This window comes from Rhopalosiphum padi, chromosome 1 (assembly GCF_020882245.1).
Source record: "Rhopalosiphum padi isolate XX-2018 chromosome 1, ASM2088224v1, whole genome shotgun sequence".
In the NCBI taxonomy this organism is placed as follows: Eukaryota; Metazoa; Arthropoda; class Insecta; order Hemiptera; family Aphididae; genus Rhopalosiphum; species Rhopalosiphum padi.
In genome coordinates this window covers 3,002,640-3,271,227 of record NC_083597.1, presented here as the reverse complement: position 1 = coordinate 3,271,227, position 268,588 = coordinate 3,002,640, and the positions used below count along the sequence as shown (strand labels likewise).

Here is a 268,588-nt window from a genome sequence, read left to right as displayed (position 1 = left end):
TTTATATTAAATAATTATTTATACATATATTTTTTAGTGCATATTGGATTTTAATATATTTTTATTACATTTTAAAATGTACCCCACAGAACGCGCGATTTTTCATTTAAAACTTGGTTTTTCCTATTAAATAATGTTATATAAAACAATTTGTTGTCTTATATTTTTTAAACTTTTATATTATGCCATATTTCTATTAATTATAATAGTAACATTAGTATAAAAAAAGTATATTATGTTTTGATGATGCCTACTCCGAGCATGCTACGCACTGCCACTCCCCGCCATGTCATGACCTACTACTCCTGCCTTACCATACCAATCATCAACATATTTTATATGACATGTAACCCATATTACCTTATAGATAATATATGTTATCAACATGCACACGCTATCTCACTTCACTCAAATATTTATATGTATAATGCATATATTGCATATAAATGTTTATACATTTTTATAGTTTTTTGACTTTTTGTACCAAGGATACTAAGAAAATAATAGGTCAACGAGATTGGAAAATACGAGATCTACAGCAATTTTAATATTTTATTATAATATATGTACTACGGTGTTTAATAAGTTTATAAACGGTCATTAAACTAATTTTTTAGACTGATAATATGATATAATTAATGAGTTTATTAAATTTTTACATAATAAATGCACAGCAGTCAGCAATGTTATCTTTTGATGTTAAAATATGCATACAGAGTTTCCAAACATATTAAATACCTGGTATATATGTGCATACATTACTAGCTACACAATATTATTATTGTGTTAGTAATTATACTTTATATCTTACTTGTACCATTGTAATAAAAATCATTTAATATCAAAGAAAAAATAAATATTAATTTATCAACATTTATAATTTTTAAAAATGGTCCAAGGGTAATACATATTAGATTCAATATTACATAATACATACCCTATCTTTTTGTAAAACCATTTTTAAGAACTATTGAATTTTTTAAAATAAGTATTTTAATAGCTAAGAAACTATATTTGTTCGAATTTTGAATTTGACATATTAACATATTTATTATAATTATCCATTAAAAAAAAGGTGGTCTTGTTTTGAAAAACAGAAATTAATTACAAAACATTTCAAAAATTTGAAAATTTGGTTAGTAATTTAAAAACTCAAAACTAAAATGAATTCATTATTAAAAGGAAAAATAGGGTGCTCATGCTTAATGATTCACTAAGTATAAATTGTGTGTGTTTATAATTTATATTATTATATTGTATAGATGTGAAAAAAGAAAAACTCCCCACAACTGTATAATGGCTACGCGATTTCCTAAAAACCTCATTGTAATCAGAATCGTAGTTTATAACATCTATAGTAAAAAAAACATGGTATAAAAAATACGGTCTTGCTGATTTAACATCGATAGCACAGTCATCAACTCATAATAATAATAATAATAATAATAATAATATCTCAGCTAATGTGCAGTGGACAACGGCCGACATGAATTCCGCACACTCACCAGCTGCGAATCTACTATTTACCAGGCTCACGAAAATATTGTTAGCATTGCAATTGTTTGTGTACCGATTTATCATATACTTACAGGGATAATAACTATATATAAATATGTTATTATATTACTGATAAACTATCTACGAAATCGAAATTAATTCCATTTACATCTGAATACGGAAGGTTAACTTTCCTCAGAAATAGTTTCAAATCCTAAACTATACATAATAACATGTCTGTTTTTCATTTTAAAAGTTCATCCTACAATTAATATTGACGTATACCGTTAAAATATTAATGATTTTTTTTTTTTATTATTTTAGAGGTCGTATTTAATAACTACCAATTAGTAAAATTATTATATTATGAAGTGACATGGTAAATGAAATAAAATTTAAATTTAAATAGTTATTACTTATTATAATATTATGTAAATTACCTATACTACATGCATTATGTATCTGCAGTGACAAATATTAAAAACTAAACGTAAGAAAATATATTAAAAAAATATATATTTAAGTTTAAATTAGTAAAAATAGATGAATATTATCTATATTTAGATGTCCAGGTTTTTTTATTTAACTTATAAAATAAATAAATAAATGTTTTAGATTTTTAGAGTTACACCTATCAAGACATACGGATTTTCACAGAAACTTAAATGTTTAATAATAATCTTATTTAGGAGTAAACAAATTTATATAGTATCTATTGTTGGCAACTAAAAAGGTCGATTTTGGGGGTAAATTATGTATATTATGTTCACCCGCTGAGCATAAAATTGCAATTTTTTTCACGCAAACGACATGCCATAATTCTAAGCAATAAAGTATTGTCTACAATTTTTATACTTTTATGTACATTAGTATTATACGTATAGAAAGATTTCTTTTCAGCGTTTTTTCAGACAAGGAATTCATCTATGTTTGATTATTATTTTATAATATTTACATCTAACCGCGGCCTTCGGAGAAGATTAATCTAATCGGTGTGCGGTTATATTATTTAAGTATTTATATATTATACTCTTAGCGAGCCACTGAATGAAAATATAATTGCAAAATAATATAGTTATTCCTATACATATGTATATATTAATTTGAAATGTTATTAACAAAGTGAACATTAAACTGCAGGAAAACAAAATTAAAAAATCCCACTTATATTTGGTAAATTTGTCTACAAGTTCGTCTGTACATGCTATTATATTTTATCCTTACTAATTACACGGCCCCATTCGTAATTTATATACAATCCCAATTTTCGTATTATAAAACTAGTGTTTATGGTATTACACTGAATCGTCAAAAACAAATTCGATTGTACAAAACCGCTAAAAGAGTGAAAAAAAATAACCGACGACGGTAGCTGTATTTAATGTCTATGAGGCGCATTTTAATTGACATCAATCAGGATGCATATAATTACTCGACAATAATTGGATTACTTTGTCAGACAAAGGTATAATTTTGAAATAAAAAATAACGAGACGGCGTTTATATTTTGATCTAATCAATCTTGAGATTAGTGTGGGAACAAGTTTTTGAGAAAAACATTTTTCATGGAGGGTTTTTCTCCTTATAACTATTCTCTATTCGGATTCGTGCGACCACATAGATTTACAAGTAAGTGTACAACATAATTTCTAGTTGTATTCTGGTGCATAGCGCGCATATTATTCCGAGAGTTATCATCGGGTACTCGTAAATCTAATATACCTATATGTATATTATATAGGTAGGTACCTATAATAACGGTAAACATATAAATACACGAACTGTTCCGAATGACATTTTAGTCTAAACCGTTTTAATATATGCCTATATTGTATATATTAATATGTAGATGTATAAGTAATATACACAGTGTTGGATTATACGGCCGACTCGAGAAACACACATATAATACTATAATAATATAATACTGTATATAATGAATAATGTAGAAATTAGAAATAATATTATAATGTACGATATAATCGATTAATAAACTTCAGAGGCCGTCGTACCTGCATGTGTAATATACTTATATCCGTCTTGCTAATGCATACAATACCAAAATATACGTTCAGCAGTTTCAATTTTATCTGTTTAATTTATAATTTTATAAATATTTATTAATATTTATTTACGATACTCGTACTTTAATTTTTAAATATTAATATTTTACATACTTATAACTTGCTTAAAAATTTAAGTTATCGTTGTTCCCTCTTAACTTTACATTTGGTTATTACATTTATATGTAAGCCAAAGGCACACAATAATTGGAAGTGCTGAACGTATATTTGATATGGTGTGAAATAGTAAAACGGCAACAATAGACGCAGGTACGACGTCCTCTTGAGGATAAAGCACACCATTTCAAATACAGATATTTAATTTTGATGGAACGATTATTTATACGCAGTTATTATTATATTATAGTTTTCATCACATGAATAGATCTTATTTTTACTATAATCATTCAATCGCACGCGAATACATGTAACAGTTGTACAATATCATAATATTATAATAGTAAGCTCAACGAAGTTGTCTCAAAGGCTTAAACGAATGTGTGCGTTGAATAATATTATAATTGTACCGAAAAATCTACAGTCCAAGTTATATTTGGATATCATACATATTATAATATGTACCTATACAACCACCCTGCAATAATATTATATTATGTATACGACGATAGGTATTTATACACGTTCCATATACCTGCAAATACCTAACTTAACCTATAATAATAATATATATATATACTGGACACGGTGTGGAAAATGGCAATGCACCTATAATCTTTATGTATATAGGTTTAATTTACGACGAGCGGGCGGCAGTCGAGCGAGCACGCATCATTACCTCTCCCTTATGCCGTATATATGTTGCATATATTTAATATTAAGTACACGCGCATATAATGGGTATGAGAAAGTCAATTTTATTTTCATAAATGAGATTCGTTAATCGTATTTATCGCGTATTCGTGTATTATAATATTATATATATATATATATTGTTACAAGCACGTATGAGTATATGTGTATATACACACAACCTATATATAATATATATATATATATATAAATAATGATTATATAGATCTGCGATATTATTCTTTATACTCATTCATTTTTTTAATAGACCCGTGGTTTAGATATAGGTAAGAGGTATAGGTTATAAATACATGTGAGGAAAAAATTGGTTCGTTGCTATGTACGGCTCACGTATTATAACGATTATACGAGATTATAACGTGCGAGACTTCGTGTGTCGTGTCTCGACGATGGTAATTGGATTCCAATGAGACACGGCCATCGCAAATATTATCTATATAATATATACAAGAAAATTAGCGAATATTTAGGTTATATTTTTAAATTAGAAATGTCTGTTGCACGATGGCGATGTCGATGATCAAGGCGATGACTTATTTTACCCGAGATATACATATATATTAATAAAAGGCAATGTTTGTACGTGTGTAAGCGATCCATAGCCAAGTATACTTACTTGTCTCTCTAAAATTTGGTACATAGGTAATCCTATTTTTAAAGATATGCACTTTGAAGCCAATTTTTAAAATTTGTTGTTTTAAAGAGGGACTCATAAAGGGATTTTTTGGCTCACGAAAAATAAATATTTTTTTTGTTTGTATTGGTTTCGTAAAATAAAATAGTTATTATAATTTTATATAATTTTATACCTGTATTTTATATTCAGTTGAAATAACCCAAATAACTGTGTTCAAAATCTGTGCTACATCCTAACCTATATCAGTTTACATTTAACGAAGTTTAAGAAGAGATAAATCCTCGGGCAATTAATTTTTCACAGGAATTACTATGTAGGTTCAGCTAGTAGCTATATAATATAATAAATAACTATATGTATACAATATACATAAATAAATATTACAAGAATTATTCGTGTTCATACTCAAGTTATAAATTTAACGCCGATTTGAGAAATTAGTATATATTATATGATCGCAGAAAATACATAAAAAACCAATATTGAAGTTATGTACATTATATTGTATTATTATATGAATGAAATAGTGTACTATAATAACTCTAAACGCGTAAATAATGTTTCTTACAAGTTATATTTAATTAGGGAGTCAATTTTTTTTACTGCTGTTAGACGCGTGTGATCCTTAATTATTACTCCACTAATTTGCTATTAATAGGCGTGCTCCGAACCAGGTGTAATTAAAACTTTGATTGTAACATAATTTTGATAACGTTCGCTTAAAAAATTTTTAAATTACTAAGTTTATTGACGTACAGAATAAAGGTATGTTATATACATTTATACACTACCTATAACATTATATTACTAAATTACAAATCACCCCGTGAAGAATAGGTACTCTGAAATTAAAATAATTCCATCACGAATATAAAATATAATAAATAATGTTGTAATTAGTAAATAATATATTTACTAAAAATACTATTTGTAGTGAGATTTAAGTATACAATTGTAAAGTTAACGATTTGTAGACTGGTACGACTTTCTGATGTACTGATGTACATAATAGATACAAGAGTTTTGATATAATATTGTTTGTTTTAATTATTATTTATATACTTAACAAAGCAGTGATTATTCATTACGTTCATTATATACGAGTATACCTGCTACACTGTAGAAATTAGGTATTTTTATTATATAATTAAGAGTATACAGTAGGTATAAAATACATTGTAGAAATTAGGTTATGCTATGGGGAGGATTACTTTAAATTTTAAAACATTTAAATTTAACCTAATCGGTTATTTGTATTCATGTAGGTACCCCTTCCCTACAACTCTTTACAATTGTGATTTATTTGTGACCAAATTTGCATAAAGTGAGATGTTGTATGTATCTGGTATACGTATATAGTGTTATATGTATTTTAATACGGTCTGACAAAATAATTTTGATGTAATGCATCAATTTATATGTTTATTGGTATAAAAAAAAACTTACGTAACCCCCATTTTATCCTATAGGCCTATCGGCCCTATAGGGACATTGGGTTTTTGCGAAAGGTTTATGTGCGATGAACGGTATATATTCGATATATACAATAATTTATGCATTGATAACGATTCACTGTCTACATTATATACACACATATATATATTTAAATGTATCCCTTCCCCGAACAAATAAAATTATAATATTGACTTATTACAGCGTGGAATATATTCTTATAGAAGTAAATATATTGTGTTTTACATAATGCGCGAGAGACGATAATAATAACATTATTATTATAGCTAGCAACAGTGCATATATGTTTGTATATGTAATAAGTTACATTAATATAATTTATTCTATGCGACACGGTTTAAACGACTCATTTTTCTTGTACACCATTAGATATTTTTTTTTAATGACTGTTTTCATCATTTTTAATCTCACACACGACTATTTGTATATTATATTTTCTATATGATGTAGATACCGTGTTTATAACATTGCAGTCTTTTTGACGACGACCAGATACAAATCCCAGATTATAATACACATATATGGTTCGTACGCTACCTATACCTACAATCTACATAATATAATATAATATAATATACTACACCTTCCAGACTCCATCACTCAGTCATATACCCAATATCTTTCCACATATACGAGACTTGAGCACACGTATAACCTACACGTCATATAATAATGCTTATAATAAAAGAATCGCGTTAGTCTTTCACGTCGTATAAATAGTATATGTACTCCAATATTATTATAATTTATAATATATAGGGTGATTCGTCATTTTTTTTAAATTTAATAATACATTTATTCAAATTATAAAAATTAGATTTTAAATATTTGCATTGTCGAATAAAAAGAGGGGGAATGTGCTTGTGAATCATTCTGTGTATTAATACTTTACTAAATTTATGACATATACAATATACTGTCATAATAATCATAATAATAATAAAAATAATAATAATATATTATACGATGATCAATGTTGTTATACTACTCGCTTCTATAGTAAGTACCAATATAATATAGTAGTTTAACACCAAGTATAAGTAGTAGTAGTAGTATAGTAGTTGTAGTAGTAATATTAATAGTATAATATATAGTAGTAGTTTTCGATTGTGTTATCGATACGAGTTTTGCTTCCTGTTTACCCCCGCGGTCAGCATTCTCGCGCATCGTTCGAATATAATACCTATATATTATTATTATATTGTACAATGTTATACATATTATATATTATATTTTACTCGTACAAGGATCTGATCGATTGGTGTCGACGACGACAACGACAACTATGCTGTCCGATAACACTTTATTTTTCAATCTCAAGATGTGTTTACCAAAACAAAAACATCTCATTTCACACACGCGCATGAACTCGTCGATATATGAGTTTTATTATTGTTATTGTTACTATTATTATTATTGTGTAGTGTGTACGCTTCATTACGTGGCACGGTCGCACCTCAATATATAATATAATGATCTTTTTTTTCCAATCCCCGTCCATCCACACACTTCCATCTCCCACAGACCAAATATAATTAAAATAAATCGGTCTAGGTCGCGTCTTTTGTATGACCCCAGGGGTCCTCAAAAGATACCCGGCCCGTTTTGGATACATATAAGGTCCACATGGTGAGCGGATCGTGTGAACTGTATCGTAAATACACACGTAGACGCAATACGCACAAAGGTACGCACGTCAAGATTATTAATATAAAAATTTCATTCGGCCCATAGATATAGTTATATAATAATATTATATAATGTTTGAATCGAAGGTACAAATCAAAATTATTTTACACACTTGATCGTTTTAATCGTTTTTCTTTTACTCTAGGACTATTGTTATACGTGAACACTCGATTGACACAATAATATAGATTCTAATTATTAAGTTTTAGGAACCTATGCACGTAATATATAAACATGTTATCCGTATACGGATATCAAACACAACATTAAATAGCTGCCGTGCATGAAAAAAAACCTAATCTCCAAAGAAAAACCAACACTCTAAACCAGGCACCATCAACCCGCGGAACTTTTTGCTGCGGCCCACCAAATATATTTCATGGTGTTTAAAATTTCAATTTTATATCTTAAATTGATATAAATTTAATTTAATTATGACTTTAATATAACAATGTGCACATCTCATACATAAGCTACGAGCAAGAACGTAATCTAATCCTATATAATATATATATATATATAATAAATTATATTTTTTAATATTTTATTTTTGTACTTTTGTATGCGGCCTTCAATGAAAAACTGAAAAAAATTATGACCCGTGTAGGTAAAAAGGTTGCCGACCCCTGCTCTAAACAAATGAGTCGAATACCGTTAGAAAAAAAATCAAAAAAATCTACTGTATATATTTGTATTAACAACATTTTCAAAATCGGTGAAAAAAATGTATTTACCTCTATACGCTAGTAATCATAATCTATAATTTCAAATCATAAATTGTTTCTAGTAAAACTGATTTTGCCGTTCTATGAACAGTTGTACTTATAATAAAAACGTGTTTTATTGGTAGAGTTTATTGTATTTTAATAACTATCTTATTATTCTTATTAAATATAAAGTTATAAATCTTACCTTATAATTCATAAATAGCTAACTTCCTTATTTTGCGGTTGGTTGTTTTGCTCCGAGAAGAATCTAGTTATCCTGTAACGGATGTAAATATATTCTGAAAGTAACATAAAACGTTTTATTATTATGTGATATAAATATTACAACGAGATTTAAACATTTAATTAACCAAGATAATAATGTTAAATACAAAAGACGGTTTTTTATTTATAAGAAATCGCAACAGAGGTCTCTGTTTCACATCCACGTTTAGTATATTATAATAAAAACTGCTGGTGGTAAATAACAATTAATGACTTTCTTGAAAATTAGAAAACCTAAATGTTAAAATAAAATGATACTTCGACGTCAACCACGTGATGTAACAATGGCCGTTTTCCACCAAAGGTTATATTCTAATTTCCGCTAAAAAAATAAATAAATAATTTAAGATATTTTTTGAGAACCCTGAATTTAAATCCGTCAAATATTATGGTATATGATTACGATGTATGCGCCTCATCTTATTTCATAGATATTGATCATAAACTAATATCTATATCTTATCTTACTCTTAATTGTTTTTTGAAAACATTATAGCAATGCACTGTTTATTGTAGCACCTCTACCGAGTAATGCCGTTTTTAGATTTATACGCATGTAAAAATTAAAATTTTTTGTATATTAGCATAATATGTCCACGGTTACTTAATATCACTTCAATATTTTCCGACATTATAGAACATTTTATTAAATTTTTCATTTACGTTGTCACAAACCATGGTTTAAACTGATGTTACCCCCTTAGAATAGAAAAATTATTGTTATTTTTTTAGTTATGAATAATAAATTAATTTTTGTAATGATAATATTACGAAAATTTACTTATGATTATGATTGTCACCTCCCTATAGGTTTTGTCAGATGGGCGCTATATAGTGAACAATAACCTGTCAATTATCCTGGGATAATGTTGCAATGAAATAATAATAACTTAGTAGTAGTCGTAATAATAAATAATTCTCTATTTCCGCCACAAGCTGCATAAACTTACAGGAATTAGGTTAATCAAATCTGTAACTATTCATAATATCTAATTTGTAATAATTTATGTATGATTTTTTTCAATAAAAAAATAATAAATAAATGACGCGGGATACAACTGATATAAGGGATTCTTAAAAAATATCTTAAATAATTTATCAATTTTTTTGATGGAAAATAGTCCTGGTGATAACGGGTGAGAGTCATTTTGACGAAAAACGGTTACGCCCATAACAAAATATTCCGAAATACGATGAAAGCAGTTTTTATTACATTCGTCGTGTGTTAATAAGATAGTGACAACTCTACTTTATTATTACGCCATAGGTTCATAGCCTCATAGGTGCAACTAGATGAGGCTAGACTGTGCTTAGTACCCTACAATATTTTGTTAGTCCCCTCCATAAAAAAAAATAACCTAATTAATTATATACTTAACATACTAGTGTACTCGTATTAATTTCCATAATTCAACAAATAAAAAATTGGCTACGGATTGACGCAAGAAAGATTTTTAAACTTATCACTGTTAAATATTGAAAATTATTTAACAATCAATTAAATTCTAGAAATATTAATAAGAAATTTGCCACTGAAAACTATAGATAGTTGCATTAATGTAGATCTTTACTTATAAATGTATAATTAATCTTTTATTTTATTGGTTATTATTATTGAAAATATTTAAGGTCTAGTAGAGTTAGTAGTTACGCCTATGTGTTACAATATTTACAAAAAGAGATGGTTGTAGTTAGTTATATTTTTTAGATACAGATAATTACTAAGGTTAATTCTTGCTCAAATTATGTATTGTATTTGTTATATAATAAGTAGCTAGTACCTATATGCGTATATCTTTAAAACAGTGTATATATTAAAATATTAAATCTATTATTAATGGCAGGTAGGTACGATAGTTTAATATTGTTAAATTATATTAAATCTAGCTATATTATAAGTAATACTTAAATAATTGATATATTATGGAATCTTAAACCTTTGTTTCTTTATAAATGAAATTATTTAAAATTTGAATTTTTGAATTTTCATATATACTTTTAGAGAAAAGGCTTTGAAACATTTTTAAAATTTTGTGTTCTACTGAAAGAGTGTCCTGTGGAAATACAAACATCTGTTTTTTTAAAATCAGAACTCCTGTTTTAAACAGTAAAGTCTTAAGTGGATTATTTTTGTGAAAAATTTGACGCATATTAATTAAAATTAATAAAATTCAAATAACAATATGGTTTTTAAGTTATTTAACTTTGTGTTCTAAGGATGATGTATGTTCAATATAATGAGTTTGATAACTTCAAAATTTTAGTATTTAATCCTAATCTATCAACATTTATGATTTATAACTTTATTAAAATAAGTCGGTGCATAATAAATACTTTATCTAATATTACATATACCTATATTATGTTTTTTTAAGACCATTTTCAAAGATTATTATCCTTAATACACTCAATTAAGTACTGTTAGCTCAATTTTTGATTTTAGTACGTAAATATTTGCAGAAAAAGTATCTGCTAAAATTTGCTATTTAGAAGTAAAGTTATCATTTGAAAAACAGAAGTTTGTATCGCCACAGTATATGTCTTATTAGTTATTAAATAATAAAAAAATCACTACAATTTGAATAGATAGTCTTCAAATATATTTGAAAATTAGATTTTGAATAAATGTATTATTATTAAATAAATAAATGGGAGAAGATAAGCATATTTAGTAAATCGTATAACGTATACTTCGCATGTAAAATGGTAGGAAAATTGTGTTTCACTGATTAAAAATAATATAAAATGTGTCTATGCGTAATACTCGTATATGTAAATATATGTATTATAATTTATAATATATTGTTTTATGATAATGATTGTCTATTTATTTATTAATACTATATTATAGTTTAAATTAAAATCGTATGGATGGTTATGTGATATTATATTATGCGTGTGCGGCTGTGTATGATGTATATTGTACCTATACCATATTGAACATTGTATAGTGTCCAATATTTATTTTTGGTGTAGTTCTTCGGTATTTATAACAATATTGTTCTTGGTTTGTATTGTAAATAAAAATTTAAATTATTTTAAATTAAACATAAATACATGATTTACATACAAGTTTTTTTTTGCGTCAATTAATATTGTTTACACTGTTAAAAAATAAAATCGGCCTGATCGAAGTCCAACACGCACGACTGCTTATAGAAAAAAGAGTTACGACTTTTTTTGCTATTATCATTGGGTTTAATTCATAATTTATAATATTAAACACGGCTACGAATAAACAATAATATTAAACAAATTACTGGAGATCCGCTTGCGCATAATAATATAACTTTTGCATATAAAAAAATGTGTATATTGCCTATACGGTTTGAGACGTAGTGTTTGGGCGTTGAAGTCACTATACAATTTAATAATAATATTCTTAACAATTTATTGGGATTCGTTACTGAGGTTTTATTGTTAATTGATTTTTTAGCCGTTTTATATAATATCTATGATAAGAATTTGCATTTCATGTAGTGAAAGCCTCTTTGGTGAGGGGGGAATAATATTAATACGAGAGTATTATACTAATATATACTTCTTACCCATACAATAATTTACGACCAGTGGTGGCTCAAAGGGCGTATATTTAAATCACGTTATTTACAAAAACATTATTGGATGGGTGGGTGTCTTATGGTTGGAAAAGGTAGGCTGGATCATTTTTAAAGGTGATAGTTAAATTATAAATAATAAACATAATATAAATAGCCTTTTATGTGTATTCAGCGGAAATTGTGCAGTAATAACTAATATAACTAATTAGTTATAGTTATAGACAAATATACAACAGAACTTTTGGTGTGGTAAAATATTAAATATAGAAATATTCAATGAATTTATTAATTTTTTAACCAAAAGAGAATTCGATGAACAAAAAATAAGGGTCCTAAGCTTCAAAAAATAATTATTTGAGAATAATTTACATTATTCGATTTTAAGATGGTGGATGGTGATGGTATAAAAATATCAGATATATTGTGATTCGAGAAAAAAATATTCAAGCCGCCACTAAATTATACGTATATACACTTTGGAGGGTTTTCAAATAATATGATCATCGTTTTGACTGGTCAGTCTTGCGTAAGTTTCGATTATTATCTTTAAGCAACAGAAGCACCCTACGCAGATTCTACACATATAAACAGGGCTATCAGTGAATGTATTCCAGCGTTCCAGCTAGTTTGTATTTCATATATGGTAACAAAAATATCTTGGGGCACACCCTGAATGTATATATATATCATTAGTTTATTGTGTATAAAATAGTATATTATAATATGCGTGTCTCAACGTGTTGGTGATGGTGGGCGTTTGCATATTAAGAGACGCTAACTAACGTTATATACCATACTCGCACATTCGTCTATAAAAGATATAATTTTTATTAGTTATTATAACAAATATCAATCAGTTTAGTACTAAAAAAAAAAAACTTTAAATCTAAAAGCATTATTGTACGCCGTTTAAATAACGATTACAATATAATATTATTGAGTTAGACGATTAATACATCTGTATGTTCAATAATTATAAATAGGTGTACGTATCTGAAAACTTTTCAAAACTGAATGATTTTTACTACATTCACCGTCAATACAACATTTATTTATTATAATATTCAGTGTACAGTTTGAAGCAGTGTAATTTGGTTTTTATTATTTTTTTTTCACGTTTCGATAAAGGCGTAAACCATTTTTGCAAATACGATAAAATAATAATTAATATAATACACACACTCACACTCACACACACACACACACACACACACACACACACACACACACACACACACACACACACACACATGTATAAACATAAAAATAATAATCTGATAGAAAAGTACCTATAATAATAATATTATATATTATACACCTTTTAAACAGAGACGATGGCTATGGCGGGAGTAATAATAACAAATAACCATAAAACAATTTATATTGTGCGAAAATACTTTATCAAAACGACGCATTTAGTATCGCAACAATCAATTATTATTCGCCCTTCGGTTGTTTCGTTGACATCGAAATGTTTCTTTTTATATTTACATATAATACCTACCAATAGTTCGACACTAATAAAAAACATAAAAAATACTTTTGGTTTTTTCTTCATTAATTTCCCATTAGGTAACATTTATTACGGTAATATAAAAAAAAAATATGGATCTTAATCTGCGATTAGATTACTAATGGACAAGGATGAATAAATCGTAAACATTTGTGATAAGTTGATATACTAAAATCTTAAAAGTAACTAATGTTATTGCGAGTAACTATCTCTATTTATGGTCACATTCACCACGGAATATATCATCATCAACTGTCGAGATAAGTAACTGGTTTTTGTTTAACATTTATTTCGGTGAAAATTAGGTATGTATTGAAAAATTATCCACCTACTACTCAACAATAATTTAGTGGTTTGCACAGAGTAAGGGGTTGTAATTAGTTAAAATATTGTAAGAATTTTACGTATATTGAATGATTCATTAAAAACGATCACCCCCATTTTTCATTTAATAATTCAAATTTTGATTCTTTTTTTATGTTTAAATATACTAAAATATTATATTTTTAAATCTTTAAGAAAGATTTTTTTTTTTACCTACTCCTTAATTAGAGTGTATTAAATTCCGTGATATAAACTTGTATAATCCCTTTTTTACTGTAGATTATTTAGTGAATATTATTTTTTAAATATTGATGCATCTAACTTAAAAATTTGAATAAGTAATTTTTCAGTTATTAAAATAAAAGAAAAGAATAAAAGTCCTTAAAAATGTTTGAATAAAAATATAAAATAGACGTAATATTAGATCTACTATTTATTATAATTGTAACAATTTTAGAATTAATATTGATAGAATATAAATAAATAAAAATTACTAAAATGTTCAAATATTACTGTAATCAGTATATCCTCCAAACCCATTATCATTGACATAAAAATAAATAAAATAATTCAAAAAATACTAGTTAGATTTGCACAAAAATATCTCAAAAATATGAAAATATGGTCTTTAAATACTACCTTCACACGTGTTGTTTCTGACTTCCAAACATATAACGTTATTATTAAATAATTATAGGTAATAGATATATTGTATTCTTAACTTTAATATTAAAATTAATTGACCTATTATCATTGATAATTTATAAAAAATAAAGGTAAAAAAATAACTGTACCTGCTTAAGCATTGTTTTTACTTTCTTGATGTTTAATCAAGTAAGTATGGTAATTAAAACGAAAATAATTTGAATTTTTAAAATTTCAAGAATTTTTGTTAAATAGGAAAATGATAAAATTGTAACTTAGTTGAAATGAGTAGGTGGATAATTATGCTAGCTTTAACATAAAATATTAATGAAAGAGATCCGATATCACACCCAAGCGGAATAACGTTTTGAATCCACAAAAACGTTGGGGTGAACAGTCACAAAATTTCTATTTTTAACTTTTCTCCAAAAATATTATAACTTGAAAGTTGGTTAAAATAGCTCATTAAAAAGGGATTATCAAGTAAAATGTAGATACAAAACGTGAGATTAAATATTTTCAAAAAAAATTATTTAATTTTTCACAGTTAAAAAAATAGTTATTTAAACTTAAATTTTCATTTAGCGTGGTAGATTACCGAAATTGGAGAACGGATTATTTTAATTTTTAAGGTATATATGAACATGTTTAACTTGTGATATATTTATAATACTCATTTTTTGCTTAAAAATTAAAATACTGAAAAATAAAAAACCAACGCTTAAGCACATAAAAATAATATGTTCTCTTACCTATTACTTTGATAATATCCAATAGGTCATTCAGTCTAGTATTAAAGTTAAGAAAATAAAAACACACAGTTGATACTTCCGAAAGAAAATTTGCTATGTTGTATGTATGTAAGACTATGAAAACATATGCGGGGGGTAGCGTATTCTTAAGTATATCAAATATCCAAAATCAGATTATGAATAATTGGGGTATTGAAGAAAAAAGAGGTGAGCGTCCTTGATAATTCACCTGTATATTTTAAACTACAATAATTTTACAATAAATTATAAAGCATATAAACAATTGTAAAATAATTTTTCGATTTTGAAAACTCTTTTTATTATTACAAAGAACTTATATTCTATTACAAAACCCAAAATAGATGACATTTCGTCTAAATTATTCATTTTTTGAATATTCGGCACATCCGTGCGGTCATCTGTCAAAGCACCGCATACATAGCGCCCATGTGGTTAAACTGATACATACAGATCGGTCCATATTATAAATAGGTATATTTTATTAGAATAGGCAATATACAATGCTAACGTGTGCATTATCCACTTTTTGTCATAGGCAGTAAATTCAGTTTTTCAACAGAATAATACACAAAATTACCTACCTGATATAATACATCTACGAAAACGCTACAGTAAATAAGTTGACCTTCGAGTATAATGATATTATAGTGTCATGTACACATATCAAGGGTACAACGAATTGCACAATGTCGGGGTCACGTAATATATAACATAATATTATATAATAGGCATACACCATATATAAAAACGCACGTTTCGGGTGATGAAAAGGGTCGACGTGAATGGATTATCTTCGGAGTGAATATCAAAGAAAGAATCATATAAATCGCATACCCCTTTATCTCTATGTTTATTATATAAATGTGAAATCGAGTTTTGTTGTAAACGGTTAATCTCAAAAAATACTGGACCGATTTCAATAAAAATAAAATCTTTTGATTTCTTTCTTAAGAGTAGATGGATGTGTTTAGTTTTAATTTTCAATCCATATAGGTTGGTATAGGGTAGTTGACATATAAATTTAATTTTGGCTCACAAAAATTGTATGTTTATTTCATGCTAATAGTTTCGCTTTAAGTTAAAAAATGTTTACGTTAGTAAAATAACCTCATTGTATCTAGTGCTTACCAGCTTTTATATTTTCACTTATATTTCTTTTCAATCATTATTTTTATTACAGTTGATCATGTTTATTTGTTTATGTTATAAAATACCCTAATGAAAATTCAGTATGTGGTGCTATCGCAAGGGACTAAGTAATTTCGTTATCATATAATATTGAAAATGATACAAGTGTTAATAGCACCGGTAATGCTGGCAAACGAATTTGTTAATAAGAACGTTGAATTCATTATCAGAAATTATTATACAGAAAGAATTATTGTTCTGAACCAAAATAATGTTGCGCAACAATAAATCCTTAATTTATCATTAGGGCCGATTATTATATGATCTAAAACCCATTAAATATGTATGCAGTTATGCTTTAATAGTTACAAAAATATGCCCTTAATATATATGTTCTAAAAAAAAAAAACTATAATAAATTCTAAAATTGTATTTTTAATTAAATGATTACTTATATTTTATGTATTATACTGCAAATGATTTAAACTAATGATAAAAAAGGGCGTAGACTTCGGTTTTTAAATTTCGATAAATAACGATAACAACTTATGATTGAAACTCATTGATATTTTATCTAAAAATATTATATATTTACCTGCATTCTGATATTTAAAAACTTCAAAATAACTATTATTTTGAGAAATTTTCCTATTCGTCGAATTAAAAATATCTTAACGATTTACAAAATCCTAAATATGCTCTAAAAATGCCAAAAAAATCATAAAATAATTGCAAAAAAAATTTTTTTATACAGAATTGTTAGGCCATATTTTGGTATGATCTAGCTATTTTTCGGACCAACCATTAACAATATGCAAATGCATACAAATTTTAGCCTTATTAATCACACTCTTCTCCATGTCATAAATAAAAAATGTAATTGTAACACTCTAATTGATTATTTAAACAATGCTCAATTTGCTATTGGCAATTTGAGTAAGATTTATCAGTATTGTCAGCCATTAAAATAGCTACATGAAGCACCTAGCATTTTATTTGTTGGAGAAAATATTTTATTTGACGAATTTTCTAATTCATCAGAATTATTGAAAAGTCTCCATAGGTTATAGGTACTCGTATTCGAGTATTTTCTTTCAAAAGTATTCAAAATCATTTTTTTTTTTTTTTTTTATTTGAATTTTGATACATTTGAATTGTTTGTACGTTAATCACAGACGCTAAATCTTTTTTTATAAATATTTAAATAAGTAACTATATATACATACTTTAATAACTTTTAATAGCTATAAGTTCCAGAATTCTGCAAATATCAATAAATATAATAAGTATAGTATATTATTAGTTGATCCCGTCAAATTAAACACTTTAGAAAGGTAGTTATAAATTCTGCTATCTGTATATTTGATGAAATCTTTTTATAAATTCTTAGAACCATTATGTACCTAATATTATTTAAAAAAAAAAATTGTAAAATACCAAAATATTGGTAATTGAAATACAATAATAAAGTGAAAAAAACTGAATATAATTAATATTGTATATTAATTTGCATTCGTTAAAAAATGTTGAATAGGTCACCATATATTTTGTGTTTACATACAAAATATATCCAGGATTAAGAAGTGGTGAATCACAATAAACTTAGATAATCGTTGTAATTGTATTCATATAAAGATTCGCATTATATATTTTACCTAAAACAAAATGGCAAACAATATAATTTTAACCCAGTCAGAGTCAGAAAATAATGTAGTTATACAATTATATTATAATATATCGTCGATGTATATAGCTGTAGCCAACTCCAGGCCGTGTTGAATCTGCCTCGCAGTGGCGTAGTATCAAGATATTAAAAATACTACGTTTTAATTTTAATAATATAATAAGGTTTTGCATATGAATACATGACTACATAGTGCACATAGCCCAAACGAAATCTTTAGGTTCTATAATAATGTTAAAAGAAAATATCGACGTGACTCCAGACTCGCGAACCACTACTCGATGACCCACTACTATATAATAATAACATCCATAAGTGACAAGTGTCAATTTCTCAATCACTCTCATGTGTATACATACTAATGCCTATAATATAGAACCTACTATAATTTATTGAGAATGATTTACACATGTGGAGAGTGTCACAATTCCGATTCAATATTTTGAACGTACGATATAGTAATATTATACGCAAGATATTCTAAAATATACATTCTGTTATATTATTATATTAGGTATATTTAAACGTTTTAATCGAAGTAAATCTTACTTAAACACGTCTTTTTAATTTAAATATTAAAAACAAACAATAATCGACGTATATGATTATATTTTTATTACATTTGATAATAATAATTATTAAATTGAGTGTATATATTGTTCATTTTCTAACCGATTTACTTATATTATACTACACGTACAATTATAATTAGGTACACCTATTTTTATGCATGCATATTGTAAAACTTAACTGAAGGTTTATTTAGGAAGTGCAATAATTTTAAAGGAAAATTCATTATTGTAATTAGAAAATAACGTAAACATTTTGAGGTTATTATATTATTAATATCATTTAAAATAATATTATTTAAAAATCGTGTTTACTCCAGTACTGCAACAGTTACATTATAATAATATGTATATTGTATATTTATTAGGTATAATAAAAATGTATTGTATACCTAAGTGTATAATATTACAAATAATATTAAAATACTGCTTATATGTAAAAAAAAATTAAAATGTATCATGAGGTTGTAAATTAGATACATAAACATATGATAACCATTATAGGTAGGTACGAATAAAATTGAAAAATATTTATACCATATTTCAATAAATCCGCACTACTTAACCACGCGTACGATAATTTATGAACATAGTTTTATGTATTATCTCGTTTAGGTATAAATAGTACTCTATAATATAATGAACTATACATAAATGTAATGTATATTGCACCAAACATTGTACCAATTACCTTGGTCAGTTGACAGTCGTACAAAACTCGAGAAGTGAACGAGAAAAAAATTTGTCGTGCTACCCGATTGGTCACGTTTTTCTGTATTACTATTATTTTTTTCTACCACCGTCAACCTTGGGGGTTTATGATATTATGTACCTACGTGGTCTATAAAACCTTTGACTGAATCATAAGTAGGTATACCTATACATATACTTTAAAGTAATATAAATAATAATATATTACTTATGTTTGTACTCACTCCGCAGTTGTATACGTGCATTTAGACCCGCCTAAAGAGATTTCCGTCCAGAGAAAGTGTCGGGTACATTACAGTGTGAAAAAGACGGCTTACCCAAACCTGCAACAATGAGAAAAGGATTGGGTATATATTATATAAATATATATATATTCATTTATTATGTATGACAATTTATCAATCATTTGAGTGTGATATAATACATTTAACTAATGTAGTCCTACACATTCAACCAGTCTGGTCATGACCTATAATGGTTTTAGTATCTTCCTACTCTTAAAAAAAAATACGTATATATATTTTATTTATTGTAACAACAGCGTTTGAAAAAACCGAATAACGATCGTTTAAACTGCATTTTTTATGTTTAAATTTCGAATGGTATTGCAGAGAGAAAAAAGTGAAGAATTTCCCTATGTATATTATATGTATGCCTTAACTGTTATTTAGTGCTGGTCAATTTGTATTTTGTTTTACGTGCACGCAATTTAAAATCAAATAAAACTCGGAGGCTGAAATTTAGACATTAAAGTTTAATTCCCGAACAACATAAAAGTCCAAACTACATCACATACCTAAAGATATTTGTTTGTAATATTGTTCAGAAAAATAATAGTTAACAAACACGAGTAAAATAACCTTTGTACACAATTCAGCATATCATAAAATTTACATTTGGTGTATATACCTATAATAATGTGACAAATAAAATCACATATACAAGAAGTCAAATTAAAATTAAAAAAGCGTTTGTTACGATTATTTTTTTGATTCTAAATATTATTTTTATACCCATGATTTAGATAACCTAGTTATAATTCTTTGTCACTAGGTACCTATAGAAATAACATGATATCCATGCATTTATAAAAATTCAAAGCGAGCAATGTCCTCTTCTGACCACCCCGTTGGCGGCCTTGGTACTGAGTATATCATATAAATATTATGCTAGTATACCTAGGTGTAATTCTACATTAAAGTCATATTATTTTGCACCGTGAGATGTATAAAATTATAAATCAGAAGAAATTAATCAATTAAAAATGTATAAAATAATATATTTTATAATACACGATTCATATCTATAAATACGCGCAATATATGTATATATATTATGTGTATATATACATATACACAATAAATCGCACAATCCGTATTATAATAAAAATATCTATATCTATATAAAATCTATATAGTTATTTATACAGGCAGATTTTTTAATTAGAACGTTCGCATAAAGACGTTTTATCTGCATTACTGATGGTCCATCCACTATATAATATATATTATGTATAGAGGTTAGGTTTATATAAAATTTATATAGGTATTATACACAATATGTGAATTCTTCTGTAGCGCAGCAAAAACTAAAATTATTATAAACGCTTTGCTCTTAATTTATCGGTAAATAACTATAATTACTGTCTTCGACAGTTCGACTATAACACATAATGTGATGCTACGGACGCGTACATACCATTAACGTATCATATCGGATTCGATCGATAATGAGAAATTAAATTATAATTAACATTATGTGTTATGATATAGAGTATATAATATAAATACTATAACGGTTAATCAGCCAAACATTCCAACTATATACTTACATTCGCCCTATATATTTATGTATACGTATGCACATGTGTATGTGTGTACTACAAAAGAATAGGTACCAAAGGGAAAAATTTCAAATTTCTTTTATTATTGTGATAAGTCATAATAAGCTTCCAAAAAATGTCTTACGATTTTAACGTATAAATCTATAGTTAAATTTTGCATTCAATAATGCTTATACTTTTGAATAATACATATTATTATCATGTATACGGCAAAAGATAAAGAATCTCTTGAGTGCATAAAAAATTATTTCTTTTTTTTAAATTAAGTCCCTTTTAAATTTAATATCCATTATTATACACCTCACGACATTTCTAACATAACACAGTCTCTAAATATTCAAAAATTAATCTCCTACCGTAAAGCAGACCAAAATGTCTAATCTGAGATACAAGTACACAACCATACGTTGTATTACTTGTATTGAATGCTTAGAGCTGCAAATAATGCTTAACTAATTAGCCCACGTTTCTCATTACATAATTTTGTTTTAATATCGTATATTGTATATTTTTATTCTATATATATTATCGATAATTAACTATCTCATGTATTAATTATTTTCTTTTATGACATTTCCAATTTTATCTTAATTTATCAATTGTATCTTTTTGTAATTATATTAAACTACCATTTTGCGTAAATAAATAATTAATAATTAATGTTACGTGGAAACCACAAGTGACAACGCGACAATATATCGATTAAACAAATAGGATATGACCAGTGTTGATTTTTTCATAATGAACAACTTACCGTGGAAATAAAATATAATAATATATGCCATATGCTTATAATATTGCATTATAGTACATATAATATGTTTTGTATTCAAGATTCGTTTTTTCACTTAATTTAGAATAAGGATAATTGTATAATGACTATATACTTATTATGAGAGTGATTTAATTATGAAGTCGAATAGAATAGTTCTTAAAAAAATCGATCGTTTAACAATATAAAATATGTATGCGATAACGCATTTTATCCTTGTGAAGTATTTTCGAAAAACTCTTTTCTTTCCCTCGTCGTCGACGCGTATATCGTATTACCCAAAAAAGCATGTGCCTATACCTATATATCATACAAGCGTGCAAACAAGCGCGCCACGAGTGTGAGAAGAGTTTGGATATCTCTCTCTTCGTGTATATATATATATACATTATATTATAGTAAGAAATTCCGCCTTAACGCTTCGCCTTAAACGTATCAAGTTGCCATTTCGATCAGTTCTCCTATGTGTTTTGTGTATATATACAAACATATATATATTTTATAGGAACCTATATGCACTCACCGCAGCTGTTGGACTACGTATACGCGCGCGCGGCATACACGAAAAGGAATGCATATGAAAATAATAATGGTAAATATGGACCTGTTTAACCGGACATTCTTTGTTTGCGATGTTTTTTTTGTCTTTTCGTTTATTTTTTCATCGCGATCGTCGCACGCAGCGTATACATAGATAGGTACGACGACGATGATGACGGCAACGACGATAGTTTTTCTCAAACAAACAAAAGTAATCGATCACTTACCCCTGCAGGTATTAAACTGCCGGAGGACAAGCGACGACGGTATATTATATTAGGTGAATATATATAATATAATAAGAGGAGGTTCCGAGGGTATACGACTTCTCCGATATAATGGTATAGACTAACATATTATAATTTTTATCAAATTAGATGGATCCGAATTTGTTTTTAAAGTTAAAATTGGCTCCTCCTAATGGATCCGATAGTATTATTATCTATGATAAAAATCTTTTCTCGCATATAGTTACTTACGGTACGTACGTAGATATATCACTTTTTACTTGTATTATATTATATGAGCGATACGTAGATTATGAATAATGAATATTGATAAATGCTTTACATATTTTGGAATACTATAATACACTTACTTGGGTATACACATTAAATAACTTTAGCATATTAGTTGTATTCGAGTTTTATTTCAACGTTATTTATATTTACATGATGAGTGTAAACAACCATCGCATTTTTGTAAAAAAAAAAAAAAATACCTTTCACGGAAATTATTTAATCTATTTATAAAATTTAAAACTTCAATTTACATTTTTAATTTTAATTACCAAAAAATCTAGTTATTTTTCATCAGTATAGGTAAAACATAAATAGATTATTAAAAATATTATTTAGATTTATTTGTTTTTCTCCGTTTTAAATTAATGATATTTTACATTATTTTGCAGCTTGGGCGGTAATGTTCATCTTCTATAGAAGCATAAAAAAGTGATTTATTTTCAAATCAAAAGATAGATTGGTTCGATAAATTTAACAATACGATACAATCTAGTGATCTGTGCGAAACTACATTACGTTTTACGTTTATTATTTAGGATATTTTTTTGTTAAGTTTACATAATATTACATTTAATGGGCCGCAAAAAAAACATTCACAAATTAGAGGTATTATTGAACAACATTTTGTAGCGTGGGATGACGTGTATACAAAAAAAAAAAAAAAAAATTATATCCAAGCGAAATATTACAGCAGTCTTGGCGATTATTCTTTGTACTGTCAATATTAATCTCATACAAGATAATTTTGTTCAGTTTTAATTATACTGAAGCTATATCAATAATAGGTTTAATATCGATATTAAATTGTGTAGGGAAGGGAAGAAAAAAAGCAGTATTCAATTCTTTAGTTTCTAGCAGTAAGTAGCCAAGAAGTATAAAATAAAAACATATATATATATAATACACGCCGCTATAATTTAAATATATTAACGTAAACGGAAAACGACCTTGAATATTTCAAACAAAATTAATTGAGGTAAAAAACACAATATTAACAATGAACAAAAGACTGTCAACGTCGTCCGGACTAATAATATAACATGTGTGCGTCGTGTGCTTACATACATTTATTCTATATTCTATAAATTATATTAAGTATTAACGATCGGATTTCCCCCTCCATATGCACACATATACATTATTAGATAAAAAAAAATTTGTATTGGTATACAAATACAGTAAACGCGGTACATATACATGTTAGGCCACGGTGGTACGCAACTTTTGAAGGATATTGTCAATATAGGTACATATATTATTAAAGCAGAGTACATAGTGATATACATAACTAATTTTGTATTCAATAATAAAGTTTTTCTAAATCAGATTTTTGGAATTTTTAAATATTATTTTCAAAGCCTTAGGAATTTATCAAAATAAAAACACTCTTTTCTATACTAAATTATATTTATTATTTAGCAGAAATGTTATCTAAACATTTTGGTATATCTAAATTAAAATTTAGTCGATTTTTGCTTCTTTAAGTTTGTTCAAATAAGTAATGATAATAAGTCCATAGTAATAGGTTTGGAAAATACAAGAGCTATGATAAACTGAAAAATCGAATAATTAATATAATTCTATTACCTTTTATTATTTGCAAAAATGGTACAAGAATAATAAATAATAAATCTAATAATATTACATATACTAATATTTAATTTTGTATTACAATGTTTAAGGACTATTGTTGTTAGTATAAAATTTTTATAATGACTGGATAAGTACTTAATGCCAATCATCATTATTCATCAGTGTACGCGCAAACATACATTATTAAGCTGTTTAAACACGGGGTGAATTAACAAAACACAGATGCGCTATGATAACACTTACACACTACTGTTTAAATCACGTTCCCATCATCAATTACTCATAGGTACCCGTTTTTTTCTCACAAAACTTGACAAATGTCAAAAAAAATAATTTATACAGACCGGCTTAAATCATTTGTACCGAAAACGTGATCGAGATAACAATTATTCAATTAAAAGTTATTGCAAACTTATTGTGGAGTTAGACGAAGTTAAAGTTGTGGTTTTTTGATTTTATAAACGCCATTAATTGAAAAAAATACATTATAAAAGGCGTTAATGAATGCAACCGATGAACCTGTGAGGATTTAACAAGGACAATTTCAAATTAATTTATTTGATAATGAAAGCATACCCGGAAGAATTTATTGAGTATTACCGAAAATCTATTCTAATATTCGATGAATGAACATTATAGTTTAAAATGCACAAGAAATCTCTGCAAACTCGCGAATAGAAGAAAATAAAATATTATAAGATTTCCATCAGTATATATAAATAACTGTATTTGCTTATATTAAGTACGAGAGTAATTATTTTATTATATTAATACATATAATGTTACTAAACATGTTATGGTAAGCTCTTATTTTTAGACAACTCTCTGAAAATATTATAAAGGATCATTGATATCTAATAAGAGTAGTAGTTATCACATTATGATAGTATTAAAAATAGAATTGCGAAAAAAAACCTGCAGTATTAAAAGTAATCAATTTATATATTTGATAAGGGACGAATGATGATTATAGCCTAGAGTAATATGTATTTGTATATTCACAGCATTTTTGAGCAGAGAGATTTTAAAAGTTCAAGTGGAAATATCCTCCTCAAGCCTCTTTACTCCTGTAACACGAAAAATCACTGATTTTCAAAACCCATAATATTTGTTCACAGCACTTTTCGACAGGGAGATTTAAATGTTTAAGGAGAAATATCCTGCTCAACACCATTTTTTTCTCGTGTAAAGTGTAACACAAAATATAATATAATATTCAGAAATTATATCCTTACACGAACTTTAAAAAAAAAAAAATAATTGTTTTTAAATTGAATCAGAATACGCTTTGATTAAAATAAAAAACAATTTATTAATATCTATTGTTTCATTAAACATTATGTAACCTTAATTCTAAATTATTTTTTATTTTTATTTTCCCGCTTTTACTTTTAAAATCTCCCTGCTCTAAAGTGCTGTGAACATAGAAATGCATACTACTGCCTAGATTTAAAACTCATAAAAACTATCAAAAATGCTCAAAAAAATAATCAGAGATGCCTATTTAAATTAATAATTCCTCAAAACCACATTTTTTGATAGGCATGCAAGCGAGACGAAAACAATTATAATATAAAAACAAAACACCGAACTTAGACACGCACAATATTAATTAAAGTTAATATGCCTGTCATATTATTTCCTTAATTTTATTACTAGGAATTTATTTTCCGGGTATATTTTCTAATTACCTACCATAAAAACATTGTCGCCTTATGCATACGTACATAGTGGTTATTTATCTATAAACTGTTGAGCGGAAACATTGTATGGGCTACACCTACAATACAACTAGCATATTACAATATTACATCCACATCAGTGCAACGGAGTGCGTGTTAAAATGAGAATTATTATTATTATTATTAATTATTGCAAAATATCAAGACATCGAACTCCGCGATCCACGGAGGATTATGGATCAGATGGCCCAAATATATATATATATACATATCGCCGTTTATATTACCTATATTGCGGGATTTCTAATTAAAACATTCTCGTTTTTGGCGTGTATACAAACAAGTATATATTATATATTATTATATATTATACACACATGAATACATGATACACAAATATATATACAGAGTGGTTCACCAAGAATGTTAATCCCAATTTTTCATTTAATAATGCATTTATTCAAATTCTGATTTTTAAATTATTGAAGACTTAAAGACCATATGTTTTCAAATTCTTATTGTACTATACATTATACTCTATTTTCAGATGTAAATTCTCACCCTATTTTTTACTGTAAAATATTCAATGTAGGTATATATAATTTTTTTTTTAATTTTATGTACTTAACTCAAAATTCGAACGTGTAGTTTTTCAATTATTAAAATGTTTATATTATGATAATAGTCCTTAAATAAGGTTTTAAATGAATATAAAATATAGATATAAATATATAATATCAGATCTACTATTTATAATACTCGGAGGATAATTTTTGTATAAATTAGTTAGTTAGTAATATTTTCAAACTATATCCCCAATATCATGGACTTATATTATCCTTAGTACACAAAGCTAAATAATTTAAGAGCTACTCATTTAAATTTAAACTTTCATGCATCAACATTTTCAATAAATAATTGATTATATAAAAGAGGGGTTGTTATTTGAAAAACAGAAGTTTTGTATCCCCACGGGACATTCATAAAGTAATACAAAAATCTTAACAATTTAAAAGTATAGTCTTTAATTATATTTAAAACTTAAAAAAACTAGATTTTAAATAACTGCCATATTTAAGAAAAAAGGGGTGAGTACGCTTATTGGCTAATCACCCTGTATGTATATATATAATATTATTAAACTGCGAACGACAACAGCTCTCGGTCGTTCAGTTTTTAGTGGAGACGTATCCGTGCGCGGGTACACACTACTGCGTCTGATGACCTCTGCGCGGGTTTCCAATAGTTCAGACATTTAACATTTTATTTTTTCATTCTATTCGAAATTTACTTGATTTATGCGGTCTCGAATAACTGGTCCGGCAAACGTAGGTATATGTATATTATAATATCGTCTTATATTTTTTTTCTTTTTAACTTATACGCACATATAAAATATAGGCGACGAGTATTTGCACAGAGCTACGCGTTCGCAAGTCGTTATAAGAATTTCGGGACAGCGGGCCGCAGAAAACAACGTGTTCATTATGAACGAAACGCACCGCCGCCCGCCACACATACATATCATCGCCGCCGACATCGACGACGACGGTTTGTTTAAAAATTAAAAAAGACCGTTTCATTTTTATTTGACTGAGGTCTGTTTTACACGCAATAATTATTCGTTTCGAAACGCGCGAAAAAAACATATGGTGTGTCGATAAACGGCTTTCGGGGGAGTTGTGAATATACAGCGAAATTTAAATGAAATTATTATGTGCTTATGTTATTTATAATATAAATAAATATGATGATTATGATGGCAACCAGCTGGCTTAATTTATCAGACGCAAAACACGCAATAATTTTGTCCTGTATGATTATTTTATGATGTAGTTCATGGGTGATCATGGGTCTAATTGGACGGAAATTGTGTTTTTCCCGTGGTCAGAGAAATTTTACGTCATCGCCGCGATATTCGTATATAATTTAATAATATTGCTATATAATACAATGTTTTTATGTGTATGTACGTGATAACTGATAAGTGTATGCTATTATACTACGTGTATTTTATAATAAAAATAATATAATATTATATATATTCGAGGTGTATACGATGAGGAAAACTTGACGTTTTGTCGGCTTCGTTAATCACACAGCCCTTATCGGAGAAGAAAAAAAAATAGTAGTATGTAATAAAGTGACAAATTGGACATACTAATGTGTGTACGTTTGAAACAAGACAGTGGCGGCGGCGACTCACGAAAACGAGTCAAATTGATTATACCGAAATTATACATCATCACTGATTCATCGCAGCAGAGTTCCGTGTATAGAGCGCGTACAATTTCCGGTGTGCGCGCCACAGGTTTCTCGAATTCGATTCACAACAGTTTTTTTTGTTCTTTGCTCTAAACCAAAGACTAGAAAAATTGAATTTTTACACCGCATTTTCGTTTTAACACGCGGCGCTTTAAGTCTATAATAATAATAATAATGTTATATATGCGTTATATATATACCGCCGCCGCCGATATACGTTTACGTGTGTAATTGTGGTCTGTATATAATAATAATAATAATATTATATGTTATTATATTGTACGCAACGATCGAAAGAAAAACTATATTATTATGAGTGATGAACGGGTACGAAGGGAAGGTGCAGGAAATGTGTGTGTGTGTGTCTCCACGTGCAGCAGGAGACGGAGCGACCACGTCGAAGGACCGGAGGTGGCGGGCTGTCGCGGTCGTCATTAACGGGCGCCACTCTATACCTATTTTTTCCCCATATCCCGTCTTAGTAGCCTGAGGCCGACGACATCAGAAATATATATTTTTTCGATTATTCTCTTGGCGACGGCGGCACAACTATGATTTCTATCTGCGGCTGTACACCGCGTTAATAATAATAATAATAATAATAATAATAATAAAATACATAGTGTGTAATAATAATAACAATAACGGTGACTCTATGTTATATGTTATAACTATAAATAAAATATAACATTAAGATTAGGTATATACATTTATTGTAAACGCTGCAGCAGAGTACGTCGTCGACAATTTAATTTATATCGTTAATTGTTAGTTTTTTTACGAGGCACGTATAAATCGATGTCATCGTGTCGTAATTTATTATAAAACGATTCATTTTAATGTTATTTATAATAAAATAATAAATAATTCGATTTTTGTTAAATCAGTTTTCATGCGATTTCATCATTGTAAAAAATATTAACAGCAATATACACGAGAAGGTACCATTTCCAAATCTGTATAAGAATAGGTATAATATATTCCTTTTACCAGAAGTTTTTATTACTCAGAAGAAATAATCATTGAACATGTCATTTTTATTTTAACGCAAAAACCTGTTGCCATACTTCGAGGTGTCTGGTTTAATTCCAGATGGATGACCACCCCACAACAACCTCCCCGTTGACGTAATATACACATATAATTTTATACATTAATGTATGTGCAAATACTATACGTACGCAGTTATATATAGAAAGATGGCCAATAAAAAATTGTTTAGGTTAAATGAGGTATTATTTTACATTTATATAATAATAATATATAACCAACTATTGTATAATTTAGTCGTAATTTAGAATTTTAGACTTATCAGCTCAAAATAACGGAAAATGTTCGAAATAATAATAACAAAAGAGTAGTGTGAAAACGATCGCGAAACGATGATAACGAAGTTTGATGAAAATTGAGTCTAGCCTAAAACATTGAATGCATATATTATATGATAAATTACTGATACAAACTAATTAAAACTTCACTGAAATTTAATTTACCACATACTTATTATAATTATAAATAATATAATTACCCCATAAAAATAAAAAAATTGACATCCCACACGAGAAAATCCATTACTGTTTCATATACGTATATAAATTCGACCATATTATAATAATAATATTAAATTTCAAGATCCATCCGCAATTGGTTTTGTGGAGAAAAAAAATGACGCAGCTATAATATTATATTATGTTATACACTTGTATGTTACATTACATCAACGCCGCCGTTACAACTCACTTTATACACAAACACATTATATTATATATATTATTTTATCTGATTGAAGAACTACAGTTGTCCGCGTGTCATTTCCGTCAGCCTTCAAATACATAACTGCAGTACGAGAAAAAGAACTATTATATTACTCGTATATATACAGGATGATTCGCCCAGTATGCTCATCCCTTTTTTTCTACAATAATGTAGTTATTTTAAATCTTATTTGAGGAATTTTTGTAGATGTATCATACTTAAAGAACATATTTTAAAATTCTAGGGAATTTTTCATACTACTTAAGGAGTATCATATGAAGATATAAATTTCCATTTCTTTCCGATTAAAACTTACCTTATCTATAGTAAACTATTAACCGGATATTTTTTCTAAACATTTTAATGTATCATAATCAACATTTGAACGAGTAGTTATTGAGTTATTTAAACTTGTATACTGAAAATGTTAATGGGTTAACCTAACTTGAGGGATATGGTAATTTTAGTTATTAATATTAATCCATCAAAATTTATAATTTATAAAAATGATTTAAGTATAATAAATATTAAATCTGTGGAGATTACTTTTATATTTTTTTAAGAATTATTATTATTATTATTATTTTTTTTTATCCTTAGTATAAAAATTTTAGTAACTAAAAAACTTTTGTTTACATTTTTAATTAGGTAATCGAAATTTTCAAAAAAAATATCGACTATAATTTACAATAAAAAAGGGAAGTTCTCGTTTGAAAAACAGAATTTTTTATAACCACACAACACATCAGTACAAAAAATTTCGAAAATTTGAAAATGTTGTCTTTATGTGTATATTTGAAAATACCGAAACTCAGAATTTGAATTAATTTCTTATAAATAAAAAAAACGGGGATGAGCATATGTTAAGTAAATCACCCTGTATATATAAATGTTAAGAGCGTGTAAAATATAGTTAATATTACTATTAGTACAGTACCTATACTGTACCTATACGCGCGAGGGGTCGAGATAATTCGGACAATTATTATACTTTATGTTATAAACAGTTTTAGTACGTATAGGTACTACGTTTTATTCTTTATTATTACTGTTATGACTAGGTTTTTGTGTCTGGCAAAAAAAAATTTGGAGATCATATACTTAAACGCACACACGTTGTATTACAAAATACCATCATACCGATGGGTTTTTGGACGATAAAATCTAAACTGCAGCGACGTTACAGGGTAATCTTATCGCGTACAGCGTTGAATATAATAACAGCGATAAATAATATGACCGAGGACGGTATTCACACTATATAATATATACTACATAGCAATATGTAGGTATATTTTATATCTGCTCTGCCGCATAATCCTCTGTGGGGTAGCCGTAACTCAAAAAAACGTATATTTTTCAGGAAACAATAACAGCTTTTAATACTAAATTAGTTCGTAAAGTTAAAATAATAATTTTTTAAAAATTGAAAATATGTTATGTTTTGATATTTTTTATATGGAAATAATTAAATACACAACTTACCCATGTTGGCTTTTATGTATATGTGGATGAAAAGTAAGTAACGATACTTTATTTAGAGTCACTGCGACACTGCCAAAGTGCCAAATGCGTTTTGATGTTATTGGCGTATTTGAATTAAAGTATAATGTTTTAGAATGTTAACTGTTTAAATAAACTGTAATAATATGTACATTTTATAATATTATATTAACTGAAATTATTTAATAGGTACTTATATATATTCAGGTTTGCAGAAGGGAGGAAAACATAACAAATATTTAGCATTTAGAAAATGTATGTTTTAAAAGCACAACTAAAAACTTAATTTTCTATGATGTCAATTTTTTTTTTAATTAATAGATTATTGCTCCCTATCAAGTTATTATACAAGGTGTAAATTTAAATTTTATTTTGGAACCTACATAAATTAAGTTTAAACTATAAATATGAATTTGGTTGGACATACTGCTCTGCAGTAAATACAATAATTACTTGGAAGAAAAACGGTAATTCCAGATCACAACTGCTTTATTTCTAGTATTTGGACATGCTGTCTATTTGCTTTTTATCTTAATTAATGTATTATTAATTATCGGTACATCATTTACTTTGTCATTTTAAATTTATTTATATGAATTTTTAAAAGAAAAATTATAAATTATGCTACGGAAATTAGAATTTTGAAATTGAGAATTTTAATGTATAATATATTTTTCGATAGACACCAAAATCGATATTTTTAGGAAAATGATGGTACGACATAATATCAGTACAACTATACTGTCTAATGTCTACTGGTTGCTGCAAAGCCACGAGAAAAACCGAAAATTTCTCTTCGACGTCGAACTCCCAATCTCAAAATCAATTGTAAGTACACATACCTATTATTACGTATGTTTATGTATAGGTAGGTACATTACCTGCGTGGAAAATATAATAATCGAAAACTGTAAAATACACGCGTGTCGACTGCGAAGAAATATAAATAATATATACTTCGCAGACTATGCCAAGCGAGACATTCAACGGGACGCTAATAACAATAAAACTGTCGACCAAGTAGACGTACGTTAGTGTGAGTGAATGTGTGTGTGAAGCTCAGAAGGAATGCGTTTAGATTTCGCCGAGATTAATATCGCTCGTCTACTAGGCGCAGTCACGCGGAGAGTTAATTTAGAGGGGACGTCTATCTCCTGGCCGGGATGTATAGTCGTATAGTCATATATACATGTACATTATGTATATAGTTAATCCCGAGACGACTTTCCATTCAAGTTCTACACGGCGTACCGCTATAAGCGGCCGATATATTTAAGTATTAAGCGCGGTATGTTTGAACGCATGTGCCTATACGCAATAAGTGTATATAATACCTATGTATATGTTTACTTAACAGATACATCATATAGGTATATGTTTACAGAATACGGTAAATATAGCTACCATCGCGTCGGGTGGTAGGCAGTCGTGTGTTTGTATCGTTCATCTGCCGCCGAGACATGAGCTAATTCAAAAATTCAAATGTACATTATATTATACCCTTATCATTGCCCTTTTATAATATTACATTATTATATATTATACTAACACAATATAATATTATACAATATATAATTCTATACACTTTACATACTTAAATAAAATTATATGAGTTGCGGGTCGTCGTTTTCGACACGTTCGGTATAATAGTTCGTTTATATGCGCGGTAATATGTTAACACTCGAATACTCGAACGAAAAATACTAAAATATATACACGATCACAATATATATAGATTCACAAAATTAACTACTTTAAACTCCAAAAAGTTACTATTCCGATAATCGTAGACACATATTATTTACCTATAGTGCATACATGTACTATCTAGGGGTATTTTGCGCAATATAATGTATGGCGAAATACTCAAGAACCGTAATTTAAATGCGCTGGTGTTGGATGTGTTTTTATCACAAAAAATTAGGAGGAAAAAAATTCAAATTTCAACTACGTATCATTCATGATATAGTAGTAGAGATATTACAACTATAGAACACATCAATATGCGTGCTGCAGGTGATACAATTTATCGTTTTAGTAATTTCATACGAGTCGTCTATTATAATATGTAAATAGCCATACATTGGTATGTATAGCTGATCATCGTGCAGTCATATTATGTTAATGGGGGAGAACTTGCCGGATTTGATAAATTCAGTCCTATTTTATTGTTTTTAGGTGAACTGAATCCAAAAAAAGAAAGCGATAGACTCTTACCTAAAAAAAAAAGAATAAAGTGATTAATTGCAGAGTACCGTCTATAAGTGTTCATCAATTGATGTTTTTTAAGAGCCACATTGAGAATCTGAAAATTTTTTGTGGGCAATCAAAATTGTAAGTACACATTTACATTATTTAAAAGCCAATAATATTAAACAAAAAATAATAATTTAAAACAATAACACACATGATGTTGTCGTAATATGTGCTGTGTTATTTATTCTTTGACAGTGGGTCGTATGCGAGCCATTTAGTGACTAATAGCCTAAGATATTTAATGTGGTAAATAAATAATAATATTATTGTCTACAATAAAGTTAATATTTAAATGATACAAGCTAAATATAAAGTACAGTTTAATAAATGTATTATCCTTATTTTTCATCATTTATTCTTTTAATATATTATTTTTTTCGATGAATACTGTGTTCCGAATTTTTTCTCATATTTTCACTTCTTACTAGAATGTACTCGATTGCGTTTTTAAAATTAAATTAATTTCCTAACCTAACCAACCTAACCTAATAAAACCTAACCTGACACCTATACGATTAGATTTTGTGAAAAATAATCTTGAATGCAGGAATGTACGCGTATAGAATCTGATGCAATATATCTGTTTTTCAAATACCTATATAGCCAATAATATTTTATATTTTCACTTGCAAGAAGTTTTGGCAAAACATCTTGAATGAGATAATCACAAACCTTCTTTGGGATTTAAAATTGGTAAACCAAAATATAATTTTAAATAATTATTCTCGTTCGGATTTTTTTAAATTTACCATACTGATATTTATATATTATTATATATGTATATATGTGTCTACCTATCATGTGTATACATGAATATTATCGTGTATATATTTACGTATATATTTACACGATATACCCACATTTATGTATGTACCTATTGTATAATCATTATACAAATATAATATGTGATTATTATTTTTTTTATTACTTATTGTATTTGTTGTATACAGACTGTAAATACTATTTTCTTATTACAATTTAAAAAAATATATATATATATATATATATATAATGTTTTGTGTCGCAAACTGCTGTCACAGAACGACAGAACCACTAGTCGCTGGACCCGCAGGATCGGTTTGGTCGAGCGGCAACAAAACTAGCTATTGGAAACGTCTTTTAAATTATTATAGCGCTGCCGCGTTTTTCTATATTATAATATAAAAAAGATACAATCAAATATATTAATTATAACTATTGAGCTATCAAAATACGTCCGGAGAATTTCTAACACGGCTGTTTTTATCCCACTAAGTCTAATTCATCGATTGCAGTGTTTATTTATTATGTAAGTCTGATAAAATATTTCCGACAAAATTCTCAATTTAATCAAACGACGAACTATATGAAATTATAATATAATACTCATATGCAACAAATTATGTAAATTAAACGAAACATGTATTATACACAATACAACATATTTATTATCAAGAAAAAACAGTTTTAGTTTTTAACATATAAATATATTGAGATACAATATATATATATATATATATAAACAATATATGCACCATATAATACTATTATTCTATAGTTATATTTATAACGTATAATTTGCTGCGGAAAAAAACCGACGCCACAAAAACTAATACAATAATATACGGTTTATACGCCTATGCATATTTCAATAGAAAATTGATCACGGAATAATTTTACTGTTGATACCTATTTTCTATATGTGTCCTGCAGACTGCAATGTGTATACATTAATACGATTATGCATTTATAAATTTATAATAGATATTGTATAAACTTCAAAGTTTTTAAAATTATTTATCTTGTGTTCAGGCAATTGAGAAGTACAGGTATAGGTACAAAACACTATGATTTATGGTTAATACAATAATACCTAATAATAATAAATAATAATTCAAATTTACACTTATAATTATAAATATAAAATATACATGTTTGCAGCTCCCCTTTAAGCATAGAGCTTGTTTAGTTTATAACTAGCCTATACTTTTATTTGATGTCAATAATATTTTATTTTTTTTAGTTAAAATCGTGGTAAATTTACTTACCTTTAAACCATTCTGTATTAACTTCAAATAACATATCTAATATACCTATTTTAAGTACCTGACTAAAATTACTTATATAAATAATTGTAGTCTGTATAGAAACTAGTATACAAATTCAGAAACGTTTTTATATTTAGTTAAAATTAATAGTATAAACTAATTATTAGTAAAAAAATCTGCTAGTATTTGCATATTTGTTTAGCACAAATATTATAAAAAGCAAAATTTGTTTTATGTTATAACAGATTTAAAATATCTAAAATTTAATGTTTCATGTTTTAAATTTGACGTTTTTTTAGATTAAATATAACTATTTAGGTTCACTTTTGAAGCATAATTTGGATTATTCCTATATTGTTTACAAATAAAAGTATAAATATTAGTATAATACTATTTAAAAATATTTTTCTTATATATGTATTACGTTTATTATAGGTTAATTATATTAACATTTTATAAGAGTGTTTAATTACATATTTTACTTAATGTATATTTTTGGATACAATTTTTTTTATTTTTTATGACAATTATCATATAGTTACTTCAATCAATCTACGTTATTTTTGTTTAACAACTTTTTTCCCTACTAATAATATTTGTACATGTGATTACTAAAAATCCAATGTAACATTATATAGCATACAGTTTATTAATTTTATCATACAATCTAATGTCGTGTCGTTGATTTTTAATGAATACTGTGAATACTGCATTATTATAATATATATACATATACATATTATAACATATACGTTTATTAGTGTTAACCCGTTTACAAATTAGATATTAATATGCCAATCCCGTCTTAGTTTTTCGAACAACACTACCGACGGATCTCTGTGTGCTAACATTTATTTATGAATAACGTCGTTACAATAATAATAATAAGCAACTCGATTTTCGCTTCAGAAACCAGATTAATATCCATACATGAGAAAATATAGACTTATAGTGAACCGATATTCAATACGCCATGATACACAGAAAGTCTTACGTTAAAATAAATAATAATAAAATAACAAAAATAATCAAAGTAATAATATTAATAAAATTGAATAAAGATTTCACTTAACTATTTAAAAAAAACTACTCACAATATTGTATTAGTTCGGGTACACAAAAATTACATGTATAGCATAAATGAAAATGCTAAATAGATGGATTTAGTCGCTAAATTTTATTTCTACACTATTAAAAATACTTTGCACAGTATATACCTATTTAATGTAAATTATCATAATATTGACCATTTTACAATAAACAGTGTACTCTTGATTATCCATGGAATAGGGTGGCAGGGCATCCACGGATAAGCGAATTCTGCAGATAATTCGCATAATCAAAATTACGAAAATATTTTAAATTTTATAATAGAAAATAAATTGAAAATTGAAATTTTTTTATTTCCATAAATAAAAATTATTAATATTATTAAAAGAGATACTTACACAATATGTATGATAAAAAATTAATAAAAATTGTAAATTATTTACATAATTTATTATATACTAGTATAAGCTATGCTAGCTGAACAATTATTATACATAGATAATATACAAGATACTATTAAAATTTGGAAAATGTTAGTATATAGGTATACTGTGGTAAAAAAAAATGCTTTTGAATTGTCCAATTTATGATCGATAAACATTACGACGATTGAGATAAAATGTTTATAATGGAAACGCATGATAGCAGCATTTGATACAAGATCGCAGTGATTGGAATAGGGTAGCAATATATATCATGATATACAACATTTAAACAATAAATAATTGAATAAAAACATGTTATAGTAATACATTATAATAATTATATTATCATATTATTGGTAATGCAATTTCAGTATGCCACGTGTGGTTATAATATAATGTAGGTACAAGTATAATATGTATGATATATTGTAATGTCAATATGCATAAAAATGCAAAAAAGTTAGTTTTTTTTATTTCTATTAGGTATTATTTTTTTTTCAATTATTATCATGTTTATAATAATGTATATAATGTATTTAATGCTACTACATTGAATATTATTTAAACCTAATAATATAGCTGGGCCGCTGGAACAGTTCAAAATGTGTATGAGTAAAGTCACATCGATTGTAATAATTTAAGTAATACGAATATAATATTATAATAGTATGTATCGTAAGACGTTTTACGTCATATTTTTCATCATTAAAATAAGTTTCAAAAGTTCTAAAAAATTTGACGGCATTGGATGGAATACGCATCACCTAATGATATGGTATATTATTATAGATCCTTTATTTTACACATTAAACGCACACTGCGACCCCGTATAAAAATATGATTTCTACATAATAAACTGGTGTAATTTTGTATAGTTTTATATTTCAATTTGTTTTATATAAGAACACAAGACATATTATTATACTACTTATATTGACTCGAATATCATAAAAAGTGACTACCTATAGTATACACTATATAGATGTACATAGTTGAATTGTAAAACGTTCAAGGATACGACTAAAATATTGCATGATTACGATACAACTATATTATATTTTATATGTTTTTCTAGGCTTTCGTAGTGGACGAATGTGATTGTACATATTACGATATAATATATTATTTACATAACACATAATATTTTTCGTATTTTGGTTGACCATATATTAATTGCACAGAATATTTTTTTTTCAAAACAAAAATGTGTATTTATAAACTTGGCTGAGTTCTAGCTGAGTCTGTGAATCACACTAGATATAGGTCAGTATTAATGAACATTAAATTATATAATATTTATTCATATACACATTATTATACGTAATATGTTTATACAATAGGATTTGTAAAAACCGACGGGTTAGTTACAGTTATCTGTACAATTATCATCAAATTATTAATTGTTTAATGGTTAATCCTATATAGTACCAAGTTCCTATGAACTGGGTGACTGCGATGTGAGTCTTACCTTAATGCACCTCCGGTAAATCTTCGTAAAAGCGGTGACACGTTTAGTCGGATGGAAAGTGATGAATTGAGCTTGGGCAAATATAGACGAATCGTTTTGCTAATATGTCGTTGCCATGCAAAACACTTTTTTAAAAAGTTCTGATCAAAAATTGAATGTCGCACAACATAGGTACGTTGATAAAATAATTAGCTGCCAATGTCTTCTTTTAAGGCTGGCCTATAGAAAACATCACTGTTATTAATACACGTGTAGGTGAAATGCGTAAATTGAACGTTCAAGATTTCTTCGTGTTCGATACACCGTTTAATTTAAGATCACACTTTCGTTGCTCTGTCGTCCATCAATACAAACGTATTTATTAAATGGTTATATAAATACTATACCAAATAAACGTATCTTATTGTAGTATTTACGTATATGCGAAATTTCGAATGATATATTGATATATATCATATAGTATATATATAGTAATTTTAAGCCAAATCATTTCTGGTCAGATGAAATGCATTACAGCATTGCCTGTATCCCAAAGATTAGTAAATGAGTCGAAGGCGGACGCATAATAGGTAACCGAATAATTTTATTTTTAAATTATTTTTATTTTTTTTTTTTACTATTTATTATTATTGAAATAAATAATAAAGACCAATGTGTTACGTGCTATAATAGCGAGCAAAATCATACTGAAATATATCGATAATAACAATAAAATATAATATATAAAGACAAAAACTGTTTATAAAGTGCTCCAATCTTATAGTTAGCTAAAAATATGTCTAAAAACAGTGTGCATAATTTTATTTGGTTAATGTTTTAAGTTCAAATTGTTATCAAATTTAAATTATTTATTTTATTGGATTCAAACAGGCTATGCAACAAGAGCAGCCCTCTGTTTTTATTTTTAATAATTGTCCGTCATTTATTTTTCAACGGCTATTCATTCTTGTAGTCTTGTATAATCTAAAAAGTTTTATAGGTTAGTTTTATTATCATAAAACACATTGTTTTAAGCAAGGCATAATAATATATAAATAATAAAATATGATTGTGTGTATAATAATCTAAATAATATATATAATATATGTTTTAGAGAACGGCTGTTTTTAATAATAATTATTAGACAATTTACGGTAATATAGGTACTAATACTAATATCAGAATATAGTCAGCATAGCGTGTGTGCAGCGAGTCAAACACGCGTCTAGTTAACGATTTGTTTTTTTTAAAGTAGTCAAAGTCGATATGTATTTTGAGTGTGAGACACGAGATGAAAAAATCTTATTACCGAAATATTCAAAGATAAAATTTTTAATTATTCCCGAAATTATAGCAAAGCAGTTACCCCCAGTTTTTAACCAATATAATAATGTGTATATAAATTACTAATACAGATAAATATCACAAAGTTATAACACATGCACACGGGTTTCAATGGACTCGTTCGGTATACAATATATATTAATAATGTGTACATACCTAGTACCTACCATCGGACGGAAATCGCAACGACTGCTGCACAATAGTATCGACGATATATCATTCAGCGAAACAGTAATAAATCACGTCGAATTTTCTTTTTATTTTATCGTTTTGTTTTACAGTTTTGTAATTTGATATTATATTGTTCAACTCCCGGGGGCTTGTTTTACGTGTCATATATAAGCTGCGTATAGCATATCACACAAGTAGGTTAAGGTTGGTCTAGCAAGATGTTGGTGATGGTGGTGGTGGTGGGGGGGGGGAAGAATTAATTTAATTTTCTGACAAAAATACAGCACATCTATTTATAGGGGTTAATTAATGCTGTTTTAAATAGATATTTAGATCCGTATCTTTTCGCGTCCCATAATATAATTGATATAATATACGTGTCAATGATTTTTTTTTTGTTTTTATGTTCGTGAATCTAATGTGCCAACAATGGTTGATGTATTTTGCAGATATAATTGAGTAAAGATAACTATTTTTTTTTCAAACCATATATAATGTATTATATACCTATACGTATTAAATGGCTAATCAAACAGATCTCGAAATCGTAAAACCAAATCGAGTATAATTGCCATCGAGTTCGTTTCAAAACCTAGTATACGCATAGAGCAGAACGATAATGGCCGTTTCTAAATATTTAACGTTTAAGGGCACGATAGCGATGTACGAGTATGTGTGGTGAGTGCGCATTCAGGTACCTACCTACCTCTGTATAAGTAATTTAAACGTAGACTATAATATTAAATTTTATTGAGATCGATTTATTCCGTATAACGCTTATTATATCTTACTATTTCGCGTTTTATAAATATCTAAAATTATTTCATGATCGCGGTGGTCTCACACAACATCGTGTTTATAGTATAATATGCGTATATTGATGTATATACTTAAATAAATGCCGATATTAAATACTTTTATAATGCACATTGCGCATACCTGCCATCGATTCGATTAAAAATACTATGGACAAGTTCTCAAATCGAGTCATTTATTTTAAGACATGAAATTTCGAATGTTTGAAAGGCGTTGGGATAATCGTGATAAACTATAATATATTATATGCGGTTACAGTTACGTATCCTAATTATGACATATATATAACACAGATTCTTAAGATTAAACGGAATATAATATTTTCAAGAATTTTTGGTATAAGATAATATATATATTACTTAAGTCGATAAATTAATAAAAATAATTTTATAAAGTTTTTCTGAAAATAATAATCAATAAATACTTTTGTTCAAGAATTTTTTTTTATGAAACATCATTAGAATTTAATATTATACTATTATTTTATATACAGCTACAATACATTACATATTACGCAGATCATTTTATACATTGTATTTCAATATATATGCTTATAATATAAACCAAAAACCTATAAAATACAAAATAATAATTGAACGGCAAACTTATATTGCGGATTACCTGCAAGTAAATTAACAGAAATTCAAGACTATAATATTATTAATTATTTATACTAATCAGCACTGGCTGATAAGTGATAACATTAAATAAAAAGAGATTTTTTAATTTATTTGCATAAAAAAAAGTGTAATGCATTTTTAAAATTTGATACATATTTGATACCAAATTTTTGGTAGTTTGCCCTAATTTCTGAAAAAGTATCGTGGGAAAATTTTCGTGTTCTCGACGTTTTAATTAACTTGATGTCCTCTATTAATATTACGGTAACGAAACTCGTGTCTAATAAATTATAATATTGATCTGAATAATTCATCCCCAACTATACTACTAAAATATGTAGCTACTTAGATTATCTACGAGTATCTATGAATTCATGGAACGAAATTATTTAAGGATCAGTGAGGATTGGTGGAAATTCGAGTTTGCTCTTTACGGTGAACCGTCCAGTTATTGTACAACCTCCAGTAATTGAACATCGCTCACAAATGTTTTAATAAGAAAATTATGTGTCTAATATGGAAAATTAACAGTTAATATTGTTACTTGTTAGTTGTTATAGCAGTTCACTGGGCTTGAAGTGTTCAAACACTGGGATTTCAATTTTTTTTAAACTATAACTTATATGTTTAAGAGTAATTTAGTTTTATATTGGTTTCTTAATTCTTATTAATAATTTTAAAGTATACATGCATACCAATCTTCTAGTCCAAATTGTATAAATATAAAATAAAAATCCAATTTAAGATTACTTTACAAAAGTAAACAAATTCTAAAATGTTCAATCACTGATCTGTTTCTATTATTTAAGTTGTAAAACTTGGAACTTTTAGAGTTAAGAATAAATTTAAATTGCATAACGTGGATATTTACTATAATTATATACAGATAATAAACATTGTGTACCTATGAGGCTATGACGTATATAATATAACATAAACAAGTCATGAAAAATGTCAAATAATATTAAAAATATATAATTTTATTACTTATATGTTCAAACATTCAAATAAAATATTTACCTAAACAAGTTTTAGTAAATAATATAGTAGGGTCAATGCATAATGTAGTCATAAGACATATCCGTCTTAGACGAGTTTTGGTCTCAATTTAGTAGAAAATCTGTAAAACTTTATAATATTTTAAATATAATTTGTCTCATTACTTCAGACGCATTTATATATACTATTATTATAGTATATGCTCTATACTACATAATAATATGTTCCTATCGTTTATAATAGGTATATAATATAAAAAGACAATTAGTATAAAGTTCTGAATGTTTACAGTAGTGTTCGCGTTTCGTATTTTATAGACACAAAGTGACCTATAACCACTCATTATACAAACCTATTGATATAAGTACGCTTGGTGCTCACGATGTACCTAACTATGTAAATGTAACAAACAAAGATATAACTCATAAACGTAATATAAAACTCACACTTTATGAATAAATTCGGTGAGCATTTTTAGTAATATGATTGGGAAGAAAATCGCGCGCACATACCAAGTTTTACGACTTTACGGCCAGTCATAATAAACATAATATATTATATATTATAGTAAATATAAATATACATTTATATCGACTGTATATTTACGACTATCGACTTCTGTACGAGATTCCGATACATTCGTTAATATAATCTCTAATTCCTATGCCAACGTATAAACTTGAACATATATATATATATAGATCCATCGTAGATCGTGATTTTTATTTTTATTTTTTCGATAAGTTTGTTAGAATACCATAAAGCTTTTTATTAACTCTAAAATAGTATAATTCTCACCGCATTTCATATGAAATGCACCAATATTCCTTAATCCTTAAACGTAATAAAGGCGGGTTTCATGAGAATAATTGATATCTGTTGCAGGTTTTATAGTCAACTACGATAGTTAAATATGATTGATTTTATTAAAAACAGACAGTTGAGTTTATTTCTAAATGAAATAAAACTTTTTTTCAGATTCAAGTTCATTAAGAAAAATCAATAGGAAATAGTAAAGATTAAAATTTACTTTTATTTTATTCAACGATGCTAGAAAAAACAATAAAAACCAATGTACCTATACGAAATTAACTAAATAATTTATTTCATACTTTTGATTAGTAATAGTTTTGATATGCATTTTCTGATTGAAATAAAGACACAATAGTGCCTATTTCTTTTTTCAAAATATAAATAATATCAATCGAGCTCTCAGCAACGCTCATAAAAAAAAAAAAAGGGAGTAAAAACAAAAACAATCTACTAACTGCAATCGAGTTGCGAAACTCGGGCCGTTAAAAATAAAAAGTAAAAACAATAACGGACGTTTTCGTTCATCTCACGCGTGTCAACTAGTTTTCGACAATCGCAGTGTAAGAACACAATAGGTCTTTTATGTTATATGTTATAAACATTTTGACGTCCAAACACCTTGTCAAAAAACAGTTGACAGCAATAAGGGGGATGACGGGGCGGCGGCCCGTTCGAAATCCGATTGTACCTGATGTTACCTGTACGTATTATAGTTATGTACACGGTGTTTGTTGATTGCGCGCGTTTCTAAATAATAAAATAAATAACAATGAGACGAAAACCTGTCATCGCATAATATAATAACACAATCATATAATTTGTCATCGTAGAGTTTTACAACAGACATTAAAATATAAAATAATAGGTACATTAATAGTCATCAGTCGTACCAATTATTATTATTTATTAACCGTCTATATTGACTACCTCTCTTTAAAACAGGTTGGTGGTAACTACATAAAGGCATCAATCCTGTGTATAGGCAGTTAGGACTCAAAATCAAAATTTTATCTTTCGATTTAAATTTAAATTTTGCTTAAATGGTTATTAACTGTTTTATTCAAAGTTCAAACATACATTTAAAGTGATATTTTTTAAACAAGCTTCTTTTTTTTATACAAAAAAATCTTCTTATATAACTGTGAATGTTTTACGGATAATTTTTTTGAACATTTTTACGTACCTCATTCAAAATTTAAATGAGTAAATTTAATTAAAACAATTTTAACTAAAAATGTTCTTAAAATGTTTATATTAATAATCCTTAAAGAAATTTGTATAACAATTAAATATAAATGTAATTTAAAATCTATTGTTTTTTATAGATACTTGTATCATTTTTGTAAATTATTAATACATATTATACTAATTCCTAAAATGTCTAATTCACTATAACTTTCATATCTTCTAAACCTATTATTATGAACCTATATTGGCTTTATTAATACATCAAATTAAATAACTTAAAAACTATTTCTTGAATTTTGATTTCGATAATCAAAATATTAAAAAAATAACTGCTAATTAATTAACTGTAAGAATGAGGGTTCTCGTTTGAAAAACAAAAATTTGTATCTCCACAGGTCAATAGTGACTATTGTATATTTAAAAATTCCTATACTCAAATTTAGTGTACAAAAAGATATGCTTAGCAAGCCTGGTGAAATACCCTGTAGTATAAACTCATTAGAAATATATAGATAGTCATCACAACATGCTGTTTAAACAGGAGATTTTAAACAGTAGTTAGTTTCAGTGAGCCAAAACCCTGACAATGATATACGTGATATGTAATAGTGGTGTGGCGTTTTCATCGTGAAACCGTATTCGTTTTGTACGCATATGAGCTACCTCTATTTTTATAATGTGTGTATAATACGCGACATATTATTATGATGCGCGTTATATGCGCCTGTATACGAACGTGCGCGTCCAATGTTCTCTTCGAGTTAACGCACCGACGCCTCTCGGTGTAATCGGGCGGATGAAGCGCGCGAGGACCTTACGGACGCGGTCCTCTACATATGTGTATGCATACGTACAAGTATAGGTGCACGTACCTATATGTAAGTATGCGCGCGAGAAACGTGATATTGTGGCTGCTCGTGGTGTGGTTTTTATTCGAAATTACTTACAATAGGTAGGTACGATATAGGGACGCACGTGAAATCAATATTTTGTATAGAATATATTATTATACACAGACAAAATTCTAGCGCGAACGTTATCGTTTTTCACGAAACAACCGTTTTTTAAGGTAAATCTTCACAATCTTTAATACAATTTTTTTTACATTCCAAAATCACAAAGCACAATACATTTTACGTATACAGCAGTATTTTCTCGTATTGCTCTTCATATTCTATAGACCCCTTGGAAGGATTTTTATAACAGCTATTATCGAATATAATTTATATATTATGCATGTTATTATTATTATTATTATTATTAATTTTGGTTACATAATAGGACATTATTTATGTACCTACTTTTGTTTTATTTGAAATATTCTTAAAAATATGAGATTAGATTGTCTGCAGAATTGGGTCCTAGCGCTACGTCCATAAGAGGTTTTGATATTTTGCATTTATCCATCTTCTTTATAAATACTTGACACATTCCATCAATAGGTGTTAGACTGTTAATGCTACTCTACAGGTTTCGAATATAGGTGGATCTTATTTTAACGTCAGGAATATACTGGTGTGTCTAATTTTTAGTATATTAAGACGTATTATTTTAATTTTATCCGCTATGATTACGAAAGACAAAACCATAATGCATACCTATAAGTATTATTTATAAGTTATATCACTGTATAATAATATACACATATATCCTATATAGTTAATAATTATAACAGCTAGGTTATAACTGAATTCTAATTTTATCATTATATATTAGTACCATTTTTTAGTAATTACTTATTTTATAGTTATATCATCAATATTTATCAAACATACATAATAAAAAAAATGTATCAATATACTCTTTACTAATGAAAGTTGGAACGGGAAAACGTGAGTTGGATCCTAAGATATTTTGATCGCTTAGGTTAAGCACGAGTTGGGTTCACTGTGTTATTTGATAATACTCGAATTGGACGGTAATATATTATCTGAATTTTATTTTGATAATGACATAACCAGACAGTTATCGCTTTTTTAAGCTAAAATTAAGCTAATTTAATAATCGTTCATATTAAATATGCCTACCTAATAACATTACATTTTTGGGAAACTTTCTAGTCAGCCTGCCTCCGCGTAGTGTCTCTTGGATAATGCTAATAAGATGGACTCAACTCATATACTTGAAAAAATACCTCAGGACTCAATTCGTGTATTTATTATATTTGATAATAAAATACCTCAAGACCCAATTCATGCTATTTTTGAAATTTGGGACTCGTCTCAAGTTTATCTTTGGAACGTGAAATTATTATTATGTAGCTGTACATTTATTAACTGTTTCAGATTATAATAATATACGTCTATGAGTACAATATAAAGTAAAAAAAAAACAATTTAAAGGCGAAAGAAGATGTGTGTTTTTCCAAACAGTGCACTATCTGTGAATTACGATATGATATATTTTAAGCATCAAGACTGTGGTCAATAGGATTTGAGATGGTCAAATGGACTGCTATTATTCAGGCTACGGAAACGTCTCTCTAAGTATACGATTTAGTAATTATTACCTATGTACTGATTACTTACACATTATCGTTTTATAAACGCACACAAACACGAAGCTTAGGCAGCACTACTATACCTATATCATTATACATATAATACGGCGTAATATAGTAATATTATTTTCTAAATATTTGTTGTATGCCGCCGACGTTGTCGACGTTTAGTCAAAACATGCTGATTAAAAAAGATAATCACGAAAATCTATATACGTACTAGTAAATATATTATTATACAAAATAGCTAAATTGGGCATAAAACTATATTTATTTCAATTATAAAAACGTAATAATTTAAATTTTTCTCCGTACGCGCGCTAAGAGTTCCCAGATCTTTCGTGTCTGCAGTCGTCGACGTCTCGTGACTTAGAACGACACGCGCGTACCTACATAATATGTATAAATATATATTACATTTATATCATTAAGGCATAGTATAAATTACTATGAATACTAATCGACTAGATTATAACTTCTTATGTGCTGTATTAAAAAAAAAAATCTTAAATGTCACTTTCAAAATTTTATTTTGACTGACTTGTAATACTATTATAATATTATTAAGGGCACCACCCCAACCAACTATACCATCATAAATGATAATCGATTCACTAAAGCTCAATATATTTGTCCCAGTTTAGTTAAATATAATACATTACGCTGATCTTTAAAAATATAAATCATTTTTCTTATTTTTTTATTTAAAACATTTGTTTAATTTTTCCACTTCATATTATTGCAGATTTCAATTCCTAAGTATCTAATGGAATTAGTAATAATAATAGTTTCACATGAGAAAACCGTAGGTATTATGTAGACATGTGGCATGATGTATTATGAATTTTTATACATTTTTTTGTAGGTGTTGTATTTTCCGTCAAAGCATGACACAAGTTTTCTCAAAATAAAGGAATAGGTTATTTTGAAGATATTAATTTTAAGTCCCTATTAATTATTTCAAATATTTCATCCTGTTTGTCTGCTTTACATAGTATAAAAGTATCGTCCATTTAACATATAATTTTACTTTAAAGGAGAAGTGAGTGGATTCCATTTATTTGTATATTAAAAAGAATTGGTGAGATAACTGTACCCTGAGGGACACCACATTTAATTTAATAAAGAGCTTGTAGTATTATTTCACATGTAATTATTAATAATTATTATTGTTTTATAATATACTAATTAATGGTTATAAAATTAAAATATTTTAAAAAACCTCACCGGAGTTGCAAGATAATTGATCCAGTGATTGTATCGATTATTGCAATATGATTCGCAGCACAAATTGAGACTCCGATAAAAATATATAGTATTTGTATTTAATAAATGAGACAGATGAGTGTCGCGTATTTTGTATATAATATATATATATATATTATTGTATTATATACATTTTATATATTATCATTGATTATAATACTATTTAATAAGTGATACTCTACAATACTTTGTTGTTATAATATGAAAGAAGTTATCAATTTTATTTATTTGAAAATAATTAATATTTTAAAATACTTAGTACATACCAATTATTATATAATATCAAATTGATTTGTTCATGAAATAAATTATAGTAAATATAAAATATGTCTTTTATCCTTTAGGTACTAATAAATTCCAAGGTTAATAAATACAGTGTAGTAATTATATGTAATATATAGATTTTAAAATAACACAGATTGAATGAAGTTTATAGTATTGAAATTCGTAATTATATTTTATGATTTGGTACACAATTATTATAGTTGTAAAATATTATATTACAAATACGAGATTGTGTCATTGATAATAATAAATTAAAATTATACATAAAATTAAATATTATATAAATTATTATTATCATATTTAGAATATTTATGTAAGATTTAATCAAAAGCTTCCCTTGTGTATTTACGTATATTAATTATTACTAAACAACACATCATTTACTATGTAATTAATGTATAAATTACTGAAAACATCTTTAGACCAAAGTTAAACTATTGAAACTATCCTATATTAACTATATTCAGTTCAATCAATGTTACCATTTGTATTATATAATAAGACTGATAATAAGAATCTGAATCAATTGTGATTCAATATTTTATCTGAGGATACTGTAGTTCCAACAATCTTGATAAACCGAATTCACTATAGTTTCCTGTACATTTGAAGTAGTATAATTATATAATAAAAAACAAATAACTTACAATTTTGTATAGATTTTATAAACCACCTATTGACCTATTGAATTGAACAATAAGTAGATAACATGGGTAATTAATAACTGTAGATGCATCGAGCACTCAAAAATTTAAATTTAATACGCTGAGCAGTAAAGCAACTTGTATATGTATAATCAAGACTGACGTATTCTATTGGATTTATGTGGTGACCAGAAATTATTTTGCAAAATTATAAGGGAAATATTTTTGATTAAAAGTAGTATATATTATGTATAACAGGCACATTTATGTACACATACACACAAACACACAAAAATGTGAGTACCTTTATACAATAAAGTTGTATACTCATATAATTATGTTATGTAAACTATATGATATTATTTTCTCTGTATAATATTTTGAACTAAAACAAAAAATTATACTATTCGTATTATTTATTAGGATTGCTCACTGATTCCCATAGTTCTATAGTACATAATATATCGTCGTGAAATTTAATATTGTAAATATTTAAGTATTTTACATCAATATGATATCCAAATTCTATTTAAAAGTAGGTAGTATATCTAAACAGGCAGTGCAAAAACAATAAGAATATGAAGTAGAACTAATTTATTTTAATACCTATTACCTAGAATACCAATAATTTCCCCAAAACGTAAAAACTTAATAAAATTAAGGCAATGGTGTACCTTTAGCCTTTAATTGTTTCGCTAATAAATTAACAACTTTTGATAAATATACATTATTTTAAATTTCCAATCTATAATTAATATAATTACCTAATGAAAATAACTTTGATAGTATAGTAATAAAAGTTTTTTTTATGGAATTTTAAGTATGTATAGTCGAGAACCTTATTGCTTACTATGACTGAAATTTGCAATAGAAACTAGTAAGTACGCTTAAACATTGCAAAGTAAGTTGGCCTTGAGCCTCGAGTCCTTTTAAATAGCTTTATCTATAAAATCGCACATTTATATGTATAACTTAAACGTATTAAGTCAATGAACAATAATTAATGATACTTAACCATTAATCGCCTACTCGTTTTATTTCCGGTAAAAATATAAAATATAATGGAACAATATTTTCATATATATATATAGTATATACACTCGTTATAATAAGATTTTAACGAACTGTTGTAGTCTACAACAATACATACATAATATAAAAACTGTTTAAGCTGCAATGACTTCGCAACTTTACACAAAAATAATTACACGATTTTTGCTACCACTGCATTACAAACGAATAACTATTGAAATTATATTTTTGAAAATGATTCGTCGTTAGGCATGAGAAAAAAATATGTTTTTAAATTATAAGTATAACAGTGTCTGGATATATATTTTGTCATGCTACAGTTGTTATATTTATTATTTCGATACCTACTTAGTAGTATTTTTAGATGTACTACACTGCTCATAAAAACTGACAGGACATAATATGTTATTCGAGTTCAACGATTGATACAATATAATTAGGATTAAACACTTTTGCTAAACAATTATATTTAAATGGCATTCGTCGAAATATGTACCTATTTGGTACAACATTCATACAGGTAAAAACAAGGTATTTTTTAGAGTTAAAAAAATTTATCTGACAAAATTGCCATACACATGTGCATATAAATATAATATATATATATTATATACCTACAAAATACATAATATTATATCATATTAAATAAATTATTATACTCCGAACAATTTATCCGATACGGAATAATAACAGTTATAATAATAATAATAATAATAATAGCAATGACCATTATAATAACATACATATATATCTATATTGAACACATATAATGCGGCTTCATCTATACCTACGTATAGTACGAGCACACTATTACTACTCGGAATTTAATCTAAAACTCATGTACCGCGCTCACTCCCCGCCGTTTAATTATTGAGTGTAGGTATCTACTAAATGTTTTCGATTAAAATATTTATTTTAATGAACGCGTACGCGTATACTAATATAATATAATGTAATATGTATAATGCATAATGTTTATGTGGTAAAACGCAAACGAAATATCTTATTATATTTATAAGTACTTGGTGGAAATTACTACTTTTCGTCATTATTAGTTTTTTTTTTCTGATTAAGAACCCAATCATTTGTTAGCACGTTTAAATTTGTAATTGTATTTTTCACTCACGATGCGAATGAAATGGGAAATAATTGCGTGATACAATATTCCTAAAAATATTATATATCATTATTTTTTATATGTGTATAATCGTACATGTTTGTGCAATGTGCAAAAGTTTTAATTTTTGACGACTATATAGTGCGCGCGGCGTTTATTAGTAGGTACCTATGATATGTTTTATGCGTATTATAGATATTATAACAAGTACGTACATACACGCATTATATGCATTATATGTACCTAAATATTAGTGTATACATAAATGTAATATATATTTATATCCATGGATAGATATTTTATTTACGATTACATTATGCTCTCATTAAAAAAATACCGATAATATCTTTTTAAAATTTACAATGTCCGGGATTCGATAAGAGTTAGTAAAAATAACGACTTGCGATTGTGCAGATAAAAGCAAAAAACTTGCAATAAATACAAATCGCTTTAATTACCCAGGCCACTACTTTATATAATATATATATATATTATGAATTAAATAGACATGCGATGTAGTACCTATATATTATATTATAGTAGGTATGTGTATATATAGCAAGGTGTACCTCCTAATTTTAATCAATTCAACAAGTAATTGTGTAAACAAATTCAACGCCATTTTTTTATTAATAATATTGAGTAGAAAAACAACCACCAATACTGGCAAATCAAACTACTGTACGGTGTTAATTTTCAGCCATTTTTTTTTATCCTGCCATATTGTAATGCTTTAGTGCTTTACTATCATAAAATATAATGTTATATATATTATAAATAAGTTTTCCTGACTCAGATTCAATAAACTTTGGTATAAACATTTACGATTTTTAGCGTCATAGAATATCGGATAGTATCATGCAAATATGCAATGGTTATTAGTTATTACTTATTTAGTTATAATATAAATTACTAGATTTTAAAATTGTATATATTACAGTTATGCAACTATTTTTTACAATTAGTTAGGTCATTTTTTTTTTTTTACAATAATAAACTAAGTAAAAAGACTATAAAATGAGAACATTTAAAACGACCACGTTGGAGTCTGTATTATTAGTATGGTATTATAAAATATTTAATATCGTAGATCGTTTGCATTGATTGATAACTGCAGAATAAGCTTATATGTATAATGTATTTTTAAATCTGTCTACGATGCATCGTTTTGAACAAATCAAAAAACATTTTAAATCATACACATAAGACTTTGGATTTGGATTTGTATTTATGTGATCTGGGGAACTTTTTCCGCTGACATTACGGGGACTGCATATAGTAGTATTAGATAGTATAAGCAGTATCTCGTATGAAATAAATTTTTTTTTTTTTTTATTTCCAAAAAAACCTTAAAGCAACGCAAAGCGTCTTAAAGCGACTTGGGTCGGCAAGATTACACAAATTTTGGTTTAAACTTTTCTTATTTAATCTTCGGCAACCCTACATGATAACTATAAACAAAAAATATTTGATTTTTATAAACCATAACGAAATTTATGTGAACGGTCCACATTTAACAACTTATAAATGTTGAATAACATAGTCCCCCCGAGTCTAAAAAAAGTATACGAATGAAATTTAGAGCTAAATCTGTTAATTTCCAAAGCTATAAGCTCTACATAGATTCATGTTAAAATATCTTATATCTTCATTGTGTCTATCCATCCGAGTTAGTAACCATGCAAGTATATATACTTATAAGAAATGTAATAAGAGTTAAATCAGTATCTTAAGATACATTAAAAAATAAACTATTTTCTATGTAAAGTTTAAAAATAATTAAATAATAAATCATTTAAAATAGGTAGAATAATTTTTAAATCTGTGATTTCAAATATAATTTTTATATACAATTCATACATTAGCAATCAAAACTTATAAGTAAATAGTAATAGTTATGTATTTTACAATACATCATAGTTTAAGAAAATAAAATATAAATTTATTATCTTGAATAAGTAAACACAAAATAGGTAATAACCTATGAGTTAATCCTCCTAACCACCCGTCAATATAGTCAATAAATCATAATTATTAATAATATTAAAACATACATTTATATTTTATTATTCAATTTTAAATAAAAAAAGACTTCAAAACATTCACCATCGATTAAATTTCTTTTTGTGGTTAATATTTGTTACCAATTTCCAATACTAAATATTTGTTCGACTGGAGCACTATAATATAGGAAAATCGAATTATATTTCATGTATACTATATAGACATTACTATAAGTATCTTAAGAGTTAAAGTTAATAAGGTATTGATATTGAACTTTTTCTTGAAAATATTGTAAATACTTATAAGACTTGAGTAATTATTTACAGTGTTCTCATCAATCATCATTATTCTCTGAACCAAAATATATTTAAAAAAAAAATCTTTAGAACTCTATAATATACCTATACTCTAATTCAGCTAAGTTTTAATTGAGCGTTTTACATTCTGCAATATAATAATAATTACTAATAAATAATAAGATTACATATATCTTAAAAAGTACCTTATATAATTCTGTTAAGATACACAAAAAACAAGAAATATATTTATTTTAACTAGTCTTGTGAATAAAAACATTTTAATAGAACAATTAAATAAATAAATAATTTTATAATTGTTCTAATTCAAAGTAGATTCATACTACGAGTATATAGCCAGTATTAAAAGTTATTAATTTAGCATGCTCGTAGACTGTGCTTGACTATATAGATTGTTTTATAAGCATATATTATAAATCGAAATGAGATGATTACCATAGTATAATACCACTGATATTCGATGAAAAGAAATATAAAACCAATAAACGTGCTATGCCACTATGGAGTCGTGCTTATATTATATTGATGGATTTTAAGATTCATCTAAAACATAAAAATAGACGAGGTGCTATTATATATTATTATATTTTCCAATCATCAATAAGTACACTAGCTCCTCGTCCTAAAATATACGTGTTATACACAATCTTAAAATGAATTAGAATTAATGATGATTACAAAAATATATTTTTTTCTAAAAAACTTCCTGAAGATTTATTGGTGTCGATAGGGAAAAAACATGCGCACAATACGCGCGTCAACAGTCATCAATCAGAATAATTCAATATCGATATTCGATAGTTGGCACTGACGATTCGTCTACAGATAAAATAATTGCGCTTCGCAAGATCTTTATATACCACGGTCAAACAACACATAACATTACACACACACACCACGGTTGCGGTCTGATGACCGTTTGAGCGCGGTTCAGTAACGACAGTATAATATGGTATATATCGTTATGTCGTAATAAATTATAAACCAGCAGCCACGCCGCCGCGATGACACGACAACTATCTACACGCTGCCGAGCCATCGGCGGCTGGCGGATTCGATTTCGCGACGAGGGGCTTCCCGATTCACACGCGACACGCGATTCTATACGCGTCAAAGACCCGCATCAAACCGTCCTAAGACGACTATAAGATTACACGATTCGCAAACTAATATTATATTATATCCGTCGCCGGCCCATATCCGCTGCTAGACGACTCACAAACGGACAATGTTTTCACACATAACTATAGACAATTAATAGTATTTATATCCATATAAATAATACTACCGCCGTAAAAAAAATCATCGATACGCAACGCGAATGTCGCTGCTGCCATTGCCAAGACCATGCTGATTAAACGATACAAGATAAATTGAGCCGCTAAATTGCTCATTAGTCATCAACGGTATTAAGATTGCATTATAATATTGTAATAGTAAATAATATACCTACCTAGGTACTTATACCTGTTATAGTATATAGGTACGTAGACAAATTAAATTAATTTCCCTATGCAATATAATAGGATATATTTTTATGAGCAAAATATTTCATGTATAATAATATTATGTTTTTCCCAGATGTAATCAATATTTTTTAATATCAAAATAAAGATTTTATATCTATATATTTTTTGACTCATCTTATCAATCGAGTTTTTTTTATAATACTAACTAGTTTCTAGTTATAGTTTGACTAAAGCAGTACGTCAAAGTATAAAATATAGAAGTTTATATACTTTAACGGTACTATATATTATGGTAACATATATATATTATATAATATATGTATACATATATTTATTAAATATACTTGTTTTGAGAGAATATAAATGGTATAAGCAACTAAACATTTGGATGGACGACTGTATGGTCCTGTTAATAATATACCTATAATACTATATTATAGAAAAAGTATGAATATAAATAATACAGTATGTTCAAAGGATTTTAAGTGGGGTTGTTTTCTCTCAATTTCTGTAGTTATAATTCAATATTTAAGTTGATGTTTTAAACATTTCAAAATTGGGAAAAGGTAATTTTGTATACATACAAATAAACAGATATTCAAAAATGATTTACAGAATTGCAATAAAAATAAGCCGAACAGAATACTGTAACCGGACGTATGAGCAAGTATCGTATTGCTCACAACGACGTATAGGTCAGGTGTGTACTACATTTTTATACATTTCAAAAAAATGCGATTAAATTATAATATTATATATATAAAAATAAAAACATAATTTCCGACATAAGTAAATAATATTTTATATGGTTTAACAGTTTTGAATTTGTAAAAAAGAATAGCGAATACACATGATTAATTCGACAACGAAACTAAAAAATTGAAGTGAGATAAGTATATAAGATATAACCAAACAGTTATGCTAAAAAAAATGCATATCACCTCAGTTGTAAACTATATGTAATTTAATTATAATATTAGTACAACAGACAAGATTTTTTTATAATAAATTACAAAATATGTATAGATAAGAAAAGGAAGTATCCGCATTATCTAACGGCATAAAAATACCTACAACGGCGAATAATTTTCTCCTAATGAGAGTACTGCAGTATATCTGTCGAGAGGATACTTTGAAAAGAGATTAAAATAAAAGAATGGAGTAGGTTTTATTGTTTAAAAGTTATTCAGACAATGTATATGAATATGTTCACTGAGTATTTTTGATCATTTTCGGAGTCAAAGAACGAATATATTGTTAGTATAGACAAAGAATAATCATAAGGTGGAAATAAATAGATTGCTGATGAACTTTAAAAACTTATCTGCGTTTAATGCGTTAAATTTGATTCGAGTTGGAGACAGTACCGGGATCCTAGAAAATAGAACCATACTCGAGATTCTAACAAGTGCGTGATATAAGGGTTCTTAGGGTTTGAAGACACTTGAAGTCACTTAAAATTCGTTAAATAAAATAATTTTGTTGATATTATTATAAATTATAATTGTTTTTACTATTACCTATACTATGTATATTTTGGTACAGGGTCATAACCAGCATGTCGACTAATGTGTCAAGTGTCAACTATTAACTAATGTGTAGTGTGTAGTGTGTGGTCAAAAACAACCATGTACCAGTTACTTATCAGTTATCACCCAATCACAGTGTAACTACACACGTACATAACGTTGATGAGGTACACTTGACCCCTTAATGCACAGCAGATCATAAAAATACTATTTTTCTTTTTTTTTTACTTGTTATTAATGTAACGGTATGTAAGCATAATACACACACGCACACAACTCTAAAGTGACAGAGTAATATAGTATATATTACATTGCATAATACATTAATCGCAATAATATTGTATTTGTATTTGTAGGATATCATACCTGCATGCGTGTCTCCGTCTTACTAACTTAAAACATAGAAAATTTGCGTTCAGCAGAATCCATTTTATAATATGTTGTTAGCTTTAGTACCTATTAGAATATATTTACATATTATCAAACTTAAAGATAAGAACATTATCTAGGGAATCACATAGGCTTTTACTGATATTAATATCGTAATACAGATACGTAGATATTACAACCTTAAAATGTTAATGATTCACTTTAAAATGATATTATTAATAAAACCCTATGAGATGCTTTGATTATATTCTTACACTTTTAAATTTAATAATAGCTAAATATACTCTTATATTAATGCTAACAACATAAAATGGATTTTGCTAAACACAAATTTGCCATGTTGTACGTTAGTAAGATGAAGACAAATACATGCGGGACATCCACTTAATATGTTTTTTATTTATTTAGCGTAATATAATATATTTTTTTTATTTTTGATCCGTCATCCAGCCCGCGGCGATAAATAGTAGAGATTCGGCACCACGCGTATTATTATTATTATAAACCTGTTAAAAAAATAATATACATAAAGGTATATGGCTAAATGTATTATTATATATTATATAAACATATATATATAATATATATAGTACGTACGTTTTGTCTGTTTTGATGACGTCCGTGTGTGTTCGCGTCCCAGAGGATGGCCGCGATGCAGACGATACCGGGCGCAAAAAACAACAACATAAATATTATATCCGCGAGCAGACGCGATCGGGTCACACTGATACACACCTATTTGCTTGTTAAAAATCTAATGGATCTTATGTACATACATTATATGTATATAAAATACGCGGTCTCGTGTGTAGTGTGTGTGTAAATTATATGTACATAATATAATATAAGAACAATCCGAAGCGCATGTCGTACACGCTGTTGTGGGTTAAAAAACTCTGAGGACAAAATTATCTGCAGATATCCGCCACCAGGTACTTGCATATATATATATATATATATATTTATAATATAGTAACAATACATTTACAGTACGTATATAACACGAGTCTCGCTTGCCTAAATTTCGATGACTCAATATAATATAGTATTATAATTGTTTGCAGTTACTGTTCGTATTTTGTGAAGTAATACACATAAAGTTAAGACGACCGGTAAGTTAATCAACTTTGCAGAGGTATAGAGATTTATATGATAAGCTTATTTATAAAAATCTTTACTACTACACACTAGGCGAATTGTCTAAATCTCATATTATGTAGACACGTAGTATGTATAGTATTCAATATTCATGTATTCCCTTTGGAAAAAAATGGATCGTCTACAAAAAACTCATTTTGTGCTTTATCGGGGAGATATTTTTTTACACGCTTATTCGATTGCAATAGTTAATACATTTGCATTTATTTAATTATTATTATTTAATCCATGATAGTAGTATAAATAAAGCACTTCATTCCTGTGTCAGTATCCTTTTGATTTCGTGCTCGCCATTTTGATCAGTACGAAAAAAGTGTTTTAGTGTCACATAATAATGCAATAATAATAATACTGAATACATTTTCAATAATTTTAAAAATATTTTAGGTACATTTGTTCTCTAAAAACGCTGCAAGGAAGTCCTATTAACGGAATGAAAAATGTTTAAATTTTATATAGGGAACTTAAATTTTTAAATTTTAGCTCAATATCATCATGTGGTACATCTATTAACATAGGTAGATATTATAATATAATATGAAGATACGTCACATACTATTATACGTATATGCAAGGTGGAATAATCTAATTTTAATAAGAGATTCAATTTTTTTTCGATACGATAATGAATATATGTGTCACTACCTACTACAGTGAATATCTATAATGTTATAATATGTTTTTACTTGTACAATGAGTAATTTACGCGCTTTATAATTGAAAAAAAAATGAAAATTGTAGTTAGTTAGTTATTATGTGTTATATCCACGTAATTATATTTGTATTTTCTATATACAGCCCTGTCATACACGCGTATTATAATCTGTTTATAATATACTCTAAGTACCGTACCTATATACTATATAGATTTTTATTTGACCGCGTTGTAAGCTGTACTTATTATATTATTACATTGTATTTATATATTTTTATAAACATAATCGAACTATATGAATAAACATATGCACACACACACATAATATTATATTATATTATAGGTACATAAATACATCAAAATAACGTATTTATAATTGAACAATAAAATATCAGATTTTCTTGCGTATGCGTGTATTATAATAATATAAAAGTTGCAGTACATGTTTTACAAATTACAAGTGATAAGACGAGCAATATAATATCGTGGTAAATGCGATTTTTTTATGTAGTACATATAGATACCTGCGTATATATTTTTTCATCTCAACACGTGTTATTAAATTCGATCATAAACATTTATTCTAATAAATTATGATAATAAAAACTCGAACAACCTAATCATCTGTATATAATATACTAAATGGACGTGACGAGGTTATTTTATTGCACGACACGATTGCAATTTAATTCATATTTTTCTCATAGGTCGTTTTTATTTTTAATTTGATGTAAGGCATAACTTGGAATATATATACTTCCTACAAAACACGCATATTGCTTATAGGTATGTAGTATCAGTATATTAAGTGGCATACATAAACCACAAACAAATCACATGTACACTTGATGCATTTATATTTTAAGTATACCTATAGTGATACAGTTATATATAGATATCTTTAAAAAATTTTCTCAATTTGACAATAATACTTCACAATAATAAACTTAAAAACAATTAAAAAATAACACACAACCGTTAACTTCAATTTATGTCACTCAAGTTAGAATTTGACACACCTTTTAATTTTTACTTGCATAAATAGTAAACTTCCACAATTTGAGTGTGATACACGCTCACTGTTTTCACGGTTAAACATTTAATAGAAAATTGCCTAAACTATATCATTACAATATGTACCAATCTGAACATGATACCGAACATCATAGCAAAAGCATTCAGTAATGACCAAGCCACAAAAACAATATAAATAATAGTATTAATACGAAAGTTCCTATACTTTTCAATGTTTATTTTAACTGTTAAAATTATAGGTTTAAAAATAAAAATAATATTAAATGCTAAATAAAACCGTCAAGTAAATAATAACTGCTCTGTTGTATATATATACCTAATGTAGTAGGATTTGAGTATACTTCATTAAATATAATCTGTAATGTATGTGCTAAAATTGAATTCTATGATTTTCTTTGACATTGTTATAAAAAATGATTTTAAGCGATAAAGACTATTTAACTTTTTGATAACCAAAGAAATCAAACAATTATTTTAACGTCAATATTAAAATATTCATTAGTTTTTTTCTAGTTTTGCCTGATTATTTTAAAAAGTGCTTAGCATTTCCAATAATTTTGACCTTCGAAAAGTACCAACTACCTAAATACAATTTTATGAAATAAATGTCTAGTAATGTTGATAATCAGAACATTTTTTCTAGAAAAATTATATTCAGACACAAAAAACACACATAAATTATGTAAGATACATTCGCATCGCTCCGCTCGTTATAATTAAAAATAATTGTTTGGTAATCAAAAAAAGTTAGATCGTTTTCGTTCAGAATTGTTTTTCATCGTATACAATAATTGTTTATCATTTGAATTGAAATTTAACACGTCTATTTTATTGTCTATAATCAATGACGACGTGGTGCCTTATTTGTACGGCAGAGCGATTATGTTCCACTTTTTATAAAACTAATTTCTACATATTTTTTATATTCTCTATCATTGTATGCATTTAATACGTAACTGTTTCTAACAAATAATCCTAAATAAGTCAATGACAGTTAAAATGTATATAGAACATATGATATGCGTATTTTGCGGTCCAAAAGCATCTTATAGGTATAAATGTATATGTGTGTGTGTAGGCAAAAAAGAATAAAACGTTTATGAAGAAGCCCACACACATGACAAATGGTATTGGCCTTCAATAGCAGATTAAATTTGGCGATGTTGGTGCCTATAACCGAAACGGGGTAGTGGAGAGGCAGTCGGAGAAGTATAGAATATAATATAGTGTACGTTATATATTATATTATTTATACTGTTTAGTCGATGTTTTTCGTACCTATTGTCAGTCATATTTTGTCGTGTGTAAATTTGATTTTAGAATTTTTTTTTCACATCTTGTTAATTTTTATATTATATACTTAATTATCAAAATCGGCCTACGATATAATATATACATATACATATCTAATACTACAATACCTATATTATCAGCTATTTCTATGTATCGCCGAACCTGTACTCCGCGCTGTACTTAGCTGGTTAGAGAAAAAAGAAACCCGCAAACACGTGGTCAAAATGATATCATTTTCGATTTACTGTCTTACAAGACACGAATTTTATTGATAAATTATCGACTCTGATAATGCACAATCGATTTTGTTGTACAGCAGTGCAACGCATCTAATACCCAGCAATGGATAATATTATAATGATATAATATATTCAATATTTTACTTGTAAGACAAACTCGTCGAATATCCCTGTAGATATATAGACATAATATAGACGTTAAGAGATGACGACTACACGTGTTTTGATGATCGATCGACATTAATAATCGACGAACGTGTGATCGTACAAGACGAACGACGATGATTTACTAGGAACGACAAATAGCTGGTATATCATAATGCAGATAATATACTATAATACTACTATACCTATTCATACAGGTTTAAAATGTTTAAATGTATAAATCGGCGGAAAAACAGGATCGATTATTAATTATTATCATAGTATTCTCACGATTGTTCTACAAACGTTTAAACGTCACGATTCGTTCGATTTTTGTTTTATTTAATTTATAAACGTTTTTAATCGCAAAATAATGATAAATTGCAATCAATAACAATTCCGATTTTTTTTCGTTTGAATTGATTAAATTCACATCACGTACCTATCGTCCGATAAAAATAAGTATTTATTACTTGTTACATTTAAGTAGTTGAGAGCCAATATAATATACTGTAAGATACTTATATCATTGACTATTCATTGTTTTAGAAAATTTGTAAATTGTTCTTGTGTATTATCAATTCATAAGCGACATATTATAATTTAACATATAGGTAATAATGAAATAAATACATTAGGATTTAGGGTAGGAAAAAAAATAAAAAGATAGTTTAAGTTTATTTATCTTTAATTTTTTATCAAACAAAGGCAACAAACAATTTTATGTAGTATGTACCATTGATATTAAAAAAATTATGATAAATAATATAATTTCATCAAAATAATAATAATATACCGATTGCATGTATTACAAAATACCATTTGTTACTGCCATCTGTTGTACAAAGACGACAACATAACTACAGTAGTACGACCGTGAGGTGGCGTCATAATAACCACCGGGGAACCGTCAAGACGGGTACCGATTATTATTCAAATACAAATACGCCAACGCGGTTTCAATTTTCTTTCGCGGTAATGCATAATGGGTATACCTACATGTTATAATATAGTTGATGTGCGGAAAAAATATATGTTCAGTCATAAACAGAGAACGTCGTCGTAATAATAATAAGATAAAATAGGAAAACGATTTTTCGATATCCACCATAATATCAATATTCAGTAATATCCGTAGTAATCGATTGCTCTGTAATAATGACTTTTTGCTTTGAGTTAGTATTCATTACTTTTCTGTTTTATACGATTCAAATTTTAAAAATGTCCATACAAAAACGTTTCGTTAAATATATGAAGTTTTTAATTACATAAAATTCCACACGCTCTAATAATATCTAATATTATCAACGTGGACTAAAATATAGTCTATAATATTATACACAAAAATCATGAAATTCAGCGGTGTTTGCATTGTAAACAAACCGTGTGTGAATTATTACAGTGCAATACAGACTTTTGCGATACAGTTGCTGACGCACTTGCACTTGTTCAACTACGAAATGAACAAAACCGGTTAAATGGGTCAACACGCTACAGAATTCATAATGTAATAATATTGTCAATATTATAAATTTATAATACAAAAAGTTTTGTACGCATACAACTCGGTGTTTTCGGAAAACTGCAAAGTTACTTTCGACCACGCACTTTTCTCTCGAGGAAGGTAGGTACCTTCTTGGTATGGTCGTCGTGGACCGTTTCATCATTGAGACGAAATATTTTAGAATCACAATGTTCGCCCGTACGTTTTATTTATGTGTGTTTTTATTGTAGTAGAATTTAATAAGTGTAAAAACTGTAATTTAAGCAAACGTGTGCGACAAAAATATTTTATATGTTTAAATAATTGGTGAAACACATACTATAATCTATATAGGTACTAATTAATAAATTGTTATAATTAGCATTTATAATTCTGTAAATGAGCTATTTCTATTCATAGTCAATTAGAAATTTAGAAATTCCTAAATCTACGATCACGGAAAATAGCTATCTGCAAATAAAAATACGGTTGCGGAGTGAGCAAGACTCAGTCACACATACTCCAACAACTTGAGAGATATATTAATTAACATCACCAATCTTACAATAATTCTACCCCATAATACCAAGCACTTTAATTTTAATATCGGATAGAACTAATTATAAACTTATACTATCGTCTATTAATAGCAATTGTGTTGTATGTTTTTATTTATAGTGTAATTTAATGTACCTATATATTATTGTATTTTTTTTTAATTATTATATTAATAATAGTCGTGGTTATTTAACTTAAACATGCCCTGATGTACAAAACGTGTTACAGCTGGCTTAAGTATCTTTTTTACAAGCGTAATACGATTGTGAACTTTTTATCTTTTTACCCGAAAAAAAACACAAAACGATTTCGCATTTTTTATGTATTTATGTATTTAAGAAAACACAATAGTATAAGAGTATAGCAGATAGTACACAACAAATATTTTATATTGTAACTTTTAGAGGAAATTTATATTATTATTGTCTTATAGGCTATATAATGATACTTAATGCTTATTACCTACCTAATGATTTACTTATACTACTAATACTTAACGTGTATTGAAGTATTAAACTGTTTATAATAATATGTAATTGACGTATAAATTAGTACACAATAATTTTTTTGTATTAAACAATCAATCATAATGTGCTGAGAATATAATAAATAATAATATATAGATTTATTAGTACTACAAATTACAGGTGAACTTCATAAACTTAAATCCTTTAAGCCAAGAATATAAAATATTTTTGTGTGCAATCGACAATCGTGTTGTTGTTTGCAGAGCGAATAAGGTAAAAAGTACGGAATCATATTGCATCACTTTCTGACACGTACAACAGTCAAAATACGTCACACCATAAATTATGTACATATTCATCATCAAATAATCAAATCACACAATTCAGGATTTTTTTGTAAATATATTTTTTCTACAACATAAATAGAATTTATGTTATTGAGACTTGAGCGGGCCATTTAAATTTAAATTTAAAAAAGTGTATACAAATATATTTTAAAGTAATTTATTCAAAGTACGTACTGATAACAGTAAACTATATACACTGTTTTTATTTCTGAAGTTATTATTTGAGCACAGATTTTAGATAAGCTGGGCGGGTTATACTTGTATTTACTCCAACTATAATTTATAGCTGATATAATATTAATATAAATAATACCTGTTACCTATGCGAATTATATTGCAGGAAAAGCCTCAGGAGAATGTTATAATTCTTTTTGCGTTATCCTAAAAAAAATAGAAATAGAAAAAAAAATAGTTTTTATAAATTAAATGTAGAATTGGAGACCGATGGTGATCACCAATATTTTTATAGTCGATAGAAACATAGCACAATTATAACTTCTAAGTATTGATCACTATTGATACCATTATTACTTCTAAGTATTGATCACTATTGATACCATTATAACTTATAAGTATACATCACTATTGATACCATTATAACTTATAAGTATACGAAAAAATATTAAACAGGTGCGTAACGCATCAGAATCAGCATTCGTAATAAATTATTCTAATTTATTTTAATTTTTAATTATAGAATTTAACTTGATTTATATTTATAAGTATTATTATTGCTCTAATACAGCAAAGTCACTTTAATATTTTGTACATTAATGTACATATTCATTAAGTCAAAAATATACTTTTTATACTTCCTAATGTAAGATTAGTGTCCTATTGTATACTTTACAATATATTATTATTTATTTTTATTACGTTACAGTTGTTACCTTTTAATGTATTTGAAACTATTGGCGATTTCGAGTTATGAACAACGAGGTAACCGTCCGCGGTCGGCGAGGGTAGTCATAGGGGCTGATTACTCTCGCCGACCGCGAACGGTTACCTCGTTGCTCATAACGTAAAATCGCCAATAGCTGATCCTGCACGACGTTAAATGCACGTACAAAACTAAATACCAATGGATTTACCCCATTTACATTCCGTTTAATGTAAACTACTCAGTCATTTGAATGATCATTTTTACCAAACATAGAATACAATATGTTTAAAATTATATCTAATCGCAATAGGCAATAACTATTTTATTTTTTGTAACCAGTGATGAGCGATGGCAACCCTATTTTATTAAAAACAAATATTCATTTTTTGTTAGTCAACAAAACCATAGGCGAACATTTAATCATAAAATGATAATTTGGTTGTAAGTAGATTATAAATCAGTCAGGACTTGTGTATATTATACATATTTTATTGAAAGTACCTACATTATTATTACGATGATGCGCAGAACTCGTTTTAAACGACAACTTTGAGCGATAAATTCAGTTATGTATTATACCTAATACATATTATCTTAGAATTATTAAAAACACGAAATCTCCTAATATTTTTTTTAAAACAGAATGTATGTAAATTACTTTTGCTTGTACATTCACGCAAATGTAAATACACACACTGCATACATAATATTATATATTATACGAAACCGTGACAACTCGGCAATATCGAAAAATCTATACACGCACGTTTATTGTAATTTAATTAAAATCGCATTGGCCCTTCCCCCACTCGCGTAAACATTAAATCATCGATTTGCAATAGTAAAAATAGCGCGCGCAAACCGGTCCGACTTACCCGTATATAATATCACAATATTATAATTTTACATTTAAACAGTGCACTTGCGACAAACATAATATAATCAGTCTTAAATTTAAAATTATTTCTAAGTAACGTCAATCTTGTAGAGCACTGTATGATAACCATGGCGTAATTTGTAAGGGGGGGGGGGGCTTGGGTGTGCTTAGCACCCTCAGTTTTTTCATTGAAATTGCGCCTCTGACGATAACCCCAGTAATCTCACGATATGATTTTGTGTATATTATCTTTAGCTTGGCTAAGATATATAAGTAATATAAAATGGTAAATTATGTATTCAATTGTGTTAGTATGCTAAAATAGGCAATATCAATTTAATTTAATATACCTACGATGATAATTTAATAATATTTTTCAAGCCATCATCAAGTTATGAAATAGAAGAATCTTACAATATTTCAAAATAAATTGCGAATATAGTTACTTTTATATAAGCTTAATCTTTTTTGTTACTCAAATTTTAAATAAGTCTATATAATAATAATAATTTCTGATACATTTTTACATTTATTGAGTAAAAAAAAAAAACCATTGATGTAAATAAAATTGTAATTGAAGCGTGGCAAACATTACTAGACGTTTTACACTATGTAGGTGTTTTCGTTGAAATATTCTTTAAAAAAATATATTTTTCGTGTTTATTAAAATATATAGTAACTACATTATGTTTTACACTTAATGGCGGCCATTACAACATTTGTTTTCTCTCTCTAACTCCCACATAATATAGGAACAGCGAACAGACATTCAGTATTTTCACGATTACAACACTTTGGGTCAGTTAAGGCAAAGGCACTTATTATATATTTTATAACAAAGAATATTTCCTGTGCACTGACCGGATAGTTTTTAAATATTAACATTTTTGAATAAATTATTAATGGTTAAAACTTAAAAATAATCGAAATTATTTTAAATTAAAACTTGCTTAAATTTATAAAAAAAAGTAAATATTAAAAGTTTATCCGGCCAATGAAATACAAAAATAGATTTACGATTCGCGTACATTACTGATAACATTTTTTTTTTTAAGGATACTGCAATAAAAACATATTGATATATATTTCTAAAAAATATATTCAACATTGTCACCAGCCCAGGTATACTCTGCAGTAAAAAGGAATGAAAAAAATGGAAATTAGTTTCGATGTAATCGTTTTATTTTTGTTATATTATTATTATGTTGTACAACTATATTGTCTTAAAAAAAAATAAATAAATAAATAAAAAAACAGTAACAAATGAAAAAAAAAATGATATGTACAAAATATTTTTTAAACAATTAGTAAGTATATGCATCATAATATATATAATTTTATAATACATCGATTATGTAGTAAAGAAAAAACAAAAGTCTAAAAAGTCTAATTTAATATTATATAATAATAAATAATTAGTAAAATATCTTACTCGGTGCGTGCGAGTTTTGTGTTTTTTTTTATTATTATTATTTGTTCTGCTAAAAATCGTAACGAAACGTCGCGTGTTGTGCGGCGTGACAACACGAATCTAATACACAACATCGTCGGCGGCGGCAGCACAGCAGTTAACGTGCTTATTAAAAATATAATATTTTTATTATATGTATAAACTATACGTATTTACTTTTATGCGTCTAACATCCATAAAAAAATCTGATAACGTGTAAAATGTATAGAATATAATTTTTAAACTCGCTCCGAGTACTAATATTATGCTCTGTTCGTATAATATTATAATAATAATAATAATAATAATAATAATAATAATAGTAATAATAATATAATAATGACGTATAATATTATACTATACTTTGTAGAAACGAACAAAATCTTTTTTTTTTTCTAATACATATTATTATTATATATCGAATTCATTTGACTGTATACGTGTCATACTGAGCCATCCCGTCTCCTAGCTATCACACTTGCTGTTCTGATGGGTGGCCGCAGCATTACTGTTGCTCGTTTCGTTCAAATTCTTCGCTCTCGGGTTTCTAAAACATGATGAAAAATCATATTATAAGTGCTAACCCTAATTTGTTATTAATAGGTAGCAAACGTGACGAACACTCGTACAAGTTATGTTACGTAATGTCGTCTTCTCTATAACTTTAATGGCCAACATACCGAAAGTTGTAATCACAAACACTAAATTTAACAGTAGTGCAGCGCTGTTCTAAACCATCATTTAAAACATTTAAATTTATATTTTAGATCTTGAGATTTTACAATTATGTGTTTAAAGTAAAAGTGTCACAATAATAAATGTTTAGAGCGGTTTCAGATAGCAAACCAGACCTAGTACGTTGGTGGTGAGGAAGGGTAGATATTATATAAATGTCAGTTATTTTGTTGTTAAAAATGTATTAAATTTGTTATTTTATAATAAGTATTAAAGCTTAACATAAAATTCATAAAATTCATAAGTTTTTTTAAAGGTGATTCAAAAAATAGTTGAGCGTAGGTACAACGGCGTATATTTTTATGATTATGAGTAGTTAAAGCTTAAATTTTTACGACATTGGATATTCACCCGTACCTAAAATATTTATTATTTCTTCTCAAACGACGTTTATTATTATTAATTTATTGTTATTCAGAATATATATATATATATTATAAACTATAGAAATTTCAGATATTAAATTATTCAAATTATTATTTTCAATTCAGTTTATCAGTCTCCTTTTTAAATAAAGCAGAGACGTTCCCTGATTATTTTTATTTGTAGTTTCTGAACTTATGTGATCATACAACATTGAACACAGGTTAACCAGTTTAGTTACACTAATAAATTATTTAAAATATTTTTTTTCTTTGATCTACCTAATACGGGTTTGTGGTAAATGGTAACGACTAACTAAACTAATTTATGTTTATGTCGATATAAATAAGTATTTGTAAAATTTATTTTTAAGAACATAATATATTGTACTTGTTATTTGTGCACAAAGATTATATTTATCTAGATTTAAACAAATAAATATTTAATACTTAAAACCATTGAAAAAATACTAATTTTAGACTTAGCATTGGATATTTGGCTAAATGATATATAGATTCAACACCATCCATAAAAATATTAATATAACCTCGTAAACCGATTTCAATAAAAAACAGATATAGATACAACGATACAACTTCATTTAATATAGCTTCTTATTTGCTACATAGAAACATAATGTACATGTAATCATTACAGTTTTTATCGCTTACTGTTTGTCTGTAAACCACCGTTGGCTGAACAATTTGTTGCTTGTCAAGTTGAACTCCTTCAGCTGTTTGATGTCTTCGAACCGGGTCCTACCACCGTTCCAGCCGTTATGATCGTTTTTCAGCCGATGACCTATAGGTACATTAAACACAATTGTTTATTACGTTTAAGTTGAGTGGTACGAGTCGGACGCAAACATATTAATAAATCAATCGACGGATTATTACCGTTGTGCCCTCCTGGGTCGTGAGACTTGTCGTTGTTGGTGTTCAACGAGTAATTGTGGTTCAACCTGCCCGAATACGGCGTGAACCCGTTCAACACGGATTGCACTCTGCTTTTGCTGTCCAACCTATGGGTGGTAAAAGAAAAGTGTCAAAACTCAGAGTCTCGCTACTGCAGCAGTGTAAGGCTGATGCTTACCCGTCTCTGCTCAACGACAACAGTTCCGATTGTAACGGCGGTGGGTACGGAACTTCTTCGATGTCACCTTCGTCACTGCCTTGACTTTTTTTGTCCTTAGATTCCTCGGCACCATTTCCGGGCTCCCTGCACGTTTCAGACTGTAAATTTGGATTTGATGCGCCGTCTGGATGTCTTAGGCTCGATATATTTTTACTACTAACATATTATAAAATAGTATTGCATATTAATAATATTGTCTGTTACACTGTTTCGGAGAAACAAAATTAATGTGACGCTCACATGTGTTTGAACGAGTGAAAACGACTGAGCGTGTGAAGTTCTCCGTAGTGCATCCACAGATTGCTAGTCAAGTCATCGGTGCTCGTCAAATTCATTCGACAGTTATGACAAAATTGACTATTATCGTTCTAAAATAAAAAATAAAAAAGTAGAAAATTGTTCACCGCCATTATAAATTTAATATAATGAGCATATGGGCAGGTAGTATATTAAACATAATACACTTATACTTTTAGAAAACACTTAAGTTTTAAAAAAAATATAATTTTAAGTCGTTACAAACAAAATATTTATTATTTTTATGATAAAAAGTCATGACACTTTTGTATGGCAATATACATTTTTAACTTTATATTTTGAAGCAGAATATTATTTGTAGTATAAATATTGGATAAATAGTTTATTAGGTATATGTACATAAAGTGTGGCTTAGTGGAATGGTGGACCAACATTTTACGGAGTACCATTCTACTCTACTAATCAAAGCTTTAAATACTTAAAAACCATAAATTATTCGTCCAAAATTTGATTTTTGTGTATCAAATACTCAAATAATATTTTTCCTTGAAATAAGGAATCAAAAATGTATGTGTCATAAAACGAGTAGTTATTATAACGATAAAAAAATAATAAAAATAATTTTTTTTTAACAACTTAAGATTACGAAAAAAAAAAAAAAATTTTTGAAACAACCTAATTTAATGTTCGTTTAAAATATCGAGTATCTCAAGTAAAATGAATCACTCAGTTGCACGATATAGGTACACACCAACAGATAAGCGGGTTCGCTGGCGATGCTATTATTGTCAAAATCGTTGGACGCATGGGTAAAATCGTGATTCGTGGACGGATTTTCCGTAGCGCCATTTTTGAAAACGTCGGATAGCGATGCGGATTGCATGCGTGTAGGTAATGTGGAGTGATGGTTGAAATTATTAGGAACGTGTTTAGGGACGCCGACCTTGCCGTTGTATAGTTCGTGTAATCGAGACAGTTGTTCATATCGAAATTGATCTAATGTGAATACAAAGTTAGTTAGAAAAATTGAAACGTATAAAATTAACAATTAATATTATTGATTTATTATCGCTTGGGTACCTTTCGACGACTTTTGTTCATGTTGTGTCGCTGACTGAAGTCTGTGATTGTTGAATTGCCTAAAAGAATTACCGCCAGGTCTTGAAAAAACTCTATCGATATCGTTGGCAACTGATAGTGAGTCTACAGAAAAAAAATTATTAAATAATCATTTAGAAATTAACTCATTAGCGGTAGGGGGCTAAAAATTACAAGCGTATACCTGTAAATGTAGACACTACAGTCATATTTTCTTGACTGAGTATTCTCAACGGATGCTCTTCCTGGTCAACTTCTGGCAATGGATTTTCTAATTCTCCCATACAAAACGCGATGTCTTCTTCCGTCACCTATCACACGAATAGTTTAGAAAACAAAATAATAAGATCGGATTACTATATGATTACGCATATCGCTTAACGTTTAGGTAAATACCTGTAAACAACTATCTTGAGTTGGGACGGGTTCATCGAGTTCTTCGACTTCTACTATTTCTAGTTCGATTTCTTCGTCTTCTTCGTTGTATTCATCAGAATTTGAACCACGGAGTCGTTCAATGGACACAACTAAAAAGCAATGGAGTTTAAAGACTTAAATAACCATAAAGCGTTTCAATTCGCGATTACAGAAACTGAATAAAAAGTAAATTTATTTACAAAAAAATAAAAACAATTAATGTATATTATAAAATATTATTATATAATAACATGTTTTACCTCTGCTGACTTGGTGGCTATTTTCAATTATTGATCTGGTGGCTACGGACATTTGATCACACTTGGGTTCATCGTCACCGTTTTCTTCTTGACCGCTGGCCCGACCTCTGGGACCCAATTCATCCGTCTTAAATGTGGTGTATTCTTTCGTTTCACGGTGCCTGTTCTGTTTGTCCGTCACCTGATAAACTTGGTGTTCTACCCATTTTTTTATCATGTTCTTCTTGTGGTAGTCCATGAACCCGTAAACGTTCGCGTGTTGGCTACTGGTCCCGTGCATCGGGCCATCTATCCACGTCTCGCCCGCTGTTTTCCCATCGTCGGTTTTGGACATCAACAACGCCCGAGCGCCGTGAGCGCGACTTTTAGATATACGTGGCCCGTCGATCCACCTCTCCTCAGGACGTTCTTTCCGGGTCGACGACGTTCTCGGATTACGGACCGGCGATGACCGTGCGCTACACACGCCGTTTGGTTTGGCAGCTGCCTTGGACGCGGGCGCTCTCGCCGCGGCGCTGATTGGTATCGACCGTTGTGGCGACGATGGCGTCGACTTGCTCTGTCCGGGTTCCCGGAGCAATTTGTTCAACGGATGACAACGATTTTCCACGGCCGACAGACTAGGTATGTGGACGGGAGGATGTTCACCGTCCGTCTCTTCACTGGGTCCGACGTAGATCACAGTGTCGGCTGACTGTTCGCTGCTAGAAGGTTCGATTTCACTTGACCCCACGCCATTTTGAACTTTAGGATCTGTGTCTCCGGAAGTCCCACAGCCACTAGCCACGCCGACAAACTAAAAAAAACAACACCTCTGACGTTATAACTACAACTTGATGTCAATAAGCAAACTCTAATGTATTCGTAAAAAGAATCAATCTCATTCAGTATACTTTTATTGGCATAAATATATTATTATACAAGTACCTTAAATCGCCGTCTACGCATTCGATGTATCCGAGAAGCCAGCTGTACGACAGACAGAGTTTCTGTGTACTGTTGAGCAGCGGGCGAAACGTGAGCGACCATTGCCGCATGGCAGGTCAACGAGTTCAAACACTCTTTCAAGAGTTGAGTGAGTTTTTGTTCTCTAAACACGAAACAAACAAACAAACGAACAAAAATAAATAAATAAATATTTCATTCGTTAACTGTATACCGGTAGCTTATTCAAGGTGGGTTTATGCACAATAAAAACGTCTCGACCCTTTAAAGTTTAAGGTAAGGCCCTATGTTTCTGATTTAGAACGAATACATATAAAAGCCCGTATATATGAAATAAACGCACTATATGAGGGTTTATCCGGAGGGGGAATCTTGCCTTGGATTTCACTCTAATAGCCTAATATCTTAGCGAAACTTTCGTCACCCCGCCGACCTTATGAAACCACCACGTGACGTACGCCTTTTATTATTATCGAACTGCCGTCTACCCTCCAGGCAATATCTCACTTATATTAGGATTTTGGGATATAATATATTATATCTTCGGGGACGATGTTTTGTTATTATATTTTTGTCTCTCACATATTATATACGGGCTAAGCCTCAAGCCAGAAAGTTATGATTTTAAATATAACAGAAGACACGTAATACTACGATTTTTGGCTTATCACAAACCTGTGCGGTAGATGTTTTTGACCGTTAAATATGGCTAGCAGTACGTTTCCCAAACCGGAAAGTGTCAAACCACCGGAAGACTTGCTTCTCTCACAACTGCCTAAATCCAAAAGATGTAATCGACTTCGACCTCCAGCAACTATAAATTAATACACACGTTTGAAATTAATAATGTAAATATCTAAATAAGAATATAATAGAAACCACAAATTTAAGTATAAATATTATTTAAACATGGTTTTGAAATATAATTTAGTTTTATGTATATTATTAATAATAATATTATATATATTATGTATATAATTTTCTTCATCCCAAAGTCATAAAGAAACAAGAAATTACATTTTTTATACATTGTAAGTACCTATATGAGTATCATCGCAATTTTTTAATGAAATAACTTTTTTACAAACTTGACCAAAGCAAAAGTATACACAAAAAACAGTTTTAATATTATGTTATTTAATATTAAAATATTTTTCATGAAAAAAGTTTGTAGACTTTATGTTTTGTATAAAAGTAGTAAATTATTTTTAATATGGACTACAATATTTTTTAACGTTCAAATAATAACCATTGGATGATTTCATAATTTAATATTGGTATACATTTAATTTATACTTGAAACAATTTGTATAATGAAACCTATCACCAAGTATAGATTTCATAAAACAACAATTTAATATAATAATTTTAAAAATATATCATCAGATAATTTTTTGTTCATCACTAATAAAAATATTATTTATAACAGATATTTTTACCTGCAGATGAACCGGTTGGCACGGTGTATTGGTAGACGTTTAACGTGTACAACATGTGCGACTCTGGAGAGGAATTTCGCATGTTGAGTGCTACATCCAAATAGTACGCGGCTTTTTCAATAGTCTGTGCTCGTAGCTCGCTGTAGTGTTGCATCGGTGTGCCCAACACAGGGTCTTCTCCCCTTAAGTACACCCCAGGGCCTGGCAAATTGTCTTCGCCGTCTGTAAATTTTATTTTTATTTTAACATTTATATAGTCACGAGCGAAACGTAGGTGGGAATATATACATAAATATATATAATACAATATAGGTAGTGTATAATAATAAGATATCTGATATGAATGTCTCTCCCCAATTATTATTATGTTGTAAGCTCGTACGAGTCACGAACCCCGCACGCGTACACTGTCACGTACTGTGAATTACCATATTCGTTCCGTCGAAAAAAGTTTAAAGATATTATAGAAGACGTATAATATAATATATATTTGCTAAAATACATTATAATATGATACACACACACGCACGCACATATTGCATGAACATAGATGTATACATAAATCGTACGTAATTTCGCTGTACACAATTTTCGGGGTTTATTTAATAATAAATATGGAGAGAATATTCGTAAACTATATAATAATAATGGGTTTCTTATTTTTTACATTTGGGAATGGTTATTATATAGAATATTATTTTATCGATTTAGTTATTTCAAAAAAATAATATAGGTACTGCTGTATTAATGAAATATATATATATATTATAAAGTTAACAATCATTATACGACGACTGCAATATTTATTAAGTGAATGAAGAAGATACATTATTTAAAAATTGATTCTTACTGATATTCTGATATTCGGCCATTAACAAAAAACAAAACAAAAATAAATTATTCCCTCGTAGTTATGGTCTTCTTATTTAAGTATTAATATTTATTACCTACCGTAAAAAAAAAAAACATTAAATAATTTAAATAATTAATTTTTATTTCATTTTTAATTAAACGGTGGATAGCTTTATGTTATAGAAATTTAAATATTAATTGGATTTTGATAGGGTTCATATTTTTATTATACTCGCATAACTTATTTACACGTTATTATACACGTTTTATTATAGTAGATATATACCTACTGCTGTGAAATAAAATATAAAAATGTTGTCACTTTTGTAGCCGGTATAAGTAAACAGAGGAGTAATTAAAAAACAGCATTTCTTGACTATATAATATTAGTGTTCGTGTAAAAAATAATGAAGCAGGCTAAGGGTTGAAAACTATATAATAATATACTTATATTGAAACGAGTACCACGGCGACCTAATCAAAAGTTGCGCTCCGCAGCGGGTAAATGGGGTTCGAGATTTGCCGTCGTCACCACCGTTTATTATTACATTACATAATAATATATCATTTTATGTGTTATATAGGTATTATAGTGTTCAGCGAGTTTCTCGTACGTAGATTTCGGTACACGTGCTTAATGAAAACAACGCGAGATATCTCGTTAGGCGCGCGTTTACATTAATGGGCCTAGCGTGTAAGTTTGAATATAAGTGGTAGTGGGTAGGTGGACCTCCCTATTGCAGCCATGGTCGCTATAGATGAAGATGAACAACTCGAGAAACTGCAAAACAACATTATTGTTTTAAATTGCTTATTATAAAATACAAGGGAAATAGAATTTCCACGAATAATCAATGTTTCAACTTACTATGAGGTTTTTGACTTATCGAGAATTAAAAAAAAAAAATGACTTAGGGAGGTGTTATTTGTGTTTAACTATTATTATTATTATAAATAAAATATAAAAAGTTTTATTAATTAGCTGTGTTGCTCGACCTTCAACTGGATTAAAATGAATTTTATTTCTCATTCATTTTCCGTTTTCCTTCATTTGAAAAGCATGTAACACAAATACCTACTGAAAATACAATTTTCATCAGTTTTATGATTTGCTAATTTTTAATTTTGCATATAATTTTTGTATAAACATTAACAACTAGTGATTCAATTAATGCTTAAATGCCGAGGTAAATCCAATATCGTTAAGATTGGTATTCATCTTTATGTGTTTACATAAAAAATATGTCTAAAATTAAGAAAACATGTCATGATTGTAAATCATAAATGTAATTATATTCGTAATTTATTATTTTTAAGATTTTTTTTTAAATTTACATTTATAAGCAATTAACTATACCAAATTTCTACTAATTATATAATAGTAATATAATCTGTCATCAATGGACTATGACAACTATTCAAATCAACAAAAAAATGTTTGTGAGCCAAACTAAATTAATTTACGAGTTGTTATCCTATAGCAATCTATAACTAAAATTGATTATTCAGAACGTACAGTTTGTTATGTTATCCGTTATAGTTTGACCAGACCAATACAATACAATATAGTATGATAATATGGGGTCGTCGATTCCATAATCGCATAGGTATAGGCAATTTTAAAATATTAATACGATGAAATACTTATAATATACATATTATATTAATACAATTTAGAAAAATAAACTATGAAAAACCTAGAAAATGTTAAAAAAACTACAAATCTATGTCTTCCCACCACCACAACGAGTGAGGAAGAGATGTTGGAATTAACCGGTAAAAAATTTTGAAAAAAAATGTAGGTGTAATTTTTATTCAATTTTCAAATAAAGCTCAAGTAGGTACATGGATTTATTATTTATTTATCGTTTTGTCACGTTCATATATGATTAAATTATGATTTATTATTAATATATCATAGCCATCAGTTAATTTTATAATATGGATATAAGCAATGATAATATATTGATCACGCTTATTCGCGCATGTTTACGCGTGTATCACTGTCAGTGTTTAGGTACCTTTATATTAATGTATGTGTAGTATGTATACGTTATATGAACTAAAATACAGTGTCTGTGTTTATAATCGTATGATGGTTACTCTGGTTATCAAAAACAAAACTTATTACGTTTGTAAAAACATTCAAAATAAGGGGGTCATTCAATTTTTTCAATGGCAAAAAAAAAAAACTCGGGGTAAAATTTACTTTTACCCGAGCTCACATCTCTAGTTTGAGGAGACTGTCCCTTTCGCGCTTTCCTCGAAGATTTCTTCGTGACGACTATACGTAAATTATAACAAACGGGGTGCGATCTGCAGACGAGGTTTTCAGAAAAGCAGAATTTTTCAGAGGGCCTTCGGAACACACGTAGGTGCCTGCAGTATAAGGTTATATTATATTATTATACATCGGTGTGTAGCAGCTGCGACGGCCCGCAGCAGTGCGAGTTCGCGCTAAATCAAGATTAATACACGCCGTTCGGTCACGTCGAGTCTGTCTGCCGCGGAGAGTATCACACGGGAGCGCGTATAGAAACTTTTTAATAAAAACGTCTCGTCCGCACCGCGTTCGCATTCGTCGCCGTATTATATTTGTAGTCGTCGTCGTCGTCGTCGTTTCGTCGTCGTTGTCGCACCGTCTGTCGACGCGACAAAGTAGGATTATTATTTATTTGCAGCCCACCCCGGCTTATTTATAATCCGCAGCGCGTCGACGCTTTTCGTCGTGTACCTATACTGCAGCGTTATTATTATTATGTGTGCGCTCGTACGAGGTGCTGCTGTCGTCGTGCGCGTATGATATATTATGCGCGACGGCGGGCCGGCGTGACGACGACTCGGGCGCGATGTAGATGGCGGCGGCGCTAATCAAAAGCGATGGACCGGCGGCCGACGCGCACGAGAAGAAACTCAGTTAAAAGTCCTCCGCGGGTCCTCCGTAGGGCGGGCGGGCGGGCGTGTAGCTCTCGTCGTGTTTGAATATTATGTGTGCGCAACGTGTACGACTACAAGTGTGGAAACTTTCAGATTTTGCCCGCGCACAGAGTCGGCCGTATATCGTTATGTACATGTATATGTACTTCGCACGAAGGCGCCTTCGTCGATATCTCATTACGGCGTGTGTGTACTGCACAGGGTGGCTTGCGCAGCTTTCACCGTTTTCCCGTGTTATTCTTAAGAGGAAACCGCGAGGTATGGGTCACTCTGTATACACCGCCTTCCGGTTTACCTATATAATATATGTGGATGCGTGTAGGATGCGCCGTAAATGTGAGGCCGATCGCTCGAGACTTTCCACGAGTTTGATACTTCCGCCACCGTGACCATATGTATAATTCATCAATACACGATACGCATCTCGCACGAGTATATTATTATAGCTTTTTTAACAATATTTTACCATTGCCGTTTGCGCGTGAGAAATCCACTATCGCCACACCACTTATACCTATATGTATTGCCTACCCGTATACAGCCAGTGATTCAACGAGTATACTCACCTTCCCTCATTTCTTATTAAACAATGACTTTATACAAATTCAATTTTTTAGAATGTTTAAATTATATACTTTATCTTTATTTTAAATTAAACGATCTATACACATTTTGAACGATAACCATAATTGGTAATAGAAGAGGTTTGATAGGAGAAGCCGTTTGATGACACTTCTGAATTTAAGTAAAATATATACTTAAAGAACATAATGTTTCTAAATTATTGATATTTTTGTACTCCTTAAGGATTAGGTATCATGTGGCGATACAAACTTCAGTTTTTTAAATAATAATCCTCTTTTTACTATAAATTATTTGGTAGATACTTTTTTTTTAAAACGTTGATATACTTAATTCATCATTTTAACAGGTACAGTTTTTAAGTTATCGAATTTATATACTAAGAATATAAGTTTTTAAAAATGGTTTTGTAAAAGTAAATAAAATAAAATAATATGTAATAATATTATATCAAGTGTTTATTCTAATTGAACAATTTTTAAAAATTATAAATATTGATAAATTAATATTTATCCTTAGTACACAAATTTAAATAATTAAAAAAACTGCTCTTTAGAATAATTATAATTTTGATGCATCAATATTTTCAAAAGTTATCTATATAGTTTTCAATAGTAAAGCGAAGTACTCAATTGAAAAATAAAAGTTTGTATTTTCATAGGATACTGCTTAAATAATAAAAAACAACTCAAGAATTTGAAAGTATGGTTTTTACTTTTTAAGTATATTTTAACATTCCAAAAAATTAAGTTATAATTAATTTTAATATTTAATACATTATAAAAGGGGATGAGGATAGTTGGTGAATCATTATGTATATATTGCTGGCTACAGATTCTATGTACAATTATTATTTATTTGCACGATGCATTGACTGAAGCACGAATCCACGCTATCGATACCAGTTTACGCGAGAAATCTTATATCCTGTTTGTATTATACGATATTATACAGAACATTTTTAGGTTTACACATATCATAGTTATAAACTCTGTGTAACTTGATGGGGATAAAAATGGAATTTTTTTTTCATGTTTCAGCAAATTTGAGGCTATAAGAGAATCACGTTTATTTATTTCCCGAATTTTAATTTTTATTTGTTTAGAAGAAAAGAATAACAGTTAAAAATCGTACAATACTTTGTTTGATAGTTTTTTTTTTAAGTTTTAAAAAGATTGTTTAGAAAATTACCAATCACTATAAAACATTTATATACTTTTTTGTTATTCTATAAGAACAAGATATTTGTAAGTACTTTATTTGATGTATAGTAAGTTAAGTACGAAAAAAAATCAGTAGAACTATGAACATAGGTAATAGGTACCTATATTATACTAGAACTAGATATATAATTAGATAATAACTACGTGAATATTTTAAAGTTTTTTTAGCATATTAATGAAATTCCTATTTTAAATTTTTAATAATCTAAATATCTACTTAAACAAGAATAAGTAATATTAAAAATCTCTAATAATGTTTACTTATATTCCAATTGTAATGAAAAAAATAGTATCAATATTTTATTTTCATCGAAAAGTTTTTATTTTATTTTTTTTGTATCTATTCAAATTCATGTAAGCGATTCTAAATTTCACGAAATCGCTTCAACCTATCCACTATTTAAATATTATAAATCATACGGGTTACAATGACAAACTGTTTGGATGTGCCTATCGACTTCGATAATAGAACACAATGGTTTTAATTTTGTTCTCTCATTTAAATTATTTCAGTACTTTAGACACATATCATATTATAATATAAAATATTATTAAATAGGCATTGGCACGAATAGAAACTTGCAACAGTAGTTGCGTGTTCAGACCACGTTAAACGTCATAAAAAAAAAATAATATATTTTTTTTATGTATATCGGTATTGTAATTATATTTTCAAGAGACTCGGCTGGTTTGTAAATAAATGTGGAAATAACTAATTACTTATTCGTCTAGAATAATAAAACTAAGTCGATGAACAACTATTTTGTTTTGCACGTGTGTATTTACACGTGTGTGTGTGTGTGTTTTTGTATTTTGTTTCAATATTATGCATTAAATTATTTATTGCCGAGACAGAGTTCGTGACATTTTGTAATACAAAAGTTTTCGACGGCGTTAAAGTGATGGATTGAAATGTACAGATTGTGTATTAGTGGTGGCGTTGGAGGTAGAAAAAGGATTGAAAAAAAAACCAAGCCAAACAGAGTTGATTTACCCGCCGGGACTCTGATGTTTTCTTTAAACCAAATCTCATATATATATATATATTATACATTATACAGGGTGGGCGTTTTGAACTATAAAAATCCGTACCGACGTATAAATTGTATAATATTCAAATGGTAGTCAAAACGACTGTGGCAAAAAGCTTATCTCGTAGAAAACGCTTAAAAAAGGGCGTAAATCCGTGTTACTTCTATTCCCCCAACGCGCTCTTTAACGTAAGGATTACTATTTCTTTTTTTTCCAGACTGTTTTCAACAGTTTTTATCCCTAACCCGAATTTTTTTAAACAACCTTTGCCGTTTCTATCGGCAGCCACGTCCCCTCTGAACATTCAAGCGATAAAAAAACCGACTCTACCCCTCCTACGCATACAACACGCTTATATAATATTTATATACATATATATATATGGTATCCACGGTATAATACCATTTACCGATAATCCAGACATTAAAATTCTGAGGGATTTTTACCGTTGGGATTGGATTTAACGTGTGCATCCATGTATATATATATATATATACATGTATACATGGTGCACGTTTCAAGAGCTTAGTATATATATATATATAATTTGCACACGTATATGGCACCGTCGTTTTGAGGGTTCCGGTGCGCGATGTTATCGTGGCGGATAGAAAGGCGGCTTTCTAAAGTCTAAATGGTCCCTGTATTTAGTACACGATATAATACTAAACTGTACATATATATAAATGTAATTACCGTTGGATTGGCCAGCCAGCAGGTCCTTAACAGGACTTGCGGGTCCGGACACTTCTACAGCGGACACACGGACCGAAAAACGCGCCCCAGTCCTCGCTTTCTGCTCCTGTATGCCTTTGAACAGCCACGATATGGCGCACGGTATGATCCCGTATGATAGTGGGTCTTCCGGCGAACCGATCATTGTATACGTTTTACCTGCAACAAATAGTAAAGAGTATTTATTATGTATGTATTTAAATATAAATTGAAATATTATTTTGCATATTTAGTTATGTTTAGTTCTACAGCCATTTTTCAGTATCATATTATTTTTACGTTCTGTAATATTGATCAATCAAAATTGTTTTTAAAATAAACGCCCAGAGAAAAAAAATTATTGAGTTCATCGATCAACATAACTAATATTAGAATATTAATATAATATTAAACGTATTGTTTAAGACTGGTATAAAATGCATGTACTTTTTTAACTACGCATTTACACACGCGTCATGTAACTTATATAATATATTAGTCATTATATATATTATGTTATTTTTATCTATATTCATAAATATAATGCAATCACACAATATTTTATTCAAATGTATTTGAATACGCTTATTTCAAACTTGAGTGTTCAATAGGTAGTTAATTAAAATTAATTGAAAGCTAAATCTCTACTATAGTTTCTATCGTGTTCATATTAAGTACATGTTTATAATTTTTTTTTTAGTATTTAAGCAATATAATAAGTAATTATTATGTATAAATAGTAATGTATGCAACATAAAAAAATTATAATTGTTTTATGTTAAAAATAAGTTTATAAGAGTTGAGATTGCTAGTTTGCGTGCATGATTTTTTGTAATATTTTATGTGATATTTCAATGATATACAAAATTAAAAGGCCAATTCATTATTCATATTATTGTTTGTAATTATATAGGTACTATATAGCCACTTTGAATCGTGTTATTTTATTCAAATGATTTAATTATATAGTGCTGCAAAAATTGCAGTATATATGAATTACAAAATAAATAATATTTTAATAAATATGGTTAGTAATAACAATATTATGTAGACACGTAAAAACTTATAATATATCTAATTTGATTTTCAAAATATTTCGGTTATTAAAAATTAAAAGATTCTTGGGTGGGGGGAGGGGTTTGAATAATATTACATTAGTGTGTTTAAAACCTTTTTAAAGATAAACGTCAAACAACACTGTCATTTATCAGTTTCGCCAAAAGCTGTTTCAAAACAAAGTTTTCTCGGTAACTACGGTGGTAGTGGTTTCATTACTATTTAGAAGGGTACAGCTGACGGACTGTTTGCCGCAAATGCCGTTTATAGCATTTCGGTTGTTTGCCACCAACTAAGCTTTCTCTCCATGCTCCTTCGACGATGATCTGCTTCCGCAGCATCGTTCTTCACCACCCAAAAACCGTTTAAATTTAACAAAATGATTGTACCCTCGGGCTCTGACTAAATATTGTCCCGAGTTTACAGGGAATTTACGAGTAGTAGTAGATCTGGGTTGTAGTTGACTGACTCAAAATTAGATTATTTTTTTTTTCCATTTCAAACATGGTCTTATAATTTATACTATTCAGTAGTATATTCAGTGCATCCCTGAAAGTCAAAATTTTAGTATATACACGATAATATTATATTACAATTAAGCGTGTGTAAATAAACGTTCAATATTTTTGTTTTCTTTTGATAGAATTGTAAACTATTGTAAAAATGTTATGTATAAGTATAACTTGAATACATGTCGAAATAATTTGAACAATATGATTCAATTCATTCGATAGTTCAAACATATATAATATTATGAAACGATTTATTTTGTATATTATTGTTTATATTTATTTTAATTCAAAATCAAATCGGAACAAATATTTTCAAAAATAAATTAGATTTTGCTATTTTATTTCTGTAGTCAGCGTTGCGTATTATTGTCATGTGATTGATATCTCATCGTTTACCAGTTTATCTCGTACGGTTCATTACACATCACATTCCGATCGTTTATAAACTTACATAACCTGTCCGTTCGATATTGCTTACTGGCACATGTTATACAATAGTGGCTATTTATGTATAAGTATATCGTATCAGCTGTCATATACAAAGTCTGAAATTATATATATTTATCACGACGCATACGCAACGAAGATTTTTGTATCAAGTTCAAATACGCGTTTTTAAACTTCGTACAAAATGAAAACTATATTTTACTAACTGCGAATATGAAGTATCATAAACAGTAAATATGTGTTTATTGCTACTTATATTCCTGTATCTACAATACTTGTGAATATTATATTCTTGTAAATGTCGATGATAATACCCAGAGCCGAAAATATAGCCGGAACCTATCGTTGTGTATTTAAAAAACGCGTGATAGTCATTAGTCTCTATATTTTGTAATATAACACGTATGCACAACGATAGTGAACACTGAACTTCATAATACAGATAATATACAATAATCGACCGATTGAGATGTTGACAACGACAGTGACAGACTTCTGATAGGATAATATGTCGTGTGTGGGCGACGATTACCTTAGATATTATAGGATTTATGATTTAAACTTCAAAAGTATAAAAACAAATGTAGTAACACGTTACACCTTTTGCACCAATATAAAATTATACCTTATATAATATTAACGAACAATAGGTAAAGTCGGTAAAAGGCACCTATAAAATAATATAAATACTAAGAATATTCTTATTAGGTACCGTATATCAATATTTATATCAGTTTTTATAATAATTTATTACTGAATAATCTAACCATTCTAACCCATAATATGCAGCATATAAAAAATACAAAGTAAAATTAGAAAAAAATATTAGCTTATATTGTAATATTAATTAACTTATAAAATATTTGTTGATTAAGAGTGTATTTTTGGAATTTTACTTAGATACATTTTTGTCATTTTGGCACTTTTATACGATACTATTTAATATTTATTCTCTTCTTATCTCATATTGGAGCTTATTATTAATAAAAAAAAAAAAATTGCAAGATAAAATCCAGGGCCTCATACATAAATTTGAAACCCAACTGGCGTTGGACTGTGCACTGTCTGCATTTACCGGTAGTTGCAGCATTGAATGATACATGACCACGAATTACGGCATAGCAAATAATATGAAATAATACGTGACCGCCGTCGACACATTGATTACGTATTCGCGACTTGTATACGCGTATAATAGCCAATAGGTATATAATAATGCAGCTAAGCTAAAGCGTATTAAATATAAATATAATACACATACTAGCTATATACGGGGTGATAATTTTAACTGTCAGCACATGCCATTATTTCAAAACTTTTTTGTGAAATTATATTTTTGAAAAATATATGATATCACAATATAGGTAATACAATTCTAACATTTTGTATTGAACGTCTGAATTAATTTTTTTTACCGTTATACTGGGATGTATTAATGATTTTTCCACTCATGATGGGTAGTAAAAAATGAATTCCCCTTCGTTTAAATTAAATATTAATTCATGGCATTTTTTTTTTTTTTTAATTACAAAAGCACTTTATGTATACAGCTTACCAAAATACTAAAATACTAAAATACTAAAATACATAAATATTAAAAAGATATAACTATAGATAATATACTATTTTATATTTGTATTATTATCTATATATTATCTATGTATGATACGAATAAACTTTTCCTAACTCATATTTTATTAAAAATAAGTCATAGCAGGTATTTGTTTAACAGATATAAGGCACCAATACAGGGGAAACGGCTATAAATAATAAGGTGAAATAGTATATATTATAATATATGTATGTGTAGATATGCCATCCATGGAAAATTGTATTATTATTATTTATTATATTGTTATATGTTTGTTGATGACACTGAAATAAATGTATATATTTAATTTTTAGTAACATATAATTTTAATTTCTGGGTTTAAAGTCTATAGCAAAATTAAAAAAAAAGTTATAATATAATATATAATATAGGTAAGTATAGTCAAAATAATAATTAGTATTGACCGTTAAAGTATCACCCTGTATAATGGATGAATATATTTATAGAGATATATTGATACAATTGTGCATTCGAATACGAATTGTGTGCATCACACCACGGGCTCGGCCGAGTGTTGGTTATAGTTTGCCGGCGTCTTGTTAAAGTTTATACCGTAGACACGAGTTTGGAATGCGCAAAACAAACAGTGCGGAAGGTGGCGGGAGGGTAATGAAGTTTGCTCGAAGACGGTTTGTGTATAATATATATTATATATTATAATATAACAATCAGTGAACTTTGACGAAACTTGCCACCACGTATAAGTCAACGGCCGCCCATGGATATCGCAATAATGATAAACATAATAGTGATAGTGATAATAATATTAATGCAATAATATATACGACGCTCGTCGTCGGAGCGGCCGCGGGTGCAGCCGCCTGTTGAATTTTAAACGAAATATATGTATATCACAATATACCCTCTGTGCTCCGGGTACCTACCCAAAGTACCTATGTGGGACGAGAAGTATCATTATGGTATGGACTTCGCGGTCGATGTGCGTTCACGCCCATAACGTTGTGCATAAAGTATAATATATATAAATACGATGATATCTGTCCACTTATTGCGTTTCGTTAATAGGTATACCTATTCGAACTGGAGTAAGTACATACTCATCGCACGTACCTACACGTCATCCACCCGATAATTAATGCACACACTGTACAGCTTGTGCGCATACGTGTTCCGAGACGACAGTTATTATTGTCATGTGCACGTTTTGTATAAATGGTACGCGTTTCGAAGTCACCTCGATTAAAGGTTGCGAATAAAGCGAGACATGAGGATAACCTGTATATATCTATGATTATTATCGTATAATGGCGAAAGCGGAAATAGCTAGGCGTTTTCGATTTCGGGTGGGTTAGAGCAAGGGTCGTTTCTATATACTATTACATATTATCAGTATATCTTATGGATGTCAAACCAATATTGTACGGTGGAAAACATTTGTACCGAGACTAAATGAAAATGTAATTAAAGCGTTAATCATGGACATCATAATTTACATTTTAATCATAAATCACGCGTTCGTCCTTATGAATAATTGTTTTTAAATGAATAATTTAACTCCATTAAAAGCTACATTAAAAATGGTTTCAATTTTTAATTTGTAAAATATTTCAAATATACTGTGTGAATTAAACATAAACGATTTCATAAAAAATTAATAAATTATTATACCTACTGAAATTCAACAATAAAAATCAAAAACTTTAAAGCAGGTACTCGGTAACTTACAGTATATACCTATACCTATATACCTACTCTATACAATAAAAATTAAGTATTGTAAGTTATAATATTTTATATTAGAATAACTAATAATATATGTGTATATACTTAATAAAAATTGTTAGTAACAAAAATTTAAGTTTAAGGTAAGTATCATTATTTTGATTTAAAACTTCAAAGTTTGAAAGTATTATTAAAAAAAAATTATAATGTACGGTAATATGTGTTAGTGTTTATAAATAAGATTACAATAACTAAATAATATTAACTATTGAAAATGAAAAAAATGTAATATCAATCATCTAAAATAATCTGATTACACGAATATCCCCCTATGATTTCAATTAGGCGGGATAATTGAAATTATTATACAGTATACATGTATTGTACCAAAATGGTTGATATTTCAATTTATGGATAGTATAATAATATATTATAAAGGTAATGGATTTTTAGCTAAATTAAACTTTCATTTTCTCATTAACATATCATATGATTTACACTTCCGTTTTTAATCATAATTCCGTTATTGTATAAATTAAACAGAACATATATTTTTTTTTCCTTATGACGTATGTGACGGTTATTATTATTAATTTATCTTCCGTTTAAATTGCACTCACCCCATCGTAATTATTTAATGAACAAACTGAATTCTACCATTTACATGTAGATGGATGCTTGTTAAACGATCATAGTTATATTTATGATGAATAGATCATCAATTATTATGATTCTATTATTTTAATACAAAGGGATTTTTATAAAACATAATATATATAGAGAGATTTACCTAGATTTTGATGGCCAAAACAGAATACAGATCCATCGGTTCCATGAATGACAGCATGTATAACGTCCATCAATGTAGCACTACAAACGTCCACCTGTCAAATATAAATGTTTTTTTTTTTAATCATTACAAATATTTTATTATAATATTTTAAATTTTTCCACCTAATGGAATAATAATATACAATTATTAAATTTAATGTTTTAATATTATAATAACTGTTATATAATGTTAGGAATCATAGTTCATAAAATAAAGCAATTTTAATTAACATTGATACTTAGTCGGTACTTAATAATAAATTAAAATGTATAAATACACATTAATGGTGGAAATATATATAAATTTAAAGCTAAATCAAATTTCAAATTAGAATTTATATAATATGTTATTATTTTGTTAGTAATAAAAGATCCAATTTTTTTTTTTAATCAACATCGTTGATAATATGGATATCAACTGTCGGGGGTATTTAATCATCATAATCAAAACAACCATATTATAATATAATATTAGGTAAATAGCAAAATTAAAAGGTTCTGTTAAAAAAAAAATAAGAAGAAGAAGAATAAGGGATCCTGTAAACAACAACAACAAAAAAAAAATTAGAAAACACGAGCATTTAAATATATATAAGTATATACACATAATATATAACCCATGTATATAACATTATTAATGGCTTTCATTCTTCGACAAATATTTACTAAAAACTGAATGTTTATATGCAAACTCTTATAAGCGGTATTACGCAAACACGATGCGTCTATAACACACGGACTTATAATATACATTATATAAATATGTATACGAGTATATATATAATACTAGAGTGAATAATATTATGTATATACCGCCACGGAAATATCGCTTAAAACGATACTTAAGGGACATGCAATTTTTCTCATGTCAAATCCAGTAGGTACATAATATATAAAATAACACCAATATAATAGTGTATACATATTATACATATATAGAGCACGCGCTTTTATGGAAAAATATAACACGTCGCCACTAAACACTAACATAATGTATCGGCATCGTCCCCTGTGTATACGTCATGCTTCATTTCTCGGTTTTATTTTCATACCATCGCCAAATAATAATTAATCTAAATTTATAAAAACCAATGTGTACCTATATATAAGAGATCCACAGCAAAGTCTATCGCAATCATGGTTCTGAAATTCAGTACATAGATAGATGTAAACCCGAGGATGAGCACGTCGTTTTAATTTTTTTATTTTGAAGACAGTCTCATGCAGGGATTTGTTTCTGTGCCGACTGCCGAGCGCGTATAGTAAACGTATTTTTGTGAGTTGTAAATAACAGTACTCGCAATATCGATTTCACTACACGTTTAGAAATTAAATATAAATGGTCTAAGTTTACACGGTGATTTTTCCATGTAATCAATTATGAAATAAGTGATGAACATAGAATATAACTGGTGGTATAATTATTATATGTATTTTATTTTAATTTTGTTTTTGCATGTACCTTTACTGATAATCGTTTAAAAAGCGTTTGTATTTAGATAATATTATATTCAACAGTTTAATGAATTATTCTTGCCGAATCGACATTGATTTAAACATCTAGCTAGACACTGATTTGGTTTCAAATCACAGATAAATAATAATAATAATAATATAAAATGCGTACAGAGAACATAAAGGACAGCAGGCGTATATATGTCAACGCATAATATTATATGCACGTATACACTTATAAATGGATTTTTATATAATATCATCTGGTATACATCGTGCGTACTTCTTAAGTGAATGCTCGTGTTACTTGTACGCATGCACACTGCAGTCGCAGTATAGTTAGCTGTGATTGTCGATCATACGCAATACATATGTATATGTGACGCCGGCGGTGCAGATTTAGCGAGCGTGTGATACACACCCCCCCGCACGAAAGAAACGGACGAAAAATATAAAAACCGCCTATAGATGAGATTAAGTAAGCCACCGGGGACCTCCTCCCCGCCGTAGCCGCGCACGCAAGGCGTACGGTAGTGCAGCTAGTTGCCGAGTTAGTCCACGTCAGCTTTGATAAATTATATCGTATACATATATATTGTATATAGGTATAATCGTGTACAGCCGGATCTTCCGTCGCGCTATTTTTACGTCGATCTCGCGTAGCATCTTTCGGATATGGGGTATATCAGTGAGTGTGTACGCGCGCGCCCGAATTTGTCCTTGATAACCGCAACCGTTTTGTCGCCGACTTCGTTTTTTTTTCTTCACTACCAAAGTAATTACACCACGCACGCGCTCCGAAGCGTGCCGATAGCGGCTTTATAGTTTCGATCTATCTCTCCAGCAGCTCCCCCGCAAACGGATATCCGTTGTTAACCGCGGCCCGTTTTTTTTTTTTATTGGAGCAGTGACGGTAAACCTCCGGAAAATCCCGTAACCACCCGTTTAAACCTCCTCGCCCCTATATCGTACTTTTTCACACACGACCGATGTGTGAATGTATGTATAATATATATATTATATCGGAGCGCAGGAGCGAGTTGCAGAGATTTATGTCTGTTGCGCGAATTATACTGTCTCCCGTTAACCCTCCGCCCACCGACCACTCGCCTCCCCCCCACTATCATATTTATACTCTTCCCTGCACCGAAAACAGAATGCAGTTAAACGCGGCGGCGCATACATATATAACATTATATATACCTGCAGCAGCATCCGTTGAAATGGACCCCGCCGCGTGTATACCTACATGTGCGTGCGCGTCTGCCGCCGCATTGCGCAAACACCGAGCTTTTGCGGATAATCGGTTAAATATCTTTTTTATTTCCTATAACGCTATAACAGCAATCTTACATTTCGATTCGTAATTTATTGGTATCGCATATTATATTGTTATATTATGTGTCCCTTTGTATTATATACATATATTATTTCGCTGAAATCGCATCCCGCGATATCCGGCCATGCGTACAGAAAAGATTTGGCACGGACGGCGCCCGTTATAATATATACAGATACCTATATATTATCATAAAATTTATCAGCGTGGCTCTATTGCTGTAGTTCGAACGGATAACAACTCATCGATATTATTGTGCGCATATCTCGCAAACCTCGCTAATACAACGTGAGTCTGCGACGAATACCTACTACATTATTGTGTTCCAAATCAAAATATTATAAATATACCAACTGTATAATACATCTTATAAGTGGGCGAAAAACTAGAAAGGGGGGGTAGAAAAATAATTTATTCACTTCAATCAAAACCATAATCTAAAATCGTTTGTTTTTATACACAAGTCTTAAAACTTAGTTTATGGCTTATAAACAAATCAAAGTTATCCACATCGTTAAATTAAATTAAGTACATAAGAGTTCATATAAAAAAGGTACTATACGTCTATATCTTGTATAAAAGAAAATTATGTTATGATAATCAAGCTATCATTGAAATAATATTGGGTTATTTTTGTAACCGAGATAATGTGAATATAACGTTGAAAATACGTCAACATATTATATACAAGAGAAGAAACGTGAAATAAATGTATTATATACAACAATTCGAGAAAAAATGTTTTTTATTTTTTATAAATCTATTATATTTTTTCTTTATTAATATAGATTTAAAATGTCTACTGTTTGCTTATCTGCTGGGGGGAATTATAGCATTGTGCCCAGCTCCTCCTAAAACTGTAGTAGGGCAAGCTGTCCCTTTACCACCAATAATTACGGCATTGTATCGTATATGACAAGTTGAAAAATAGCTATAAGCTGTCAGATAATATTTCAATTTTATATGCGTTTGCCGTTGTACATTGTGTTCTATAAACTTGTTTATTTATCTCATTATCCTAAGTAGGGGTTTTAATAAATTTTAAAAATGTAAATTAATATATGGACTTAATTTTTTAAGAGCTACGTACTCCGAGACGTATCATATATTTGTCACGATAAAATAACAACTAAATTTTTATGATAATATGTAGGTATATAATATATATAATAACAAACATCGACCGATATAATAAACGCGTGTCATGAAGAAAAGTGAATATCCTTAAATCTTTGTCGAGAATAATATCACAACGAGGGTTCAAATGTGTTCCACACTGCACTCAATCGTAATTTATTCTAATATATGTTTTCCAACGATGTATTTTAATATAAAACGTAGCAATATCAAAAGCTGTCCGAATATCACTTTCTGAGGGGGGAGGGATTCGACGCTGATATTAATAATGATTACGATACGAGTCTATTGTATTTTCTACGATGCATATATACATTATACATATTATAATAAACCATATAACATAATAATATATTATATAGTGAGATTGATATTCAGTATTACCTGCGAGTCTTCTTGCGTGAACAGTGCGTCAAACGCGAACATTTTGGGAGCGGCAACGCCCACGCGCCGACTACCGTCACTGGCCGGAGGTGCGTTCGGATCAATTAGCGTCAGTTGTCTGTGCTTCTTGTCCACCGACATGAAGTTACTTGCTTCGGCCGTCGCCGCTGGTTGTTCGTCTCCCGCGGCACCGTTGGTTACTCTCAAAATCACTTTAACCTAGAAAACGATAAAAATAAAATAAAATACAACTATGAACTCTGACTTCGAAAAACGCTCACAATTTAAAAATAAATAATGTAGGGACGACGGTTTTACAAGGGCACAGATGTGAGTTTTACAGGTAAAAGAACTTACTATACGTTCCCATTATATACACAAACGGTGAACGTGTTTCGACAAGAAAAGCGCTTTTAATTCTACGTCAATGAGAGTGACAATAATAATCCGGATTAAGTACGTCAATTATATAGGTAGACGCCCGTTTAATAGTGAGGGGGATGTTGAAAAACAACGCGCCATGAACATCTCTATGTGTATTTACTGAATGTATCAACGCGTGAACTTTTACTATGTCAAACTTATAAAAATATATGCAGGTGACCAAAATTACAAGAAGTAACATCAATAATATTATCATGATAAATAAACTTTTAAAATCAATTTTTACCGATATCATATATACAAACATCAGTATTACTTTATTCATAAAATACCTATTTATATCTTCACAATAATCAATTTAAAAAAATAAAAACATATTAAAATCACATATAAAAATAATTTAACGAAGAGAACAAATAGTATGGTTAATAGTGTTTAATAAAAGTAATGATAGTAATGACTAATGAGTGTTACAAAAATATAAATTTATCGAAAAAAAAGACGATGGGTTTTTTTTTTAGTCAAGAAAAATTGTTTTTCACTTTTCTGAAATTAATATAAAACTTTGCTAATAAAAATTAAAACTCTTATAACTTATAAGCCATTCAATTCACTTTTAACCACAACAAAATATTACTAGAAAATAACATATAATATTAAACCAAACTTTTCCTTAACAGAAAAAATTAAACTAAGTACTGTTAAAACACTATAGGTTATCTTGATGGATAGATGGATCCGCACATTGAAAAAAAAACAATAACAACATGTATACATAGTATATATTTATATTCATAAAAGGAAGTACTGTTTATACATTTTGTATCATTCTCTTAAGCGTACATCGTCGAATTAAGTAGATATTGTATGGATATTATGATGAATTTGAATTCATTGATAAATCAATGAAAAACAATTTTAACGGCAGTAGTCTAACTTTTTGGTTAGCAATTTATCTAGACAAGGCTGCCAATTAATTATATTAACATCAGTATTAAAACATTAATAAATATTTGAATTTTTTTTTTTAGTTTTTCCCGATTATTTTAAAAAGTTATAACAATTTAAAATTTTTACCTAAAAAAATACTAATTAGATTCAATTTATTAGAAGATGTCTCTATTAATATTAATGACTAGATTATTAGAAAAAACACATAGGTAAATAAAATATATCCGTCGCTACGCTCAGAATCAAACAGTAAAATAAAATACATATAAGTTTATTATAACGTACTTATTTTACTTACACTATAATATATTATACTATATTTTTTCAAATAAAGATATATCATACACGGTTATAACTGGATATTATTATTATAATAATAAATTATAGAACATGGTCACCACAATCGTTATCATTAATTAGCGCTTTCAGTAGACAGTTGTTCTTCCGTATTCCGTGCGGTGAACCAGATTTGTCTTCCAGATGGCACACATTCGTTTCTTCGGCGTTTAATTAATGCACAGGCATACATATTATATAATAAAGGACTATATTGCAGAAGTTGGACCGGTGTAACGAAAACTGTAAGCGAACTCATTCAATTTCACTTTATGCGCAGTTTAAATGCATATCATAATGAATGGTATTGATATATTATACTAGCTGTATAGTCTGCAGTAACTACACTCTACATAAAATTTTGGTTCGACAACCAAAAAGTGTGAATATGATTTTTATTTTACTCTATACAAACACTATCCTCCCAAGTGTTGTCCGTCGACAGCACGTTACATTAATAATACATACCATTCTCAAAAAATAAGAGACCTCAGCGTGTGGCAGTATTTTTTTCAAAAGTTTATTTCTACGCTAAAGTATAAGTAGTTTATGAATATTATTTTTATTGTTATCATCATCACTCGCGTTTTACAATATACGCACGTTATACAAGTTATATGTATATATGTTAAGAGAAATTAATATTTTTAAAACGGTTTTCAACAGTCAATATTTTATATCAAGAGGAAAAAACTGTTAGGCGTGTAAATTTGTTCACACCCAATTTAATTCAAGCACCGAGCAACATACATAATATAATAACAACATTTATTTAGACGTCTACGTCCCTGTTGGCAATAGCAGCGTGCACCGCTGCTACGTTATATACGTTTCCATTAGTGCGCCACAGCACCACCGCCATTGGTCTAATCAAATTTTGTTTTCAATACGTCTTCGCCTTCAAGCGTATTTTTATAGACTTATTTTGTGGACGTGAAATAAGAAAGACTCGAAGATATTCAATTGTTAGCACGTAACTGCTTTCGCATTAAATGAAGAAAAACGTAGAGGTACCTACCGGTCGAAATATGTATGATATAATACTATTGTTTGACATTTTAAAGCTCACATCTATATCATATATTAATCACACAATATATAAAATATAACCTTAGTTATACTTATGTATAAAACTATATTATAATGTTAAAATGTAAAACAATGAACCTGATTCGATTGTATAATTTTTGATAGCTTACTCAAATAATTTATATACATACTATTATAAGCAGATCCATAATAGATCAATTGTGATTCATTAAACTATTGTAAACTCAGTTCAAAGACAAAACCAGATTCCACGTTATTTGATTATCTTTGCACCGGAAACAAAAGCACACAAATACGTCATTATTGTATGTATTGTATACCTACTTGCGTAGTTGAGTAATTTTTAAAACGAACATTGTTCAATTTTCTCCGACCTATACGCAACAACGCGGACGCATTTTAATAGAATCTTCTAAGTATTTCGATCCTTATTTGATTTCGTGAAATGAAGGGAAAAGTTTTTGCGAGCAAAATTTCTGGGCACTTTTTCAAGTTCTTTTCTAGTTTAAAGCACATGTCGGCAACGGGATCATCGTAATGCGATAATGCGATTTTAGTGTATGTATTTCGCCAAATTGAATTTTCAGTGAAGTACCTATATATTATGCGATATACCAATATATAGTATATAAAAATTAATGCTATTTAAACGCCAAATGCAAATTGACTTGAAAATTTATCTGAATTTTTTATGCGTAAAAAAATATATTCGATATTATTACATAATATTATATAATGTATAATAATATAATATTTTCAATTCAAATTATCTGGAAACTAGATATAGGTGCATTAAGCTATACATGTATATAGAACAATAGTTACACATGTTTTTCAACAATATACTCAAGATTACATGTTAACACAGTAGGTACTACTCCAAATTGCGTAAACTGAAAACAGCAAACACTATATTATATTTACAAGTCACGGTAAGGATGCAATTTTTATAATTCGTTATTATGGTTAATAAATGTATAAAATACAATTTAATATTTTAATAGTTATTGATAAGATAAAACGACATATTAAACTACAATATTATTAACATATCTCCAAGAGATAATCTCTTTAACTTGGATGATCTCTATTCGTTATAGTTTATTCGGCAGAGAAATTAAAATTCGTTTAACGTTTTTTTCCCAATAGCTTCGTTTTATTAATCAAATTCACCGCCGCGCAATAATTTCTAATTTGAGAATCGAATTATGCTCGTGTATCGACACTACAGTAGTCGTATAACAAAGTAAGCCACTACCACCGCGAAGACGACGTTAAACAAAATGGATTTGCTATTGGAAATCGAATATCCTCGACGTACGTAAGATAAAGTTCATCGCGACGTTTGGTCATAAAAAAAAAAATAAGAAGAAGAAGATGAAGAGTTCCACCGCTATACGATAAATAACAGACCAAAGTGTTTACAGTCTGCCGGAGATACGAGTATAGTACGATAATAATATAACATACACTTTATGAATATCGAGTAGTATTATTTTTTTCCACCCGCTCCTCAAGCGTCTCTTTGTCAAATCCGTTTGATAGTTTTTTTTTCTCTCGTTTTGTGCAAATCGTTGTTACCGGGTGGGTATAATAATAACCTTAGGTTAGGAGGTGGCTTTTCTTTTTTTCTTTTTTTATATCTAACCACCATTCGACCTAGGCCTCGGCTACGCATTATTCTACATTTTTTCTTTTATATTACGGACACGGACGACAACGTGTATTATAAGGATCCTATGCGTCGGTGGGTAGGGGAAAGATTTCCACGATATATATTATACACAACGCATACTATATACCACCTACAAAAATGCGCCTACTAGCTAGGTTATTGTATGTATAATATATACGAGTATATATTATTATTGCGGGGAAATAAGTCGCGTCGTAGGGCGTGTGCACCGTGAAAGCACACAATACGCTAGCCGCCACCACTGCTGCGAACTGTTGTCACGCAATGCTTTCACCCCACCGTGTGCCATAATACTACAGGTATACATACAATACACCGTCCAAGACAACCCGGGCCTACTTCCTACCCCACCGCTTCCACAACATGCCACGGAATCCCATTACAATATTGTATTACGCGGGAGCGGAAAAAAATATGATAATAATGTAATTTTAATAACAACGCTGAGCGCACGTTTTCGTTTTCGGTAATTAGTGCATGCGTTTCTTGTCTACGTGCGAGTATGATAATAATAATAATATTATTATAACATGGGTAGGTACGCGCAGCTAAATGACGGACGGTCGAGCTGCCGTTCTATCCTATACGTGTATTTTTATTTTATCAGACAAAACGAACACGTATAATATGTGTGTGTGTGTGTGTGTGTATTATGTATATTCGTCTCCCTAGCTATTTCGTATTACGTTACGACGATCGAGCGTAATAATTATAATAATATACGTTTATATATATATATATGTATTGCTCAATTGCTGTGTACATACAATAATAAGTGACTTGCCCGTTTTGCACAGAACAAGCCCGGGCTTACTTACGCTAAACATAACATGTCGGAGTGAAGAAGACTTTATTCGTCCTGTAGTGTTTTAGTATTTTAATGAGCTCAACTGCATACAATTTATACAGAGTGTTTTACCAAGCAAGCTTACTCTCTTTTTTTTCAATCACGCAGTTATTTAAAATCTGATTTTTAATTTTTATATATGCTCGAAGACCGTATTTTCAAATGCTAATGTATAGGAATCCACTTTTTCTTTATTGTAAACTATCTAGCAGATAATTTTCTAAATATTTTTTCTTATCAAAATTAAAATTCGAACGAATAGTATTTGAATTATTTGACTCTTTATACATTTAGGGTAATAGATCTATGATCCATAGTTAAAAACATGTGCTCGCACTCCGTCTATAGTGACTTGAAAATCTCAATACTTAACAGTGTCTATGAAAATTTAGAATTTGTAAAAATGATCCATTATTATGAACATTAGTTCAATAGGTATTATATCTATTTTATATAACCATTTTTTTAGGATTATCGTTCTTAGCATAAACATTTTTAATAAAATTACACATTTAAATAATTTTCAGTAAAAAGGAATATTCAAATTTATATAATATACATTTTTATCATCACGGGCACTCTTTGAAATTTAAATGATGTAAAATACCTCAAAAAATTTTCAAAAGTTTTTTAAGTTTAAAAATTCCACTAATCAGAATTTAAATTAATTAATTATTAAACGTAAAAAATAAAAGGAGCACGTTTGATGAATCACCCTGTATATACAAATGCAATATACGTATTATTATTTCAGTAGTAGTTCACATTTTTTCTTATTATATTGTTTTCTCGACATATCATCCCTGAGGACTTTTTCATCTTTTTTTTATGCAAACGAACTTATGATATAAGAATAAAAAGAAAACTTAATAACTATAGCTACGGATTTTAATGCATCACTAGAATGAAATATTCATTCTAAATTATGTTAATCATTAGTATTCTATGACGTAGAAGTACTCACATATTAGCCAGAGCGTAACCAACAAATCGTTTATTATTTTAATATTTTCCTAATAAAACACAATACGCGTAAATTACTAGTAATACGTGATGACACTGATGTGAAGTTATATATACATAACATATTGACAATAATAATTAATTCATTAGGCACGACTGCGATGTACATTTTCCCAAAATTTACATTAGTTAAAACTTTGGTAACAACTGAATTAATCAATAAATTATAATAATAACCATAAATGGACGCCACCTCTACACCCTTCACATACGCAGTCACCGCAGTTAAATACGAGTCCAAAAATCGTATTTAATCGCCATCGGACGAGATAAAAGAAGAGTTACATTTTAATATATATTATACAGTACACGCGCATATACATATATACACCGTGCAGTGTAATGACAGTAATAATAACGAGAATATAAAAGCGATAAAACCGACGGCGAATCATTAGATAGCTTAGGGCGGCCACCCGTCCGTTGACATTAAATAACGGAGAGTCGTATATACACACTAATAAGTACAGCCTTAAGAGATAAGTTCGGGAAAGTGGAGACTACGCTTCTCGATTTCCATCTTCTCGTGCGATCGGCCGCTTAGAGTGGCTTATACAAAGAGAACATTTTAGTCGAGTCTTTCTCCAGTTTTGCCTGCAAAGAAAATATCGTCGCACGATTTCTGTCGGAGTAATCATATGATACAGCTTATATATAAACAGAATTTCTCGTATAGTTAGTGCAGTATCTAGTATAGCAATAATAATAACAATGTTTAACGACCAATAAAATGTTGGACTCTCAGTCTTTCGAACGTAAAGATAAAATATTTCGTGTGCTAATCAAAAACGCAGACTAAAGACTACAGCAAGTGTCTTGACCTCAGAATAGTACATAATATCACATACACGCATCACACACACACAGAAATTTGCAGTAGTTGATTCATCATAATTTGATGCGTATATATATTATGTCATACACATTTGCACATCACTTTTTGGCTAATACTTGATTGGTATTTTTACGAAATTATTATAATTATTATTAGACATGGAGTACTGTAAACATCTGCAGACATTATTTGTTCATATAATTTAGTTGAAACAACTAGAATCGTGGTGTATTTTAAAAATAACTGATTTCATTATTGTTGTATATATATGTATAAGTAATGTATTTATAAAAGACCACACAGGCATATAAATTTATAAGATCTGACGATAAGAGGAAACAGGCTTTTACACGCGCTTAAGCTGGTTGCATATAGCTATACATCGTGTGGCTTTTATCGTATTACAATTATTGGCCGTTTTAATTATGGTTAATTATGGTATGGTATACGATCATCCACTAATCATGATTTACCGGAAAATGTCAACAGTTGGGTCGTACTCAACTTTTAGACACTAAATGACAGAGAACGTATAGCTGCATGTAAATCTGTCTTTGGAGTACCTACCTACTTAGATTCCGAACCACTCGCTGTAGTTTTTGTACCATCAAACCGTCTCATCGTTTGTTTGGATTGCATAGGCATGTAACGACAACGTTTTCCAATGGATCGTATAATATATATAAAATGTGTGTGTGTGTAATTCGATTAAACGCCCCGACAACTACACAACAACTACAATTCCGCACCGGTGTAGACACGCGGGATCGTGCCATTTACGACGTCTCATACAGGCTGCCGTATATTATTGACCTTTACCGGCGGCGGTTTAAGGATTTTTATTTTTATTTTTATTTTTTATTTCTATTGCCTAGTGCAGGGGGAGAGACGGTCGGCGAAATCTTTCCCATGGGCTCGTTAAACTGCCGTTCAAAGCCCATCCCGCCACCACTCGTCCGGTTTCCTCGTCTTGACCTCCGCGGGCGGAGCGGAAATAAATTCTTGGACTTGACCCCTATCCTCGTCATTGTCGGCTCCTGGCGCCGTTTCAAAAGCTACCAACCAGCCGTCCCCGTCGGCGGCCGGCCGTTTAATAGATTTAAACGAGAGACGGGAGAATTGACTGTACCTAAATATATATAAAGCCACGCGCGTATAAAAGAAAGGCGGCAGACACACGCACGAAACGTTTATGTACAATATAGGTGTGAGTATATATATATAAATAATATATAAGTAAATGCAATTTTTACTATAAATATGTATAGCTAAAGGTGCGGCTTTTGTATATTATTTATTGTATATATATTATGTTCTCAAACAGTATGTATAAATATATATATATGCGTATATAGTATATACTATACAACACCGCGAATTTCCGACGCGCGCGTTTAGTATTCACCGGCTGTCGCGAAACGCGTTTCCAATTCGGACGCGTGCACGAGTTTTTTCTTTTTTTCCGCGGAGCGAAGAAGGGTTGGTTGTCGACCGACTACTTTAGAACAGCGGGAGAGTGGTTACGGCGTGGCGTGCACAGAAACTAAAAAAAAAAAAAAAACCTATACAAAGAAGAAATAACATCCAGACGTCGAAATGAAAAATTAGCCGTTCGAGCATATTCGTAAAATAAATTGCACTCTCCCGGCGGCGCAGGGTCCGCCAGCAGACGTTTCTAATATAGGCAGACAGCCGAATAATGGATGACTTTCGTACGTTTGCTTATAGTCGTTCAGGGGGCGCGCAGGGTGTCGACCGAACACACACATACACACGCATATATATATATATATATATAGAATAGTGCGAAAACGCGTAAAGTTCCGTTAAGGGTTGAATATATATGCCGCGGGAAGTATAATAATATAATACGATATGTGCAGATATTCGAGATAAGTCGAAACACATTATTGCACACACACACACAGAAATACACATATATAAATGCATTACACATCACCTATAGGGCTATTATAACCATATACCGTTCGTCGGCAAAAGTCGTCGTCGTTATTATACGAGCAAGTGGTGTTATTATTCGTCTCGGTGACCGACTTCAATTAATTTAGGATTACGGGGGAAAACGGATGTGTTTTGACGGTGCTACCGATATCTCGACTGAACCGAGAAATAATCGATGTGCCTACACAAACATATATATTTATATATGACTCTATAGGGATTAAAACGTTCATATAGTATATTATAAATGTAGTTAGCTATATATTATACAGGCACATCGCACATATACATATATAAGTATAATATATAGATATATAACAGTCGACTGAATGTTTAAATTGATCAGGTAATTGATACGTGATAAACGTCATATATGTTTTATAAAATATTATACATTATGGCTGCGGGAATAGAATGATTAATGTTATTTAGCATATCAAAACTTAAGTGTCGCTTTACATACACAAAACATACGTGTAAAACATTTATTATATTCGTTGAAAAAATAAGTATTAATATAAAAACAAAAAAGTACCGGTTTCAAGTGTGATATACTTAATACAGTTGTATAAGAATAACTTTATAATAAATACTTTATAATAATTCTGTTACCAGCGTGTTGCATTACCAAATACAACATTGTAATACAGTGTTTAATTATTAAACGTACGCAGGTATACTTGAATAATAACGACATGATATAACTCTTCATTATCGCTTTTATAATGGTATTTATATTGAACGAGCTGTATACCGTGCATGGGATCGCGTAAAGTGTTTATTTTGAAAATACTTAACTATAATGTACCTACGCTAGGCATAAATGCGACAGCTGTGTATAGGTTATATTTTAAATAAATAGATTATTATAGTGTCCTTTAACCGTAATTGCTTGGAAATCTTTTATAATGAATAAAATATATACTCTCTGAATTGTATAAGTTATTATAAATTAATATATCATAATATAATATAATTATATCAATTAAAATAAATTAGTGATATAAATTTAATTTTATGAAATAGAAAAAATTGTGGGTTTATGAACTATATGCGTCTCCACGTCTTTAAAATTTAAAAAAAAAACTTTGTACTTTGAGTGATATAAATTTTGCTTTTAGCGTGATACTTTGTTCAGGTTTAAGTTTAAATAACGCCACTTTACAGTTTGGTCAACTAAATAATGTAAGTATACACATTTATTATATAGTATATGTATACGATATGTCACACGACAATATATCATACACTCGCATAATTGGAATATTTCGAGCAGGGTCGTGAGCATAACGTTTTCGATTATAAAACGATTTAAACTGTTATAAATCATATTATAAAGTTTTTACAGAGACATTTCACGTATTATATCGGTTTTATTATGTATATAATAATATGTAGTATCAACGTATTAACTTTAGTGGGCATTACAATATATATTACGTACCTAAACATAAATCGAATCTACAATTGCGATCTTTTTCTTGCACATACCATGCCTATTATATAAGATATATCTATATCTATATATGTACATCTTATACATATATATATATATATATATATAAGAATTGTATATATTTCGTATGTAATACTCGTATACTTAACACGTCTGTGCGAATATAAACAAAGACCGACTTGTCGTTACCGAGCCAAGTCTCTTCGCGCCGTCACCTGTTATGTTTATGTATATATATATATATATATTTATGGAACTTATTAAACGTACCACCGCGTATATATAATATGCATTTATGTGTGTGTGTGTGTGCACGCGAGTTTAGGCAATTTTCCAAAATACCGGAAACGCGAGCGCCACCGCTATTATATGGCTCACACAGGAGCGTGAGGCCTGGTAGAGCACCACCACATATATGACGAGTGGCGGGGAAAACACTATAATATATATATATGCCACGCGCACATTAGTCGTATCCGTTTCGGACAGATTATCCGACCGCCGGCGTTTTCGATACGGATCGCACAGCCGCCGCCGCTGGCGTCGCAAAGTTTAAAGTGTCTGTATAGCAAACGCCGCCGCGTGGCCTTTATAACCTTTGCGCGGTTCTATATATAAGCAAGCTCGTATATACATACACACTATAATTGTCGCGGGCGAATCCCAGAGCGATTCCACCACGTCACGCTCCCCACCCACTCTTTTTGTAGGATCTTGACTTTCCACGCAAACATATTGTACGTGTATGCAAAGACCATGCGAGGCTTTAACGTTGTCTTCACGGACTCGGGAAAGTTTGACGTGCACTGCGGGAAATCGTCGGAATGTGGCCGCGCGTCTTCTGAAAGCCTCGGGAGTGCGAAATACGTACATCTAATATTAAGTATAATTTTCATATTTGTATTAAATTATCTACTGTGTCGATGACGAACAGTTATCGTGACGTACACGCGTCACATTATTCATGATATATCACGTGACATTTTGAATTCAGAATCTCCAAAACAACGTGCGTTACCGTTCAACTCATAATATACTCTATTATTGGTACACCGAAAAAGAATTTCAGACTGAACTTTGGGTAAAAATACGAAATATCCGTTTATATATCAATGATTTCATACAAATTTTCATAAAATAATCGTGCATAAAAAAAATCGACGATAGCAACTCGTGTGACTGACGATTGTATCGAGATACCAATGTCTACGGGATAACAAATCGTACTTAGAGACAAACCAAGAGGTAGTGGTCGTGAGGAGCGAGGCACTTTCACTAACTTTCAGTCGACGCTCAGTAAATTTGTTCAACGTCAAGAAATTTGGTATTTATAAAAATATATAATTGACAGTTTTAAAGACTACACCCCTACTGTGATTTTTTTTTGCACCTAATAATACTATGTTCTTACATTATACACTAATGATTAGTGTATAGTCGTCGGGATAGTTTTTAAACGTTCGTTCTTATACATAATTGTTGTGTTCGACAAAAGCATTTGTACACAATTATAACAGATCGCCATCACGCGTGAATAACCGAAAAAATTGATTGGTCGTTCAAGACCCGTGGTATCTGTCACCCACCAGCGCCATTCTCTCTCTACCATTAGACGATATAATATTATACACGTGCTTTTACATAAATTAATTTAGCTATAAAAATAAATTCAGATAAAACAAAATATACATATTACATATATACGAGTATATACTATATATATATCATATATATATATATATTTATATATCACGAAAGCGTTTAGTTTGGTGGACATTTGGAAACATCGATGTGTAGCTGGTGACGCAGCTGTGCGTGCGATAGCCGTTGCGAATAACGTCCGGTTGTTAAATATTATACGACCACCACGAAATTTTATTTCCCCACCACCGCCGACCGTTAATATCACATATTGATATATATATACAAACATACTTGCGAGCGCGTATTTTCATTATATTATTTTCATTTTACGCATCGGTCCCAGTTGTCTAGTTTATATATATATATATATTTATATATAAATATATATTATCGTTCAGCGTGCTCTAAATTTTTTTTATACACAAAATATTATATATTATAAAATACATGTGTCATGTATGTCTATGTTGGAAGTCTGTCCACATATATACATGAAAACATATAACAACATTTTTATATGAGATTTTAGTCTTCATAATATATTATACATAAACTATCTCTATAACATGACTTCAGCCGAGAAAAATATGAATAAATATAAAATATGGCGTTATATCAATATATTATATTATAATATATTATATGTATTATATCTCAGTTTTAGTGTAGGTACCTCAGCTCTGTTCACGGAAAATTAGCGTCAGTGTACCTCACTTTTTAAACTAATTTGATGGAGACGGGCAATCCACCTATGGTGGATTGGATATAATACTTGGTATATTTTTAATGAAGTTCAAACCAATTTTTATACCTTTCTGATATTTTTTAAAAACAATCTCTAAAATGTTGGTCAAAATTTGTCAAATAGTTTTTGAGTAGATATATAAGCAACAAACAATAAACATACATTGATTCTTGTATATTTAGATTATATCATACAAGTTTCTGTTATGTTATTATAACCAATGAAAATCCTATATATCTGTATATATTTTAAAGAATAAGTCTCGACTTACTGGTTCATAATACATGTACAGCCAAAACTACGATAACTATAGAGATTTGAAATGCTCATAGTACTCTCGTACCACCTATAAGAGTGCAATAAGAAAGGATTTTCCAAAACTCTGATTTTGAAGAAGGACTCTCACAGATATTTATAAAATAATAAAATAAAAACAAAAACGAAATTTCAGGGCGAGCCACCGTATGTAACAATACTTATATTATATGAGTTGAAGACGATAAGCTATAAACACTCTCTGAGTTTCGAGAAATATGGGTACACAATTTGGTACTGAATGATTCAGTAGTTTTCAAGTCTATAAGCTCCGTATTTGTATTTGTGCATTAATTTATGTATATATATATATTATATTTTAAGTGTACAAATAAACTTGTTGAATTCCACACGGAGTAACTGCAGTGCGATAATGATATTATAACAACGCTGCATATTATAGTGTTATTGGGTAAACGAAAAATTAAACATTTCAAAATAAATTACGACCAATCAGTAATATAAACCGTCCAAAGTCTGGCGACATAGTGTTTCATTAAGCATATTAATTCGGTCTTCTCGATTTCGCCGGCAGAGTCGTAAAAAAGCATTCGAGCCGAAATCGGTTCCGAACTTTTAACGTCAAAAGAAACTTCCACAAGAACGTTTATTATTCCGTCCAACAACACACGTTTTATCGTTATACCCATTAAACGGTTATTTCTCTGACGCTAAATTGAGTTCTCGAATAAACAGTTTGACTTTAGCTGAGGATTCATTATATTCGAGCAGTTAATACCGATTATCGACGGCAGCGGCGTCGTTTCTGTGTGTATATATACGCGTATAATAATATGTATATAAAAGAACAATATAATATAATGAAAAAGTATTTTTCCCGGCGTCGCAATTTCGTTTAAAAGTAATTACAAACGCTGACGGCGAGTATTATAAGTTTATTTTAGGGCGTTAACGAAAACGAAGAAAAAACTCCCCGATACTTGAATTTATGTAACTCGCAACGCGATTTCGTGTCTGACTTACACTACTGTTACCCATATACACACACACACACGCATGCACCTGAGTGTGAAAACCTAAACTATATTATACACGCGTGTCATACAATACTATACGGCGGTGGCGCGCGCGTCAGCAACCTGAAGGGTAAAATACTAAAATGTTCAGCGACTGGCGGGTTAGACATGAGGGTATTAATTTATGACCTCCAATATATAAACGGCTATAGCGGCCCATAACCGTTCGCGCACAGATATATACACGCAAATGCCATCAGCATTTAAGGGGGGCCCACGCGGTGTTTTAATGCGTTCAGTCGGACCGCGCCGATATTCCGCAGCGTTTCGTAGCCGGTGCAGTGGCGGCGCCGCCATTAATTTGGTGCGCGAGTTAGAAACGACCCCATTCAATAAATATATATAAATACACACGCGAGTATAACAGCATAACGACTAGCGCGTTGACGGGGGAAGGAAAAGAGTAGTGGGGGTGAAAAAAAACCATATAAATATGAAAGCTACATGTGTCCGACTACACCGGAAAGCTTTTTGTACGATGAGCCAGTAAAAGATCCGAGAGGTAGTGGACGGCGGGAAGGGTGAAAATTGAAAAATTGAAAAATTACGTTGTAAACTGGCGAACCGGGGTCGTTGCTTGTACTGCAAGGTGCTATGTAATATTTACGCTGTAAAAGTTACATGTAACAGTGATAGAGACGTGTTAGATGGGAGGATGAATGGGTGAGCGAAAGGGTATGTGTCAAAATGAAATAATGAAATTATCTCAGCTACGCGGTGGGTTATTTTACGTTATAAAAATGATATTAAACAATACATGACGTTACGAATAGCGAATGGTCCATCCGAATATTAAATTATATGTTAAGGTTTACTATTTAACCCTAATAAAATACATTCATATATAGGTATTAACGTAATCTGCTGCATATTTTTTTCAATTTTACTTGCTATCATAAAAAAAAAATTAATTAAAATATCAAATGAGCGAAGAAGGGTCGACAATTTTACAAATTTCATCTTAACACTGTTTTTACATACAAAACAAAACTAGATACACACTAAAACTTAGCTTTTCTTTTATTACCATTGGGTCGCTTCGTAATAATTACACGATTGAAATCTATGTATTTAAATTATATACGTCAGGGGCGGCCAAACTTTTTTTTGACGCGATCTACTAAAAATATACTTCACCTTTGAGGATCGACTTCCATAAAACAGTTTTTATAGATAAAATTTATCGATAATGTTGTTAACTATCACTATGATTAATTTTCGTGTGAGTAGCCTAAAAATAAATTCTAACACGATCGACTTTAGTATTGTTTGCGATCGACCGTTTGGCCGCCCCAGATATACGTTATAATTTAAATTATCGAATTTTCTTATAAGTTAGAAATTATATTTTTGTAATCAAACGATACTACAATGAATATAGAATAATTCACACAACATAATGGCAACCCAATTTTTTTCATTTGATGATGAATTTACTCAAATTCTATTTTTTGTGATTTTTAAACATACTCAAACAACACATTTTAAAATTCTTGAGATATTTTGTTTTACTTAAGTAGTTCTATGGCAATACAAACTTATACGTCCCTCAAATGATAACTTCAATTTTTAACTGTACATTATTTTAAGGATATTTTTTTTGAAAACGTCGATGTACCTAATTAAAAATTATAACCTGTAGTTTTTCGATTATTAAAATGCTCATACTAAGTATAATAGTCATTAAAAATGGTAATACAAAAATATAAAATAAATATAATATTAAATCTAGAATATAATATTATACAAAACCATTTTTTCAAATTATAAATATTGATAAATTAATATAAATTACTAAAGTCACCATAACTCCTCCCTCTTTTATCTTTAAAATCCGTGTTTAATGACCTATTAATAATTATCCTTAGTACACAAAGTTAAATATTCAAAAACCGTTCGTTAGAATTTTGATTTTTATATGTTAACATTTTCAGAAAAAAAAACTATCAAAATTAACTAAATAAATAACAGTGAAAAATGGGGATTTTATTTGAAAAACAGAAGTTTATATGTTCACAGATCACTCTCTAAGTAATACAAATATTTTTAAGAATTTTAAAATATGGCCTTAAAGTATATTAAAAATTCCTAGAAATCTGATTTTGAAGAAACGCATTATTGACGCAGTCAATATTATAAGAATTTTAATTACGCATTGGAGTACCAACCTATATTTAAAAAACGTTCAATGTGTTTTTTGTGTGTTACATAATATATTGTTATATATATATATATATATATATATAATATTATATAATATATTTTTATTCTTTATACCTAGTATATATTTTACATTATACTTAAGTAAAGTTTAGGCGTATATTGGCAAAAAGATACCACAAAAGTTTTTTTCATTATATTATTAAAATGCAAAATTTCATTGGTATAATATAATACATAGATTGCTGTGTGAATGATGCGTATACTTTCTCGACATATTATCTGTTTATACTTTATATACATATACATATATTATAATCATATGTAACTAGGTAGGTAAAAGTGAAAATGTTCAATATTATTATATAGTTCGTCTGATATACAAAGTTTAATCGAAGAAAAAAAGGTATAAATATAATAGTATAAGAACGACGCTACGGCAGAAATTGATAACATATAAAAGCTTATCGCGAAATAAGTATGCCGTATTATTTTATAGTCTAAAGTCGAAAATTGTAAAACGTTTGTACACTATATTTAAGCGAAACAATATATTTTGTTTAACTTTATAGGTTTAATCATATAAAAATAGATCATAACCGAAAACATTTTAAAGCAAATAATATTTTAAAAATATATTATACAAAAAAAATTAATTTAACAAAAGAAAATGTAATTTATTATGAATTTTCAATCACAAAGCTACCACATAATAAGTTATATACCAATATATGTATAATGCAGTCATTTGACGCTCAGGGCAGACCATAATGAGTACAAAACGTATAATTTCGTGTTTGTATTATACGTTTAACGCGACCAGCAAATTTAATAATCAACAATCAGTGTTTAAAAATAATAGGTTAGGTAAAAATACACACGCAATAATTAATAGTAACTATATACTATTGTCGATAATGGTTTAAGTCGTAGGTTACGCTATATATATATATATAGGTATAACGAGATTTAGTACCAAATAAACCAATAGACTTTTAACAGCCTATCCTTAGATGACCTTAAAGCATTACCCCCTGCCCACCTGACCACACCATAACATTTTCTTGTTAATATTATTAGATACGGACATAATATATCTCACGATGTTTTTTCATCAGAGTTCTTCAAAAATCACTTTTAATACGTAAATTATGTCATGTATTTTTATTTGACGAACAAACTTAAGACTGCATTTAAATTTAATATAAAACTTCATAAAATATAATGTACACGCAATAACTATGTAAGTAACACATACTATGTGTATAATATGTTTGTCATCGTTCTTATCGAAAAGCATGAAACCTATTATATTTCCGCAAACGATTATTAATATTTATTTTTTAACTGAAAGTGCGTTCGTGTATGCATAATTTTTCAATATATTTTTTTAGAATATTTTTTTTTGCTGTACATACGCTTGATAAGGAGTAAATTGAATATTAACCTTCAGTGCAGAAAAACAAATTCGAGCAGAATAAAAATAAATGATAGTAGATAGGTATCACACAAATAAGTTAAAATCCTCTGCAGGTATAATAAACATTTCATATCAAACTGTTCATTGAATTTTGTTTTCATTATAAATAATGTGTAATACATATTTCAACTAAAATCATTAGACGTATTTTAACGTTTATAAATAATTATTTTCGTCACGTCCCATGAAAACTCAAAAATATAGCGTTGGGGCGTTCTCTCATCAATGAGAGGAAGTAATGTTTTGCGCGGTCCGTGGTTTTTCCTGGAGAAAATTAAATTTAAGAATATTCATTACAAAACCACCCCTTTTGGTTGTCACTCGGTTTGTACAGGGATGAGTTGTTTTTTTTTTTTTGGGAAAATAATCTAATTTTAAAAACCGTCACGAAGCCATAAAATCAAACGAAGACAGACATTCTTTGGTTGCTTTTACAAAACGTAGCATCAGACGCACGCGGTTCTCGGGCATTTTTTGTTTTCGTTTGACTATACCGCATGAATAACACTCGGCTCACTTGAGTGCCTAAACATACACATTTTTTAATACGCGTATATGTATTATGTCAGTTGAAAATTTTATGAAACGCTCTTGAAAAAAATTCTTTTTGAAATTAATTAATTACTTTTTTCTTCTCTCTGTCCCGTAATTTCGACGGATTATAAAGATTTAACAACCGGTATGCTGGTGGGTTTAAAAACTTAACAGTCTTTGGAGTGCAATTAATTTTCTTAATTTAACTAAAACTAATCCACAGATAAAGGCAAGTCCGAAAGTATATACTATAAAATATACACTCTGGATAAAAGGAGCTGCCGTCAATTTCGGCCATTTTCATTAGCTGTCAACGAGATTTATAATCGACCGCTGTGGTAAATTGTACCCTTAATAAATATTATTATATACTTTTATGTTTCGATATATTTTTATTGTTGAAAATTTATATACCAACCTGAAGACTTAATGAACGTTATGGACCACGACAAGGATGATTTACTTTTAGACGATTTTTTTCATTTGTTTATTACGCTCTATGGAGTTTAATAAGATATTCCCTCTTTCTCCATATATATTGTATAAAGTTTAAAAAGTGAAAAATGAACGCTATTTTTGCTACTTCATTTTATTATAAACGCCTATCAGAAAACCAAGGGAAGATGGTTCAAATTGTAACTTTTGTCGATTTTTGTTGAATAAATTCAAATGAAAATGACGTTCTTAGTGACCGTAACCCGTAGTCCGACTAGTGACTGTACTTTCATACAGTATAATAAAATAATTTAATTATACGATTAAAACGTCATTGGATGTTTTGCGTAATGAAGTTAAATATAATGGAACAACTAATTGTACCTATACATCTGTATTATATACTTAATGAATTTATTAACAATATATGTACCGATATAATATTATGATATGTTATTAAACAACCGAATCCGTGTCCTACATGGAATTAGATACTTCAGTAAACGGATAGAATATTATAGTCAGTATTATACAGTATAACTAATTTTAATTATAAAGTTTTACGACGATGTGTAACACATGTGTTGAACTATAGATACGAATACCGGAATACGTGTACGGTACATACCTATGCGCAGTGTTATGCATTAAATAGAATGATTATCTAAGATAAAATAATATATTGATAATTTTCTATGACTAGATTTTCAAAAAAATTTTTTACATTTATTTATTATGCTAATGTGATTAACTGTAGTTTTCATTTAGTATATTGCTTATTGTTTGTAAAAGCAACGTTTAATAGTATTTACAAGTGTAAAAAGTACCTACAATTGATGTATATATCATATATTAATAACAATACCTAATTGTATTTTACAAACATAATAAGTTTTAAATTATCTGTTTTATAGCATATTTGATCACCTTTTTATCTATTATCTAGTTAAATATTTTAAGTGCTATCAATTATATTTTTTAAATAAAATTTTTAATGGATTATCTGTTATCTTATCTATATAATTTATGCGCTATCTTTGCCCAATATATTATACCTATAATATATGCAATGTCGTGGTGAACGATATTTGCTTAATGTTATTATTTATCTTGAATTTGTAAATTAAAATTTGTGTGGATGAATGTATAATTAATTATCATAGTATTTTTTTATATTAAATTGTCGATGACCTAACTATGTCCTATAACGAAAATTCTAAATTAGCATACACTTTAAAATTATATATTATGTCATGAGGGTAGTGTAGTGTGTGTGGGTCATTATTTAAATACTTTACTTAAGGTTTGAAATATGCTTTTTACAACACTGCTTGTATAATTTACGACGAACAATTGTATCCATTATGTAACTAAATATCATTTAATGGGTTCACAACTTAAACTGAAATCATAACTTAAAAATCAATTTTTTCATTCAATTAAAATCAATATTTACATTATTTGTCCGTGAAATATTCATATTATAATGCGAAAATCAAAATAATAAAAAATGTCTGCATTGATCTTAGAAATATGTACATGTGAGTACACATTATAATTAGATAACAATATGTATGTATTGTATGGAAAGCATTTTGTTAAATAAAACAAATAAAAATGTAATCTGAAGCGAAAAATATTGTAAAACTTCGTATTATTACATATGTATATACAAGATCGTAACATAACACAATGTGTGTGTATGTATATATATATATATATATATTTATACTGACTCCAAGCCATAGAAATATGTTAGTGGGCGTTCATAAAAAACTGTTTAAAAAAATTAGAGAAAAGTATAAAGACCGATATTCATTAAAACGACGCTCATAAAACAATACCTGAGAGACTGTTTTGAATAAAATATCAAGTGTCCTGCAGAGCGCAAAAAAAACTTTTTTTTTAGCTAAACGACGCCCTTGGGGTCAGACCGCTTTCTCTCTATCTGCCCGCCAGTCCATATCAACCACCGCCAGCTAATATTCGAAACACCCTCACCTCGCCACTGACTGTCGTTTCCAGGGCAAAGTAATTGGGACCAGAGACTAAAGATAGCAAACACAGGACGACTAAAAGAAAACTATAGGTACATTATAATGTTATCTCACTTTCTGTTCTATATATACATACTATTATACTGTTTCTCGTAATAATCTCAGGGTAGACTATATTAAATGAGCAATTTACCTAGAATTCGGTTAGACGCCGTATCGTTTCTGGATATAAATTTGACCAACGTCAAAATTCGTGCATATATGAGAAAAAAAAATAGTAATAAACAGAAAAAATGGAAAAGCGTTGCATTATTAAACGACGCAGGGACATGGGGATCAATTTAAAGAATGTATAAAGGAACCTTATTATAACGATGATACAATAATTTATCATGTTTTTTTTCATTACATTTTTCTGAATTATATATAGGTTCAAAGAAACTATCCGTTTTTACAGATTTCATTACTTTTTAATAACAGCGTATTAACATCAACCGAAAAACTAATAACTTATTTTTTCCTCGACGTCGTATCAGTGATTTTGTATATATTCATGATGGGAGGACCAAAGAAAAGAAATCTCCGTGCCCAGGGCGGCAGTCATTTTTTTCTTCATATTTTACTCTCGTAGCATATATTTTACATTTCTATGTCATCGGGTGATTTTTCGTTACTCGTGAAAAGAAAAAATAAATTAACTATAAGTAATTTATAACATGAAGCTATTTCATATATTACAGTGTACACCTTTATTATGTGAACCTTTTAACAAGTGAATAGTGATCATATTATTATAATACATTAATACATGCGTGTATTGTGTAATTTATAATTTAATACTTGATAATTGGGTATTATGACTACTGATGATTTTCTACATTGTAGTATATGTTATAATGTTTAATGTAAATACTAATAATCTTATTAATAATAAAAGCAAGCTATTGATTTAAAATATTACTAAACATAATTTATTATTAATTAGGCCCACTTAATTAGTTCATGTATGATAACATATTTATATAAAGGATCATTAATTAAAAGTGTTATCATTTAAATACATATAAGTACCCAATATATAAAATTGAATAAGCATATAAGGTTTTTGAATTTAAACCATTTAATGAATTAACTTTATACTACAAACAATTTAACTTTGAATATAACAATTTGTCCGGAGAAAAATATACTAAGTTTAACCTCAATGTAGTATAAAAATGAACAATGACAATACATTTCAGTCATATTGTAGCAATATTTGACTATTGTGTATTGATGGTTTTCGAAAAGTTATAAAGTTTAATATAATTCATAAAACTTAGTATATAAAGTTAAAGAATAGATTGGCTATCGGAAATGCTTGATACTGCGATAGTTTTAAAGTTTTATAGAGAAAGTATTTAAAGAAAACTCGGAAGTAGGTACCTAAGTAGTCCAATATCCAACCAAATAATTTTTTATTCTCTTTTATTCATGCGCTACATTTATACATTTGGTCTCTGGAGAGTATAAAAAACATACTAGTTAATAAAAGTAAAACAACATTAAGCTTTTACAGTTTTACGTACAAAAAGCTAAACTATAGCCTGAGGTATTTCTTTTAATGGACTATGGAGTTTAGTGCATAAAAAATTATGGCTATGAGATAAAATTTCTAATATACAAATTTATTTAACAAAAAGTTTATTGGCCGGTCTTACAATTAAAGGCCTGCAGTCTACGTATATATATATATATATATATATATATATATATATATATATATATATTAAATGCAAGAAAATAAAAGTTAAATCTCAGCTACAAAATGGTTTTGAAATAATAATATTGCAACTTGTGCGAAGAAAAGATGATTATATCGTATACTATATTAAATGTATTATACAACAGTATAAGTATATGGGGTGCCTATATATTTTTGCAACAGACGTCGTCGCGTGCGATACGGATATAATACCTACAACAATAATTATAATTTAAACGCGTGATGGACGAGACCAGCAGAAGAGAGGGTTGGAACGCCAAACGAATAGGGCGAGAAATTCAATTATTATTTCCTGTGAAATAAAATAAGTAAACCGGGATAGTAATAATAATAATAATAAAAAACCTGTGGATAGGTATTACAATATAATATAATATATTATTGTATATATATTTCGTCAGAGAACGAATGTTTACGAAAACACATAAAGTAGGCTGAGAAACGAGATAATACGATTGTGTCAAGAGTCGGCGTGGTGTAGTGGTGGGGGAAGGGTGAGTGGTGGGATTGACTTGCTCGCACGGGGTTGCTGTTGCGGGTTGTGGCCGATTTGCATATAAACAAGATGAAAACGTAACGAAATAATAAATATACACGGTCGCCTGTCGGCTGTGCATTTAAAAACGGTGGCTGGCAATCCGAAAGAGCAGATAAATAGCTTTGGTGTGAATGAAACACCTCTCACGATGGGGCGACGAGGAATTTGAATGGATGAAAAAAAAATAATAATAATAAATAAAACGTCTCTATACATGATAATGGACTGCGCGCACATTGCACATTTTATATCGGTCGGTGATGTGTATCAAAAGTGAATTGAAATTCAGATTGATTGACGTGGACGCTCTTAAGCGACAATATTAAATATTTATTATTACTGCATTCAAATTTATTCCTCCACTTTCCGCTTATTTGATCCAATGAATATAGATAAGAATCCCGTTTATAAATAAATGTTTTTATACCAGATATTATTTATGTATTTGTATCCAATTAGCTTAAAAACGCCGTCATATACTAATATTATATTTTCGAAAACCACCTATACACTACACATACGAATAAAGAAAGCACTACATATCTTATAATATGCGTAATTATTAAAATGTTAAATTCGAAATATATTCATACAAGTGGTAGATTTTTAACATTTTTCTGGAAAAGTTCTTCTAAGTAATATGCATTTCAAAGATATTATTTTAATTTTATTAAAAACAAATATTGACTGTATTTTTATATGTATGATGAGTATTTTATACTTAACAACTCACTTATGATTTTTTTTGTATTAGATTCTATTTTTGTCCTATTGCAATGTTAGTGTCAATTTTCAGTGGTCAGATAAGTATTTATATATTTTAATAAAATAACAAAAACAGTATTGTATCGTTCCCTTTAGAAAAAAAGTAATGGTAAACAAATAAATGTATTATCGCAATATAGCCGATTACTGGGAATTATCGTTACACCAGACGATATTAAAACAATACATTTGTAATAAGTATATAAATAACCCTATATAATAATAGTGTATATAAGTAATATAATATATAATAAAAATCATATATATCAGTGCCAGAGGCTCTCTATAAGTTCACCACTGATTTATACCACAAACGATTTAAATTCAATACTTCACAGCATTTGTTAAAATTGCATATTATGAACTAACTCGGATTATATAAACCATATAGATCGTGTAATCTTACAATAATACAATACAATATACAAATAATAATAATTTAATGTATACCTATAGAATAAAACATTAATAACGATTAGGCGATATAATAATTATGATGATTTTTTTTTATTTGACACTGACATGAATCTGTTTTCAAAGGAAAATAGAAACTACTTTCAATCATTTTTATGCGCTAGGCTATCAATTTAAATTAAAAAATGTTTCCTTCAATTCTATGCGTATGATCTAACTTGTTAGGTTAGTTAAATAAACTTTCTTAGAAATAATGTGATAAATTTTAATTTTATTAATTTATCATAAACTTATATAACTATAAATAATTCAATAGATCGCTTAATTATTTTAATATTTTTTTTAAAATAAATATTAGGTTTAATTTCATTTGTTAATGATTGATTAGTGATAAGTGATAATATATTTAATATACCAAAATATTGTTTTTCCTTATATTTATGGTATATAATATGATAAATTACTTTAAAAAAGTGTAAATAATAGGTAAATATTTAATAATAAACGAATAAAATGAGTTCGATTATAATAATATAGTACACTCAAGATTGTTAATAAAAATGTAATAACCTTGTTTCAAAAATATTACCATTTAATGAAATACATTTTTAAAAGTTATAATAATTATAGTAACTCGATAATAATTTAATACGTCATACACACACACGAGTTACAATATTTATAAAATAATTTATTTTTAAACCATTTTAACTGTTCATTAAAAAAAAAAAAAAAAAATAGAAGCTATAAAAACATTAAAAACAGGAGTATTGGTTAAGTGTATACAGTATAATGTATAATTATTTTAAAACTATGTTGGATTTAATTAATGCATATTGCCGAAGGAATCGTAAATTTTAAGTACCCCTGTCGAACGATGAAAATGTACCTATTATATACTCCATTATAATATCGTATACATTAAATTATATTCATACTTAATATTATTTGATAAATGGATATGTTTAAATAATTATGGGGAAAAAACAAAACAAATTAGGGGAGGAGAAAATTGACAATCCGAAAAAATGGATCGTTGGAAAAAATCAAGCGTAAACATGTGTGTTTGAAACCCGTATATATATATATATATATATTAATATTATATAGTAGTCGACAAGTAAAAACGAATGCGACGGGCTTAATACAATATATATTATATAATGGGACAAGTACAAATCGGTTCGCTAATTAGGGCGATAGAGCGCCCATCAGAGCATGTGGATGATTGCTTTTACTTGACTAGTGCCTGGTGCTGGTATATACAGATATACATGTATACGAATATTGTACAGGGTGTTGGTGTATACAATAATATGATATGAATGATTTCTATATTATATCGTCGTCTGGTGGTGCCGCGCAGAGGGATAAATAGAGGACATCGAAAGGCGGCGGCGACGGCTGCCGAATCGGAATGATTTATAAAGCCGCGCCAGATTGTTGAAGGACCAAGCGCGGTAGTGGTGGCGGTGAAGGGTAGTATACCGGGGTAAATACAGATGTTGGATGTGCAAGAGCCTTGATTTATGTGGCTTGCTATAACACACTATTTATATATATAGATATATGAGTGTGCGAGTGTGTACTATATACTAACTACTACCATTGCCGCCTTCTTTTACTGTAAAAACCGACAATTGTCCTACCCTCCAGCCTGGTAGCAGCGACCGATGCCGTTTTTATTTACGTTCGGGCAGGAGGTTAGAGCGAGAACGAATGAGAATCCTACTGGAGAGAGCTTTCTTCAAGTGTAGATATAGTGTTATTTTTTTTTCACCCGCCTTCTCATTCGTTTGTCGACGACGGGATATGCAGCGGGAGGTTTCGCGCCGCGCGTCTTTCCCCGGGATGGTTTATTGCCCGGAAGTCGGGAAAATTGAATTCCCGCCGAGAGACCGAGTGTGTAGTATTTATTAATTTCTGCCACTCGGCATAAGTTAACAGCGGGGCGAAACCCACAAATTACCGCTTTACCATCGACAACAACGACGACGACGCCGCCACCGCACCTCTACACAGCTACCACCGCAACGACCTTTGCGTGTGTCACCACAGTAAAAGCCAAAACATAAAAAAAAATAAATTAAAATAACCGTAAGTACTTTGATTTATATGATTTTTGCACAACATACTTATTGTTTAGTTTCGCAAGCTTCAAAAGTCGTTCGGCTATTGGAGGGACATCGATGGTGAAAACTGAATATTTTATACCCCATTGGTATTTGAGGTAGGCACATGATATTCATGTATATTTATTCATATAGGCAAATTTAAGCCTATAACATGAGTATATATCATATAGCACATATTACTATTTTAATGTATACACGCCGCCTAGAAGACATACAATGCATTATTCATGACTAGGTGAATTGTCAACAGAAAACAACTCAATAAGTCCATGTGATCAACAACAAAAGTATAAATATAATTATATTAGTATATTATAATATATTATTATATACTTGTTATAATAATTAAGGTTTATTAATATTTGTTTAATCATTTTAACTTCACTATGTTCAATACTTTTTAGTTTATTTTGGAAATTTCGAATTGTCAAAAATATGTAGTAGATATAAATAATGTAATATTAAAATTAAATATAAGATTACTATAAATAAACGATTTTGTGTAAAATCAATTAATAAATTATATTTTAAGTCTTAATAGTAAATTACTTAAATCTTAACATAATTATATTTTTTTAGGTTAAACCGTTTGGCAACGTTTCAAAAGGTTATCTGTAATTTTGTTCTACTCTTAAAACATAATATACATCGTGTATATAATGTAAGTTCTATTGATAGACTTTTGTTTATATTAAAAGTTTTATCCCGGTTTTCATTCTTGAAACTTCATTCAGCAGAAACCTATTTAGTTTTAAGTTTAGTAAAACTTTTGGAGAGTGTAGACCATGAATAATAAAATTGACTATTGTAAGTATTATGATTAATTATTGAAGTCAGAATATATAATTTAATGATTCTTACATAGTAATTTAGTTTTGAGAACATTTCGATGAAATAAACACATGTATAATATGACCTAAATGCAAATATGTTGGATTTTAACTTGTTATACATCCCGTTAAAAATCGATTTCTAAAGATAACTAATAAAAATGTATAACTTTCTATTATTTAATTTTTAAATATTTTGAATTTGATAGCATTTTTAGGTATAGCTAGTATTAGGTAATTTGAAAAAATGGTATACAAACAATTTTGTTCTTTTGAAAATATTGAGCAAAACTAAAAATAAAAATAAAATTGAAAAAAAATTTAGCATTTACTTAAATTTAACATAAAATATCTAATCAAATATAATATATGTATTTAACTACTGTTTAAATGATATATAAATATTTTTAGCCCTCTTGAGCTAAAAACTTTTATTTTATCTTATTTGGTATAGATAAAGACTTGGCCGCAATTTACTGTTTTCCACCCTAGTCAGAACTCGATTTACAATTGCCCGCAGCTGCACTTGACTTTTACAGTTCTACCATAACAAGATTGTGCCCACAACAAAAGTAAAATAAACTAGTTGAGGTATAAAAAAAAATATAGAAGTATATACGAATACGACGTTTAATACATATCAGAAAAGTAGTACGAAAGTCAGAGGCATTTTGTTATTTATAAAAAAAACTAGTATTATGTCTTTAAAAATTTTGAATTACTTTGGTCATCCATTTTATAATTATAAGATAAAAAAACAACAACTAAAAATAGGTATATTCAAATATTCTAACATATTTTTTAGTTAGTTAACGATTTACTGTTATTTTTATGCGTTTTGTCTACATATTTTATTTTTATTAAAGTCAACTAAACAAATAAGCACAAACTAATGCGATTATGTCAACGTTGAATAAAGAATATATATAATATGACGAAATATTTGTACTTGGCGCATATTGCAGTTGACATAATACAATAGTATTTTTTATTTATTACACAATTTGATATAGGCAGATTGATAAAGATAACCACTTTAAAATATATATCTATTATAGAAAAATAAATTCATTTTAAATTATTATGAAGTCCCATTTCTTAAATTTTAAAAATATAAAAATACATATTGTATCCTATCAATGACTTGAATATAATTATACTAAAAGTATATAAAAAAAAAACAGTGGAAATAGTTAATTTCATGATAAATACATGTTACATCTACAGCAAAGAAAAAAGATGTCTACAAGAAAACATGTGTACGGTAATGCATCAAATAGTTAGTTAAGATAAAATACATTTTTTACTTAGGTGCCTATAGAAAAACAAATATAAATACTATAAAACTACATATTTTTTGTATTTTGAAAAATACTTATAATATATAATATCAAAAACCATGAAAAGTTTAAAAATAAAAACCAATAATTTAATAAATACACATTTCAAATTTCGCTTCTTTGCATGTGTATTGTGAATATTAATTCAGTATATTTAATGTTTTGGTAAAGTAGTATTTTTTGTTCATTTATAATCAAATAATTTTATACATTTTAGTGAAAATATATATCTTAACAATTCTTTTTGTAAAAATCTTATTTTTATGTTCACTACAAAACACATTTGTGAAGTTTTTATTAAATTGAAAAACAAAAATTAAAATAATAACAGCAAAAAATATCCTAAGTCCTAAAGATGACAGTGACCTTTGAGAATCCTTTGCCGACACAGTATTCCCCATACGCTGCACGCTTCGTAGTGAATATTTGAAAATAAAAAACCTTAGGGTTAGCATAATACGCGTATCGTCAATAAAAGAGGTGGGAATCCTTTTCTCTTTTGGTCCCGTAGGCGTTTCGTGTACTTTTGTGACCTTTTCGTCAGAAAGACCTAATAAAAGGCAGCCGGTCATTTTCCATTTTCTCTCTACTTTTTGAAAACGAAAAGCATCCCAAAAGTGGTTTATGCCATCACTACTGGGTCGTACGCGTAATTCGATACAAGTAATAACAGAATTGGACACTGTGACCAAAAGAAAATACCACGCCAGGTAACTCGGTTACGTTATTATAATTTGATTTGTCGGTCTTTCCCGAACATAAGTTCATTACACAATGGACATTTCACAATCAGATACTACAGTGAATTTAATAATTATTTATAATTATATTTTTGATAATTATTTTTGAAGCCTAAATAAACTTTATATACTACTTATTTTTATACTTTATATATACATATATTTATCAGCGTAGGTATCTTCATTTTTATAGCGAGATTAATAAATATTAGTTTCAAAATCAATCATATTATTTTTTTTTACAAGAAATATGCAATCTATACAATTAAGCATAATAAGTATATGTGAGATTAGGGTAACAAAACATTATAGGGTTACGTGAATAAGAAGCCACCCATCAGTAGCACTTAGCTTATTTATTATGTGATAACTTATAACTTATTAGGATTAAGTTAGATGATCCCTACACTATTTCCTTTTCAGCCTGATCATATTATTAAACAAATTTACCACAATAATAAACAATATTTTTATACGAAAATATTATTTGTTTATATTTACCTAACTACAATAATAAATAGCGTGTATAGAGAAACCTATTGATTAAGAGGTTTTCCTCGACGTGTTATTTGCATCTTAATGTAAGTTATCAAATATATCTGTTATACAATTATTAAACAGGTTATAGATTGTATTAGTGTAGAATATAAAAAAAAAACCATTTTTTTAAATTAAAAACAAATCAAAAGACTGTAAAGTGGTTCGTATTATAAAGTGAATTTATATTTTAACGTATATATAACGATTTATAGTTGATTTCTATAATATCATATACTTACACGTAAGTCAGTAAGTATAAGTATGTTTTACGGGATTTCTTTATCTCAGTGTCGACACGCATTCAGTAATGTGATACGACAAAAAATTGTAAATAAAAGCATTAACGACTGGGTAAAATGGTTGTAATTCAATGATTTGGTATTATCTGTGATATTTCGCAATATTATAACCCTAGCTAGCAAAGATACATTGACATCAAAAGTCTATTGTGATTCATTGTGATACAATTATACAATTGATGATCATATTGTAAAAAATTAAATAAATAAATAATCGGCAATAGATATTTCAAAGTGTACCTTATAATTAAGTAAATCACTATAATGTGTATGTGTAAACTTTGAAGTCAACGATACATCATTGTATATAAGAAAACCGATTCTAAGGAAAGACGGTCAGCCTATATTTTATAAAAATATTTATACTATATAAAATTATTTTACTAGATAGTAGGCACTAGGTATTAATTATACGGTAAATTGGATTATTTTATTCGGAAAACATGGCATTTAAATTAAAAATGTATAGTTTAGATAATAAAACATAATTATATACTTTAAAATTGTCAAGCACCAACGAATAATATATTTATATTATAACGAAATAACTAAAACCGTTATTCTTCGTTTAAGAACTAACTAATTTTGTTCAAATTTAAACTTGAAATATCTACAAAAAAAATGTATTTATAATATTTATATAAATTTTAGATTTCTTGGCCGTTTGTATATTTTCATAATTTTGTGAACTTTGTCAAAATTTAATCATTAAATAGCAAAAAAAAAAAAAAACTGTTTATGATCAATCACGTATTGTATTTTCAAATTAACTTAAATTAAACAGAAAAAAATTGAAACTGAAACTAAGAATTTCTATAAATAATGTTTAAAAAAAGTCAAAATATGTTTTATGTACCTACACAAAATATAAATATAAATATTTGGTAAAAATGTCAAGTATTTTTTGAATTCGTTGAGTTACACCAGAAAAAAATAGATTTTTTCATGTATTTTAGTTTTACGTAACAATGTTCATTTTCCTTTAATTTTTTTTCTGTCGTTTTTAAAAATAGTAAATATTACTTTGATCCCTCAATGTACCAACTATATTTCTACTAGAAACCATCTCTTAAGTTGAAAATTGAAGCATTTTTATTGCCACAGAGGTTATATGATTCACGGAAAAACATATACAATATTGTAAAATCAATATTCATCGTTCCACCCAGAATCTAAATTAACAGTACAATAGACTTATGATTTTGTAGCAATAAAATGCTTTTAAACATTACGCAATAAAGCCTTTAGGAATAGTCGATAAATATCTAATTTGCTACCGAAACAGCGTCTAATAATTAAAACATGTTTTTTTTTAATGTTGACAGACAATCAATCAAGAACGACAAAGTCTATAATATAATAATGATTTCGGATCAGAGGGTTTGGCAACGGTCGTGAAATAATGACTTTTTCTGAATACTGAGTGTATGGTCGTGTGTATATATTATGTGCACGACACGCGTGTGTGCTAGTGTGCACGCGCATAGATTAAAAATATTTTCGTCGAACATTATTTTAATATACATAAATACATATAGCGACGGTGTTTCCAATCTGCATAAAAAATAAATAGTCATGTAAAAAAAAAAAATAAAAAAAAAAAAAGAGTGAGAGTATACAATGTAAATTCTCTGCGACGACCCTTTCACTGAATTACACGGTTGTTCCATTGGAATCCATCGATTCCCAGTGCAGAAGGGCGATATTGTTTTCTCTTTACGTTGCAGCCACCCCTCCCGTCTTTTTTTTCATTTGCCAAAGAAGTGGCGAGCGGACGTTCGGTGATGTTTACGCATTGTGTATTTTATATATATGTACACACGTATGTGTTTAGTCGTTATTAATTAAGGCCCGTGCGTACGGTCGCCATATACCACACCCTGCTCTAACCCTGTTTCGCTTTTTCTCCCGGCTTGGCGGCGATTGTCCTGCAGGAATCTCGCGCGTGCGGAGACACACGCAAACAAGACGTGAGCGGAGGCAAACGAGGATATAGACGAACGTGTATGTATATAGTAAATAGCTCCATCTCCGCCCCGGCGGGGGCTGTGGCATCAGTGGTGGTGTTTGCGTTCGACAAGGCGTAACAAAAATCTCATGTCAATTAGCCGGAGCACAATAAAGTTTTATAGAGACGCAGCGAAAAAAAAAGAGAGAACAAGTATGAGAGAGAACCCCTGGCATGAAAGGGGGGGGGTGTGTTGAATGACTGTACCACAGCCGCCGTGGAAACGCGAGTGTTAATTGAAATTCTGAAGAGTATTTTATCAAAATACCCTCCAAACGACAACAATATATAGAGAATAATAAGCAAGCTATATCTACGCACTGAAATCTAATATAAATAATATATTATTTAATGTTTGTGTAATTGTTTTTTATCATCAATATGTTTAAAATAAAATGTAGATACCTATATTATATTATGTTATACTAACCTAGTTTAAAATCAAGTCGTGTTTTAATATAACTTCACGTTTCCGTTAAATAAAAAAAATATTAATTTTAAAATGACGATATTGTTATGATAATCAAAAATTCGACGTTTTTCAATTAATAATAGACTTTTCTTCTTCTTATTTTTTTTTTTTTTTTTTTTTGTGAACAAACGAGTCTACCGAAGAAATCAAATCTAATAGCGCACTTGTTGGTTCATTTACATTTTATTCATACGTAGTGTTTATTCTGGTCATCTCTAACGTTTCGGATCGATACAAGCGGAAAAAAAGTAATAAAAATAAAGCACTATTTCAAACAACTGTAGTGAACGGGAATACGGTTTTGCATACACGCTATAAACCGCGTTAATGGTTTGGAATTAATATGCAGAAAATACGTTTTATTACAAAAGAGGATTATATAAGCTCTACGCGTGGAGGAAAAAATCATCAACTGAAAAAGGGTCCTGTATATTTTTCATTATATTTCCTTGTTTTTTTTTCTTTTAGGTAACATTTGAGGTGGGGCAGGGAATAGAATTTAATTCCATTTCTCGCGAAACGACACCGCACCGCGCCACAACTCAGCATCGCGGCGAGGACAGGGTAAAGTAAAACCTGCACAATAATAATAACCACGGTGTCAGCCCACCGAAAACCTATCGTTAATGGACTAGGCGCCTTCGAGGAGGGGTTGGAGAAATCCTTCGGAGTACACACACCCTGTAGTGGTCTTTAATTAATGGAAGGTTCAAAGCTCACAGTCGCCAATCGTCATCGACGTCTCCGCGTTGAGTGTGCTCTTTTCTACCCCTTAACCGGCACGACTGGCAACTGTGTGACTAATGTCTGGCAATTCGCCAGGTTTCCCCCCAATTCGGCCGCACCAAATTGCTAAGTGGTTCATAATTTAGACTGTTTTCCGCACGATGTTTCAAAGAGGGCTCACGTAAGACTCAATTATTAAAACTACGTCGTTTACGGTTTAGATGTTAAAAAAGAATTGTTTTTTTAATATATATATAAACGAAAGTATGATATTTTGTTAATTTAATAATGATGTCAACACAAATAATTGTGGTCTTGAGTACCTACCTTTAATTAATAGATACGAATTATGATTTTAATTGTTTGTATAATGCAATAACTAATGTTAATAAATTAATTAAATTTGAATACCTTGCAAGTTTAATGTATACATATTAATAAAATTAATCTTTGGATAATAATAAGAATAAAATAATAATGTAATAATGTAAATAATGTAATATTAAATCTACTCGTAGTTATATTTAAAAATTATTTTTTAGATTCTAGAAATGTTAATTTTTATTATATTTTAACAACGTGGACTGAATTTAAGTTTTTATAATATATATATATTATGTATTGTACCTATTGCATATATTCAGTAAAATAAAATAAATCAAATTAAATAGATTGCTTAGAAAAAATTAATATTCACTGTATTTATATTTAAAAAAAAAATGTTTTAAATGACTATTTAATATTAAGCGTTAATAAACAGTTTATTATTTTGACTATTATAAGTTTTAACTGAAAATTATACAAAGCACATATTATATCTGCTAAAATGGAATGCGGTGGTTTTTAATTAAGTCTTTGAGAAATGAAATTGTTTATTTTGTTCTTCGGACAAGGTCCAAATGCTACTCCTAGTTATTGCAGCCAAGTACAGTGAACATTCTTGAATTTATTATTAATATAAAAACGACCATTGTGTTAAAAGCAAAAACCCATAAAATAACTTGCAGCTTTTTCTAGATTTAAAAAAAAATTATCAAAAATATGTTTTATCGTGAAAGAGGAGTTTTTTTAATTTTAAACATTTTTCTACTTATTACATTTATACATAAGTTAAATTAAATAATTAAACCCGTAATAGCATTAAACATACCGCATAATTTTTAAAGTATTCATATTAAATTGATAATAATAATAATTTTGAATTAGTTAACTTTATAAAAAATACATTAACAAAAATGTTTTTCCTTTTAGGATGAGTTAAACAAAGAATTATTTAAGTTTGTTAAAGATATTTTTTTCTATACGGACACTGAATAATTTTTACTTCTAAATTTTCTCGGTATTCTCTTTTAGTGTAATGAAAATCAGATGAAAATCTATCTACAGCAGCAAAAAAATAGTTTAAGATATCTTAGCTAGTATGGTCTTAACATAATTTTGCTCAGATTCGTTTTATCATTGGTTTCAAATGTATATATTATGATAATAGTATATACTCAACTATACTCAGTGTCGAGTTGAAGAAAGCTGTATCAAGCCCGCCTTTTAAGAAATAGTTTATACCTCTATGTTTTTTAAGTATTTTGGATATAATTTACTGGTATATGGAAATCTTAAAAATAAATTATTATTGAGATGAGCGATTATAATAATTATTTAAAAAAAATATAACACATATTGATTTTTATTATTATCCTTAATTTGTTAATAGTGATTTTTATTTAAATCATACAGTGTATGCCAAACAAAAATATTATATTAAAAATACGTTATAAAATATATTTTATATAATGCAATTTTATTATATTCATTAAATATAATCAATCAAAATAATTTATATACACTGTTTATAAACAAGTATTTCAAAACTAAATATTGCACTACTTATACACAAACCATAGGGAATTATTCGAGTGCTATAACTACACTAATATCGATTGGTACTAAATTGTTTTAATTTCAACCCCAATAGTACAATAAAACGAATCTAAATAATGTTTCAAAAAATATATATATATATATTTTATTGATTATATAAAAAAAAATGGTACCTCAATAACTAAATATTATTATCTAGTAGAATGTTTTACATTTATTTAAAATTAATTCCTTAATAAATGAAAATAAATTATTGTAATATAAAGAAAATTGATTATATTTTTTCAGATTTAGTAGACTATTATGTGTATATAAATTGTTCAATTTAAATCAAAACTAATTTAAAACAGATTAAGAAAAAGAGATTAACTTACTCTAAAATTATTTATTAATATTTTTATTGTTCCTAATATTATTGTTACTTTAAAAATAATAGCCGGACACCATATCTTTTATAAAAAATAAACTGCAGAAAATACCGGAAGACGTATATAACATTGTGCAATTACTTTTCCCCTAATACAGGTGACCCTTACTGACAGAACAGAAAGTTTTTCAAGAAAAACTTGTGCTTCCGGTCCACGAAAAAGAGGGAAATTAATATTTCATACGTTCTAAAGGGCCAAGTAAAATCTGTCCCTTTTTTTTTCACGGTACATTAAGAAATAAATAACGATGCGACTTAAACTGTTTCACTTCCGAATCGTTTCTCATACAGCATCACAACCACCACAGTTTTGAAACAATAGTGCCGAGACCAATTGAATCGCATTTATTTTTGGCCATCACAGACAAGTTAGTGCGTAAAGGAAGACGGTTGTTTCATTAGCGACGTGGACCACGGAGAAGAGGTGATGGCGCCAGACCATGAACGGGTACTCGCTTTTCCAAATTTGACAGCTGACAGACAGCTACTGAAGTTTGGTGTTTAATGAAGTTTAAACAAGATTGCACAAGGTTTGTTGGCGCCTCGTAAATGATTTAAAAGTTTAATTCCTCGTATCTATCGAAAGTATGTGCCAGTAAAATAAAAAATAGCCAAAAGTCTACAGTTACAATAATATACTATATAAATCGTACAATTACTACATTTACTTTGCAAGAGTAAATTAAAACTATAATACCATAAAATACATTCCAGTTAAATGCAGCAATTTTATATCAACAATTATTTTATTTTATTCTTACAATAAATTGAGAATAAATTGTACTTAACGTTATGGTTCGATTATTTTTATTTTTTAAAGAAGGCTTCAGATTTAATTATGTTATAATAATTTATGTCAGTACCTACTGTTCCTTCCATTTTTCTCATTAGCATATTGTTCCCTTGTTTCTGTCAACGTTAAGGTCATTAATTAATATTTTGTGTTTTGATCATTATTCAGAGTAATAATTTTTCATTACGGATATTTATATATATATATATATATATAAGCGAATTAAAATCATATACATAGTTATTATACCATAGATTAAATGAACTTATCCGGTTCGCCTGCTATACAAATGATTGAATTAATTAACTTGAATGGATTTCTATTTTACAATTAGTCAATTACAAATACAAATACAGTGCTTTTTTGTGTTTAGTGGTACCATATTGAGAATATAAACACAAAATGTATGTGAATAATTATTTGAACCCGATAATTTGTAAAACTATAAATTCCGGGGAATGTGAATAATATTATTATACCAAGGAAATATATTACACAGCACATTTTAGTAATTTATTATACAATTTACAAATTTACGTTATGTTTGATAGACACGACCAAGAAAATTGAGCGGTGTTGAAATAAACATGAGCATTTGAGACAGTAAGATATAACTGGTAACGCACTGTTTAATGGACGTGTGAATATAAAAAAATAAGTTTTCTTTGAACAACTTATTTGCGTTAGATCTATCCTAGACAGTTATGCCCCAAAGGAGAATTGTCACTTTTATATATATTATACTTCTTTTGTTGTTTTGTTCAACTAAAAACTTCTTTCTTATTCGTCACGTGGCTGTCAGTGAAAAGAACGACGACGAGGTTTCATACAAAATGTCTTTCTAAAAAGCTTTTCGATGGAGCTGAGGCGAGGAATCATTTCGATGGATGGATATCCGTCCGGCAGCCCAAAGATAAAGGGGAGCTAACACCGAGAGGGTTGTCACCCCATAAGCTCGACTTCCAAAGTCTACGAAACCCTCAACCCCGTCCAATCGATGTGCGTATTCCAAAGTTTTTGGATGACAGTTCATGTGGTTGTTTTCACGCCCCCTGTATCAAAATGCATGCCGTTTGTTTCAAAGTAATCGATAATATTTGAGTTTATTATTCTAGAATCGTATAATATTGATGGTCAGGTTTTTGATTTTTATTTTTATCCTAGTCTGGTATCTTCGACAAATTCCAAGTCAAGGGGATAGAAGAATAAAAAAATAATATAAATTCATACAATTCTTGGATGTACTTTCGTCTACTTTTCTACAATAATTAGGTACATAAAAAAACTTATTATTATGTAAATCAGCTTTAAGCATAAAAAAATAATGGTTATTTTCAGTGTTATGATGCTGGTTTTTCATATTATATTATTTAAAATTTAACAAAAGAATTTCTTAACGGTTTTTTATTTTTTAATTGATTTTTAATCAAGAATTGAAAATCTGTTTAAATGAAAAACATAAAGGTTTTCACAGTGTAGACTGTAGAGTATAATTTACTACCTATATGAATACTTGTGAAATTGCTATTTTATGACTAACTAGGTAATTGTCAGAATTACTTTTTATATGGTTTATATTTTATTTAACTGTTAACAGTTTATCTATTAACTTTTATATTACATTTACATCGACTATATACCATGTATACAGTATTTGTAACTTCGAAGTGACTTTCATCGTCATTTATATAGTTAACCATGGTTTTATGATGCAAATATAATAATTTATTATAAATTCATATTATTTTTACACACAAAACATAAAATACATACCTATTATAAAGTAATGTTGAGATATTTATTGAATTTTCAAATTTATTTTGAACATACCTGAAACATATAAAAAATAATGTTCACTTTATAAATATTATGATATTTAGGTTAAAACTTAGCCCGTTATACAATTACTATACGTTTAATACTTTTCGATATAAATAATATTTGTTAACATTTCTCAGTTAAAATAATTATTTTAACCAGTTTTTATGTTCTTTTATATGATGTATAACAATATAATAATAAAATGAAAAATTATGTAAAATAATATCACGGGTGTGTGTGCAATTTGTTTTCTAAAATTTAGCTATTATTGTACATAGATTATAAATAGTTTATTATTATAAATATTGAAATTTGACCATTTGTTCGTCTTAAATATACCTAAATAGTGTTATATATATTATTCTAATGCATATACAATATACATACTGTAAATATCCGTTATGCATATAACACGAAATTAAATTTAACGCACACGCCATTAATTTTAATGTTATTAATTTTCATTTTTGGTCTCATCCTGGTCGGAGATTTCCATTTTTTATTATTATTATTATTTTTTTTTTTTTTTTGAACACTGGACTATTTCCGTGGCGGAAATTGGAAATGACAGCGGGAGCCGGATGCGATTGGAAACCCATCGATTTTCTCCCCGGTCCCTGGTAACGTCACGTACTTTTCTTGTACCTAGGTTACTATATACGTAGTATATATATACCCACGCCGCCGTAGAGTTTCTCATGCACACGCGTGCCATACCAAACCCTTGTTTCTGTGCGGTTCTGCCGTCATATTAATTATCCGCACGGCTGTCAAGATTTATAGATCGATGGGTATATGAGAGGCCACAGAGTCTACGAGATGGCCATGTTGTGTTCTACACAAACAGCACTGTTTGCAAATAAAACGGTCATGTTTAACTACACTACCGCCTTGTTCATTGATATGACGTGTATGTGTGCATCGAGGTTAAAAAAAACTCGATATAATATAATAACCACAAGTTCTATGGTTTTAGTAAATAAAAAATAATAACATCTAAAATACGAAAATTAAATTGTGGTATCGTTTTTATTAAATCGTGAACAAAACTTTGAGACAATAAAAATGTGTTGCATTCACTTTAGTTATAAATTAATATAATATTCATTACTTTATAATATATAAAAACTGATACATAGACACTATACTCCATATTATTTTTGAGTGTGTTTATGGTGGCAAAACGATTCAAATAGTAAACATTTATAACTATTTATATATAAACAACAATGTATCCATAGAAAAAAAAAAACTAAATTTAACACAACTAAAAGATTTATTACATGAACATTTTTGACGTTTCAAGTCGTATAGGTATTTTTTACAGTACAAAATCACCCTCTCTATATTTTATAGGTTGATCGTATATTTTCGATAGTTATTTTGTTTTGAAATGAAAAATAAGGGTTTCAGCATTGGAAATCGGCAGTTATCAGTGATCCCCCTCCTAAATTCAAATATTTCCGAAGGTGCTATATAAGGGAAAAATATGTGAATTAGAATAAATAACCATTTCAAATATCATGAAATTCTTACCCATACTTTTAGATGGTTAAAACATATTTTTTGTTATTTTTTTGTTATAGATTTTTAACAATAAATAATATTCAGACACAAACGTAAGTTAGGTATCACAAACGATTAGATAGGTACTCAATTTACATAATTATTATTTTAATATAAAAAAATGCAAACTTTGATACTTATTATATTATGAGTTACGAGTATATTGTATAATATTGATCAAGGCTAGCCTCAAGAATGCTTGTACTAAAATTAAAATATTGAATGCAGCTTAAAACTAGCTGAGTAATCACATGGCTTAAGATAATGAAATTTTCCTCATTCTCTTTTATTTAATTTTAGAGAAAATAATCAGAGAAACAAATTTGATTGGTTGATTTACGCTGGGTAATATACCTATCTAACATATACTGATGACTTAGCTCTATTAGGAATTAAATTTTTTTAATTTTGAATCAACATTGTAGAAGATTAATAAGCGTAGTAGGCAAGTTTGGTATAAAGATCAATATTGGGAAAACAGAATATGTAATAATTGGACGAACAAGCAGAGGATACCTATATCTTATAATACCCTTTATAAAAAAGGAAGTTTATAAAAGTAGAGCACCATATATTTAAAAGAATGTTACATTTTAAATATTTAGGATTCATAATAACGCAATATAATATTAAGAATGAAGTGGACAATAAGATACAGATGGTAAATATATGTTATTATGGTTTAGGAAATATATTTAGCTCAAAAGTCTTATCAAAAAAAAAAACGCAATATTCTGTTACTACAATTAGCATTAAATAGTTCTAAGACATGGACTCTGAGAAGTATAATATGGACTATGTATAGGTTCTCACACTTTTGAATGGAGTTTACATCACAATGAATAAATAAAGAACTTGTTTCAAAGACCAAACATTATCGTTTTGAAATAACGAGAAGAAGACTAATGAGGACCAATCATGCTTGGAGGAAAAAGGACTCACATATTAAAGTGATTATTAAAGAAAACACATTTAGGAAAAGGCCGTTAAGTAAACTACGTTTACAATGGAAAGACCGTGTCCAAAAATATGTTGAAGCAGTGGAAACGAATATTGAAGATAAATTGCAGAAGATAGAGAAATATAGCGACACATTTTATTAGAGGACTGGTCCTAAAGGCTGAAACCCACAAGAAGAAGAAAATAGTACATAAGAATATGGCTTATAAAGTAAATATAAACGTTATAGGTTCTATAAATGTAAGAACATTATTAACGTAATTCATTAGTTATGAAAACAGACTCAAATATAAGTAAAAATATCCTATTAAAGTTCCATTCAAATTATTATAAAAATATTAACATTATAATATAAATAAAGAAAAATTAATATAATTTATGAATGAAAATGAATTATTTAATTTAAAAAAGTACGAACAAATATTTCACTACCTATATTGTTTTAAAAAAGGGTAGTTGAACTTCGTTTATTTATGATGTAACTATGAAAGTTTACTTTTATAAGAGAAAAATACCAATTAAATTACTTGTGGAATAACAAAAGGGAAAGCTGTAATAATTAATTCTAAAGAAAACACTCTTTGCAAATTAACTACATAACTATAAGTGCAATATTATTTTTCGTATTTTTGTGTTATCAAATTACAAACGATTTTTAAAAATAATAAAAATAAGCCAATAATAGAGAATAAAAAAAAAATATAGGTGTAAAATATTAATAATAATAATTGTTAACGATAAGCTTAAATATGTACAACAATAATAATATTGACTAAGCAATATTATCAATCATTAAAACTATGTTAAATTTACAAGTTTTAAAAATAAACAATATGAAAGCTAACAGTATTAATTCTTTAAAAAAAAATCACTACAATAGGTTAAAAATGATTGACATTTAACAAAGACGTATCGCGGTTAGAATGAAAAAAAATATCAAATAGCACTATTTTTATTCTCAAATGATAATTTACCTTTATATTTTATTGCATGCAGTCGTTATGAAAAAAAGATGAAAAAAAATCAACAAATAAAATAAAAAAGGGAAAAATCTGCGAACCAAAAAGCTATACGAGGTCCAAATAACCTCGTTAATAATTTTCAAGAGCCATTTCCGGTTATAAGGGTCGGCGAAACTGTCGCGGTGGAATTCATCAATTTTACGATCATAATCAAGCTTCGCTCCTCGATACGATGTAATTCTTCTCTTTTGACCTCTTCTCCTCTCATTCCTTCAATTTTGTTTGTTTAATCATATATATATATATATATATATATATATTATAGAATATAAATTTATTTATTTATTCAGTCATTATTATTCAGGTTTATGTAATAACAATAATAATAATGATAATAATATATTACTGACTACTATTCACGAAGAATACTATAAGGACATGATTAAATTGTAAATTGTACGCAAGAGATAATTAATTTAAACAAAGTTTTCGAAAGAAAATATACTGTGGAAAGGAATGAAGTAAATGAAAACACTTTACTATTCGGCACCTGACAGTTTCAAATGAAATTAAGACTTACTTAAAAAACCAGGCCAACTTTTCAGAACATTTTTTTTTCAATTATTATTTTTACGTGATATTTTATGATTGGACTAAGAATAATATTATTTACTCCAAAAAGAAGTCGTTTGGAAAAAAAATCAAAAACCAAAGCTTCAATAATTTGTAAATAAATCATAAAAAATACATTAATGCAGTTGAATAATGGAAGTCACATCCATTTTCAATACAACCAATACGTCACATTATATTTTATACATAATATATATTATATATTATTTAAATCTATTAAAAAAATGAACTTTTTTGTTGCTTTTTCACAGTTATTATTATCTAGGTAAGTTAAACTTTAAATCTGATTTTTATTAAAAAAAAATCCAAGACTGTTAGTTACACCTAAACGTATAATATTTTGAAATTGAAATGTTTAAATTATTTTTATAAAATGTTTTTCTATCATGGTTTGCATAATCAATAATGACAGTGGTAATTATAATAATACTAGTATTATTAATAATATGATTAAATAAAGAATTAAATAGGTACCCGTACACAATAAGTTTTAAATATTTGAATACATTATAAAACTGATAAAATTCATTACAACATTAAAGCGTATATATTGTTCGACATAAATTCGAATAATGAAATACCACTACCACTGTGCAGTGTGCACATACCTACTGTGAATTTCCTTGAGTGTATTTAAAACTTAACAATTCAAAAGATAAAGTTTTTCAGACATTCTTATCATAATAAAATACTTTGAATGACTTTAAAATAAAATTAATCGATGCATATTATCAGTACTACAGTACCTTCGCACTATGTCATACGCTGGATGAATTGTAAATTGTAGTATATAAAATTAGAATAATTTATGTATGAAAAAATAAAAACAATTACAACATTTATACTATAAAAAAATTTATACGTTGCAGACGTTTAATAAATTTAATTTCTTTGGTCATTGGAAGTGTTTTTAATACTATTGTTAGTGGTCTTAAATATACAGACATTGACAAAAACCAATAATATTGTATAGAAAGTTTAGATCATTAATCAATTTCCTAAAAACAACTTCTATACACTACATCTACAAAAATAGTCACGTCAGAACAAACTCATAGGTATAGTATATTTGAAGTAGGAAATACATTGCTGATTTAAGTCAAATCAATGCTAAATCTTAACAATAATCACCATAACTCATAAGATAGGGTAGTAAAACAAGTGTCTGTTTAACTATATATGTTATAAATTTCTCTCACTTTATGCATGATGTATATTAACATATTCATTACAACAATATTTTAAAAAGATTAAAATTATATTATATTGTATTTAGATTGAAAACTTCAGAATAATTATTTTTAATAATTTAACAACGATTACGAATTTTGAAATTGTTAGTATTTTTATTTTACATACGCGTCTATAGAATATGCCAAATGTCCCATTAATTTAATTACTTTAGGTACACGAGTGAAACTAAAAATTCATTACGGCCGTAATTTTTGTAATATCAAAATTGTAAAAGCTGAAGAACTGTAATTTACAATCAATCTAAGCACAAATTATAAATTATAACATGCATTGTCTTCTTATAAGTAGATAAATTAAAATAATATTATAATAATATTATAATAATATTTTATTGAAAAATATAATTACCAATACTATATTAAAAAGAAAAATACATAACTATATATCTTAATGTTTTTCATAAATTTCTAGTTAAAGTATTAGGGGAAAAAGTAATATTACAAAATTTGTTCTCAGTGAAATAAAAATTTTTAATTTTAGATTCAAGATTTTTTTGTTTTTATTATGATATATTTGTAAATTTTATACAAAAATTTAACTTAACAGAGTTAAAAATATAAACTATTAAATACAAGTTTATTTAGTTATATAACTATAAATTAGGTACGATTATTTTTAAATAATTTACTGAAGAAATCGATAATGGTCTTTGACAAATCGATCTACAAGTTAGGTAATAATATATAATTATATATTATATTTTGTATAGCATTATGCATAATAATATTTTAAATTCACGTCATTTTACATTTTCCGCATTTATTATGAAAATATATAATATGATTATTAACTACAAGTCACTAACTAATACTAATATTATTATTTTGGTTGTTAAATTATGCTTATTTACATAATTATTATCGATCTTAAATATTCACCGAAAACTTTCGTTTTTATACGTGTAAAAAAAGGTAAATACGTAAGTTAAAATTATTTTTTGTATAAAAAAAAAATCTTATAAAAGAAGTATTAAAATTTAAAACTTTTTTTTGTGGTATTTTGAGTCATGAAATGCATTATTAATTTGTATTTTATATTAAAAACAATCAAAAAATAATACGTACTACTGTTCGAGAAGTATGCAGTAATTTTAAAGAAATAAAAACAAGTAACTTTCAAACGTAGGCTATTTAAACAATGCGTTGGAACACCTGTACAAATTTGTATACAGTAGTTTGCAGTAAAACTAAACACAATAAGTCGTTCAGTCAGTGTATGTTTCAGTTTGCAGTATAATGCATGTTGCCATCATAACAAATCGAATAAACTAAAACACATTATGTAAGTACTTAAAAAACAGTATTATATTATGAATATGTGAAGATTATAATCTATACATCAATGTCTCTATAGGTAGTTAACGTCTACATTTATTTAGTTTTAAAAATTAGTAAATTACATATACATATTTTGTATAGAGTTAAAAAATATTATAAATGCAAAATAAATACATAATACATTATGTGTATTAATATTCAACAGTACTTAACATGGCTCTGTTTCATAATCAATAATTATAATACTATATTATAATATAAATATTTTAGGTATAACGACTAATTTAAACTAAAACAAAATTCAGTATTATAATGTAACACTCTTTAAGTTTTAGTAAATTTCAATACGGTAATAATATGTAGTGTAAGCCTTTGCCATGAAAGTGAATAACTAATATCATACCTACTTAATGCGTGTAATTGAATTTACTAAAACAATAATATTAAATTAAAGTGACTATATAGTGTTATTCAATTTATTAATCAATTCAATTTTTTTTTTTTCGTAATATCTATTACAATAAAAATTATTTTATAAATGTGTTTAAAGATTTTATGATATCCAATTTTTTTAAATAATTATATTTTAAATATTGTTTTTAATTACTTTTATTATGTAATATCTATATTTATTATAACACTGATATGGTAAAACAAATGGTGATCTAATAAATGCGTTTATTTTTATTTATTTATTAGTATAATAATCATTTTAAATTTAAACGAAAATAATGTATTGGTTTTACTTTGATGAAATTTTTTTTTTATTTTTGTCTGTAAAAAATAATAAAAAGTGAGCTCAAAAATATTTTGTGTAAGGACTTAATAAAAAATAGTATAGAAACATCTTTACTAAAACGAGGTATTTTGTCACACTGATTAATAATAAAGTATATATATTATCTAATAAATATTATATTGAAGAGTTTCCCCTCCCCAAAACGTGTCCAAGCTCTAATAAGAATAGTCTTTTGATCACAATATTTTTTTTTTTTTTTGTGTTTATTAAGAGATTTAGAGCTAGATAAAATTTACTTCAATAACTATGGTTAAGTTAGTAAATTACGTGTATGTTGCTAAAATTCCCGGGTAATCACCTATTCGGTATAATTAGCAACGAGGCGCTTGCTTAACAGAAGTCAAGCAATTGGTATGTTCAGGTTAGGTTAGGTTAGGGTTAACATTGTTCGCTGAACCACTGACTATTTTTTTAATATCTTAACTAAATTTAAACGAAAATATTAACAAGATGTTTATAGTCGACTTTATCAAATGTTGGTCAATTGTATCAATTTGATGTTTTCTGAATACTTTGATAAAATATTATGAATTTTTTCTTTTGCCTTCCAAATACCAGCTTCATCATTTCGCTATCGAAAACCATCCTCAAAATATAATGTTGAAGCATTTAAATGTTTTAAAAGAAAATAATAGACATAAAATACACACGTCATAGTTAAACTAATTAATTTATCGCTCTGCTCAAAATCTAAAATTAAAGTTTATACATACTGTATAACATATTTGTTTGTTTGTAGGGCAATGAATAAAACAGTTTTTTTGGCAATAATCATAGGAGTAATAGTTTGTTCAACACAGGCAAGTAACACTAAGGAGTCAAAATGCAAAGAAGACATAGAAGAAGAATTACGCGAGTATGTAAAATTGGATGGTTGGCAGAAACTTTTCACACGACATTTCAAGTTTATTGTCAATGAGAATGGTGAAGTCTTAAGTGAAAGGAAACGACTGAAGTTTAATACAATTATACATAATGTTTGTATTACTATTAAATAAATATATTTTTATTTTTAATATTTGATAATTTTAATGTTACAATAAGATATTTACTTCTAACTATAAAATATAAAATTTAATTATTTTAAAAGTAATTTTAAAAATAATAAAAATTAACTTAATCGTTTTGTTAGTGTACACAAACTATGAATGGCCTTTTAAATATTAATTTATTTATTTATAACAAATATTCAATGACAGATTGGTATTAATGTGGATAATATTATTTTAGGCAATATATGGGTGCAACCATGAACGTGACGACGAAGTAGATGACTGCCCAAATATTTACCATGGAAGTATAAGGACATGTAAACATGGACAAAATATAAGATCTGCCATGTTTAGAGCAGCGAGATGTAATTTTGTTGAATCGTCCGTCAAGCATATAATTCTAAGTGATGCTTTGTTAAATACGTATCCATTAAATAAGGTATAACAACATATTTGTTTAGTTTTGATTATTTATTAGAAACAACAGTATTTTAAATATCATAAAGTGTTTCATTTTAAATATCAATTTAATAATTTAACTTTGTTTAGTATGACAAAATATCTGCTAATGTTGACAAACCAATTAGAGAATTTGGTGAAAATGTTGTCAACATGCTGAGCATACTTTCTCATGGCGAAACAGAAGGACTCGGTGAACTAATGGCTTTAAATTTATATTTAAACAATGTATATGATACTGTCTTCATACAAAAAATACCAATAGAACCAGTGATGTCATCAGTTGATTTAGAAATTGCTAAGGAACATATAAGAAAGGTTCATAGTATGATTTTAGATAAATTGTACACATTTTGGGACACTTGGTGTAGCGATAAAGACATAGTGACTCAGTTTCGATTAAAGTATAAAAACGATGAATACATAGTTATATTAGATGAAATGAACAAGAATATTGAAGAGACTGATGATTTTATTCATAGTTTAAACGTTTCTGATAACGTAGTAGATTTAGATTTCGATCCAGAGAGGATAGCGCTAACGGGTTTTGTGAACCATCTAATTTCAAATACACCCATGCCAAACGAGTTTTTGGTTGACTTGAAGTTAAAATCTTTTGAGGCAACGTATGAATTTAACCCACATGCTATGTACGCGTATCATAAGTCCGTATTTAAAGCTATATACATTTGTTTTTATTGGACAACAATAACACACTTAAAACTAGGTATTCAATTTATCGACGAAATAGAAAATTATGAAGTAACAAAATACCAAACGAGTTTTATAATTAACTTTGTCAAATATATACGACCACTAGCAGTATTCAATATTAACCGATCTCAGTTTGCATTACAATTGTCTACAGAAGCTTCAAAGAATTTGAATAGTTTGATTTCCTTTTTATTAAAGTATTTTGGCGATTTAAGTAATACGAATTTAAAGGAAGTAATTTTATTATCAAGACTAGAAATTCAAAAAATTGTTAATTTATTAAGTGCTGACATGGAGAGTATGTTAAATATGAAAGCACCAGATAATTATTATTATGATGCTATAAGTTATGAAAACGTATTGAAATTAATGCGATCAAACTACCGAGCATTTAATCGTTTAGTTTTAGCAACAAGTGGCTTTAAAGAAGATCGAATGAATGTAATTAAATTAAAGAAATGTTTCTTTTATTTGTCCGAGGCAATAGAGTTTGACAGTGATTCATATTTGTAACTTTTGTTATTAAATTATAATAATGTGACATATTTTGTTTGTAAATATCTATTTTGTATACTGTTATTTAAATTAATTGCCTAGTTTTATCAATGTATATTTATTTTACATGTGTATTGTTAAATTTAACCAAATATGTTTGCTTATTTATTAAGATAATACATTTTATTTACTCTTTAAACTTTAATATTCAGTAATAATATAACTCATATACATTTTAAAATCACTCATTAGTTGTTAATAATTTATTAATGATATTTATAGTTTATTTGTTAAGATGCTTCTAGTAAAAATATAATATCATTCGAGTCTACATTGAGATTTATAATCGAACTATCTTAGAATCTATTCATTGTTTAAATAAACATACAATATTGATGATATTGCATTTCTTATACGTGTTTTAACATATATTTTATAGTTATAGGATTATAGCTTATTATAAACACCTCATGCCTATACAAATACCATAGAATATTACAGTTGCAGAAAATCTATATAAACTGCAGTTATATAAACCATATTAGAAAGGGTATTAAAAATAGATGAATATAAAAAAAAAAAAATGAAAAGAAAAGAAAATCTAATCGTATTTCCATCCATCGAATATGCTATCCGTCATATTAAACCAGCTCTATACCGCGAGGTAGGATAAAAATAACAATAACCGCGGAACCCTATTCCCTGCAGGACCCTCTAGACCGCGCCTCAATCCATCACAGAGATAATACAAAAACAACGGCCGCAAAAGCCCTGTCGTCGCTAATTCAATCCGGTCTACCGGTCACCCACACTCGGCTACCTAATGGCTTTGGGCTAACAGGAAACAAAAACATTGGATGTGCCCTGCACGTGTATTGACGGCCAACCGGATGTATATTGACTTCAACGCGGGCATCTACGCAACAATATGTACTATCATTACTATATTATATGGTTTTATGCATAAATTATCATTATACAAGGGGTTCAGTGGTTTTGATGTAAAGCTTTTTAGTAGGATAATATAACTATTCTGATATTAAATATAATAGCTAGAGAAATTAGATTTTCTAACTACCTTTGATATTGTAATAAATATATGATAGTATTTTGCATTAGTATTTTAAAATTAAACAATTAATTAATCAGTCATATACCAGAGAAAATTCGAGTTGTATAGACTTGTTAAAATAAATGTAGTCAGTCAAAAATTTAAGTATATTTAAACAAATTCCAGAAATAATTTAAAACAGCGGTAAATCAGTATAACAATTCGTTGTAAGAATTAAATATTAATAAAATGTATTGGGTAGGGATGACGTGTAGGTATTAAATGTTGATACTGTTTTATTTATGAAGAATAATATCCATAGGTACTTATACAAAATTATATTCAGAACATAATAATAATTTTGAAGTGTTAAAATATTAATTTTTATCGTGAAAATCGTCAAACGCCATAAGTACAATCTGCTAATTTTTTTATTTTTTTGTTTCATTTACTAATTTTTTAAATTATTTATTTAAAAAATACTGTAGAAATGTAAATAACATCAGTAATTTCTTTCGAATACAAAAAACTTTTTGTCTCCAAATCCAATTATTATTATATATTTATAGGTCTGCTTTCCACTTAGGGAAATCGAATTTTTTCGTTGGCAAAGTTCGGTTTGTCCCGAAGGGAGAAAGTTCGATAACAATGGGCGTGGCAACAACGATAAGGGAAGACAAAAGGCCTCGGAGATACTATATTATGGAAAACAGCGTTAGTCCGAATATGTCGAGATCTGATTAATCACTGAATCTATCATACAATTGCCGAAAATGTTTTTAAAAAATAATAACAATAATGGTTACACGTTCTTAGTAAAATTTGAATAATAAGATAATATTTTTCATAAGTTTTAAAAAATATTAATTTTTTACTCAAATTTGACTATTATGCAATTATTGTATAAAATAATTATCTAAACACGCTCGGTTATTCCATACCATTTGTATTTAAGAACTTGTAAAAACAGTATTTGAAAAAAAAAGTATGATTATTTTAAAAATACCATTGTCTAACAAAAAAAAAATAAAAAACAACAATGCATGAACTCAAAGTTAATTCTAATTCACACTGTAGTTCAAATAATTATTATATTTCATTTATTTACTAAAACAATTATCACATATAAATGTTAATTTCAATGAATAAAAATTAAATCCAGTTAAAATTTGAAAAAAATAAATCAGAATTTTTCATTAATATTATACACATTTTTAACTTTTAAGTTTTAACAGTAATTTTTTAACATGCATATAGGTATAAATACATGATATAAGTGTCTATGTAATCTAATATTATGAATGCACTATAATACCTATCAAGTGGTATTCTACGAAACCATATACTACGACATTAAACAAAATAGGTATACTAAGAAGTAATAATAATATGTTCGAAGCACTGTATGCGTTCATTGTTCAATTTATAGATAGATCATACTTTTAAGTACGTGGTTTACAACTCAATAAAATATTTTTTAAACAATATTCACAAACAAATACATAAATCAAAATTAAAATTGTTATATTTAAATGAGTCATAACTGTTTTCACTAAACTATATATGGCTACATATTATTTATATATTATTATAAACTATTAGGTACCTAATAATTCATTTAATTTAATTTAGTATGAGACGATGATAATGTTCACGTTATTGATCAAAGATTACTACTTTGTTAGTTTTGGAAAAAGAGGATAATCTAATGTAATCCTTTTATGAAGAAAAAGTGTTAAAACGTTTGCTGAAACGTTTGTTACATTTATAGGGTGACAGTTTGGGCATTTAAAAGGGTTTATGTCATTTCCTTGACGTTTTCCAAGCAGATTTATTTAATTTATCTGTCAAGAATTTAAAACAGGAAACTGAAATGAATACTTTCTGTGAATTTGTTTATAAAATAATGATCTAGAAAAAAAAAAATTAAAAAAAAAATAATAATAAACGGTAGCGTGCAAGCCATATTATTTTATCTGGAAAAGGTGAGGGTAGTAAATGTCTTAGTGATACACGACACACGTGCAGAGTCATCGCCAAACGTGACTTGGATAAATATAATACTAAGCAATAAATGTCTAATTTAAATAGAAATAATAGAATAATACATTTTATTATTGTAATAAGCCAACGAAAAAAAAAAACAATAGCCAAATTACGTCTTGAAAGTAAATTTATATATTCGAGTTAATATTAATTATAAGAACAATATGAATAATGTTAAATTAAAGTATTTGATGAATTTATAAAAATAATATAATATATTCCTAGACTATGTTTTTAGTCTTACCCATAAGCTCCCAATAAAACGTATAATGACAATGTGACAGAAAAATGTATTTCAGCTAATACACGTATGTAAGTATTTAATTCGGATGAATTATGTGGATACGCATATGTTCTTTTTTTGTATCGATCATTAAGAAAAATATTAATATTCCATTTGATAAATCGATCTCATGGTTAATATGTCGCTAAAAATCGTTTTTGTAATAGAATTAAAAATGGCATAATCGGCACTAAGTAAATAATAGAAAGGAAAATATTTTGTTTTAATTATAAAACCCTCAAGAAGCTCTAAGGGTCTTTTTTTTACACCGTTCTATTTTCTCTTTGTGCACAAAATGCATATAATAAGCCTTTTCCTTTCGTTCTCTCCTTCTCACTCACTCTCACTCACCCTCTCTTTCTCTCGCTGATTCTAGTTTGTCCGCAGAACTGGGTCCCGCGTGTATTAACACCACCACACCTCCAGCCGACGACTACCATACCAAAAAACCGAATTCCAGGCCCCCGAAGGGTTAATTGGCCGTGCCATTAGCGAGGTGTACCCGGCCGGGATCCCAGTTGTTTATATCATTTAACAAGCGACAATTTATAACTGCCAGTATTACGCAGTTTGCACGTACATTATACGGTTACGAGTGTGTATACTGTTATATATATATATATATATATATATATATATATAATGCGTGCGTGTATACCCAGACAGGCTGACGACGAATTAGACAGAAAAAAAAACAATATTCTTAACAAACATGTACCCTTTCACCAATTGCCCCAAGTCATTTCTCTGAACGATATCTCTCGAGGGGCCAATCTATAATAATATGAAGGTCCCGTGTCGAATTGATCACAGTCATCTACGCCAAGACAACTTTATAACGACGCTTGTCTAGAAGTTTAATAAAAATTACTCAGGAAACAATGTCCTGTGTTACCTACACGTTTCCCAAATTAAATTTTCTTTGTTCATATAAAACGATTTGTATTTATTTTAACAGTCCTTATACACTATTATGTTTATCGTTGTTAAATATATGTATTATTGAATACTGTATATAAGCTATTAAGTCCATATTACACTATATTATACAGAAAGTAATATTAAATAAAAAAAAAAAAAATTTTCCTTAAGTAATTAGGTATTTATTATAATACGATATTGTAGCATTAGAGTATCTAACTACGGCGGTAAATTGAAATTGTATACAATTATACTAAATAGGTCAGCAGTTAAAAAAAACGTAGGAGTAATCGTATTAAATTGCATAAAGACAGAAAAAATATTGACTTAGTTTATTATTTTTTAAATGAATAAATGTGAATATTTTAAAGTTAAGTATATATTATATATATATATATTACATTTGATGGTGAATACCACAAGAATTTTCAATTTCAATGTCATTCTTGTTTATAATATTACTGAAGAACACTACTAAAAAAATGTCTTAAAGTACTTTCATAAATCATTCGGGAGGTTTTTTTTATATTGTCATAATGTTTAATTTAAAATTATATTGCTTCTTTTAAAAGTCACCATTATATTAATTTCATAAGAAAATAAGTAATAACCCTAAAGAAATTATCTCATGAACGTTATAAAATAAAAATAAACAGTTTTTGTTGTATTAAATTAATCAACAGTTTTCAACGGCAACACGTTAAACGTGTTTTTTGTTCAGTTTAGTGTAAGCAATTTAAATTTATCCATACATTTGTTTTAATTAAGACTATTATATTATACGCTCAGTATAAATTAATATATGAGGATTTACGTATTCAAAAATACTGAAATACCAACAAAAAATTCCATTATAGCTAATAAGTTACTATATTTTATATGAACTATACTATATATACGATTATTTATACAACGAAGTAGGGACTGAAGCACAACATATTTAGTTACTATTTGATCATTAAAAAACCAACTATTTAATTATTTCACTTATAATAATAAATATATTCAATAGGAAATTGTTGAATTACAATTACCATTTATTTTCAAACCAATTGTAACAACTTTTTTAGTCTTTCAATTATTTATTTGTCCATGAATATTATAGTATAGAAGTGGGCTTATATGGCAAAAGACTAGGTGTATTCAAACTTAGATGTGGTAATTTTTCAAATTGACATTCATCTAGTAAACAACATCTTTATAAAAACACGCTATAAATAAATCAGTAGGTATACTAGTCAATAGTATATTTTATATAGAATTGTACGCCGGATTTTCCTTTTTGGTAAATCCCATTTGCGCGGGATGTATAGGGACTGCGCTGCTCTTTTAACTCGTTAACAATACACATGCTGTGTCTACGTGAAGATTTCTTCGGACCGAGAGCAACAACAGATAGTATAGAAGGATGTGTGAGAAGTGAGCCATTTTCAGGCCGATAACAGTTTCTCTTCGTCAGGTGAAAAGCTGTGATTCGAGGCCTATAGCAAAGCTTTTTAACGGAACGGACAGCCAAAATTCTGGGCCACAGTACGGTGGGGTAATCCCTTTATGTCGTGTTCGGTGACTGTAAGCCTTACAAATCAGCGTTAGCCTACGAGCAAATAAATAAAACCGTCACACCATCCGGACGCAAAACGGATTTGGCACTACTGCGACGAATGCGAAGACGATTTTTTCCAATTTAAGTAATCGATACTACTGCCATGATACTGCTACCAAATTTACGCACTACAAGTATAAAAAAACGTGGAAAAAAAGTATTCATTCAAAGTATTTTTTTATTACTATTATTTTATTCCAATGTAGTAGCGAGTGGTAGTAGTTACGCGAGAATTCCAAACGCATTTTTTCCCAGTTTGTATATATATACATATTGTGTTTTCCTTAAATATATAGTACAACTGTACAACGTATAGTAAACAAAATGTTAAAAATTCAACTGTACCAACTTTTGTAATACACAAGTCATAGTGAACACGGGCATTATAAATTATAACACTCAAGCTTTTAACGTGACATTTTAAAAGTAACTTTTTCTTCTCCATCAATAATATTATTACTACGAAATGCAAAACTGTCATCAAACATTTTTATTTCATTATATTTATATACAAAGTGTCAAAATTTATTCATATTTTGTTTACCTTGTATTTGACGTAAGAGCACTGTTTTAAGACATAAATATGATAAATAATAATATATAATTCATGAAAAATGATTTTCATTTACTAATATCTATAAGGTAGCAACATAATAATCGTTACGAATCAAAATTCAAGAATAACGATGGGTTCGACCTATATATTACACATTATAGTATTATACAATCTATTGTTCTATCATATAGATTCCTCTATTATTTTTGTTTATTTGAAAAACTATCAACAATGAGCGTGGTATATGCATGACGGAAATAACCAAAAAAATACGTAGGTAATAAATTGAGTGTCAATATATAGGCGTTACGCTTAATCGGCAAAAAATATATTATATTTTTACTAAGAAAAAACATTCATACCTTGCCCACGCCAGTTAGTTCTTTGCCTGCAATCCGTCGCTGCAACAATGCTGGGAGAAGAGGCGCGTGTTTGTGCAGACCACTCGCAAATCCATGCGGAGTGGTCATAGCATCTTCTCCTTGAGACCCCCGTCTTTTTCTGCGGTGAGGCGAACCATTTAGGTTCAATTTTTGAGACGCCCTATAAACACAAAGAAAAAAACATTTGAGTATTAAATAGATTTTAAATATTTTATTATGATATAACTCTAGCAAACAATTAATTTTTTACCATTATGTTACTTATATTTTAATAATAGTATAACCTAACCTAAACGGTATATGTCAATAGTAAATTCCAGCGTTTCTCAATTTATTTTAATCGCAACATTTCTTTTTTTTAATTTGTTATAATCATGTTAAAAGATCAACAAAATATATTATTATACTAGAACCCATTACAATATAAATAGTAAAACCAATTTTTTTTATTTTTACATGGCAGAAGAAGAGTGTAGGTATATATACTGACGGGTTAGCGTGTAAAAAAAATTATGTTACATGAAAGCATTTTTTAATTATACATTTATTATATATTTTGATTTGTGATTTACGTTAATAATGATTTATACCTCCACCCCCTCACATGATATTTACCTCTGATTATTATTTGTGACGGCCGTTATTTTTTATTTAATACTTCCTCAACTACGTTTAATGATGTAATTATAATTTAAAGTACAAACTACATGTACATAATAAATTTGATCCCCAATATGCATTATCGGGTTAATGGTTGGGTACTTACATCACTCTTAACCTGAACCTAAATGGAAACATGAAATGCAACCCAATCATGTAACAATGTAAGTATATAATGTTAAATGGCCGATGAATGCGGATGACAAGCATAATAAGATCTTTAAAACGTTGGCAAGAAAAAAAAACTTTCACTACAACAATTTTTCGAATAGGCTTTTCTTTCTATAACACATCGAAAGTATCGTTTTCATCCGGAAAACTACCCCACCACGGCAATAACCTAACCCCAGGGAAACACAACCGGTAAGTGCATTGTATTATTCTTTTCGAGGATATTTTTTACGATTTCAACAAGTTTTATTCAAAAACTTTCCAGTTCATTGAATCATTTAATTGGAAAGTGTATGTTGAAGCGTCGCCAGATATTTAAAATTTATGTGCCTACAATCCGTTTCCTATAAATATTGTATCGTCAAAGGAGGGTTATAAAATACAATAATTTATCGTATAATGGATAAAAAAAAATGTGTATATAAAGAATTAAAGTATTATTTTCAACACTCCGTTCTATTCTCTACATAATTTATATTACGTGTGAAATTACTTTTACTTGTCTTATATATATATTATAAATGTTTTTTATTAATAACGTTTAAAATATACAATTATCTAAATAATTTCGTATTTTTCTATAAATAACTAATTAGTTATATATTTTATATTTTAATAAATAGTATATTTGTAAATAAAATAATTGTAAATAGGTATTTCTACATATTTCATTTTTAATACACAATTCACAGTTTATTGATTAATTCATTTTTTTTACTAGCGGAGTTATAGACATCGACTTGTCGACTTAATACGACAACGTATTCGAAATAAATAAAAAATAATGTGAAATGTTAAAACAACTGCTTTCTTAGTGTATTTTACATTTTTTTTTTTATTTACTACTTACTCACACCTCTATTACACATGCAATTGTATAGTATTATAGTTATTCGCTGGGTCTTAATTTTGTTATCGTAATATATATATAGCGTCTATAATTCGAGTCATCTATTCTAGCTGGACATCTCTATATCTATACAGTTATACCCAATTATTAAATGAATACTGACCGGGGTGAGTACAAAATTGAATTCTCTCATCAGGACATCTTCCGCTATTCGCACTACTAGATTTACCAATCGGTTATACGCATTATAATATAGTAACCTAACCTATGGTCGACAACAACGGATTCGGTCTATAAGGCAAGATGATCCATGATACATAATTATTTCGAAAAACACTAACATTATTGAAAATATTTTACGCACTTACATTTAACTCGTTACCAAAACAAACTTTTTAAAGAAAACAGGTTGTAATTCTTAACGTTATAATTTTTTAAGTTTTCACTCTTTTGAATGATATCATTCAAAGTGTATTTCATATTCCGAATCAGAATATTATTCAGTATACTTCGATCAATAAAACGTTGATTTTTAACGACTACAAATAATGTAAAAAAAATATTTTCAAAGTTATTTTACGTAAATAATTTTTGAAATAATGAGCGTCTTACGTTAAATGGATTACCCGTTATTTAAAGTTCTTGTGAAAAATGTGTGCAATTGCAGGCCCAAGATTGCGTTCAGGAAATCACTCAATAAATACGGCAACCGTGCATTTACTTTGCAACAATTTGATCAAAATAGTGAATAATCTATCACAAAAATTACATAATTAACGGTTTTCGGTGGCAGTTTTACAACTACAGTTGCTTATTCGTAAATAGCAAATCATCGAACAATAAAATATATTAATCTAATTTCAAAGCATAATATTTACATTAACTCTTTAACCCACCTGTATTATATAAACGCAATAATGAAATTGTAATCATAATATCAAAATATGAATATGTTTAGTATGATCTTTGTTTGCTTTTCATTAAAACTTCCAAACTTTGAGTTTTGTTGATAAATAATAATAATTAAGGTATATCTCTGGAACCTATGCATGCAGAGAAAACTAAATAATTTTAAATTCGTTTGACTATTAAACTATAAAATTTGTGTAAGTTTTGTGAATTTAGTTTAGGCTTAAACTCGCATTATAATATTATGACTAAGATATCATAGTAAGTACCTATAAAATATAAGGAACCCTCCTAACAATCAAATCATAAATAAATAATGATTAATTAAAACCATGTTTTCTTAATATATACTCGTATTTGTCATTGTTGAACAACACTAGTTTTTAAATTTTACTCGCACTTTGGCCTACGTTATTAAATTCCGCAAACTTTAATGGAATTACATGATAAATATTAATTATCATTGCACTTGCCGTTCTTTTTCTTAATTACATGACCGCGAGAAGGACCAGCAATAATGTCCTATTATATAGAAGTCGCTGATAACAAAATTCAGCTGTTGGTTATATGAATAGGTGTATTATATGTCGTTAACCTGCCAACCCTTATTATTATTATTATTACCCTCGTGGGAATTTCTAGTTGTATTACAGCCACCAATTACATATATATTTATAAATATAATATTGTAATAAATCATACATATATATTTGGTTTGTTAATTCCGAAACAATGTGATTATTTGTTTTTATTACTGTACTACAATTGACGTCAAGAAAACCCTTTAATATATATTATTTAGATTTTACGATATTTTAGATAAATAAAAATATTTACAATGCAAAATTAAATAAAAATAATATATAAGCTATAAGGCTGTAACGATTAAAGTAATGTTGATTTAGTTTTAATGTTTTAAAACGAAAAGGGTTTTGGCAACAAATTTAAATAAAGAAATGTATAGACTATAGACACATTTTAAATTGGCACAAATATATTTTAACAATGCCCAAAGTTTATGCATATTTAAAGCGAACAATAAATACAATTAAACTCATTGATAAACTAATCTTGAGTATTAAAAAAATGTAAGCAAAATTATTTGTAACTTATCTAATTAGAATTAGATTTGTGAATTGTTAAAAACGTATTAATATGAAACATATTTATTACTTACATAATATTATTATAATGAAATTCATATATACAATAAACGTATACTTGTAGAGAAAGTTATTTATAAGATGTCTCATATTTTATGATAAAAAGTATTGAATATTTCTTTTAAATAATATCATATGTTTAATTAATAGTTAGAATTTTAAAAAGGATTTTTTTTACAAAATAACATATTGTACAGTATTCCATGGATATCTGCAGTTCTGTAAATAGTTCAACATATTAAATATACCTATATAATCTAACGCTACCGTTTGAGGAGATAAAATCTTACCAGGTAACAGTAGCCATAAAAGATGAAAAGTATACAATAAAAACTTTTGCTGTTTAGGGTTTACGACACACATGTAATCGTATCGATTCACTATAGAAAAATGGGAAACGTTTCAGACGAAAGTTGTGGCAATAAAAATAACGACTGGGTGTAAAATGACGACAGTTAAAATTCGCTTGTTGAAGCACAAATGAAAGAAGTAAATTCAAAATTAATAAATTCAAAATGGTTACTATTTCTGGTTTTATATTTTACTCAGCTGTTGTTGTGGATCAAACTTCTCATCATTTCAGAAACAAAAGTGCTTTAAGGCTACAATATACATATTGCATACTATATATATATACAATACATACATATATAATCGTTATTAAAAGATAATAGGTAGTTTCTGTATAACATTTTTTAATTTATTTATTTTAAAGGACTAACTTATTTTAAATACACAGAATATGAAAACAAATCATTACTGAAGAGCAAGTTTTTATTAGTATTAACATATAATAAAGAAATACAACTACGCATAAATAACCATTATAGTATAAACTCACTAGTTACTTTAAAAACTATATAGGTACCCAGTTGTCTTTTTAAATTGTTTCTGTTAATAATATAATCTGAATTAAATCAATCAAGTTAGCTTATAAAATAATAAATCATAATAAGAAAAAATAAGTAAAAAGATAAAGTAATGCATTTAATAATATCATCGCCATACATTTTGTATGCTAAACTTTAACTGACTTTACAGTCAATAATTTATAAATGTAATTCAATTATATATAACATTTTGTTTTATATTTAAGATACAAATAATAATAATAATAATAAAATATAGAATTCAGACCAATATATATATATATTATATATATGATGACGGCGAGAGTTTGACAAAATTGTTACAAAATCACCAAGATGAATGGCAAATGCACTATGGTATAGAAAGATTTTAAGAATTTGTCGAAAAACCTAAGAGCGTACGACATGTGTGAGCCCAGTCACATGGTGTCCGAAAGTTTTCTTATTACACTACAGCAGTCCATGGTTGAGAGAAGTGGTGGAAAGAAACTTTGTTTCTTCCCTCTTGTACTTAGAAATCATTAGTAGCTGGCGAAATGAAAATGAAAAAAAAACCCCAAAGCAGAAGTGCCCCCCGATGGGGCTTAATTTCATTAACGCATCATCTCTCTACGGTGGGGAACGAACACGCACACACACACATCACACATACTCAAACACACACACATATGCTGAAGATGGTACAACAGAAGGCAGCCGCCGTTCATTACCAAAGGAATATAACGTTCACGTGTGCCCATGGCTGTGGAGGTGAGTGACGTCACGATATACCGAAACCCGATCACGTCCAATACTACGGTATAGAAGGTTGTCGTGCCGGTCACGTCTTCCTTTATCCCCTCTATCCACCGCCTGCTCGTATTCCTCCTGTTCACTGACGCCGATCCTCTCCCGCCGAATCTTTGCGTCCTTTTTTTTTTTACCTCCACTACGTTCTACTTTTAACTTTGACAGCCACGCGTCCACCTCCACCTCCACGAAGAAAACATGTTTTGAATATTTCACCCCCTTCTCTAATAGCTTTGGAGAAACCTCAATTTCTTCTTTATACTCCCTATTATATATATATATATATATATACATATATAGCTATAATATATGCTGTTTGGTCTTATTCTATATTGCCACCCCTCGTCTCGGACGTACGAAATATATATTTATATATTTATATTTTATTATTCCCCGTGTCCAACGCGTAATAACACGGTAAAAAAATGTGTCCTCGGATGTATAGGAATTCCATATATTACAGTAAAGTTGACGGTAGTCGTGAGTTCTTTTTATTTTCAAACCACAAACACATGTAATAATAATATAACATAGCTGTTAAGTTTTTTGAATACGCAGACGTTTTCAACTTTGAGAATATTCTATGTAATATTATTATATACACATATATAATATTATGTAAATCAAACTTATGTTCAAGCTTGAATAAATTTACGTAGTAATATGAAAAAAATCTGTGTTCCTTAATGGTAATAGACCTACACACAGTAACACAGACGTTAGTATTATATTTATATGTAAAACTATTAAATATATGACGACTGACGAGATCGAGTTGTTGAATAAATACTATAGAATCTACATAATTTAATGAAACTCTTTGAACGTTCACAGTGATGTCTTTGACATTGTTTTTAATAATTATAGTATATCTATAAGAATTATACAGTTATATTATAATTGTGTGGTGTGGATTATCTTCTATAACTATAATCATAATATTTTAATCGGTCATCTAAATAAATTATAAAGTTTTTGAATAAAAAAAAAATATTAATTAATTCATTTAAATAACAAACACAGTGTACATTATACTAAGTTTATATTAGGCATAATTATATTTTAAAGACAAAAAAACCTTATAAAAAAAAAATTTACAAATTATGTTGTAATATTTTGCATGTTATAATATTAGAATTCAAAAGTTTCCCTTTTCTGGACATAAAAGAAACATTAAACTGTACTTGGATAATAATAACGTGATCTCCCTTTCTATATATTTCCGATAAGAAAGAAAAACGGATCAGAAACACCATTAAGAAAATTGATCAAAACAAATCTAGTAGAAAGCAAGATAGCGATAGGAAAATAAAAAGGGATACTATATAGCAAAGAAACCTACAAATATATAAAATTATGTACCGAACGTATAATATAAGTTAAATAAAATAATATAATGGACAACTTGCAACAGTATGATCACATAACACATTATAATTTATAAATAATAAACAAGCTTATTACACATCAAATATGTAAATATGGCAGTATTAGGGATTTACTACAAAAAATACGATACCAAAATCCGATATGAAAATACAATTTCAATAAGTGAATGGATTTTTTTGTTCAAACAAAACTTGCAATTTTTAAATTTTCTAAAAATATATATAAAATGAAAAGTTTAATATTTTTATAATAATTAATAACTTTTAATGTGACTATTATTAATAAGAAAGGTGGTTTATCCCAAACAGTGGTTCTACGTGTAAAATATAATTGGTGTTGTGTTTGTTAATGGTTATAATTATTTCTTTATTTCTTTTTTTTTAATGACTTCAAATGTAAATAAGAACATCCTAGCAACATAATTCCCGAAAACAGTTATCTTGTATAAATGTTTTCCACGTTTCTCACTTTTTCAAGCACTTAACTTCAACCGTAGGTCCATTTTTACTTATAAAACCCCATTTATTATTGCGCTTTTACCTTTTTATGGGTTTTTTGATTAACGACAGTTTTCATTTTTGCGATGTTCGTACCGTAGGTACGTGCAAGTCAGTGCTATTTTTCATTTCACTGGAGTTATCTGGCGTAACAAAAGTACGATGATATATAAATTAGCCAACTCGAAATGAAACTTTTTTGTTTGTAGTTTTAAATTGCCACTGATCCTTCCTTTGTAACGAGCATTCGGATATAATGAGTAATGTTATAAATATTGCTAAATCCAAATATGGTTTTGAAGTATGATCTATTATAAGCCTATACCTATACCAATATGAAATAATTCAGATAGGTATTAGATGGGATTAATTTTACTGACTTATGAGGTCCCTTGAAATTTATTAGAATAATAACTTGATAAATATCTGTATATACTAGGTAGTATATTTAACGTAAGACACCCATTGTTTTAGAAAACATTAACTTTTTTTAGCTGTTTTTAAATTTTCACTCGTTTGCATGAAACCATACAATTTTAATTCTATATATTTAAAAACAAAATATTATTAGGAATGTTTTGATTTATAAAAATCAAATTTCAGTAGAAGTTATAATAACATTATTTAAAGTTTTGATAAGCGGAATTGTGGACTAACCTTTAACGGGGCACTCTTGTAGAGCACTCCACTTCTCTTATACGAGTATAAACATTAAATACTTATAACTCATAAAATATTCGTCAAAAATATGATTTCTACTTATCGAAGTACTCAAAAATATATTCTGCTTTGGATTAAAAAATTTAATTGCACGTTGTCATAAAAAAAAAAAAACATTAAGACATTTAAAATAGGGTAAAAATTGAAATAGTAAAACATATTGTTTTTAACAACTTTAAAATTAAGTAAAATAAATGTTTTCAAAAATGTAATAGATTGATTGAATGAAAATCACCTGGTATAATTATAATTTATAAGTAACAATATAATCGTTAAAAATAATATAATATACTGATATCTATTGATAAGAAGCTTTGTTTCGATTGTTTAACGATAAATTTAGGATTATAAATTAAATAATCGATAAATGAAAAAGTAAACTAAATACTCTAATATTATACGTTATTTTAATTAATAATCCTGTTACGTTTTTTTGAATTGAGTTTAAACTTGTACCTATATATGTATATATCTATATATGAATATAAATACATTTATGTATATGGAGCATGTTCAATGCATTACTGACTATTAAAAAGCCGTATTTTATTACTTTGGTATTAAAAATGTCAAGGATAAACATTAAACATGTTTCATTATAATATTTATATAATGTAATATCGGTAATGATTTCGACAAAGAGATCCACAATATTAATTAGGTCTTAATTAAGTTTGAAACAATAACTACTATAGGCAGTCCTTTTGAAAATGCTTCGAATAATTTAATCTGGCAATGAAAGGGTTTTAAATAGCAATAATTAATTATATAGCAGTAGGTATATATAACGCATGTATAATATAACGCGTCTTATGCGGGTCGGTTACGTTTCGCGTCAATGTTTGAACTTATTTAACCCTCTGAACTTCGAAGTTTAGGTACTACGTAAATAAAATATAACTTTACATTAATTCGATATTCGGCTGTAAAGTATGATGAAATTAGTTATTAAATTTACTCTCGAGGTGAAATTTTACATAGGAAATAATATCGGATTAACACAATAATATTAAACAATAATATAAAAAAAAAAAAAAAAAAAAATATCGGATTAAAAACGGTGTTTGAGCATTGGAACGGAAGTGATTATTGAACAGGGAAACAGACGTTATGAGAAGAGAAAAAAGAGTTTCATTGACTGTGGCAGCGGTACCTCCATCACCCATCATGACCAGAACCGCCATAGGAGTGAGGTGTTTCGATAAAAATAACAAACGGTGTAGTATATACTATATACGGTGTAGTTTTATTATAGGTGCCAAACAGTGGCAGCAGTAGCAGATGGGGTAAGTTACTATAATAACGTCCCGGAGCTACGGTGACGTATTCGCCCCACCTGCTGCTCTACGTCCGACGTCGTCGTCGTCATCCTATAAACGAGCTTACTGTTTATTATTATTACCCGTCTCTCCACAGGGATGTATGGCATTTTTCAGATTCAACGATGTAAAACGATGTTTCAGTATTTTTTTTTTTTTTTTTGTTTATACTCAAAGACGCGCGTATATGAGAAGCGAAGGGTTTTCTGCTTTTTTATGGCCGAAAATCGTTTTCTCCCCATAAGCTGTTTTTACGGGAACTAGAGGTCCCATGCACTGTAGCGAGTGCCGGCGCGCACACTACCAACGATATTTCCTTGGACGCATAAGCCACGTGTCACATTTTTATTATAATGTAACACATCGGAGCACTTTAAAATAGAAAGCCTATTGTGTTTCTTTACGACGACCGATTCGCGTGACTGGAATTTATACTCCCGATCCGGGTCTTCATATCCCGACACCGTCTTTTCCCTCACCACTAACCGTTATATGGATCCCCATTAAAGCGGTATAATTTTATTGAATTTAATTGAAAGCCGTTTTTATGCGAGCCGTAAAAACCGGGTGACATGATGGGTTCGGAATATTATAATATTTATACTCTATTAATAACGAACATTAATAACACTGGCTGCTGTAGAGGTTAAACATTGTATTTACGTTAAATCTTAATTATATTAACGAGCAAACCGAGTTAAAATATTTTATTCAATTATTACTATTTAAAAGCCATTTATAAACAAATTAAACGAACATATTTCAATTAATATAATACACTATTAGTTCATATTTATATAGATTATTACGCCTTGCGCTTTTACTCTCATACGACAAGTAATGCGATCATATCTTGATTTATTAAATATTTATAAACATTACAAAATAGTAATACAAGTCTAATCAAATATTACCGAACGATAATATACATTGTAATTGAATTATGTTAAACTTAATTCAAATTATCGTTTTAATATGCATATTATAAAAATGAGATTCGACGAAAACATTTAGTTATAACTTGTATTTAGTTCATAGTATTATTTATATAAACTATGTAGGTAGGTAGTTATAAATATTTTTTTTATTATTATTAAATCAACATAATATATTATAAAAAGTAGCTATACGAATAAAAATACGAGCGTATACATGGACGCGTGTATATCATTGAAGAATTCACGTAATTTGTTTTCGTTCGAGATGCAGTTGGGTAATATCCTGATAAGATTGTACCTTTTTCATATAATACACTTGTCAACCGGGAGGATTTTTGTAAAACGAATAAAACTATATGCTTCAGAAATGAACGGAAAAAAAATAAAATTGTAAAAGATAAAAAAGGCAAAAAAATGTGTCTACTCATTCTTTTTGTTATAAGCTTGGAAAAGTCAAACAGTTAATTAAACTTTCGCAGTAATTTCCACGCGTATATTATATGAGAGAGAATTATCTTTGGGGACTGGAACGTGCCTTGGATTTATGTGCAACCAACGCAGAGGTGCAGTAGGCATAGCTGATATAGGTGTGCGTATATACAATATAGCATAATATAAATAAAAATAAGCGAAAAATCCGTTAAGACTCGTTCACAGGACGTTTATCATTAATATTACAGCCCGGACACAGAATTAGTTTTGGGAATGAAAAACCCCTCGCTCGTTGCCGTATAATAAATACCAGCTGGAATCCCTGTGTGTTCAAATTGACTAACGGACCTAATAATACGTGTACCGATATAGTCCACCCCGCTGCTTATTGCCCGTATGTATTTTGACGGACGATTAAACTTGGACATTTGAATAAATTATCCTCCGCCCATGAATCAATCAGAAACAGATTTCCCTATATATACAATATACATAGTACTTTTTCGCAGTTAGGTAATGGATTATTTTCGTCCTTTGTTTACAACTAGTAAAAAAAAAAAATTTAATAAATAAAAATGCTACCCTTATTTATATGCCGGAGATACATATAACATATAAATTGTTAATATTTTTATTTAGTATCTATTAAATAAAATATGCAGAATACGTTTTGATATCACGTGTTGTCATGTCCGCCATTTTATGGAACATATAATATTAGTCATTAGATTTGTTAACAACAACGGAATACTTAATACTTAATTATTATTACATGACTAAACAATTAGTATTATTTATTAATACAGGTTTCAGGACAGTAGTGTACGTCTGTAATATTCAATTAGTTTCATTTCGTATGGTACAAAATCAATAAAATACAATGTTTAAGAAAAAATCCTTAGGAAAAATGCTTTAGGTGTACTATATTCGACTATTATAAATTAGGTATTTAAATTAGTATTAAATAACACTTTGTAATATAATATTATATCTATATGATATGTGTTTTAAAATTTAATATTACCAATTGAGAGCATTATAATATTATTATATACAAGAAATTGCCTCAGATTAGAATTTTCACTTTTGTTGGTATTTCAATTACTGTTAAAGGTTTTTTTGGCATTCGTGGTATTTCTAAGTGTATTGCGGAATTAATGATGTGCGTCTACGCCTATATGTTATATAATATACAGAACTACATATATTCGAGATTCTATTCTATAATAAAGCTTGGAACATTTATTGAGCTTTTAATAAAGTTGATCGTTAGATTTTAATATTAATGAGAAAATTAAGTAATGTCGATATTAAAAATGTCATTTAATATTGAAAACATAATTACCGCTAGGTAAAAATTAATTTTATAAAATATTGATACTGTAGGGCGTTCTTGATCATTATGTCATCAAAATACACAATTATTTCTTTTTTCCGAATAAACTCACTAAAAATGTCTTGAATAAAACGACTAAAACACGAGGGACCCGTGGCTAACCCAAAAGGCATTTTTAAGAATTCAAATTGACCTAAAGGTGTTATAAATGAAGTATATTTTATTGAATCTTTAGCAATATTAACATGATGAAATCCATCCTTCAGATCCAGACAAGTAAAATATTTTTTACCCCTTAATAAATCTATGTTATCATCTATCAATGGAAGGGGAAACCTGTCCTTCACAATAAACTTATTAAGCTCGCGATAATCGACACATAATCTATAGTCACCATTTTTCTTTTTTACTAAAACTATAGGGCTGCTATATTCGGATTTACTAGGCCTAATAATTTTTTTATTCAACATATTGTCTAATAATTTTTGAAGGCACTCTTTCTCATAAAAGGATAGACGCCGCGGTCTGAAATAAAATTGTTTATCACTTTTTAATTGAATAACCATTTCTGGGTGTACATTATTATCATTACTATCAACAATACTACCAGTTAAATATGAATCTATGTAAATTTGCTTAACCTTCATTTTAATATTTATTGGTAATGTTTTTTCTATATTTAAATCAATATCTAAATTACTATTATCTTCACTTTTAAAATTGATAGATAAAATTTCTTCAAAAGAAATGTTGTCACTTTTTTTCTTAAAATTGATTAAAAATGTTCCATTCTCAACACTCAAAATTATGCGAGGGTGAGATAAAAAGTTGCGCCCTAACAAACAGTCACTCTTAATAGTATCGTTGGGCACCACATGAAAATTTATATTAATAGGAATGTCGAGATCAGTATGAAAAATGTCAGCGGAGAATTGGTCAACTACACTAAGTCTAGATTGATTAATACCAACCAAATCAGATCTAGGAGGTACAACTCCAGATACATAAGGAACTACGGTAGATTTTAAAAGACTAACGGGGCTGCCTGTATCGACGAGTGCAATTACGTCGGACGAAACACCATTTGGGTACTTAATAGTAATACTTATCATATAAGGGGGTACAATACATTGAGGTGACTTTTCTAAAAGTGATACATTCTCACCAATTCCGTCGTTCTGCTGGCTTTTCCGGAAGTCGGGGCAATTTCGTTCGGAGTGACCCAAGCTGCGACATTTTTGACAGGTACGGGTTGGGCACACATTCGCGAAGTGTCCAATTGTTTTACAATTAAAACACGTGACTTGAGACAGGTCTTTCTGCTTACGGGTGTTCGATGATTTTGCCGGTGGTTGAGCCTTGGTCGAATCTCCTGTTGCCGGCCGATGATTCGTTGTCGGATGCTGAGCTGCTTTGTTATTACTTTGGTTACCGCCGTAATTCGAGGTAGGATACTCTCCCGCTCGAAAACGAATATTTCGGGCAACATTCACGGAATCGAATGTACGTAAATCAGATAAAAGTTCGTTTTCACTCAAGTGGTCTCGTGCCAATAAATAATTACAGAGATCACGGGAGTACAGACCCTCGACGATCTGACGTTTTTCTTCACGGAACGACAATCCAATTTCGCGACAAAGTCTAGACTTGTGGTGAAAATATTCAAATACGCATTCATTTTTCACTTGCACACGGTTAGACATAATACGGACTCGATCGACGGTGTCAAGTGTATGTCCGATAAACGTATTTTCAAACTGGTCGACAAAGCTACTCCAGGACGTAAACGTACGGCCAATATACCAATTACGCGAGGGGCCAACTAATTTAGTCCGAACAATTTCCATTTTAAAACTTTCTGGCCATCCATGTAGCCTGGCAACACTTTCGACCGAATTAATCCACAGCCGAGCTTCTTGGCCTGCTTCACGTCCCGAAAACTCGGTCAGCGAGTTGTTAAAATCTGGCATAACGAAATATCCATTACGATTTTCCGTGTTAACAGGCATAGCTGAGTTGATACTATTATTTGTTGATAATCTTGAATGCTTGTTTTGTTCCTGTGATAAGCGTTCTAACAGCAATTTATTTTGCAGCATTAATTCTGATAACACAGTGCGTAAATCATCGTCACTGTTACCAACTGTCGCATCGCTACCCGAATTGTGCGATCGGTCATCGTTTGATATTTGTAGGTTAGGTACATTTTCACCGCTTGCCTCACCATCATGATTTGCATTATTTGACGGAAGAACTTTCCCGTTTCGCAAAAACCGCGTAGAATCCACGTTGGAATCCGAATTCGCACTATTCATCTTGCACTAATTTATACATATGAATATATGATAATGAACTACGAACAATATACAGTTGCCTAATTGTTAATACAATTTACGGTCGTCGATCACGCGTAATAATATTATAAAAATAAAAACGAATCCACTTCTGAATCTGTAGGGCGTTCTATACAACTACAGTATAATTATGATGCATACATACACTTTATTAATATAATTAAATAACAAATAATATATAATATATAACAAAACGTAAAATATAAATGTTCCGAGAACGGCGTTGTGACGCGGAGACGACGCGTACGCGACGGAGCGTCGGTTAATACTAATAACAAAAGAATAATAATAATAATAATATAATAATAATAGTAATAATAAAAGATGTCGCCGTTATCACTTATTACTACAATACAATATGTTCATTATTTTTCTTACTACCAATAGTATTGTAGGTGAATGGACAAAAAATATAGTATTTGTAGTATATAATTTAGTATAGTATAGTATATAATATTGTACCAATACTATAAACCCATAAACCTTATAAACTATAATTATATTGTCGGGTTGTAAAATAAATAAGTTTTTTATTTAAAAAAAAAAAAGTATAATAATAATTGTACAACTCATTATTTTTTATTTTTGTTTTTTGAGTATAATAGTATTAAGTAAAATTATAAATAGCAACTATTATATAATATTAAACACATAATAACTAACTTAACCTAATGTTAATAAGTTTAGGTTAATTTTATATATTTTTTCTTTATAACTACCATAGTAGTCACTGTTTATAAAATTATTAATAAATCAAAGATACGCTGCTATGCAACGTAATTTGGTATTATAGACAAAGCATTTAAGAAAGCGATCGCGTTAGATGAGAATTTCTAGTCTGAGTGTTCGTTTGATTTTATCCATTCCAAATTTTCGCACGTATTATTTACTTTTATTTACGAATAACGATGTACGGAATTCTCTTGAATCGCAATACCCATTTTATCTCTTCCAAAAATAGTATGTTTGAAGATTTCTTGAAATTTAAATGAAAGAAAAACACTATTCCCCGATCCCCTTATTAAATATACTCTCGCTGCACCGTCTTAACATCTTGGCGCTTGTAGTGTTTTCGTTGCCAATTTCCCCCATCGAAAAGATAATTACGGTTATGAATAATTTCCGGACCAAACCTTTTTACCAACCTATCGGCATCACAATAATTATTTTTGGGGATACATTTAATTGGAAGAGAAAAAAAAATAAATTTTATATTAAATTAAATAAGAAAATAAAGGAATCCGTCGTAATGGGGATAGACACTGAATGGCTTTAGATATAAAATTATATTTCGTGGTTAAACTAAAACCAACACCGTGGTTAATTAAGGTGCGTGTATCCTGGCTTATGCCCGTCGAAACGTTCTGTACGAGTATTTTCGTTTTGGCGTACGCCGAACCAGAAGTCTGTGAAATTGGAAAATTGCGTCTCCATCCCATCCACTCATATCCTCTCTCCTATATGAAATACGGTAAGCCGCCGGCCACAGAGACATCTGCGTTCTATCCACCAACCCAGGGATGATAACATTACAGATGAAAACCATATGACGAGGAATCGTGGAATTTTCACGGTCTACGAACAAGCCGAATCATCATTTACTGCGGTTAGGTCCCCGAGGGCGAATTGAAATGTAATTCTTTTACGGCCACGCACGACGTTTAAGTGGAAAGAAAACACATTTCAAAGCAGTCGAAAAACAAACATTTGTGTATCTAAAACGACGCGCAAAGCCCTAATTCGCTAGTCACGTACTAATGGTCAAATATTTTGTGTTTTATATGTGGTGACGCTTTGTTTTTTAAAAGTAGTTAACGTCAAACAAATACAATACTTATTTTTTTAACGGCATCTTTTTTATTGACGTATCATAAATTTGTTTCATTATCTAATCTAAAAATTAGCCAATAATTATACAAAATAAAAGTTTTCTTATTTCGTAATCTCTAATAATCCTATGTTTGTCAAATAAAAAAACACATAATGTATATTTTGACGAAGATGTAAAAAAGATGCTTATTTAACCGTGATGAGCATGAGTGTAATCAGATAAATGTTACTACACCTAAAATGAATCTCCAAATGAGGATAATCGAACTTTATACATAGTCATTCATGTCGCATCCAAATATACTGAGTTTTTGATTAATGGACTATGTGTACGTGCGTTTGCCAGGAAAAGTGTCAAAATCAGCTGACTCATTCAATTCGAAACAAAAAAGTTTTTTTACACAGGTTTTCAATTTAATAGTGCAAAAACGCCTACGGTCTCCGAATTCCAAATGTGCATGTGCAACGGCAAAAAGGTTTGGAATGTTGAAAGAAACTTATTGGAAGGGAAGATTATATATAAAAGGATAGCGCTTCTACAAGTTTTTTCAAACAGATTTTGAAATTAATTATAAGTTGTGAAATGGAAACTTGTTTAGAAACTACCCAATACGTGTTTTCTTTTATATTTACTTTGATTTTTTTACAACTGAGTTTAATTATATACTTAAAATATGCATTTAAACTACCCCTTCCACTCCAATTATTAAAATATGAATTTTATTTGTTTGTTTAAATGACCATGAAGGCACAGTATATAAAATATAACATAAACACATAATATGAACAGTACAATATACAGTATATATTATAGTATAACTGTATAAGTAAGAAGTAAAAAATAAACATGAATTACATTTAATTAGGTATATTAATATCATTAGTAGTAAAAATAATTATAAAATAAATAGGTAGGTACCTAATAAGTATTTAATTTAAAATTATCCGAGTTCTGACTAAACTTAAGTAATTCGATCACTTAAATTATTTTAATATTAAAATAGTATACGTATTCATTTAAATTTTAAAATATATAAAACATATATGTAATCTTAAAAAATTGTGTATTGTAAACCTTTAACTCCAGATACATAAATTCTTATTTATATAATTCTGATTCATAATTTTATATTTTTTTTTACATAGGTATTATAAAGTGTATTACAAAAAAGTTAATTGTTATACATATTTGAACTATTATTATAATAGCATCAAATCCAAGTACAAAATTTATTTTATGTATACATTTCCATAATTAAATTAATAAAGATAATTTCAAAAAGTATAGTTATTGAACTAAAATCAATATCGTGGTTTATAGTTGATTGACATTAATAGACATGTATTACATGACAGTATACAAGCCCATGTTATATATATCATTATGTGTTTACACTATACTAAACGAAAACAGTAATATTAGACATTGCAAATACGGCATTAGATAATAGACAATAAGAAAAGAGCTAATCGATATAAAATGTAATTATAATGATACCAAAAATAGAAATACTAAAAGTTAAATAGATTCTTTATTTTTAAATATTTTATAGCCAACAAATAAACTTTGAAATATGATTTAATTTTTTTTTATTACCAACTTACATAATTCAATTTTTAAAACTTTAGATTAGATTATGATTAAATTTAATCTTAAAACAAATTAAATTTGAAATAATAACTGTATTAAAATTTTTTCTTGCAATTGAATTGAAAGGATTCATTTAACTTGTAATCTCTGTAACAACTGCAATATCATTATCCTTTGAGTCCTGGAGTATAAATCATTGTGTGCGAATTTTTAGTAAAAATTTATTATAATAAATTACGAATAATAATCAGTTTCATTTTTAATAATTCATCTTTAACCTAACCTAACAAGTACTTAGTACCTAATAATATACTTACGGGGAGCATTATATATTTTAGTTTAAAACTAGTTTCCACAACAAATGCTTTTCAACATGTTTATAGATCAGGTTAACTAGCGGGCTTAGTCCCCTATATGTTATACCTTTTAGCTTCTCTCATTTAAAATCCAAATCCTTGTATAGTAATAATAATAATTAAAAATTAGATAAAATATATAGGTAATATTGTGAATATACCGTATACAAATTTTATATATACAGATTCAAAACATACATCAGTTCGAGTATGAACCAATAAGGATTCAATGTTCTAGTTATAATAAAAATATAGAAAACAAATATTATCTAATAAAATTATCGATAATGATATTTCATCAATACATCAAAATATAGACCGATACATTTATAAAATATAAACAATACTAATTTGATTTGTTATTTCGAGGAGTGGTGCTGTTTTTTCTAGCCTAATCGTACAAACAGGACTGCGTCTTCTATCTGTGACTACCAAACTCTAGTAACGCCCATGATGATTATTTTAAACTTCTTCTAAAACTCAAGCCCCTGTAACTTTACAATCCTATTAGCGCACACTCGCATGCAGTCTATACTAATACAATATTATATAATATTATAGGTGGCGATAAAAAAAAGGTAAAAAAAAAAACACTCAAAAAACCGTCACACAGTCGATGTATCGATCGCGCTCATAATATTATCCGGGCGTATATACCTACATGATATTACTATTATTATTATTATTATTATTATTATACTTATACACATATTATATTGTTTCGCCGATGCGATAAAGTCACCGAGTGTGTGGGTGTGAGGGGTTAGTGGAAGCGCCGTCGTGGTCGTCGTCGGTGGAGAGGGGTACGTAACGCGCGCATTAACTGTATATACGTACGACGTCGTCGTGCGGGAGAGATAGAGCCAACGCGGATTTATTATTCGGTTTCGGTGGCGGTGGCCGCGCGCGTTGTATTATTAGCAATAAAACTCGCGGCGACGCGACGTTTCCGACACACTGCGATGAGGGCAGCGCGGAAGAGGTGCTGCCGCTTTTGTTTATGCGTTTTAACGGGCGCGCGTCACGCGACACACACACAACTCACACATACCCACACACAAATACACACACACATACACATGCCGAAAACCCTCCCTCTCTCACCTCTCGCGACAGCCGCCGACCACCTCCACCCCGGCGTTTTAGCCTAGGGTATATTATCCATTAGTTAGAAAACATTATACCGTAGAAAACGTTATTGCGACGCGACGGTAATAAATATAGTTACTATATACCTACGTGTATAGAGGGTGTACCGCGCCTACCTATGCGTATATACGGAATGCTATACGAGTGTCTACGATTTTTGGACTTTTTAAGGGGCAATTTCTAGCGTATCCGATGAAGCGTATATTATTTAGCGTGTAAAAGAAACGTCCGTCCAGATGACGTGCAAAACGACTGAAAATAAGACCATGTATTATTGTTGTTATTTTAAAAATGTGATTATTATTACTGTGTTACGTGTTCATCACTATGATACACGCGTACACGAAACCGTACGGATAATTTTTACACGTGTCTCATGATATCACCACACGTGTATTTCCAGCCGGCAAGTATATCACATTCACGTGGCACATCATATCAAACAATATAATGCTCAGTGGCGTATTTAGGCCGAAGCATGTGGGGCCACACTCAAACTTTCAAGTTGGGAGAGGGTTGAGAAATTATTATTTTTTTAATTAAACGAAGTCTCGAAAAATTAATTTTTAAGTACATAGTTATGTTATATGTAAAGATAAATTTATAAAAAAAAAATAGTAAAACACCGATAATATTATTATTATTGTACATAAACATAATTTATATAATTTTTGTATTAGCTTCTTGCATCAGACTCATTCTATCAATATTTAATAATAATTTCTGTATTTAAAAAGACATCAATCTCATATAGATCCGAGCTTCTCCCCCCACCGAACTTTCAAGTTTCGCGTGATTAAATTTTATTTTAAATCATATTTTAGAGTATTTTTAATCAGGTTTTCATATATCTTTATTGTATATACTATTCAAATCACCGTAAGATGGCAATATAATATTTTAATGTATTATATAGGTACCTAATTATATAATTATATTTTATTTACATTTATATTATAAGCGAATGTCTAATAACAGCATATACATATATACACTATTATAGTCAACAGTAGGATAGTATTGGTCAAGCACAATTTGAATTAAACTTGTATGTACAAATATAGAAACGAATTATATAATTATTATAAATTTATACTTCATAGTTCAAACGTTGTAACTAAATAATATTATGATGGTTAAAATTGAAAAGAAATAGTCCCGGGTCCCTCGTGTATTCTACGCATGAATGCCATTGATTTGCCTATACGGGCTACCTTGCTTTACTTTTACTATAATATAATATAGGTATACTATGTTCTTTCTGTGGGGTTAATTATACACTACAGTCGTGGCATCGTTATGCATTTTTAAACCAGCAAGTTTTCCGCAAAGTCACCAGGACCCACTAGGCTCGGTAAGGGTTGACGTGGCCCTGTCAAATTAAAGCCATTCTAATCCCTAGTACACGAGCACGTATACACGTGGTCATTATAAATGCAAATCCCAAGCAGGACCCCGGGATCCTTGTCCGATAGAGTAATCCGATGGCAGGATGGATGGGGAAAATTGAAAATTGATTATGAACACGAGCTTCTGTTGTTATAGAAGACGAACACAGGAACCATCTAATACGACCTTTGAAAGGGTTGCTTAAACACGATTAGCTTGGAAAAAGGGCATCTTGACATTTCCTATATAAGTTAAATGATAAAAAATGTGTTGGTGTGTTTCTGTTATATTATAGTTTAACATTTTTTTTATTTTATTATTTATTATATCATGTTATTGTCATTAAACAAAATATAGTATATAGAAAACAGTTAATTAAAATTTGAAATACTAAAGTTACTTATAATTATAGTAAGGATGTTTATTATGCACTAAAAAATGTATGAATAATGAATATGTATGCACTTATGCACTAAAAACAGTTAAATATGCATGAAAAATTTAAAAATATGCATTAAAAAATAAAGAAATTTAGATAAAAAAAATGCAATAAATATATAAAGACAAATTTAATTATTAATATAATATAAACGAATTGGATCGGTACTATTTGTATGTGTTTGTTATATTAACTATTGTCTATTTTTTAAATTTTCTTATTTTTTTATTATATAAAATATAAAAAAAATACATTTTAAAAAGAGCTTCATTGAATAATTATGGTTTGTTTTAAATGTTTTGTTATAAATATTCGTCTATATGGTGCATATACGTATTTGAATCTATTAAAAGAAAAATCTCTAAAACGAAACTTGCAGTATAGGTAGTAGGTATTCTACATCGGCAGTAGACTAGACGGCAACTAACTACAAACTATTAAATTTTCTATTAAAATATTTGATAACTGTAATGGTTCACAGTCTTAAGATAAGTTTTAATTGTGACAATTAACAAAAGTTATCGAAAATTATATTAAGTATAGGTACCTTTATTGCATATAACCATATTGAATTCACAACAATAAATAAGTGATAATTTGTAAAAAAGAGATAATCAAACTTATAGCAAATTCAGTTAATAAAATATAAAATTACGGTATTTTTCAGCATTTTACATCGAAAACCGTTAAATATGCGCTTAAAAACAGAAAAAAAAACACTAATCATGCACTTATAAATAAAAAATGATAAAATATGCAATTATATATAAAATACAATTTTAATATTTTAAATATAGATATTATGAAACATATTTCCATATAAGAATGGAAGCTATTAGACAACCTAAAAAAATATACAAAATCATAAACATCCTAACCCTTACTTATATTATTATGCATACATAAAACGCAATAGACTGCTAGAACATTAAAAAATATTAAAAATGTCAGATAAATAAAGTGAAATGTAAAAAGATAATTATTGCGAACATTTTATTCGATAAAATACAATATAATATATATTCAAACACATAATGCAAATTTTGTGTAAGCAGTTAATAAATTACAGGAGTATTTATAATTAAATTGAACAGTAGAGTTACGTAACAATCTATATTTTATCTAACCATTAAAACTATACATAATAAATAATTTTATCAATTTATCCGGTCATGTGGAAATATATTTTTTAAGATCAATATTTAAAATTAGGTATTTGTTTGTTTAATGGGATTATTATTTGTTATTATATACATATATATAAAAAAAATTGATATGACCTTTTAGTTCTTTTTTTAGTAAGTATATTGTCAAATGCAATTTCGCTTGAGAATAAGTCCATGTCCACTCAACATCACGTACATCGCTGTTTCCACGGTAACCGTCTAAATCAAACCACCAGGACCAAAGTAAACAAAGCAAACGAAAAAACTTGGAATTTCGCAAGGAAACCCAATTGATTCTCAGAGCAATTTTTGCGGCCAAACGTCTTGCTTAATCAACCGAAATCACAGAAAACCTTCTTAGAAAATTGAAAAAAAGCCCGGATTTTTACTAAATCATTTTTAACCCATTTCATTACAATGGAGAATGAAAATAAAAATTGTAAATTTAAAATACTACATGGATTTTAAAATGAGTAATGTTAACTATTATAATCAATAGATAGTTATTTTATATTATTATATAATATTATGATGTATATTCACATAAATATAGACGAAAATTTGATGATAATAAAAGTATAATTAAATAATACCATAATAATTACACTAAATTAGTACCATTTATTTTCTTTTAATTTCTATATTAAAGTAATATAAATTTAACTGTATTAATTCAAAAAAAAATTTTTGTTTAAAATATTTGTTATACCTACTTAAAAATGAAGAAATTTTGTTTTTGTTTTAAAAAATGTTTAAGCTGAATATTGTTTAATATTAAATTAAGTGTAACATATTATTAGTTAGTCAATTGAATAGCTCCTTCATCGGTGTCAGTACATTTTTTTGATTTTTTTTTTTTTAATCCAACCGTTACTTTTAATAATTAATGAATGAAATAATAGTTTAGACGGATAGAGGAGGGGTTAAAAACATCAAAATGGCATATGGATGCTTGCAGTGTCGTTGTAATTTCTCTTCGAGCGTAAAACGTGTGTCATACCGATGGAATCATTTTTCCAGTAACTACCCACGTAAACAGTCGACGCATATTGGAGACATTCAAAATATTTAAAAATAAAATAGAATTAGGGTGATATATTTTTTTAATATGATGTATTATGTAATACGTCTAGAAAATATACATGACATGTTACTACAAATTAGTTACTCCATAATTAAGGGCTATAATAGATATGTAGATATAATTTTAACCATTTATTGAGCCATTAACATATATAAAAATTTTAATAATTCAATTTTTTTAATTTTAGATTTGAAGCGGAGCGAAGCATATAATTATTTAACAATCACGTGTTTTTGTGTGTGTGTGTGTGTGTTAAAAAAATGAACTGATTATCAACTTTGAGGGATAGTTCTAGTATAAAATTGGATCTTTTTGATACTTTTAAGAAGTTAGAATTGAAAATTCTCGTCAATTGTTTTAGAATAACAGGAAAAGAAACAAAGAAAAATTAATTAATTGCAGTTAAAATGTTATTATTAATATTATTAAAATAAATTTTTGATAATCGTAATTTCTAAAAAGTTCTTGCTATCTCTCAGAATCGTTATCATCTTATACAATGATTTATCATTGATTTTAAATTTAATACATCCATTATAATATCTAAATTTAATGGCGAAGCACCTACACTCGACAGCTACTGTACAGCAGAGCGATTACCTGCATGAAAACTTTTTATATTTTATTTATTTAAATATATTTAATTATTAACATATAGATGAAAATTATTTCATATTACTTTTGTATTTAAATACTATAAACCCATATAAAATACATATTAAAAATAAATCATTCAACACGTTATCGTTCAAAGTTTTAGACTACACGAAATAATATAATCTATTGGTTTATTTATTTGAAATATATACCAGAAGTGACATTTGTTATTGATATAAGTTCATGGAGTATTGAGTATCAAATATTGAATAATTATTTTGTTTATAGATCAATTTAAAAAAAACATCATTTTTTAAACAGTAAAAGATTTTTTTAAAACTACAAACATATTTATTTACTAAAAAATATTATTATAATATTATATTTGTAATATATTCAATTATAATTTTTTTAAATATAAATAGTATTTACATATTAAACACATGTCTTCATTTTTAAACGGATAAAACGTTTAGAAATATTTTTGTTCATCATTTATTTGTTAGATTACTATACCTACCAAATAAAAAGTTGTCTTAAAAATGTTTAATAAATTATTAAAAGTTACTGGAAAAAAATGTATTGATTTTAATTTTTTTTAAGAACAAAACTAATACAGTAATATATTGCATACAGCTTATTTTCTAATTTTTTTATGTATTTAGAAAAAATTCATTTCTATAGAAATTTTTGAATTTAAAACATCAATATTTATTGTACTTACAGTAAAAACATATTTTACTTTTCCGTTTTCAGTGTTCAATTGTATTATTATAATACAAGTGGTATTTAGGAATATTTTTGCAAAATATATGATAATAAACGTTTCAAAAATTTAAAGTTATTGCATATCTTATTAATTTAAAATTATTATGATTCTCAACAAAATTTGACTAATATTTGAATAAATCGTGAAACAAATTTATAATTCATTAAAATTGTATTATAGTGTGTATTATTAATTATTACTACAATATAAATTACTAAATATAATACTACATATTATTATCTATAATAATGGAAAAAAAAATAATAATCTGTGTTATAAATTATATTTAAATATTATCTACCTAGTACCAACTTCATAAACCAAAATAACAAATCAAAAAAAGATCTAATAACCATAATAATAATTAATTATATACTAACATGATTTGTCGTCGTGAGTTAGGATCACAGTTGTGCAAATCGCGCGAGTTGGCGGCACGGCAGCGTCACAAGGCGGCCGGCACGTAACTGAATGTGCTTGGTCGTAGAGTCGGGAGCGTGCGACTAACAGCGCACGGCGCGCACACGTGACCCAGTACACTACATTCTTTTCATAGAGAATAATATTGCAGTGAAACCCTTCCGTCTGTTTTTTTTTTTTTAATGTGCCCTTTCATATATTTCATCGCATTCCAAGCACACCACACAGGTACACGGGTATTTCGTCCTATTTTTTCCGAGGACATGGTCCCATTTTTTTATTTATATATATATATTCTTTTTTTTAAGTTTAGGGCATATAAAAGGTAGATTTACGAATTAGAGTAAGTTGTATACACGTATAGGTTTACGGATTATTTAGTTATGAGTTATATCAATTATCGTTTTAAACTATGAACGAATCAATAAATGTATTAGTTTAACAATGTCATTTATCTTATTAAAATCTTTTTTTATATTATGCCTATTAAAACTTTTTTCGTGTAAAAAGATTTATAGATCAAAAATCGATTAAAGGTGATACTTTAAATAAGATACTTATTCCATTTTCTTAAGTTTTACTTCAAATGTTACTTATAAAAGAATGTCTAAAAAAAAAAACAATTGAACATATGTAAATGAATGTACGAGCTCCACTTATTAGAATTAGTTTATAAATGTGGTGATTTGCCAAGCGTTTGTTAAAACTTCAATAACCTTACACATCACTATTTGATAGCTAGGCGAGTGAAGGCAAAACGAGTGCTAAAAACCAGCTAAATTTCAACACCATATTCATATATTTTATTAATGTTTTAAATCTTAATAATTTATAATAGCGGAAAACGTCTTTAACTAGACTCAATTTAAGAAAGTTATGGGTTCCTACATAATATACATACATAATTTAATTTTTTTACTGATCATAGAGCTTTCTATAAAATATAATTAATTAAAAAATAAAAACGGTTGTTAAATCATAGTCATAGATTCGATTATACATCATCTACTTATTTAATATAATTAAATAATATGTTTAACTATAATATATAATTTTATGAATAATTCTATCAATTGTGTTTAAAATATTGGTTAAGTTTAGAATATTATAAGGAAGTTTTATAATGTTTTCCTTTAAAGTATTACAAGTAATTTAGAAAGTTTATTAAAAATATAAAATAGCTATGTTTAAAGAAATTATTACACTTCGAGTATTTTATTTAAATATCTAATATTAATTACCTTACATATAATTACTTTGGTTTATTTAAACAAACATGAATTATTTAATATTACTTAAGCTTCTTACTCAAAATTTCAGTTTATTTACGTAGCTCAACTTAAATACTTCAAGCATAATATTACTACGTAATTATTTATTTAAAATTTCAGTTAACATTAACAAAAAAAGCTTATTGAATACTAAATATTTAAGTGCCTACCTATTACTTAAAATGTATAACATTCAACATGCTTTTTTTAATTTTGAATACAATAATATCAATAATGTAAATTCTCTTTTACATTGTAATTTTATAAACTTCGTTATTGTATAAATTTTAAAAAGAAAAAAAGAAAAATAACACTACTACTCGTATGTTGGTAAAACGTCAAATTCTCGTTTACAAAGATCCTTTAAAACGACGAAGCCCCTTTTAAAGTCTAAAGTGCTCGGAATAACCGGAAACCCGATTCTAATTTGGAATTCTTAAGAGATTAGTACGGCTCGAGTCCGTTGAATAAATGAGACGGAAAACAAAACTCGTTGCGCCCGGGACGTATACATTCCTGCTCGATTAATTTGACAGCGCTTGGAGTCGTCGTCGAAACGACATCCCCGTTACAGGTGGTTTCATCTTTTTTTATATACTGAGCAAGTATAACAACTTACCCCTTTCTCAGAAAATAACATTTTCATACTAAAATTAGTGATAATCAAAATTGTAATGATATTTTTTAATTAATTTTTACGTTGATCACTTAAATTTTTTCATTTTTTTTTTCATTCATCTTTCATTTTATATTTTAAATAGTTTAAAATATGTTTTAATTATTGTTATTTACATAATTACATTTCCACTATAGAGGCATAAGATTTCACAGTAATTCTATCTTAATACTCCAAGTTTTCTTCATTATTTAACTTTCAAAACCATATCCTGTACAAGTAACGACTTCAGTCTCATAATACTACTAAACATTTAATGTTTAATGTGACATATAATTGAATGACAGTAATAGATAATTTTGTATCACAGGTACATAACTATACAGTAATTTTAATATTAAACTCAAACAAAAACAATCACATTTACCGTGTTTGTTGAAAGTTTCAGTAGCCCTTCGGATATAAATCATAAGGGTGAGTTGAAGTTGGTCTCTATACATACGACCCGGGAAATCCGTTCTAATGTCTATTATAAAGGGCCAAAATGCAAATTCAACATCGACTACTACCGCGAGTTATAGGCTTTGACTATAATGTTCCCTCCTCTCTACGACTCGAGGCACGTCGTCGTATAACAATTAAGTGAATCCCCCGCGATGCTACATCGTATAGAAGCGCCGTATTCGGTAGATGATAATGTCAACAACGTTCGTTCCTCCAACTGGGATTTCTCTTTTGAACGTAATTAACACTACAAGCATCTTAAGTCAAAAATATATTTATATTATACAGGTATAGTGATGGGTTCTTATAAAGAGTAATCAATTTGAATTCTACGAGTATAACCTTATATTCAGTCATCAGGGATATTTTTTAATTTATGCTTTGACATTACACTATAAGGTTTGGGTCATTAAATTTATTGTGTATTTTTTATTTACATCTTTATAAGACTAAGAAACAATATATAGGTAACAAAACTAAATGTATATTACCACGTATGTATAAGTACCGCGAAAATACATCAAATTATCAGTTTTCTGATTTATATGTAGGAATTACCTACTATAAATTATACAATTACACCATTACAAAACTATATACCCCATGCATTTGTCAGGTCACTTTACGCATAATTGTATACATTAATTATTTCTGTACATTACTCCGTAAAACATGTACCCATTTGCTATTATAAATCAAAAAATATCAAAAAAAGGTCTTCTATAAAAGGGCTATATAATTGTATAATATACCATCGATTTACGAGATTTAATTTAGTCACATGATAAACGGTAGTACGTCAGGTGCACATTTTTGGTAAGGGAAAGTGCACATGTTTTTCTGTTATAATAATACACGTTAATTTGATCGAGACAATGTGATTAACGACGCTTTTGCAGTTGTCAGCGGCACACGCGACATGTTCTGACAAATGATGTAACTTTTGTAATCATGTATAACTGGAAGAGAGAAAGAGGAAAATATGACCTAAGTGTCCAGTGAAATTCTGTTTCTTGTTTTCAACCATATATCTAAGCCCCTCCGAGAATTGAGCATTTCCTCTTTTATCCTAAAAAAAAAAGTTCAAAAGTTTGAAGGGTTTCTCGATAATAACAGAATCCCTAACGAGACACTACTAAACACTAATAAGGATTCTGTAAAATGTTCCACAGCAGACTTTTCAACAGTATATGATTTCATTTTGTAATATATTTTAGTCAGTGTTTTTATGAATAAATACCTTCAAAAAAATTGATTTAAAATACATTGCAATCTAAACTATAATTTGTATTATTAGCAATATTATTATCTTGTCCATATTAAAACTATGGATGTAAATTATTATGTATTAAACTAGTATCTATTGATTTATTAGTAATATAAATATGTCTCGTAAAGTTATAAATATTTATTATATAGTTAAGCATATTACAATTAACAAACAATTTCTTAATAATGATAAAACTATAACGTTTCTACGGTAACGACTAACGAGGTATGAAGTATTTAAATGTCAAAAATATAAGAACAAAAACTGTAGTTATACATTTTATAGATATTTATAAACGGCTAACATATCCTAAGTTTATAAGTAAAAAAGTTAATACATTTTGTAAATAAAAAAATATGGAATTTCATGATCCATAAAATTCTTATATTTTTGAGAGTTTTAGTGTGAAAATTTGAGTAATCTAAGCCACACTAAAATTCAACATCGTCATTAAAATATTATGTACAACATATTTTACGTATGTATATACTAAGTACTTAAGAAAATTTCCCACGGGATGTATTTTAACCATTGTTACTATTTTATTACTAAAAACCCAACAAGGTTTTTATTTCAGTAATATAATTTTTTTTTCAAATTACGTAAAAACTTTGAACGACTTTTGTTTATTATATTTATTTATTGTGCAATCAAATGACACATAATATTAAAACGAAACACTACAAGTAATTTGTATAAAAATAAAGAAAATTATTGCTAAAAAATATAATAATGGTATAAGAAACAAACATGTATCAACTTTTATAAAATATACTAGTAAATTTGATCGAATTATTAGTTTCATAATTAGTATACGAAACTAAATTAAAACACATCAAGTAAAAAAAAAAATATGATTTGTAGTAAAAACGAGATACTTAATGAATTAAGTCCATATCTTCCAAAATAGAGTAAAAATAACAATACATAATTTCATTGTTGTTAGTTAAATTTTGAAATTGTTAATACCTTTTTACTGTGTCCAATTAAATATTACAAACAAAATGTAAATTGTAAATATATTTTATTTTTTTATTTAAGCAAACAATTATTCGCTTTTCACAATGATTTGCTAACAAACCAACCGTTAAAATTTTTTTGACTTTACAGAGAAGTCGTTTTTGGAACTGATTTCGGATTCCGGATGTGCAGTATAGCTGATCGAAAAATAAATCTTCATTGCTTACTAATAAAATCGGGTCATTTATTACCAACAGTTTTTTCATACATATATAAAAGGTATCTTTCAGGTAAGTATACACGTGTTTATATACGTTTTGCCGCTCAGTAATCCCGTCCGAATCGAATATCTTTATCGACGACGGTGGTCAAGCGCAAGGAATATCAAACGGGCCATTGCTAAGGGGAATACTGATGGACCGAGATTTCCGCAAAGAAAATCGTAAAACCAAAACAATAGAAAAAACCCAAATAAAAGGATAGTGGTTCATTGGTATATTACTTGACACATCAAAACCATGCAATAGCGGATTTTTATCGCGTTGTAAAGGAAATACAAACTGTTTTACAAAAAGGTTTTTGGAATATACTATGAAGGTACGCTTTCTAATTTATTGAAACCAGCGTATGCCATTATTAAAGTTTTTCCAAAAAAAGACTGTATTTAAAACAAGTTTGATTTTTAACATTAATAGAATTGATGAAAACATTTTTTGAAGATTAATAAAATACTCAATTTAAAAATTAAACGTTAATAAATGTCACTATATTAAATACATAATATATTATTCACAAGTACATTTTATATTAAATAAAAATATCTAACAAAAGATAAATTTAAAAATAAACTATTCATATAAGGTATATGAAAGCAAGAAGAAAATTGTTTTTAAAAATTTAACTCTTACAAGTTTATAAATGTATTTTAAAAGTAAATGATAATGTTTTCATACATAAATACGAGTATATTTTTAAGAAAAATAAGTCATACACTAACCTAACGGCCACCAATGTAACTATACTTAGTAGCAACTGAGTACAATACTTTATAGTATTACTTATTCAGTGATACCGCTTAATAAAAATTATTACCTACTTTGATGATTATATAAAAAATATTTGGCAATACTTTTAAACAAATTAATTAATATAAAATAATGGAAGCTTAATACTTTTTTCCTCAAAATAATAAAAATGCGCAACGCGTTGTACAAATAATAAATCAAGAGTGTGATTATCACTTACTTTCATTGTGTATATCAATTATCTTCCTCTATCACTAAAAAAAAAAAGTTTGGAGATCGTTGATCTAAATATTAAACAATAGGTAATATAAATTATATTATATAATATATGAGTTTCTTCAATTTTAATTCTTATTTGTAAATGGTTTGTTTATATTATTTAAAGAAAAAATAAAATATTTAAGATACTTATTACAATACAATGATAAAAATTATTGTAACAAAACTGTAATATAATTTTAAATCAATTGCACTATTATTATTAACACTAGCTACAACCTATTGTAACGTATGGTCACCAAGATTACATGTATAATGGACAATTGTGTTTTCGATAGTGTGCACTACTATTCATGTGTTCGTGTTATAGGTATTCACTTTTTCGATATAATGGATAGTGCTATAATAATGTAAGTCAACGAAGTTAGCCACCCAAACTTATATTTATTTATTTATTCAATTTTTTTCGACAATAAAATAATATTATTATGTTATATTTTGTAAGTAAAATTCCATTACTTTTTAGTTTTTATTCTTTAATATTAACATTATATTGTGACAGTAAAAATGTTATAGAAGAATAAATTGATCGTTTTACTTAATAACTAAATATTAATGATAGTAAATAAAATTCTCTAAATTATAATACTAGATTACCAGAACAATTATATTTTAATCACATCCAAAATTGCTTATAGCATTGCAATATTTTATGGAGTATCGCGATTATACACATAAATAAGAAATAGTACATTATGTTTATGTACATTATACATTTCTGAGAACATTAAAATGTCACTTTAATCGTCGTAGACAGACTTGGGTCAGAATAAAACTAGTGATATTGCACAAGGTTTAAATACAATTTTAATAAAATATCACTCTCGACATGCAACATAAAAATGTCTGTTTGTGTAACTAAGAGACCATAATTTACTTAAAAAAAAAATCTAGGTCAAAATACCATTTGACCATTTTCGTGTATTAAACTATACTGATTAATTTAAATAGGTTTTATTAATTTAATGAAACCTTAATTAAACTTTATATAAATTAAAACTAACGACAAATAATTTTTAGGAAAAAATTAATAACTGATTAAATAACAGAAAAAAAATATTAGTAATAACTCACGGAAGCCGTTTTATATGACAAGAGTTTCACCTGCATTGCGTACGCATAAAAGGGACTTTTAACGACCTAATGGTAGAGTGGGATTTGAGAGGTGAAGAGACGTTAGTGTTGAAATTCGAACGACGTATTTCCGATCGCCAGGGGCGACCATAGTACCATTGTTATTGTTCTCTGTGCAAAATCCCCCCTTTCTTTTCTGCAATGACATTCCCCTTTAGTAAACTATATATACTCTCCATAACGTCCCCAGCTTTTTTTAAAAATATGTATTTCATTCGAATAACGTTGATCAAGATCGCAATTGTATAAAATTTATAACATTGCATATAATAGCTGTAGGTCATATAGTTGTCTAAAGACAAACCCTAAACGTGCCATTAAAACGTGCAATATAATATCCCAGTTTTTTTACGTGCATTTAACGGGTTTTGCTTCTATTTAAACGGCAAATCAATTGTTTTTTTTCCACCTTTTGTACCATTTTGAATTTAAAATTATTATTGATATATTTGAAAAAAAGTTATAACGTAGATAAAGAATGCGTAACTAAATAATATAAACTGTTAAAAGAAAATCGTACTGGTATGTGTTGTCTTCATCTTGCTAACGCATAACATACTAAAAATCAGTTCCAATTTTGTGTTATTAACTTAAATGTTAATGAGTTAAAGTGAATTGACCAACTATCAAACTCAAAGTTAAGAACCTAATCTGTGTTCTCTCGTTGATTTTTTACGATACCTTAGTTTTAAAGTGAATTAAAATCATTTTTAAATATTTATATTTTACACACTCAATATAACTCACTTAAAAAGTAAAATACCTCCAAGGATCGAACATAAATAATGTTCTTACCTTTAGCTTAATAATAGGTCAATCTAAAATAATATCATACAAATTTCAAAAATATTATAAAATAATAATTTCCAAGGCCATTGTTATTTATGGATTCATAATTATCAATGTAATTCATATTTTAAGTATATTTAAAAGATTATAGTAGATGAACACTAAACAGTTAAGTTATTGGTACCTATATATATTATATATGTGTACAAATTCAAATGCTTATAAATATATAATATTGTATTATCATCTTGAATAAATTAAAACTATGTTTCGACAACGATATCGTATCCAAAATCAGTACCTATCTATGTGTATATTTGTTGGAAACTTCAGGGTCATAAAGTGCAACCGTGCAATCTGTGGAGTAGATAAAATCGGAATTGTGACGAAGTCCGCTTGGAAATGAAATGGCAGATTTAGGCAAATCCAAAGGAAATAAAAATAAAAGAGGTGAAGTAAAAGACTTTGGATAAGAAACAGCATTAAGCAAAATTCGAGTTTTATGAGGTAGCCATCGGCTATTACGACCCTTGGGGCTGCCGGGTCTAAATCGGCGGAAAATCGGATGGAAATGATTCTTAGGCTACTGTTTTTTTTTTGTTCTCTCTCTCACTTTCTGTCTAAAGTGGGGAAGGAATTCTGTGTTTTTGGCAATGGTAAAAGGGGGAGTTGCAACTTTATTTTCTTATATCGATGCAGTCAACAGATGCCGGCGTAATACAGACGACGTAAATGCTGCGGATCTTTTAGTGAGTTTTACGATGGTAAAAAGAAAAAATATCTGATTTTATGATGGTCAACTGTTACTGGATTCTTTTGTCTCAAGAGGGTATTTTTGCAATGTTTGGACGTTTTCCTCGAGAAAATATTGAAATTGATTAAGTTAAAATTCAATTTTTACAGACACAAAATACCAGACTGAAATAAATATATTAATATATTAATAATATAATATAAATTAAAATGAAGCTTAAAATAAATTAATAAAAGTAATACTCTAATTATTGGTTTTAAACAAAAATATGATCTACAAATAAAATTAAAATCTTTAATAAATATATTACATTCTAAAGTATCAGTATTAAAATAACTAATAAAAAAGTGGTCATATTATGATATTTAATTTTTAATTAGTAGGATGATTTAAGGGGTTCTGAATCTCTACCCTTTTAAATTTACAATACGAAAATCCAATTTTCCTCTAAAACAACACACGTTTTTTATGTTTACCTCTCAAACTTGTACCATATAGGTAACCCGCAACATACATACACCTAACTAATAAACTGAATTATTATTTCTGCTAGCTTCTTATGGTTAATAGACAATAGTAAGACTATTAAATAAATTATGATGAAATTCTATATTTAAAAATATGTATATTATTTAAATAACTTCAAACATTTTATTAATTACTCCATTAATAAATCATTGTAATCCGTAAAAAACAAATCTGGCCAAAGTTAGATTAACCTTTTTTCTACTGTTAACTGTTAAAAAACATATTAATTTCAAATATTCTACCTTTATAGAAACTAATTATGAAACTTGTAGGGCTGTTTCTATATTCGAAAATGTAATAAATAAATTATGCGTGAATAAACAATTTAAAAAAAAATCTAATACCTTCTTTGCAATCTATCATTAGAATTATATATTCATACGAAGTAACTATAAGCTTTTAGAGAAAAACGACATAATATTCAATATTGACAAATAAATTAATAACTATTACAGGTTCTAATATTTTAAAAGTTGCAGTAGTTTCAGAATTACTGTGTTTTTAAAGTAATAATATACATAATTACTATACATTGGTTACCTAGATTTAATTAATTAATACAATTATCAGATAAGAAACTGAAATAAACTTAAAATAGGTATTTAATACCTATACGTAAATTATGTAATCATACATACCTATTATGTATTATTAGATAATGCATGTGCAAGAAGCGAGTATTCTTATAAATTTATATACAATTTTTATTTCTAGTTATAAATAACGTAATACAATATACGTTATATTATATACACTTTTACCAAAAAACTTTACTTCAGTTCTTTATAAAGAAAGTATACCAGACATTTTAATCAATAATTAATCACGTTGCATGAGTCAAATAATAATTTTTATGATATTTAAATAAGTAAAAATAAAATTTAACGTTATTTATATTTTTTTCATAACTCAACTGAATATTTTAGACTTAAGAAGATGATAATTATACAAATCTAATTATTAATAATTAATAAGTATTCAAAATTTACAAAAATTATTATATTATAATGATTTAGTACTAAAAACTCATATACAACTTTATAATTTAATGGATTGTAAATTAAATGTTGTTTTCGTATATATTTTAAAATATTAAACAAAATTGATAGTATAGTTTACTATAATTATTATTTTCATATTATTTCGAATTATATAACATCATTTTTATTACTTTATTACTCGTACTCTATTGACTTTTAAATTTTGTTTAATATTCATCTTGTATGGACAAAATGTATAAGCAAACAAATTTTCAAACACAAATATCTAATCAAATATTAAAATTTTATTTTGTATATTTTGTTAAATATCTATTCAAATATTAAAACTTTCCAAATACTACTTGGCATATTTTTACTATTTCATAAGTGTACTCACAAAATACATTTTTATAAATTCTTATTTTATATTTATTGATGCATTACGATTAACTATCTATAATTGAAACTAATAACAAATATACAATAACTAATTAAATACAAATATTTCAAAATTGAATAATTGAATCTGAGAAAATCAATGTAAAAAATAAGACTAACAAATTGTATTAAAGATCAATTATAAAGAGAAAATTTAAATTGAAAATAAAAGAAAATGCTTAAAAAAATGCATAAATGTTAGAGATATGAAGATAATATATTGTATTATACTCAGTGAGAAAAACATGCACGACACCATTTGTCCCGAACAGAATGAAAAAAGAGAGATTCTATAAAGAAAGAAACTGAAAAAGGAATAAGGCTATTTTTCGCACAGAGCCACAAGGGGAAAACGGCGTACGTCGACGTCATAAATAAGATGCCCGCGGGGGCTCGTGATGAAAATAATAATAATAATAATAACAACATGTTCTCTGCCGACACATATCCCTCTCCGATTTTGATTCCGTGGCCGCACCACACGCGCGTTATACCCATGCAGGTTATACTGACAAGATATGAAAAGCACGGTAGTTGTGGCAATGTCACGCGATATAATACGCATACACTTGGAAATCTTCCCCTTAGCGCCGTGGGAATTGAAGACAGAACCCCCAACCCTAATATTGGACGATATTGTTGTACCAGTGACAATTTCCACACGTGCATTTTACATTCTACAGTATTATAAAACACGGATGATCATCACGCGTTCGATAACGCTACATATATATATATATTAAATATTATACACAAACCACAAGGGTGATCCATTCAAGTGTCTAAAGTCATTACTTCTAAAAGTGTAAACTTGTTTTTTAAATATTATTGCAAATAAACATTTTTAAGCAAAATTGTATGAGTATATAATATAACTTACAATTTTTATCGTTATCGTTATTTCGATACACGAAAATCGAATTTTGAACGATTGGATAATTAATTGTATCTAATAATAAGTATTTAAAGTTTGAATGAGTGTAGCAGTGGATCACTTTACGGAGTACTCTAGTCTCCAGTGTACTTATAACCCAAATCTAAACTTTAAATATCTAGTAATAAATTAAAATCAATTAATTGCTAATTCAAAATTCGTTTCTTATACATCAAAGTAATCAGAAAAATATTCGGCTTTGGAATATGAAATTAAAAATGATGTTGTTATTCGAAAAAGTAAAAACTTGAAAAAATAATAACATAATAACGACCAAATGTTAGCATACTATTGTTTAATATAATTTTATTTTGCAATGACATCAAATTATTTTAGCAAAAATATTTTTAAAAAAGTTAAAATTTTTGAAAATAATAAGTGTTAAATTGATCAACTTCAATTATTATTCTATACTTGATACTACATGTATATATTAGAATAATAATATAAATAACTGGTAAAAAGAGAGGTTATTCTATCATTAAATGTAAAAACTAAATTTCCTTTTATTTTTGTTTGCGAGTTAAATATGGTAAAGATAGAGTGAATTTACCTAAGCACATAATATTGGGAGAAAACCGTGTTTTCCTGATCAACACTCGTGACATTTTCGTTTAGTGAATTTTGTGAACAAAAGCCCTTGAACGTAACAGCACGTGCACTCAAATCCCACAGAAACTACTAGTACCTATACCAGCCACTGTATAAACGCGTTAGACGTGTGTTGTATACTCGGTTCCAATTCAATATGAGTGTATATAAACAAACAAAATTCAAAATTTTAAACGATACATTTTTACTTTTTTTGAATTGTACGTTAATATTAAATATATTTTGAAGTTTTTTTTCGTCAATAAAATTGAAAATGTATTTTTTCGTATTAAAAAAATAATAATACTAATTCACAATATTTTAGTTACTGAAAAATAAAAATAAATTTAAACTTTACTTCATTTACCTACTATAATTAAATGCATGTTTAATAAAAGATTTATTATGATATAAATTACACTAAAAAAAAATTATATAAATTAATATACAATTTTAAAATGTTCAAACATATATTTTTTAAGATAAGAATATTATAATGATAATTTAATTTTAAATTGTTTTCTAAACATTACACATGAGAATAAAGTAACGATACATAGATGTAACCACAGTTTGATATTTAAACAGCTATTTACATATTTCAAGTGCAAATATACATACTAACATTCTCCCAATCGATATTTAACTTAGTCACTATAAATATCTAATAAGATATATAAAAAGTACATTATTAACCTAAGAAGATATCTGATTTATCACACCAAAACAAAGAAAGTTAAAGTATCCATAATCATGAAAAAGTTTACCCCTACCTACTCTATAAAACTTTTGGTAGTATAATAAGTAGTATATATTTAAAACTTTCTAGTTACTGCCGTGAAATTACTGAAACTTTAAAGAATAAATAAAAATAAATGCACCAATAATAATTTATTTATTTGCTGAAATTTATTAGTATTTAGATTTATTATAAATAATGTATACTGTATATTATTTCAAACCCCTTATAATTATTGAACATAGTTAAAAATAAAAACCAAGTTCGATTTCTTGTATAGTAGGTGTCAAATTTACCTCGTTACTATAATATACTTATATCATGTTAAATTTGAATTTCATGAACTAATTATGTGTATGAAAATTATTCTAGGCAGAGACTGTCTGTCAAACCATCATATTTTTAATTTATGTATACCTATTTGTAATACGCGGTAGGTTGTATTAATATATTTTGAAAATATCATTATTTATAGTTTATAATAATATACATAACATTGAAAAGTTTTAAGTCCCTGCAAAAAAATTGAAATTAATAAAAATATAATAAAATTTGTCAAAAATTGGTGTTGCGTAAATACTCCCATTTATGCAGATTATTTTGAAAAATGTAAGATATTTTTTATTTATGATCTCGAAATTCCAAATAGATCCCATTTTCTACCTCTATATTGAAAATTTAAATTTTTTATGTTCAAAAAGGTGATGACAAACTAAAAAAAACGCATATCGTTATAAAACTAATAATAGGTATTCTCAATTCCGCCAGAAACTAAAATAAGAAATAAATAAAAATAATCATTTATTTTTATATAAATTGATATAAATCAATTGAAATATTTGAATCATTGACGTATTACAATAATAATAAAATGTATGCATATCTTATCTAATAATTATTACACCATTTAAATTTGAAGAACAATATTAAGTATGAGAAAAGAGTGAATACCTATAAAACCTGATTAATTGATAAATAATGTTTAGGTTAATAAGAAAAACCGTTTTATTATTTGGTATATATCATTTATTTAAATTACAATACTGAATGTATTAATTATATAATGCCAGTATCTAGGAAGTCTCTTTTTGGAAACCCCTTACAGAAAATTTTAATTAAAAACAATACAATTGTTGGTTCCTATTCCCAGACAAGAAAGCATAGCCGGGCATAATTTAACATTGATACAAATGTTTTTATTTATTACTTCCTACGTAAAACTCTAATAATACAGTAAGCGTCGTTTATTTTATATTTTATTTTGATTACAACTCTCTAAGTTTAGCTCATTTTAAAACATTGAATTAATTCAAAATATATAACCAACTATTATACATATTTAATTTTGATTAACTATAATATATATTACAATATTACTTCAAATCAATTTCATTTTAGAAAACCTAGACATTTTTTCAATATTTATGAAGAAGTAATCTAACAATTTTCTAAAAACCATACGGTTGAAAAACTTAATACCAGTTATACTGATAAAAAAAAAAATCTGGTATTATTATTTTTTTCTATCTAAAAGTATCTTTTGACCCAAACAGACTTCGATATATTGTATAACATTATTTAATATATTCAGCTCACGCATTATCATACATGTATTCGAGTCATATATAGTAATATATATATTATATAACTTGTACATTTACTTATTTAGATACTTAATATATAACACAAAAAAATCTTCAAATTTGGAATTCACGAAATATAAGTATTATATAATATAAATTACAGAATATAATACATTTATGATTATAATAAAAAATAAAATTTTCTAAACACCTAGTTGTTTAAAATCGTAAATTATAACTCATATATATGATAAATTATGTACATAACAATAAACAATTTAATAGGTAATTCATTTTTATAAAAATAAATATATTGTAAAATAAAACATTCAGACGAATTATTTGATAATATAATAAATAATTGTAGTGCAATCATCATGAAATTATTTTATTTTCAACACGCTGTATAATATACTATAACAAGAATTTGTTTTTTTTTTTACTTACATATGAAAAATTATTTCTAGATAAATGCATTTAATATTCATATTATTACTTTGCTATTTTTGTGTACCTATATATTATTTTATTATATAAAAACTAAACCATTAACACTACTCGTAGTAGCTATATTGTGATTTGATTATTTATCAAACAATAACTCACGATTCATGAAGTCTACAGTTGACCAGTAGCTTACTAGCTGAATATATTAAATTATTAATATTTAACACCACATCACGATTATTATACGCGTTTCACGCCCACGCGCATTGTCATTAAATTATATTTAAGTTTTTATCTATTCAAACAATCGTCACCATAATACGCATATAAACAGATCATGAGTAACCCATAAACAGACGTAATGTATGAATAAACAATGGGGCATACGTATCACTAAACTGAAAGTGTTCATTGTCCAACCTGTTCGGTTAACAGTGTTTATACTAAGGACACATGTGAGTACATCCACGGCGGTAATATCATTGACAATTTCGCATGAAAAACAGTTACCATTAAGAATTCATAGTTGGTTGATGAGCTGGTAAGAATCTCTAAAATATATGATATTAGAGTACCATTTTCGTTTTCTCTCACTAACCTACGCGTAACAGAAAATTTGCGTTCTGCAGAACCAACCTTGGCCACCTTGGGTTGTTAGTTTTGATATTAAAGAGTAAATGAACTTGTTATGAAAACCAAAGTTAAGAATATTAACGGTTCTTATGATGGCTTTCGTACAACAATGCAATTTTAAATCATGATAAGAGCATTTTTAAATTTTAACAACTCGCATAAGTACTTATAACTTCCATTAAAATTTAAATATCGTAAAAAGGTCCAATGTAAGTATCAGATTATGTTATTATTTTAAGTTTGACAATAAGTCAATTCATTCTAATTCTGAAGTTTGCAAAACACATTTAGTTCTTCTGGACACAAATATTTTATGTTGCACATAGATAAGAGAAAGGGAAAACGAATAATTTACCAACACTATCCCAACAGTATACATAAAAAAAATAATATTAATACAGTAATACATTTTTAAATTCTTAAAATTCTTAAAAAGTAATTAATATTTATAGGTGTATATAATATATGTATTATTCTACTATTTTACAATATGTCTTAAATTAATTTGTCAAGATTTTTTCTTAGTACACTTTTGATTAAATATACAACCAAGTTAGTATAATAAATAAGCAAACATAGGTGTGCAAATACATTAAATACTTAGCATAAGTATATATTAAATTAAATTCACTATTCTTTTAATAGATCCTTTATAGTAAACAAACTTTAATTTCAAGTAAAACAAAGAATTTTCTAAGATTATTTTAGATTTTTTCGTCAACATTTAATACATTTTCTCTCAAAGTTTTCCCGTAGAATCTCATACTCGTACACCACTTGGCTGTGCTAACGAGCAAACTATGTCAGATAACACAAATGCTACACAGGATGACTCTAACGAGGAAAATATTGTTAGCAAGGAAGAATAATTTACTCGTAAACACCTAAGACAGCACACTGTCATTGCGGGAAGACTAGTTATTAATAAAATCAAATAAATAAAACCCAAGGTATTTATTTGAAGAATAATGCAAATTATAAAATTCCTAAAATACATTATCAATAAAGTTAAGTAAATAAACCATATTTTTCAAATCCAACCTTTTTTAATTATTTTATTAAAGCTTTTGTTTAATCACTCTAATCTATTTTTCTATGTATAATAAGATAGTTATAAAATTATAACTATAATTAATAAAATACTATTATAGAACTCTATTCTAGGTTGCTTAACAAAAAACAAACAAACAAAAACAATAATATAATGATAATTAACTTTTTCTTCTCCGACGTATATTTAGTTTTGGTTTATTTTATTTTTTTTAATTACAACATCTGCAATGAAATTATTTTCGTATTTTACACAAGTTTTTCATGAAAAAAATATCCCCTCATGTTTTTCTTATTCATTTCTTGTAAGCCTTTTTCGTTTTCCCTGGTGGACAGTTTTGTTGTAAAACAGATTTGCGTATAAATTGCTTTTCCCAAGCTATCGCAGCACCTTTTGCGTAACAATAATAATTCTTATGAAACAAGTCTAATTGCTTACTCTGTTTTTTTTTTTTTTTAGAGAAAGGGGGGTCTGGGGTAAAGCCAAAAATAAAACCAGTAGGTACATATACAATTGTTCATCTAAAAAATACTTAATTTAGGTACTTCATTTAAAGTACCCACCCAAATATATACAAGAATTCCTCAAAAAATTCAAAATTGTAACAGCAACTATAATTTCTTTATTTAACCCAGTAATATCAGTACATATTAAAACAAAAACACGTTTGTTTATAGAAAAGCTTGTATGCAATTGTTATTATACCAATGAGTGTAGTACTGTTCTATATAAAAATAAATTATGGTAAATAAATATACCTTTATATACTTGAATATAATGATTTACTTCTTCAACTATAAAATTAATAAAACCATAGTTATAAAATATTTTTAAAATAATAATACATAATTTAAAGAATAACAACATGCTCAAAATAAACGAGGTATATCTACGAGTCTACGTATACCTACACAGCTACACATATACCCCTATTTTTAAGTGATAAGATAATGGATTTTATAAAACATAATAGAGTATTTACACAACATTCAGAATATTGAATGCACAAATTTAAATCATGTGTTGTTGTAAACTGGTGTGAATTCTATAAATTTGGAATCTTTTTTTGTAAAATAAAACATTTAAACTTAGTGAAGATTTTGTTTTTAGTTTTTAATTTTACTAAATAATATCTACATTGAAATAATTAAAGACATATTTTTATAATTATTGGGTGTTAAATTTATTCTTAAACAAAAAATAATTAAATTACGTTATTGACACAATGCATTTTTAAAAAAACATTTGATTTAATACTATTAAATCAAACTGTAATAGTTAATGTATAATATATATACAATACTTAAATAGCTAAATTATTCTTTTGAGGTACATAGTTGAGTGTATAAAAATGTTTTGTAGTAACCAGTTTTATGTAAACTTTAAAGGGAATTAATTTTTAAATATTTATAGAATACAAATTAGTTAACATTGTACTAATAGTATATTATGTATATTTTATAAGCCTACATAATATATATTTTATTTAAATAAAACTGGTTACCTTAAAACATTTATAAATTTTCAACTATGTACCTTATGCGTTTCAAAAGAATAATAAATTAAGCTATTTTAATTTAATGAACCTAAATGGAAAAATTTAGTTTGGATTCTTGCCAAAATTATTTAAATTGTTTAATCATACGATTCAAATAAAATCGTATAAAATAATGAAATAAACGATGTTAACCTATGGTTATATTCTACAGAAAATTATGTTTTATTTCAATTAACAAATATCTTAAGATCAGAATATTATTCCTGGGCGTTTACCTGTTGTCTACTCACAAGGGTCAGGCAATTGACATAAAACATGTACACGAGAGTAGAGTATATACTAACAATAAACTTCTCAAACCATCGTTAAAAACGTACTAATGGTGTATAAACAAGTATTAAAACCATTTGCTTCGTGTAATGTTTAAAACTAAGAAAAAAAACGATCAGATAAGAATAACCATAACTAAAATGTCTAACCTTAAAATCGTTGATAGGACTAAAATATGTAACTTAACTGCGGCGCGACAAAAGTAAATTAAAAATTGTAATTTATATCATTTATGAATCATAAAAGATTTAAATATTATACAAAATATACAATACTTATAAACAATAAAAAAAAGTGATACAATTTAGGTTAAAGCTTTAAGCTTTTAATTTGTAAATACCTCTATTTATAATTATAATGCTACATATTTTTATAACCTTCGAATTTATTTTAATTTCTTTGAGCTATAGGTATCATTATTGTATGTATTAGATTTTTAGTTTAATGCAACCGAACAATGATTGTAGTGCATATAATAATGGAAAGCCCTATATGTACAAACTTCCAGAAGTAATCTGCCAGATTGATGGCGGGAAATGATAAGTTGAATTCGTGGCAAACGAAGACTACTAACTTTAATGGCCTGATTGTTCTTATTTTGCTCTCTTTCCAGCCCATTGTTCACGCAGAGAATACGTCCATTCCAACCACCACACCCCCTTCGTCATTCTATGCTTATGGGGTTTAATGATTCTATTAACACAATATTATATATACTACTGCTCCAGTATAAAAAACGTTTAATATAGAAAACTCCTGTCTGTTGTCTGTGCATTGAATAAAGTAGCTGGTACATAATCCATTGATAATAGAAGATGGAAAGAAAAGAAACAAACAAATTTGAAAGTTTATAAGACGAAAATATAAGACAAAAGGTGTACATAACTAAATTTATGGTATTAAAATAAAACCATAATTTAAAAAAAAAATACATAAGCTGTACGTTATCTGATATATAAGTATATATATAATCATAATACTACTCAATAATTATTCATTTTAAGCATTTATGAAATTAGTATTTAAACAATTTATTGTTAATTAAATAAGTTAATAAATAATTACCTAAAATAGAAATAAGTACCAACCTATTTCAGAATAAGAAACATAAAAATAATTAATTCTGAAATAATTCTAATTATTTTTTCACGACATTAAAATTTTACAGTAAATTCGAAATCTGCAGGCGACTATTTCAATTTTAAAAAGAACAAAATTTTAATAAAAATATACTAGGGTAATAACGATATTTTGTTAATAAAATATATTCTAAATAGTAAATATCTTTTTTAGTGATATGATTTTAATATTAAGAAAGTCTGATTTCAACAATCCCTATTCCCTGATGCAAGTATCAACTGAAAACGAGCGTGCTCTGTGTATTATATATCCTGTATTGTTTCATATTTAAGCAATAACAATAAGTAATAACAATTTAGTTTTATGAAGCACAGATTTTTGAAAGTTCACTTGCACAAAATATGCTTGCAATAACGACAAAAAGGTCTTTTTTATTTCCATTACGATTTAATTCAATTTGAAAAGAAAACATGATGAAAAACTATCACGTTCGCTAATAAATAAAATTCTTAGCTGTTTATTTTACGAGTATATTTTCTAATAATACTGATTATTTAAATTTATTTTACCTTTAATAAGTACAAAATATGTGGATAATGTTGACTATTATTCAAATGTATATTTTTCTTTTATTTGCATTTTCAAAAAAAAAAAATCATTAAATTAACCTAACTTCAAATAGCTCTTTTAAATAATAAGCTGAATACTTACAATACTATTTTATATAGTATTTTAGATATGATGTATACGGTATACCTGTTGGTTTTAAAATGTAGAGTTAAAAAAATAATAAAATAAAATATCGAATGTGAAAAATGGAACGGGTCGTGTGTATTAAATGTCGCCGAAGTGTGCAAACGGTAGGGACGGCGATGGACGCGGAGAAAATCACGAAGAGCACGAGCCCGGTGGTGGATGGCGTGAGATTGTACGCTACGATATTATTACAATATATCACAAGCGGCGGCTGTGGATCCACGACTCTGGTGTTAGTGGCGGGGCTGGTGGTAGTACACTTAATTAATGATGGCTCGTGACCCGTTTGTAGTTTCGTTTTATTTCTTTTTTTCGGATTATGTGTTTGGTATATTATACGGTGACAATTTTTGTGTCACGTCGTCCAAGAGAGTCTTAACGTAATGATGACAATATACATCAAACATTTTACTAATTTAAAAGCACACAAACGTGAGCACAAAACATCACTGTTTTTATACACGGTCCTCCCAGTGTACCCCACCTATCACAACTCTCGTATTGTTATTTAATAGTTATATGTATATTACGTGATGCCAGATACATACATAATAGTGTTTAAATATTAATTATTCAGACGTTCAGTTATTTCAGATATTTGAAAATAAATCAAAAATAAACACACAATAGTGTTCACATTTTAATACAAATATAAAATCTATAATAATTATTTAATTACACTACATAAAATATAATAAATAATAATCATACTTTTATTTAAAAAATACATTCAATATAATATGCATAATAGATAAAACTTCAAATATTTCAACTATTTGATCAAATAAACATTTTATACTAACCATCATCGTATAACTGACTATGATGTTTAAAAATATTAGAAACAAACAAAACTGAACAAAAAATAAATAGGCTGTTTTTGTGCAATACTGTGGCCTGTAAGCAGTCAACTATTAAAATATTTTTCGTTTTTAAAATTCATCACATAGTAAATACCTACTTTTTGTTTATATTTAAAATATAATAAATAATACGGTTACTTCTTATATAATGTTATTTATCATTGTTAAAAATTGACGAAAAAAGATAAATTTGTTATAAAATAATAAAATTAAATAATGAGAATTAAGTTTTGAATCATTGTCTTGTCATTATATATTTAAAAGTTTCACATCAATTCTCATTAGAAAAAAAGAATATATTATATTGGTTTTTCAATGGTATATTTTTCTGTCAAAATATTTGTTAGCACTTTTCTGTGTAGATAAAGAAGCTCAAAAGTTTCATAATATAACCTAAACGCTAAACCCTTGATAGATATTTATTTTATATAAATGGAGATTTACGACTTGTCAATTTTAAAAATGTTCAATAGTTATATTGACAACAATTTTTAAAAGCTAATTACTTAATCTAACAAACTTATGTTGTATTTCTGACATTAAAATAATTAACAGTCCTAATAAACTGAAATACTATTTTCTAGATCTTCTGTAAAATATAAATATACTGTGAATTCTATTTAATTAACATATGTTTATAATTTTTGTAAGGATTCCATCTATAGTTTAAATAAAAAACTGGAATCAGATTTAAAATATATATACAAAAGTTACCATCATCGTCTCATGTTTCGTCGATTTATGTATTTGTTAAATAAACTCAAGTAACTAAAGCATAGGTACTTTAATTGATTTTAACAATATCTACAAGACCCACAAATGGTTTATATTAAAATTGCTTAAATGTTTTTCGCCTTTTTTTTACTAATTTAACACCATGGAATACATGATTGGTACAATTCTATCACATATCCCTAATATTATACTCTTTGATTTCCATATTTTCGTAAAAAAAAGTTCACGTTTATACCTACTTAAGTACTGTAGTCCAGACAAAAATAAAGATAAATAATATATTAACAATAGAACATTTTATTTATGTAAAACTAGTTTTATAACTTAATAGTAAGGTATACTGTATATATATTCATCACTGCTCACACAAACAACATCGTGTTTGTTGAACCCTCTATTATATGGTACATACTACATGGACTATACTAACCCATAGGTGTTATACGTTACGACCATTGGTCGACACTGAGCTTGTTGGATTTATATTCCGAACGAACCTGCAACGAACTCATTATTCATTTTACGTGGTTATCCATCACTATTTCCATTGTCACAGTGAACATAGTTTCTAGTTGTAGCATTTTATCTTTACTAAGGGACTTTATAAAGGTCTCTAATATTCAAATAAAAAAGAAATAATATTACCTATTATAAATCTAGAATTTATTATTATCACAAACATTTTGATTTGTCAAACTTATACACAGACAGAAACTAAAAATACAATCGATCATTCCCGCACACGACACACGCCAACTTTACATTTATACAGGCACGTGATAATCGTCAGCAAGACATTCATCGTGATAACATTTGAAAAAAAATGGAAAAAAAAGTTAAAATGGTGTATAAAAAATGATTTTAAGTTAGTAAGTAATAAGCTAATAACAATATAGTAATACTAAAATACAAGAGTTATAGAAATAATAATGATTTATAACCATAAAAGTATAAAAATATCATGAAATCAAGAAAAACGATCCAATTTGTACATAAAAATAATAATGTTATACTATAATTATAATTATAATATTATACAAAGACATGTCGACATGTCTTAAACAAAAATAAAAATTATACATTTTGAAATTATATGTATAATAATTAAATTATAACGAAACAAAATGAAAATATTATAATAAAAATTTCATAAGTTATTAAGACTACTAAATGAACACTAAACATTAAACGATATTTTTATTTTTATCAATTTATTTATATATTGGAGTATCGAACATAAAAAATTCTAGATGTCAAAATAATAATAATATAAATCGTAAAATATGCACAGACTACAGAGGTTTGCACGTACATATGCGTATATCGTGTATATAATATATATATGTATAATCAAACGAATAATGATCCCATTGCACATTGCTGCAACGGGGCAAAACTATTTATGAGATCGCTATAAAAAAAACCGGACTTTATTATTATCTCATCGTACAATACCTGCGAATACTTCATTTTAAATTTCCATCTATTCAATCCGCCTTGCATTATATATTCCTCGTCAACAAATAATGCGTAGCACAATGTCCGCAGTTGATCCAGACAAACCTAATGTGTTTTATAATTGCTCAAGACGTTTGAAAATTAAAAACTATCTATAATTCTTGAATAAATAAATAATTTTAAAAACTGTTATTTTTTTTTAAATAGAATATAATGGAAGTGCTGCATTAAAAGAAAAATCTAAAATCTAATTCCAAAATAAGTTATTAACTTAATTTAACCCATTTCAACTATAAGAACGATTCCTATTCAAGTCTCTGGGAGAACACGATGAAAATATTAATCATTATTTTCATTTTTGGAATAGTCATAGTATAGTAAGACAGGGGTTGTGTATATTTACATACACAGTTTGCATAACAAATTGAAACATGTGTTCTTCATTAGATGCTCACGATTTTTTCATAATATCTACCTGTAGAAATCTTGTATCTCAGTAGGGTGGTGAGTGGTGACAAAAACAAATCGATTACTCAACTGTAGTTCAGAGAAAAAACACGACTATACAACAAAGCACATGGCACGTGACACATTTTTTCATGTCAATTAATACAGACATATTACTATTAATTCTCGGTTGGCATACATTACAGGTAAATTAATACTATAGATAATTTTTTCTTTATACGTACAAAAACTACGAAGCATTCACAGTAATAATTTTAATTTATAATTAGATATAATTATATATATTTTTTTTATACTTATAAATAATATGAAACATTATTTTTAAATATACATCAAAATACATTAACCATAAAATCAAAAATGAATAAGTATATACTTTTTTTAACATTTAACTGTTATTTATATGATTAATACATATTATATAGGCATACAACATACGTATTATACTGAATTTAATTGTATATACTATATATATATACCTAACCTACTCATTGCTATCATGTATTTTACTTAAATAGATTTATTATCAGTTTTTAATTGATTTATTTACTTCAACTGAACTTTTAATATTTATCAATAATGAATAATGATTATGTTATATAATAATATATATGATGTACGATGTCAGTTATCAGCATGTATTTTAAAATTTATTTATATATCAGAGTATTACATAAATAACATTTTAATATATAATATATATTAAATATTATATATATATATATATATATATATATGTTACGTGCATATACATACATATGAGTGAATGTATGGTAACTATAGTGTATTTCTGCACACAATTTAACTTGGTGCATCGAATAGTACAACTATAGAATAAAACAAACGCATTGACTTAACGAATTAAAATTATTATTGATTGATTTATAACAATATTATTCACTCCTTAAATATAATACGAAAAAGACGACCCTCGCATAACCGCACGCCATCGTTACCACCCATTAATCTGTTTGGTTTACACGCCGAGCGCATGCGAAACCCCTTAATAATAATAATAATAATAATACGTGTGCGCCTCTCATGTGTTACGGATAATTAACTGACAATCGTCGAGAACCCATTATTACAGTATATATTGTATGCTTATTCTGTATGTTTAGCTTTACAAAAATACTTTATGTCACCATAATTTATACTATATAGAACGACTTTTCCAAGTTTAATTTTTAAAAAAAAGATCATAATACGAATAACAAAGAAACGTCGTTAAAATTTTCAAATTATATTTATTGAGTTTCCAAAATTTTAAAAAGTAATGAAAAATTGGCCTAAAATAAAAACACACTTATCTTTAATATCTACAATAAATCAATGATTAGATCGATAAAATATATTTTTTTAATTATTTATTATAATATTTCAAAATATTAAAAATCTATATGTATCATGCAAGCTGCAGCAATCATTTATATTAGTGGAACATTTATATATTAATATTTATTAAAAGTGTTTTTAGAAAATTTCAAATGAATTTAGTGTTACATTGTAATATTAAGTTATAACAAAATATACTCGCAATGTTTTATGAGAAACTATACTATTATTTAATTATTCTATTTAAATTTGTTTATATTGTTCCCTTCAATTTTATAATTAATAATAAATATTTAGTTATACATTTAATTATGTACTCTATATTATTCTTAAAATAAAGAGAACAAAGGAGTATTTCAAAACAATGTTGTTGTTTTTTTTTTTACTGAGCACAAACAAAATGTTGAAAGTCAGTAGCTTTTTAAGCCGAAAATAAACTAAAAATTATATTTAAATCACTTTTTTGTTGTGAAACTATTCAGAATTTGTAATATATAACAGTTGGAAATACACTATTATACCTATATTAATACAAAATAAATTATATTTTTTAATAATGACTTAAATATGACAAAAAAGAGTTTCGTTGAATTTTGTTTCCACTAGTTGAATACAAAAATACTATAAATACCTATTAAGATTTTAATAAAAACCATTTACATTGCGTTGCATCTATTGGTATTTTATTTTGTTAAGAATATATATAATAATACGTTTTCCAGAATATTAATGTGTTAATATTTCAAACATATTATGAATGGCATAAACATAAAACTGTTGTAAAAATAAATAAATTAATCGTTCAAGAAAGACATTGCAGAGAGAAAACACACGCAATTGCTGCATGAACCCTCTTTTAATAAATATTAATAAAATAAGTACTTATTAATTCTACCGATTTGATGATGACGATCCCCGGTTGCATTGGTGTTCCATCTTTCGCCACCACACGTATTATTATATTATATATAGTAGTTTAATTAATGCAGTCTGATTTATGGGCCTTATGAATTATTTAGAGTGCACCAGACCGACACTACACTTCATAACAAGTCCTTCTCCCCTTGAAGCATATATACCTAAAATGCGATAATGATAATCAAGTTTTTTGGTAGGACCCCATAAAGAAAAGCTCAAAGAAATGGTCATGTGTTCCACTATCTCACTGGCATTGGAAGAGTGGCAAAACAAAACAAAAATTAATTATTTCCATAATTTATCGATATACAAGTATACTGTACACAGTACTGAGTTTAGACTATAACAATCTTATATTTTATTAATTTAAGTATAACACAACTCATTGAGAAATAGTACAGAGTACGCTATCTACCACCAAAATATTTCAGAATAAGTTCAGAAAATCGGAAATTACAAGACAATAAATATTATACCATTTTCTCATGATAAAATGCTATATTATTTTACATTATTTTCCATAATTAATAATAAAAATTTTTATTTTATTGTGAACACTGTCAGATGTATTATTATTATCGTGGATAGTTATATATAATTATGAATATCGTCAAAAATAGTAATTACATTTCGTTCTAAATATTTTAATTATACAATAATTATATAGATCTATACGTCTATTAAATCTACAACTATTGAACTATTTTATAACACCACTACCTACCTATTATATAAGACAATATGAAGAACACTTGGATCTTTACTACATTTCAGAAATTAGCTTAATCGTAATTTAGCGTTTAAATTTCATAAAAATAAAAAATGTAACGAATACGTTTTTGAAATAATATTTAATTATTTATATAACTCACTAAATTGTTAAACTTTCTCTGATAATTTGTGTAAATGATTGCCTTTTATAAAAAAAAATATGCGTTTTATGCATTTCATTATTAAATATTTTTTTAGTTTTAACAAATGAGTTTATGCATACAATTGCATAATATGTAACTAAAATGTAGAATTCCGGAAACATGAAGTAGTCTACACTGTACATAATAATATATATAAAAAAAAATACGATTTAAAAATTATACATTATGCAATTATACTATAGTATAGAAATATTATGAATTATACTCCAAGTCTTAAATAGAACAGTACAGTACAGTATACTTATATTATAATAGAGTTTATCATTGCGATTTTCATTATGTTATCTACTTTCTGTAATAGTTTTCACAAGCCGGATACGGATATTACGGATACAAAAAGAACAATAACAAAAAACAACGACCAGACGATCAACGAACCATCAAAACCCCGTCCTATGGGAACCATGTCCCTTTTGCACCATTAAAAATGTATATGGAACTAATGGCATGGACGGAGATGATCGCATGAATAGTGCAACACGTCAATTGTTTTTTTTTTTTTTGCTTCACTACATTCGAAACATGTTGTTTTCTATATTACCGGATGTCCAACATTTTCGACGGAATCAAATGCATACGAAAAAATGCATACAACACAACTAATTTTAGCTATACGGCTAATGAATAACCTTAAACTATTTATACTAAAAAAAAATAATAAAGTAATAGACAATATTATAAGACATTGTTATGCTCCAAATGTATTGAATTAAATAATACGTATTATTTAATTTCATGAATGCGCTGCTTTTATTATTGTACGATTTGATTTCTTTCAACAAAACATAAACGGAAACTATTGCTTTATTATTTAAGATAATACTTGTACATTCCGTATACAAAAAAAAACAAAACGTTTATGTTTATTTGACACTGCTGCGGAGTGATCAAATATTTTTAACTAAACAATAATTTGAAATTATTGTTATGATATAATAAGTTTTAATGTTAATAGCCCTTAATTATATTACTGAATATATCCGTTTCAAGTCTTAACGTTATATGCAAAGAATAAAGAATAAATTTAAATGTTTAAACTTTAAACAATAGTAAAAAAAATGTAATTATTTTATTTTACAAGTATTTGGTGTGTATAATTTATTATAATATATTTATAGACTTGAAGACTATGGTCACAATAGTAATAATAGTATAGTGAAATAAATAGTAGGGTAAATTAAAAATCTGATTTTAAATTAAAGTAATTTAAATGCAAAATAAAGTATAATTCATATTTTATTTCTATCATGTTTTCTACTAAACGTAAATATCAATATAATTATTTCAACTAAGCTCTTTTAAGTTAACTCTAACAAGAGTGGTATTAAGAATCAAAGGTAAGATAGCATTCGTATTAAAAAAATAACATATTACCCCTATAATAATAAAATACATAATGATTGGGATCTGTAAACGATAATTATATCCCAGTTGTTCACGCAATAAGCACTTGATTGAATTTAAAATACTTATATACTTCAAAATATTAAAGAAATAATATGTTATTCAAACTATGTTTATAAAAAAAAAAAATCGTTTATTTTTGGGTCTTAAACGAATTATTTTCTTATTATAAATTGAATCTAGATACACGTTTAGGAATTTATAGTACTATAATTTCCAAACATTTTAAAATAAATTTGTCTCAATTATTTATTAAAACTAAAAGCTCCTCTTTTGATGCTGTCGCGGTTCATAATTAATGAATACATTAGAAAAAAAAACACTATCAATAAACATGTTCTAGGTTATTTATAATTTATTATAGCATTTTGAAGTTATAACATAATGAAACAATCCAACGATAATAATAAATATGGTTTGCCATTTATAAATTGTAACCCCATGTTGACCACCCGGGGCAAGAGACCAAAAGTTTGTCAATATCAAAATGATTGTTATTAGAGATACCAACTAACCACGTATACATTCGTATATGACACACTGTATGAAGTTATAAACTTGAGGGGTTCATTGGTATAATAACTGCAATATGATTATCAAACACACTTCAGATACTCTCAATACAGACTAATATACAGACATTACATATTATATTCAATCGAGTCGATGTTTAAAATGCTTGCTATGCAAAAACAATAATTGTGGATTTTTGAATTCGTAACAATACTATAACATGTATGAACTTCATAAATTTATTTTTACCAACTTGACTATAACACAATTAAAACCATGCGTATGCATATTATTTTATAGTTCAGTGTGGTATCCAATACATATTACAGATACACTCACGCGGTAATTTATAATTATTTTAGTATTACTATCATACATGTTTATCCATTTCAATGAACTATGTGATCAAGAACAATAACACGTACAGTATATTTTGGTGACACATGATGAAACATTTTTCATAATGTATTAACTATCGCTCGTTGTTTTCGATTGATGAATCATTAATTGTTATGTAACTTATAATACTGTCGAATCGCACAATTAACATTATCAACCGAAATCTTAAATAATCCATAAAATTACTTTTTGTGCTCTTATAAAATATCTATCAGAGATGTGATTGGAGCGCAAAAAAAAAACGTGTAAACCCGAATTTCAAGTAAAATTTTAGAGAATTTTTGAGCACACTACTTTATTTGGGCCCTCTTCTAAGAATTCGAATAAATTATTATGAATGTTTAGGTATTTATATACATATATAATAATTATAAACATAATAACATTATTAAAAGAAAAAATTATTTCCGATTTAGGGACTCAATTACAAAATAACAGGAGATGTCTAAGCAATCACTGCAACTATACGTCCTATGTACGTCAATAATTGTACATAATATATTATACTTATTAAGAAAACGCTATTTATGCACGTGTTGTTTCCGTCTCAAAATTGTAAAACGTATCAAATTTGAATTCAGCAGAACCAATTTATTGATCTCAGCTTAAATATTAGAGCTAATTCACCTATATTATCAAATTTAAAGATCAAAACATTGTTTGTGCTTAAGTATCGGCTTGTATTCGATATCTTAATTTCAAAGCAAGAAATGTGAAATGTTACAATCTAAAAATGGCCATATCTCGTCTAAAAATTATAATATCGAAAAAAGTTCGTGACTGAAAAGCTTAGTTGATAATGTTATTAGTACTTACATTAAAGTTTGATAATAGATAAATACACCAATATTTAAGCATTAAGTCAACAATATAAAATTGATTCTACAGAAGTCAAATTTGTTGTGTTTTGTGTAAATAAGACGAAAACAAACACATATAATAATAACAATAACGTAAAACGGAATTTTCCCTTTTTTTAACATCATGTCACTTTGTCCCAACAAACTTCTCATAAGGGTTGCTCTTTGTGCCATATTTATTAGATTGTTTTTAACCTTGTTATATCCATATTATTATGCTTTTATATAGATATCATCAAGTATCATATATGTTCGTAAAATAAAACTTGTACACGAAAAAAAAAAATATATTTCTTCTGTTTTTTTGTTAGTTATTATTGAAACCAAAGTTAATAGCTATAAACAAGAGTTTTTATGTAATTAGCATAGAGTGACGGCGAATTGCAGTTGCATGTCTGTGACAAACATCATGAGACGTGTCCTTTATTGGCGTATTGCACAGTGCAAATATTATAAAACCCCACAACAAGATACATGACCTTTTACCAATTACCACATATGATAGGCGAAAATTATCTCCAGAATATAAAAATCACTATAGAATTAGGTTTAGAGAAGGTTTTTGTTTTTAGAATCGAGCCAAAATCGTTTATCCCGTAATATATGTAAATATATGCGGTGGCGGTGGCCCTAAGTATGCGTATCGTTCTCTTAAAACACTATATAATTTATGAGTTTTATTAACGTAGCACTGACCTCAAAAAGAACGCTGCGGCTGCCGACGAAGTCTTCGGGTCCTGCGTCGTCAAGCCAGAGGACAGCCCGTACCGGTGTCCATAACGGTCGTCCGCAGTTACAGCTGCCGTGGCGTACATGCCGTACCGTCGTCTTCGGTAGTCGAGAGCCGCGGCTGTAGCTGATTCGTGATCAGTCGTCGTCGGCAAAGGCAAGCGACCGCGTGTTAAACGACGAACTTCGTCTTCGACCTTTGCGGCGGTGGCGTACGACGCGTGCGTGTCGTCGGTGCGGTGCGTCCGACTGCGGGCGGACTGTTCCGGGTTTACGGCACTACTGCCGTTGCGACCGCCTCCGTTCGGCAGCGACGGGACGACGACGGTACTGGTCCGGTGACGGTGCCAGTCTTCCCCTTCCTCTTCGTCGGCACGGCGGCGACGGTGGCACGGAACGACGGCGGGAGATGACGGCGGCGGCTGCTGTTGTTGTGGACCCGAAAACAAAAACAAACACACACACACACATGAATCAAGGGTTGTCGGCGCGCGGTTGCCGCAGATCAAAACACGACAGTGATCGCTGGGTGGTCGCGGCGGCGTTCTTGTGCGCGAAGTAAAGGACAATTAGGATGGGAGGAAGGCAGTTAGGATTCGCTTCGCGCGCGTGAACAACAACAATATATCATATTATTATTATTATAAATTATAATAATATTATAAAAATACGTCCGCCACCGAGTTGTCTTGTAACGTCGCGCGCGCGACACGCGTACGTCGTGCTTCCGGACGCGGCACCGCACGCGCGCGCATCTGCTCCCTCCGCAACTGCATATACGTATACGTGTGGTATACGGTATACGTGGTATTTCTTGCAGTGCATGGTTATAATACCACCATCAATATAGTCTAATGATGACGTGCGCTTCGGCATTCTGGCCAAATAATAATAATAATAATATAATATATTCGTCGCACACGCGCCAGACGACACTCATAACGCATTGTCGAGCTCAATGACTGTGTTTGAAAACAAAACCAAACACAAAACGGACACCGCGAACCAATAACCATTAATTAATTATAATTTATTTAATTTGTTAGTACCTATAAGTAATTATAATTTGATAATTTGTTTAATATACTATAAATTCTTATTTATAATTTAAAAATATTATTCATGGGTAATTAATAGTATACAATATGAATTAATCATAAAATATAGTTAATAAAATAATAAATAATAATAATAATATATAGGCTGACAGACCGTCTTCGCTTAGAATCGGTTTTCATGTACAATATTTAATAGTTATCACACATGCGTTATAGTGACTTAGTACTCGATGACATGGTACACACTACACGCAACACCTACAACTATACAGCAGAACAATTACCACCTTAGTTCATCCTTTTTTTAAATATTTCCATTTTTTGACATTTTTAATTTTAGACAATTTCTTTCATCGCAGATATTCTTGATGATTTACATTTTTCTCCTTGATACTTTTGTAACTACCATTAATATCCATATAGGTGCGGGTACAGCTTCGCGACCACTATTACGTGATACGACGTAATATACCGTTCGTATTACTATCGATATAATAAATTATACCACCGCATATTACATATTATTGTTTCGTAGGATTATACGATGTTTATATTTACGTTCGAGTATATAACAACCCGTTGACGCGGTTTTATTTATCATATTTATATACTACGTATATAATATATATTATAATATGCATATGTATTATACATATATGGAAAAGTGAATGAGAGAGTGATGGAGTACGCGAACTCGCAGCGTGTAAACGATCCGTCTCGGGTATTATAATAAAATATATTATATTGTTATGACGTGCAGACTTGTACCTTATATCCTCGACCGAACCACATATAAGTATAATCTAACCTTAAGGTGCTACATCTAACCCCATCTATATATTATATACATAAAAATAAGACTAAACTGAGTACTAAACTTAACCCAAGTCACAACCTTTAATATAGTACAATATATAGGCGAAGTGCAAATCGTGTTGATATTTTGTATATACCTATATATTATAACGCATATGATATATATAGGAGAAAAGACGTATGGCATAATATCATATCATATACGCCGGCTGGCCGCTAGATTCTCCATGCAATGTGCAAAGTATATAATATACATATATATATATATACCAGCAATGATATTATATTCAATTATATGAGTATAGGTAGCTGCATTATGAATGTGCGACACCCGAAATCCTCAGTGCCTATATACATATATATATATATTTGGTTTAACAGATGACAATATTATAATATTAATATATGGACCCGATACGTGACACATATTTCATAATATATACGGAATGATCCATTAAATACAAGACACTCATTATTACAGAAAATATTAACGTTTTTGAAATATTTCAAATATAGTCATTTCAAAATATATTTTTACTATTTTGAATTACAATATACATTTTTAATTTTATATTTAAAAGCAGAATATTATTTGAAATATTTTGATCTATAAATATCAAATTTCAGACAAATAGCTTATTAATTACAAGAATTATTACTTATTAGTTATATTTCGATGAATTGTAGACCGACATTTTTCGGGATACTTCGTTACCACCCAACTCTTTTCATCTTTGCTTTGAATACTTATTACTTGTAAGCTAATTGTACATAATTCGTTTTTTATACTCAAAAAATTAAAAAATATTCTTCACATTTTTAAAAAATGATATAACAATTAAAAAAATGGTAAAAATATGTTTATGTTTGGAAAAATATTATTTTTAACGGCTTAAAATTATGTAAAAAATAAATATTTTTAAAAATGTTAATAGGTTTTTAAATAATAAGTGTTTTACGTTAAATGCATCACCCAGTATATTATGTTATTATATACGATAATAGACGATAATAACATAACCCATATTGGTATACGTTACGTTAGATACGCACACGTATATTGTTAATACGTGCAATATGTGTAACGTGTATGCGAAAAAACTCGCCGCTTGCCTGCGGTCACGCGTATCGTCTTACGAACCCGATTAAAAGCGACAGGGACCGTCATCCGACTGTCGGACCGCATAAAAATAAACGTTTATCCCGCTGTTTACCATATTATATTGCTCACTATAATACTATTATGTATATACCTGAACCTAATGTACGTCACGTGTAAAATATATGAAAAGAATAATGATTAATGACTATGTAAATTCGCAAAACAAAAGTAATTTTCTCTTGCCGCTTTAAAACTATATTGATTTAAACCAGAATTTACATTTATATCCATGTATACATCTGTATGTAGTAGGGTGGTTTATTAGTATTTAAAAAGTAAAAATGTAATATTTGTTAAATCAGTTCCTATAGTTGTTATGTTTAATTCTGCATTTAATGAACTTAATAACTCAAGTTTTCCGTGCTTCAGTATTGAAATTGGCTATACAGTGTTATTTTTCCATTATCGAATATATTAAAAAAATATATATATGGCTTGTACATATTGTAACGAAACTAAGTTAGGCTCATATAACACTGTTATAGGATCAAGAGTCTCGACTCGTTCTCAAAATAAACAAACATTAATTTCGCTGTGAGATTCGTTGAAAAGTTCTATAACGTTGCAGTAAATATTGTTATCTCCATGATTTTAGCTATACTATTATGCGATGCGTGGCGTCGTGATGACATCGTAGAAGTATAGTAAAACCCAGTGTTATACATTATTTTATGGGTAACATTTCACAGTTAGTGAACTTTGTTTTTGGATATGAATATAAGTCATAAATAATAGGTACATACATTTTTGTTTTAAATACAAACACTATAAAATATTCTAGTGGCTGTTATTAGTTATAACATATAACTTATTATCCATACTCAGAACTCAGGTGTGATGTAGACCATTAAGAAAAATTATAATCATTATAAGATAATGAATCAGCATTTAAACACAATAACAATTTATATTGTATGGAATCAGAAGCGAAACCAACTTAAATATTATACTCTACTATACGATAAAACGTGGAATTTAGCAACAGTTATACAACATATTAATTATACGTTAAAACTTAAAATATTAACTCAAAAATATAATTTAAATATTTTTTACTGGCACGTAATTAAAAATATTATTATTTCTATTAGAATAACAAATCAAAAAATACATCTAATTTGGTTCGAAAACAATTGAAAAAAACAAAAACAAAATATACTTTGTGTGTATTTTAATTTATATATGTACATTAAATTATTACATTTTAAATGTATTCTTTTGTAATAATTAAAATAATGAAACTTTTTACGTAACCTATTAAAACCATTTAAAAACATTAAAAAAAAATAACTATTAAAATATGTACTATGATCATAATAATAATATAGTAAACACTGACATACGTAATATATAGACAAACTTTTTCAACTATATCGATCAAGCATATCGTTCAAATTTGAAGAGCCATACAAAAAAAAAACGCCGTACAAGGAACATAAATCATGAACAGTATTATAAGCATTTGTTTTATTTTTATCAGCTCGATGGATATGATATATCCTAACCTAACCTAACCTACCTAGTACTGGCTTATTACAATAAATTTAAAAAAATATATATATATTATTACAATTATTATAAAATGATTCTGAGTAACCCTGCATTTAAAAACAAAACATAATATTGCAAATTGTTTAAATTTTCTTTAAGCTTAGAGGAATTTGTTGATATAAAATAATAACTCAAATCTCAATTATTGTTATACAAAATTGGTATTTATAAACATATAGGTACATAGACAATATAAATAAAGGTGCCTCTTAGATTAAAAATTAGCATGCCTTGTAATGATTGAATTAAAATCACCTGGTGCCCCAACAGTCCCCCCTCCCAAACATATGATTATAATAGGTATACAAACTATTATACTATGTAAATAATCAGTATACTTATAAGCGTAAAATAACTATTTTTAAGCAATAATTTAAATAATCATTTGTATCTTGTTTTCATTAAAAATAATTAAAGCCAAATAAATATAACGACATTAATTTATAAATATTTTTTAAAATTACATTTCATTGCTGTTATTCAATATTATGAATCATAATAATAAAAATAATAAAAATTTGTAAAATTTGTCAAATTATAAAATTTGAATAATATTTTATTCAATTAGTTTCCCGAATAAGAATTCCAATAATAACGCGTCAAGAAAATATTTTTATAACTACTCTTTTATAGGTACTCTCATAATACTAAAAATAAAAACAATGGAAAAGCTCCATTCTACTGCGCTAACCTCCATCCCACTGTTAATAAAAACGTAAATTCAGAACGATTCAAAATTCAGAGATGGAGAGTATTCAAATACGAAATTACGTGACAAGCCAACTGTGGTCTGTACACTCAAGAAATGTGACACGGTACCACTTGTAAATTACCCTGAAATGTATTTTTAAACATAATAGGTACACTTTAAGTGAATAAATATTTTTTTTTATTTTTTTAACTCATACAAATCGCCAACTATAAGCACGATGAAGATCAACGAATATACCATACAACTTACACCTGTACAAATGGTGCGAGACTTTATAGAGAAATATATAACCATAACATATAAAGTAAAGTAAAAAAATGATTTAAACAAGTGTATAAAAAGTATTTAAATACACGCCGAGAATTTGTATATTTGTTTTTCTTAAATTTAATTGAAATGTATTTTAAATACTTCTGAAAGGATATATTTATATTTGCAGTTAATTACAATTTATATATGTATACAATTTTAAAAGTATTTTTTACAAGACTGCTAGTCAATCATGATTCCGTATTTTACTCAAGAAAATTCCATATTGCCAATCTCGTAAATCGACCACAGATAAAACCCATATTCCGAAAAAGAGTAACATGACTTCAAAAAAGTTATAGATACCGTAAGTAAGCAAATGCTTCTCATAAATACTAAGATATACATTGTAGAAGGGAAATAATTAGTTTAACGTTTAACACAGTGGTTTCCAAACTATGCACCGCAAGTACTTTCTAAGAGCACCGCGATTTAAAGCTCATAGTAAATAATTTGAAATTTATAGAATATTTTTGTTTTGTTTTTCATGGTAGTCAAAAAAACGCACCGCAGCTAAATTTGGCCCCAAAAGAGCACAGCGGAAAAAAAATTTAGAAACCGCTATTGAACGTATATTACATATACTTTAAGTAGGATTGGATTCTACTTTCTAGTATTCCAGAATATACTATGATAGGTAACACTATGGTGTAAAAATTTGTAACTGAAAACAAACATTTTATAACCATACCAGTAACGTTACCAATTTACCATGTCACGAAAGTTTTTTTTAATCGTACATTGTTACTCAATAAATAACATAATACCGAACAATTTTTATCTTATGATGCTAGGATAACACATCTCATACAATCCTCATTCAATGTACCATAAAATCCACGCATTTTAACTTTTTTCTAATGGCTACAACATCGGCATATTGTTTGAAATTTTTTAAACTATATAGAAACTCCGCAAACCACACCTGCCGCTGCGTTGGTGAGTCCGTACTCCGTAGATCACGCATTACCATCGACGTTTGTTTACATATAGGTAGTTCGACGATTACCGACTAACCGTGGTATTTATTTAATGCTGCACCGCCACACAGGGTTTGTTAACCCAACAAAAAAATGTGAAATTACGGTGGTCAATTGAAATTAAACTGAAAATATGAAAACTAGAATTTATAATATTATTTTAGTTCTTCAGCATAAAGACAAATATTATATACTATTGTTTTTTGTGACAACTCACGGCAGGTCGAAACAAAAACGATGTTGTAACGATGCTTAATTTAAAAAACTACACGCATACTACTTATCAATTATATTATGTAGATAATATAAAAACTGAAATAATAAAACCCAGAAAATTTACTGTAATTTCGTTAAAAATAATTTGTTCGTTCACGCCAACATAATGTATAAGAATGCACATGGAATAATCAGAATAAGCTGATGACTACTCCTCAATAAATTTTATTTTTTTTAAACGAGAGTACACGCAAGGACAAACCGTAGTTGATCGTGAGAATAACATCCATTTTACTCAGCAACGATAGACTTTCTGTTGGCAAACAACACTCAATAAATTTGTTCGACATTTAAAAATTCGGCATTTCTAAATCTAGTCAAAAATGTTAAAGGCTATACTTCCACCCTCTCCACCCATGTATGTTTTTTAATATCGTTCCTAGGTACACGCGATAATATTGCTAATAGATATCACATAGATACCAATATATACCAATGTCTAATTATTATAATATAATATTAATTAAATAATAAATTTTTGATGTTTGATTTTGAAAAATATATGACAGCTATAAATTATAATATTTGATCTCATCCAAAGTATAGGAGTATGACTAATACATATGCCGATAGGAAGATATTGGATGGAAGGAGAGACTTGAGTTCTCTAAGATGTTTTCTAGAAGGTTTAGTCTGTCTACAATAACACTTAAAATATTAATAGGTTTATAACATTAAAATAAAAATGTCATCACTTATTATTTATTTATTTAGTTTATTTACATTTATATTACCTATTGGTAAAACAAAATAAAGGCAGTAAATTGAAGGTTGACGCCTAGTTAATTATGATAATGGATAAAAATATTAACCAATAAATATCAATACAAATATCCTCTTGGTTATGAATTGTATTTTATGTTTTACTGTGGCCGTTCAATAATTATTATTGTGTGGTATAATTTAATTAATAAAAATCGTCATTTAAAGAATTTATATACTCCATAGAAATATATTTATACCTACGTAACCACGATAAAAATTATTAAAATTAAACTAAAATCAAGTTTGATATCAATATGATCATTTAATATTTTAACTAACAATAAAACATATTATATTATATTATATATTCTTTCACATTTATTATTCTAAAGACTAAGACGGCCTTTTATTCACTTAAAATATATTTAATGGATTTTTTGATACAAAAAAAAATGAAAAGGGTTTTAAGAATCAATCAATCTACCCCTATATAATATATGTAATCCTTCATCTCCGCACACCAAACAAAATTACCAAATGGAACGCATACAGTGTTCCCATTAAAATTAAGTGTAAAAAATATACTTGATAGAGTAATTAATCAAAGTAAAATATTTGTGTAAACTTAACTTTTAAATTTATTTACAAATTACATATTATTGATAACTTATTACATTTTAGTTATGTACAACTATCAATAAATTAAAAGCCAAGGATAACTTAAACACAGATTAATTATGTCACGTTTTTTTTAAACCAAAATTATGAAGTTAATGTTAAAAAAATTACAATTAATTATACTAATTTATTACGTTAAATAATTAATATGCTAAAAAAATTGTTTTACTTAATTCGCTAATTATAGCTCACATACAGTGTACGGTATACCAGTGGTATAAAACTCTATAATCATATAAAATAAGAAATGTGATCTACCTATTTTTTTAATTTTAAAAAGTAAAATATTTTCAAATATATTTAATAGTGTAAGTATTAAAATTACAAATATTATTAAGTAATTAATTCATTTTTATCAAGTTTAAATATAAATTATTAATCATAAATAAATAAAAAATATTTAAAAAAAAACAATAGCATGATAATAAATAAGTAGTCAAATGTGTAGGTCTCACTACATATACTGAGGCTTCACCACCATGATTCACAAAAAGGCATCATAATTTTTACAAATCTAATAAAAATATTACTATGATAGTATGATTATCACTTATCGTCAAATACGAACGATTTAAAAAAAAGGTTTATTAAACCATATCTTAAAGTGATAATAGAATAGGTGAACGACAGATAACATAATATACCAGTCGCTAGTTCGCTACAACAGTACCACTGATAAATCATTTAGTACGTGAAGAGGAAAAATCGACTAGATCTATACAACATATTATTAAGTGCATAAATATATTATATATAATAATAAAATAGAAAATAGTTTAAAACTAAATAAAACTCAATAATAATTAAAAATAAACTTTAATCATGTCTTCAAGGAAACGTTTACAGCACATTGTCCTTACACCTACATACATAAATACTATATATGTATATTATGTATATAGTGCTATATTTATATATATACATATATATCAGTATAGCACGATTACGGTGATATTTGTTGACACTTTTTTTCCATCGAACCACGAACTCAAGTCAAGTTTACCGACCCCCCAATAAATTTCATGGTCTACAGGGTAAAAGCGGGCGAATAACGCAGTTACGGGCCCCGTGTGTGTCCGCCACCCTTCCAACAATTTGCACTTGTCTAATCGGATCAGCATTCCGAAGCGCCTGCAGCTGCCACAGAGGCGGCGACGGCGTTGGGAATTGCGCAAACAACACCGACACGACAGTGTCAACAAAAATATTGTGTATTGGGTTCCGGTGCATGCGCTTGCTCGCCCATCCTCCTCGGTGTATGTAATATGTATATACAAATATATATGCGCTTCAAGCAAAACAAAACCTTACATAGTGGGAGATGAGGGGCACGGTACTTTTAAATGCGTTTATGACAATTGACAATATGTCACGGTGGTGAAGAGAGCATACACAAAAACCACGCGATGACCATATAACCACCACTACAATAATAATATCGCCGTACATACCATATGTATAATACATATATTATATATAGTGAACTGAAGACATGTTAGTTCGTTAGAGCGACAAAGTAAATCGTTAGGCGACTATCCGGATTTCGGAGTGATGACGACCGAGCCTCAATTTATGACTATAAACACTAACTTATTTGAGGGTTTGGACTTTAACCCATGCCGCACAGTACAAAATATTTGTACGAGAGCTATTAAAGATAAAAAAATATATTTAGATGAAGCCATTTATGATATTACAATAATGTGTTCACGCACGACTGCAGCGGTGGGTACAGTATCAATTATTAGAATAGTGTACGTGAGGAAGGGGTAGTTGCCCGAATGGGCCAAGTGTAAGTAATTTCGTATTTACGGGAAGTAAATGGTGAAATGGGTAAAACGTAGCTACGGTTAAAGAACAACAAACGGAAATCATTAATTGTATTATACTCATATTTATACTAATCTTAAAGTTAAATCTTGTCAAATTAAACGTTAAAAATACTACAATATAAAAATAAACCATAACTTTACATTATATAAATATTTGTATTTATTATACTTGTATACTATTATGATCTAAATAACTCTTGTATAGTTGTATTATGCGTTAAAATGAGTATATTTTAAATGCAATTAAAGAGAAAACTTTTTACTAAGTCAATTTATATAGATTTATTAATGATTGTCCATTGAACAGTGTTTTAACATAGGCAATGTTGAATACAATTATAAAATATTGTAAATAAATTTAAACCTAACCAATCCTCTTATAGTACATACACACATTGAATATAGATACTTCGTTAATACTTAATTCATGAACTATTCATTAGGTATACTGAATAAAATTAATTAATTTACACAAACACATTTAATTAGTTTTATTTAAACCTATCCAAGTTAATTTTATATTATTGAGAAATTCTGCATAGGTATACTATACATGTTACAATAATACAATGTTACATTTTATGCAAAAATAACTGTATCTTACTATTATATATTATTATTAAAAATAATATTCAATACCACCTACTTTAAGCAGTTTCCTTAGGCACCCTAAATAAGAAATAATTCGCAAAAGTTCAAGATTAATCAAAAATGGCAAAACTCAATCTGCTTTAAATCGTAAAATACAATAATTAATACTTCATGCTTCGTCAGTTTTTTAAAATTAATGATTGCAGACATAGTCAAAAATAAATCAAGGGTTGATTGAAGTCAACACCCTATAATAAAAAAAGAAAATGTATACATAAAAAGGGTCTAAGTTATATCCAAAAGAAAATTATTGTGTATGCAGACGAATTAAAAAAAAACCCTCCCCAAAAATACTCCAAACTGTTATAGGGAGGAAGGTTGTTTTACCATTGTGGAACACTGAAGAAACTTTGATTAAAGCGGATCGTTGTGGTTTGGCGTTTTTTTTATTTGAAGTCCGCACTCTCTATTATTAGAAGCAATTGTGTAAGAAGAAAACATCAATACTGCAACGCATGTGTCCAATTCTGTTCAATAAATATATACAAGAGAAGTTCATATATTATGATTCATGATGTATTATAATTTCAACTACAGTAAACATTTTGAAAATGCAATAATAATCATGTCCAAATATGCTATACACAAAACAGATTTAATCTCAATTTTTAATTTGTCTGCTTTCTGTATTCTATTTATTTAAAATGGTTTAATTTTTATTTTTATTTTATCTGGAAAAACATATTTTAGTAACAGATTAGAAAATATAACATTAGCTTGACTAATTTATAAGTGATAATAATTATTATATTATAATTATTTACTTTATTGTTTAACTCCAATACTCCATAATATCCACGAGTATAGACAATAATACTCATATTTCACATAATATATTAAAATATAAGCAATAACTGAATTTTTAATAGTTTTTAAAACCATAAATTATTTTTTTTAAATAATTTTTAACGAAATGGCAGTTTATAAATCAGCTATAATCAATAATAAAAAACTGTAAAATTGTAAAATCTAGTCAAATTTTCATGAATATATATATATTAATTACATATATAAGAATGTGTACGTAAGCTCAATTCAATCTATAACTCAACTCAGTTAAAAAAAAAGTCGACGGATTAAAGTTAAATATTCGAAACTTTAAATTACCCAATAATCAATATTATTTATAAAATTAAATAATTTAATTGTACTCAAATTAATACAGAATTGTTTTTAAAATACAAAAATGTATAATGCATATTATAAATATTGTCGACTTATACTAAAGCATGGGAACAAATAAAAGAGTGTTTAACACCCAGTCTTTAAATCCTTTTAAGTAAATATTAAATTAAAAGTATAGATAAATGTTTTGAGCATAAAATGTAAGAATATAACTTATTAAATAGGACGTTTTTTTTAAATTACGCTTTTAAGAAATACCTTTTTTAATAATTTATTCATTTATTATAACGATATACTGCATATTAAATTACCATTAATGGTAAGTAACATGATCATTAATCGATTACCTTGTTTATCTCCTAAAATTAATAAAACACTTAATCTAAATAAAAAAGCGGAATATTAAAATGACTTATAATTCATTAATAAATTCGACGTTTATTGATTTTAAAAATATACATAGTCAAATTTTAAGTATAAAAATTCAAACTTCTGCATTCATGAAATATGAAAATAATTATCATCGGTGAAGTAATTATTATTATGATCAATAACTCATATTTTTATTATTATTAACACCTTAAAATAATTTTTCTTTCTAAACAAATAATACTCAACATTTGCCTAAAAGATTATGCGAGAAATGTGTTGACATCGTTAAAAAACAATTACGTGGAAAATGTCGTTGAATATTCTACTCACGTATAAGAACCTTCGCTAGGATAAAAATAAAAAAAAAAGAAGAATAAAAATCGCCGTCAGTTGGGTTGGGAAATTGCATGGCTGCAAATGGTTTTCGAGGATATTTCTACGAGACGACTTAATGTGACTGACCAGTATGGCAGCATGTATGGGGGAAACCGGAACAACATGTAAGGAATACTAAAGACAATCGTTTGGAAAAAGAAGGAAAAAATTAGCTATATATTTGCAATGACGCTTTTACTATCAGAATACCTAATAAGTCACTTTGGACACATTTGAATAATAAGTTATAAATTCGTATTTTGATTTACTAATAATGAGTTCAATGAAGAAATTAAATTAAACGATTTAACTCATTGCTTAAATGTTTTAATATTTTTTTATACAATATAGATACTGCATGACGTACTCATTTATTATTATTCGTGATTTTATTTCTTCATAAAATACTATTTTCCATATATTTTTAAGTATGGTATATAAACATTGTAATTTGTATAATATCATAACATGTATCTAAAATTCCTCTATCCAGTATTCATAATTCAAGAATACCAAATCCTATTCTCTATATTGATTATTGAAAGTTGCTAAATATTACAGTTTATATTGTATATAAATACAATTATATTTCAGTACCTGAAGACATTAAAATTATGAACTGTGTATAAAATGAAAATAAATAGCATGACAATTTTTTAACAAACACCCCTTATTAAAAAACTATTTTTTATTTAAATTTAGTGAATTTAGCCAATTAGCATAAATTTACGTAACTGTCCGCAGCGTTCACATAATATTAATTTGCGTGAAACAATGGTTTTCACAGTTTTTAGAATTTTTTTATCTTGTCTGTACCGCCTATAAGGTTGCAATAACTGTGGTAAATATTTTAATGACTATACCAAGAATTAAAAACATTTTATACTCATACTAATGTTACAAAGTCAGGCGCGTACCCAGGATTTTTTAAAGGGAAGTGTTTTAATTTAATATTTAGTTACAACTTAGAAAGGTAGGAGGGCTGTTAACACATCTATCGTGGAGTAATACGTTCATATTAATAAATTATATAATACGATAAACTTTTAGATATTTATTTAGACAAAATATAATCCATTCTAACCTAACCTAAATAATTTTTAGCATATAATATATTTTTGGATTATATATTTATATTATCGAAGGATCCCCCCCCCCATTTATTTAACACACAAAACCCCTTTGTCTACGTGTCCGCAAAAAAATATTATGTGTTAAACATTAAATTACATGCTGTTAAAAATATTTATGTTTGTGATGTTGCAATTAATAATAATTTAATACTTAGACCGTTTTTTTAATAACAAACAATTATACACAACTCAATATTAAATAAATATTAATTCTAATATTGAATATAATAAAATCATGAAAATATTTTCTATTTTAAGCAAAATACACTAGTTTTATACATAATAAAATTATTAAATTAACCATAAATTTGCTAATTAAATGTAAAAATATATAAGTTTATAATAAATAATAAATATATATTATAAATTAATAGCTATAAATATTTTGATATAATGTATTATAATGGGCATCCGGTATTTTGATTATTGAAATTTGAAAGTGTGTTAATAAGAGTTAAAAACTGATTCATGCTAATTGGATTTGTGCTAAAATTTAGATAAGTGCCAAATATTTATGGCTTTTATTTTATGAGTATGATCGCCTACGTATAAATAAATATGCTGTGTAACTGAGCCGCCCTCTTGTATATATTATATAAATCTGGAGATAATTTATTTAACTACACCAACTAGAGGGTGATATAGGGGAAGCACCGTGAGATCTGTTTTTATCGCCGATGACAGGATTTAGGTGATATACCCGTCACACCCTCTCAATAACATATAGCTGAGTCATCTTCGTTATAGACACTCGTTATCGTTTATAAACACCTCGTATTTAAGACAGTAAATGCCAATTTTGTTAACAAAAATTTTGTTTTATCCAAACGAGAAAACTCGTCGTGTGCCAGGTAAGAATATCTCTAAGTTCAACCATAAAAAAAATGATGCTATAAAGACTAAACACAACGAAATTGCTCTTTGTACCCTTTGTATTTCACCCTTCCTTCCTATATCCTTTACCAGACATCGTAAACTTTTACGAGTGTCCAAACCGTTGGTCCTTTTAATAATCAAGAATGCATACAGCGCGTTATTACACCGCCACAGCACGCAACGCACTGGAAAATGTTCCATTCGTATAATTGTTTTGACTGAAAAAACAACTTACATCGACCTTGCTACCAGTTCTCTACATAGCTAGACATTTCAAAAAGTTGTTCAACTCCATTTTTTTTCTTTTTAATTTTAAAATAATACTTATTCTTTTAAATAATATTTTGATTGCAAATTAAAAAAGTAAAAAGAAAAATATTCTATTGAATCTATACCATAAAAATGGCCAGGTCCCAAACTTATACTAAAACTAATATCATTGACTACAAATACTAGTATTTTTTATTTATAAGAATGTTTAATGTTATGTCGCAGATTGGTGATATTTTTCGTTCAAAGAAATATAATTCTAAGATTCCCACAATAACCTTTTAGATTCTAAGCGGAGCAATGAAAATATTGATTTAACAAATTATATGTGTTTTATTGAAAAATTAATTTATGTGTACTTTATTTTTCAAATTAAGTTTCAAAAATAAAGTTATTACAATATAATATAGTCTAACTAATGAAGTCATATAATTAATTATACAATTAAAATTAACTATTTAATTTAGAAAAAACTACATAATACCCACCTTCCATCAATTGTTTAAGTCATCTATTTGTATTTATTTAATTTGGTCGAATTGAAAGTAAATACGTAATATTGTAGTTGTAGGTATACATATAATTTGACTTAATAAAAAAAGTTTTTTTTTCATAAAATATTATTAATTAAAAATATAATTTACTAAAATTATTATTTATTAAAAGGACTACATACAGGCCGGCCTGTTTGAAAAATTACCAATTTCCAATATGCCAATTCCCCCCTGTTATAGCAGGAAAACTAATTTCATGTAAGAAAATTACGCTTGGTTAGATATACGAGTTTTATACACACTTGTAGCAACATTATATTTCAAGAAATTAAAACGCATCTATAAAAAAAATTTAGATAAGAGTATAAAACTTAATTCAGTCACAGAACATTTTAAACTAGTGATAGGACTTTTTCAAATTTTAGAACACTATAATACTATTATAGGATTATACAATTACTTAATAAAAAATATTAATACTCAATAAGCAAAGTCTATAACATATTTTCATTAGTTTTTATTATAATTATATCACTCAGAGTTCAGACAATTCAAAATTAATAATTAATTAATAGCTCGAAAAATTTGAAAGAAATATAAATAAAATGTATTAGTGCTCCACAAACAAAATCTGAATTGCTATACGCTATCTAACGGACATTAGAAATATGACTACTCAAACGCTATCTAGCAAACAAATTATTACATTAGTTTTCAAGCATAGCATTGACTGTACGTACAAGCATGTGTTATATTCGTCTTTACTAACGAAACTATACCGTAATAGTATGTTCAGCAGTTCTAATTTTGTGTATATAACTTAAATATTAGAGTGAATTGGTGTATTATCAAACTTATAGGTGAAAACGTTATCTGTGTTCTCTCAAAAGATTTTTACAATATTTAAATTTTTTGAATATTATGAGTAAATAAAATATTAATATTTAAAAATTCTCATAGTTCATTTAAAAATTAAAATATCGTAAAAATAACAATTTGAAAATTATAACAAAATTAAATAATTTAAAGAAATTTAAAACAACAAAGTACCAAAAATTCAGTGTTCATAATGGGTATATTACAATACCTATTATAAGAGACATTATATTTGTAAATGCATTACCTTATTATTTAATATACGATTCTCATTCTCTTTTTCAGAATCAGCTGTAAATAATAACATCCGAGCCGCTAAGGAAGATTGATATGTCTTTTCGTATTTGGCAATTTTTAGTTTTGACGAACTGTAAAAATAAAACAATAGGAAATAAATAATTTTTCAATGAACAGCTTAAATATATTTTTTTTTATTTATTTAAATACAAAGTAGCATGAAATAACATTTAGAATCCAATAACGACCCTAATTTGAGATTATTTTGGTTCAAAATTCTGAATCAAAAAACAGTGAGAAGGCTTGTCAATAATAATAATAATAAGTTATTGATTTGAGATTAGTAAATTTGAGCTGAAAACAATAAACCGGGGTCGAATTTCCTGCAATAGAATTTGGCTAGAATATCGGTAGTCTCAATATATAGGTAAGTAGGTCTTTTTGTAGAGTATGATTGGAATAACCATGGAGCAGCATTTTTTGACAAAAGAAAATTGGTTAAAAGGGTTTTTTATAAGTTTTTATTAAAATGGTTTGGTAAAAATCCAAAGTTAAACGCAATAATATTATACACATATTGGCATAATTATTGACTTGTAAATCAAAAGATTGGTTATGAATGGAAGTTAACATTTTAAGACGGTCACTAGTATTTATTAATCTTTCTTTTTAATTTAAAGTAGTCCCAAAGTGGCCAAGTAAATCTATATCTATGATAATGTCAAATTGTCAAGATATTTAACTTGAGTTAGGTTGGGAATAGGAATTCTCTAAATAGAAAGAGCAAGTATTGTTTATTTTATTAAGAGTAAGAGTAAGACATATGGTACAAGCTTGTGAACTTTTGCCTAACCTAATCATGCTGAAAATCAGTTTTCAACAAACATTAAATAATAGTGGTGAGAAAGTTTATTGAAAGTTTATGATATATGTAATAAATAAAATTCCTCAAAACAAATACGATGTATTCTTTATTATCTATGACCTTTCTAGCCTATCGGCTATCACCACCACAGCTTTTCTATAAATTGCGCATATTATTATCAGTATTCGGATATGACTATCGTTAACACTAGATAAAAATTTCATTTTGACTACTGATTTTTACTTTTGGTTTTGATAAATTGCATATAGTAGCAGAAAGTTGATCGAATATTTAAACATTCATTAGTCACAAACGGAATATTCAAATTAAATACTGTAAACGTTAAAACTATTTTTCAATATGTTTATAAATTAGCTAATTTGAATTTTTACAATATATACAAAATATAGCAATACAAATTGTATCGCAACATAATAAAACAATTTCTTCCTCGTTTTTTGGAGGGGAGGGGAGTTGAACCCCAAAAACCCCCCTGTATACGTGCCTGATAAACGTAAAGGCAAAGTTGCGGAGTCAATTTGTAGGACAGGAAACATTGAACAAGCTTTTAAGCATAGGCGTGTGAGGACTTTGTTGGCTTTATCTCATAATTGGTCATCGTTGTTACTTATAGGTAATCAAATTTCCATGTAATAATTTATATTGACCGGTGTGATAATCAACTTAATTTTTAAATGTATAAATTGCAATACAGTAATCTATAGTACCTACTACCTACCTATCTTTCGGTGGTTTTGGTATAGGTGTAGGAATTCTAGGTGGAAGAACTGGTATTGGTGATTTTCTTCTTATTGTTTTTCCAATTTTGAGCCGTTGATTGCGTCCTTCCATTATTGTCGCCATGTCTCCACGGCTCGGTGGCCTCCCATAAGTCGTTATTTCCACAGTAGCCATCTAATTAAAGGAAAAAAAATGTTATATCTTTAAAAATAATAAAATGTATAAAATATTTATTTAATCATTTTTCTCTAAGGGTGTATAATATATATTTTGTGTTATATAACACTTTAAATACACCATCGATGATCACTGATCAGTATAGTATACCTATGTCTAAAGATATATAGACGTATCTATAGTATCCTTTACGGCTTTAAAGGTATATAAATGAATACAACTCTTGTTAATATTTTCCAGACTATAGCCATACAAATAACAACTACTAATATTAAGAAATGTATCTAGGTATCTAACAGAATGACTATTTTGGGAGGAGGAAAAATTCATATTATTTGTTAAAATTAAAATATAAGAATATTTAAGGCTTTTTATAAAAATAAAAATGTGATATTGTGATCCATAACCCGTGTTTTCTATACTACTGGAAAAATACAATGAAGAAACCTATTTGGACTTATATCAGAGTTCATGTAAATGATACCACAATGGTAAAAGTATAATATGTCAGTTACAGCGATTGTCAAAACAACAATAGAGAAGACTTATTTCCCTTTTCACGATTCGATGAGTTTGTTTCTTTTTAATCAACTATACTTCCTGATATCGCATATTTTATCATTTCAAAATTTATATTATTCGTTCTATAATTTAACTTCTGAAAAAATATTCTTTAACCATTAACCATAAAATATGTTGTAGAATAATATCATACAAACTAATCGTGTGTTGGTTTGTTTATTGATAGTCATTGATTATGATTCACCTATATGAATAAAACTATTTACATTTCATTAAACTATGATAGTTAAATATCATTCTATGGTCATATCTAACTCCTATAAAACTAAAACACCTTCTAAAATTACTATAATTGGTAAAATATTTCTGTTATACCCAAAACGATAGATATTGTACCTATTCATTATGTGAAATTCATCACATAAGTATGAAATTATATTTAACCGAATTTAAACTATTTACCTAGCTATTATTGCAATAATTACTCGTATAATAATAATTGATTAATTCTATCAAAATAGTATGTTTGTATACATATTAAAATATAATTCATAAAGATTATTAGTTCTATTATATTTCTGTACTGTAATAACAATTTCTTTGTTGTGTCGCCCCTGAAAAAGTTTCTTCCCAAACGATTGTTCGCGGATCGGACACATAATTTTTGGAGAGGGTGACACACTAGTGCTTATACATTATACAAATGCTCCCACCGTCAAACGAAAGAGGGTGTATTTATCCCCTGTTCTTTGCATGTGCTGACCCTACGCCGTTTTTGACAGTGTAATTTATCGTATTGTGTTGATTAAAAATAATCGCGGGATTCATCGAATCCGCTAGCGACAGAAAGCTAATAGACTTACTCATCGTCCGATAACGTTATAAAGGGTTAGATTGCAGTTTGTGTTTTAACTAACATCCCGAAACGTTTTCCTCAGATTTACAGAACTATATTTCAATAAAACTTTTTATACCTATATGGCTATATGTATTTATTCCAGTATATTAAGAAGTACTAATAAGTAATATTTTTAAGTAATCTATTTTATTTTCAATACCTTATATAAAGTATTATATTAAAACATGTTAACAGTATACAGTAGGCAAATAATAACCTAACCAGTCATAAGTTTCGTAAAAGAATAAATGTGCTAAACAGTAAACAATAGTACCTATCTATATAGCTAATAATTATTACTTATGGCTATAATTGACTGATTATTAATGTGTATTTATTATTTATCTACAAAATTATTGCAAAGTAGATAATATTCAAATTCAAAATAGAAAAAATTATATAGATATAATAAATAATAAAATATAGCTCAATAACATTTATTTGTGTCCATAAAACTCAAGTAGGTAAACGGTTTTAATTGTATTTATATTACATGATACATTATTATATTACATTGTAATTCACATAAGTATTAGCATTGGCCATTGGGTATGGATAGTAGGTACTAGGTATATATTAGTTAAGTACGAAATATCAATAAATATTGAACCAAAAAATTAACTGGAAAACTTGCTATGCTGTTTAATACGTTTTAAATATTTGTTTACCTCATCATTGAGTAGATTACTTTAATCAATGTGTTAACCTACAAAAAAACGATGTTAAGCGAAATCAGTATGCCAGGCACTATATTATATACACCTGCATTTTTCATGGTATTTTATTATACGGTATTACTATTTACTACCTATTATTTATTAGTAATACGTTATAGATAGAACTAATTTTTACCATAAACATCGCATATAATATATAATTATAATATAATATTATACTATTATAAGCAGGCCCTGATTTATGCAAGTGCAGATGGAGCACTTGCACTTGGCCCTCGGGCTCTGTAAGTTGTAGAAAATTGTTTTTTTTTTAATTAATTCCACAAAAATGTATTTTCTAAAATGTAATACCAACTATCAATGTTCAAAGTTTAGTATATTCTTATCATTAAATTTTCAGTTGAATTTTGGTTATTTTTATCATTCCACACCCCAGTGCTAATCAATTAGGTACCATCACAAAATATTAAAATAATAATAATATTAGAAAATTGTTTGAACATCGGAAATATTTGATACCTAATAACTAATTTAAACTTTTTTATGATAACATGAACGAAGTGATTAATGTATTGATTTTACAATGATGTGTGTGTTTTTTTTAATTATTTTTGTGTCTATCATCACGTTTTGGAGTAGTAATAATGCTTCGATTTTTAACTTCAGCCCCTCTTTGAATAGGAAAATTCATCTAGTTGGTACTTTGGAGGGTCAAAAATAAAAAAAATTCCAGTAGTTTTCAAAAGCGTCGGGAAAACCCCTGAAAAAATAACGGAAAAACGGGAATTTTTACGCATAACCACCTTTCGACAAAATCGATTTTTTGATTTTGCTGTAACTCAAAAACGAATCGTTGTAAATACTTGAAATTTTTACCGAATGTTTATATTATGATGATTATATATTTACGATTGAATTTTCAAAATATTTTGACTTTTTTTAAGCTACTTATAGACAATTGAAATTTTCGACTTTTTAAGTTTTTTTTTCTTAAAATTCTGATAAAAAAAATTTGGCTATCCAAAAAATCTTTAAAATTTAATACAAGGTTTATTATAAGTTGTATTTATTGTAGTAAAAAAAAAACAAAAATTGTTAACACAATTTTTGTTTATATAAGCATTTAAAGTTCAAATGTTTACGAAATATATCAAAACCACAAAAATCATTGACTGACAAATCATCTCCGTTCAGAATCGTGTTTAGTATACAATGATACCTGTCATTGCATTCAAATTTAACACATCCATTATAGTGACCAGTGACCTATTCTCCATCTCTAATATACAGCAGAACGATACCCACTTGCCCAGTTTTTTTTTTTTTTTATTATCAACATTCCCTCCTCTCTATGTAGATTTTTTCTAGAACATTTTTTTGACTTGAGGGCCCCCAAAAAAATTGTGCACAAATCAGGCCCTGATTATAAGTAGTTATAACATGTATATTATATTATATTATTAACATTTAATGATTTAATTTATAAAGTAAAAATGCAATGCCAGTATGCCCAGTATACAGCACAATAATTGTCCGTGGTATTGGCGAGAAGATTAAAGTTTCTCAGATTAATATTTTTTTTATTAAAACAAAATAACAAATCGTTTCAGGAAAATCGTTATTAATTATCATATAAATATCCAATCTCATTAATTTTAAATTTCAAATGGCTATAAAAAAATTGAGCATTTTCAATATTTTTAAACTACTGTAATAATAATACTCATGAAAAACCTTATATAAATATTAAAAAAATTTTAACTAAAAAGCGAAAATCGCGCGTATTACCAAACTTAAAACAATCGAAAAATAAACTAGAAATTCTATAAATATAGTTTAGAAAGTATTAAAATATTTTTAAGAAAAACTTATATCATATTTAGAAATTCATTTTATAGTAAATAGTAAAATTTTAAATCTGAATTACAAAATAAAAGTATCGATTTTATTGAAAACTAGTGTTGCGTAAATCTCCAGTATTTCAGCTGTTTTACGTTTATTGTTCCCAATTTCTAACCTTTAAGATATTTTATTTTCATATTATTTAAAAAAAAACATTATACACTTCAATTATTAAAAACAGTTATGTTATAACTAGTGCATTAACTGTGCATTTTTTTAAAATCATTCTGTGATGAGTGCATTAAATCGTATCTTCTTAAGACATTTTTCTTGTTTTTTAGAGCATTTAAATCTGTTCCTTAGTTATAATAAATTCTGCTTAAAATTGTAATACTTATAATATGATTACGAGAAAATTTCCCTCTTTATATTTAAATAATTGTATCGTTTTTACGTCTATAATTTATATATATAAGGTATCTATATAGTTTCAAACATGAAAATAAAAGCAGATGATAAAGTAAATTACAAACATAATTTCTAGACGTTATTTTTTCTAGAAAAAAAATATTTATTAATAAAAAATTTCCTACCTACTAGCTAAGCAATATTTTATGATTTATAACACTTGTAACATTAAATTCAATAATATATACAATTATACAACCTTAGTATATGTTATTAAAATATAACTTATTATTTTAAATACTATGATATTAAGATATTTAAAATTATTTACTATACCTATATAAAGCTTGTATCATATTTTCGAAAAATTTATAAAAAACAAATTATTGATATATCTCTCTAGTATTTCAAAATACTATTAAGTGTTGTAATTTTTATTTTAATACATATAAATTATATGATAGTTATATAATAATATTATTTTTTTTTTTAAGACAGGTTTCACATGATTTATGAGTATTGAACATTAAAACATTTTATTCCGTTATTATCGAGTATAGTTTCTAAAAATGAACTAGATATTTCCTATATTGAGCTTATTATATATATACATATATATATATATATATTATATTATTATATTAACAAACGATATTATTTACATTTATTTATTTATAATAAAAGGAAAAAATTTAGGTAATTTAAAATAGTCGTTAAATACATCAATAACATTTATACAAGATTTTATGTTTGGCAACATTTCAGAGCGGCTAACGTGTTTACTGAGCAAAACAGAGCTAATTGTGGAACGAAATCCGTCTGGAGTCATTCATACTCCGGTAAGTTATAATAATATCCTCGATAGGAATTTTTTCTTTATTTCCTAACCGCCATTCGCTCGTAGTATTTTTATTTAGAGTATATTTGAGAGGGGAAACGAAACCCTTTCATCTGCGTAAAAACAGTTTGTCATAACTCATAAACATCTATCCTGCACCGACAAAGTCATAATAAATCCTCAAGATGAAATTAATTATGACAAGCCTACAGTTTGTTCCTATTACTCAACAAACGTGTGGGGGTCACGTATAAGACATAACAATAATTACAGCATAAGAAAATTGATTTTCTTTACTGGTCATTTTATTTTTGGTAATATGGGTTCATAATGTATACAGCTAAGAAGACGTCTTAACTGTATGAATTGTTTCCGTCTTACTAACGTACAATATGGCAAATTTGAGTTTAGCAGAATCCTTTTTAATGCTTTTAGCTTTTATATTAGAGTAAATGTACCTATTATCAAACTTAAAGATAAGAATATTATGCATATAATAACGTAAGCTTTTATTGATATTTTTATTTTAAACTGAGTTATAGCTATGTAAAATATTTTTATTAACATAATTTGTTTCATTAGCAATCTAGCTGTTACAATAATTTAACTAGTTTAATTGATATAATATTTACACTTAACAGGAAACAGAGAACGAAGAGACCTCTCAGTGGAGGTACTTAATCAACAAATAATTATAGTTAACTTATACGCGTTTATATTTATATTATTTTTATATATATATATATAATAACTGTGTATTATGTGTTTGATATTCATATCAGCTGGTCACAACATCATTGCCTAATTAGTCATATAAAATATTTAAACTTTAAAATAAAAATATCAATAAAATCATACGCTAGATAATATTCTTACCTTTAAGTTTGATAATAGGTAAATTGACTCTAATATTAAAACAAACAGCATAAAATGAATTCTGCTCAATGCAAATTTGCCACGTTAATAAGGAGACAGCACGTGTGGGTACAACATCCTCTTCGTGATTTTTATAATTATAAGTATAACAATTTTAAAATTTCTAATTGAAAAAAAAACCTCGCGCAAATTTATAAAAGTAGTAGGTATTGTCTTATTATTTAATATAACACTAAATCGCTAAATTCTAAAATCATTTTAATTTAACAAAAACTGATATCCATGAAAATTGTGCATAATGAAATATTTACATTTCATATTTTGTTTCCGAGAAATAAAAATATTTTGAGAAACATAATAATGTAAGTATTTATGAGAGTAAAGACTTTGATATTAATATGATTTAGTATTTGGTGTCTCACTGGAATATTGAGTATTTTAATATTACTTTAAAATATAAAATGGGAAAACAATTAATAATTTATTGTAAGTACTTTTACAATTAATAGTATACTCATCATATACATTCCAATTAAATTAAATATGTACATTATTTGATTAAAAAGTAAACATACTAAAGGTACCTAACTAAATGTTACGTAACAGTGTTGTATTAAAAAACGTAAAATGTATTATCATTATGTATATATTAAATAAAATACATAAATAGGTATTTTTTATTTTTTTTAATATTTGGCAAAAAGCTTTAACTATACAGAGATTTAATATATTATGTAAATATATATATTTATTTTATATACTATACACATTATACTGCATGCATTACGATGAATAAATGTCAAATATGATGTATGATCTAGCCTCTCGCTTTCATGATACTATAATTTATTTCCACAGTTGTATACTAGTGACTTTTTAATAATAAAAAAAATTTTAAATTATGTTTTCTTCCCCAAAAGAAAACGTACAATATAATTATATATTAATATATTATTAATTTTCCTATTTATTTCGTAATTTTAATGAAACATAATAATTAAGGAGACAATTGTTTACCTATTGATTTCGATACTACTAATAATATTACTAACTTTAATACGTCTAAACATAGGTAAAGCACGTGTTTAAATGAATTCCAAACTGTATAATATAATGTATACACTATAAACCAACTATTTAGAATATTTAAATCTTCTAACATTTCACAAAATTACATAAAACTACAAATAAAATATAATATTACTGTCTATTTTTTTTTATGTAGTTTAAAATCTTAAATTTAAAGTGTTAACTATAGTTACATAAAAATATATTAATTAACTTCATAGAAACTATTTGTAGAATAAATTTATTTAAATCTGTTTTACGTCGTCTAATGATTCCTGGAAATGTCATTAAAAAGTCGTTCGTGGTTGTTTACATTCAAAGCAGACGGGTTTTATTTTTAATTACATATAAAAAAAAAACAATAATATATTATTATATTAATAATATCTAACCTAACCATACGTAAAGAGTACTTAAATCTTAAACATCATATAATAATAAAAATATGATTCGTGATTTATTTTGTAATATATAAATTATATTAATCAATAATCATCATAATATGCATATATATTGTCACCGGTTTTCCCGGAAAAGTACAATAGGAACGAAAAACCTAAGCCGTGCAATTTTACCCCTCAAGCCTCGACCAGTACACAATGACGTGGAACGTGATCCATTGTACTATATTATACCATCTACCCGCTTTTCCGCTAGTTCCAATTATATCACTACTTGTCGCGTAGTGCGTGTATTTATTACAAGTGCCGAACGACAACCACGGGGTGTCGGTAAAAACAAACAGCTGCTGGAGCACCTCCTACCCAAGGGATTGGACTCAATGGCAGTATACATGTAATCATGGCTATTATACAGAATGTGAAATAACCTCTTGCACTTTAGAACTTGAACGAACTTGCAATGCACAAAAAGTAGATGCAGATTATAATATTTTTCATATTGAGAATACATAGGTATTATTATGTGCTTATTATTATCAGCTACATCATTAGCATAATATGAAAATGACCTATATTATAAAAATATTGGCATTATGCGTATAATTTTGTAACAAAAAAAATTAATATTTTTAAAATTAATAAATAATAATAGTTACCCCTATAATTAATAGTTTGTAAACTGTAAAGCTGACCATGGCCATTTAGGTATAATAAAAAATATTACTTTAAAATAACAATATCTATTAAAATATTGTATCATATTTACATCATTAAATAAGTGTAGTTACCTAATTTCAAATTCAAGTTTATAGATAATATTGATAATAATATATTTATTAAACAATGTTCTGAACTTTTGCAACCTTTAAGTACAATTGTTATACGTGTAAAGTGTGTATAAGTAAATAATAAATATAGTAATTTTTAAATTTAACAATTTAAAGCATAATACCTAAAAATACTACCTAATATTCTTGGTAATATTGATGTATATTGTGAAACATTAAATAAAAAGGTATACAGTGCTTGTATATCTATATTAAAAACACGTTTCGGATAACTTCCGATAAAAAGTCCGTTATCATTTATTTATATTATATACATATATATGTATATATGTATATAGAATATATATATATTTAACAGTTAGATTTTTCACGAAGCAAGTAAGTTATTGGTTTTAACTTTTATGTATATGTTTAAAATTTTTCTTTTATAAGTTCTTTTATATTTCTGTGTCTCAATCCGTCTTCTATATATACTTTATAGTCTCTCTCTATATATATATTTATGTATATATATATATGTGTGTGTGTGTGTGTGTGTGTGTAAAGTCAATCGAATGCGGATTATATGTACATTGCAGGGGACCATACTGAGAGTTTGTAAGCATCCAGAATTATCTTTATTTCCTGCAGACAGATTCACAAAAACAATACTAAAAATCCTAGGTTTATATTTATTATCTATATTTACATGTTGACAATGCAATCTATTATCTAATCATTGTGATTCTAAATTAAAAACATTTCAAACACACATCATTTAATATAAATACCCATAGGTAAAGATAGTTACCTAAAGTCGTTCGCACAGTGCAATAGGACAATAATTATTGTGTTAATATATTACTAGGTATATTAAAATAGACAATAGAGTAACTGTGTAACTATACGTATATTATTTAAAATATTTTAACGTATTATTGATGTTTTTATCAGTGAATGAGTAAATACTAAATATTTTAAAAGAATATCATAGATAACAACATCTTATAACTACTAAGTACTAATACAGTTAAATATACTATTTCAAACATAATTCATACTCAATAATATGCTAATGTAAATGTTACAAAAACACCAAGATACCAAATGTATTATTATTTACTGTATTTCAAAAATTCGATTTAGTTTCAGCTGTTTAATGAACTCACGAGTTTACAGTTATAATATTGTATATATTATTTATAAAAATGTTTGTATATTTTGACATTGTAGGTATGCGGGCAATTTGTTTATATGATTCTACAGGCCTCGCGTACCATTGATTTATAAAAAGAATAAAAAAAAATCACCAGATTTCATTACATAAACATATACTTCCTTGTTATATATTGGACATTTTTAATTTTATTTTTTGAACATTTTATCAATTTTCGAGCTTATGAATAATTAATACGACAGTTTTATTAATAATAATTAATATACTATTTATATTAATAGTGATTTTACAATAGCGTTTATTCCTTTATCTTTTAATTAGAATTATTTACCATGTTTAACCAGTTTAAAATTTAATTAAAATACAAAAATGTAAAAGTGATTGTCTAATGTCTAAATATGTATAAGTGCGATTCACATAAGTATTTAGTAGCTACTAAGTACTAAGAACTTATTTACTTATACAACTACATATTGTAGCATTAAAATTATTTTAATACTTTAAAATTTAAAAAATATACACAATTTAATAGTTATTAAACTTTATTCTACATTTTTTTTATCTCTGCATCACATGCATAGTTCTTTTAAAACAAACTGATAATAATATCAAGAAAAAAAATTAAATTAATAAATATTTATAAAAATCTATATAACGACTCAAGTGACATTTATTCTAACGCACTTAGAATTTTTTATAAAATACTACTAGGGTGTCATAAAAATATGATATATGTAGTTTAACATGAAAGGTATTTTTTATAAAAGCTGAGACTAGAAGAATAATTATTGTATATTCATATGATTCTTTTAACAATCCTTTTGATCTCGTAATGCATTTCTCGCCTTTGATAAATACAAGACAAGTACAAAATATCGAATGAATTACATTATGAAATTAAATATAGTATAGAGGAAAAAAACATTTTATTTATTAAAATTTTAATAGTTTGTAAATAGATTTAATAATTAAAATTACAATTTTAAAAGAGGCAAACTGAAAAATGTATAGAAATACGGAATAGTATAGGCACATAATAAATATTATGTTAAAACCCAAATAAACATGTGAGTTAATTAAAAGATAATTAATTGATACTGAAAATTTGTTTAGAGTTTAATCGTAGGCTCATCGTAGCTTATGAAATTATGTAGGTAGTTTACATTATTGAGATATTTTATAATATTTAGAATCAAAATCTTATATTATAATAACTGGTAAGTGGTAGTTGGTACCTCTCTAAATTCTCATAAATACTGTAATATTCAGAAATTTCTTTCCCATGAAATCGGTGTACCACTATATTGTAATATTATATATACTGTATAATGTATATGTATACTATAATATTGTACCTATATCTTCAAATACCACACACAGTTTAAAATAAACTTATTAGTAGTAAGTTATTCCCTGTACAATAATTATAAGCATTCGATGGTTTAATGAAGGAGAGGGGAAGGTTTTTGTATAAGACACCCCCTCATCCACCATTAATCGTATTTGTACAAACAAATATACTTGTTATTAGGTACCTAACTAAATATGCTTCAAATATATAGGTACAAATTATGTTGTCATACGATTCTATTTCATATTAGATATTATATTTATACGAATATTGATGACTACAATAGTATGTAAACGTAAACGTAAAGCGCTTTACAAGTTATATTTTAATATAAAAATTAAAACACCGTCCTAATAAAAACGTCAATATTTCTAATATATTAATATTATATTGTGTTGATAATATTTATTTAAAAATAGCGGGCTGCCTACATCTCCAGGTATATATAGACGTAGGTATCGGGTATGTATACAATTATTATAATATAATGTACCTACGTAATATTATTTTTATTCATATTAGTATATTACATATATGATGGCAAGCATGTATCATTTCACGTGAATACTATATTACAATTATTATAGCAAGTACATACTTTATTCGGTTTTTACGACATCTGTTTGAAGTCAGACGAATGCAAAAATTGCAATTTAGCGACTATGTGGACATGCTTTTACAGGTACCTCTATACGTTGAGGCATCGCATAGCGTAATGTATAATAACAACCGAACATACATCGAACGCACAGACTTATCAGTTTTATCACGTCATTGTCATTATTTTAATATACGATTTGTACCGAGAATTTTAATATTACAAAAATACGAAATGATACAGAAAAATCGCGATCGATCGAACGAATAAAAACACGCACAAGACGAACACGGAACCGCACACACGCACGACTGAACGAAACGTGCGTGAAGAGCTTCGGTTCTGCAGGAAACTGCAGAAAGCGGTAGGGATTCGAATGTCCCGCTGTACAGGGTGGCCACCGTCGAAACACGTACACTGTTCGCTATATACGATCGTCGGGTGCCGAAGAGTAAGTAGCGAGAGTACGCCCTTGTACCCTACCACTTTAGGTATTATACTTGAATATCGTTATTATATCGATACATTGATGAGCGTTTTATTTAAAAAATAAAAAACACGCAACATAGCCGGAGTTATATAACATGCGATTGAGCCCAAGTATAATGGGTACGCTTGCATGCCATAATAGTCATTTAAATACACAGTGTATGGGTATTATATTACAATATGCATTTTATATTTTACATAGATGGTATATGATCCAAGGCATCGGGGCTCACTGGGCTCAGAAGTTGTAACAAAACGAATATTTTCTGTGGTATGTCTTGGAACGTCCAATAATTTCTTGTTTCAGACTTCCCTGATGTCGCAGTAAACGACATTTTATTTTACAATTGTTTGCCTATACATAGGTATTTTCGATGTTTAGTACTATTTTGCTTTATTTGGATTTTAAGGTCTATTTTTTTTCTATTTTTAGGCACATTTTCCTATATCAGGGATGGGCAGCTGGTGACCTGAAACTACATTTTCAAATTACTTTATACAATTTTAGCATTTATCTATATTTTACTTAAAATTGTATTGACTTTTTTTTGCTTTCTGTAGAGAGAGGTCCACTAGATTTTTAAGTTCTGAAAATCGGCCCTCTAGTAATTTTGAGTTGCCCATCTCTGTCATACGTATGAATATCAGAATATATAAACCAAACACATTTTATCGAAGTTGTTTTTACTATTATGTTAGGATATACAAGTTGAATTAAATTCTTCGATTTTGTATTTTGTTTTTTAGCCATTTTAGGGCTAAGATTTATAATCAATATTAAATAGTAAAATGTCAACTACATTTCACAAGATATAACATTAAGTGAAGGAGAAGCATCTTATAATTTTAAACAGATTGAATTAATTTTTATTTAATATGCTGAATCATTTTTTTTAAGTATTACTTTTAAATAAATCCATAGCATAAATAGTTACATAAATACATTATATTCGTTAATGGCAAAATCATTAAATTTATAGAATTTAAATAAGGATCTTAATTTAACCATGTTCACCACGTATGTATACATTTTAAATAAACTATAAACAGTATAAGCCATTTATTTTTCTTGATTATCTATGCATACCAAATTTAATTAATATTCTACAATATACAAAATAATAAATAAATCATCTGTATCAATATAAGACGATTTGAGAATAAACCTAACCACAGAATAGATTAAATCAGTAACTAACCAAATCGGTAAAATAGAGGTGTTAAAAAAAACATACCATTTACCAATGCTTATATAAATCTTAGCCCCTTGCAGTAATCGTTATTGTAATTTGCGATTACTAATAATTATTAAATCTAAAACTCTGTCAATAAAATCTAAGCCCGTAAAAAAAATATCAAATTATAACAAAGGTCCAATTAACACGCCTTTTCTTTCAAGCATTTTTAACTTTTTGAGTAATTATAATTCAACGAGTAAAGATAAATAGTATATCTTGCATTTTTTTCGCGTTTAAAACATATTTATTAACTAAAAATATAATTTGATGATCATAAATATATTTTTAATGAAATAAGATTGATAGTTTAATTTAATGCCTTAATAGTAAGTATCTTCTACACGCGAACATTGTGTATAATAATATAGTATAGTAAAACGTGGATATAAATGAAAATGGTTTATTAAACACAAATGCATAAAACTGGATTTCCGTTGTAGTGAGCAGAACAAATGCAAACCATCTGTCCAATTAAAAGAGCATATTACACTTAACCCCCGCTGGCTGCCATTTTATTGTTCAGGATTTTGGAACCCTAATTTACAACAAACGCTAGCCGTCTAAATATGAAAGCCCTTCAAATTCCATCCGCGAGAACAATATTCTTATATTTAAATCGCTTCAACTGAAATGTCTAAATATGTTTTTTATTAAGACACTTCGCCATTAATTTTAAATCGAAAACAAAGCCGATAAACTAATTGTGTAATATTTTTATATGATAATACGGTATGATCGTTTTTAAACCAACGCATATTGCATTCATGATTTAAACCATGTTTCAAAACGTGGTATCGACCAGGTTTTCAACCATCGTCTTTGGTCATTGGTCTTCGACCAAAACCATCAGGAGGGCCAGCCGATGACAGCTAGGCTTCGGCGGCCAAACACCTTTTGCTGCTGACCTATCGCTTAATAAATAGACGGCTGGAGTGGTCGACGCAGTCGTGGTTACCGTGGTCCCGGTGGACGGCGATCGGCCCTTCGGCCACGCTCCATAAATTGCTTTGCCATCGCCGCACTTATTCTCGCAACGTTCACAGCAGCCAGCGTTGTCGTCAATCAACCGGCCTCAGAATCCGCGGAGTACGCCCCGCATGCGGTCACCGTCGTACTCTCGACGGCCGCGTTAGCAAGCAACCGACCGTGTGGCCGACTATGCTTTGCTGACAGTGTCGATCACAGTGAAGGCGGCGTGACCAGTGGCCGCGACAGCGTTATCCACGACCCTGCACGCTCCCTAGCTGACGCCCACTTCGCGGACGGCTGTTCTAAAACTCTCACGAACTCGGCCTGTATAATAGGTAGCACAGCACGTTGACGCGTAGTCAACGGCGACAACACCTGCAACGCAGTCAACGGCATCATCGCTACAATCATAAATTCGACGAATATTACAACGCAATAAGAAATTATAAGGTCTGTTTTCAGTATTATGTACCTTATTTTTTAAAAAAATTGTGTACACCCTCGTAAACATGTGAGAACACGACTTTTTTATGTAATATGTGTTGTAAGCAGAACGGAATTTATGCGAAAAACCGATAGTGTATGACCACCTAGACATACGGAATGTTCTACTAATCGGTTTAAATGTATATTAACTGTCTAGTGTTTCAGACTTTTAGTAACGTAATTTTTAACTTACTACAATAATTGCATGTCCCTAAACGAGTACCTACTGTTCAACTGTTGGACTACGTGAGATCAGAATTAACATGTATCATATTGTATTATAGTCGTTTATGTATATTTTTATAAATTTATAACTTTGATTGTCAGTAGATAACCACTAACCACTCTATAAATATTCATCTGTAGTATGCTCTATGCTACACAGTATACATTATAAATTAATAATTTACACCATTAAGTAAGGTATACACTATAACTATATTTTATTTTATTTTTTAGTCAGTAAGTAACTGGTAAGCCATAATAAAGAGTATAATGACTACTGGTACCTAAATAAAAAAATAATGAAAATGATTTTTACCTCGGACAAATGGTTGAGAACATTGCAGGGCTTTTTATTATCTATTGGATATAAAAATAACTTTTTAATAACCTCCATGCGTGCTGTTATTGCAGGCATCCAGGAAATAATATTTCCGCATTTTTAATATATACTAGGGGGAAATAATACATATTTTGGTAGACTTACTTCATTAAATTTTATTTTAAATAAAGATGAATACTACAGAATCATCAATACAAAGTAATAATTTGAATCAATCAATTTGCATTTAAGTCATTATAAATAAAAATGTTGAAGAAAAAAAGTATACTTTTATCATTTAAAAAAAAAAGAGTTTACAAGTGGCGAGTAATGTATACTTTATAAGTACCTAATGGGTAGGTAATTATAGTTTTTTCTTTATGGTAACATAGAGCGGCATACAGCGGTATATTTGTATGCTAAGTTTCTATACTAATTATAATTAATAATAGTAGGTATAATAATATAATCTCTGACTAATGGAAACCATTCATTTAAAAAAAAAACAAATAGGATTTCCGAGAGTCAAAACGAAATGAAATGCTTTATAGCAAAATAAGGTATCTAATGTATGGTAGCTGGTAGCCGGTACCTACCTAACACAATTGACATCACACAGCTTAACAGTTATAAGTTTTAATTTATATGAATTAGTCAAAAAGAATATGAGTACAATTTATATTGATTAATAGCCTAAAAGGTAATTTGGTAATTAATAATTCATAAGAATTCTGTTTTAAGTGAATTCCATAAAAATATTTAATGTATCTACTACCTACTTATACTCTAAGCCAGTGGTTCTTAACCTTTTTTGGTACAGCGCCCCTTTATCGTAATAACTAACTGCTAACGCTCCCCTCGTGCAAAATCAAATTTTCTTCCTATAAATATAATACACATATATTTATTTATTTATTCATCAGTATACTAAATTAAAGTAAAACTCTTATTTTAAGAAGATAGTAATGGTTATATTTTACTCCACTAAACAAAACAATTTTACTTTACTATACAAAAATATTATTATAAAGTATTATTTTTAATCTCCGAGTTTGAAAAAGCTCACCGCCCCCGTTAAGAACCACTGCTCTAAGCTTTCTGGATAAAATAGATAGCAGCAATAGTGCTCTAGTACTTAGTAGTCTAGTGCTCAATAGTAAAATTACAATAATAGGTACAACACCACAGATTAGATATTAATGATAAATGATTATAGGTGGATCGTGGATACATCCGTTGATTTTATTATAGCAATGGTATAATATATCTAAATATTCTTAATAATAAATAGGTACCTATTACCTACCTATCTTGTTCTAAAGGAGAAAGTCGGTGCCCAATGATTAATGCAAAGTATTAAACTATTAAATTTTAAGTCTGTCAGTGGCAGATACCTAACCTAGGGCGCCCCCCCCCCCTTGGGCTGTTATTTTTTTATTATAAAATTGAGCTGAAAGCTGATAATTTTTATTTTATTATTTTTTTTTTGCTATAGTCTATTCTATAACCAATGCTGAAACTAAGAACTATTTAGATTTCCTAATTTATATATACAGTGGACGTCGTTTATAACTCACTTGACACTTTGGGACCAACACAAAGTGAATCTTTTAACCAATTTAACCGAATGAATCGCATAGACGAAGTGGGAAAAAAAATTTTATTTACATATTTATGAATTTTATTTTACTACATTTTTTGCTTTAATTTTTATCTACTTAAATATATTATTATTATATTAGTATATTACATACCTATTGGCTATTAGATATGATAATTGTGAAAAATGTGAAATGCGATGAAATTTGTTGTACATAGTACATTAGTACATACACACATTATAAAGCATGAATCAAAACCAGAAATAACCTAAAAAATATGCAATTTTTGAAAACCAATTTATTTCTAAATTTTAACCAAAAATGTTTGCTTTTTATCATTAATATTTTTTCTAAATTTAGGTCTTATAACCGAATTTTTATAATGTAATGGGTACCTACGTCTGGACAGTTCCAGACGATTTTGAGTCTAATAAGCAACTGAACCTTATATCCGCAAGTCTTATAAGCGGTGTCCACTGTACCAATTTGAAATGTCATGTTTGTAGTCTATAAACTTTTATCATGATTGAAATAACATTATTTCTATGATGTTTAATTGTAAGACTACAATATTATAGTGTATAATCAAGACAGTTTATTCTTAATAAGTATTTAAATAGATACCTATGTGTGAATTGTTACCTAAGTAAATGCTAAATCACTGATAAATGTTTTAAAATTTTTCAGCTCTACTACAGGTACTTAAGTCATGTATAAACAATTTTCATAACCCATAAGTCTTATTTAAACTTTATTTGACATGAAAAGAAAACAAGCTCTCTAAAATATTGTTGGCACTAGTGTCCATGGTTTAAATGTTCCCATCTAAACTTTACAAACCTTAAGTAAATATTATTTTGCTCATTTAAAATTGCTGTAGTAAAACACTTGATAACTTATATGAAAAATGTTTCAAAAATGATTAGAAGTCAACTAATTAAGTAATAACAAATTGTTATTCTATACTGTTCGTAGAAAAAAGACATTTCACTCTTATTTGTATGAAGAACAAATTAAAAATATTTAGACAGTAAAAATATTAGAACACAACTGTGGAAAAAAATAAGAAAATATTACTCAAGTGTAAGTGTTAGGAAAAGATTGAACTGGACAAATAGAAGAATATTAACTAATATCTGATTAAGCTTAGTTTTTACATATCCAATAAATTTAAATTGAATGCATTAGATTATAAAAATAATACCAACCTATAAATTGAAATCCATTAAATAACACAGAATAGTTATAAAATAAAGTAATAAATATTATTTATTTTGTTTTATACAAAAAAAATATATATATATAGTTATTTAATAGTACAAAATAAAATACATAATTAGGATTGAAAATTATTATCTTATATTAGATCTTACTAATTAATAAAACTAATAAGATGTAAGACTATTATAAATTTGATAAAAAAAAAAAAAAATGGATTACAACTATATTATAAATAGCTGACTTGGTAAATTTGTTGATGACCTCATTTAAAAAAGTTTTCAGAACTTAAAACATGTAAAATTTGTTTGATTGAAAATTAAGATATGTTAGTCTGTACTATACACATTTTATACTTACCGGAAGTTACTAAATATTGTAATGATGTAAATAGTTTGAAAAAGAAAAAAAATAATAATTGTTAACTTTAATAACCACAAATCAAAAAAATGTTTGTTGTAGTTGAATATTCATATAATACCGTCAATCACTTCCATTTGTTTAAAATGTTTCAGCTGCTGAATAAACTAATATAATTACAAAAATTAAAACAAATCGATATACCTAAATATAAAAATGTAGAAACAATTATTGTGAAAAAATATCTTTTGCCGTATACTCAGCTTAATAGCAGCTTACTTCATTTTTTTAAAACTTACTAAGGGCGTTATTATTAGAGTTAACAATCATAAACCATAAATTAGTAACTATAAATAAGATAATTTACTAAATTACATTATACCGCCCTAAATATAGAAGTTTATGTACACAAATGAATGACAGTAAATCATTGTTTTACTTTTTTTTTTTAAATTATTTACAATTGTATTATATATTTTAGTCATAAATTCACGACTTGACAGCATCCTTTTTATTAGAATCATCAGAACTAACAGATTTGTCTTCTTTGTCATCTAAAAAAAAATATTAAAACATTAATTAAGACATTATTTAAGCATTAAGTGATATTAAAAACTTAAAATACATTGAATCGATAATTTTATGAATAAAATATATGACCTTTGGAAAATTTGTCTTAAATATGAATACAACACTGTCTATACATCAAGTTTTATAAACAAACGCAAGACCATTTCATAAAACTATAAAAGAACATAACTTTATAAGAAACTCACAGAATCTACTTAATATATATAAAAAAATAGAATTGGAAGAATATAATTTGTCATACCATTATAAGTAACATTATACTATTAATTAATCATTATCTGCATGAATAATAAAATAAAATGTCAATACATTGGTAATATAAAAAACATTTTGTAATTTCAATATATCATGTATATTATACTGAACTGTAAATAATTAATAAACATATTATATAAAATCATTATTTAAAGGAAAAAATTTAGCAATCGCTTATGAAGTGCCAACATTTTCAACCTTCAAACAAGATCTTGAATTGAAATGCCAGATAGTAAATAACACTTTTGACAATGTATTTTTGGCTAAAAACTAGAATATGAATTTTTTTAGTTGACAAAAATTGATGTATACAATGAAAATTTAAAAATTGGCAATTAGCAACTGCAGTATGATAGTACATTTTTGTTTATGTTGAGAGATTCATATTAAAAATAATTACCTTTTAGAATATTAAATTCTGGTTCATCGACTTCCATCCTATTCGAGTCCAAACGTGCTTGTTTTCTAGCAGGTGTGACAGTCTTATAAGATCTAAAACAAAAGTAATAATATTATATATATTAAATATTATATTATTTATATTATATATTATATAAACCAGTTGCAATACCTATTATCTTTTCGGCCACCACCCCCCACACCAGGAGCCATTCCTTCATCTTCACTATCACTAAATTCATTATCAGGTGCAATTCGTTTATCTGTAATAGATTGAGGATTCCTTTCATCTGGGTTAACATTATCTTCATCTTCTGACTCATTGCGTACTCCATCTTCAGGAATAGCTAATAACAAAAATAAATATAAAATAGTAAGTAGTTCATTTAAAAGTTTATATCAAAAAATTAACTATATAATTACAATTATAAGTATAATAAAATTTACCTTGGACTTGAACTCCTGGTGCATGAGGTAGCATTCGTAAGTTTTCAAAGAGTCGGTTTTTAATTTTTTCTAAATACTCTGTAGCATTTGTATTAGTCATATTCGAAGGGCTGATATGAAGTTTAAAATCAGGCCCAAAATATTCAAAATAGTCATTATACGGCAATTCATTAGCAATTTCAGCTCCTAAGGCCACAGCTGTTTCATATGTCCAACATCGAGATACATTTCGAATAGTATAACCACCTCCGCCAACCATAAGAAAGGGTAAGCCATAACGTTTTACAAATTCAACACATTTGCCATGACCTAAAAATGTTTGTTTACAGTTTTTAAGTTTGAAGTTCATAAATTAATAATGTACAAAACTGACATACCTTTAACAGTTAGATTAAAGCATCCAAGCCTGTCTCCTGTAAGTGAATCCGCTCCACATTGTAATACAACTGCACTAGGTTGGAACGTCTCCATTACTTTAGTAATTATTGGTACGAATATTGATTCATAACTATCATCATCCATTCCATCTCTTAAGGGAATGTTAACTGCATAGTACTTTCCTTTTCCAGCACCAATATCCTAAAATAATAATACATTTTAATATTGTTATTAAATAATTTATTTGGCAGATAATATAAGAAAATTTAAAATTAAGTATATTATACTATGTAATATAATAAGTGATAACTGATAAGAGACTTTAAAAGAAAAATAAACTTAACATTTTATAATGTATGACAGAAAAAAAAAATTAATCAATATATTAGTTTGATACATAATCTATCAAATTATAAAACTACAAGCATAAATTTATAAAACTATGATAATTATCATAAGAAAAGTATTTATAGGACCTTATAAAAACGAATTTATTTGAATGCTAATATTGCAACCATTAACAGATTAAGCAAATTAAGATATTAAAAATTAAATTTCACTATTCATTGACTTACTCTGAGATCTCCAGTACCAGGAAAATATTCGCCATATTTGTGGAATGAAACTGTCATAACTCTATCAGTTGTATAAAATGCTTCTTCAACACCATCACCGTGATGGACATCAATATCAATGTACAACACTCGTTGATGGTATTTAAGCAATTCTAATATACCAAGTACGATATCATTAACATAACAAAAGCCACTGGCTTCAGATTTTTTTGCGTGATGAAGACCACCTCCCCAATTGATACAAATATCTGCAGATTGTTTATTTAATTTTACAGCTGCTGCTACTGAACCGCCCGCAGATAGCTGACAAAATTCGTATAAACCATCAAAAACTGGACAATCTTCACCAACATTGACTGTGAAAAAATAATAATAATAACCATTTTAACAATTACATTTGATTTTAGTAAAAGTGTCAATATACTTACATCTTTGCATTTGTTTGTTATAATCGTTCATATTATCAGGACGAATACTTCTTAAGAACCGTATGTACTCATCACTATGAAATTTGGTCATTTCTTCTGCAGTAGCTTTATGAGGTCTCTAAATTATTATAAACATTGATTTTATAAGTAATTGAAAAATATCATCAAGACTAAATATTATTTTGACTTACATATATTTCCATTTTACGGTATAAACCATAATTCAAAAGCAAATTATGAGTCATTCGAATCCTATGTGGTTTCATAGGATGACCTTGTCCATAATAATAGTTTCCTATGTCACCTGTAAAAAATGTACAATGGTAAATTAATTACATTAAATAGCTGTTTGAAAGTGATAGAAAAAGTTTTCTATCTATTAAAAGAAAACACATAAACTTCTAAAATAATTTAATTACTCAACTACCTTTAAACAGTAAGTAATTAAAAAAATTGATATTTAGGGGAGATACACATTTATATTAGGTTGAATTTTTATACTTCAACAACTCATAGTAAAAATTCATGTATTTTTTTTAAATTTAAAATATAGGTACATTTATAAAAAAATGATATCTTTTATTGAACATGGTACCTCATAGAGGTGTATATTAACTGTATATTATATTCAAGTATCAAGTTAATAGGTTATATGAGAAATAAACTACACAATTATGTACCTAATTTATAATACTACAATGATCGTTATATTTTATTTCTGCATATTATGAATCAAAACTGTTGACAATATTGTATTATTTGGAATCACTTATTGTACTTCTGTTAAAATTACCTATACAAAATATTGACACCATTTATTAATTGTATTAAAAATATAATCATTAGTAGTGCATTTTATATGATTCAGTGGTATAAATTGACTTTTCTAAAATTTAGTCTATGTTCAATAAATGTCTCAACCCCTGGGATAAATACGTAATTATAGGAATTCACAGATGTAATGATCAAGGTTAACACATCAAAAACAGGGGATAATTAAATTTGTTTAGTGACAATTGATATCAATATAACTTTATGTCTGACATAGTATAAAACCATCAAATTTCTAAGAATATACTTTATGTAGTTAATAATACTATTATTGATAAAAGACATAATGTAAATTATTTTAATTAGTCTAAACTATCTTTCAAAAAAATATACACCCAATGATTATAGGCTTTTATAACATGACAATAAAAAAAAAAAAAAAAAATTAAAAAAACAAATATCTTTATAGATACATTACAGATCTTTACATTCAGTTAAGTATTTAAATATAAGAGTATAGTAACAATTACAAATAGTTTAATAATATTTAAAATTATACTTATTATAAATATAAATTAAGAAGATGGGTTATGAATTAGCCAAGTATACAAATAAATAATATATATTGTATTACTAAATTATTTACTACATATAATATGTGTAATCATTTGTTTAGATACCATATGTCCATACCAAATGTTTTACTTAAATTAAAATTTTTTAAATTTATATTTATAATACCTCAAAACTATTAAATAAAAATAAAAATATGGATAGTATTTTAAATTATTTTTCAGTCATTTCATTAATAAAAAAAAAAAATATAAGAAATTAATTTAAACAGCATTCATTCATTTAAAAACATGACAAGCATACACAAAATGTAAAATAGTATAAATAAAAGGTACCTTGTATTGAATATAATCATTAATCAATCATGCAAATAAAAGTACAACAAAACAAACATATTTATAGAGTCCAAAGATTAATTTATTTTGCATTCTTATTTACTTTTTATGTTTGATAAAAAAAAAGCTTAAGTATACTTGAATGCATTTTTTTAGAGAACCAACCTTAGAAGATGATTGTATACAAATATTCATAAAATTATCAAATTATTTAGTCAAAACTACAAGTATTTGTAAACTATTTATAGTTTATACTTAAACATAATATTTAATAAACTCTACCAGAACTGTAATCTAAGTTGGAATAAATATAATAAAACATTTTGAAATTTATACATATTTAATCAAATGTATTTAGATAAGTAATGTATTCATTTTTTATTTCTTGTAATTTTTACTTATACATACTGTAAATACATAAGGGAAGTTTAATAACAAAATGTTAAGGTATATAAGTCAAAATCCAGATTTAAACTTATATCTGAATAAGAATTTTATAATTTTAACATATATAAAAAGGAATGATAATTGTATTATACAGATTCAAGTCTAATAAGTACAGCTGTATTTAATTTTATAATCAATAAAATTATACGTAATTATTTGTAATCTTTATATAGAGTAATTAAAGTCATTATAATTATTAACTACAGTTATTTAATAAGTAGTTTATACTTAAGATCTTTATAAATATAGAATAGATTAAATTAATAATTTTGACTAAAATAAAATAACACACTAAGATTAATTCAAAAATATTTTGTAATATCTTCATGTGTATTTATTCTATATGCATAAAAATAATGATAACAAATACTTGACTAAAACAATTTAGTAGCTTTTTTAGCACCTCATCAAGTTTTGCTTAATTTTAATAGATCCAGTTCATATTAGACGAATACGTCATACAGAACTACAGACAGTATAAGGACGAATAGAAAAAAACAAAAACAAACTGCAGGCATAACTAAGTTTTTCTTGTTATATGCCATTTGTGAAGGATAATAGACCAACTTAGATTATATTCAACTGTAGCTGACCTGACATCAAAACAAGAGTTGCCAATTTGCCATACCCACAGCTGAAGTGTCGAAAGCATTGAACAATGACATTCAGAGCACACATACAACATATTCAACATCTATAAAAACGATACTCACTGTCGTAATAGTAACAGACGCGTTTCTTGAATGGTGTGATAGACATTGCGGCGTCCTAAGTCTGACTGGCACTTCTTAGTGTAATCGGTATGTGTGGTTCTGTCGTACGACTAACTAGACCCTCCAAAAAAGCGCGGGCCGACCAACTGGTGTTAAGATTTCGGCGACGTTTTCTCCGTTAACAATACATGCGTGTGACCGACGGAGAACTGGTATCGACGGTGTTACTAGCTGCGCACGACTATCCGTTGAAGAAAATACCGTGGGAAACAAACGAAAATAAAAACCACGGTATAAAAAATAAAAAAACACAAAAACGTCGGCGCAGTTGACGATAAACGAGCAAGAAGTGCAGACCGGTGAATAGTGATAAAATAAATTTTAAAAAACTTTCGGCGTCGGCGTCAACCGGGAAAATATTATTATTATTTACTATTTACTATTTAGAACATCGCCGTATACGCGAGTCGGAAACGTAAAAAACGCACCGTACATTTTGAGCAGCTAATGTGTTCGGAGCCAATCGCGAATGGCCAGTAAACAAACAAACGCCATTGAGATAAACAGTGCGGCCGCTGAGCCAATGATCAGGTCCGGAGCCGTGGCAGCTGCAAAATTTGCAGCTGCCACGATCACATTAGGTTGGCTAACATGATCAAGCATATGATCCTTATCTCAGCCCGAGGTCGTCGCCGTTTCGGGTTATTTGTCATGATAAAAACATTAAAAAAATAAAAACGGATACGGGTTGGAAAAGAAATTCCGTCGTACGAGTACGACGAATTTTCCAAATTTCACGGCGTTTATACATCGGGGTGACTTCGAAATGTGGTACGAAGCCTTACCTTCCGCTGTCATCGTGTATGTGCTTTTAAACATACCCGACAGGATAAACTCTCTGTCGAATAAACTGGTTTATAATAACGTGAGTATCTACTTTTCTTAGTCTCTTATAAAACAATATTACGTCCCTAAATGAAATATATTATCGTAATGTAGATAAATAATTGGATAATTACTATGACATTGAAGTATATGAGCCATCAGGCACTGTTGCATTGTTGGATATTTCAACTTTGATATAGATTTCATTATTTTTTTTCAATTTAAAAATTATGGTTAATTTTCCCAATCCAATAAACTTACCATAATATACAAGTCAATAATTTGACCAATTTGGACATACGGTATTCAGTTATGTGGCACTTCAAAGCCATCCAATACCAAAACACTTCAGTTTTTTCAATCCATCTGCCTACAATTAATAACATCTTCACTTTGGTCCTTCAAAATGACCTAAAAATTCCTACCCTTAATCAATTAACAAAATTATATTACTTTAAATTTCATACCAACTTAAACTATCCTCCACCTCACTTCCTGGTAATATACGCACCTGACTCAAAAGACAGTGGCCTTAGAGACCTATTAATATAATAATGATAATACCTAAAAAGTTCCAGGTCAGGTGGTACTGCTGAGTGCCTGCTCATAAATATCAATCTACTGTCACTAATCATTATTAACTATCAAATTTGCTTATAATACTAATTATTATATAGAATGTAAATTATTTTTTTAATTATGCTTATATTGTCCCCCAAATAAACTTAATAAATGTGCAATATAATTTTACAACAGCACCGGATTGGCTAGATATCAGCTTACTGAGTTTTAGAATTGCTAACGTTTGATTAAAACTACAGCTACTGTATGGTTTAAATAATTCAAAACAATTATATTTTCTACCAATATTTGTACTAATTTATCAGAAAAATAAAAAATACGACCAAACACTCAAAACCGTCCATATTTTGAGCAGCCCACTGAGTTTTACCCGGTAGCTCACCAGACCAATCCAGCCCTGTTTCACAATTTACAAATCTGCCTTAAATTATGTTAATAACAAAGACATTTTCAAAATTATTATTCCAGGTTTACAGACGTGATGTTAGTCAACCTTGGCTTCAGAGATATTATGCTAGAGATTGGGAATTAACTGGTGATCCATACAAGGCACAAGTAATATTTTATTCTATTTCAAAATTGTATAATAAATTATCCTTAACTTTACTTTATTTAAGGGTCTTGAATGTTTACCAAATAAGCCTACCATTACTGGAATTGATTGGCAAAAATATGGAAAAGGGCCAAACCACTCATTCTATGGAACTAAACTGTAATAAAAATTATTAATTTGAAAAATAAATTGTAGCTATAATAAGTGTTTTAGAAAGTTGTTTATGGAAATTGTGAAAACTATACATCTTGCTAAATATAATTCATATGTAATATAATACTGAAATTTATTCTTTATATATTTCAATAGTTTATTTTTTCCTTTTATTTCAGTTAACTTATTTGTTGCCTTGTTGGTATAATATAAGTAGCATAATTGATATTTTAATAACAGTAATTATACATGTATTTGACTATTGATAAAAAAAATTGACTTAGGATAAATATTCTTTTAGAAAATGATATATAATAATAAAATAAAGTTTGAATATTAAATAATACTTATACTGGCTGATACATATGAAGAACAATCATTTTTTCAAAAACTATAAAAAATTTTGAAATTATATTTTTAGTTTTTTACTCAATTTTAAGTAAAATCACAATTTCAATTTTTTGAATAATCCATATATTTTTTTATTGCAAAGGAGAATATTTCTTGAGTAATTCAATATATAAAAATCAAGTTTAACATGTTTGCTACAGATGATATCAAGGTCCATCTTGACTTAATATTCTCAAATTTGGTCAGCGTTACAATTAAATTACCTATTGTATTTTTTTGACTTTTTTAGTGCCCTACAATTACTATTCTACATGTATGTTCAAGCATTGGTTAAAGAATAGTATATTCTATAATCAATGGTTCAAGTCTTACATTAATTTTTAAGATTTTTATTTTTAAAAACCCCAATTATTTAGCGCCATAACAGATATATTTATGTTAATGCATTAATGCAAATTGTTTCGGCATTGTATATAAGTAATTTTTTTACTATGATAAAATAGGTAGCAGTAGGTACTGCACAATTAGTGTTTTAGAACTTTATAATTATTAATTTGTAATGTACTTCACACTAGCGCAAACACTACTAATATTCTAAAAATACATACAATTATACTCATTATTTTCTTAAAAATGAGAAAAAATTTTATGTAAAAATAATCAATGAAAATCAAAATATATTTTAATATTCTAATTAATAATACTAGTTCCACAAGCAACAATCTCGCTAGAATACTGAGTTGATCGAGGTTTATAAAAGTAATAAGTAATAAGTATAGTTGGTGATTTGTATCCTTTGTCTCACGATCAAAATATTGACTTGGAGTTAAGCGCGCACAAGACAATATGACTACTCTCGTGCTGGCGCGTCAACTCTGCAAAAGTGTGGAGCTAGCATAATAATTTTTTAATCAAAAGATACTACGTTTAGTTTTGTTGAAAAAGTTATAGTATATTATAGAGTAAAACTAAGAATTATTATCAAAAAAATAATACATCTTTAGATCATAAATTTAATAATATTATCTTTTTTTAAATTTTTTTACTTTTTTGGTAAATAATAAAACAAAAAATTATAAAGGTAGGTCACCAAATTAAAATATTCCAATAAATAATTCCTTAAACCCTGAAATATTCTCAAATATTAAAAAAAAAAATGTTCCAGTAAACTATATTAACTAATTGTTCCCTTTTTTACTCTTTTAAAACAGCATAATATTATGTATTATCTATGATGTATAATAATACTAAAAAACCTGAAAATTCGGACCCTACTTAGATCTAATTAACAATTTGTCAACAAATTAATTTTAATATATCAAAGTACTTCAAATAAAAATGTAACCTTAGATAATGAAATTACAAAACTTATGTTGTGGTTGTCATTTGAAAAAAATAAATAATTTTGTCGATCCTACATTCCCATTTTATAACAATTGATTTATGTTAAAAAAAATAATAATTTTTAAAATGACACTAGCTTTAATAATATTATTGCCCAGTATACAATATTCTTTCATAATTTCAAATAATTTAATGTCCATGTAATTGTTGTTTTATAAAATAAATTATGAATAATAGTTTATTTTTTCACTTAAAACAATATATATATTAATATCATATTATAGAGTATTTAACAAACTAACTATGCACACAATGTTAAAAAAGATTTTAAATTTAATTTAATTTAAAAAAATCGCATATCCTGTTTACTTGTCATTATACCATACAATCAAAATAATATTCCACATATTATTAAGAATCAAAGTTTAAATAAAAAATAATATGTTCACGATATAGAACATAATGTCTTAAACTGTAATATAATATTTATCACATACCGCTGGTCTTGGCTACATTAAGTGAAATATACACAACAATAATGTAATTAATATCTAATAGCTTATTGAGAAAATTAAAATCAAATTGTTTTCATTTGAAACAAAACATTTAACAAACAATAATAATTCTTCCCACTAGATAAAAGTAAAACATACTACATAAAGAATGCAATACTTTTAATAATAAAGAATATAGATGATTAAATGTAGTAGATTGAATTGCATTTATATGCAACAGATCATAAATTACTACAAACATTTTACTATTGTTAATAACAACTACCTATCTAAGAAATTTCTTCATATTCATCTGAACGTACTGATGGCGATGGAGATGTCCTTGAACTTTCTGATCTTCTAAATATTGATGGAGACATTGCTCTCTTTTTTAAGCTATATTTTTTAAGTTCATCAAAAAGCAATAAGTATTTATTAATATATTCATATATTTATTATTATTTTAATATTTACTTGGGTAATGTTGAAGGTTTAAAAATATCATTAAGTTTCCCTCTAGAATCTTTACTAGAAGATACATCAATATTGTAAATACTGGAACTGCTTTTAAAAGACTACAATGAAAATAAAAAAATTAAAAAGTTAAAACTATAAACAGGTATTTAATATACATACCAAATCACTATCATTATCAAAGCTTTTTGAACTTTTAGTTAACTTCTTTAGTTTGCCAAAAAGTCCTTTTTTTTTAGTTTTTTCTCCGCTTACTATATCACTTTTGGAAGAACTATTTGATTGTTGGCTAAAAATGCATAAGCTTGATCAATTTTTATAATTAAACGAAAATATTTTTAAGTATTAAACTTTAAGTCTGTACTATGAATCTCAATTAATCCCATACACAGTATTTTGAAACGAATAAAAACCACGTGAAAATAATTTATATACTAGGTTTTATAATAACTAGAGCGTGGATTTCTATGCAATTGCATATTTTTTTCCTTTTAATATTTTTAGATTTTTGTCAATTATCTCCATGAATCATCATAATTTGAAGCTAATGGTAAAATTTTTTTTTGCATATTTCTGCATATTGAAGCGAAAATTTAAAAAAATGTATAAAATAATATTTTGTCAAGTAGAAAAATTAAAACTAAATTTCATAGTCACTAAATAATAATTTATATATATATTTAGTTATAAGATAAATAATCGATTACGACGTAAACTTCAAATATGCCCCAATAACTTCGGTTGATGTCGAACGTTCATTCTCAGTCTTTAAAAATATGTTAATCGATAAACAATACAACTTCACAGGAAAAAAAACTTGAAGTGCATATAATTATTCATCTTAATAATAAATAAAATGTTAAAAATAAATTAAGTTCAGAAAATTCTCTAAATTTTTTTTATTAAGTATTTAAGTAATTAATTATTATAAGTTTTATTGTAAATTTTAAATAAATAAAAAATTCTTGCATATTTTTTTCATATTTTCATAATTTTGACTGCATATTTTTTACATATTTTCATGATTTGTACTGCATTTTTTTTGCATATTTTCATGATTTTTTACTGCATATTGTATGGCATATTTTGATACTTTTAAGTGCATAAAAATCCGGGCTCTAAATTAATAACTAACTGAATTGGCTAATATGTTTATAAATCATATAATATATTAAATTTAAGATACATTCAAATATTACCTGTCAAAACTGTTTGGTTGTTTGGTAAGTCTATTTCTTGACTGGCTGCGTTCATCTCGTTTCCATATATCCTAAAATTTTTAAAATCTTAAATAGATATAAATTGACCTAATTACTTCATTTTTATATAGATTATTGCTCACTTGATCAGTATTCCCAAAATTTTGTTCTAATGAAAGACTTTTTCTATACAAACTACCTCTTATTGGAGGCTTATCATTGAAATCATTTTCTGTTGATGATGACCTATACATTAAATTAATTATTAATTAATATCTATAAACTTGTCTTTAACTGAAATTTTTCTTAGATTTCATTGGTTTAAAACCTGAGGTTTACAACTAAGAAAATAATTTAAAATTAAAAATATGAACATATCCCCCCTCCAAAAAAAATAAAATAATAAAACAGCAGAATTTACATATTTGTAAACAGTTATTTATACAATAATTTATCTACATCAATAATAGGCATGAAATAGTTACAAATGTTACAATATAATTACAAAATATCCATGCATCAATCATTTAATAGCATTTTTTTAATATATTTTTTTTTATTAGGTTTAAATTTAAATTTTATTATTTGCTGATATTTTTTTTTATGAAATTAAGGCAATTTTACTAATAACTAATAAGTAACAATATATTTTACCTGACTCCAAATACTGCACGTTTTGATCTGATATCTGGTTGATTTGTATTTATTACTAATTCTTTAGTCACCTCATTAACTTTATTTAATAATTGTTTAATTTGTTCATTATTGTTGTTATTTAGTACTTGATTGGAATTTAAATCTGGTGATGCTTCTCTAGATGTAGATGATTTTCTTCTAGCCGGTGGTGTTGGTGCATTTATCGAGTTTATAGATTTATTTGTCAGTTCATAGTTTTCATTTATCATTATAGTTAAGCTTTTGATCAACTGTGATAAATTGTTAATTTTAACCTCAACCTGAGGATCAGTTCTTAGCCGAACATTGCATAATCTTAACGACTCACATTCTTGTTCTATTTTGTCTTTTTCTTTTCTTAATTTTTCATTTATTGTCCTAAGCTTTGCATGAGCATCTCGCAAATCCATAAGATCACATTGCATCTAATAAATAAATAAATAATAAATATTGATCTAACTATCATAATATTTTAACTAAATCAATAAGTATTATTATAAGCATGCTCTAATAAAATGTTACAGATAAATATATTCTGTAGTTGAATAGTATTTAATACTGAAATAATTTGTTATTGATACTTATAAATATTTATTATTCCTGAAATTTAATTAAATAAATCTATAATTACGTATGCTTAAGTATTTATTAATTTACATCTAAAATATAAATTATAATATATATATTATTATAAAAATTAATATTTTAATAATTGTTCAATTTTTCTATATTAAGAATTAACATTTAATGTCAAAAAGTGTTTAGTGTATAAGTATAGTATACTCTATTATAGTGCATATATTACTGGTCAGTCTTTAATAAAAGTAGGGGATAGTTAACATATTACTATATCAGTATATTTTAATATATTATATATATGACTAAATTATAATTAATTTATATAAAAATTAATTAATTGGTTTAATATACAACATTTATTTGTTGTTTACCTCATTAGTTTTCTTCCTATTTTCTTGTTGATCAACCTCCATATTTTTTGTTAGCTGATCAATACGCCTTTTTGATTCTAAACGATCCTTGTCTCGCTCTCGTTCAACCTTTCAATAGTAATAGATGTTTAAATAATAGCTTACATAATAAATTACATAATGTATAAAATAGTATTTTAATTTACTTCGTATAATGTTTGTCTTAAATCTCTAGCTAATGTTGAAGTCTCTTGCAAAAGACGCTGTTGCTCTTCTCGTTCTTTTTGCCATGCAAGCTCCATTCTAGCCTTCAAACCTGTTAATTTAGATCTTCCTGAATTTAACAGTCGTTCTTCTTCTAACTAAAATGGTAACAATTAATTTATGTATACAATTTAATATTATGAAAAACTAACTTTATTAATAGAAGATGTCATTTCTGATTTTGTTATTTCCCAAGCTGATTTTTCTGATACTAATTCTGTTTTTAACCTTGAACATTCAAGTCTAGCTTCTGAAAGTTGTTCTTCCATACAAGATACTTGTTGCTGTAAAATGTGGTATTCTTCCTTCTAAAAATTATAATTTAAATAAATAAAAGTTTAGCCAAATCTTAAAACTAGAAACTACACAAATGTAGGTACTTAGACCTTACCTGGTTATCATTATTTTGAATCTTATAATTTCCTTTTTGATGATTAGAATCTGCTGAATCCAATATTTGTTTATATGAATCACGTTCTCTTTTGAACCTAAGTGTTTGAAACTGACTGTTTTTTAACTCTTCTGAAAGAACTGACATGCGATTGTCATAGCGTACTTTTAAAGCAGCAACTTCTGTTTTTCTAGCTTGTTCTTCATTGTATAACCTACAAGATAAATTAAATTATTTAAAATTTAACCAAATGTTAAATATTTTTATTAAAACCAACTTTATTTTCATATCTTTTAAATTTTTCTCCAGTAATTCTGTCTCCATTGACCTACTATGCTGGATTTTGACAACCTTCTCAAAATCATCTAAATTTCGTTGTAAACTTTCATTCTGAAAACAAAATATTTCATTCAAAACGATTATCTTGTATGATGAACTATTATTTTACATACATCTTTCTTGAGTTTTTCTATCTGTTCTGTATACTGACTACATTGTTTATTCAATGATTTTATATCTTTTAAATATTCCTCCAAATTCTTTTTCATATTTTCCTTCTCTTTTATCCATGAATCATTTGAATGAGCTATTTCTAGATCCTTTACCTTTTTCTACAACAATATAATCAAATTAAAAACATTGGTTTATAAAAACATCTATATATATATTAAATCAACCTGCATTTCCAATTTTTCTTTGTTCCAAAGGTCATTAGAAATATTATATTTATCTTTCAATGCTTTTAACTCCACTTCAACTTTTAATGTATCTTTTTTTCTACTTTCTAACAAACTAAAAAATAATTATAGTTATTATTATCTGAGTAAGTTCTTCAAAAGTAAATTACTATAATAAAATATAATTAATAGGTACCGTATTATCTAAAAAAATTTAAATTATAATAATTGTGTTACACTTTAAATTATTAAAATTTGTATACCATTGTAGTTTTTCTTTTTCTGCTGCCATTTTACTTTTAGTATCTATTTGTTCTTTTTGCAAAATGTCATATTTATTTAAAATATCTTTATAATTCTTTCGCTCAATCATCATTTCATTTTCTATTTCTAGTAAATAATTAAATTGTTATAAACATTAAAATTTAAAGACTATTATGTAAATATTGTATAATTGCACCTACTTTTTATTTTTTTTTCAAATTCATTTTGAATATCCATAATTTTTTTATTTTCTTCAAAAGTTGATTGTTCTTGTAATTTTTTTATACATTCTTCTTTATTTATTATTTCTTTTTTATGTGTTGATTTTAAATTTTCAATCTGTTGTCTCTCGCTCTATACAAGTTAATAAATAATATCAATGAAATAACACTAAATAAGATAAACATAGGTAATCATGTAAAAATTTTCAAAGTTTGTATTAAAAATTTAAAAAAACCCTATATGCACATGCAATTTACATTAAAAAAACAAAACTTATCTTAATTCAAATTTAAACAACGCACCTTAAGTTGGTTTTCGAGGTCCATTGTTTTAACTTCTAACTGCTTAATAGCCTTTGTTTGCTTATCAAAATCAGCTTTAACCTCTTTAGTCTAATAATAAAATAAACAAGTATTATGTAAATTGTATTATTATTTTTTTATACTTTAACTAGGTACTAACATTACCTTGGTTTGTGCCTGTTTTGATATTGGTTTATAAATTTTTTTGGATGCTAGTTTTGTTTGATATTCTAAAACTTTAGCTTTCAGTTGGTCCTTCTCTACTTCAAATTCTTCTATTTTTCTTTTTAGCACTGTAATTTCCTATAGTTTAAAGCATTTTATATTTTAACTAAAACTTATAAATCACTTATTCATGAAAAGGGAATTAGTTTTGTAAAAATAAATTTTTTAATGATTTTTGATGTATTTATACAATTATCTAAAAAATGTGTTAATACTTAAATAACAGCAGTAAGTAGGTTATACAATTATACACAAATTACTTGTTCACTAAGCTCAAGAAGTAATTTTAATTCTGTTGCATCTTCGACATCTGAAATTCCCTCATCTCTATCAGTGATATTTGTTGGGCGATAACCTATAAATTATTATTTTTTCTTTATTAATTGAAAGAAAAATAATAATTTAATATAATCAAATATGTACTTGTTTTTGTGGCCATTTTCTTGAGTTGCAACACCATTGACTCATTATCTTCTTCTAAACGACTCACTTTGTTCCTTAACATTTTAGCCTACAATTTGTATTGTATTTTAAAATTTATATTGGGTATAAAATCCAACATTAGTTTTAAAATATTACTTCTTCTTCAGAAAATCTTAATTGTTCTCTCATATCAGCTTCCCTCTCAATTGAATCTTGTAAATCCCTTTGAAGTTGGACAGGATCTTCTTGGGAATCACCTCGAGTTAATGACTCTCTCGAAACTCTCTAAATAATTATTAATAAGTTTTGATAAAATAATAAAAATAGTATACTTTTTTCTTTTTTTAATTAATAAATATTAATACTTCTCCAGATGCAGACTTAGGTATCATTCCCAACATAGGTCTTTTTTTTTGGTCCCCTTGTAATACATTTGATTTAGATTTTTCTAAATCACCTTGTAATCGTTCTATTAACTATGAATATAATATTATGTTTTTTATGTTTTAATAATAAGAACATTTATTAGTATTTTTATAACTTACCTCTTTAGTTTTTTTATCATTTTCAATTTTTTCATTATCTAACTCTTCCATTCTTCTCTCAGCTTTTTTTAACTTGAATGCTAAAATTCTACAATTTTTCGAAACTTGGTCAAATTCTCTTTTTAGCATAATAAATTCATTATCCTGTTCTTCTCTAAAATATAAATTTTTAATTCAAAATATTTCCCATAAGTATTTATATTTTAATTTAAATAGAATATTCTTTATGCAATTTTAAAAAATATCTCAAAACCCATCTTAATAGGGAATAAAAAGTACATAAACAAAAAAATTTATTAATATTTCATTGATATAACCTATTAAAAATGTATAAACCTTATTAAATAACTTAATTTAAATTCTGGAAAATTCAAATGAAAAAATTACAAATACTTTCTCATGTATACTAATATATACATTGCTATTCAAGTAATTTATTTTTATATTAGTAATATAAAAAGTTGAGCTTTCTTTTTACAAAAAAAAAAAAAATCATAATTATATTAAAATTGTATAGTATTGAATATTACTAACTATTATTAACTTATAAGTTATAGATCAGTATGAATAGGTTCACGGTATAAATAGCTAAAAATTAATTTAAATACTTTAAATATTTCATTATATGTAAAAAATGATAAATTAAATTGTTTGTATTAAATCTAAATAACACAATGGCAAAAGTTTTAAATCTTCATGAATAATATTTTTAGAATTACAACAACTAGGTATTGGTGATTTCGAGTTATGAACAACGAGGGTAACGCGAAATCGCCAATAATATTTAAATAATATTTTTAAATTTCCAATTTGAAATACCTATAAAAGAAACTGTACACAGCTTAGGGGAGGTTAATAAGTTTCTGTAAGAATAATTTATAAAATACCTTGCATTAAATGTTAAAAATTAAAAATTTTATTAATTTAAAAAAAAAATATATATTTACAAATTTTTATTATTTTTATAATTATAGAATATTGTACTTATTTATTTTTAAATTACTAAAAGAACAACTTATAAATCATCTTATATTATATTTTAAGATTTTTGACCAAGCCTAAAAATGTTAGGTAGATAAAAAAAAATTTTAATTAGTTTAAATATTTTGTAAATTTATTGCGTATAATCAAATGGTGTTTCTACAGAAATTTTTTCAATTATTAAATTATACTTAAATAACAAAATGTGATTATGAAAAAATTGTCAGAAACCTACCTAATATACCTTGTATATCCAATTTCATCAAATTTAAACATCAATTGTTCAAAAAAAAAATTGACTACATTAATTTTATATTTTAATTCCCAATAAAGAAACTTATAAGATATTTTATATAAAATTATCAAATCTTATAGGAATTGAAATTAAAAAAATGTCTTATTTTGAACTATAATTTGTAAATGTATGTAATTTTAATAAATTTCATACAAAATATATTAACCGCTTATAAAAAAAAATGGTGTCTATATATTTTTAATCACAACAAAACAATAAAATCACTTTTGTCAAAAACTGGTTTTTTGTAAAAACCATCCTAAAAATTAAAAATATTCAAATATGACCTTTTTTCTTGAGACATTAAATATGGGCTAATTCGGGACGCACTTGGGGAAACTACCTTAAAAATTGAATCATTTTTACTGCTTTTAAAGGTAACGTCAAAACTAAAGAAATAGTATTGCTCCAGTAAGAATCTAAAATATATTATGAGTCATAATTTATGACTAGGGTTCGGATTTGAAGGCAATATAATCAATAAAAAAAAGCATTTAAAATGTAAAAAAAGGCAAAAAAAGGCATTTAATTTATATAAAAAGGCAATTCATAAATATACTAAAAAATAAAATAGTGAACATTTTTTAAACACTTTTAAATGCACATATGTATTTTGAGAATAATACAAATTACAAACAATTTTATAAATATTAACTTACTTGAGTTATACCAGTTAATTTAATGCAAAATAAACTAGTTGTTATTAAAAAAAAAATTGACTACCGTGTATTTTGATAAGCTGTCTTCAGAAAAACGGCTACGGTTAGGGCTCAAAATATTTTTGTACATCGAAAAGGATCTTTCTACGTCCACCGAAGTTATCGGGGCGTATTTCATACTTAAATAATTATCTAAATTAAGATTGCTACTTGATAGATCGTATTGCGAATAATAAAACCCATTTGTAGCGAATAGCGATAATACGCAAGCTGTGTATAAAATTATAAAATCAACTGAAAAATTAAACACAAAATAGGCATTTATAAGTACAAAAGGTAAAAAAAAGGCAAAAAGGCATTTATAAGTAAAAAGGCAAAAAAAGACCCATCGTCTAAGAAATTAAATGAAACACATTTTTGTATAAAAATTATTTTTCTATCATGATTAATAAAAGAAAGGCATTTGCCTTCAAATCCGAACCCTATTTATGACCAATAAATAATATTACAATAATAATCTTTTATACAGTGATTCCCAACTTTTTAGTTATGCGGACCACCAATTTTGTAAAAAAACTTTGAGGCCCACTAATGACTAATAACACATCTATATACGCGTGTATAATGTATATAAATATATAATATATATACAATGTTATTAGGCATATAATAAAAATATATAATTATATTATTTTAAATATATATACGTTAGTAATGGACTAATAATGTTAAACTTATATGGTCCACGTCCCAGTTCCATGCTGCCCGCGGCCCATCTGTTGGGAACTGTACTAATAATTAGTATTGAAATAAAATGTTTCAACCATAAGAACAAATTAATATAAAATATCGTGATTAGTACTATAGAAATTACTTAACCGCCCTTGGTGACAATATAGATTAGGAAATATTTTTTGTACAATGTTTATTTATACTTGTCCGTGGGGTACAGCACGACCATTTGTAAGAAGTTGTGTATAGGTAGGTAATTTATCTACATTACATTACTCAACTTGTATATACATAAGTATACCTTTAGTTTTAGTGGTATATTTCCAGGATAAAAAATTGCCAATAAACCCAATAGGAGTTAACAATAGCTGACAGCTGTTATTTTTAACTCAATTATAATTATGAACTGATTTTGTAACAACTATTTTAAGGGTTTAAATAAATTAAAAAATTATTCTAAATTATATATTAATGTACCGAAAATTATCTCTCATCTCTTGCTCCATATTATGTATCTCTTTATTTAAATCATTGTTTTCTTCTGTCAAATCCTCAATTTTAGTTTCAGCAGCTATTAACTTAGAACGAACCAATTGAACATCGTCTGACTTCACTTTAGAATTCTTGTTTTTATTGAATTCAATTTCTAATTCATGAACACGTTGTGTAAGTATTCTTTTTTCATCACTGAGACTTTCACAAGTAGATTTCAAATCATTTATTTTTTGTTGGTGCTTCAACAACTATCACAATTAATGTTATTAGAATTTTTTTTTGTTTTATAATTTTTTATTTTTACTTCAGTAGCTGTTGTACGAGATGTTGGAGTAGTATCCAAAGACGCTAGCCGTCTAAGTAAAATATCACTCTTTTCTCGTTCTGCTTTCTCGCATTTTTCCTTGGTCAATTTTAATTCAGCTTTTAAATGCATAACTTGATCCTGAAATTAAACACATTATTTCCACTTTGTTTGGTCACTTCGCTAAAATTACACATTAAGTTACATTATTAATGTATTATACTCACATGTAAATCTTCTTCATTTATAATAGTAGCATAAGTATCAGTCGTAGTATCAGAGTCAGCTAAACTAATAGTATCTTCATCATCATTATACATATTTTCATCATTTGGCATTGATTTCATCTAAAATAAATCAATTTAAAACTATAACCTTTGTGAAATTTTGACTTCCCAAGTGAATATTAACATTGTTATGATGATATTAACATGCACCGGTGTATATTGGGCGATATCTCCATTGTAGCTATTTCTTGGACTATGTACATCCACAGAATCCTTGCGTGAAAGATTTGATCTTCTCCGAACTGTATATTCTGGAATTGCTTGTTCATCATCTAAAATAAAAACAAACAATATAATAATTAAATTCATAGAACTGGAGAATCGTACTTTAAAAAAAATAAATCACCTTCTATTTTTTCAACTTGAGGTGTAATACTATCTGAAAGTGTTGTCAAGTCTGGCGTCGATGTCCATGATGTAGTCTTTCGACTAGGTCCACAACCTTTGTCTATTTTAAAATAGTTTTTACTATTGCTTGTTATCATATCTGATGACATATTTTTTAAATTTATTGATTCATTTGCCCTAAATTAATAATATAGTTTTTTTATGTTTTCTTAAGTAACTAAAAAGTGGGTTTACAAACTCGTTATTTAAAGACGGAGTCGATAGTGTAGTATCGTCTTTTCTAAGTGATGACTTCCCATTATCCTTATTCCTATTAGAATGATCTTTATAGTCCCTGGAAACATAAATAGTGTTGAATGTAAAATACAACTTTAATTTTAAATAGTCTTACTAGATAGAAAAATACGTAAAAAAGGTCACTTATTTTTAGAACACCAAATTGAATAGCTATATTTTAACTTTATCGGTAAAATAATAATTGGAAAATATTTATTAATTTTTAATATTGGTCATAATTTTATTTTATTAAGTACATTTTATGGTAAGTACCTATACCTAGCTATATTTTATCAAAACACTAAAAGTCAATTAAAATATATTATTTAAATTGTGTTCATATTGTACAAATAGTAAAATATGAATCGTCTTATCAATTAATAATAAATATAACTACATTAAAACAAATTTCATGTTGTTCTTTGAAAGATTTCAAAATTTTCATTTTCTGCAATACTCAATAAGTATACATAGGTATACTTCAAAATGTATTTAATATTGTAAGTTATTTGACGCGTAAAGGCATAATTAGAGAGGTACTTGCTACTTTACATAATAGGCATAGTGCCATAGTCCATAAATGATAGATCTATAACTAGTTAAAATTGAACATCTCGGCCGAATGATTTCAAATTCTTTTTATTTATCATACTTAAAATTCGGTGAAATATTACATTAATTATTATAGATTCATAGCACACAAGCATATTTTGTTTTAATTTAATTTATTGCAATAAACATTTTTATTTTTCTAGTGTTTCGAATAGAAACTTTCTATATAGTTTGATTTTTGATTTTGCGTGTTATTTAGTCTTACATCGATATTTTTGATAGGTAGATAACATACTAACATAAGTGTATATTAGGAAGTATAGGTACATATAAAATATTTACAACTACCTAGTAATATAATCATAAGCATTTCCAATTTCCAGAAATAAAGAGGGAGTTTGCAAAGCTACTGCAAACCTTAGCTTAATTTTATAGTAAATACTCCTAGGCTTCTAACTGGAAAATTTCTATGAGGCAAAAATGTTCTATTTAGGTACTTGTTATTAACTAGGTTAAGACTACTATTTGAACGATTTTAGTTGAACAAAATATCTAGTATATATTCTTACAATCTATTTTTATACTATATGGATATCTATAATATCTTATTAGTTATTAATGCGAATAAATAATACGTTTATTCATTCACTCTAGAGTCTAGATATTATACTTATTCTTTAAATGTTGAAAAAAAAGTAATAATCGTTAAAAATTATTTTTTAAGTAATGTGAAATATTGGAAATATGTGGAATCGTTATATTAATAATAATGTTTTGGTGTTTTCTAAAATATGAATATTAACTAATTCTTTGAAATAATTTCGATTTGATTTTAATTTAAAAATTAAATTTTTACCAACCAAAAACCCATAATTTAGTACCCCAAAATGTCATTTTTTTTTCTTTTGTACTGGCACCAATTTCCAATGCTTCAAATAGTTAGAATATGTATTCAATATTCATATATTGATAAGTATATATACATAAATAAATATAATATATACATAAATACAATATACCTATATATAGAACAATAAGAAAATATTTACGATAAAAAGATTAAATTATTTAAATTTAAAACCATCTACCGATCTCAATATTAGGCAAACTTGTTCATTATGTGATCGTTTGCATTTATTTAAGACTACTATATATATATACTTACCTATAACCTATTCACTTGGAAAAAAGTATAGCTAATTTGATTGTTTTCTAGAACTATAAAAGGTTAGTCTGCTTAATATCAATAAATATTCTACATACAACATACCTAACTATATTAAATAGATTATTCGCTCTTCACAATAATAAATACATATTGATACGCATGGATTATAAACGATTATAATTATCAAGGATGCAGTAACGCACTAATGCTGGATATACTTACTAGGGTATACTAGGTTTAACTTTTCCTAATTATTGACGCACATGGTGTTCAGAAGGTGCTAAATTATTAAAAATTCACAAACCTGTAGGATTCCCCTCCCTCTGGTGTTTCATACATGAATAAATATTTGTTACATTATATAATATAATAATAATAAAATTAATGTATAATTATCATTTTTTTCAAGTGTCAAAAATCAATTTTTCAAATAACATTTTTTTGTCGATGGGATAGTTATAAAAAAAATGTAGTAATTTTTATACTAGTATATAGTATTTTTCTGATTTTCGTCTCTGTAAATGGTGATTATTTTTTTACTATAACAATAAGCATTATAATATATTATGCGCCTACAATTTTATTTTTTTATAATACGATATGTAATTTGTATACTCCCTTGAAAAATCCTGTTATGCCCGCTGGAAAGATGTATTTATGAAAATACATATATAAATTATTATTATATTAGTAGGTAATACAAATATAGTTCACCTGAAACACCGTTTGCATCTAGTTGGCCAACGGACTTGCGGATGGAATCCGAGTGGACATAGCGGGTCGCCTTTCGCGGATGGTTTAACGTGTTGCATTTTCGCGAACTAATTTTGAAAAAATAATAACAATACACGTACACACATTCGCGTGCAATTCGTTTCCGTTATACACACGACATACACGATTCTATTAATATATCCGTCAAACTATATTTTAATATATTATGCACATGCACCCACTCAATGTATATAATGTATTATGATCGTCGTGTATAAAACATATAGGCTCATAAACACCTCCTCTATAAATGGCGTTTTACCTGTTCTCGATCGTCATCGTGGCGTTCGTTAACAGAGCGAGTCGTTTGGCGAAAACTCGCGCACTGAGATCGACACAGTACACAGAAATTTATTCCGCGCATTATTTTCGTTAGGCCATTTCGATACGAACAATATAAATACATATACGTACCTATATATACACCATATACATGTATTCCGTGAGACGTGATTCTCCGCTGGGATTTCGCTCCGCCCATAACTGCCCGTCTCGGTATAAATAAACTTTGCTCATGCTGCCGCCGCCACCGATCTCTGCACATAGTATTATTATTACTCGGCACATTTATATATTATTTTATCCGTCGCAAACAGAGCATTGTGCGGTGTTAAGTATAAACACGACGAATGGACGACTTAACCCTTAGGAATTCCCGCAATTCGGGATTCCGGAAAACTGAAAATTGTATGCGCATAATGCAATACATATACGCAATGGCGCAACTATAGGCTATAGCCACGAAGCTTAGCCCTCCTATACTCTTAAAAAAATAATGTCCAAATATTTTTTTTTTTATTATTATTATTATTATTCTCGTGTTGCATGTGAATACATTTGTAATTTGTATTAATAATAATTAATGTTGAAAAACCGGTAAGATAATAGCGGTGGGTGTAATTCTTTATTGAGTATAATGTGTATAACTATACAATTTTGTGTAGACCGTTTATTTAAATGGTTTACGATTGGTTCAGGATAAAGTATCACATAAGATTAAAAATTTAAAACACATCCAATTTCATAAATAGTAAGATTAATAATAATTCATAATACCAAAAACTAAATAATAAATACTAGTATCTATAATGTCTGAATGTTAATGGTACTTATTATATATTTATATATGTCATATGTGTGGACCATCTACGGGTTAATTTGAGTTTAAAGTTTTGCAAATCTTCCGAATTTTAATCCTATTTATGCATATGCAGTAAAACTTAATACATTATAAAATGTTAGTTAGAGCTTAGATGCGTGGAAATAATAATACACAAGACTATATATTTTGTTATAATATGCCTATTACATACTCGTAACGATAATTTTTTTTTTTAAATATAATTTACATTATCATCATGGCTGGAAAACGATTATTCGCGGAAGTCACCCGATAACATTTTACTTCGTTGTTTTCCGCCGGTAGGTAAGTGGTATAGGTACCTAGTACCTACCACGTCGACGGTTACCACTAACCGCCTCATCGTGGCGCCATAGACACTCGGCACCCGCTATACTATTATATATTACATGTTTATTTATGTTAGATTTAAATATATCCACACCCGGCACTCCGCAGTATGCGTATGGCGTGTATTGCGTATACGTAATAATAAAAATAATAATAATTCATTGTTCATCCAGTTAATCGCATTTAACAATTTAAATACAATACTATATGGCCTAAACCATCCCCGAGGATAATCTCTTTTTGATGAAATTGGAACTTGTAGTACTATAATAAAAAGAAAGTAAACATTTGGACATTTCCGATTAATCGATGTTTCTAAAAACAGTAAAACACGATAAGTTCGGAAAATAAATATAGAAGATATATAAGTAATTATAAAATGTATAGGTATAACAATATAAGAATACAAATAGCAGATTTATTGTTATACACGCTTTAAAAACTAAGCATATCTAATTATTGTTTAGGTTATTTATTAAACATATTTTAATATAATGTTTATATTTATTTTTACTATGATACCTAGTTAATAGTTTGAATTAGAACTTGATTGAATAAGTTTAAATCATCTACTTGTCGTTCAAATTTAATGTATAATTATATAATTATAATATTATATTCCACATTTTATATCTTAGGCTGTCGATTGGGTCAAATCTTCCAGCAGGTATATATATCACGCATATGGCGATCGCCTAAAAATAAACGGGATGCGGCTGTGTACGTGTCTGCAGCAATAGGTCAGTGTAGTAGTATTATAATAGTAGAAAGGTAACGAGTAATGCTAAGGTAATGGCTAAGAGCAGATTTTTAGGTTTTTAAAAGATTTTAATATGATTTTAATGTCTAAAAAACCCTTAAAATATTTTTTAACAATCCTTAAACTGATAATATATGATTTTTTTACTTAAAATAGATCAAAAATCTGTACTTTAGTTACGATAAGAAATATAAGTATGCTAATCAATATATTATTAAACTTAATATGTTTTTAATTTTTACAATTACCATCCATTATTAAACATTTTCAATTTAATAGCAAACTACCTAGTCATAAAATAAAACGATAGAACGGTTTTTATCGTTTTTCATTTTTAACCTTTTTTTCCTGTAACGAAATAATTACAGTAGTTCAAGTAATGAACAAAAATATGATTTTTTATTTATGTATTATCATTATTCATATAGATATAATATAGGTATTCTTAAATACTAAATATAGGTAGGTAAATAGGTATATACGCTGAAATGTTCAATTATCTCCATCATATATTTATATATGTGAATTCTTTGATCTACATTTTTCAACCCCGTTGAGTTGCATAAAGTTAACATTTAAAAGTAGAAATCTAAAAAACTGCTCTACAGTATAAATTATACTGTATAATGACTTTATATTGAACTATTTATTAGATTACTAGTACCTAAGTATGATTATATTAATTAATAATTTACATTCTTATTATTTTATATTTCCGTCTACATCGATATTCGATGCCTATGAATATAAACACGACAATAGATAATACTGTATGTCTGTATGCACAGTGTATATTGTAATAAAAAAAATAATACCTACCTAATGATAATATTATGTTTCCGCGTATGGTTATTTTTAAAACGAGAGTTGCGGCAGCGGTGCACAGCAGGACTAAACTATAATATACTTTTAATCGTTAAAAAATGTACGCATTCGCATTAAATATATTATTCTGAATTCCTGAAATATCATTTTGAAACTATTGGTGCTCACATAATATTATGTACATATACTATAGAATATAAAGTAAAATATTAAAGTACCTAATATAGACTACAGTATATATTAAATAAAATAATATACCTACAGTATTCACCTATTTTTTTCAATAATGCAGTTATTTAAAATCTGATTTTTATATTTTCCAAATATTCTTATAAATTATAGACTATATATTTAAATTCACAATTTTTTTGTACTATTTAAGGAGATATAATGATTGTTCTATTTTTATTTTAATTAGAACATTCCTTTTCTACCATTTAGTAGAAAATTTTTATAAAATTTTGATTTATCAAAATAGAAATTTGAAATTGATAGAGTAGTATTTGAGTTAAGTTTAGGTACTTAATAAGGATAATACTATAATAGGTTCATGAATTATCATAATGG

The 268,588-nt window shown here is 27.7% G+C and overlaps 5 protein-coding genes across 10 annotated transcripts; 2 read left to right on the top strand and 3 right to left on the bottom strand.

The window, feature by feature from the left end:
• Positions 1–68,571: 68,571 nt before the first annotated feature.
• On the bottom strand, positions 68,572–234,642 carry LOC132922224 (kinesin-like protein CG14535). 4 transcript variants are annotated; one of them, XM_060985632.1, is made up of 21 exons: positions 234,326–234,642; positions 222,724–222,899; positions 221,130–221,250; positions 204,599–205,056; positions 148,618–148,798; positions 93,307–93,525; positions 88,951–89,044; positions 82,833–83,030; positions 75,511–75,732; positions 74,747–74,885; positions 74,054–74,216; positions 73,127–73,922; positions 72,846–72,976; positions 72,634–72,760; positions 72,432–72,554; positions 72,103–72,347; positions 71,334–71,461; positions 71,052–71,249; positions 70,856–70,980; positions 70,631–70,760; positions 68,572–69,408 (listed from the first exon to the last, which is right to left on the bottom strand). In XM_060985632.1, the coding sequence occupies exons 2-21, from the start codon at positions 222,897–222,899 to the stop codon at positions 69,327–69,329; spliced, it is 4,056 nt and encodes a 1,351-aa protein (XP_060841615.1). In that variant the 5' UTR covers positions 234,326–234,642; the 3' UTR covers positions 68,572–69,326. The 4 variants fall into 4 exon arrangements, with proteins under 4 accessions (XP_060841615.1, XP_060841631.1, XP_060841623.1 ...); XM_060985648.1 differs by having other exon boundaries at positions 71,052–71,246; XM_060985640.1 differs by having other exon boundaries at positions 204,599–205,053.
• LOC132922251 (uncharacterized) lies at positions 138,260–142,194 on the top strand. The gene is made up of 4 exons (XM_060985667.1): positions 138,260–138,340; positions 139,875–140,112; positions 140,366–140,566; positions 140,677–142,194. Coding segments are annotated over exons 1-4 (1,578 nt in total). The 5' UTR covers positions 138,260–138,338; the 3' UTR covers positions 141,814–142,194.
• Positions 234,643–240,895: 6,253 nt separating the features above from the next.
• LOC132929881 (histone deacetylase HDAC1) lies at positions 240,896–247,683 on the bottom strand. The gene is made up of 9 exons (XM_060995515.1): positions 247,143–247,683; positions 244,495–244,607; positions 244,304–244,421; positions 243,876–244,231; positions 243,300–243,501; positions 242,923–243,231; positions 242,648–242,822; positions 242,477–242,568; positions 240,896–241,784 (listed from the first exon to the last, which is right to left on the bottom strand). Exons 1-9 carry the CDS (start codon positions 247,186–247,188, stop codon positions 241,720–241,722), a joined length of 1,476 nt encoding a protein of 491 aa, XP_060851498.1. The 5' UTR covers positions 247,189–247,683; the 3' UTR covers positions 240,896–241,719.
• A 175-nt stretch (positions 247,684–247,858) lies between these two features.
• LOC132929891 (uncharacterized) lies at positions 247,859–249,439 on the top strand. The gene is made up of 3 exons (XM_060995526.1): positions 247,859–248,067; positions 249,078–249,164; positions 249,227–249,439. Exons 1-3 carry the CDS (start codon positions 247,969–247,971, stop codon positions 249,323–249,325), a joined length of 285 nt encoding a protein of 94 aa, XP_060851509.1. The 5' UTR covers positions 247,859–247,968; the 3' UTR covers positions 249,326–249,439.
• Positions 249,440–251,463: 2,024 nt separating this feature from the next.
• Positions 251,464–265,338, bottom strand: LOC132916983 (golgin subfamily A member 6-like protein 22). 3 transcript variants are annotated; one of them, XM_060977473.1, is made up of 29 exons: positions 264,906–265,338; positions 262,434–262,529; positions 262,194–262,372; positions 261,992–262,119; positions 261,788–261,907; positions 261,561–261,701; positions 261,239–261,504; positions 258,095–258,248; positions 257,915–258,025; positions 257,706–257,834; positions 257,550–257,637; positions 257,387–257,481; positions 257,067–257,204; positions 256,902–256,991; positions 256,578–256,731; positions 256,377–256,503; positions 256,114–256,228; positions 255,889–256,047; positions 255,714–255,826; positions 255,437–255,650; positions 255,198–255,353; positions 254,988–255,143; positions 254,803–254,910; positions 253,832–254,277; positions 253,321–253,423; positions 253,178–253,248; positions 252,141–252,267; positions 251,979–252,079; positions 251,464–251,900 (listed from the first exon to the last, which is right to left on the bottom strand). In XM_060977473.1, exons 1-29 carry the CDS (start codon positions 265,001–265,003, stop codon positions 251,795–251,797), a joined length of 4,089 nt encoding a protein of 1,362 aa, XP_060833456.1. In that variant the 5' UTR covers positions 265,004–265,338; the 3' UTR covers positions 251,464–251,794. The 3 variants fall into 3 exon arrangements, with proteins under 3 accessions (XP_060833456.1, XP_060833457.1, XP_060833458.1); XM_060977474.1 differs by having other exon boundaries at positions 261,998–262,119; XM_060977475.1 differs by lacking the exons at positions 262,194–262,372; positions 262,434–262,529; positions 264,906–265,338 and having other exon boundaries at positions 261,972–262,111.
• Between the last annotated feature and the right edge of the window lie 3,250 nt (positions 265,339–268,588).

What these genes read in the sequence shown, in the direction of transcription:
- LOC132916983 (XM_060977473.1), bottom strand. Translation starts at nt 265,003, where the DNA reads ATGCAACACGTTAAACCATCCGCGAAAGGCGACCCGCTATGTCCACTC. An exon ending in TTCTTGAGCTTAGTGAACAA is followed by an intron (nt 257,205 to 257,386) that starts GTAATTTGTGTA and finishes TTTAAACTATAG; the next exon opens with GAAATTACAGTGCTAAAAAG. An exon ending in ATTTTGGGAATACTGATCAA is followed by an intron (nt 253,249 to 253,320) that starts GTGAGCAATAAT and finishes TAAAAATTTTAG; the next exon opens with GATATATGGAAACGAGATGA.
- LOC132922251 (XM_060985667.1), top strand. An exon ending in TTAATACAATTATACATAAT is followed by an intron (nt 140,113 to 140,365) that starts GTTTGTATTACT and finishes ATATTATTTTAG; the next exon opens with GCAATATATGGGTGCAACCA. An exon ending in ATACGTATCCATTAAATAAG is followed by an intron (nt 140,567 to 140,676) that starts GTATAACAACAT and finishes AACTTTGTTTAG; the next exon opens with TATGACAAAATATCTGCTAA.
- LOC132929891 (XM_060995526.1), top strand. Translation starts at nt 247,969, where the DNA reads ATGTGGTACGAAGCCTTACCTTCCGCTGTCATCGTGTATGTGCTTTTA. An exon ending in ATAAACTGGTTTATAATAAC is followed by an intron (nt 248,068 to 249,077) that starts GTGAGTATCTAC and finishes TTATTATTCCAG; the next exon opens with GTTTACAGACGTGATGTTAG. An exon ending in GTGATCCATACAAGGCACAA is followed by an intron (nt 249,165 to 249,226) that starts GTAATATTTTAT and finishes ACTTTATTTAAG; the next exon opens with GGTCTTGAATGTTTACCAAA.
- LOC132929881 (XM_060995515.1), bottom strand. Translation starts at nt 247,188, where the DNA reads ATGTCTATCACACCATTCAAGAAACGCGTCTGTTACTATTACGACA. An exon ending in ACCGTAAAATGGAAATATAT is followed by an intron (nt 244,422 to 244,494) that starts GTAAGTCAAAAT and finishes ATAATAATTTAG; the next exon opens with AGACCTCATAAAGCTACTGC. An exon ending in CTTTAATCTAACTGTTAAAG is followed by an intron (nt 243,232 to 243,299) that starts GTATGTCAGTTT and finishes AAACATTTTTAG; the next exon opens with GTCATGGCAAATGTGTTGAA.
- LOC132922224 (XM_060985632.1), bottom strand. Translation starts at nt 222,899, where the DNA reads ATGGCTACTGTGGAAATAACGACTTATGGGAGGCCACCGAGCCGTGGA. An exon ending in GCCGCAGCGTTCTTTTTGAG is followed by an intron (nt 148,799 to 204,598) that starts GTCAGTGCTACG and finishes TTGTGTTTATAG; the next exon opens with GGCGTCTCAAAAATTGAACC. An exon ending in CAAAAACATCTACCGCACAG is followed by an intron (nt 74,217 to 74,746) that starts GTTTGTGATAAG and finishes TTTCGTGTTTAG; the next exon opens with AGAACAAAAACTCACTCAAC.